We start from the raw sequence: 284,495 nt of genomic DNA on the forward strand, positions 1-284,495 counted from the left end.
CCCCGTCTATTAGGAGCAGGTCCCACCTAATGAGCTGACTGGACACAGAGCTTGCTTTTTGGAACCAAAACACAAGTTTTTCCTATTTTCAAAATGTTAGTTGTAATGAAGAAGTGTTTATCTATCGTAGGAAAACATAAAACATAAAACTTAGCACTGTAGCTACTCATGAGTGTGCGGCCAGTGGCATCCAGCACGTTCCTAGCGCTGTGCAGACACCCCCACCGTCCACCTCCAGAACATTCTCATCTTCCCAGTGGGAGCTCTGGTCCGCCTAGTCACCAGCTCCCCACCCCTCCCCCAGACCTGGTGGCCTCCATTTTGCTTCCTATTTCTATGGATTTGGTGACTCCCATGAGCTCATATGACTGGAATCACACGGTATTAGTCCTTTTGTGTCTGGCTTATTTCAACCAACATAATGTCTTGGTGCATTCATGTTGAGCATGTGTTAGAATCTCCTTCCTTTTTTTTCTTCTTAAAGTTTATTTATTTATTTTGAGGGGGGGGCAGGGGCAGAGAGAGGGAGAGAGAGAATTCCAGCAGGCTCCGAGCTGTCAGCGCAGAGCCCAATGTGGGGCTCAAACTCACAAACTGTGAGCTGAGCTGTAACCAAGAGTTGGATGCTTAACCGACGGAGACACCCAGGTGTCCCTGTTTTTTTTTTTTTCTTTTTAATGTTTATTTATCTTCAGAGAGAGACAGAGAGACAAAGAATCCCAAGCAGGCTCTGTGCCGTCAGCACAGAGCCCAACATGAGGCTCAAACCCATGAACTGTGAGGTCATGACCTGAGCCAAAATTAAGAGTCGGACCCTTAACTGACTGGGCCACCCAGGTGCCCCAGGTTCCTTCCTTTTTAAGGCTGAATAATATTCTGTTGTATGTAATATTTGTTTATCCATCATCGGTTGATGGACACTTTCATTCAGCCGTTATGAATAAATGTTGCTATGAACACGTGTGTACCAGTGTCTGTTTGAGTTCCTGCTCTAAGTTCTCTGGGATACAAGTTCAGTCACAGACTTGCTGGGTCAGGCCGTCATTCTGTGTTTCATTCTTCAGGGCACCTCCATGCTGCCTCGCATGGACAGCTGCACTGTTTTCCCTTCCTGTGCTGAGAATTCTAACTTTTTCTTCGTCGGAAGGTTTTTAACTATAAATGCAATTTTTAATAGATATAAGCCTATTTGGATGATCTCTTCTCGAATGGGCTTTGTTAGTTTCAGTCTTTCAAGTACTTTGTCTGTAATATAAGTTCTTTCTGGCACGTACCTCCTCCATTGCTGGCTCTGGCTGTGAACAAGGTCTCACAGCATGTACATAGATAAAACTTTAAAAGGGATGAACTCTGTGCTTGCAGTGGTCACAGGGGGTCACCTTGGGCTCAATGACATTCTTCCACTCGTGTGAGTGCCTGGGCCGCACCCACGACACAGACAGGGGACACGACCTGCCATGGGGCAGAGGCTGGCACTTTGTTTGTAGGAAGCCAGTCCATGCAGAGGTTTGGGGACCGTGGCCTGGCATCCCCAGGGACAGGTCAAGTATGAAGAAACCAGACTCACACAGGTAGGGATGTGGAGCAGCCCCTGATGGGAGACCCAGGTTCTAAATAAATGCTGCTGGGGCATCTGGGTGGCTCAGTCGGCTAAGTATCCGACTTCGGCTCAGCTCATGATCTCGGGGTTCACGAGTTCGAGCCCCGCGTCAGGCTCTGTGCTGATGGCTCAGAGCCTGGAGCCTGCTTCACATTGTGTCTCCCTCTCTCTCTGCCTCTCCCCCACTCATGCTCTGTCTCTCTCTCTCTCTCAAGAATAAATAAATGTTAAAAAAAAATTTCAAATAGGCACTGCTATTTCTTGTGACACCTGCTGGCAGTAGTTTCCAGGCTGTTCTGGCTTTCTTCTGCACACCTTGCTGGTGAGGACAAGACCTCCTGCCCGAGATGGTGGGCACATCAGTAGCTCATAGTCCCGGGTGTTTGCTGCACACACACTGAATGTTCTGGACGCTGAGAGCTTCATGACCACACTGAAAAAACAGGTCCACGTTTCTATTTATATATGTGTTTTGTCTGCAGAGAAGTGTCCTCAAATGATTAATAAGTCCGTCTAATATAAAAGTAGCACTACGTTTAAATAAATTCTGTGGAGATACTATATGAAAAATACAATTTGAAGGGGAAAAAGTAAAATGTAAAATGACAGGCTTTTTAAAAAAACGTTTATTCATTTTTGAGAGACAGAGTGTGAGCAGGGGAGGGGCAGAGAGGGGGAGACACAGAACCTGAAGCGGGCTCCAGGCTCCGAGCCGTCAGCACAGAGCCGATGCGGGGCTCAAGCCCACGAACCGTGAAATCGTGACCTGAGCCGAAGCCAGACGCTTAACCGACTGAGCCCCCCAGGTGCCCCTAAAATGACAGGCTTTTAAAGAAGAGCTTGTCAGTGCATTTTTGAAGGGATAACAGTGGGGTGAAATTGTTACGGGGTATGGATCCCACCGGAGACCGTTAAGGGGTGATGCGGGTTTGTTTCTAGGTCAGTGTTTTTAGTACCCTGAAAATTACATCCTTTGCAACCATTTTAACTTACAAATAAAACTTGTAGATGTCAAATTAAAAATATGCAAGGCTAGAATAGCTTTTCATGACTAAAAATACTTGAAAGTCACTGCCGTAACCGCAAGTGTGTAACCGGCAGGGTGGTTCATTTTGGGGGTGAAGCAGGGCAGGCATCAAATACTTTAGACACTTGGCTGAATGCTTCTATCGTAATAGTTTTGTATTGGTAATATTAATAGTTTGCTTTGGTCATGGTGACTGTTGGCCGGAAGACAGAATGTTAAATATTATTAAGATGTACGATACACGGTCCCGTGAATAATAATTTTAATGCACCAATAAGAATGAATTTAAAGTCTTCTTCTGGGTTTTGGAAAGCTGGGTTGCTGATAAAGACCTTATGTAAAAATGGGTGTGAAATGCCTTAACTCGGCTAAGTCCTCATTGCGGAAAGGGTCCACAGAGCTTGAGTTTCTTCTACCAAAAAACCCTAGAGCTGAGGAGCAGGTCACGCCTTTACACATCTGATCGGTCCGTTCAGAGCTGCGGTAATAATGACGCGCACAATAAACTAGGAAGCCGGAGGGACTGAAACTCAGTTCTGCTGCATTGCGACCCACGAGTTCCACGCCTGCCTCCCTCTGAGACCTCATCTCCACTCGCCACCTGCCCTCCCAAAGCGCCAGCCCCGAGGTGGCAGGTGACGGGAACTTGGCTCTCTTCACTGTCCCAGCCACAGGTGCGCGTGTGGTCTGGCCTGTGGTCGACCCACAAAACCCGTGTCGACATTGAACTGATGGGGAGGAGACACAGGAGGAGGGAGGCCCTTCGCAGACCCCGGCGGAGCGGGGAGCTTTCACCACCGGAAGGTAGTGACTTTCCTGTAGAAATGCTGTCTGCTGTCTGGACCCAGACTTTGCGGGACAGCAGGCTGTGGGGAGGCCGAGGAGGGCTGAAGTGAAACAAGCCTGCCGTCGGTCTGGACTCAGGCACCAGCCCATCAACGACGGCAGAGAAAGGCAGCAGGTGAGGGGACTGGGTGTCCGAGTCTCCCAGCCAGCACCCGTGCCCACCAGGGGTTCCGCAAGGGAAGCCCGGCCTCGACCTCGGGGTGGCCCACCTGCTCTGACAGCCCGGAGCCCCTACCACCAAGCCTGCTGAGGGCTGAGTCTGTTCACCTGGCTTCGCTCCCCTCCCCATCTCCGGGGCCCAGGCTGCTTCCCGCCCCTGGGCCCCGTGTTCTGGCTTCACGCTGACTGCCCCACGTGCCAGAACGTTCTTGTCACAGAAAGGTGCCTCCAGTTTATTAATAAGCCGGCCTCGGCAGGCTGAACACAGAAAGCATCTTTATTCCCTCTGTCCACAGGCCGCTTTGAACACCCCTGTCCACACTCTCTTTGCGGGCGTCCCAGAAGAGTGGTGGAGGAGATCTAGGGCAGAAGGGGAGGCTTTTCTGGTCGTTTTCAGGTTTTAACAGAGAAGCGCGTTTTGGGGCATAAAAAGGTCCTAGTGCATTCTCGCTTGAAACCTTCATTTCTCGGTCGGTTTTACACTCCTCTGGTGCCCAGCCCAGTCCCAACCGTGACCTAGGACGTGACGAGGCTGGTGGGCATCCTGCTGGCTCCCACCTGGACCCTCTCCTGGCCCTGAGGTCATGTGCTGGCCCAGCTCCTCCAGCATGGAGAGTGGGGAGGTGACCGGCGGGGACGGCAGGGTCAGGGTCACGGCCTGTGCTTGTGTGAATCAGCCCCTGTGCTTGTGAATCAGCCCCACAGGGCCTCCCGGCTGTGGCTCGCTGGTGTGCACAGAGCCTCCTGCAGCCATGACGGGCCATGAGCATCAGGGGACCTCCACCCACCCTGCTTTAGGTGTCACACCCCCTCTCCAGGAGCCTGCTCCTGAGGCGCCCTTGCGGGGGTGTCTGGATTCAGGGTCCTTGTCCAGCTGTGGGGAACTGTGAACGCTCCCTGTCCTCCACACTCAGGGTGCCAGCCATCCCCGAGGCCGCTGCAGGCTGCCAGGAACCTGTCTCTGTGCCCCACCAGCCCGGGGAGCCACATGATGCTCTGAGGGGGTCCCCCGAGCTCCCCTCTTACTTGGGTGGGGTGAAGCACACGCCCCCTGCTCTGTGGTGGGACCCCTTCCAAACGAGCCCCCCCTCTACCCCCAGCAGATTCCCTACCTTCTCTCGTTTGGCCTGGAGCTGGGTGATGGGGACGAGCTGGCAGAACCTTAGCTTGGGGGCATCCCAGAACCCTCTTTTACAGTGTGGGCTCCCTCACCTCTCTCTTCATTAGCATAACTGGAGGTAGGCAGAGTGTCTGTAGCCGCCCTGTGGGGGTACATGGGGTTCCGCTTTTGTGACTGTTCCCTGAGGGCAGGGCCGCGTGCCCCCAGCCGGTGGCATCAACACAATTGCTTGGAGGTGTTGGGATTTGACTTGGTTCACACAAATGCTGTGTCAGACTCCATCCTCCACCTGTGTCTTCTATCAGCACCCCAACCCCGGGTGTTTAGGGGCACCGACAGCCCGAGACGCAAGCACACCCAAAACATTCCCACTTACGTCCACTTCCAGAAAGGGGTGTTGCAAAGGTAGTTTTCCTTAACTCGGGGCCAGGGGACGGCCTCCTCTGCCTCTCTGCATGGCCCCCAGAGGCCAGACTGCCCACCGGGACCCCAAAGAAAAGCCTGAGTGTCGTGCCCTCCCAGGTAAGAAGAGTAGGGGCTGGCTGATACCTGCTTCTCCCCCAGACCCTCCTTGGGGATAACAGCCAATCGCTGCTCCGTCAGTCCTCCCGTCACGATGGAAACACCCGGCCCGGTGGTGCCACTAACCTGTGGCAGGACTAACGCATCGGGCACAGGACGGGCAGATGCTGTGCGTGCAGGGCATTTTAGACTTTATACCACATTCTTGAGAACGGTTTGAGTCGGTCACTCTCTGCTTCCTCGGTGTTGCTGATGGGCCAGTACTTATTATCCTTTGTGGCATCTCCTGGCTGTGCACCTGCTGTCCTCGATGAGGGCCCTCTCCTTCGACCAGTGCCGAGGCCTCTTTCTGCCTTCCCCGACTTTGGGCTCTGCCCTTGGCCTGTTTAGTCCAGTTTTAACAAGAATCCTGTGAGGTCAGTTTAGGGAGAGTCCCTACCTTGATGTTGGATGGAATCCCTCCTCCCTGGCCACCATGCCCTGTTGGCTGCTCCAGCCCCTGTGCCCCCGATGTGTCCTCTCAGGGACTGTGCACCCACTGGCCACACCTGCTCCTTGGTAGGGATCTCCATCCATCCTTGCCGCGTTTGGAGTTGGGCCTGACCTCTGTCCCGCTCTGCAGCCCATCTGGTAACCTCCCCCAAACACTACCTTCCTTCTGTCTTTAACAAGTGCGCGGATAGCTTCTCTGTTTAACCCCCTTTCTGCTCTATTGTTTCTGCCTTTTGTTTAATGACTTTTGCAGCCGGCTGATTATCCCGCCCCCCATTCTCACCCCCTAATGTGAACTGGATTTTCCTCCGCTCTGGGCACCTGTGCCTTCTCTCACCCGGCTCCACCCGACAACAACCAGCCGTGCGGCTCTACGGGGTCCTGTGTCAGCCGCACTGGTTGTTTGAACAGATGGGCCATTGTTGAATCTGAGGTATTGGGGGGCCACCAAGGCAAAGGGGTGCTGAGGTTTTGGGTCTGTCCTGTACAAAGGTCTGCTGCCAGGCCTGGGAAAAGCAAGGGAGAGGCTGGGCTCTCAGGATGGAAAGTGGGGGACGGCCTCGATGAATGGGGCCCAGACTGCCACAGGGAGGGGACACCAGGCTGCTGGCAGCTCAGGGGCTCCAAGGACGCTGCTCCGAACCTGGGGCTCGGCCCTCTGGAGGGGTCTGCCCAGGGTGTGCTGGAGCCTGCTGGCGGCCACAAAGGGCTTGCTTCAGCGGTATGGGGACAGGCTGAGGACGGAGTGAGCAGCCAGGTGGAGGGGTGACGGGGACGGCGAGCCTCCCCTCCTGCCTCCGGGCCCCCCGTGTGTGCAGGCAGCCAGGTGCAGCAGGTGAGAGCTGAGATGTGTGGGGCTTGGGTCCCAGCGCACCAAGCAGGGGGGGATCACGGTGGCAGAATTTGTGCAGCTCAGGCCTGCAGGTCAGGGTGGTCAGCGTCCCTCTGTGGGAAACACCTGCATTATCATCTCACCTTGGAAAGCTATAGCTTAGGGAACAGACAGAGTCCCTCTCCATTCGGCCCTGCCCTCACGGCCCCTTCTGCCCTTCTGCTGGTGTCCCGGGATGGTTGTATGCAAATTCTGGCTCTATTTTACCTCTACTAGCTTCACACTCTTCACGTGTGCCAGCTCACGGAGTTCACGATGTTGCTGCTCTAACTTACCAAGCTCTTTCCCAAAGATATGAAAATGTCCCCGTTTCCCATAATAATAAATAACGTTGCTATGGAAACACCCATGCATATTATTTTTCTTCATTTGATGTACTACTCTTTTTTTAATGTTTATTTATTTTTCAGGGAGGGGGCGGAGGGGCAGAGAGAGAGGGAGAAAAAGAATCCCAAGCAGGTTCTGAGATGTCAGCACAGAGCCTGACGAGGGGCTCGAACTCACAAACTGCGAGATCGTGACCTGAGCTGAAGTCAGCTGCTTAACCACCTGAGCCACCCGGGAGCCCCTGATGTACTTCTTTATCCGCACACTTTGCTTCTAGATCACCTTCAGCCCTACATTGCACACGCTTTGTCTCCCACATGCACGTTTCACAGGCCATCCCCGCCCAGCCTGCTCTCTGCCTTCCTAGGCTTTCCGCCTTCCTTGTTAACCCTTATGACCGACTGCTTTCTACTGGGATCGTTATTCCAGCCCTCGTTTCTTTAACTTTTCTTGGAACCCACATTTTACTTGGTCACCTTCATCTCTGCTCGGTTTCCCCTCCGCTAGTAACTGTTCTGTGGGGAGAGAGGCTTTTCACGCCTGACAAATGGGCTCACAGTCCAGGCAGAATAATAATGAAATGTAGTCCTTGGACAAGATCACAAGGCCTTGTTCCCAAGGGACATCTCCATTTCCAGTAATTTGTGGCTTCCAAAGATTAGGTTCCATAATTCATTTGATGTGCTGGTTTCCGGAGTAAATCAAAAGAACAGAAAACGAGGCCGTTAAAAATGTTTCCCTTTGGAAGTGGACTTTATATCCAAATGGATAAAGCTGTTTATAAAACAAAAAATATCATGGACGATTGATTCTACTGCCCCCATATGAGATATGGCAGGGTATAATTACATCAACAAATATTTGTTTGTTGATATCTGCCTCTGTTGTTTTTAAAAAGGTACTTCCCCAACAGAATTTTTTTTTTAAGTTTTGAAGGGAATATAGGTAAAAAAAAATACAGTGGGTATTTTTTTTTTCAACGTTTATTTATTTTTGGGACAGAGAGAGACAGAGCATGAACGGGGGAGGGGCAGAGAGAGAGGGAGACACAGAATCGGAAACAGGCTCCAGGCTCTGAGCCATCAGCCCAGAGCCCGACGTGGGGCTTGAACTCACGGACCGCGAGATCGTGACCTGGCTGAAGTTGGACGCTTAACCGACTGTGCCACCCAGGCGCCCCATGGGTATTTTTAAAGAAGAAGAAAAGTGCCTCCCACTTTTAAAGCCAACGTTTATTTCAGGCTTTACTGCAGATCAACAGAGTTCTATTGCTATCTGTTATTTTATATAACGTGCAGGCAAGGGCACTGAGAATAACACTCGGCGGTATCCCCCAAGGTAAACACACATGCAGGAGAACACACATTTGTAAGAAATTTTGTTCCTGGAAGCCTTGTCTCATGCCTTGTTATGACTTACACAAACCAAACTCACTGAAAGAGTTTACTCTTCCAATGCCTATTGCTTTTTAGAAGCAGCTTTATGTGACCCTAGAACATGTTAGGTTTGTGTATCTCCTGCTCACGCTTGCTCCTGAGCTGGCAGGGTCTAACTCCAACGCCTGCCTATGGATACACTCTGGGGAGTCTAGGAGCCTCTAGAAATCAGTGCCTCTGAGGAGGATTTTCTTAACTTCCAGCAGATTCTCAAAGGGTTTCTTAGCCCAACACTGGAAAGAACAGTGTGAAAAGCCTGCCTCAGAACTTCCTATTCATGCCCTTGCCGGAAATAAAAAAAGGCGTGGGAGTCTTTCCCAGGCAGCCCTGCTGTGGTTGTGGAAGCAGCCAGGTGGGGCCAGATGGGGCCAGGTGGGATCAGGTAAGGCCAGATGGGGCCAGGTGGGGTCAGGTAAGGCCAGATGGGGCCAGGTGGGGCCAGGTAAGGCCAGATGGGGCCAGATGGGGTCAGGTAAGGCCAGATGGGGCCAGGTGGGGCCAGGGGGGGTCAGGTGAGGCCAGATGGGGCCAGGTGAGGCCAGGTAAGGCCAGATGGGGCCAGGTGGGGCCAGGTAAGGCCAGATGGGGCCAGGTGAGGCCAGGTAAGGCCAGATGGGGCCAGGTGGGGCCATGTAAGGCCAGATGGGGCCAGATGGGGTCAGGTAAGGCCAGATGGGGCCAGGGGCCAGGTAAGGCCAGATGGGGCCAGGTGGGGCCAGGTAAGGCCAGATGGGGCCAGGTGGGGTCAGGTAAGGCCAGATGGGGCCAGATGGGGCCAGGTAAGGCCAGATGGGGCCAGGTAAGGCCAGATGGGGCCAGGTGGGGCCATGTAAGGCCAGATGGGGCCAGATGGGGTCAGGTAAGGCCAGATGGGGCCAGGTGGGGCCAGGTGGGGTCAGGTAAGGCCAGATGGGGCCAGGTGGGGCCAGGTAAGGCCAGGTGGGGCCAGGTGGGGCCATGTAAGGCCAGATGGGGCCAGATGGGGTCAGGTAAGGCCAGATGGGGCCAGGTGGGGCCAGGTAAGGCCAGATGGGGCCAGGTGGGGTCAGGTAAGGCCAGATGGGGCCAGATGGGGCCAGGTAAGGCCAGATGGGGCCAGGTGGGGCCATGTAAGGCCAGATGGGGCCAGATGGGGTCAGGTAAGGCCAGATGGGGCCAGGTGGGGCCATGTAAGGCCAGATGGGGCCAGATGGGGTCAGGTAAGGCCAGATGGGGCCAGATGGGGCCAGGTGGGGCCAGGTAAGGCCAGATGGGGCCAGGTGGGGCCAGTCACTATAACCTAGCTGCACGTAAGTCTGCTTTGCTCCCAGCTCAGAGGTGTGTTTCCATAGGCCAGCGGCAGAGTTTTACTTGGTGCAGGAGTGACTGGGTGAGGAGCTGGTGGGACAGGGACTGCAGGAGAAAACAGGGCTGTGGGAGCTGGGGCTATGGTGAGCAGGGGAGGCGGGGGAACTGGGAATTTGTGAGCAGAGTGGGGGCAGAGGAGAGGACAGAGTGGGCAGCAGAAAGCCATTGGAGGATAGGGCAGGAGTTGTGCTGCAATAAACTGACCGAACGGGAATCAGGCAGAGCACGCGTGTTCTGGAAAGCAACGACTGCAGAATGAAGGTCTGAATGGCTGTGACGTGAGCAGGAAGACTGCCAGGTCCGGGTTTTCACGGGTGCCCATGCACCTCCCTGTCAGGGCGTAAAACAGTGGGACAGCCGTTTTAACCTCCACCAAACCCCTCACTGTGAAGGGGAGCAGTTTTCCTCTCAAAATACACTTTCTTCCCTAAAATTATAAACACACTTAGGATTTAGGTGCAACACAAGAGAAGGCTTTCTGCAGCTAAAAGAAAACTGTACTTGCTGATCTGGACTAGAATACACCCTGGAAGCCCTACCTCAAAGCACAGAGTAAAAACATAGAGATATCACGAGGGGAATAAAGCAACATAAAGAAGAATTCACAGGAAAATAACACAGGTTCCAGGATGTTAAGAAAAGAAGAGACGGAGAAGTATTAAATCCAAGACGTCGAAGACTTCCCTCAACTGAAGAGAGACAGGAGCCAGGAGTTTGGAGAGGTTCATCAAGTCCCAGGCAAGGATGATGACAAAGCTGAGCACATGCACACACACGCATATGTGTGCATACACCGTCACACACATGCATGCACAAGCACATAGGCACACAGTCACACATGCATACATGTGTGTTACACACACGTGCATGCACACACAGTCACAGGTGCACATGCACATGCACGCACATAAGGGTCATATGCACACGTGTGCACACAGTCACACATGTGCACACATGGACAAGTCACACGTGTGCATGCATACACACTCACAGATGTGCACATGTGTGCACACACATACAGATCACACACACACGTGCACACATGCATACAGGCAGACTTGCACACATTCGTGCACACACACGAGCACACATAAGCCACACACTGACACATGTGCATGCAATGCACACACAAGGGCACATGCTCACACACATGTGCACAATGCACATATGAGCACATGCATGTGTACACACACAGTCACACAGTCACATATACGTGGACACACAAACACATCATGATCATACCCTGATGAAAGTACTGATCTCTAACAATAAGGAAAAAATTCTACAAGTTTCTCGACCAAAAGAACAAGTTATCTGCACATCCACATGGCAAATAGACACATGAAAAAATGCTAACATCACTCATCATCAGGGAAAGCACATCAAAACCACAATGAGATACCACCTCACACCTGTCAGAGTGGCTCACATTAACAACTCAGGCAACAACAGATGCCGGCGAGGGTGCGGAGAAACAGGAACCCTCTTGCACTGTTGGTGGGAATGCTAACTGGTGCAGCCACTCTGGGAAACTGTGTGGAGGTTCCTAAAAAAATTAAAAATAGATCTACCCTATGACCCAGCAATTGTGCCAGTAGGTATTTATCCAAATGATACAAAAATGCTGATTTGAAGGGACACATGCAGCCCCATGTTTATGGCAGCACTATCAACAATAGCCAAAGTATGGAAAGAGCCCAAATGTCCATCGATGGATGAATGGATAAAGAAGATGTGGTCTATATATACAACGGAGTATTAGTCGGCAATCAAAAAGAATGAAATCTTGCCATTTGCAACTACATGGATGGAACTAGAGGGTATTAAGCTAAGTGAAATTAGTCAAAGAAAGACAAATATATGACTTCACTTATGAGGAATTTAAGATATAAAACAGATGAACATAAGGGAAGGGAAGCAAAAAGGGTTAAAAAACAGGGAGGGGGACAAAACATAAGAGACTCTTAAATAAGGAGAGCAAACAGGGTTATAGGAGGGGTTGTGGGAAGGGGAATGGGCTAAATAGGGGAGGGGCGCTAAGGAATCTACTCCTGAAATCATTGTTGCGCTATATGCTAACTAACCTGGATGTAAATTAAACAATAAATAAATTAAAAAAAAAACAAGTTATCTGCAAAGAATAAAAGCACCACGTTATCCTGGGACTCCCCATCTGTATACCTGCAGCTGGGGGACAATGGGGGACACTCCCACCTGGTGGGAAGGGGGGTTGCAGCCTGCTAATTCTCTGCCCCGCCAGCACACTGTTCACTGGTGGGGGTGATGACAGTGTTTTTACAAGCATGGGAGAAAGAAAATAGTTTACCTCCCCCCCCACCACTACGCGCTGCATCACAGGTAAATATCTTCTTTCCCGGGGAAATGGTGGGGAGCAAGGTGTATAGACAACCACACACACATGTACACGCAGTAGAAGTGCCACATAAAAACTCCCGGGGAAGAAGGTACATTCTGCAAATAAGATACTAATAATGGTTGAAAACTAAAATACCTAACTAATTGCAAAGTGTAGGAGTTTGGGGTAAGAAAGGGGTGGGAGCGAGGCCCACTGATGAGGATCTGGAGATGTGGGCCTGTGGGCCGGTGAGGAGAGGCCAGCACCTTCCGGAAGCTTCACTCAGCCCCAGCCAGCAGCAGGTGGTGGTACACGCTGGTGGGGAGTTGTCATGGCATATCTCACCTTTCAGCGTAGGATTTGTGTCCGGCTATAAGCTAAGGAAGGAAAGACGACCATTTATTAAATGGAAGACTACGATTCAGTTTTTAAATGTTAAAAAGGGACCAAAAATGGAACGCAGAGTGATTTGAACATTTTTTTTCAAGACAAATCAATTTGAAAACCAGAAAAGGAAAATAGAAAACATCAATGTAAAACAAATGAAAATTTATTTAAAGTACAAGGAGTACTTTTTAAGTGAAAGGGTTTCTTTTTTTTTTTTTTCAACGTTTATTTATTTTTGGGACAGAGATAGACAGAGCATGAACGGGCGAGGGGCAGAGAGAGAGGGAGACACAGAATCGGAAACAGGCTCCAGGCTCTGAGCCATCAGCCCAGAGCCCGACGCGGGGCTCGAACTCACAGACCGCGAGATCGTGACCTGGCTGAAGTCGGACGCTTAACCGACTGCGCCACCCAGGCGCCCCGAAAGGGTTTCTTAAACAGAAAACAGGAATGGAAAATACTCGTTTCCATCCAGACAAGCTGAAATTCAGGATAAAAGAAGTAATCCGGAGAAATCAGGAGAAAGATGAACATTACGAATTAACTTACGGCATAATTTGTGAAAAAGATAAAAGTCTTCACTAACCTGTGCATTCATTCAACATCACATATAACATGTGGACGTGATTCAAATTCTAGGGAAGCTTCATTTACCATTTATGTCTCTGAGAAGCAGATGCATCTAAGTGACACAGAGGTGGGACAGGATTCAGAAGCTTCGGGGGGGGGGGGAGGCTGTGACTGCAGAGCAGTGACACCGGGAAGGAGCCGTGTGTGGCCCAACTGTGCTGGTGACACAGTGCACACGTGTGGTGAACTGTACAGATGTATGTTTCTGGTGAACCTGAACAGCATCTGCGGGTCAGTGAACAACACCACACCCGTGTCAGTGCCCTTGCTTTGAGATGCGCTCTGCTTATGTGGGCCATCGTCACTGAAGGAGGCTGCACAAAGTCTACATGGGAGCTCTCTGTACTATTTTTGAAACCCATTGTGGTTCTAAAATTATTTTGGAATAAAGCGTTCTTTTTTTAAAAGAAAGCACAAAACCTGCACATAATAAATATAAGTATATAACCTCTTGAGCAGGATACGTGCATTCTTTGGTACGTATGATCGTGGAACATTCAATGTCTTAGCAAATTTCAAAACGCTGAGATTTCTGGGCTCAGTTGCCTAATCACATTCAATGGCCAACAAAGTCTCAGTTTCTTGGTAATTAGGAAACATATTCCTTGATAAATATTTGATGGAAGAGGAAATCAAAAGGGAGATTGCAAATCTCCTTGGAGGCGATGAAAAAGAAGCACTTCCTAATAAAACTCCCGGGACACAGTGAAAACTGTGTTCAGGAAGAAGAAAGTAATTGATCGCTCTTCTGGGGAAGCCAGTGTGGGCCTCATGGAGGCTCACCTACTGGGAAGCTAAGGGCGTCAGCCAGAGGTCGTGGGAGCTGGCAGAAGACACAAGCCGGCGTGGACACCAGGGACCGTGTGACTCACGGCCGAGCAGGCAGCATAAGCTTGTTTCCCACCAGTGCTCCTTGTTCCCAAATCCAAGGCCACACAGGGGTGGACCCTGGGTGGGGGCTCGGGGGTGCTGCACTCACGGTGGGTCTGTGTCACACATGAGGAGCCCCGAGATTAGCAAACCCCAATCTTTAAAGGGACTGCAAACCAACCGACCCCAACTTTGTCCCACAGGAGACATTATTTTTAATCTGTAGGTCAGGGAGCAAATTTGTCCTCTGCCCAGGAGGGGATGATAGCCCTACCTTTGACGACTGTTGGCTCCAAACACTCTGTCATCTTACCTCTGCTCAGATATTCAGAAACGTGAGAGACTATTTCCAAACCCACGAATTCATAATGGCACTTAGAAAACTGCCCGGTCTCCTTTGGAGGATGCAGGAGCACCGACTCGTGCTGCCAGATGCCGGTAAACATGGAAGATGCGTGTACGTCTCTCTCCCCGTCCTGGGGGAGCTCTATGTCCGGGCACCCATGTGTCGATAAGAACTCTCTGCAGAACTCCAGCTGACAGGCACCGTAGGGACTGTCAGGCTCCAGCAATTCCAAGTGGGACATCAAGGCTGATGGCTGCTGAAACCCACAGATGACGATGGGCCAGGACGGCACCACCAGAGCCACTGACGGGTCTGAGCCCACGAAGAGAGAGACACGGAGACTTCACACCTGTTCTCACGCCATGTGGTGGGCCGCTGGTGCCCCTTCCTCTGTGGGATATTTCTGAGGCAGGGAGGGTCCTGGTGGTTTCTCAGAAGTCCTTGTTGTGGGTTGAGTTGTGTCCCCCAGAAAGATATGCTCAAGTCCTCACTCCCAGGACCCGTGGATGCGAACTTATTTGGAAATGGGGTCTTTGCGGATGTAATCAAGTTAAGATGAGGTCATTCTGGAGTAGGATGGGCCCTGATCCAGGGTCTGGTGTCCTTATGAACAGGGAAATTTGGGTACTGGCAGAAAGGAAGACAAGGCCGTGTGAAGGCAGACACAGACATTGAAGCAATGCACCTGTGAGCCGAGGAAGGCGTGTCAAGGGTTGCCAGCCACCCCCGGGGGTCTGGGAGAAAGGCCTGGAACAAATTCTCCTGCCGCCTCAGAAGGAACTGACCCTCTCTCCTCCCCTCTCCCGTCCCCCTTGATCTCAGACTTCTGGCCTCCAGACTGAGAGAGAAATGTCTGTGGCATACAAGTCCCCCAGGTGGTGGTGCTGTGTTAGGTCAGCACAGGAAGCTACTACAGGGCCCCAGAGGGACCCAACCTCAGCTCCTACTGTGGCCCCCATCCACTAGTGTACCCTTTATCATAGACTTCCTCCCTCCCTGCCTCATCTTCCCCACTTTCTCCTTTGTGTTTCTTGTCATCAACCCCCAAATACACCTCCTGCACTGAGGCCCGGTCTCAGAGTCTGCATTTGGGTTTAAAAAGTAGGTTTAAAAAGTGACCTTGGGAAGCAGACAACACACAGGTAGGGAATCTACACTAAAGTCTCTCACCAGCCGGACTGCCCAGCCACAGATGCTGTGTCAGGCAGGGTTCTGCAGACAAACACAACCAACAGGACATGTGTAAAGAGATTTATAGTGAGAATTGGCTCATACGATTACGGAGGCTGGGAAGTCTGATCTGCAGGGTGGGTCTGCAGGCTGGACACCCAGGTGGAATCCACGTTCCAGTTCAAAGGCATCTGCTGAAGAAATCTCCCTTAACTCAGGGGAGAAGGTTGGTTTTTGTGGTCTACTGAGGCCTTCGACTGATTGGGAGAGGCCCACCCACACTGGGGGAGAGCAATCTGCTTTACTCAGTCCACCGAGTAAAGTATTAATCTCAAGGATTAATACTGAGACTCAAGTATTAATCTCAGCCAAAAGCACCTAGAATCATGTTTGACCAAGTATTTGGGTGCTCTGTGGCCCAGTTGAGTTGGCACATAACTGTCACAGATGTTTTCGCGGGTGCCACATGATGGGCTGCTAACTCCTCCCTCCTCTTCTGGCCCTCACCACGATCATGCTCCCACCTGTGCTGAATGGAACGCAGAGCAGGTGCAAAGGAAGTGTTAGTTTATGAAACAACTCTCATGCCTGAAGGTTGTGGAGCGATGGCAAGTGTAAAGGCTGTGGGGTCAGCTGACTCTCGCTCACTGCCTGAGAAGCTCACCAGCTGAAGCCTCCACGGCAGGTGTGTGGAATCATCCACCCCCTGTAGTGAGGGGGTTCAGCTCTCGGTGTAGATACGGCCAGTTTGCAAAGCAGTGGAGCTCACCACGTGGGCAGGCCTCCTTGGCTGAGTCCAGGGCTGGGCTGGGGGGAAAGAGCCCCTGAAACCTGGAAGGGGGGCACTGGGTAGAGATTTTAAGAAACTTGGACTCCTGGTTCCCTGGCTCTCCAAGCCAAGAGAAATGGTCCTTCTCCTTTGCTAGGGATGTGCAGCCTTCCATTGCCTGGGGATGTGCAAATGCCCTGTGGTGTGGGGTGTGGGCCGTCTCCGCTCAAGGCCTCTAGACCAACAGCTGGGCGAGCCTCAGCAGGCCTGGAGGGCATACCACAGCGGCTGCAGGAGGAAGGCCCATTCATCAGAGGAGCCTCGGGCATATGCTGAAGCCACCACTCATCTGACGGTGGGTCGCTGGACAGGGTGGGAGAGGCAAATGAGGCTGAGAGTCTGGCCTACGATGGTGCTCCTATCTCAGGACTAACATCCTGGTGCTCAGAGGCAGGCCTTAGTCCCCACAGGGATGGCTCCTTCGGCTGGGCCTCAGTGAGGGGGCAGCCTGGGCAGGGTAGAGGGTCTGAGGGAGGGCGGGCGGCTGTGAAAGGGCCCATGCTGGAGCACCAGAGGGCGCTCTTCTCTACAGCAGCTGGAGCGCCCTAGTGAGGGGTGCCCAGAAGACATTCTGGGGACGGGGTGAAAGGCAGTGGCCCCGGAAGGAGCGCTGAGTGACAGGGAGCTGGCACTGTAGCCATCCACCCTGCTGGGCGCAGTGGCTCAGGGCCGGGCACGAGCTGGTCTGCAGGGCCCAGGTGAGCTGCTTGACACAAATGGCCCAGACCTCCAAGTCACCTGCCTCCGCTGGCCGGGTTCCCAATGCCACTCAGCTTGCACCTGCGACGTTGCTAATTTGGTGTGAACCACAAAAGGACACATGGGCAGCTGCCACGGTACAGCCCAGTCCCAGGGCGGGCTGCGGGACAGGGGAGAAGCTCTGTGGTCAGCGAAGCTTTGAGCCTGTCCCCTGTCTTCTGCTTCAGGTGCTTGGTTGGTGGTGGGCAGCAGGGCCCCTGGTCTGGGGGCCTGGGAAGGGCGGGTGGGATGGGTGGAGGGGAGGCGGAGGGGTGCTGTGTGTCTCGAGTCCTACGTCGGTCTCCGGAGGGCGGCCACTGGCACCTGTAGCTTCTGCAGCACCCCCCTCCCCCACCCCAGCACCTGTACAAGAGGCCGTGGCCAGCACAGCTGTGGTGACAGAGACAGAACTGTGCAGGGGACCTGCGGCACGGGCTCCCTCTCACCAGCGCTGCCCTAGCTGCCCACGGTCGAGGAGGATTCTAACCCGCTAGTTGTTAGCACCCACTGCTTGGTGGCCAAGTTGATGACATCGGGGCCCTGTAGTCCTGGAGGGAGAGGCAGTTCACTTCACCGGCTGGGCCTAGCAGGAAGCCTGCTTGCTGGTGACTTCCGGCCAGGTAGCGGTCTGTGCTTCAAGATGCGGCATGTACGTGGGACCAGTGGCTCCTACAAGGTGCGTCCCCAGTGTCTGAGAAGCAGGTCCTGTACCGAGAGGCGCAAGCAGCATTGGCACTGCTTCCTGGCACTGCCAGTGGTCCACGCAGGGCCTGTGTGCTTCCTGCCCCGACAGCTGGAGGCTCTGCTGAGCTGGGGGCCGCTCCCCGGGGGAGACCCGCAATCATGGGAGCCGGGGGTGGAGGGACAAGTCTTAGCCCGATGGCGCCCCTGTCAGAGGACTCTGAGACCTGCCCCACGTGGTTTCTCAGAGGCCCCCAGGGGAGCTGCCCCCCCTTTCACACCTCTGATTCTCAATTTTTGTCCCCCCTACCCCATTTGACTCTCCCTTTCTTCATTTGTTCTTTCTGGGACTGCGTCCCAAACACATTGCTTGTTCCCAATTGTTGGCTCGGGACCTGTTTCTGGGGGATCCCAAACTGGGCTAAGTTTCTGGTTGACGTCACGTTTCATAAAACACTGTATTGGTAAGATGTCTTCCAATCCTGAGCAATTTTCGGCCATGTATGTTTACAAACTATTTTTTCCTGCCTTGCGCCCTCAGTGTTTAGCATTTGAGCATATTTATACCAAATAAATAGGACGCTGCTTGATAAAATGAATGCCTTCAAGAACATACTTAAGAGTAGCTCCAATGAGCTGCTCCTTAGTACATTTTTCACTGTAGATGTTGGTCTAGTTCAATAAAAGCACCCCCACAGGGAGTGATCGCTGTAACTGCTAGGTCGACAGTCATCTGCCTGTCCGGCTTCAGGTTGGGGTGGAGCTTACCAGGTTTGTAGGACCATCCTCCAAGCAGCAACAAGCTAAACAGCTGAATCAGCACAGTTCAGCAGAGCTCGGGGGAATCACTGATGGCAGCTGTCTGGGGGCCCGCCCCAGCAGCGACAGGGATGTGGCACTGAGGCCTTAACAGGGAGTCAAGCGGGACGTGAAGCTGCGACCCTGTCGTGGGAAATGAGGCCGCCGGAGGCCACGCGCCTGCATGGAGAGCTGTTCCACATTTTTCTGAGGTGAGTCAAAGGGCATCCGCAGACAGGACTCAAATCCTCTGTTGACAACGGCCTGGCTCCGACCCAACAGAACGGTGAGTTCTTCCCCATGGCTCATGCCTTCTGTAATAGGAACTTGGAAAACTGGAAAGTTTAACCATATGCCCACCTTGGATACTAAAGTCGCTTGGTTAAACACCTAAAAACACCTAGCTGTGAACAGTGTTACTTTCTAGAATGAATCCCTTCCAAATAAAGTTTTTTGAAATTAATGTGTATCCAAGGTAAAAGAATGCCACTAGTAGCCACAAAGCATTGAGATGTTCAGGGACTTCTTTTTTTTTTATTAAAAAAATTTTTTTTATGTTTATTAATTTTTGAAAGACAGAGACAGAGCACAAGCAGGGTTGGGGTGGGAACACAGAATCTGAAGCAGGCTCTGGGCTCTGAGCTGTCAGCACAGAGCCCATCGCGGGGCTCGAACTCACAAACCGCAAGATCATGACCTGAGCCGAAATCAGATGCTCAACCAACTGAGCCATCCAGGCACCCCCTTTTTTAAAATTTTTAAATGTTTCTTTCTTTATTTTGAGAGAGACAGAGAGAGCATGAGCAGGGGAGGGGAGAGGCAGAGAGAGAGAAAGAGAGAGAGAGAGAGAGAGGAAGAATCCCAAGCAGGCTCTGAGCTAGCACTGCAGGGCCCAACACAGGGCTCAAACCTACAAACTGTGAGATCATGATTTAAGCTGAAACCAAGTGTTGGACACTTAACTGGCTGAGCCACCCAGGCGCCCCTGAAATGGTCAGAGACTTCTAAGATTAGTTATGGTAGGTGGCCTGTGGGCCTCCCTTCTGACAGTAATTGACTGTCCAGTGATTGGTCACCTCAGGCCGCTCACTAGAGCTGCCTTTCTTTAGGGTCATTTGATTGAGTCAAGTTCTTACTCTTGTTTACCAGATTGTAAGCACCAGACCTAATCTGAATATAATAATGGAATCTGAAATTGTAATGGCTGTATTCTGATTTCTTCAATTCAGCAGTAATGAGCATAAACAGAAATCTCAGTGAAAAACTACCCTTAGGTCAATACCCTTCTGTTGATCAAGGGTCTTTGGGCACAAACCTTAATGGAAGTCTTAACTGCTCTGTTCCCTAGAAAGCGTAGAGAAGTAGTCTGGAAAGCTGGTTATGTGTGGGTCCTGGAGACCCACAGTCCAGGCTTCAGTCGCTTCTCCACCACCTGGGTGTGTGACCGTGGGAACAAGGGGACAGACTTGGTAAGACTGTGATAGTGATGGTGTGATGCAACACAGGGAGGGAGTTCTGGCAGAGACGGGTGAGCTCCAGAAGTGGTAGCTATGACCAAGTATGTGGCCCTCATGTCTAGACTCCATGCTGTCCTTTCCATGACTGTGTATTTGCATTTGAGAAGAAAATGTAACTGCTTAACTCAAAGCTGGAAATAGCTGCAATTCAGGATTGACACAGAAGTATGCCGGATGAAGGCAGAGGAAAAGGGAGTTAAGCTTCTATTTTTTAAAAAAATTTTAAATGCTTATTTATTTTTGACAGAGAGAGAGAGAGAGAGAGAGAGAGAGAGAGAGAGAGAGAGACAGAGCAAGAGTAGGGAAGGGGCAGAGAGAGGCAGACACAGAATCTGAAGCAGGTTCCAGGCTCTGAGCTGTCAGCACAGAGCCCCATGCCGGGCTCCAACTCCTGAACTGTGAGATCATGACCTGTGCGGAAGTCAGAGGCTTAACTGACTGAGCCACCCAGGCACCCCTTAAGCCTCTATTTTTTTTTTAAGTTTTATATGGCTTCTAGCTTTTGTCATTAACTGGACTATACGTGCCTGGCATACCGTCAGCTCTCTGTAGGTGACTACTAAGCTGTTGTAAACTGCCACAGGCCACCATGCAAGCCAGCAGGGAAAGCACTTGGGGGCTGTGGAGGGAGTAAAGGGACACATGTGTTCAAGGGACTCTCCTTTACACAGTGCTCTTGTAAGAAGGGGCTCTCTTCCTTGGTTAGATGCATGTGTCAATGTCATTCCATGTTCGGAGAAGCTTGTTCATTGCGGGACACTTGGAAGTCCGAGTTCTTCAAGTCCGGCCTGCACGTTGCCAGGGCCATTGCCAACCGACCATGTTCTGCCCAAGTGCGATGGGGGCTGAGAGGTCGGTTTGGTTGGGGCCGTTCTCCGTCCTTCCTTCCCCGTCGTCGTCACCGACACAGACCCAGTTCAGGTTCTGCTGCTTTCCTGATACCCATGGTTTCTGAAACGTCACCATCAGTTAAAGTGGAGTCGCTCCAAGGTTTCTGGTCCTGCAGAGCGGGCCGGCCTGGCGGGTGGTGAGGTCACGCGCTGGAGCTGGCCTCCCGGCAGGGGGCACACCTGACACCCGCGCGCCACGCTGGGGGTGGGGGTGCGGACGTCCACGTCCCCAAGGATCTCAGCAGCGCCGGGGAAATCAATTCCTCCCCGAATTAGGCCCATCTGCTCACAGATTTAATGATGATTTGTGTTCTGTAATTGCTGGCTTGCAAAGTGGCGGGGAGAAGCAAACGTCTCGTTTTCAGCACCCCCCACCCCCCACCCCCGCCCGAAATAAAACTGGCAAAAATCAAAAGAGCATTCTGGGAAGCACTTAATAGTTGCAACGCTGGTGAATTCAGAAAATCAATGACGGGCTCCGCGCCCTCTGAGGAGGGGCCGGCGCGAGGGCAGCGCCGCGCGCTCCGGCGTCCGCGGGGCGTGCGCGGGGGCCCGCGGGGCGCAAACGGTTAAGGCGGCCGGCGCCTCCGGAGGTCACGGCGGCGCAGGTGGGCGCGCACGGCCGGGCCGGGGCGGGGGCGCGCGGCGGGGCGCACGGCGGGCCCGAGCGCAGGGTGCGTGTGCGGCCGGCCGGCGCGGGGCTGCTCCAGCGCCGCGTCTTTTCTTCTCCTCGCGGTGATGTCATCGGCGGCGGCGGCTGGGAGCCGGGAGGCGGCGGCGGGGGCGGCGCCGGGCGGCCGCCGCAGGTTCATGTGCATCTAATGAAAAGGCACTTGACAGTCGGCCAGGACGCACGCGAGGGAGCGCGAGCCGGCCGGACCGCGGCGCCGCCCGAGCCAATCGCGGGGCCGGCCTCTCCATGGGCGAGCCGGAGGGGGCGGGGGGCGCAGCCGGCCGGGCCGCGGCCGCTCCGAGGTGAACGGCGCCCAGACGGGCTCGCGGCGCGGGGAGGCCGGGCGCGCCGCCGCTATGAATTCCGCCGAGCAGACCGTTACGTGGCTCATCACCTTGGGGGTGCTGGAGTCGCCCAAGAAAACCATCTCGGACCCGGAGGGCTTCCTGCAGGCGTCTCTGAAGGATGGGGTGGTCCTCTGCAGGCTGCTGGAGCGCCTGCTCCCCGGGACCATCGAGAAAGTAAGTGCCGCCCCGGCCCGCGCCCCCACGGCGCACAGGCCCGGGCGGCGGGCGCCCCGCCTCGTTCCCGCCGCGGCCCGGGATGCGCGGAGACGTGCGGGCGCGGGGTCGCAGGCGCCGGCACCTGGCGGCCGCGCGGGGCGCGGAGGAGCCCACGCGCCTCCTTTGTGCGCGGACCCGGGAACGCGGCCCGCGCGGGGGGCGCGCAGGCGGCGCGAGGCCCGGGCGGCGGGAGCTGGGGGCGCCATTGTGTGCGCTGCGGCGGGGCCCGGGGTGGGAGTGTGGGGGTGGCCCGGCAGTGTCCGAGGGGACCGGCCCCGGGGAGGCCGCAGGGAAGGGGAGCGGCGGCTCCGCTCCGCCCCAAGGTGGAGTCGCCCCTGTCGGTGACCCGAGCGGAGAGCCGCGCTCCAGCGCCGCGCACAGCCTCCTCGAGGCTTTGTTTGAACAGTTTTTGTTGGTGGTATCGTAGGAGAGTTTCACCTCTGCTTAGTCGACCAATTGTTGGGCGTTTTTCAAAGGCATTGATCGATAGCCGAGGGCCGGGCTGTAAGATGACCGACTGCCCTCCCCGCCAGAGAATTCCTCGTGTCTCCAAGCCCCGAGGATGGCCGACCCCACGAAGCCAAGGCACTCTCCGAGGCTGGCTTAAAATTCTCGATTTCATTTTCGGGTCCGTGCCTGATTCTGAGCACAATCGCCGGGCCCACAGACCCTGCCTGCTTCTGTGTTGGTGGCCGGTGGTTTCCCCGGGGCGGGGGTGTGAACCCTGACCCGCATCTCTGCCAGTGATTAAAGTTTGCTTTCCTCCCACACAGGCTGACAAAGCCAGGGCTGGGGGTAGAAGTGCTTTTAAAAACGATGTGACCCTGTGTTTCAAAAACACTGCAATTTTATCCTTTTTTCTCTTTCTTTCTTTCTCTTTTCTTTTTTTTTTTTTTTTTGCCAGCGTAGAATCTTAAGCTCAAACAGTTAAAAGGTGTTAAGTGTAGAAGCTGAAGCACACCGTAGTTAGGAAAAAACTGTTTAATTTTTTAAATGGGGTTGTTTTAGCCCTAACGTACAGTGACGATTTGCTAATCAAATGTTAATTAGGTCAACTTGAAAAAGTAAAACGTTTAATCTTACAAGTTTGTGCATGTTTTGGTGCTGCATTTTAAAGGTCAGAAAAGGTTTTGTTTTATATGAATTTGCATGCCTGCTAGTTTTAGGTATTTTTTCTTACTTAGAACATATGTATGAAAACAGAATCTGGATGAGGCTGAAGGGCTGTCTGCCTGGCCAGGAAATAAAAACGTTGCTTGTAAACCAACCTGATGTCACAATAAAATTATGATTTAAGACAGGCTTAAGGAGCAGAATCTAACTTTCAAGGCCCTCGGAACAGTTTGTTGTCATCTGGATACGAGGACCTATGGTAATAAAAGTCAGATGTTGGAAAGCAGTGCAAATGCACGCTAAGTTCACCAACACAGGCTTCTATAAAACGTTGTTCCGTGACTAAGAGTGAAGTTTTAGGAAACTCCCTGCGCTGTCTGGATAAAATCATGTCACTGTCGAAGCGTGCTATTTGGCATATTAGCTGCATTCATGTGATTGGCAGACTTGAATAATCATTTTCTTTTACATTCTCCAAAGGTTTTCTTTCCAAACTGTAGCACTCCTTCCATCCCTAAAACAAAGAGAGGAAATGTTTAGCTTGTGGGAGCTGGACTGAAGCCCGACATGTTCTGCAACCAGGGTCCCCCAGAAATGTACTCTGCTGCCACTGTCCTTCCCTACCACCGACCCCCCTGTGGCCCCAACTGGTTGGTTTTCCGCTGACACTGCCAGAATGCAAGTGGCACAAATTAGAGACAGCACTACCGGTTCTGTGTGGTTCAAAGGTAGGTTTTTGGAGTAAAATATTAGCCAGTCTCTGCCTCTAAAAACCACAGGTTTCCGCGTCTCCCGAGCTTTCCTGTCTCTTTAGCAGAGGCATTGATTTGGGCTCCCACACCGCATAGCGCGAGCCACAAGACAGACGTGTGCGACAGCTCTCACTTGGCCCTGCGGACGTCGGTCTGGGGACGGCTTTCTTTTACACGGGAGCGTTTGGAAACTTCGCCGAACGTTCACGTGGAACCCAAAGAGATTTAACTTTACCCTAGTTGGCCACCTGAACACGCTGGCAGCTGGGTAGGGTGCTGGAAGCAGCATGCCACGTGTGCAGATCCACGACTCAAAACGGACCGTTAGGCTGGGGAAAGCGCAGAGGTGGCTCGGGTTTCCCACATGCCTTTGGTCAAGAAGACATGTGCCGGTGTGTTCCTTGTATTCTGTTATTTGTTCTAGTTGGAGCCAGTGAAAGGGCGGAGGACCACGGGGACTCTCAGACTGTAGATGTTTTCGCCCGGGTTCCCCTGGATGCAGGCTGCCCTTCGCAAGGCGGGGGTGGGGGCGGGGATCATACACCTCCGTGAGCAGCTCAGAAAAGAGACACTTTTCATTATCGCCACCGGCAGGTCGTCTGCTGTTGGGGAGACAGAGTGGGGATTATGCGGTTTCCTGGACTTTCGTGTGTGAGGCACTTCCGCTTTGATTTTCTCCAGCAATGGCCCTGGTGTTTTGCTGGCCTGCTCACCCTTCCTGGGATGGGAGCGGGCAGAGGCCCCGAATCCAGGGGCCCCTGCCACCCTGAGCTCGTGAACTCACACTTGAAGCCCCTCTGGACTGTTTAGTCACCGGGGTGAAATGAAGATTCAGACGTTCTAGAAGGAGGAGCACCTGTAATGAGCACACAGAAGTGGCAGGGGTCATGAAATGCTGCTTCAGTTTTCCTTGTTGGTGCGGCCCACGGGGCTGCTGGATCCAGCGTGAGAATCTCCTGGAGCCTGGTTCTGTCTTCCCCAAGCCAGGAGAACAGAACACACTGGAATCGGTAAAGTGCTTCCCTGGGGACGCTCCCATCGATCCACACTTGTGGATCACAGTTGAGAAAGTCCTGCTACCCTTCTGGCCTTGCTGGATGTCCTGGGCGTGTATGTGAGTTGAGATGGGGTTAAGCTGTTGGGCTGGGTTCCTGTGTCCTGGGGCGGTGACAGAGCCCCACCCCTGGCTGGCTGCACTGAAGACGTTCTCTCCCAGGCCTGGAGGTGCAGGCCTGGGATAGGGGTATGGGCCGGGGATTGGGGTGCAGGCCCGGGACTGGGGTACGGGCTGGGCCGTGCTCACTCTGAAGGTGCTGGGGAAGGGGGTCCCGCACATGCCCAGAGTCCCCATGAAGTTCCCCCAGTCTCTGCTGTGCCCAGACCTCCCCTTTTATGAGGACACCGTCCCTGGATTAGGGCCACCCGACCCCTGTATGATCTCAACTTAACCAATTACATCTGCAGCAATCCTGTTTCCGAATAAGGTCACGTCCTGTGGTTCTGGGGGTCAGGGCTTGGACATATACATCTTGGGGGACACAATCCAACACATAACGGGTTACATAATGAATTTGAATCCAGTCAACTTATTGAGTACATACCTGCTTGGAGGATGCCAGGTGCTACGGGAGATAAAAAGAGTAACTGTTCTTAGAGGTTTTAGTGCAGGAGAAAACTGTCAAAACAGGAGCAGCGTGAGGAAATAAAGTCAGCTATGGAGGAAAAGGAACAGGAATTAAGGGCTTCCAGGCAACCAGCATCTGAGCAGGCCAGCCTCTGATGATTTTCCTGACACGCGGATTACAACATGGTTTGTGTTTCCTCAGACTATCCTCGGGCAGCCCTTAGGTGGTCCTTGGCAGGCTTGCGGGCAATCAGCGAGTTCAGATATAACATAGGAGGAAAAAGTTGCTTTTTCCTGGTTGATTTGTGGCTTGCGTTTCTGGTCGGTCCTAGGATTTCTGGGGCCGGTGGTGGGACAGAAGTGAGGTGTCAGTGGCCCCTGGACAGCGGCTCTGAGGGCCCGCCGTGAGCAGCTCGCGCTGAGGATGAGGTCAGCGATGGCAGTGTGGTGTGATGGCGAGGGTCTCGCTCACACCGGGCCAAGACTCGGAGGCCCATGCCCCGCAGCTGTCGGTACATACTTGGCGGTCTCGTGGGAAAGCATTCTGAGAGAAGTCGCAGGGCACATTACATCCCGACTGTGTGTTTCGGGAGACTTCTTTAAACTTTGCAAACTGAGCAAATTCCTTGTAATGAAACGAAGCTTTCAGAGGAGTTAAAATGTAATGACAAACATCTGCTTTTGAAGCATATGATTTTGAAGTCCTGCCTCAGCCCTGCACGAGGGGGATTCGTGTTGGGGGTTTCAGGCCCCGAGGAGGGGGAAGCCCACTGCATTTGCTGGCTGATTCGCAGTCAGGCAGCCTCCCGGCAGTTTAGATGGGGGGACGCCCAGAGTGGCTCGCTTTAGCGAGTGTGCTGGCGCCGTGCGTGGTGTGCTTGCTCCGGCAGGTGTGACGTGGGGGTGTGTGTGGGGGGGCAAGAGGGCCTTCCCCACGGGCAGCTGCCCCTTGTCCTCCAGCAGAGTCTGGCGGTGGTGCTGTCCCAAGACCTCATTCTATTAATAGAAGCAATGCCCGCGGTGGCTTCCTTTCCCGATTCCCTTAAGCACTGCCCGCCTGTGTCCGTGTCTTTTACAGAAATAGCGCGTGCCCCAGGTTGCAGGCAGCGTGCCGAGCACCGTCGCCCCCATTCTCCCAGGTGAGAACACTGAGGCCCAGCAGTGCCTCATGCCGTGCCCACGTCGCCCAATTAGAGCCCCGGGGGCAGAAGAGCCCAGGTGTGCCTGCCGTCCGCGCTGGGCCTGCTCACGTGCGCTAGATCAGGAGGACGTAGGCAGTCCCTGCCTTCAGGAGTTACAGACCAGCTCAGGACACCAGACTGACAATGTGAGTGACCACAGTGACAGGACAGACTCCAGGGTTACATCGTGGGCACAGACTGCCGTTCACCAGGGGTCCTAAGAGGGAAGGAGAGGCCGTCAGGATGTGAGCCACGCGCCTGCCTGGTTATCTGGGGGCTCAGAAATAGCTGGAAGCAGGACAGGTAGCTCTAGAGAGTGTTGTGCTCGGGCTGTGACCCTGGTCGGGACGCTCCTCTGCCCCTTTTCGCTCCTGTCTCCTGGAGGACACCCCCGAGGAGTCTGGCGAACTGTTGCTCTGGCATCGGATCGTCCTCCGGGGGACTCGAGGGCCTTCCTGACTCTGCGCTTACTGAGGTCCATCTGTGCTAAGATGTAGAACAGTGTGCTGTCCGTGTACGTACATACATACACGTGCACATGTCTAATACTTCTCGAGAGGCCCGGCTCTGGTCTTGGACTGGAGCCGCCCATGTGTTTGTCATTGTCGGTAGAAGGTGGCAGAAGCCCACCATCCTCTGGGCACCCAACTCTGTCATGGGCGGTGCCACCAGCTGGGGCAACCGGTTGTCCCCAAGACCCACTGGTCCCTCCCATAGCCACCCTAAGAAGGGGCAGTCCCCATATATGCTCCAGAGTCACCCAGTTGCTGTGTGACGTGTGGCAACTTCTCCAACTTCTCTGAGTCTCAGTTTCTCCCTAAAAAATGAGATTAATGACCCCCCCCCCCCCGGAGGGAATGGCCTCTTGGGGCAGAAGGGTTGCTAAGAGGGTAAATGGGTAGCCCTGAGGGGTTTCTTGTGTTGTCGGGCACAGAGTAGGGTCCTCGGGACACAGAAGTTGTTATTATTTTACGGACTGACCCTGGAAACTTTCTCTGCTGGGAAAACTCCAAGCCAGGATTTGAACCTCAAGGCCAACGCCAATCCAGGAATACTTCCTTATTCTCACAACCAGCCAGAGTCTTGCAACTCCAGGGGGCTGGTGGCCCCTCCCTTCCCACCCTGACAGACCACCACTGTCTGGGTCGGCGGGACCACTGAGTTTGGCTTCCAGGACCCTCTGCTCAGCGCCAGGCCCCGAGCAGCTGCAGAGCACACACAGCTGCTGGAGGGCTGAGCTGGCGGGCTCGGGTTTCACATTTGTAGAGTTTCGTGCATGGGAAGGGCGTCAGCAGAGGGAGGGTGTTGGGGCTGGCCCTGGGCCCTGGGTGTGACATCTGACCTTTTCCTCCATCAGTTCTACCCAGTTAGGTTAGGAGAATGCATTTCCTGATGTTTTCACATTTCTAACTTTAGCTCTGAATTTTAAAAGTTCTATGAACCAGACTGGTCGTTCTCGGCCCTATTTTTGTAGACAGTGCTGTGTCTGCTGTAGCCTAAGGGCCAAGGAGCAAGGTGTGGATGTTTAAATGGGATGTGTGGAAGTACGTTTCAAACACATATGTCACAATTATTTAAACCACTGTAGTTTTGGGTTCCTACTATGTGTGTGCTACTGTCCACATCATACAGAAACACATGCACACACATGCACCTGTTCCATATCACCTTTTTAGGCAGGTCATAAGGGAAACCATGGGGTCTTAAGTGTAGTGCATTTGTGAATTCTCAGTGTGAAGGAATTCTCAAGAGGTTATCCAATCCAAACTCATCATTTTACAGATGGGTTAACTGAAGACAGCTGCATACGGTTGTGTAAGTTGTGCACTGCACAGTCTAGGGAAGGTCACTCATAGTGTACATGAATGGTGTCTTAAGACTGTGCCGGGCAGGGGCTCTGGGGCAATGATGCATAGAAGTCAGCCTCCACAGAGGTCAGCGTCCTCAGAGGTCAGCCTCCTAGGGTACAAGACAAATTAGAGACGGGTTGTGGTAGATTACAGAAGTGGCCCTAGCTCTTCACTCCCCGTAGACCTGCCTTCAAAGAGGGAGCCTGTTTTCTCACTTCTTGAATCTGAGGCTGGTCTCGACTCGTGTTGGCCAATGGAATGTGGCAGAAGTGACAGGTGTTAGTACTGGCTGAGGCTTCAAGAGGTTTTGCGTGTTTCTGCACTCTCTCAGACCTGCGTCTACTCTGAGGACAGGCCCAGGCCCTGGATGCTGAGGGATGCTTGACTCTCCCTGCTGAGGCCTCCTGGACTCCCCTCCTGCCTGCTCACACCGGAGAGAGCCGCGTGCAGATCAGCAGTGCTGCCGCCCAACACAGATGACCACTGCTTCGCGAGCAAGCCCAGTTGTGACCCGAAGGACCGGCCAGCTGACCCGTAGCCCACGGACCAAAGTAGATGCTTCCTTCTGCCCGCCACTGAGGTTCCGTGGCTGTTTGTTAATGCAGCCTCACTGTGGCAGTAGACGGCAGGTACAAGGCTAGGGAATGCAGCTATTATTTTGTACGTAATTTTACCTTTTATTACACTTGGAGCAGCTTTTTACAAAGGGTCCATAATACCCCCCCCCCTTTTTTAATGTTTATTTTTGAGAGAGAGAGACAGTGTGAGCAGGGGAGGGTCAGAGAGAGAGGGAGACACAGAATCAGAAGCAGGCTCCAGGCTCTGAGCTGTCAGCACAGAGCCCAACACGGGGCTTGAACTCATGGACTGTGAGATCATGACCTGAGCTGAAGTCGGATGCCTAACCGACTGAGCCACCCAGGCGCCCCAATAGTACCCCTTGTTAAAAATTTTATTTTCGAGAGAGTGAGCATGAGTGGGGGAGAGGGGCAGTGGGAGAGAGAGAATCTCAAGCAGGCTCCATGCTGGGTGTGGAGCCAGATGTGGGGCTCCATACCATGACCCTGGGATCATGACCTGAGCTGAAATCAAGAGTCGGATGCTCAAACCATTGAGCCACCCAGGTGCCCCAATAATATTCTTTTTTTTTTTAAATTATTTTTAACATTTATTTATTTTTTTTTTTTAAATTTTTTTTTTTCAACATTTTTATTTATTTTTGGGACAGAGAGAGACAGAGCGTGAATGGGGGAGGGGCACAGAGAGAGGGAGACACAGAATCGGAAACAGGCTCCAGGCTCTGAGCCATCAGCCCAGAGCCTGACGCGGGGCTCGAACTCCCGGACCGCGAGATCGTGACCTGGCTGAAGTCGGACGCTTAACCGACTGCGCCACCCAGGCGCCCCTACATTTATTTATTTTTGAGACAGAGAGCATGGACAGGGGAGGGTCAGAGAAAGAGGGAGACACAGAATCGGAAACAGGCTCCAGGCTCTGAGCTGTCAGCACAGAGCCCGACGTGGGGCTCGAACCCACGGACCACGAGATCATGACCTGAGCCGAAGTCGGACGCTTAACCGACTGAGCCACCGAGGCGCCCCCCAATAATATTCTTAATATAGTCTTCAAAGAAGGACCAAAAAAAGTGTAGCAACTTAAACCTCTCCAGTTTATATTACATTGCTTTAGCTTAAGATGGGAATCCACAGTTCCAAGTTTGCTTTGGCTTTGTGTAGTTTCTTACAATGCAGTCTTGTTGTGGCAGGATGATTTTTGTTAGCAACACCTTATTTAAAACAGTCTAGTTCTGGATTATTTGTAAATACTCTGGCCTGTGATGGCCTTTCTCCCTCAGTTCTGAGTGACTCACTACTAAGTTCCTGTGCCAAGAAGATGTGTGCCCAACCTATTTCCTGTCCGTAAAGTGCTTTGTTTACAAGAGATGTTTTAGTGCCCATCTGCAGTTAGCAAATTCATTCAGAAGTCTTTTGTCAGGAACGCTGGTTTTCTGAAAAAGCCTGTTGCTTTCTGAACGCATGCCAAAAGATGATGACTTTGTTCTTCACGTTAAGGAGGAATGTTATAGTGCTTTTGACAGAGAATTAGGTTCGGAGAAGTATTCCTGGTCCTCATCGCCTCTGCTGGTGCTCCAGGAGGAGTAAGAGACTCTCAGGACATAGAGAGTTTTATTCCAGGCCTTTATTTCTTGAGTCGCCTCATTGTGATCTCTGTGGTGCTGCAGAAATTGCCTTGTTCAGGGAATCATAAACACTGGTGCTGGTAAGGAGATTTCTTCTCGTGGAAGCATGACATTTTCTGGTCAGAGTCTTCCTGTTTGTTAATGCATTTTTGTTTCTGTTGAAAACAAGCGCTATAAATAGGATGTGGTCAAATTCTGGACAGATTTGCGATGGTGTGTAAACTTCCAGAAAGTACCGCAGAAGCCATGCTTTTAAGTGACAAGAGACCGGAGTTGAGTGTCTTCCACACGTTATCGACTGATGACAGATGGAGAAGAGTCAGGGTTCACGTATCATGCCTCTGACAGAGCAGTTACTCAGACGGAGCCAGAAGAGCTGCCACATTGACGATCTAAAATAGCTGCCATGTTGGCGATCCAAGGTTGATTCTTCAAATGACAATAGTAACTACTTCAGTGGGTGTGAGTCTTGATTATCTGTTTATGAATTCTTAAAATAATAATACGGGAGTGAGCTACTCACCCTACCCGTAATCCTTCTGTTGTCTGTAATGAAATGTCTTCCTAGGAAGCTAGAAAAATAAGAGCACTGGATGTTACATGTAAGTGGTGAATCACTAAATTCTCCTGAAATCATTATTACACTAGATATTAACTAACTTGGACTGAAATAAAAGAAATTTAAAAAAGAAAGATAACGGCAAATGCAACTCTAAGTAGTAGGTGAAAGAAAATAAAGAACTTAATGGGAATCAGTGACAGGAAACAAATTTACTAGAGAAAATCAACAAAACCAAAATCTGGTTCTTTGGGAAAATCAATGAAATTGGTAAGCCTCTTAAACTGGCCAGGAAAATGGCCAATATGAGGAATCACTATGGGTTCCACAGACACTAAAATGACCATAATGGGATAGTATGAACGTTTTTATGCTAGTATATTCTACACTGTAGATGAAATGCATAATTTTCATGGGGACCTTCCCAGCCCTACAGGTATAGAATTCAAACCAGTTAAAAAGCTTCTCATAGAGGGGGCACATGGGGTGCTCAGTCGTTTAAGCATCCGACTTCAGCTCAGGTCATGATCTCGTGGTTCATGAGTTCGAGCCCCATGTCAGCTGGGCTGACAGCTCAAAGCCTGGAGCCTGCTTCAGATTCTGTGTCTCCCTCTCTTTCTGCCCGTCCCCCGCTCGTGCTCTGTCTCTCTCTGTCTCAAAAGTAAGCAAACATTAAAAAAAAAAAAAAGCTTCTCATAAAGAAAATTCCAGGCCACATGGCCTCATGGGCGAACTTTACCAAAGAATTCAGGACTTCTGTCCAGAATACATAAAGAACTCTCAACACTCAATAATAAGGACACAAAGAGTCCAACTTGAAAAATGGACAAACGGCTTGAGCAGACGCTTCACGGAAGAAGGTGTGTGAGTGACAGGCACAAGAGAGACGCTGGATGCACTTGGCAGGAGGGACATGCAAACAGAAGCCACCGTGAGGTGCCGCTGTGCACGTGTTAGAATGGTCAGAATTTAAGCCTGGTCATACCACGTATGGATGAGGATGTGGAGGGGCCAGAGCCCCCATCCACTGCTGGTGGGAACCAAAAACCATGTGACTGAGCAGCTTGTCAGTTTCTTGAACTAGTGAACATCCACGAAGTGGCTGAGCCATCCCGTTTCTAAGTGTTGACTCGGAAATGGAAGTATGCCCTTAGCGTGTCTCGTGCACATGTGTTCATAGCAACTTTATTTATTTATTTATTTATTTATTTATTTATTTATTTATTTATTTTTCGTTCTTTGCAACTTTATATTTGATAGCCACAAACTGGACACAACCCAGATGTCTTTCAACTGGTGAATGGATAGAGTGTGGTATATCCACGGAATACTAAGCAATAAAAGTGACTACTCTGTGACAGGAATGAAAATTATGCTGAGGAAAGAAGCCAAAGTACACATGGTACTTTGCGAACATAAAATTCTAGAAAATGCGGTGCGGTCTACAGTGACAGAAGGCACATCAGTGCTGGCTTAGGGATGCTTCATGGGGCACAAGGAGACTTTTGGGGATGAGGGGGCGTTCGTCTTAATTCTGTTGATTGTTTCACAAGGTTACATGTGTCAAAACTTGTCAAATTGTACACTTCAAATATGCGCATAGCACGTCTGTTACGTCCCAGTAAGTCTTACGCGGCAGTGTTCACTCTGCGGGTGATTAAGATTTTGTTGTGCGTACTGGAGCTTTAGTTCATTTTACCAGCAGTCCCTTACTTTTGAACCTAATTGTGAACCCAGAAAACATGTATGGAATTTCAATGTATAAAGGTGTAAATAGCGAACTTACATTTTATGTGGGTGGGGGGAAGGGACTCGCTGCTAGACCTCATTTATTCGCGTGTTTGTTTTCTCATCAGATCCTTCCTGGGTATCTATTACACGGATTATGCTGGGCTCTGGAGATTTAATGATTAGCCAAAATACACTCGCATACTGTCCCGTGGGGAGAGCATTAAAGACGTCGTATGAATTTGTTTTACAGATTGAGATATGTGCTCTGGGGGTGAGGAACGGGTTTTAGCAGAGGGACCTGGTTTCCACTTGGCAGGTGGGTCAGGTCACGTCTTGGGGAAGGCTCTTCTCTGGAAGCACTACTTGAGTTGAGTGTTGATGGACCAGTGCACTGTTAATTAGAGAGGGGAACAGGGAAAGTTTGTGATGTTTTCAAGGGAAGTCTTGGTTGGGTGCGGATTTGGAAAACAATATTCCAGGCACAGTGTGGAAACAGACTGGATGTGGCCTGGGGAGGTGGCTATTAAGCTCTCAGCCTCGCCCGGCTGAGAGCTGCTAGGAGCTGGGTCTGGGACGGGGTTGGGGAGACCGCTCCCGGGGTGCTGGCCACACACAGGGTAGATGTGGTGTCCCGGTGCGAGAGGGGGCCCGGGGGCTGCCTGAGGCTCGGTATCAGGTCCGGAAGGGATGCTGTGGTGAGTGTGAGGAGTCAGGGCTCAGACAGGATGCTGGGCTGTAAGATAAATTTGGGAGTCACCCAAGAGAGATGGGAGCTGAGGTGTAGGAGTGGTGAGCTTCCTGGCGGCCACAGCAGCAGCAGCGGGGCTCAGGAGGCTGGCAGCAGGCGGTTAGGTCAGGCCAGGAGAGAGCCTGGTGACTGGCAGGGGAAGGGCACGGCCAGTACGCTGCAGGGGCGAGAGATGTGCCTCGGAGGACCAGAGGGCTCTGGTGGTGTGCTGGGAGGGTGGGAGCACGGTCACTCCCCGTCCCCAGGTGGCAGGCATGCGGCGACCGTCCCAGGTGAGCCAGCAGAGCACGCACCCGGTGGCCGGCCCCTGAGCAGGTGGCCAGGGCGAGGGCAGCTCTGATGGAGGGGAGCAGGCGATGTTGGGGGCAGAGCTGAGCGGGAGAGGCTGGATTCAGCAAGAGGGCGGCTGGGCTGGGGCCCGCTGCGTGCTGGGCGTGTGGATTCCCCGAGATTGTTCGGGGGGGCTGAGCAGGGCCTGTGGTGCTCATCAACTCTCTTCAGAGTTTGGTGGGAGGAAGTTGACTTTGAGCCGGTTTTGCCTTTAGAAGACTGTGTTCTTGTCCGTGGCTTAGGGAAGTACAGCTGTCATGGGTTTCCCCCTTCGTTTCCAACGTGTTTTCCCAGGTGTTTGTAAGAATCCAGTGAGTGAGTGGAGGCTGCCCGGTTGTCGCTCTGGGTGCTCCCGAGATTTGCATCTTACCATAATGTATTAATGTCTGGTCTTTGACCCGCCCCCTCCATCCATTTTATGACGAGCTGCTGGAAACCACCTGCTGTCGGCCATGTCCGTTTTGCAGCTGACCTGTGAAAGTCCAGATCTGATGTAGTTAAGGCCTTTTAGGGGTGTCTGTATGTAATTTTTAGAAAGTTCGTGTCCAAGCTGAGGACTTTCTGTATTCCGTTACAAAGTTATGAATATACACGTGTCTCCTGGGACTGCTGTTCCTCCTTTGGAAAATGCTCACAATTAGCTACATGTCATGATACATACGTGGAGGAGATGAAAGTAAATCAGTGCTGTTCAGTGGGAATCTCACGTAACCATTTGGTTGCCAAATGTGTAGCATTTGGGTATTAATTTTCCGATTCACAGCAATAAAACATGCGCTTTTCAGGTCTGTCTCCACGTGTGGGAGAAGCAAGCCCACCAATTATTTTTTTCTCCTTAATCCCTTTTCTTCGAGAGGATGTTGGGAGATGCAGGGGTGGGGGTGTGGAGGGAAGGAGTGTGGCACGCACACACGTGCTCCCTCACTGAGGAGCTTCTGGGCTGACGGCTCCTGGGTTGGTCTGGTTTTCTTCTCTCACGGCTGGAGGTGGCACAAGTGTCCGACACTGGTTCTCGTCCATCACGCACAAAATGTTAGCAAAAACAAAACAGACAACAAAACCCCCAAAACCCCCAAAATGTTAGTGAGCAAAACAAAACAAAAAAACAAAATAAAAAAACCGGAAATGTTAGTGAGCAAAAAAACAAAACAAAAAAACCAAAATGTTAGCAAAAAAACAAAACAAAACAAAAAACCCAAAATGTTAGTGAGCAAAACAAAACAAAAAACAAAAAAACCCAAAATGTTAGCAAAACAAAACAAAAATAAATAAAACAAAAACCCCCAAAATGTTAGTGAGCAAAAAACAAAACAAAAACAAAAACAAAAACAAAACAAAAAACCCAAAATGTTAGTGAGCAAAACAAAACAAAACACAAAAAACCAAAAATGTTAGCAAAACAAAAAACAAAAAAACCCAAAATGTTAGTGAGCATCTCAGGTTGTCTCCAAGTGATGCAGGGCTTCCTGTCGTATGTGTCTTTGGTTGAGGTGGCGATGTGGGCCTTGCAGGGAAGTGTCATCAGAATCACCTGATGGCTTGTGAAAATAGATTGCCAGGCTGCACTTCAGAGTTTCTGATTTTGTAGGTCTCCGTTGGAGGTGAGAATTTGCATTTCTGACAGATTCTCAGGTCATGCCAATGCTGCTGGTCCAGGGACCACATTTGAGAACCACAGCCCCCTGGGCTCATCTGCCCAGCAACACCATAGCCTGGACCAGCCAGATTGTATGCAAGGCCCTTTAAGAAGACAGGAGACCAAGATGTGATCACCTGGGGACTTTCCCACAGGTGGGCACTGGCTGCTTGCCTCCCTTGGCTTACAGACCCCCCCCCCCCCCTCCGCATGCTTGGAAAGTTTCCTAACTGGTGCCTTTTAGTTCAATACAGAACAGACCCCATGCTGCTTTCCAATGGGCTTTTGAAACGTGGAGGTAGAGGGAGGTTGGAAAGAAATCCTGCCTTGTGTTGGAAGGGGCAGTTGGAATATATCTCAAAAATGGAATCCCTCACCTGTTTCTGTGCGTCCAGGAAATCCCTGCATAAAATGGAAGAGAAACAGAATCTCTTTGAAGAGACCAAGCTCAGGAGGTCCATGGAATCGCTACTTAAATTGAGGTGCTTGGGGAGACATCCTCAGAATAGTGACATGAGCCCCACATAGAGGGGCTGTGTCTAAGCAGGACTCCAAGTCACGAAAAGCTAATGAAAGGCACGGATGCCTCAGGCAGGCTTCTCTGTGACACAGGCTTTTAAGGGGAAGTAAGTCCCGAGTTGGGTTGCGGGGTCAGGGAGTCGCCTCTGGGAGGGGGTGGTGCTGGGTCCAAATGGCAGCACAGCCGCTGTTCCTTAGTGAGGGAGCTCCACCGAGCTGTGACTCGTCCTAACGCTGCTTCTGGGGGTGTGGATCTGTGGTCCTTAAACTGGGGACCACGTGTTCTCTGAAGGTCTGGACACGCTGGCTTTCCACCAACACTGAGGACGCACACCTTGATTGCATTCCAACTTAAGCTTTTCCATTCAGTAGCCAGTTAATCATTTTGTTACTGAATATGGAGAGAACAGTGACAGTGCTTGCCACCCCCTCCCCACCCCAAGGCTGGCGGCAGGAAGCTGCTTTTCTAGACGTCATTGCTCAGGTGACCTTCAGCGGCCATCTCTCCTTCCAGCGAAGGCTGTGGGGGTGGCTGGCAACCATTTTCAAGCAGCCACCACGAAAAGGGTTCAGAAGGCAATGACACTTTCTCTTGAAACAAACGAGAAAATAGGAAATCTCAGCAAAGAGACAGGACTCATGGAAAAGAAATGGGAATTGCAGAAATGAAAACTACAATAACAAAACTCCCTGGACAGGCTCAAAAGCCGAGGGGAGACGGAAGACAGAAGCAGTGAATGCGAGGCCACACCAGCGGAGTCTTCTAGGCCCGGGGAGCCTGCCTGACGGAGCTGGGAGGAAGCCGCGGGCCTGTCACAGAGCAGGCTGCAGACGCACTCAGAGTCACAGCTGCGGGTGGGCGGCTGCCCACATCCATTCCCTCCCTCCCCTCCTCCTGTGTGAGCCTCTGTCCCCGCTGCCTGTTCCCTTCAGCTCTGAAATGTCTGGGTCACACCACCTCACCGTTGGCCTCTTTTGGCCCCTTTGTGACAGTTAGGAAACTAGAGTAAGGCAACCCTACTAAACGTGCACGTCTGTGGATGACCACGGAAAGTGCTGGACAGCGGGAGCCTGAAGAGGCCCGAGGGAGCAGGCCAGCTGGTTAGGGGAGCCCAGGGCGGAGCCAGTGATTTTGCTTCGTGATAGAGACGAGGGCTGAAACCAGAGTGCTGGCTCTCGGCAGCTCCCGCACAGGAGAAAGCGGAGCCCCGGTCACTGAGTATGGGCAGCCCTGGAGAGAGGCGTGACAGAAGGGGTTAAGGTGAAGGCTTACAGATACACCCAAGGCTGTTTTGCATTTCTCTGTCTAGGGGGATTATGCTTCCAAGTGTTTTCTAGAATGGCTCCTGTCTCAAAAGTTCGATTCCCATATTTGACCAGTTATGTTTACTTGTTGGTTCTAGGTGCTCCGTGAGCATTACTCAACATCCCTTTTACGGAACAAATAATACATTGGGTGCTTGTGTCTGCCGGGTGCTGACACAGCTCTTCTCTAGACCAAATACTCTGCACACTGAACGTCTCTTCCATGGTGCAGGAAGATATTCCATGAACTTACTTAGTACTAAGTACACTTAGTACAGCAGATAGTATATTAGACAGTGATGAGAAGGGATGGGGAGTGCCAGCAGTTAGGGCAATACTGCAGTTTTATATCTGGTACTTAGGGCAGGCGTTACTGAGAGGTGACATTTCAGTAAAGGCTCCATGAATATAAGCAAAGGAGTGATGTGAATATCTGGGAGATGGAATTTCAGGTGATGGGTATAGCTTGTGCAAAGGTCCCGAGGTCCCTGAATAGCCTGTGCAAACTTGCCTGGCAAGTTTGGGGAACAGCAGAGGCCACAGTGAGCTGGGGGAGAGTAGTTGGCTGATGGGTTCAAGGACGGAACAAGGGAGCCTTGTGCAGGGCCTGCTTAACCATCATAAGGATTTTGACTTGAAAACAGATTAATAGGCTTTATTTTCTAGAGCAGTTAAGGTTTCCAGAAAACTGGGCAGAAAGTACAGAGAACCCCATACACCCCCACCCTCCCCTTTTAACATTTTGCATTAGTGTGGTATACTTGTCACAATCGATGAACCAGCACTGATACAATAGTAACTAAAGTCAACAGTGTACATTAGGGTTCGCTTCGTTGTGCACTCCGTGGGTTTGGACAAAGGTATGATGACATGTCTCCCCCATTACAATGTCATGCAGATTGCTTTCACTGCCCTAAAAATTCTCCATCTTTTAGGGGTTGCCAACCCCAGGCAACCACGGATCTTACAGTCTCTATAGTTTTGCCTTTTCCAGAATGCCATATAGTTGGGATCATACAGGATTGGCTTCTTTCACTTAGAAATACGCATTTAAGTTTCTCCTCCGTGTCTTTTTGTGGCTTAATCACTTCTCTTCATCACTGAATGATTTCCCACTGCCTAGATGGACCACAGTCTATTTATGCATTCACGACTGAAGGTCATCTTGATTACTTCCAGGTTTTTGCAAAGAGATTCTTGTAGACGTTTGTGTTCAGGTGTTTTCATGGACGTGTTTTTAGCTCTTGGGTGAAGCACATTCAAGAAGCAAGATTGAGGGGCACCTGGGTGGCTCGGTCAGTTAAGCATCCGACTTCGGCTCAGGTCATGATCTCAGGGTCGTGAGTTCGAGCCCTGTGTCGGGCTCTGTGCTGACAGCTCAGAGCCTGGATCCTGCTCTGGATTCTGTGTCTCCCTCTCTCTCTGCCCCTTCCCTGCTCATGCCCCATCTCTCTCTTTTTGTCTTGCAAAAATAAATAAAATGTTAAAAAAAACCCAACAAGATTGCTAGGGGTGCCTGGGTGGCTCAGTCGGTTGAGTGTCTGATTTCGGCTCAGGTCATGATCTCAGTTTGTGGGTTTGAGCCCCATTTGGGCTCACTGCTGTCAGTGCACAGCCCACTTTGGATCCTCTGTCTCCCTCTCTGTGTCCTTCCCCTGCTCACGTGAGCTGTCTCTGTCTCAAAAGTAAATAAACATTATATATATATATACATATATATACACACATATATGTGTGTATATATGTGTATGTGTGTGTATATATATAAAATGTATATGTATATATATGCATATATATGTATATACGTATATGTATATATACGTATATATACATATACATATGTATGTATATATACGTGTATATATATGTATATGTGTATGTATATATACACACACATATACATATATATAATAAGTTTGGTAAGAAACCACCAAACGTCTTCCAAAGCGGCTGTGCCCTGTTGCATTCCCACCAGCAGTGAATAAGAATTTCTGTTGCTCCGCATCCTGATCAGCAAGTGGTGTTGTCAGTGTTGGGTACTGGCCGTTCTAATAGGTGTTTAGTGGTATCTCCTTTTTTTAATTTGCATTTCCCTGATGACATATGATGTGGAACATCTTTTCACATGCTTACTTGCCATCTGTGTCTCTTTGGTGAGGTGTCTGTTCAGGTCTTTTGCTCATTTTTAAATTAGGTTGTCTGTTTACTTACTGTTGAGTTTTAGGAGCATTTTGTATATTTTGGGGACAAGTCCTTGATTGTATATATATTCTTTGCAAATACTTTCTTCTAGTCTTTTTTTCTTGTCTTTCATTATCCTAAAGGACTTTGGCTTTTACTCTGAGTGAAACTGGGAGCTTTTGAGGGTTTTGAACAGAGGAGTCATGCGACAGGCACTTTATAAATATGCAGGGAGATATTCTAGTTATAGTAATATGGAAGAAATAGAATTTCTGAGTATACATTGGCGGCCTTAGGCGGTGACTAATGAAGGTCACTTTTTCTAAGTGAGGTTTTGAAAATATATTTCCCAACAACAGACATGACACATCTTATTAGCAGCTGTGGCCCATACTCCGATTAAGGGTTTCAGGAGATAAGTAACAACCTGTCTATCACCTTTTTATTATTTGTAGTTAACAGGAAACTCTCAACTGGCTATGGAGTTCTGTGAGCATTCCAGGCTGTGATTGCCTCCTTCCCCCATCCGATGCCTTTCCCTCTAGGAAGGGTCTCAGCTGCTATTTATAGAGATGCGTGCTCACCAGTGAAGGTCCTCAGCTGTTTTCTATCCCTTTAGTCAGGTTTCTTCCTCTGATGAAGGCTCCCTTTTGCTTTGCAGTCTCTCTCTCCAAAATCATCCGGCTCTCTCTCTCTGCATGCCTTAAACCTCCCACATGCTATCAAATGGATTAAAATAGAATGTGTTCTCAGGTGGTCACTGTCCAGTCTTCTGACTCTGAGGCTTTGACTTGCCTTCAATGCAGCTTCTCCAGCAGTTTAAAAATGAAAGTTTCCGCAGCTGGAGGGATGGGCAAAGGGCAGTGCACGGCTCTGTAGCTCCCACTATGGCCCTTCAATTTCCCTGTGTGTGGGAAGGGACATTCACAAGACTACTTTGGAAGCAAGAATGAGTAGCTAAGGTAAACAAATGGGGAGCGGCAGGGCAAATAAAAAAACCCCTCTGAGACATCAGAGGACACAGATTTAAATAGTGGAATGCCATTGGTGGCTGTAGGGACAGGAGAGGACATTTCAGCCTGAGGGTCTTGGTCAAAGGTAGGCCCTTGTGTTGTCTGTGCGGCCAGGAGCAGACCTGTGAGACCAAGCTGCCACTAGTGCCCCATTCAGGGAGCAGAGTGCATGGGCTCTCAGGGAAACAGAATTCTGCTGTCTCAGCAGGTTTTCAGCCCTGTTTGCTGCACTGATGCTGCAAAGAGGCACAGCAAGTATCCTCTTGGGATTTATTTAGCCTCTTTCTGGCAGGGACCACAAACCTTCTCCACAGGCTTTTCCACTGATGGACAACAGGAGGAGGTATCCTGAACAATTCTGAAACATGTTCAGTAGGAGCGGAAATAGATGTCAAAGGTCGGAAACAACATAGGGAGGAAGCTTAAAAAAAAAAGCAAGCAGTGGCTCAGGTGTGCAAAATGCTGTGCCATAATTCACAGGTGGTTTCCATCAGGTCGCAAGCGTGAGAACAAGGGAAGGATGATTCTTCCATATGAACTGAGGAAAACCTTAGATAAGAACAATTGTTGGACCGTAAGGCCCAGTTTGAGTTGTCTTAGGGATTTGTCCTTTTCTGTTTTCCTGTATCAAGAGCCTTCAAAGGCATAAAAAAATGGCATCCGCTTACAGCATGTAATGAGACATGAAATTAACAATGGCCCGTCCCATGCACCTCTGCTTCTCTGGTGTCCAAATCACAGCCAGGCAGAGCACATGCTGTTTTCTGTATTGCTCTCCCCTGACGATTAATACACACCCACCTGTTTTGATCTAACATTATTGAGGGAAGAAAGTACCTCAGTGGAGAAATTTATTCTAGGCTGTCTGATGAATGTTTTTTGTTCATACTTTTTAAAATCCATTTTTGGCATGAATTTTGGATGGTTGCCACCATCTCTGTGTCCTAAAAATGTGCTTCTGGAGTTGGTGGGAAGTAAGCCTTAGGGGACACATGAGTTAATTTAAGCCTTGCAGTCTTGCTGGTCCTCCCCTTGACATTCCACACGTCTTGGGTATATGAATTTGGTTCGGGAACTGGAGATTTTGGACATTCAAATTTGTTTTTGCCTTTTCTAATTTGGCTGGTTCCATACTAAGGGAGCACATTTTCCTTTTCCCCAGATGATTGTAGCATCCATACAAGACTTGAGCTTTGGAATATGTTAAAGAAGGAGAGCAAAAGAAAAATACTTTATTAAAGGCTTAATTTTTTTTTCCAGTAAACTACTTCTAATACAGACTATACATTTTTGGGAGATAATTTACTTATCTGGTATTTGGCAACTAAGTCCATAATTTCTGCTGAATGCTTCATTTGTCTTCCAGTGGGTTTGGAGGAGAGATGCCCGGTAGACTGCCAAGTGAGCTCTATCGACCTATATTTTCAGTCCACTGACTGTCATTCACAGTAGAATGAGCACGGAGTGCTGAGGAGGAGCACAATCCCTGATCAGCAGACAACTGCAGTTTAATTATAATAAAACGGTGGCTATCAGGTAATTAGAAGTTGGAGGAATCATGAAGTGCTAATTAAGATGACCTTAGGACTTTAATCATAGCATTGCATCTTGGCACAGGGTGTATGGGGCGGAGGGTTCTACAAGGACCCCAACCCGCTGGCGGGTGGGCTCTCCAAGGACTGTTTCGTAACGGGGACGATGTCTTGGCCTGAGGAGAACACTAGATTGGAGCATTCTCCTTTCGCCTTCTTTTTTAAAAAAATGTATATTCATAATACTTACATGTTGTATAAAATTCACAGGGCGCAAAAACGTACAAAGTGAAAAGCAAGTCCCTTTTCTTTCCCTCTCCTCCAGGCCCCCATTCCTTTTGCAGGAGGTAACTCCTGTTAAAAGTACCTGGCATGTACTTCCAGAGAGGTACCACGCATTTCTAAACACCCATGCACGTTTTCTTCTTGTCCTTCTCTTTTTTTTTTTTAACACTGAAGGTAGCATGTTATGCATACCATTCCCCACGTTCCTTTCCCCCACTGATTATCACTAGGAGATTGTAGTGTATCGGTAATTAAAGCTGCCATCTTTTTAAAGGCTCTGTGGTGGGTGGTGCTCTGTGGAAGTACCATACCATAATGGACTGAATCCTTTCTCCAAATTGGTTCCCATCTTCTGCTGTCAGCGTGGGTGCTGTTCTATTTTTAACTCTACTGCCAGGCAGTTCACTGGGTTAGGGTCCCAGCAGCAAAGGGACGGTGCAGTAGTAGAGGTGGTTGAAGAGTTTAATGAAGAAGCTGTTGACAGAGTGTGGGCAGGGGTAAGGACAACCAGTAAGAGACGTGGAAGCACCCCAGGAAGCCACGACTTCCCCTAAGCCTGAAGGGAAAAGTGGGGGAAATGTGTTACTGGAGCTGGTGAGAGCTCCCAGTGGGAGCCGTGGTCTGCAGCCAGTGGTGTGTTGGTAAAGACTTAACAATGGGCTTCCTGTGGTGTGGAGCCCTCATTTGTAGTATCTGCCAATTTCTGCGGTGTAAATACCTGTACTGTGGCCGATTCCAGCGACAGATATGATGTTACTGAACACAGAGCTGGCAGGGCTGGGGGTGGGGGGTGCACATAGGCCCTTTTGAGAGCAGCTCCAGCATGTCACTGTGGCTGTCAGGCAGCTGCCACCTGGCTCCCGTAGTGCTTCTGGTTGGCCAAATCCCCACAAGTGAGGGCAGGGGAGCCGGGTTCCTGCAGTCGTCAGAGGTCTGCCTCCTCGAGCAGGCTGGTGAAGTACGCGGGCTGCATAAACTCGGGCAGGTCATTTCTTCTCAGCCTCTGCTTCCTCGTCTCTGAAGAATGGAACAGCCTCATGTTCTCTGACTTTCTACGCTGAGGTCCTCTCACAGATCAGTGAGTTTAGTGACCTAAGTGGGCAGTATGCTATTTAATAGGGAGCTCATGTCTAATGGGAGAGATCTGCACAAGCAAATCTGGCTACAGGGTGGGGGCTGCAGACAGAGCCACAGGTGTTCAGAGGAAGTGATTCTTGGTAGCTGTGGTCATGAGGCTGTTGATGCTCTGTGGCTGGGAATTTGTTTTCCCAGTGGGGGGAATAAACAAAATTTCTTGATTAATGGTTTAATCTACATCTGCCACTAGTTCTCTGCGTATGGTCCTGCTACCATCAGCATCTCCTAGGAATGTCAGAAAGCCACGTCCTTGGGTTTCACTCCAGATCTACGGATTGAACTCTGGCAGGATGTAGTAATGTCACTCTAGATGATTCTGATGCATGTGTTTGTTTGAGAAACACTGAATTATACCATACAAGTGTTCCAGACTTGGGTGAAAATCAGGCAGATGGGGAATTTCAGACACCCACCCTGCCCTCAACTTCTGGAATATACTTGAAACCTACTCAGTCAGAATCTCTGGGAAGTATAATCCTGGGCAGTTAAGCATTTCCCAGATAGCATACGCTGTGACAGTTTTCTATACTCTTGATCCTAATTGTTGTGGTGCGTGGAACCTGCTTAAATTAGATGTGTTGCTACAAGTGCCTATTCTTTCCTAGGAAGTTTTGTGAACTCAGACTCTCGAAACACTTTCAGTTGGAGAGAAGGCAGCTAGCTGCCTCAGTTGGCACTTTGCTTGGACCAAGGGTGGAGCTGGTTGTTCCCAGCGTGGAGTGGGTGGTAGAGAAGAGTTGAGAGGGAAACTGGACAGCTGTGGAGGTCCCTGACGTGTGACTGTGATATTGCTGTGATTTAGTTTATTGCCAGTTCTCAGAGCATCTGACACATCCTTTATCAAATATGGAGTACAAAAGCCGTATTTCAAAAGGAAGATCACAATGGTTTTGGGACTCTGTGCCTTTGACTGATTAGAGTTCTTGATTGGAAAGCCTGGAGCTAATTACTGTGGGGAACTTGGGACAGGATTTCTGGGGAGTGAATTGGGCTATTGTTGGTCATCGGAAGGCGGTCACTGGTGATTGCCCTGAGGAGTGTTCGCTTTTGGGTTGTGAGGCATTGGCAATTTTATGTAAGGCTCCTGTGAATGTTCTTATACGTGGCTTTTTGTGGATGTGTTTTCATCTCTCTCAGGTAAGTACCTAGGAGAGGAATTGCTGGGCTTAGGTATGCTTAACTTTTTGAGAAGCTGCCAATTTTCCAAGTGTATGATTTTACACTCCCATCAGTCACGTATTGGGCTCCAGCTGCTTTGCATCCTCACCAACACTTGATACTGTTGACCTTTTCCACAGTATCCATTTTGGTGGGTGTGTAGTGTTGTCTGAGGTTTTAATTTGCATTTACCTGATGACGCTCACTGTTGTTCACGTAGCTTCTTTATTGAAATATGCACGGGACCTTAAATGTCTTTTACATCATCATCTCATATGTAGCCCTTCCACTGCAGGCTGTGCCCCATGACCTCAGCTGCCCCTGAGGGCTCATCATCCTCGAAAACACCACGGGCTTCTCAAAAGTCACACCTTTGAAAATGCAGTTCCATCTGTCTCTTCACCCTTATAGCTCTAACTCAGATGTCCTTTTTGTTGGTTAGGCCTCTGGCCTCCCCTGTGTCCCCCATAGAACTCCCGTTTCTTTTCTCTGTGCTTCTATGGCCCCTTGCCGTGTTGTGTGCGATTCCTCCCTCCCTGAGGGCAGGGCCTTGTCTCTCTCTCCTTTGCAGTCACAGTGCTTGTCACGTGCTCTGGCATGGAGTCCAGGTCCGTGTTGTTGAACTTGGTATCCATTTGATCCTGCCATCAGTTCTGTGAGAAAGGCTGAGCCTCAAATTGGGACGATGAGGGCATAGACCCAGAGGGGTCAAGTGTCGTGTCCAAGGTCAGTATGTATGTTACAGGGTCAGGCAGTACTTATTACTGTTTTCCAAACGTGTGTTGTCTGTACAGTATTCTTTGAATGAGCCAGCTCCATGCACCCACATGCATGCAAGTGGAGACTTTTAAAGGAGTTCAGTTCCTCGGCTTGCACATGCACTCACTTGTAACTGACTTGCTTGAGAAGGTGCCTGAGGTCTGGGAATGCAATGAGTGGGTTCAGCTGTCCCAACACCCGCTTCTCCCAGTTCACATAAGAAAGGCAGACCGTACACTCATTTGTTGTCTCCTTGAGGCACACTGCTGCAAGGTGGAAAACCTCCCAGCTGTGTAACCAGTAGGTATCCATGGTGTTGAGACGTGAATGACACTAACGTCTGGAATTGTGCAGCTCAGGGGTTTCTACTTGCTAGCTTTCATAGAGATTGCAGGAGACCCGAATCATGCTGTTAACTGAGGATTTCAAAATTTTATTTAGGATAGATTATGTCTAGACTTTGGCTATGTCATTCAGAAGGCATCAAAAAATCCAGTTACATAACAAAACCCTTTCCATTTCTTATTTACTTATTTTTAGGAACAAGGTTTCTCAGTGTTTGCATACAACCCCCGCCCAAGACAGGACCAGAACTAATGCTGGACTGTACCTCCTTCTAGCAATAAGTGATAGTTGTCCATGGGTAAATGAGCTAATTAAAACAACAACAACACCACCACCACAATGCTATACATTTCATTAGGACATACATTTCCAAATAAAGTTTTACTTTTACATTTGATAAATTTTCAATTTACAATTTACATTTGATACATTTATCAAATTTTACATTTGATAAACTTGAAGGTATTGTTCCCATTGTTTGCGTGCTCATAATAGTTGTGTTTAATTTAGAAGAACAATTGTAACAATTAGATCTTTACTAACCTTAAAGGTAGAGTTGATTCTCGTTACTTGTGGTAGTTGTGTCCTACAAAGTCACTGTGAACACTGAATTAGCAACTACTGAACCACTCTTCCTAGGGCAAATACCCGGTTAATTTCCTTCCAGATAGACATTGCAAGGTTTTGTCAACCAGTCAACACATAATCTTCTTTTAGGTGTATTTCCACTTGGAGACGGCTTATTTAATACATGTTCCTTACAAATAATTAGTTGCATGCAGGGTTTCTTCATAGTACAACACAATTTCAGTTACAGCACCATGAACTGTTTACCTCTTCAGTTCAGTTGCACACGGTGCACACTCAGCAAACACATACTGTATGCTGCATAGTACGGTAATGTAAGAAAGCCAGCCCTGAACACAGCATTATGCGAAGCTTGAACACTTGAAATTTTGTGAAAACATTAAAACCTTACTTGTGGTGGAGCTGTGGGCTTTGTGATGGGGCAGTGGGCAGTGTGGTTAAATCTCTAGACCTTGGCTTGCCTCACAAAAACCAAGACAGAGTAGGTGACATACTCGGCAGAAGAGGAAGAAGTCAGTGAGGGTGACACGTGAGATCGGACAGCTCTACCTCAGGAGTTCGGCTTTCACAATGTGTTGATGGTGTCGGCAACTCTCCCTCCCAAACTGGCTTGAAAAATTCCTTCAGCCTTGTCTGCTTGGCTTTTCGCCTCAAATCTTTAAGTGTTTCTGCATAAGGGACGAATGCAGTGGAGGTGAGGCGCTTAAATGTGAGGCTCCGTTCGAGCACGGGGTCACACTCTTCCATGTCATGGAAAATTTTTTCCAGAGCAGAATTCCATTCTGCTATTTTGGCTGCTGTGAGAGGGACAATTCTTGGAGTCTTAGGCTGACCTTCATCACTGCCGTCATCATCGCTGACGCCAGTGCCATGCTTTGCTATCTCATCCAGGTCTTTGTTGGTGGGTTCTACTGCCATTTCTGCCAAAATGTCCTCCACATCTCCCTCCCTCATGTCTCTGAAGCCTTCTCCACTTATTTGCTGTGCAATATGCATTATGTTTTCCACACTGTTCTTTATATTTTCTCTAACACCTTCAAAGCCTTCAAAAGTTTTCACGCAGTCTGGCCAAACATTTGCCCAACAGTTATTAATAGTGGCCTGCCTGATGCTGTCCCACGCTGTGCTGATATAATCTATAACGTTGCGTATCGTGACGGAATTCCAGTAGTCCATCATGGTGGTTTCCTCGTTGGCATCAAGAGCCTCAAAAGCCTTGCTATAAAGCTCCCTGGTGTAGTGGGCCTTGAAAGCTTTTATTATCCCCTGACTGAGGGGTTGGATGAGAGAAGCAGTGTTTGGGGGCATGAAGAGAACTTCTATGTCAGGGTGGGCATTTTCAAGTTCTTCATGGCAATGAACTGGGGCACTATCCAAAATTAGTAAAATCCTGAAGGCAAGGTTTTTGCTATGGAGGTAGCGTTCAGCTTCTGGGATGAAGCAGTTGTGGAACCAATCCCAGAATATTTCAGACGCCATCCATGCCTTTTTGTTCCACCTCCAATGGACTGGCATACGGTTCAGATTTTTCCCTCGAAGTGCTCGAGGGTTTTGTGCTCTGTGTACCATGAGGGGTTTGCACTTAAAGTCACCCTTGGCATTGGCACATAATAGCAAGGTTGCACGGTCTTTGAATGATTTAAAGCCAGGAGCCTTGGAGGCCATTTGCATTATATAGGTTCGTCTGCCAACATTCTTGTAAAACAAGCCTGTCTCATCAGCGTTGAAAACCTGCTCTTCCATATAACCCTTTTCATGTATAATGCTTAGCAGATACTTTTTAAATTCTTCTGCAGCTTCCTCATCTGCAGGACCTGCCTTCCGTCCAAGTTTAACGTTTTTCATGTGGTATCGCCTTTTGAAACGTGCAAGCCAGCCTGCACTAGCTGAGAAGGGTTTAACCTTTTCCTGACCCTGGGTAACATGACTGTAAATTTCCTTGGCTTTCAGCCTCACAACAACACTGTCTACCATGCTCTTTTTATTGGTTGTCATCTCCTGAATCCACAAATTTAGCTGCTTTTCCATCTTTTCCATAGCTGCATCACGCACTATAGATGTTACTTTAGCACTTTCTGGAGCAGCCTCACGTACAGATCGGCGAATATCGTCTTCCTTTTTCTGGATGTACCGTATTGTTGATTCATTAACGTTGAACTCACGGCCAACAGCACTGTAACTCAGGCCTGAACGAAGCTTATCTAACACACGTATTTTCTCTGTAAGGCACATCACAGCCTTCTTGCGCTTAGGAACATTAGACAGTGCTTTAGCGCTACGCTTGGGGGCCATTTAAAATAGCAAAGTCACCAAGAAGAACCACAAAAATGTGAAAAACGTGATGCCAGTAGACAGTGAAAAGGACATCTGCTTACCTTAGGAGCTGAAGCAAGAGGGCAGAGCACAGTCTTGTTCCAGTTTAGCTGGGAATGTGTGTCATGTCTGTGAATGACTGGGAAAGTGCCACCAGTATTGATTTTGGGGTTACAAACAAATTTTATCGAGTAGGTGAATTTGCACAGAATCTGTGAATGAATGAGGACGTGGACTGTATTTGTATGGGTCTCTTGCCAAAACAAAAAAACCCAACCAAACAAAAACAGTGATCAGTAAAAATGGTTTAGTATAAAAATGTCTTACTTTAGCATACTGTTTTGTTGCAGGAAGTGGAATGGAAAGACGCTGAAGGAGAACAGAATGTAAAATGTCTGACTTTTAAACAAGGAATTTGTTCATAATTTTTTAAGATGGAGAATGGCTATTTCTACTGTTTTTTGAGCTACTGGACATAATTTTAAAGCATATTTAACAGTTTCAAAATGTCCTCAAGACATCAGAAATTAAAGCTTTGCAACTACTTAAAATTATTAAGCATGCGTATTTGATGCATACTTTTTCAAAATTCTTTTATGGAGAGGAGCAAATGGACCAGGAAGCAGCTTTGGTTTATCTGTTCACAGAAAAAAAAAAAAAAATCCATTCAATTTGGAGGAAATATGTTGGCAATTTCTTCTAAGGATTTTTAAATTGTAGGAAAAAAAGGGTCTGATTTTTGCCCTCTTTGTACTTCTTAACACTCTTGTTTTTCGTTTTGATTCATAACTTTAAAAGACCCAAGCTTGAAATGAAACCAAAGTATTCCTGTAAGGCCTGATGGAATGCTGTGATATCCCCATACAAGGACAAAAGTGCCCTGAATGTCCTCAGATGCTAGAGTTCTGGATGATGCTGTAGTGTAGCTCTCAAAACTTAGTCTTCTTATGTGTCAGAACGACAAAGGGCCCTTCTCATGTCTCCGGCTTCTCTCTTGATTGCTCTCAGTTTTCTTGACCTTTCTGGTCTGGGAGGCTGTCAGTAACTCCTCACACGTGTGGCAGGTGGCCCTCAAAGTTCTCTCTTGGCAGCCTGCACCGGGCCCTCCTCGACGCTCTCCGCCCGTGGTGGAGGCCGCAGACAACTGCTTCCTAGCTGACTTGCTCACTGATGTGTAACTGGCTATTCTGGTTAATCATTAATGAAGCACGTGGTGTGTATTCGGGAAGGAAAACATTGCACTTCAATCCCAACATGCATAATTTATGTTGCCAATTATTCTAAATCCTCGTAATAGAATACCGGTTCCACTCTCCCAAGCCGGTGGCTGGGAAGAACTGAAGATAGGGTTCCCTCCAGCCCCTTCAGGGTTGCTCACCGCTGAGGCCCTGCTCTCCGGGACCCTCTGGGCAGGGCGGGCTGTGTCCGCTGGGGCCAGGCGAGGATGAGGGCCAAGTGCTGGGAGGAGTCTGCGCGTGGGCTGGGTCAGGTGGGCCGTGTCGGAGGATGAGAACCACGCGCTGGGTGGAGGAGGCCGCGCGTGGGACCAGGCGCGCAGGTGCGCCGCGTGTCGGAGGACAAGGACCTGGTGCTCGGCGCGGGGGAGGATGGAGGAGGAGGAGGTGGAGCCCGAGACTGAGGCCGCGGGTGGGGGCAGGTGCGCCGCGTCCGAGGACAAGGACAAAGTGCTGTGGGGAGGAGGAGGAGGAGGAGGAGGCGGCCGTGGGTGGGGCCAGGTGCAGGGGAGAGGCGGCCGCGCGTGGGGCCAGGTGCACCGCGTCTGCCGGCGCGAGGGCGAGGCCGGAAAAGGCGGTGCGCTGGCCGGCCGGGGCGCGGTCTGAAGACGTCACTTCCGGTGGCGGCCCACTTCCTGGAGAGGGCTGGGGCCTGAGATTGGTGCAGCCCAGAGGAAGGAAAGACGGTGAGCAGCGGCGGCGGCCCAGCGGGCGGGCGTCAGGGGCGGCCGGGGTCCCTCCGGGCCGCCGGGGCCGCCCGTCCGCGTCCTCTCGCCCGGGGCCGCTTGCCGGCGCCGCCCTGGGTCGCGTCCGCGGCCTCCGCGCCGCCGCTCAGCGCCTGTGCTCTGTGTTGCAGGTTTACCCGGAGCCCCGGAGCGAGAGCGAGTGCCTGAGCAATATCCGCGAGTTCCTGCGAGGCTGCGGGGCCTCCCTGCGGCTGGAGGTGAGCGGGCGCGGGGCGCCAGGAGGGAGGCGGGCCGGGCTGGCGGCGCCCGGAGGCCCGGGGGAAGGGAGCGAGCGCGGTCGCGGGGCGGGGAGGGGCCGCTGCGTGCAGCCCCGAACTGGGCTGTCGTCGCTCTGAAGAAGAGCCTCAGGAGCTGGTGGGTAGGTGTCACGCGTTTGCGAGAACCGTTCCTAAGGGGTGCGGTCGATTCCTTGTTCCCTGCCTTAGCCTGTGCTTTTAGGGGTTCCCCGGGGGACCCGCATTCAGGGCTGGGTCAGCCCCTCAGAATTTCTAGCAGGTAAGCGGGCAAAACCGGGCACAAATGAAAGGACCCCAAGCCCTCCCAGCCTCACTCCTTTCTCTGCTTTTTTTTCCTACCGCCAGAAGGTAGGCGGTGTTTAGGTTGGAGGTAAACCTACGTCTTGGGGAGTGTACCCGGCGGGGTGTGTCTGCTGTGTAAGGTTTTGTCACTGTTCTAAATACGGTCTTTCAGCGGCAGTTCTCTGGAAACCTCCTTTACAGCTCATTTTACCATATGATTTTTCCTAACCTTGGGGTAGTGCTTTTGATCCGGAAACCTAGACATTGTTTCGTTTGGGAACTCCAGCTCGAAGTGGTTGTGGTCACGTCTGTGCTTCCATCGTTTCCTCCTGCTGCTTTACCACCTGTTTCCTTATCAGAGCTGAGCTGAGTTTGAGCAGGCTGGTGGAGAAGAGTATATGAAGGCATCTCCAGTGGAACCTGTTGTGTAAGAGGATTCCATAAGGTTTTCCCCTCCTGGGACAGTCTTAGTCTGGGTTTCTTGGGAGAAATCTAGAAGTCCAGTCGGTGAGGGCAAGTTTCATGGCAACTCATTTGTTGAAGTTACACTGGCATCAAGAAACCAAAATCCTGTTCTTCTGCGTGATTGTGAACATTAAGGTATCTCTTTTGTAGTATTTGAGGTCTGTGAGGAAGTCCCTTACAGGTACCTGAAAGGCTTAGTAGAGATCCCGGAGACCCTAGGGCTGTTTAGGAGGGGGCAACATTTCAGAAAGGCTTTGTCATCTTGTCCTGGACTCCCCTATTGGGCTGTGAGAATATGTGTTCCTGGTAGCAACGTTTGCTTTTCCTTGACCTTTGTTGTGAGACTATTTTCATCAAACTGAGTTTTGGTTGTGATAGTAAATTTGAAATTCAGTTTGCACATTAAATTTACAACCTCACAACTTCAGTGTTCAGTGTAGGACTCTGTAAGAAAGTATTAAAGTGGAGTCTTAAAAACCCTTTACCCTTCGCTCTCCAGAGGCTGCTGTTGAAATTTCATATCCTGTCTATCTTTATAACAAAGAGTTTAATGATGCTGTAGGAGAGGTCACTAACTTATCCCAAGCATCTAGAACAGTTTTTGGCATTACAGGAGGCCTTCAATAAATCTGCAGTTGATAGCAAATAATTGATTTTTTTTGTTTATAAGGAAACTTGTGGCTAGTTTTTAAAGAGTTTTAAATTTTAAATTCGGTAAATAAATTTGAGAGGCATGTTTTGTTAGCATACTTTCAGTCTCCGTAGTAAGTCACACTTCAAACTCCTAATTGCCTAGGATAATGAAAATAACAAAACACATCAGAACTCTCACATTGTTGAGTCACTCTGGTTTTTGTTTTGTTGTAGGAAGTTACCCTGAAAAATGAGTTCTGTATGGTGTGAATCCTACTTGGGCTTCCAGACTTGTTCTGATCTGTGGTGTGAAGGTACTGGCCTATTCCCTGAAAGGTGGCCTTGCATGTGGAGCACATGCAGCAGTTTCCCAGGGTTGTTTTTTTTTTTTTAATTTTTAATTTTTTTTTTAACCTTTTTATTTCTGAGACAGAGACAGAGCATGAACAGGGGAGGGTCAGAGAGAGGGAGACACAGAATCTGAAACAGGCTCCAGGCTCTGAGCTGTCAGCACAGAGTCCGACGTGGGGCTTAAACTCATGGACTGCGAGATCATGACCTGAGCCAAAGTCGGACGCTCAACCGACTGAGCCACCCAGGCACCCCTCCCAGGGTTTTTAAAGAGAGATACATAGAAAGGGAATGGGAAGGGAAGGACCTTGCACTTCTGAAATGTGTTCTTGGCTTGATGTGTTTCATTTTTACGACCTTCTGAATGATGAGAGAAACTGTTGGAAATTACAAACACAGACCCTGAAACTAATCGCTTGAACTCCAGGTTACCTTCTGTTCTGGTATCTGTCAAGGTGCCTTTTTCCAAGAGTTGAGACCGAAGTGTGTTTGTAACAGATTATTCTGGGAATGTTTTACTAGCGTCTTAAGCTATGCCAGGATTTCTTCCAGGAGCAGAGGAACGAAGCGCTGTGGTTACTGTATCCGTCGTTTTGGTCCTCATCTTAATTAGCTGCAGAAAATGAGGTATTTCCCCCAGTGGGTGGTTCTGATCATGAAAAGAGTTTTAAATTTAAAGGAAGTTTGTAAATTTTGTATTTATTAAAGTTTGAGAGACCATTTATGTTTTAAGTTGGAAAACATTTTTTAAATTTGGCGGGGGGGGGGGGAGGGATAAAACCTGTAGGAAAACCACATGTATGGCTTTGAACTTTTCCTATTTCTCAGTTTTTCTTTGCTGCCTATCATGCATCTTATTTGAATCTTTCATATCCTGGAATAGTGTGTAGTTTGCTAAGAATTCAAGTTTTTTTTTCCATGTTTCTAATAGTGTAGTAAAGTAAGATCTGATGAGAGCTGACCTCATTTAGAACTATGGGTTATTACAGTTGACAATTCTCTTAAACTTCCCGACTGAGGAGCTGGTACTGTGGTCCAGTTACCTTGGAGAACGTGTGGAGAAACCCTGGTTTGCCTGGTATATGTGGCAGGGACAGAATTGTCCTAAGTACATGCCACCTGGGTGAGGGAGAGAATCTTGCTCATGCTAAGTGCTGCCTTGTATAGTTTTCCCCATTCTCCATTTGGTCTCTGGTTTCAGTTCTCAATCACGTCTTTATTGGTAACATTTTCTAAAGGGCTTTGACGTGTTACTTATTTCGCTCCTCGGTCTTGAGTTCTCACAGCCCTGGTCTGGCAGTGAGCAGGCAGAGCGCAACCTGTCCGTGCTCTGCATTGGCCACCAACTGCTGTTGGGGCCGTGCATGTGTGTTCCCTGATCGTCCGATGGGGCGCTGCTAGGGCAAAGGTGTAGGGGCTTTTAAATGCCGTGAACACCTGCCAGGTTGTCTCCGGAGACGTTTTTCTCCCTTTGCCTTTCCAGCAGCAACAGGCAGGCACTACTTGTTCCTGTTGGGTGTTTTCTTGATCTCTGGGGGATGGAAGTCCCTTGGGCCAAGTGTTTTGGCTTTTCTCTTTTGTGTCCTCCTCGGTGTGCCTATTTCTGGGTAGATGGTGAAGCAGATGTGGGGCGCTGCAGATTCCCCGCACTGCGCTTGCATGAGAAGGACAGGGCGACGAAGAAGGCTGCTGGAAGAGGCAACCGAAGTCGCGAACCTCCGAGCGTTTCCTCCTAGCTTGTCACTCGTCTCTGCCACTTTGCTTTGTGCCAGTGGGAGGGGCTGCCCTGCGCAGGCAGGTGCTCTGGCTGCAGGCACGTCACAGTCCTGTTGCTGACGGTGCCCATCGCCCTCTGTGTGAGGGGGGAGGCTTTCCTTTGCTCTGATGTCCAGAGAATGAGGAGGCCTTTGGGTGGCCTCTCTAGCATTGGAATCGGCCGGACTGATGGAGTTAGTAGGTTAGCGGGGAGGTTTTGGAAAACATCGCCCTGCGTGTTTCCAAAAACACTCTTGGCTGTATTTTTGAAGGATAGGTTCTTCTGTTATACTACCATGTATAGTATTTGATGCTCTTTGAGATTTTTAATCAAGATTATGATTGAAATTTTGTCCAAAAGAATATTTAAAAATACTACTAAAGTTAAAATTGGCTTACTTGGAAAGTTAAAACTTGTTGACAAAGTCTTCAGAATTAGAGCAAAGTCCAAAGTGTATTTCTAGTCCTTTCCCTAGGGAGGGATGCCCCCCAAGGGTTACCTTTGTCTTAGATCTGGGCAGCTGGGTGGTTGAGCCTCACTACAACTGTGTACGAAGGTGTAGTTGAGGTCACACAGCAGGGTGTTTTCCTTCGTCCTCGTCACGGTTGGCAAGGTAGTGAGCTGGAAATGGCTGGTGTCATGACCTAGTACTTGACTGGTTTTATTGAAGAAACTCTTGAAGTTCATTCATCGTGCCTTTGTCAGAACTTGCCTTTGAGGAAGTTGAGTTAAATTTGGGAGATGATTATCTTGTGAACATCTGGTGGGTACTAAAAGCAAAGAAAAATTCTCCTCAGATGTTATAGCTATCTTTACCTTTTCCTGGCAAAAAGTGTCAAAATTGACCCTCTGTCTTCAGTATTTGTGTCTTGCCAAGGTGTCTTGTAGGGTGAACAATTAGTCCCTGTGCACCCAGGTTGATTTTCCAGTGTAGAAAACCGGTTAGGCCTTCCCCCAACTTGAGATCTGTGGGGTGGCTGTCGCATAGATGGTGCGGTCCTGCACATGCGGTGTGAACCTCCTTTGTAGTTCAAAACTGCAGTAACTACATGAAGTAAAAAACGTGAAGCTCGGTTTAATAAGCTTTTCAACCTAGAGTATTCCTAATGTCTCAACATCTGCTTGTTGAGGTAATGTTTTTTGCACATCAGGTCTTTATAGCTTGGTTTGTATTTGGCACAAGCTCCTCCCGTTCTGGTTCGGTCACATTTCAGGGTCTCAGCAGCCCATGTGGGGGCTGGTCTGTGTTGGACGGTGTCAGTCTACATTAAGAGGCTGTCATCTTTGAAATGAAGGGGACTGACATTTGTTGAATACAAGTAACGTGCCCGTGCATTTTGTATGTACTGTGTACTTGTGACTATCCCGCAGAGGGGGCGATAGACCTGGGGTGGCGGGCGGGTCTTGGGGCCCGGCCCAACAGGTGAACGGGCAGGATTTGTACTCCACGCTGGTGGTTCCACAGAGCTCCTGTGAGCATGCTGAGGCCTGGAGTGCAAGTTAAGCTGTGGGATGATGTGGATGTGACACTGTCCAACTGACTCATGGCAGGGGCCACAGGTTAGTCCTCCGAGTTGAGCTGGTGGCGGGGCTGGGCACCCTGAGGTCTCCTAGGGCTCTGGACTTGGCTTAATGCTCTGCTGGCACCGGCTGAAATTCTGAGGAACTTTGAATCGGGAGGGCTGCATTCTGTTAGTGCTGGACCGTAGGGTTGGACGGCTGGTCCGCCCTGGCGGTGGCTCTGGGAGGCCTGCAGCAGACAGGAGCAAGCAGCTCCAGACCCTGTGGTAAAACGTGTACTAACCCGCTAGATCTTTCTTTTGTGTGTGTGTTTATTTTTAAGAGGGGGACAGAGCACAAGCAGGGGAGGGGTAGAGAGAGAGAGAGAGAGATACAGAAATCTGAAGCAGGCTCCAGGTTCCCAGCTGTCGGCACAGAGCCCAATGTGGGGCTTGAACTCAAGAACTGTAAGATCATGATCTGAGCCGAATTCAAGTCCGACATTTAACCGACTGAGCCCCCCGGGCGCCCCCAAACCCCCTCGATCTTTAACCAGCTGTGACAGGTCGCACCCTTCGTGACCCCGCAGCATGGCCAGGAGCCTGAGGCCCTGGGAGATGGGCATCTGCCTACAGTCCAGAGCTTGTGTCAGAGGACTCTGTAGTGTCCTGGCTCGCCACGAGACTCCTGCGTGGGGACCGTCCTTGTGCAGCCCCTGCAGAGAGGCAGGGACAGTGAGCTGGGCTGAGTGTAGGGAGGGGAGGAGTGAGGGTGGTTCATGTCGTAAATTTCTGTCACCAGTCCTGTTAGTCTCAGGCGAGATAAAGTCTCGGGTACAGGCCCGGGCAGCCTGGCCTAGCCGGGTGAGCCGCGTCTCTGGTCCTGGTGATGGGAGGCGGAACAGTGAGACCCAGTTTTGGACCTTGGCCCGTGTCCACCTCGCTGTGAGAGACCTGCCATGGGGTGCTGCTTCTGCTACGCAGTCGGAGCAGCACCCTCTCGGGTGCGCTGAGAGCTGTCCTAGCTTCCCAGGTGCCTTCATCCCCCTGCCTGACCTTGGTAATGGCAGGACTTACTGTGGACCCAGGTTTTGTGTTTTGAAGGCTCCTGTGGATGGGTGGTGCAGGAGAACATGGGGTGAGGAGCGAGGACGGGTCTCTGCTCCCAGGAAGAGGACTAGGCCACAGGCGGGCACCGGGCTGCACACTCAGGAGGTTACTGCACAGCTTGGATCGCAGTTTTCACTGCCGTGTTCTCTCTCTTCAACAAGCCACCAGCTTGGGGACCTGGCCCCTGCTGGGCCTCTGTGGACAACTGTTGAAACTAGTTTGAGTGTGGCTGGTTGACCAGGCTCACGTGAGACTTGTAGGACCATGTCTTAACTGGCTGCTCAGCAGGTACTGGCGCCACTTACCATGGGTGTGCGCATCCTGTGGCTTTTTGCTACTGTGAGAGCGCAATTCTGCTTCCCTCCCTCCCTGCTGCCCCTGGCCATCTGCTCGCCTCCCTAGGCTGGGTGGTGGCACTTGGCTTCGTTGGCCGTAGTCTGTTGAGCCAACTCCCTGCAGCCTGGGTGGAGGCAGAAGGCAGAGGATCTTCAGTAGCACAGCTGGGTCTTTGCGCTTGTGACACGTGGGAGTGGGAGGGGACCCGAGGAGGTCCCTGTGGCCTCGTTTCCCATCTTTGAGCAGACGGAGACCCACAGATGTGTGTGGGACACGCGTATGTCCCTGGGAGACTGCCACAAGGGAGTGGACCGAGCATCCCTCAGGTGTGCCGGGTGGTGGGCAGGTCCAGGGTGGCCTTCGAGCCTCTGCAGCCTGCTTCTGACGTCTCCCCAGCCCTCTAGTCCTGACGTCTCCCTAGCTCACTCTCCCCGGACGCTATGGTGCTCTTCTCTCGCTCCCGCTCTGGCCACTGATACCCCCTGCCTAGATTACTGCGGCGGCCCTGTGGCGATCCACCTCCTCTCTTGTCCTTCTCCAGGCTGGTTTCCCTCAAATGCAAATCTGACTTCCGTTTGCCTGACTCTGATTCTGCTTTGGGTCTTAGGCTGAAATCCAGACTCCTTGGACCTGAGGGGAGAGCAGAGCAGGAGACCAAGGTGCTGTTGGGCCAGATGACATAGGGGGTCTTGTAGATCACCCGAGGACGTTGGGCTGCCCTCCGTGAGTTGGGGCTGCCGGGGCAGACCCGTGAGGTAATGTGACCAGAGTCTGGGGAATCATCTTGGCTGCTCTTTGGGGTGTAGACCACAGGGAGTCTAGGGCAAAGGCAAGAAAAACAGAAGAGGAGGTGGCAAAAATCCAGGGAAGAGCTGATGACCCTTGACCCGCAGTTAGAATAGTTTCCGTGGCAGGAGTTGCATACTTTGGTTTCATGCAAAGCGTAGGGATGATTTTCTCGCAGACCGCAGAGGGGTGTGAAAACAGAGTCCGAGGGGACGAGGCTCTGGCCTGAGCAGAAACCATGGCTGTTGGACGGGGAGTCTGCTGCAGTCCAGTGTGGTGCTCTGTGCCCAACATCCTGCAGTAGACCTGTCCGCTTCGCTTTGCCGGTGATCAGTGTGGGTCTGATTGGACACGGGCCGTGATGTGAACTTGGAGCTTGTGCGTGCACGAGCTCCTTGCACTGCAGGAAGTGCCGCCTTAGACCAACTTCAGGAGGTCTCCTCATGATGCTGGATCAGGTGACCCCACTCCGTGGCTGCGGACAGGGCTGTATTCAGTGCGTGCTTTGTGTGTGTGTGCGTGCGTGTGTGTGTATGTGTGTATGTGTATGTGTGTACACTGCTCTTCTTGTTGGAGTGTGAACGTGGAGGGCAGCATCCATGCAGTGGGTCGTCTTGTACTTCTGTCCCCCGTGCTGGCATGTAGTAGGCTCTCGCTGAAACTGTTGAATGCCCAAGACTAAGGAGGAAGGGTAGGAGAAGTCCTAAAATTGAATTCATCAGTGTTCAGCTTTAAGCACTTAAAGTGATGGCTGGCCCCATCTTCTCTAGCTCCTGTCACACTGGTCTGGTGGGCCACTCGGACATGCTTCCTTGGAATGATGGCTGGTGCTTCTGCAGGAAGCCTGGTCTCAGCCATGGCAAGCTGCTGGAGAGGTGTCTGTGTGCAGGACTGTGATCACGTGTAGCACCGATGAATTTAGGATGGCTCAGTTGTGCTTTGAGGGTGGACTTCCTCTCCTCTTAGGTCAGACCTCAACACGGGGACTGATGAATTGGGCTTGTATGAAGGTAGACTGCCAGAAAACTTGTGGGAATGTTCAAGAACAATAGAGGATGTCCGGGCCTTTGGGACTCGTTTTCCTTCTCTGTGAGATCTAGGTTTCAAGAGCATCCCTAGGTCTTGGGACCTGCTGTGTGGTCCTCTGAGAGGCAGAGGATGGGATACTGTAATATTTCTACATCAGTTTATCGTGTTGATAATATTTGCTTGTTGCTCTCAAAAGGCACTTGTTTTTAAAACGCTGGTGGTTTCAGGACGCCTGGGTGGCTCAGTTGGGTGTCCGACTTCAGCTCAGATCATGATCTCCTGGTTCGTGGGTTTGAGCACCGTATTGGGCTCACTGCTGTCAGGGTGGAGCCTGCTTCGGATCCTCTGTCTTCCTCTCTCCGCCCCTCCTCTGCAGTCTCACTGTCTTTCTAACAAACATGAAAAAAAAATCTTTAAAATTCTAGCTGTTTTGTCCTTTCATAGCTGTCCGGTTTTGTCAGAGCTTCTTCTCGGAGCTTTTTCATGCTTTGAAGAAACTTTTAAGGTGCTTCTGTAAGAAGGGTAGCCTGGAGATTTTCCAGACATGTGGCCAGGCCAGTTCAGACATGGTGCTTTTGAAATGAGGCCCCGCTTGGTTGAGTAGGACCTGCAGGATCATGGCACAGCATTAGATGGCCTGTTCCCTTTCACTTGGTGACTTCACTTGGGTCTGAAGACTGGTTCCAATCTGTAGAGTACCATTCGTTACCTGCATCCTTGGGAAATGTATCGCAGACACTGTGTTGTGTGCCACGACGTTCTGTTGCTGGCCCAGTTCTAGGCTGCAAGAACCCACTGCTGACCGTCCTAAGCTGAGGGGAGAATTGGTCCTAGAAGTTACTTCTGGTAGCCTTCTGGTTACGTTTTCCAGAACAGGAAATGCTGCTTATATAAGTTTTTAAAAAATAGGTTATGTTTTTTTCATGGTCAGTGAAACTAATTTGTTAATTATAGTCTTCTGTGTTACACTAAATCCATCAAATGAAGTGAGACATTCCTGTTTCTGCCAAAGGGAGAGATCATTTGAGCCCATAGGTCTCTTACAGAAGTTTTGGTTTCAGTGAGTACATAGCTGTTCAGTAAAATTGATCTCTGGTTCTTGCACTTTGTGAGACAGTGTAGCATGTTGGTTTTCTCTTGCTGGGAAACCAGTTACCACAGATGGAGTGGCTGAAGACGACGCTGTTTACCACCTCTGTTCAGCATTGAGGCTACTGGTCTGGGGAGCTTGGCAGGGCTCTGTGCTCAGGGTCTCACGGACCGGGTGGTGGATGATGGGGCTCTTAGCGGGGACCTCGAGGGGGAACGTCGGTTTCCAAACTCCTGAGGTGGTTGGCAGAATTCACTTGTTAGTGGTTGGGACCGAAGGCCCGGTTTCCTGGTGCCATTGGCTGGGTGTCGCTCTTTGGTCCTGGGGCTGCTCCGGTCCTAGCCGTGGGCCTTTGTCTTCAAAGTGGCATCAGTTCACCTGTGTCTGGTCTTGCTGCACACACACCTCTGACTTCTCCCTGCTCCGATGGCAGGAAGCTGCTGGCAAAGGGCTAGATCGCACCCACCCAGCCAGTTTCCCTTTGACTTTGCTCAGGGTCAACCCTGAGGGACTTCTGCAAAACCCCGTCTGCTGTGGCTTGTAACAGCACGCCTGCAATGCCGTCGTGTCACGTTCTGAGCCCTGAGCGGATTGAGAACAGGACTGTGGTATCTGGCGAGCAGGGTGTAATCCTGGTGCTGCACCAATAGTGGTGGCCCCAGCCTCCTTTCCCACCTTTAACCGAGCTGGACGAAACAAACTGGGGGAGAAGGGACCAGCAGCCCCCGACCCCAGTTGTGCTCAGGGTTAATTGAAGTGGTGTGCTGGGGGTGACTGAGCGTCCTCTCTCAGTGCTGGGGGCTCTTTGTGCTGATGTGCACACGATAGGGACGGGCACTGGCACCCGGGGGGGGGGCATGAGGACCGAAGGCAGCAGGAAGATGGTCGTGCCTCTGGGATGGAAGAGCAGGTCTTGGCGTGGCAGGACGGTGGGGGCTTAGTCCTGTAACGTTGTAGCCTCCAGCACTCCTGGTAAGGTCCCCGGTTTTCTGACTGAGCCGACGCGCTTGTGCTCTGCATGGTTGGCTCCTTCTGCAGTCAGGTATGTCCATGTCGCTTGTGCCACAGCCCGGACCCAGGTGGGCCCGCTCCTCCCCGGGAGGCCCAGCCAGGCGTGCAGTGGTAACTGGTTGTCGTGCGAGGGCGCCCATTCCAGTCTAGAGGAAGGAGTGTGGAGGAAGCCAGGGGCATGTTGTCAGCTTGCGTCTGGCTGCCCTCTGTCCGTGGCAGGCTCGTACACAGCCTGATTTGCTCTCTGTTCCTTGATCCTCATGTGCTGCTGCCCGGGGGGTGGCCCGGGGGCCTCTGGCCTGTCCTCTGTCCTGACCGTGGCACTGCCCTGCTGAAACCACCCCTGTACACGCCCCCCCTTACTCAGATGGTCACGTCCAGGAGCTTTACTGTATGGGTGGGACTTCTTGTGACTTGACCCTTGTCCACTTCTGTCCTTGCCCCTGCTCTTGGACTTCCTGTCCCAGGCATGTCAAGTTCCTGGAGATGTCCAGAGTACTACGCTCATCAAAGTAGTAGTGTGAGTACTATGCTCACAAAGTGTGTGTGCTGTGCTAGGCGCTGTGTGAGTGGCTTCACGTGTTACGTTGAAACCTTGTGATGACTCCCTTGAGCTGAGACCCTGAGCTGGAGAGGTTGAGGAACATGGCCACAGTCACTCGGCTATGAGTGTTGGGGCCAGGTTCAAGCAGGGTGTCCCCGGAGGGGGTCCTTCCTGTGCCCCATCCTGTCTGTGCTCGGAGCCCCCCGTGGCCTCTGCCCCCCATCTGCACGTCTCCTCCACCAACCCGGTCCCTGCCGTTTCCCTCTGTGGCACCTTCAACGCCGTGTCCTTGCTCGGACTGTGGACTCCTCGGCCTGCTTCTAAGCTTGAGTTTTTGGTGTCTGTCACTTACTAGGCACGGAGTAGATGTTGGTTGACTTGGTAAAAACACCCGAGGTGCCCTCGCTAGCCTGCTGGTGAAGGGGCTCGGCATGTCTGTAGAGCCCTGTCTGGTGTCTCCACTCGCCCTTCTCCCCGCCCCTGTTCACGCCTTCACTGTTCCTTCCGGTCTGGTCACTCCTTCAATTTTTGTTTTCTTCCCTTCAGGGCTTGGCTTCCCTGAAGGACTTGTGGCTGAGGTGTAACTGAACAGGGAGCCCCCTTTTCTCCGTCAGCAGTGGCTGCCGGTCCTGATGGTGAGGGTTGGCCCGAGGGGCCAGGTGGCCAGCTGTGCGTGCACAGGAGCCTCTGGTGGAGCACAGTAGGGGCTACCTGGGGACCCGGTGGCTCTGCTCTTCAGGGGAGGCTCTTAGGCATATCGACCACACAGACTTCTAGAATCAGAAAGGACCTGGAGCTGGGGTGCCAGGTGGGGCCGGGAGAACACGATGTGTGTGGCTCAGTCGGTTGAGTGTTTCCGACTCTTGATTTTGGCTCAGGTCATGATCCCGCAGTGATGAGATCCAGCCCTGCGTTGGGCTCCGAGCGGAGTGTGGAGCCTGCTAGGGATTCTCTCTCTCCCTCTGTCCCTTCCCGTCTGTCTCTCTCACTTAAGGAAAAAAGAAAAAAGGGCTTGAAACTGGTTAGGAACTTGTATTGGGCGAGCATGTGTAGCTGTGCTCTGAGGAGCTGTGCAGGTGTCCTGTGGAGAGCAGCAGACCAGCGCTAGAGCCCTGTGTGGGGTCCAGACTGGTCTCTGCCCCCTATATGGAGATAGGAATTGTCCTCAGCCACTCACTGGGGAGACCCTAGGAGGGTGCAGGGAAGGGTGGGCAGGTGCGTATTGAAGAAACCCACGTAACTCTTGACCTTTTGTTCCCTAATCTAAAAAGGGCCCAGATTCCTGTTGCAGGCTGGTCCTTGTCCTTGGGTGACTTTGGAGACGGGTCAGGTAGAGGCACTGATGGAGCGGAGGCGGGTTGGGTTGGACATGCGTTCTGGATGCGTGTGGCGTGTAGGCAGGGCTGTGGCGGCTGAGGAGGGGGGCAGGCCTGCCCCGTGCTGGGACCCCCAGCCTGTGGTGCGCTTGCATCTGTCCCTTTAGGTGCCGGGGGGGGGGGCGGCTTGTGTGGGCCAGCCCGGCCGACCGCACGCCTGGCCGGGGGTCGCTGGCAAGGCTTTCCCCCAGCGTCCGGTGCACCCTCATGGCCTCGCGCAGTGGGGAAAGGATTTCTGGGTAGGAACCCTGTATTCTCCTGAACAGCACTAGGCTGCAAGTGTGTTCTTTCTGCTTTGCGGTTGAATAGGATGGTCAGTGTTGGCCAGTTGAAGGGGAGGTGCTTTATCGAAGGACTATCTTTTATTCTCCAGTAAGGCCTCTTGGTTAAAAATGTCAGGACTGATGAGTGGGAGCGGCATGAATCTAGAGCTTGAGCATGTACGGTCTGCAGAATCCTGAGTGCTCTCTTTGCCCAGAAAAGATGCTGGTCACTTAGCGTGGTGCCTTCCCACCTCTGTCCTTTTTCCCACCTTGTTTGAGGCTTCTCAGGATGTCTTAGTCCTCACTTCTCTACTTGGGCTTTAAAAACCAGCAGAATCCCTGCTGGCCGCCTGGGAAGGGGAGACCTTTTCCTGGCAGGTAGTTGCCCGAAGCAGTTTGCGTCCCTGAGGAGTTCCTGTAGGTCCTGGGAACCGGCGAGAGGGCCAGTTCCCAGTGAGTGATGACCAAGCAAAACAAAGTCCGAGGCCTCTCAGACCACATTTGGATGTGAAATCTGCCCTTCGTATGTTTTTGTAAAAAATAGTTTTCTAACCAGAATATGTATTTCCAATCTATTTTATATTAGTCTGCATTGGGTGTTTTCTCGGGTAGTTGAGGGAAACTCACTGGTCTGTACTTGAAGTGCTAGGACAGGACATGCTGTGGCTCTTCCCACCTTCCTCCAGGCTGAGGGGGGTGTGTCCCCTTCCATCCCTTCAGGGAGGACTTGTAGGTTAGAACGGATGGGGTCCCCTTGGGTTGCAGAGTTGTGGAGCTTTTAAAACATTCCAGAGTCCCCCTGGAGAGCCTGACTTAATTAGTTGGTTTTTAAAGCTGACCCAGTTGGGTCCCTCAAATTAGGGTTTGGTGAGGTGGGGAGAATTGTGGCAGTTTCCCTCAAACTTACAGAAAGGCCAAGGATCCTGCCCAGCTTAGGACAGGCACAGTGGGAAGTGTACTTTCCTCAGGCCTCCTTCTGGCAGAAGCAGCCAGTCGGCTGAGCTGGGGCGGGGGTTTTTGAGGCAGTGACTGAGATCCTGAAGTGACACGGGGCTGATCTGGTCTGTGGATGGTGAGGGAATGCTTTCATTTTCTGCTTAAAAGATGCTGAGGGTAGTGTTGAGGAGCTCAAACAAACCTCCTGACCTGCCCCTTGCCCTTTTCTTGGAAAAACCTGAGCTAACACATTAGAAGGTAGTGTGACGTCCTGTGCCGTCACTTAGGTCACCATACAGACACTTTGCCGCCTGGCTCTGAGTGTTCACGTATTCTCTAGCCACTTAAACCACGTGGTAGGCCTCCACATGCCTGCCTCTGAACACCCCGTATGTACGTCTTTAAGATGAGAATATTCTTCCTTAGTTTCCCCACACCGTTCTTCTACCTTTCACGTTTATTAGGACTCTTATGTTTTTGGGGAGTCCAGCGTTGTTAACCCCGTAGAGTCTGGTTCAGGTTGGACATTTTAGGTAAGGATTCTACACACTGATGATCTGTATTTCCATGGGTGCTATCAGAAGTGCTTCATGTTGACACTTCATACCACTGGCACTGAGTTCCATCCCTTGGCTAAGGTGACATCCGCCAGGTCTCTGCATTGTAAAGGTGGTCTTTGTCTTTGTGCTTAGTACATAATCTGTGGGGTGGTGCCCCACAGCCTTTCATCTGATGCACTTAGCATCCTGTGATGACCCTTCCTGAATTGATTGGTGTCGTGGTGGTAGCTGCGTGGTACTGGGGCCTTCTGGTGCACACTGCCTTTGAGATCTTGGTTCTGGGCAAGGACGTTTGGCGGTGGTGTTTGGCTTGCAAGTTAGAAAGTTGTGTGTGTTTTGGCCGGTGGAAGAGCTTACCTGTGCTTTCAAGAATCTGTGTGAAGGTCATACGGTGTCCTTTGTGAACCTGGCCATTCACTTCTGAGCTCTGTTTACCTTTTGTGCCAGCTTTCCATTGTCCATCCAGCAATTATTAGTCCCCGACTCTTGCTGACGCCGGGAGCTGCATTTTACCCACGTGGGCCTCAGGAGCATATAAGAAAAAGTTAAGAGGAGGGAAGGAGTACACATACAACATTTGTATATGAGGAGAAATGGTAGAAATGCAGAGAGGTGGAAATAAGTTCCTAGAGTTGCGTACCAGCGGCTTTGTAGCAATACTGACTACTTGCCATGTGGCCCCTCAGTGCCGAGTCAGCCACAAGGCGGTGCTGTGAGGGGGGCATGGGGAGCCCCGGTCCAGGGAAGGGAGACCAAGATGGGGAGTGGGTCCACGAGATGCCCGGTGTCTAATGTTTACCAAGGGGCAGTGCTGGTATTTGACTCCAGGTTTAGGGAGAGTCCACACCTTGTAAGTTTAGAATAACCGGTCTGCTGCAGCAAGGGCACCGGGTCAGTGCAGTTAGTCGGACGCCCCATGAAAGGGAAGAGGAGAGGTGCATTTTGAGGTGCGGTGCGATGCGGTGTCTTGTTGGTAAATGTATTCACGTAGAGACCAGCAGCCTGTACCATGCAGCTGAGGGGATTTACATGTGACTTAGCAAGTTTACCTGCAGAATCTTTGTGTTCTGTGTGTCCCCCATCATGATGGGTGTGACGTGTAACTCCCTGAAGCCTTTCAGCATAGTGAAGGATTTATAACCTAGGAAGGACTTTGAACCAGTGATCATTAGCAACTTTATTTAAAGCTTGAGTAAATGCCGTCCTAGCTGCATTTGCTAATTCTTTCAGTGTGAGGTTATTAAATTGCATGTTTATTATGTGGGTTTTGTGTTTGTATACTGGTTGTAATGTAAAACAAAGTGTGTGTGTCTGTTCTGGATCATCATCGGGAGTCTCACGGCCATCAGTCAGATGTCCTATTTTGAGGACCAGGGCAAGGCTGCTTAGGGGCTGGGAAGCAGGTGTGGAGGTTTCACAACTGCCCTGGCTCTGACCTGTCTTCGCCCTGACGAGACCTGGAAACTTCCCATCTTCTGAGATGAAACTTATTGTCTTCAGGGTGTCTTTGAGCATCTCGTTGGGCTCATAATGGGGTAGCAGGGAACGTCCCGTGATGGGGCAGCATTCCCGGGGAGCCTGCCGTAACACCGCTGGGGTAGAAGGGGATCCTTTGACCATTTATTGGATAGGACAGGTTCAAAGATCTTGAAGAGCAAGTTTGTATTTCATTGCAAGTGGAGAATGGGAAAGTGTTTCTCCAGGTGGTGGTCAGTCTGCACACAGTTGATGAGGACCTTCTGGAACCCTGCTTTGCCCTGGGGAAAAGTATCCATGCACAACATGTGTCTCTGGAGCCTCAGCCATGTGTGGCAAGTAGGGTGGAAGCATGCAGGTGGGATCCAGGGCTGAGGCTGGAGTCCTGCTGGAGTGGAGCACATGGGGTTGGGGTGCGGAGAGAGACGCTTCACGTGGCCAGACTTGAGAAGGTGAGTGGGCGGATACCTGGGTGGGTAAAGCCAGCAGCTCCCTGGTTGGCCTTGGTTGAGCTGAACCAACAAAACATCGTGGATTTGATGAGCTGTCCCGAATAGGAATTGAAAGAGAATCTGAATTGTGGCATTTGGGGTCTTCCTTCCTTGGGATATGTCATACCCTTGAACTTGAGGGGAACGTTTCAAGTGTGGAAGATTATAATAGGCACAGACAGGTACCCAAGCATTTTAGCATTTTTGGAAAGCTGCTGCTTTTGGTGGTGGTTGCTTTTGTTTGTTTGTTTGTTTTTTGAGCAGTTGGGCCCAGCCCTCAGGACTCTCAGCATAGCCCTGCCAAGGTTAGACCTCAGACCAGGAGGCTGTAGACTGCTCTAGGGAGGCATTGTGCCAGCAATCACGTTGTAGTCCTGTTATGTCATTGTGTGCCTGCTAACAGGCTCTGTTAAATGTACGTACCTTGAAATAACACTGACCTGAACGTCTGTCTGGGCATGTGGACGGCATCTATTCAAGTCTCCTGTCAGGTACCAAGTACTGTCTTCTCTGCTCACTCAAAACTGGAACTGCTTGTCTACTGAGAGTTCTGTCTGTACAGGGTTGAGCAGTTTAAAGAGTACTTTCTCAGTTTGTCGTGATAGCTAATTGTCACGAAGACCTTTGGATTTTCACCTTTAAAAGTCCTGATCCGCTTCTGTGGTCCCACCGTGGCTCCCTTCCTTTGGATCCCCGAGAATGGGATGGATTTAGTGCGCTTGTCCTGCCTCCCAGCTCCTTGAAACATCTCTGTATCTTGGTTTTCACTAATTGCATTGTCTAGTAATTCTTAGTTTTTCAGTACTTTTACACATTTAAATGTTGTACCAGAAACCTGTATTTCTTTTTTTTTTTTCTTTTAAACAGTTTATTCATTTTGAGAGGGAGAGACAGAATGCGAGTGTGGGAGGGGTAGAGAGAGGGAGACACAGAATCCGAAGCAGGCTCCAGGCTCTGAGCTGTCAGCACAGAGCCCAACGCGGGGCTCGATCCCATGGACCGTGAGATCATGTCCCGAGCTGAAGTTGGACACTTAACCAACTGAGCCACCCAGGTGCCCCAAGAAACCTGTATTTCTTGATCTTTCCTCTTGGAGCTCACCCCTGTGTGGAAGAGGAGGAACCCACAGTGTGACTCTATGGGGCTTGGGGGGCAGACTGGATGAGGGGCACTTTGTTATGGCCTTGAGTGGTGGGATTGGCCATGTTCCCCCTCAGTATTCGGTGGCAGGGCTAGTGTCTAGAAATTTCCTTTTTGCTGTGCTGCCCCTTTCTTGGTGCTCCAGCCAGAGAGGGCAAGCTTTTTCTGGGGCTGTTTTTGTTTTTGGTTTTTTTTTTTTTTTTTTTTTTTTTTTTTTTTTTTGGTGCATCTGGGCTGCATCTGAAACAAAACAAAACAAAACCCCCCACAGAACCCAGACAACCCTCTGCTGTGCTTCTTGGGCCCTGAGGCCTGTAGCCAGGCTGCTGCTCCCAGTCTGAGTTCTGTTCGCCTCTGTTCTGTATGTAACGTCCAGGGCTTTTAAAAAGCTGGACTTTGCGGTTCCTGTAATATGAATAAAGGCCCCATAGCTGACATGAATGTACAGCTGTGTAGGTGAGACGAGAGGGGGCCCTGTAAGGGGGGAGGCTGGGAACAGGTGTGGGAAATCTGGGGGGAAGGGTCTGGATGCTCTCCCTGAGCAGGGTAGAGGGATGAGCCTTCTCTGTACCCCAGTTCCCGTGTCTCACTCCAGCTAGAGGGCGGCCCCGGCTTGAAGTTTATGGTGGGGCTCTTAGGGTATTTCATTTTAGGTAGAATCATCTCCTTTTTTGTCTTCTGTGTCTGTTAGTGGGTCCAGTAGTACCTGGACTTGGTGACTTGTTAGGGATCTGGTGTAGGCAGCCAGCTTTCCTTACGGGCAGAGGTCTGAGTGCTTGGCCTCCTCCTGGAGAAGTGCTGCTTCCTGTCCTCCTGCTAGAGCAGTCACCAAGGTGCTCCTGGGTCCCCTTAGAAGTATGGCCCATCCTTTCCTGTGCTGTGGAATCCCCTGAGGCCTTGCTTAGATTGCTCATGGCCCCTGCCCCCTGCCCCATTTAGCGCTGCAGTAAATTCCTTCTTTATTACTTAAAGCCTCTTTTGTCATTTTCAGTGGAACTTTGGGAGAGATGAGAGGTAGTTCGCATTTGCACTTTCCCAGCTTTTTTTTTTTTTAATATATATTTTTTAACGTCTGTTTATCTTTGAGAGAGAGACACACACAGAGTGTGAGCAGCGGAGGGGCAGAGAGAGAGGGAGACACGGAATCCGAAGCAGGCTCCAGGCTCTGAGCTGTCAGCATAGAGCCTGATGCGGGGCTCAAACTCATGAGCTGTGAGATCATGACCTGAGCTGAAGTCGGATGCTTAACCAGCTGAGCCACCCAGGCACCTTTGCACTTTACCATCTTTGAGATGTTTCTCAAAGTTTGACTTTTGTAACTATTCACGCTAAGTTTTAAAGTTAATGCAGTGTTACTTGTTACCTTCCTGGCTCTAAACGTTAGCACCTAACTTATTTGAGTCCTTCTGCCCCGACCCCTGTTTGACACCGGAGGGCTGCTCTTTTCAGACTCACCCCATTGGCATTGCGGACAGCCTGGGGGCCTGCTGCAGGCTGGTGGGGCGCTGTGTTTGTGCATGGGTGTCTGAGCCCACTGCCCCGCTTGCTGTGGACCCCCGTGTACGCCTGTAGGGAGAATGCAATGGTTCACCGGCTTCCTGTCTTGTTCTCCCAGACCATCACACCGTCGTCCTGGGGGCTGGGTCTTCTTTGTAAAATAAGGTTGGCGTGAAGTCTTGAGCACAGCGCCCAGAGGCCTCCGTGGATGCTGGAGCCTCCCTCCCTGCCTGGTGGGGCTTCGGCCTCTCTGCTGCTTTCTGTTTGTGGAGGCTGAAAGCCGGCTGGTGCTTTCTTTGCTCCGGTGGTCTTCCCCACTTCTCAGGGTTTTATCACCCCCCCCCCCCGCCACCCCTTCCTGTAGACCACCTAAAACATGGGGCTGGGGTTTCTTTTGATCTGGGTGGTCCCTGCCCTTGTTCGTATGTGGGTGTTGATACGGTCAAATGCACAGCGTTGAATATGCTTTAATTCTCATTTTAAAGTGGAAAGTTGTTTGGGGGCACACTGGGTGACTGGTGGGTATTGATAGAAGCCATCACCAAGCTAGTTTTATCCCTGGAGTGGAGGAGTAGGCAGGACTAAGAACAAACCTCCAGAAGCCAAGGGGGCGAAATCACTGCAGAGTCCTGTTCCTCCCGTGTCGCCATCAGTATGGACCATTTGCAGTAAACTGAAATAGCAGGACTTCAAGACTCCTTTCTACTCCTCTTGCCACAAAATCCAATTTCTCTTGACAATGTGATAGGACAAAATTATATTTTTAACTTGGCGAACTACACTCCAGAACCGTGCCAAGAGTAAGTTTCTTGCGTCAGAAATAGCTTCCTCATAAACTCCCTGGAGGAGCTGACCTGGCTTCTTGCATTTGGAACATTAAAGCTACAAGAGTTGAACATGCTTGGCTGGCCTCCCCTTGTGGGGGTCTCTCCTTTAGCCCTGAGATGGTAGAAAGAATGTCTGTACGTTCCCTGTGATTTTCTTGTCGCATGTACCCAGGGTGTCCTCAGCCAGGGGCATAACTTAGGCACGCGTTCTCTTCAGTGGCTGTGGTTGGTGGTCTGCAGTCAGTGGGTGGTGGTCGAGCCCTGGGAAACGTGCAGAGGGCAGCCGAGGCAGCCCACAGATCTCCACTACCCTGTTTCTCAGATTCTGTGTAGCCCCAGTGCTGCAGGGGGTCCCCACCCTGCTCACTGGGGTCGTGCACAAGATGCTGGGAGGATGTGTGTGTCACCTTGGCTCCCGGGGCCGCTCTGCCTCTCTGGCTGTGGGGTTGTGACCGGTGGCTCAGGGCCAGCCATTCGCTGCTGGGATGGCAGGCTCGTTGCTGTTGCCTGGGGCTGCGTAACCTCAGTAGGAGGAATGTTCCTGAAACTGCAGCCCATGCCGGAGACAGTAGACAAAAAGATGGCCCAGAACTTAGGACTTTTGCACTGTGGCTCTTACTTTTTCGACTTGTTACCTGAACAGTGCTGTTTCATTTAAGCTGGTTAGAATTTTATTTCTAGTCGAAAGATTTGACTGAGGGGGTCTTTGTTATATGAAGAGTGACACCATCAACTTGGTGCTGTGGTTTGCTTTTTTATTGTGTGGAAGACGTTCTGATTTCCAGTATTATCAGTGACATTTGGAAGTCAGGGTGAAGCAAGGCCCCCATTGTGAGCTGGGGGGGGGTGGTGGGGAGAGCCTTTCAGGCCTTACTACGTTAGGCATCCTTTAGTTACATTTTTGGGAACCCTGTCCCACTTCGTTGTGAGGTGTGTCCGCACTCCACAGAATGCAGAGTGACATTCTGTGACAGCTGAGCCATCCAGGGAAGAGGTGTGGGCACCTGATTTGAGGGGAGAGGTGTACATGCGGTTGGGACTCCCGTGGCGGTGGACATGGTGCTGGTTTTCAAGCACCGTGCTCACACTTCTGGGCACTCGTTTCTCAAGTTGGGGCCTGGGCCCTTCCCTCTAGTGGGCCGCACGGGGGCCTCCTTAGGGACAGTATGGCACGCAGGTCTGCAGTCCTGAGTCGCAGGCACTGTGCTGGCCTTCCTGTCGAGTGCCCACGTCGCTGCTGTGAGGACTGGAGCACATGGCTGTGGTGGGCAGCCTGGTTGAGACCCAGCCCTGGGGATGCTTTCAGGCCGCCTCCGAGAGACCAGAGCTGTGTCCCCCGGTGGAGCCGCTGGGAACTGCTGACCCCCCAGGACCTGCGAGGTAGGTTGTCCAGGGCACTGAGGCTGAGGGACCTGTTACTTAGACGCCGAGCGGCGGTCTAGGCGGTGGAGGTTGAAGGTGGTGAAGCCCTCTGTCGCTCTGCTGGCCCTGCCTGCCTTCTGGTTCCTAGGGCACCTGGTGTAGAGTGGCGGACCAGTCGAGGGTGCGTGAGAAAGATCGAGTGCTTGCAGGGCCAGCCTGTGGACACATGGTGTCTTTTCTTCTTGGAGGCTACGTGAAGCCGTCACTCCTGAGCAGTTACGTGACGACTGCGTCCAGAGTTTGGGAAGGAAGGGAAAACCTCGTTTGCTCTGCAATAAGAAGTGCTTTGTGGGGAACAGTTTTTCCTGTTTGAATAGCTGAGGGTTGTTTTATCCAGCGAAGAGGTTTTAACTTTGATCCTTTAGTGTTAACTTGGCCTGAGTCTAAATGACCTGTTTCACTTAATGTCTTCTTTGTTTTTGTTTTTTTTTTTTTTTTTTTTTTAGATGTACTCTGTCCCCTTCAAGAATCCCTTCTGTTGTGGAAAATGTGGCATGTGGGTGTATTGCCAGTTCTTGCCAGATGTTGTCATTCAGCCCCCACATCTCCGAGACTCTGAAGCCCAGAGGTTTATCCTCCTGGCTGCGTGTTAGCTACAGATAGGGTGTTGCTGTGCTCTCAGGGTCATCTTGATGCTGCATTTCTGGCCTGGGCCTGCCTGTCTCCTTCAGATGGGCGGATACCCCCAAAGGCTCCTACAGCTTCTGCTCGGGGCTGGCACGCATCATCCTGCTCGGAGCTGGTGTGCGTGGGTGCGTGGACCGAGCCCACGGGGAGGCGTGGCAGGGGGTGGGGAGCGGATGCTGGCGCTAACTGACCAGCTGCGGTGAATTGGAGTTAGACCAAAGAGTCGGAAAATGGTGTGATGAATGGGACGGTTCTAGATCGGGTCCGCATCTGCTCTTAGAACTTGTGCCTTGGAAACCCGTTTACTTCAGAGCAGTCTTCTGTTGCTTAAGGCTTTCCTGAGAACCACGGCGGCTTCTCCTCATGCAGCCCTCCTCTGTCAGGTTGAGGTTCGTGCATTTGGGGAGCTCTCGCGGGGAGGGGGGGGCGTGGCGGGGGTGTCACCCTCCTGTTACTGCCCTGCTGGGTGGATGCTGGTGATGTCTGCTTCACTTGTGTGGCACAGCCCCGTCTTCCTGTATAGGTGAGCCTTCCTGATTTCCGGTGTGTGTTCAGGAGCTAAACTTGGTAGTGCATGTGACCGTGTAAGTCAAAATAGAAGATGTTTAGAGGACTAGAGGAAGTTCGGGCTGGGAGGGTGAACCTGGCCAGATCGCCCTGTCTTTGGTGGTATGTGTTAGCCCTTCTGGTGACATCACGGGCAGGATTTCTGGGGTTAGTGGTCGGGGGGTGGGGTGGGTGCTCTGAGGGGTTGGTTTGTCTGGGCCTCTGCACGGCGGGCGGCCTCTCAGGCCTGACTGTGACCTCCTGACACAGATGGTGCGCCCTCCTCCCTCTGCTGTTGGTTTAGAGCTAAGGGACTCCACATCTGTGAACATGCGTGCTTGTCCCTCCTTTTGAAAAAACCCCTCCTGACCTCTTGGAGCAGGTGCTGGTGGAATGGGGCTTTGCCCTGCCCCCACCTCTCCTGAGCCATGTGATTCTCTTGCCCACTGGTGGGCTGGGGTCCTGCTGACTTCTCCTTTCCCGTGTCCTGTCATCCACCTGGAACCTGGTGCAGGGTGTGGCTCTGGTGCAGGGGGGCACCCTAACCTTCCTCTGTGGCCTCGTAACTCCTTCCCCTGCTTTCCTCCTTCAGCCTTCACGAGGTGTCCTGGGAAGGCCTGCTCTCTTGACCCTGGTTCTCCTTTCCTCCCAGTTGATGGTCCTCCTCTAAGTGGTGTCCTGTGTCGGGGGGGGGGGGGCTTGCAGGTTGGCCAGTGGCGTTTCTCTCCCTCCTCAGGCGGGGAAGCCGGCGCCCGGACCATGCAGTGACCTTCCACAGGGGCCCTTGGCGGGCCTGTGCTCCTGTGCCGGCCCTCCGTGCCCTTCCTCCTGGTTTGGACTGGACGCTCCTAGGTGTGGGGGGCCACAGGGCCCGGTTGGTCTGAGGTGGCCCAGGTGTACATGTGCTGTCCCAAACTGACTTCCCCTCGAGCTCCTGTTTGTGCAGAGCGACTGGCATGGTGGTTGTGTGTGTCCTGCGGACACTGCCGCTCCCAGCCTTGTGCCGCGCTCTCTGTCCACTCCCCGCCTTGTGCCTCGCTCTCTGTCCACTCCCCACCTCATGTCTCGCTTGTGCTGCTTTGTTCGGAGCTCTTCCGCTCAGCCTTCCCTTTCTTTCAAGGTTCTCTGCAGGTTGTACCTTGTTTAGGGACACCTGGGACTGGCCGGAGTTGTAAAGAAACAGCCTGGAGACTTCCTTGGTAGCTTTTGGTGTCCCCTGGCATAGCCGTGTGCTCTTTTGTTGAGTTTAACCCCGTGTGGGCGCCCCCCAGTGGAGATGGGGGGGCGGGTCCCACCAGAGGACCTGAGAGCCCGGTTCTGCCCTGCTGGTGCTGCTAGCCCCCGTGGCTGGCCCGTCTGTGATGTCCTGTGCTGCCTGCCTTGGGGTGGGGATGCTATTTATGCTGATACTTTGAGGAGGATTCCAGCAGTGCCCTGCTTTGGCCGAATCAAGGAGAATGATGTATTCGGGGGTAGAATCTTTTTGGTATTTGGCATTCTTCCCTGTTAAAGGAGGAGATGATTATCTTAATTATCTTTATCTAATGAAATAGTTTCATTTACTGCTTTTTTTGGTGGAGAAAACTGCAGCCTTCTTCCTTGATGTGTTGGTGTTTGGTAGATGTGTGGTCCCGTGTGAGCTCATAATGGGGGCTGCAGCCAGAAGGGAGCCCCAGGTTTCTTGGGGCATCTGGCAGGTGCCCAGTTGGGGACCCGAGGTGTAGAGGAGAGCCGTGTGTAGCGATGCTGCTGCCTCGGTGGATCCAAGTCCAGGCTGGGGAGGGTGGGCCCTCTTCAGGCTGCATAGTGTGTCAGCAGGTTCTTAGAAGTCCCTTCTGGGCTGGGGAGGCGGGACTCCCGGACCCAGAGCCTCGATTTAATATCCTTTCCTTCCTGTTGCAAGGTCTGTTTCCCCAGGCAGGACCTTTCGCTGGGGTGCTGTGGTGGCCTTATTGGGCGGCACTCCCCTGCTGCCGAGGGCATCTGTCTGCTCTGCGTGAGCCCTGCTTACAGCAGCTGCCCTTGAGGCTCACGCTGCCTGCACCCCTCCCCGTCTTGGCCTCCTGTGCTGCTTGGAGTTTGCGATTGTTTCCCACTGTGTTAAGAATGGGCTCAGGTGAAGCTGACCGTGGTTTCCCCTCCTGAGAGTTGACTGTGTGACAAGGCAGCGGATAGTTCAGTGTTGGGCAGACCGCGCAGGGAATGGCCGTTCTGCGGAAGTGTTCCCACATAGTGCTAGCCATCCGGGGCCAGCGAGGGCGGGGAGCCGGGCAGCAGGTACACCAGAGCCTTGAGCAGACCCGTGTGCAGGCTGCGGGGCTGCCCTTCCTCTTGCGTGCTGGTGTATTTCCCTCGTGAGCCTTGGGGTGCCGCGGTGTCCACGCTGTCAGGGTGGACAGGTGAGTGGGAGGGAGGGCTGGGCTGTCAGAAGCAGCAGCTTCAGGGGTGGGAGTTTTGGGTGGGAACCTGAGCACTTTGATGGAGTAGGGTCCTTCGGGATGCAGAGAGGTGCAGTGTCGTGCTCCAGGGCGCGTGGTGTGGATGCCTTTACTTGCTTCTCTGGTCCCGTGAGGCCTCTGCTTCTGGGCACCCCCCAGGTATTGAGGAAGCTTTTTTTCTTGGTAACTGTGTTTTAGGAAACCGTTTTCTATGGTAGAATGTGGTTATTAATGGGTCAGTATTATAGGAAACCTGAAGCTTGGTCAGCAAGACTTCAGTTCTTAAAATCTGTTCCTTCTCCAACATGTGAGACATTTGCATGTTGCTTTCTGTCCTTGTCAGTATGTTTTTCCTTCCCATTTTTAAAAAAATTTTTTTTTAACGTTTATTTATTTTTGAAACAGACACAGCATGAACGGGGGAGGGGCAGAGAGAGAGGGAGACACAGAATTGGAAGCAGGCTCCAGGCTCTGAGCTATCAGCCCAGAGCCCGACGCGGGGCTCGAACTCACGGACCGCGAGATCGTGACCTGAGCTGAAGTCGGATGCTTAACCGACTGAGCCACCCAGGCGCCCCTCTTTCCCATTTTAAGGATGAGAAAGCAGAAGCCTGGGAGGGCTTCCGTACATTGTGAGGCTATAACAAGCGAGGGCAGCCTCCACGCAGGAAAGGGCCGGCTGCTCAGGGCTCAGGCTCCTTAGTGCTGTGTTGTCACTTGAAACACGCTGCTCACCTCTGTCCTGCTCTGTCTGGGGGTCGTGTTTGCTCCCTGTCGCTATAGTATTGTTGCTTTTGATTAGTAAAATACTAAATACCAACAAATTTAGTATTTTGAGGGGGGGGGGAACAGGATCATTTTACTTCAAGAATATTGGATTCTGCTGTATACATTTAATTCACGTAAATGCGAAAGTGAGGGTGAGTGTTTGGGGATATGCTTTTCCAATATCTCTGGGCCACAGAGTGGTCCCTCCTCACTGTGAGTTTGGTCTTGGTCTGGAGTGGAGCCAGCCTGGGGAGAGGATTCACACCTTCCTTGTCCCTCCAGGGCTTTTTTCCCCCTGCTGCCTGGAATCACATGGGGTCAGGGTTCCTCAGAGATGCTAATTTAACTGGCCTGGGGTTTGGCCAGAGTGTCTTGGTTTTCTGAATCCCTGGAGATGCAGCCTCTCCTGAGAACTTCTGCTCCGCCGCCACCGGAGGCAAAGCGGACCCCAGTGTTGGCTTCCTTCCTCCCGCTGGCTCCCGACCCCAGCCAGGGTGGGCGGTGCTGCTCTTTGGGCGACATGGGTAGGCCCAGAGGTGGGGCCAGTGTCGTTAAGTGCGGAGTGCCCCGGACGGCGGAGTGTGCCGGTGTCCTGGTCGTTCTCCCGCGTGTGGGCTGACTTGTGCCGAGACGCTAAAACAGAAGTTCTAATGAGACTTTTCCCCTAGTGCAGACTCTTTACTCAAGAGTTTTCTGGTTCTCTTTTTCTTTTGGTTGAATAGTTTCCTAATTCGGGAAATAGTCTTTTTTTAGAGCTGGGCTTTAGTCAGAACATTTCATGGATTCAGAATGTGTGTTTCTCAGCGGCAAGCGTTTGTCTCCTCTCGTTGTGTAGTTTCCTGTGAAGAAATGTAGCACAGATGTGAATCCACTTAAGTTGTGGGGTCACATGGAAGCCCGTCGGTGGGAAGGTTCGGCCAACCAGACGCTTCCTGGTATCCAAGTAAGAAAGATATATAGTTCTGGAATAACAGGAAGCTGCAGCTTTCAGCATCCTGTTTTTCTGGGTTTTGTGACTTGCTGCCTCACCACAATGAAGGTTAGTAGACCTTTTTATGTTAATTCTTCTCATAGGGTACTGCGTATTTAATTTTCCTATCTCTAAAACTGGAACTTCAGAGCTGAAAGACGGGCAGATTAGCTGCTCCTGCGTTTTACAAAGGAACGTTGATGTTCGACACAAGGAAGCAGAGGCCTGTCAAAGTTAATGCTCTTCATGGTGCTCCTAAAAAATGCAACTAACATGTTAAACAAAACGTAGGTAGATGCGTCCGCCTAGATAATGCTCATTTGACTCGTTTCTGAAATCTCACAAATGAATTAGATTCTGTGTTGTATAAGCTGATTCTAAAGACGCTCTGTTGGAAGGGGTGCTTTTTACAGGAAGGGTCTGGCGTGAAATTGATTCATTTTGTACATCAGCTGTGTGAGAAATGGCACCAGTGACTGTCCGGAATGCTTAGATGTGGTCACACGTAGGCGTTAGGCTCTGTTCAGTTTCTTCCAGCTTTTAGAAAAAGCAAGCTGTGTGTCCAGCTCCTCCCTTGACTCCATGATTTGATGGCCTCCTTTCTTGAAGTTCTTCAGTTTTTCTTTTGTTTGTTGGTGTTTTTTAAAATTTTTTTTAACGTTTATTTATTTTTGAGAGAGAGAGAATGCGCATGAGCACATGAGTGAGCGGGGGAGGGGCAGAGAGAGGGAGACACAGAATCTGAAGCAGGCTCCAGGCTCTGAGCCGTCAGCACAGAGCCCGACGCGGGGCTCGAACCCACGAGCTGTGAGATCATGACCTGAGCCGAAGTCGGACGCTTAACCAACTGAGCCACCCAGGGGCCCCTGTTTGCTCATGTTTAAATAAACCTACCTCATGGTTTTTACTCATTTCAGAAATTAAAGGCAGAAGGCCATTAACTGAAGAATTTTGAGGAAGGCAGCAATTAGATTTGGAAAGGCTCCCCTTAGCTGCTCTGTGTGTGAATGTCCCGCATGGTGACATTTAGCACCGCAGGGTGGATGGATGGGTCGACTGGTGCATTTATCCATTCAGCAGACGTTGGACCTTTTGTACTGTGTGCTGGCCGTTTTGCTAGATGTTGGGAGTTGTAAGCTCTGGTTTCGTGGGTTTTCCAGTGTAGGGTGGCTATACACGTGGGATGTGAGGTTGTCCTTGAGGTGAGTGTGCTGGGAGAGCTTGGTTAGGGCGCCTGACCTAGTCTGGTGCGGAAGTGTGGCCAGGAGTCCTGTGAGGACTCAGGGGGTGGGGGCTGGGAGGCAGGAAGAAGAGGGGTTCCTGGCAGGATGTGAAGTGGAGGAGGGGAGGGAGGAGGGGAGAGGTGGCCGGGCCCTCCTTCTCCTGACCCTCCTTCCTGGAATGGCTGGTGATGTCTGTTCATTTTTGCCCTGGTGCGAGAAACTTAAGGCTGTTAACACAGTTTATGTTTGGGTCTCTAAATACACCTTTGTTATCGACATCCTGAAAGAAATATTTTCATAATTTTTCTGGCACCGTTGTAGGTGATTTTACTGTTACAATCTTTTGTGGTGGTTACCTGACGATCAAAAGCCTTGTGTGTCCTCCAGGCAGTATTTGGGAGTGAGATCTGTGTGTGTGCCTGTGCGCACACTTGCAGACCAGCTGTAAGGTATCTAGGCAAGCTGACGTGTTCTCTCAGCTTGTGTGTGTGTGTGTGTGTGTGTGTGTGTGTGTGTGTGTACGTGCACCTGCGTGCTGGGATGGACTCTCCTGTGTGCCGGGTCTGTAGGTGGCCGAGGTTGGAGGAGGTGTAGACTAGCCTGTCCTGGTCAGGCCTCAGTGCAGTGCCTGGAGAGCAGAGGTGTCCCCGGAGCTACTGGTCTGTCCCTCTTCCGGAATCCACTTCTGTCTTCCCTTCCTCCTGCTGTCAGCATGTGTTTCTCTTGCTGTGCTTGGCTGTGGAGTGGACTTGGGGCTGGGACAGGATCTAGAAGCAAGCCCAGTAGCTCATGGGGCTCCACCCCGTGTTGCCGAGGGGGTTGGGCCAGGTGGGGAGTTGGCAGTGAGGACGCTGGTCTCCTGCCCCACATCGGAGTGTGCCTGCACCAGGAGCTCTGACTGGCCCCTGCCCTCTGCTGGAAGCTGAGGCCACCGGTCTGCTCCTGCAGGCTGGGCTGCCTCTTAAGGACTTGCTCAGCGAATCCTGCTGTGGTCCTCCCGTTGCTGTGAGAACTTCGTTTGTCCTGTACCCGACAGAGGAGACCCTACTAACTTGTTTAATTTTTCCTTTCAGACATTTGATGCAAATGATTTGTATCAGGGGCAGAATTTTAACAAGGTCCTCAGTTCCTTAGTGACTCTAAACAAAGTAACAGCAGGTAAGAACTTTTTATTGAACTTGAGGGGGTGGGAAGACCAAAGGGCAAAAACATGTGCGTTTCGGTTGGCAAGGCAGACATGAGCATTATAGAATTAAAAAAAACCCAAACCTATCCTGTTACATTTTTGGCTTTAATTTTTGCTGTGATATTTTCTTCTTAGATCAGAGTCTTGCTCTTCGGGCCTCTGGTGGATAGCAGGTGTTTTCCTTTCTGTGGGCAGAAAGCTTGCTGCCTGCCACCTTAGCAGAGGAGAAAGGTGTTTTGTGTGGGTGGACTCCCAGGCTGTCTTGGAGCTAGAAGCCCTTTCTCTGGGTTTTTATTTCTTTTGATGAAAGCTTACATTTAGGGAGCAGGTGTAGTGCCAGTTTGAGAGGTGTGACCATGACAAGGAGGCAGCCAGCGAGGTAGCCCTAAAGTAACCCCCTGCCACAGCCAGGCTTTCTGCGGGCTGTGACGGTGCCCAGGGTACGGGTTCTGCTGTGTTGGGAGCCCGGGCCCTCCTTCAGTGAAGGGGTGAGTGGAGCTGAGGACACCCTGTGCTGCTCTTCTGGGCTCCCAGGTACGGGGAGGACAGGAGAGCTTCTGTGCACATTTCTTGGAGGGAGGCACCGCCTGTCCCTGAGCACCGAGAAGCTCTGTCTTTGGAGAGCTGTGTGGATCTAAAAGGACTTAGTGGCGCTTCTGTCTTAAAGTCATTTTTATTTTTCCATTTCCCTCTACACAGTTTTAGTTTCAGGTTTACGGGGGAATGTTGACCTTGGGGTCTTTTGATGAGAACCTCAAGTGGTTTTCTGAGGGGCTCTTGTCCCTGTTTTCCTGGCCCTTCAGAGGGGGTGTGGGGAGGAGCAGAAGCAAAGCATCGCAAGCTGTAGTCCCAGCTCTTCGGTGCTCTCTGCTCAGGGCTCAGGTAGCCCCCTCCTAGAACTTGCTTGCTGGGATGGCTGTCTGCACGGAGGTGGGGGGTGGGGGAGGGGGTGCGGGAGGCACTACCCAGAGCACCTGCCGCTGCCCCCCAGCCCCAGGCAGGGCTTTTGATGTGGCTGCGTTGTGCGGTTTGAAGTTGAAAACCTCCTAGGGCTGTTGAGATGGATTATCTGGGGAATTCACTCCATTGATAAGATAGGACCTTCTGTGATCAAGTGTGGGATTGTCGGTGAGGTTCTGACTCCAGGAGGAGGGAGAACGACCAGGATGGAGAAGGTGGGGGGGGGGTACAAAGATAAATGTAGTTAGTATTATCCTTCCACATGATGTTCTGCAAACAGAACTTCGTGGCATTTTGTGAAGGTTATTAGGCAGTGAAGCTGCCTTCTCTAGTCCCACAATGTAAAAACGCTAGCTTGACGGCGAACAAGCCGATTAGAAAGATTATGTACGGTGGGGGTAATACAATGATGGAAACCTGTAGATCAGATCCCTGGAATTTAACGGAAGAAGAAACTTGTGCAGAGGGTACGGTTGTGTTTCTTCGCCATGTGGGGCCTGTGTGCCAGCTGCTTCTAATAACCATCTGTGCCTCAGAGTTTCATGGGAGCGTCTGAGGGCTGATGGAGGGCTCCATGGCAGGCGGGACAAGAATGGCAGATGTGACAAGTACATGTCGTTTTTTTTTACTGTGACCCTGCTGCTCCCAGGGCATCCTTCTCTGGTGGCTGGTAGGGGACAAGAGGGCCACTTTGGCTTTGCTTCTGCATGCTGGGTCTCGCTGCAGTTGAGGGACAGGTGCCAAGTTGGGGAGGACGAGAGGGGAGGCGATGGGGCCGGCTGTGATCCGTGCCCTTGGGCGTGTGCTCCTTGTAACAGAACGTGGCCTGGGTCCCATTGCTCCCGGGCACGTTACTGTCGCTTCCCCCTCCTCGTGCAGCAGTGGTGCTCCTGTGCCCTGACAGCATTGGACATGGAGTAAGATGTCCTTTCTGGAAACCTGCTTGGAAGTTAGGGAATCAGTGGGGCTCTTCAGCATTGACATGGTCTCTCAGCTGGAAGGAATTTTTGCTCTTATATTAGGCTACTTGATTTTAAATTTTGTTCCTGAGGCCTGTGTGCTGGAAGTGACCCTGTCTTTTTAACTCCCTTTTAGATTCACTTTTAAATGAATGAGAAAAGTCTGTTACTATTTTCACTTCTGCCACTTGAAGACCCTTGTCTCCAGATGTATTGATAAATACTTGCCTTTTAACTGGACAGAAGAAAGACAGCTGACAGGAAGTGTAAGGGATGTCGTGGGACTCCTTCATTGCACTAAATGTTCCCTTGAAAGGTGGAGTCAGGCGACAGCGGGGCGGGGGTGAGGAGGACAAGTGTGCAGCTGCTGGGGGTGGAATCTCCATGAAATGCCCTTGAGGAGCTGGTTTTGTGCTTGAGATTCCCAAGGCCTGCCTGTGCCCACCCGTAGTAGAAAACACTGACAATTATGCACAGCCTGAAGCAGGACCTGAGAATTGTAGGGGCCTTTGGAGGTGCCCTGGTAGGGATTCAGGACTGGGCTGTCAAGGCTGTTTGTAGGACTGGGTTTCCAGACACCAGTGTCCATGGAGCCAGGCGGAAACCCAGGGAAGCGGCCGCTGTCCGTGCGCGCAGCCCTGCTCGGCTCTCGGAAAACTGGAGCCTGGAGCCGCAGCCCGTGTACCTCAACAGCAGCTGGAAATCAGGGCCTTCCTGTGATAACTTCAGACCTGCAGTTGACAGCGGAAAATTTTGTAAGACCCTGTGTAAGCCAACCCCAACAGATCCTTCAGAAAAATAGGAACTGGAGATCACGTTTAAGGATATTTTTATAGATGGCTCCCTACGTATGTAGTGCCTTTGAGAGAATGCCAGCTGTGTGGATCTTGGTCTGGCGATTTCCTTAGAAAACCTCTTCATGGCCTTGTTTTTTGGTCAACTGACTTCTAAGAAGCGGGTTGCTAACATTTACTTGTTGGTTGGCCTAAGTCTCTGCTCCTGAAGAGACTCGGGGAGAGTGCTAGGCCCCTTAGTACCTGTTTCCATCGATCCTTCCTGTGACTTGGAAGGAAGGCGTGGCTGTCTGCATTTTGAGGACGTCCTGCTCAGACAGATTTCTAGCTAAAAGCTGTCAGGGGATTTTTCTCTTGGTTTAAAGTCGGAGTTTTTGTTGCAAGAGGATTCCTGCTGCTTATGGCCCTTTTTGAGGCTTAATCCTGGAGGAGTGGGTGGGCGGGGGTGATGTGTTGGGGCTGAGTCCTGGCTGGTGCTCTGACTTACTTTGAGAGGCTTGTTTTTTCCATGGGAAGGGAAAGTATTAAAACCAGTTACAAAACCTTTAAGAAATGTGAAGATTGTACTGGAGAGGGACGGATGAGTAGTTCTCTCGAGTTACTTCCTGGAGCGCGCGCACCTTGTCTGGGTAGCAGACGGACTGCTCTGCATAAATGGCCCGCTTTGTTGCTTTGGCCGTGCGTCCCCCGGGGGCTGCCCCAGTTTAGAGTCTGGTGTGCTATGAGAGTGCGTGGTGTCCAGCGTCTCAGCTCGCTCTTCTCTGTGCACGACCTTTTCAGACATCGGCCTGGGAAGTGACTCCGTGTGTGCCCGGCCCTCATCTCATCGGATAAAGTCTTTTGACTCCCTGGGAGCCCAGCCTTCGCACAGTCGGACTTCAAAATTGTTCCAGGGCCAGTATCGAAGTTTGGTAAGTTGGAGAGAGCTGGTTTTTGGAATATGTTGGGGGAGAGGAGCCTGTGCAGGTGTATCCAGAAAGGTGCTCGTGCCTCTGAACAGGGCGCTGCACAGCCAGCGGGTGCTTTGGCTCTGTTCCCGCTGTTCCTTCATTGGGGTGTGGTGTGTGCTCATCACCGGGTTCTCCAGATGTTTACACGTGACCGCTTTTGAGAGACTTGTGTATTTTGGGGGTTATATTTTAAGACTCCTAAATCTGTTAATCTAGAGAGATGTGTGTGCTTTAAAGTGTTTCCCTGGTCCCTTGTAAGATGGTATTTTTTTCTGCTTTGTGCACACGTACGGAAGTATGGGAATAAATATAAAAGTGCTTAGATGTGTGATGAAATGGCTAACAGGTAAAGAATCGAAAGGTGGTCTTTCTCCTTCTGGAAGTGTGGCTTAGCGTGCCTTCCTGGGTCAGGGTGTGACTTGTGAAGGAGGGGCTCCCTGGTCATGGGTGCTGGTGAAGTGGGTAAGGAAGGGGATGCATGACTGTGCTGGGAAGTGAAGAAAAATCCACGTGGAAGTTGTTAGGATCCGGGCCATGAGCAGAGCACGTGGGGTGCAGCCGTGAAGCTGACCATGCGAGGCTGGAGAGAGATGTGGTATGGTGTGGAATGGGGGCTGTGTGCAGGGAGGCCGCCCCAGGTGTCGTTCTGGAAACGCTCCGAGCCCTCTTGTGAGCTAGCGGGTGATGGCACTTATTTAGATTAGCTAGTTGTGGGACTTTGCTTTCACGTCCTGTTTTAATAAATTGTTTTCGAGACAAGTGGTCTTGCAGCATGAGCCGAAGGAGAGCCTGACTCATGGGTGTTTGGGGATCACCGCTGTCCTACCTGCTTCGACACAGAGAGGAGTATTGTTAAGCTAACGGTTAGCTTAAATAAATCGGTTAGAGTTGCATTTTGTGGAGGGAATTTGAGTTTCATTCAAGGAGGGTTAAAAAGGAAGCTGCAAAAGGGAAATGAGAGTTTTACATGTTCCTGAACTTTTTGAACACAAGCTAACTCCTTGCTGTTTACCTGCTTTTCCTTAGAGAAGCCTCGTTACTGTTTCTGATCTTATGTACGATGCACTTGGTGCCACTGCTGTGTTTGCCCTGTTCTAGGCGCTGTTCCCGGGCTCTTGCAGATGACATTCCCGCCCCCCGCTCCTGTCCCCGGCCCCCTGTCCCCCGCAGTGACCCCATGAAGCAAGGGCTTAATACTAGGTGAATTTTGCAGAGCTCTGTTGGGAGTGTTTTTAATCCACATTGAGGAAAAAATACCAAACCACTTGGATGATATTTATATTTCTTAAAAATTTGTGAGAGAAAGTGAGAGCATATACATGCAGGGGAGGGGCAGAGAGAGAGGGAGAGAGAGAATCCCAAACGGGCTCCACGCTGTCAGCACAGAGGCCGACATGGGGCTCTATCCCACGAATTGTGAGATTGTGACCTGAGCTGAAATCCGTATGCAGTCAGACGCTTAACCCACTGCGTCCCTCAGGTGCCCCTGGAAAAGTTTTAAAATTAGCTTTTTTTTTTTTTTAATTTTTTTTTTTCAACGTTTATTTATTTTTGGGACAGAGAGAGACAGAGCATGAACAGGGGAGGGGCAGAGAGAGAGGGAGACACAGAATCGGAAACAGGCTCCAGGCTCCGAGCCATCAGCCCAGAGCCTGACGCGGGGCTCGAACTCACGGACCGCGAGATCGTGACCTGGCTGAAGTCGGACGCTTAACTGACTGCGCCACCCAGGCACCCCTAAAATTAGCTTTTATAAAACTCATAGGGGAAAATGTAAGAAATCTGCAAACTCTGGGTAGAGAAATATGTTGCCTCACCCGTTTACCAGGGCCAACTTGTAACTACTGGTTTTTGAGAAGTGAAGGCTAGATTGCAGATGGAGAATTTTAAGTAAAATGTGGGTAAGTGTAATGTTGAAGGGTGCACGTTACTAAGATCACAGTAAGCATAGGATTAATGTATAATGAGCTTGGGAAATTTTAAGTAATGGCAGAAATAAAAAGCCCTCTGCACCCGCTATGTTCGGAAGACCCTGCTGGCTGCTGCCCTGTTGCTGTGCGACAATGACTTCCTGTGCCCTTCAGTTTTTCTGCAGGTGTTACTGATAGTACTTTGAGGGAAATTTCTTGGATTAAAAATTACAATGAGGCAAGAATGGCAAGATTTTTTTTTAAAGTTTATTTTTGAGAGAGAGCACAAGCCAGGGAAGGGGCAGAGAGAGAGAGGGAGACACAGGATCCGAAGCAGGCTCCAGGCTCTGAGCTGTCAGCACAGAGCCCGACGCGGGGCTCGAACTCACAGACCGCGAGGTCGTGACCTGAGCCAAAGTTTGATGCTTAACCGACTGAGCCACCCACGTGCCCCAAGAATGGCACAAATGTTTATTTAAAGCTGTGTGATAGGCAGCAGAAAGAGAAATTGTTAATTTCATTTACAGTTGTACCAAAACGAATAAAAAAGGAATCAATTTAATGAAGGAAGTGAAAGACCTGTACTCCACTATAAAACAGTGCAAGAAACTGAAGATGACACAAACAAATGGAAACATGCTCATGGATTGGAGGAGTCCATACTGGTAAAATGTCCATACTACCCAAAGCAGTCTGCAGATTTGATGCAATCCCTGTGAAAATAAGAGAGTGCTTATCACAGAACCAGAACAAATAATACTAAAATTTGTATGGGACCACACACACTTCAAATAACCAAGATAATCTTGAGAAAGAACAAACCTGGAGGTATCATAATCCCAGTTTTCAAGGTGCGCTACAAAGCCACAACAATCAAAAGTGTATGGTAAGGGCACAAGAATAGACCTGTAGATAGTGGAACAAAATGGAGAACCCAGAAAGAAACCCACAACTACATGTCTGGCTCCGACAGAGGGGGCAAGGAAATACAATGGGGAAGGACCGTCTTTCCAGCAAATGGTGGCGGGAAAACTGGACAGCAACATGCAAAAGTGTGAAACTGGACCACTTGGTTTCTTTCAGCATACACAAAAATAAACAAAAAAAATGAATTAAAGACCTAAACGTGAGACCTGAAACCATAAACTCGTAGAAGAAAACAAAGGTAGTGATGTCTTTCACATCAGCTATAGAAACATTTTTCTAGGTATGTCTCCTAAGGCAAGTAGGACAAAAATTACTATTAGGGCTACACCAAAATAAAAAGCTTTGTCACAGCCAAGGAAGCCATTAACAAATGCGGAAGACAGCCTGCTGAGTGAGGGAAGATACTTGTAAACGACCTCTCCGAGAAGGGGTTATTATCCAAAATCTAGTAAGAACTTACACAAATCAACACCAAAAAACCCAATTAAAAAATGGGCAGAGGACTCGAATAGACCTTTTTCCAAAGACCTGCAGATGGCCAAGAGACCCATGAAAAGGTGCTCCTCACCGACCGTCACAGAAATGCAAAGCAGAACCAGAGAGAATACCTCACCTCTGTCAGAATAGCTGGGGTCAAGAAGACAAATGACAAGTGTTGGTGAGGACGTGGAGGAAAACGAGACCTCGGCACAGTTGTGGGAATGGAAACTGGTGCGGCCACTGTGGAAAACCGTATCAAGGTTCTTCAAATGGAACGTAGAAATACTATATGATCCAGCAATTCTGTTGGGTATCTGCCCAAAGAAAACCAACACTAATTTAAAAAGATAAATGCTACAATAAATTCAGAGGTGCGTTATTTACAACAGCCAAGATACAGAAGCAACTCGTGTCCACAGACAGATTAATAAAGATGTGTGTGTGTGTGTGAGAGAAACGTGTGTGTATACACACATATACACACGCAGTCTACTCGGCCATCAAGAATAAAATCCTGCCATTGGCAGTAATGTGGATGGTGGAATGTGGAATACGACGTTATTCCGCTTGTATGTGGAATCTGAGAAAAGAAAATGAATAAACGAAAAGTGAAAACAGACTCATAGAGAATAAACTGATGGTGGCCAGAGGGGTGGTGGGGTAGGGGCAATATAATATGGGGAGAGGGAGAAAAGTAGGTGATAGGTGAACCTCCACCTACCCATTGTCTTCTACTTCTTGTCTTCTACTTCGTGTTTGAAATTCTCCATAATAAAAAATTAAGCTAAAACAGTAGGTGGTTGCTTGGATGTAAATTTTGTGGTCTTTGTTAAAGCAAACCATAGCCTGAAATCGTGTGAGGTGCTGCGTTCCCAGGGCGAGGACGGGTGTTCTCAGGGTGCTCTCTGAAAGCCCCTGGTCACACGTGTTCACTCGCACCTCTGTTAAGCACGCGTTGCCTGACTACCACCTCAGTGCTCGCTGTCAGCACGATCGCTTCTGTGTCACTGAACCCCTCGACTCCAGGATGGGTTTCTTGCTTGTGATGGAGGCCAGTTTGAGCAGTTCTGGTGTTCTGTCTGCACTGACATGGAAGTTCTAACTTCCTTTCTTCCCTGTTACTTCCTCATTGTTCATTTCTGGGGGTGATCCCCTTACCCCCGCCCACACCCTCTGCTAAACTGAGCTCTTCCTGTGCCCCTGTGCTCATGCTGTGCCCTCCCCTGGACCGAGTGACTGCGGCTCCTTGGAGGGGAGGGGGGCTCAGGCTGTTGACTTGGGGCTTGTTTTTCCTCTGGTCTGGGGCTGACTTCACCCTTGACTGGTGAATAAACTGTACTGACTGCTTTTGGGACTTCTCCTGTCCCTCTGTGGCCAGAGTCTTCATCCATTGACTCCTGAGAAGTATGACCTTGGGTTCCCAAGTTTCCCTCCCTGTTTGCGGGGAGTGGTGAGGTCAGGTGCTTGCTGCCACCACCCTTCATTTGTGGGAGTCCTGCCTTGAGCCCCTCAAGCACTGCCTGTGCCTGTGGTCCCCACTGCCACCTGGGACTGGGCCAGCCCTGGTCCCTGCGCTCCCAGGACTGTTTCTCAGACCTGCACCTCCGTGTGTCCACGCATTCCACGCTGTTCACGTCTCCACCACCTCTGCCGCTTCACTGTACTGCATTTCAGCAATTCTGAGACCTTTTTTTTGAAACCTTCTCACAGGTTCAAAAGTAGCATGTGTCCTAAAGTTGATGGTATGTCATAATTGACAGCATTTGGAGTATATAAAAGGTATTGTCTAATTTCTGGCATGTTCTAGTTGATGAAATACATTATGAGCAAGCAAGTGTAGAGAAGTTACAGTATTTACCTAAGCTTGCAAGACAGGGAAATACTAGCTATTGGAAGAGAAGTTGGGTGTTTCCTTGACCAGCTTTTCTTCTGTGAATGAGATTACCCCTTCCAGGGAACGGGGAGGACGGGGCTTGTGTGAAGGTAGCATTCCAGCACATCGTGGTTTTGGGTTGTTAGGGTGACTTCAGAACGTGGGATAAAACACTTGATGCATTTCTGGGTGTGCATGATATTGACAGGTGGGCCTTTGTAGGCCTCGGAGGGCAGCTCTGAGGGGCAAGTGTGGTGGGTACAGGTTACTGCTCCCAGACGAGGTACAGTAAGTGGGCCCCACAGTGTCCTCCCATCACTGACTTAGTGACCTGAAACCTACATTTAGAAAACAGCTAGATGAATTTCTACAAGTCAGACATTCCTGTGTAAGATCGAGAAGCAGAACCTGACCGGTGTCACCTTTGTTGTGTCTGCTTTTCCCAAAAGGCATCTGCTGTCCTGATTTCTGACTGTAAAGATGAACTTCGCCTGTTTTGTGTTGGACATCAACGGAATTGCACAGCGTGCACTCGTTCCGTGACTGGCTGCTCTTGGCTCAGCCCGTTGTGTTGTGGACTATCGTGGGGTGTCAGGTTGAACCCAGGTAGCTGATGAGTTTCAGTTGCAGGAGAGCCTTTAAATAGGGGAAGGAGAGAAATCCCAAAGAGGAGAGCAGTTAAATACCTGCTCTCCAGTTTGCCAACATCAGCGGCAGTGACTTGAATGCTACTGTTGAGTGTTGGGATCTGAGGCTGGACGATGGTGTGGAGCCGTTGCGGCATCCTGTCTGGGGCACCCTCTTGCACCCCATCTCTGGCATCTTGTGGTCGTAACACTCCTTAGAACAACATCTTAAGCTTACATCTTTGGTGTAGTAGGTGCTGAATCCTTGGACACTTGTGGCATCAGAAGTTTAGGTAGATCTAAACTTCTAGAGATCTAGGCTGGCCGCCTGTCCTCTGTGTCTTTCTTCCTACCTGTCCTGGGACACCCCTGTCCTTGTGGAGTGGCTATTTCTGTGCAGAAGACACGGCAGTGGTGTTCGCCTGACCTGTGCCTGAGTGCAGAGAATTGGTGACGTGGGGGGAGAGTGTAGTCGCCCTAATTTGTAACGTTCAGGTTGGTGTTGTGCCTGGAGAGGGCCTGTGCACTGGTGGCTGAGCTCACACGGCTGGGCTGGCTGGAGGGTCGCTCCTGGGGGGTACTTTGACCTCCTTGGGGCCTGCTCTGCTCTGCCCCTGCTCTTGGTTACGTGTTAACGGATCCCTGGGATTGGCTCTGTGCGGGTTGTACACAAAGCCAGCTTGCCCAGGGTGGGTCACAGGAAGGAGAGGGGGTGAAGATCGTGGTGGACAGCTGATGCAGGGTGACCATGGTTTGCAGAGATGAGCCGATGCCGTGTGGCAGCCTGATCCGGTTTCCTTAACCAAGGCTGTGACCTGTGCCATCGCTGGGGAGTGGGGGGGGGGGGCGGGGGGCAGGGAGCCTCCGCGGGGCTGGTGACCTTTAAGCTGTCCTTCGCCATTCAAGTGCGCCAAGCAAGCAGCATGTCGGCCAGAGCTTTCATTCAGTTTGCCCAGTGCTGAAGGGAGCTTTTTTTCATGTTAATACTTAGGATATTCTAAGCATTAAACATTCAGTATGTATGAAGTGTTAAATTGGTTAGATAAGACACTTAACGCATGTACTTAAATTAACTTTTTGTAAGTTAATGTAAAATACACATTTAAATAAAGAACAAACATTCTAAGAACTGTCTGCTCCTCTTGAAGCTCTGTCACCACTGCACTTTGTCTGTCTTCTGGTTTGGTGATGTGCACAGCTGGTTAGACTCGGGTCCTTCCAGACTTGGTGCAGGAGGTCCCGCTTGCTCATTGGGCCCCCGGGGGTTTGCCTGTATTGTCTCCGTGAACACCTCTGTGAAGCTGGATTTAAGCCTGCATTGTGGTCAGTGTGGATTTCCTGTCATGGAGCGGGGTCGGGGTCTCGCTCTGCATCCTGGCCCGTACCTTCCTCCTGGCCAAGTGCCCCCATGGCTTCTGTTGGGTCCCGTCAGTGTCCCCTCACCATGTCCCAGACCCACAGGATGGCCAGGGTATGTGTGATCACTGTGCTTCCTTTCCTGAAAGCGTGGTGTTTTCTGGAGTAAATAATCATTGCCTGTTGGAGTTTTCTGTGCGCCCTTTGCAGACTGCAGCCCTCATCTTTTGCCGGTTTCTAAGAATCTCTTGTACATTCAGACCCATTAGGATTTCTCACTTCTTCCCAGGGAACTGCCTTGACGTCTTGTGGCCACTTGAGTCTCCTGATTGTAGCCAGGCTCCTGCCAGATGCTGCCTGAGCCGTCCTCCTGTGTCATCCCACCCTCCCTTTGACCCAAGCCCATCTCCCCCTCTTCTGCTTTTTCTTGACCGACCCCCCTGTTGAGGAGGAGTGCATCTTGTAGGAGCTTCTCAGAGAGAGGGCACATGGGCCGGGGAGTGCTGGAGAGCTCGCGTAACTACAGCCGTATTTTTATTCCAATGTGAAAATTCTCTTCATTTTCCAAAGTGTCTTTACCATGTGACTTGAGCCGGGTTTCTCTAGGCTCCTTCCCTGTGGGGTCCATGCGGCTTCCTGGCTCTGTGGCTTTGTCTTCAGGTTGGGGACGTTTTCAGCCGCATTCCTCATACTGCCTTTCAGCACTGCTTTCTCCTCCACGACACCGGTGACTCCAGTCTCAGGCCCGTCATTTTCCACATGTTCCTGGGGCTCTTTTTTCACTGTCATTTTGAGTAAATTTTGTAAGTTCTTTTTCCCTTTTGAGCCTAGTTCTTTGAGATGCTGGCGGGTAGATGGGGCCACATGCTGCCACCTGGTAAGGGTGGAGCAGGGACTCCCAGCCCGATCTTTGCTGACGTCACCAGTGCAAGCGGGTGCTCGGTGGGGCATGGGACATGTCTCTTCCCCATCCCCGTGGACGCCCAGGCGCAGACTGAGGGCACACCCCCTGTCGGTGGGTGGGCCCGTCCTCTGCCCCTCTTCTTTCACCGGGAGATCAGGCTTTTCTTGGGGATGTGTTTAGTTTGCTTCTGTTGGTGGTTCCCGGTTACAAGCCTCTCCAGCACCTAGTCTGGGATAGATGGAAATAGAAAGAAACTCTAGCCGGGCTGCCTCCTCTTCCCACCTTTCAGAGTGGGCACACAAGCTTAATCTCTGAGGAAAAATGCAAACTGAAAGGAGGTACCATTTCTTCCCAGCAGTTTGGCAAAAATAAAAATGCTTGGCGATACTCAGTGCTGGTGAGCGTGTAAAGAAATAGCCCTGAATTACTGTTGGTGGGAATGTAGTTTAGTGTGAGGAGAAACTTTCTGGAGGGCAGTTAGAAATAGGTACTAAAATTTAAAATATGTCTCATGTTTTCTGACCTCTGAGTTTAAGGTATACGTTTATTTACAGGTGTGTTCAAAGATGTGCATGTAGTTTTAATGCAGCCTTGTCTTGCAGTAGAAAAATACTAGAAATAACCTTAAATCTAGTAACAGAGAATTACTGGCACAGCCATACAGCTAAGTTACACAGTTGAGACTAAAATAATTCTAGAAATCACCTCAGTGTGTTAACTTTTTGTACATTGTATTGAAGGATATACTGTATAATTTGATGTAAGTATACATGAAAGTATGTCATGTTTATGTAAGTGTAACTGTGGCCAGAAAAAGACCTTTAAAACCACTAAGAGGGTTTCCTCTGGGACTGGAACGAGGTGGTGGTGGTCAGGGCACTGCAGGGAGGTCGGAAACCTGCTTGTCTACCTTAAAAAGTGCTCTGCTGTTGGAATGGGGCAGCTGCACTCTGATTATACTAGTAAAACATCTTACTTTGTAATGAGGCAGACCACATGAAATTTTTCTCTCCCTCTTCCCTTTTTAGGACATGACCGATAATAGCAACAGCCAACTGGTGGTGAGAGCGAAGTTTAACTTCCAGCAGACCAATGAAGACGAGCTCTCCTTTACGAAAGGCGACATCATCCACGTCACGCGGGTCGAGGAGGGCGGCTGGTGGGAGGGCACGCACAATGGCAGGACCGGCTGGTTTCCCAGCAACTACGTGCGGGAGGTCAAGCCCAGTGGTAAGTGGCGTGCGGGCAGAGGGATGCCGCTTGTCCTCCAGGACAGGTGATTGCACTCACGCGAGGGCTTCTCCCTCCCTGGCTAAGCTTGTGTAGATGGCCCTGGGCTGAGGGTTCTCCTTCTTCTCTAGTTGTTCTTCAAGGAGAGTGATTTTTACTTTACCCCTGCCTTGGGGTGCCGGCATGAAGGATCCGTAGTTAAAAGTAGCATTTCAGTTGGTTATGGTAACAGTTTAAAATTAGGACTTGGGAGTTTGCTCTATCATACAGGCTGTTAATAAAAAAGAAATTATTTTAGTGTTTGTTTTTGAGAGAGAGCAAGTGAGCTGGGGAGAGCAGAGACAGAGGGAGACACAGAATCGGAAGCAGGCTCCAGGCTCCAAGCTGTCAGCACAGAGCCCGATGTGGGGCTTGACTTCACAAACCGTGAGATCATGACCTGGGCCGAAGTCGGATGCTTAACCAAGTGAGCCACCCAGGTGCCTCAGGCTGTTAATTTCTATCACTCTGGGTGCTTTTGCTGATGATGTATTATTTGTCTTTTTCTGTATTTGTGATAGTTATTTTATGTTATTTTTTATTTTGAGGGAGTGAAAGAGCTGGAGAGGGGCAAAGAAGGAGAGAGAAAGAATCTCAAGCAAAGCCTGATGGCAGGGCTCAAACTCATGAACCATGAGATCATGACCTGAGCCAAAATCAAGAGTCGGATGCTTAACCGACTGAACCACCCAGGCTCCCCATGTACCACACTCTTACGATAAAGTTAAGGCATTGCTAAGAAAATGAGAGAGCCGGGGCACCTGGGTGGCTCAGTCGGTTAAGCATCCGACTTCAGCTCAGTTCATGATCTCACAGTCTGAGTTTGAGCCCCGCGTCAGGCTCTGTGCTGACAGCTCGGAGCCTGGAGCCTGCTTCGGATCCTGTGTCTCCTCTCTCTCTTTGCCCCTCCCCTGCTCATGCTCTGTCTCTCTCTGTCTCAAAAAAAAAAAAAAAAAAAAAAAAAGAAAAAAAGAAAGTGAGAGAGCCAGCACATTTACAGTACTGCAGTGTATTGATGAATATCCATGTAAAAGTGGACTCGTGCAGCTCAAACTCTGTTGTTGGAGGGTCAGCCATATATAAAAATCCTTGTGTTTTGTGGAGCTTGGCATTGAGCGTCGCTCTCCCAGCCCTTCTGTCACCAGATGTGTGAGTTTTCTGTACCGAGCAATCCGGTGATCTCACGTAGAGCTTCTGAAACCCTTGTAACTTCCTAAGGGATCAGAGTGCTGGGAGCATCTTCTTTTCTGTTCCAGTACTTGCTCTCTGGTCACGGTTCCTGATACAGCGCTCCCAGGACCTTTGTCGTTTCCTGTGGCCCAGACCAGGCGCAGACCCCTGGCCGTATCTGTTTTCTGTTTCAAAACCACAGTTTGCTCATCCATTCATCTGTTGCTGGACATTTTGGTTGTTTTTCACCTTCTGCTGTTGGGAATAAGGTTTCTGTGGTCCTGGGTGAGATCTGAGTCCTGTCCATCCTCTTGGGCCTATACCTCGGGGTGGAATTGCTGGCTCACAGGGCGATGGTGGTCAGCGTGCAGGGCACTGCCGTGCCGCCTGCGTGGCAGCTGCCCTGTCGTGCTTTCCACCAGCAGTATGCCAGGGTTCCGGTGTGTCCACGTCCTTGGCACCACTTTTTTTTTCCCCCATGATAACTGTTGGGTGTGAAATGGTACCTCACTGTTTGTATTTTTCTCATACGGTAAAGTTGACAGTAAGTGCCTGGGCTGCTTGTGTTCTGGCTGCTTGTGTTCTGGTTACTGTCTGAAGTGCTTCTACAGTGGCCTCATTCAGTCCTCACACAGCCCCAGGAGACATCGGGATATTCGGGGCGCAGGTATGAATCCTCCTTCTAATGCCAGCTGTCCTCACCGCACCGGTGTCCGGCTGATGGGGACGGAAGTGTGGCCTCAACCTTGGACTCAGCTGCTGGGAAATGGAGCTTAGCGTATGGCTCATCGGACTTGCCAGTAGTCACTGGTTGGCCCCGGCACTGGCCTGTGAGCATGAGGCTGGGACAGGTCGAGTCCGGGCTAAGAGCCTGGCCAGTCCTATGGTCCCCTGGTGTCCTGGGCTGAGAGTGCTGCCCTGGCCCTCTCCGGGAGGACGAGGGGCGAGGGGGCCCCAAGCACTGGTGCCGGGGACCTGCCATTTGGCGTGGAGCCTGATTGGGCCCACGTCTGCTGACTCCAGGTCCCGGGTTCTGCTACGAATGACACATTCAAATGGGAAGTTCGGTCTGACTTTGAGTTGTAGTAGTAAGAGTGCACGTTTCTCCTCAGGGAGTTTTCAAAGTTTTACCCTTTGAAAATTACACTGAAAGGATACTTTGTGGGTGTCAGGGTCCTCTTCAGGTGACTTTGGGGAGTCGCTTCTAAAAGGATCTGAGCAGGCTCAGGACTGCTCTTGGCGGTAGGTGGTTCCATGGTGTGCTGCCCCCCTTGGAGAGTCTGGCAGTGTGGCATGAATGTCTTGCTGTGGGGCCCTACTTTCGGAGTGGAGTGTGCAGCCAGAGAGGTGCTGGGTGTAGACAGATGCAGCTCTAAGAAGAACCGGCCATTCCAGGCGGTGGAGTTTGCTTAACAACAACAGCAGCAGTATGTGTAAGGGGCACCCGGCCGGCTCTGTCAGCAGAGTGTGCGACTCTTGATCTTGGGGTTGTGAGTTTGAGTCCCATGTTGGGTGTATAGATTGTTAGAAATCCTTAAAAAAAAAAACAAACTTCCATGTCTGTCGGTGTGAACTTGTGTCAGGGCAACTGCATCACTGTCTGCCAAGTTTTGTGTCTTACCCCATGTTTCTGTCTGCACGGGCATGAGAGAGACCCCTTTAAACATGCTTGTAACTGCATTGGGTCCTATGGGATCCGTAGTTTTTGTACTGAATGGAGACCAAGAAACTGGGAATTTTCACATCTTTCAGTTTATCTGTAAAGTGAGAATGATAATAGACTTGCTCAGATTGGTGGTCTGTCATGCCACTTTACTCTTTAGCTGACAGTGGGGCCAAGGGGATAACCTTTTGGAAATAACTTCCCATCCTGTGTTCACAGATTATCTGTGCATATTCTAAGGAAACCCGTTCCTATCTGATTTTTGATGTGGGCATTTGAGACAGAAAGATGTGAGATCATATTTTTACAGTATCATCTTACAGCAGTGAAGAATGGAAGTCCAGGGTCACAGTAACATGTTAGTATTGTAACTTCTCAGTAATTTCTGTGATTCTGATGTTGGAATAGGATTCCCTTCTAGAAGGGTGTATTTAAGATAAGCGTTGTCATTTACAGTGTAATTCTTCATTTTCCGTAAACAGAGTGTGCCCGATCCTAACTGGTGATCATGTCAGGATCATTTACTTGTGAAACAAACACTGACTTCCTCTAAATTGTGAGTTTCTCTTCGTTAAAGTTTTTGATTTACGAATGTATTTGTTGAATAAACAAAACCACCATCCCTGAGTTGACCCCTTTTGGGCTGCTTTTTTCCAGGTAAGTTCTCAAGAATGTCCACTTGATCTCACACTTCTTGCAGGTGTCGGTAGCCAGGATCATTTGCCCTCTGGCAGCTACAGATGGCAGTGTGGCTGTCAGGCTTCGCTGTTGTGTGTGTGTGCCTTGACCTATGTGTGCTTTCTTGTTTCGGATAGTCTTCTTTGCAGGCCGGTGTCCTCCAAGAATACGCTTAAGGGATTTCCACTGCTTGCCGCATGTGCCCTGTCCTCCCTGAATCTCTGCTACCTCACAGCAGACACCCTCATTGCTCCGCATTTAGTTGCCATGCACATTGTTCTGATGTGCAAAACCATGGATTTCTGGGGCACCTGGGTGGTCAGTCGGTTAGCATCTGACTCTTCAGCTCAGGTCGTGATCCTAAGGGTCATAGGTTCAAGCCCCATGTCGGGCTGTGCACTGACCATGTGGAGCTTGCTTGAGATTATGCCTCCCTTTCTCTGTGCCCCTCCCCTGCTCGAGCATGTGCTCTCAAAATCAAACTTAAAACCCACAGATTTCTGTGTTGTATACACACGTGCATGTTTCAGGCCTACTCTCTGGAGAATTTCTTCAATTGAAGGGAGACCTCAGGAAAGAGGCGATGAGGCCAGTGGTTGGGGGTGGGGTGGAGAGGGCCGCTGGTCGCTGCTACTGTTAAGTCATCATGGACGCTCTGTGGGTGGTAGGCCTCGCACCAGACTGTGCATTTAGAACCCATGTGCCGCTGGGGTGGAGGGGGCCATGTTTACATCTGGCATCAAAAAGCGACCTGGGTTTTAGGTGCGATGATTGATCGGCTATGGAAGAAGTTTTACGAATATAACCCGTGTAGGGAAAGGGACAGAGGTAGCAACTGATTTCCATATTGCTGGAAAAGTATGTGCGCATGCACGTGTGATGGGAGGTTTCTGAAAGCACCCAGGATAAGGCTGCATTAGAGGGTAGGCCTATCTGTACGGTTTCTTCCAGATGCACACTTGATAATAGGCGGAAAGAGCCTCAAATCTAAGATTGCACCTCAGGCCTGTAGGGGCGGCGGAGGGGGGGGCCCAGAGAGACGGGTGGAGGGCTCTGGGGTGAGATGCTTTGGGATTCTTCTGGGACGTGGGGGTGAGTGTTCCTCCAGATGAACACTGCGTGCTCTTCCCGAACAGCTGTGCTGGTGGGCGTTCTAGGGGATGTTCCACTCTCTGGGGACTGTGCTTCAACATCCTGTTTGAAGGACCTGTCCCCTAGGTCAGCTGACTGACAGCAGTCAGGGGTCAGGGGTGATATCCCCCAGTATCAGGGATGAGACCCTGGTAGGTGGTGGGAGTCTGTGAGGACACAGCTGGGATGACAAGAGCACCCCCAGCCTCCATATCTGCCCTGCAGCTGGGTGACCGCCCCTGCCCGTCTGCGGGGCTGCTCTGCATGGACGTGGGTCTCACAGACACCCTCCCCCGGGGCTCCTGGTTTTCCTGGTCCCCTCGCTTCCTCCTCAGCTTGGGCTTTACGTTTTGTTCTGTTGCTTCCCTTCTTGGGTAATGCCTCACCGTGGATCTGGTGTGCATGCCACGGTTATCCCTTGGTGCCCCGCTTTGTAACACGAGGACCTGCCTTGACCTTTCTCCGTCCTTCCATCCTTCCTCCAGTCACCTGTGTTTTCCGTGTACATCATCAGGATTGTTATGATTGCCCTTGGTTCCGAAACCACAGGCAGCATCCATTCAGCAAATACTTGAGTGAACTCTGTTGTGGGGACCGGGGGGTGGGGGGGGGGGGGGGATGGTAGTGAAAAACCAAGGTGTCTTTTCAGAAATCACGAAGTTTACCTGAGGTTCCCGAAATAGAAAATGTGGTAGACAGTTGAGAAGGTGAAGGTCCGCTAGGCTCCCCGCTGGCACTAAATAAAAGCCTGAGAGGCGTGACTGCGCACACACTGTGTGGGTCTCACTTGGTTCCTGCGTCAGATACGCCAGCCTCACAAAGTCATGTTGTGACAGGTTTGAGTCCAGGGAGATGTAAATACAGACTGGGTGCTAGGCGATAACGAGGGATTCCTGTCTTTGTCAGGTGTGTTCATGGCCTGATGTTTGCATTGTCATCAGTCCCAGTCTGACGGGCACTAAAGTGTCAGGGGCTAAGATGCCCATGTTTGGGATCCACCGTGTAAGGCTTCCGGAAGAGGAAAGGAGGGATCTGAGTGTTCACTGTCCAAGCTCGGTATGAGCAGAGACAGTGACCCTCTCTGCTTTCGTGTTGGCAAGTTTCTGTAATCAAGTTGCAGAGCAGGGCCAGTATGGTCCCCATGCAGGGGCTCCTGAGCGTGTGTCGCTAGCACAACATCCCCACGACCACGGAAAGGGTCGAGGGCACTGTGGCTGCTAGGAAGCTGGTGACATGACCGGCGTGGGGCTCATGAGCAAGGTGACAGCTGTTGCCCAGAGGACAGTAGGAGGAAGTTGGAACTGGTGGTTCTCGGGGCTGGCAGCAGGCTCTGTTGGGTCACTGACACCCCTCGAAGCCAGGGGCAGTAGGGGATGTGGAGCCTTTGAACCAGTTATTCATGTTTCGTCTTCCCCAAGCTTGCCTTCTCCCAAAGTAGGCAGCAGGGAAGAGCCTGTGATAGTCAAGTCAGGCCAGGGGTGAGGGCTGTTGGCACAGGCACATTCACGGACCTGCTTTTCGCGGGCCTTTACCCCGGGTCAGCCGAGGTCCAGGAGCAGTGGCGTGCGTCGGGAGGTCAGCAGCCTGACACCGTGCCACGTAGCTCCCTTCCTCGGTGGACATTTGATCCCCTCAAGACCTCACGAGTGGGAGAGTACAGGACAAGGTACGTTGAGAGAGCACGTTCACGTACCTTCTATTGGAGTATATTGTTGGGTTCTGGTTAATCTCTTTCTGTGCCTAACTTGCAGATTAAACTTTATCACAGGTGTGCATGTAGGGTTTGGTATGCTCGGTTTGGGGCATTTCCCGGGTTCTGGGAACAGACCTCACGGATAAGGGGGGTTTCTGCTGTGTGGGCTTCCTCAAGGGCCCCCACCTTCAGTGCTGCCTAGAGGCGCCATTCCCTCTGTGCGGGATGGTTCTGATTTTGTGGGGGATGTAGTGTGGTGCTCTAGCCCAGGGCTCAAGATGTCTTTTCTGGAAAGTGTCTTTTCCAGTAATGTTGCTCGTTCCTTTTGCTTTCTCCTGAAAATCCTATTAGCTGTCTTGTTTTGCCTTCTTTGGCTTTTAATCTGGTTTTTGTATTTTTTGTTTCGCTGGATTTCATTCATTTGGAGTCCACTCCTCAGATCTTTGAGTTCACCGTCTCCTCTTACTTGTGATGGTGACCAGAGTTTTCATTTCCAGAAATGGTTTCGTTCTTTTTCAGGTGTTTTTAATTTTTGTGGTGCATTGTTTATTCATTATGGCTCTTTTCTTTCCAGGTGGGGTTTTCTTTTCTTTTCTTTTTTAATATTTAAGTAGAGAGGGGGCGAGCAGGATAGAGAGAGGGAAAGAGAATTCCGAGCAGGCTCCGCACTGTCAGGTCTCAGCACAGACCCCAGTATAGGGCTCAAACTCATGAACCGTGGGATTATGACCTGAGCCAGAATCAAGAGTCAGACGCTTAACCGACTGAGCCACTCAGGTGCCCCTCTTTCCAGGCATTTTAAATATACTTACTCCATGGTCTCCTAAATTTTCCCCTTGTTTCAACATCTTGGGTGTTCCATTTCCTTTGTATGTTGTATCTGTTTATACTGGGTTCAGTTCTTCGTGAGCTGTAACTTTGTTATAGTTGTGTCTTTGGGGGTTTGGTTGGGGGTACCTCTGTGCCCTGGGCTGTGGAAACATTCCTACAGAGAGGAGGGACATTTGTTTCCTCGGGGGCTCCCAGAGATTTTCTTGCCCTGGGCAAACCCTGGGGCCCTTTGGGGGCTGGAGTGGGTTTGGACCATATGCCTCCGCAGGGGCGGGCTCAGGGTTTGGATTTCTCCTGGACTGTGTCTCCCAGCCCGCGTCCTTGTGAGACGCTGTTTGTCTGGGTTGGCGAGCAGGATAGGCTTCTCGTTGTCAGCCTGCCCAAAGGGTCCCCAAGAGCTCCTCCTGTTTGTCACTCAGGGCTGTGTCTGGTCTCTGCAGTGCCCTCCCCCTTTATTCATTTAGCGTATTCATGGTTAAATTCTCTTGTTTTTGGCATTCTTAGTTTATTGGAAGAAAGGGAAGATCTGTATCTTCCGGCACCTGGTAGGACAGCACTAAATTACGTTCTCATGGTTTCCCTGCAGTCCCAGTGAATTGTATCAATCTTTAGCTATCGGATGGGCCAAAAATGTTTTATTTTTCTTAAGATACTGGGAAGGCTGAGTGTTTTCTAAAGTTTCCTGGGCGCAGCTTTTGTTAAAATTGGCCATTACTTCCCTTCTGGTATATTACAATCTAAGTGTGTGGGTGGGGTGGTGGTGGTGTTATTTTGGGGGGCGGGGGCGGGTGGGGAGTAGGTGCTGGAGGGCTCCCTCGGGCTGCACAGAGGTTCCTGAGGCAAACCTGGCATCCTGGGCCCCTCCTGCCCGGCGTGTTGACCGAGTGTCCCCTCCCCGTGTGACTGAGGGCCAGGGCCCTGGGACGAGTGCGGAGCGGGCCCTGCTGTGGCTGTCGGCGGGGGAGCTGCGGAGCCCTGGCCTCACCGCGCCGCCTTAGCTGTGGGAGGGCAGCGGTCTCCCTCCCTCGGGGCCTCCTGCCACGGAGGTGCCTTGCGGTTGGTGGCACCACAGGCAGACACGGCTCCTCTGTGACCTCTCGGTGCCGGGGTTTCTTACCTTGGAGCCCTCTGTCGGGAAGGGCCCACGGGGTTTGGGGAGATGTTCCCGGCCCTCCTGTGGCAGTCATTCCCCTGTAGCCGTTGGCAGAGTTGTGGACTCCCTTTTCCACGGGAGAGGAGACCGCGTGTTTGGGCTCCGCCTGCATTGGGTGGCTCTCTTCTGCCTGCCCTGTTTTTACAGGGTGCCGTAGCCGGGCGCTACTTCTTGTGAAAGAGCCTTTCTCCTGGTTCTCCCAGTAAGTTAGTTGAATGTTATCTGTGCTGTTGGGAGGTGTGTCTTAAATGAGGAACTTGACAGATTATTTGCTTTTAAAATTTAAAGCTGGGGCACCTGGGGGCTCAGTCGGTGTGTGTCTGACTCTTGATTCTGGCTCAGGTCATGATTCCAGGGTTGTGGCTTCGAGTTCTGGGTCGGGCTCTGTGCTGAGCGTGGAGCCTTCTCTCTTTTCCTCTGCCCTCCCCAGCTCATGCACACATGTGTGCTTGCTCGTGCGCTTGCTGTCTCTCAAATAAAAAATAAAATATAAACCAGGGGCACCTGGGTGGCTCAGTTGGTTAAACGGCTGACTTCAGCTCAGGTCACGATCTCACAGATCATGGGTTTGAACCCTGTGTCATGCTCTGCGCTGACAGCATGGAGCCCGCTTGGGATTCGCTCTCTGCCCCTCCCCCAGATATTCTCTCTCTCAGAAACAAGAAACAACTTAAAATAAATCCAGTCCAAGGTAATAGCACACACGTTGGTGTTCGTGGTCCGGTGACTGTCTTTCAGGCTTCAGTGCTCACCTTTATTTTTATCTGTATTTGTCCCCTAAATGATGGGTTCCAAAGGTGAAAGGCATCGTTTTTCTTAAGGTAAAAGCATGTCAATTTTTTCTTCTATAGTTAAATTCCTACCTGTAGGTGCGAGACTGGGAAGGAATGTGTGTTAGCCAGAACACATTGATATTTCTTAGGGGCTCAGAAGTGGTTCATTTCTCATGGAGTTCTGTTTTCATCCTGTGAGCAGAGAGTTCTCTCAACTGGGAACAACACCTGTTTTGTGCTTTATTGTCAACCTTTTGGAAAAGCAAGTGAGGCATTGAAGGACGGTTTAGGCAGACCATTCATTCCATAGGAAGGGGAAGGCCTACAATTAGTGCATGTGATTTCAGGCATTTCTGGGTTTCTGTTGCTAGGCAGATAACAGCAATACTGAGCAGCCAGTTGGAAGTGGGGACCCGAGACTTTGGCAGTGTTTGGGATTAAGGGCACTGTTGGGGGAGCTAGCAGAGACTTGGGGCAGGTGGGTGGAAGGGTGCTGAGCACAGCACACCAGAGGGACAGAGCGTTGACTGACTCAGGTGAGGCAGGTGTGTGACCTGCTCCTCGAATGCCCCTGCCCTTCCTCCTACCCCCACCCCAACCACCCCAGTTTGCTCTCCAGCCCCGGTAGCCAGTGACTGACACGCCCGCCCACCCTGAGAGCCACACTGGCAGTCGGCATATGCTTCCTCGATCCCTTTTTTGCTGGCGAATCTCCTGAACAGGTGTTGAATGAACGCTGGGCAGCGTACAGATACTTGAACCCTCGAGTAATCACAATTGCTCGCACTACGGTTTCTGGGGTGGAGGTTCTTAAGGCTCCGTGGGTTTTTCTTGTTTTCTGCCTCTGCTCGGGATGGATTTCCTCCTCCTTGGCTTATCACGCTGAGCCAGATCCTACTTGTTTGGAGAGACCTGCGTTGTGAGTGCTCTGAATTGGACGTGTAGCCCAGACTCTGCGTCTTGGCGTTATAACATCGTTACGTATCTGCCTGCATCGGCTGGTACCTTGACTACACTTGTGATCTGTTAGCATAGCTCATGCTCGTGCTCTTTCTTCTGCTGACAGTCAGGGAGCATGGCCTGTCAGACGCTGAGCCCGAGCAGGGAGTACGGGGTGAGCCACATACGGGCTGGGGGGGACGCCGGCTCCCTGACCTCAGGGCATGAGCATGAGGGAGGCACGGGCCTCTGGCAACTTCCCTTGTTGGCTGGTGCTCTCATGGGAGGTCCCTGGACCAGTAGCTCTGGGCTGTAGGGGCTGGCGTGTGTGGTCTCCAGTACTGGTCAGTAAAATTGCGTTATGTTTTCATTTCAGAAAAGCCCGTGTCTCCTAAATCAGGAACGTTGAAGAGCCCTCCCAAAGGATTTGATACTACTGCCATTAACAAGAGCTATTACAACGTGGTGAGTACCTGCAAAACCCATTTTAAGAATAACTTATTTTTTTTTTGAATGTCTCTAAAACTCTGCAGTGTAGACTGTAGGTAAATGGTGTGGAGTATGAAGGAGGAGATAGAAATCATCCGTTGTGGGCTGCACAGTTACAACCACCGTTAACGTTCTGGTGTATTTTCTTCTAATCTTCCATGATCTTATGTTTTTGTTTACTACTTAAGTAGACTTATACCCTTCTGTTGTCACATAACATAGTATTCCCTCCTACTGTTTCAAGTCTTCAAAAGCGAGATTGTAAAAAAGCGCACGATGTGATTTATAGGCGCCACGTGGCGTTTTACTTGTGCTTTGGGTGGATTATAAGTATTTCAGATCAGTACTGTTTCTAGTTTACTTGTTTCTTGACATAAAGTCTCTTCCGGGATTGATGGATTCGTGCATCGGGTAGTGTGCAATTAGAGGAGAGCATCTATACGTCGCACTCAGTGAAGACAAGTGCTTCAGAATGGAACATGACGTTATGAAACTTAACGTGAGCAATATGTGAGCTTAAAAAATACCCGTGATGCTAGGTCTAGTGTCTAGTCTACTCTTTCCTGGTCCCTAAACCATTGCATGGGCTGCAGAAATAGGAAATGGTATTATTTGGATCACCTTCGAAATGGCTGGCATATATTGGTGTGATAAACCAGCGTAGTACACTTTGTGAGTGTGGCTCTGTCTTCCATTCCGTGGAAAGTGTGCATTTTGGGTTTCTTCCCTGCTCCTGGTCTTGCACAGGACGCTTCCTGAGAAGCAGTGTCCACTTGAGTCCGTGACACCTGTGTGTCCTTGAAGTGAAACCACTATGGATCGGTGCTGCTTTGAGCATCTGAGTGTTTCACTTCCTGTGCTCCTGTAGGAAAAGGAGAGGACGCGTGATGGACGGAAGTCTGTTCCGCTGCGCTGACCTGTTGCCACAGCCTCTGCTGTGAGTTTGCGTGTTCGGCATGCCGACCATTCACTTCCCACTGGCCCCCGACCTTCCAGAGCAGGGTGACATCGGGAGGGCTCCTTGCTCTGACGCGCGGTGATTGGACCCCTGCTCTGTGCCAGGCCCTGGTGAAGGCAGCAGGATGTGGCAGCCAGCACCTGTCCCCCTACCCCCCCACTCCCCCATCTCCTTGCTGCCTCTGCCTCCTTTCACTTCCACTCTTCTTGTCCTGTGGACTCGGCTTGCTGCCTCAGACTGGATTTCTACGTGTTGGTCGACACCAGGCCCTCTTCCCGAGCAGTCCTTGAGTCCCAGCCTCTGCTTCTCTGACTTTGTCTGGGTGCGGACTTCAGCCAAGCTGTGCGGGGCTCCCCAGCACGGCCCGTACCCCGAGGGGCCGCCTGCCTCTCCTGGTTCTGCTCTGCTGTCCACACCCTCTTTGGGTCTCTGTCAGATGTTCGTCGTGGATGTTCGTCCCCATGACGTGGCTCTTCCGCTGCTTTGCTCGTTAGTATACGACGTGTTGCGTGTGCGGCTCTGTGTCCAAAGCACAGTGAGAGTGGTCTGGGGTGCTTGAGGGCCTCACAGGAGGCGAGCTTGGGGAGCGGCCTCTTCCTCATGTTCCTCTGTGAGATCCGGGGTTCCGCCCAGGGGAGGGTGTCCTGGGCGGAGTACCAGTCCGGATCCACAGTGCTGCTCTGGAGAGGGGGCGGCTGCTCCTCTCTGAGGTTCTGTCCACTTAACCCTAACTGTTAGAGGAAGCAAGGCAGGGCCCCACCCCTGGAGCCCACGTCATCTCTCTGGTCTTTGCAGTAGTCTTGCCTCCATTAGGGATTTTGCGGATGTAGGCAACCATGCTTTTCCAGAAGTCCTGGTAAGTTGTTGTCCTTTGCATTTTATGTTCTGTAACCCTCTTCAGCTTGAAGCATCATCGGTGCTTTTTTGGATTTCTTTCTTTGAACTATTCTTGTATGGGGGGGCAGGGAAGCGCCTTTATATCACAGGTGCTGTTTTGAGTCAGCCACTGTTTCATTGAGAAGGATGGGAAAACACCTTGACCTCAGAATCACATCCAAATTGTTGTTTTCATAAAGCTGTGTTGGTAAATAGCACATGTTAAAATTGTACTTGTTATGGACATAACTCAGAATCCATGGAAACCCTCTTTGGGTGTAGCACCCCTTTTACAGGGGAGAACATAGCTCTAGCTGTTAAAGGGCTTGCCCAGGGTCTGCCACTCTTTGGTGACTAAGCCAGGAATGAATTCCTCTTTTTTGAATTCTGTATTTATAAACGATTTAGAAAAGTAAACTGTAGAGCAGAATACAACATGTAAAGTAAAGCAGAAGAGCTTTTTCACACTGCCTGGCGTGGCTTTGTTTTCACAGCAAACTGTGGAAGTTTAGGTATTTTTAACCCTGCTGATGGGAGAAGGTTCTCCAAGAGGAAGACTGTTGGTGAGAGACTGAGTCTCCGCTTGGGCTCAGCGGAAAGCAGTGGGGAGAGTTGTGGGTGGAGGTACGAGACTGGAGGCGGGCAGGACAGGATGGATGGGCGTCCTGTGACTCCTGAGTGACGGTCGAGATCGCCCACCTACGCTGGCACGTAGCTAGTGCTTCTGGGTGGCTTAGGACTGTCCTGGGACTTGTGCTGTGCGTGCGAAGTGTCATGGTGTCCATGGGTCTCGGAGCTGCTGTGAGTTTTTCTTCACTTGTTTCTGTTCTTCAGACTGAAGGGTCTCTATTGTCCTTTCTGTTGGCCGATTGTTGTACATCTGCATCTAGTGTTGGGCCCCTCGAGTGGATTTTTCACTTTTATCACACCTTTCAGTTCACAATCACCATTTGGTTATTTTTACGGTCAAATAGTGTATTTGTGTCACTGTTTATGTATGTTAATTCTTTAGGCATACCTGTTTTGGTTCTTTGGACGTTTTTAAAAAGACTCGACTTATTTTAGAGCAGCTCGAGGTTGACATTGGAGAGGGTGGAGCTTTGCCAAGGCCCCATGATCAGCACCTCTCAGGCTTGCTGGCTCTCCTCTTCATGCAGGATAGTCCCCTGCTGTCTGGACCGACCAGTTTGTCCATCACCCACTGGAGGACCTCTCACTTGCTTCCGGGTGTTGGTGATTGTGAACGAAGCAGCTGTGACCTCGCGTGCATAGGTTTTCTCGTGGACGTGTTTTCAGCTCGTTTGGGTGAATGCGAAGGACTGTGATTGTTGGGTGTTGTGGGGAGCGTGTTCTCAGTTCTGTAAGAAACCGCACACGGTCCTCCAGGGAGGACCCCTGTGGGGCATCTTCTGCCATGCCTGCTGGTGTCTGGTCGGGTTTCGCTGATGGACGAGGTGTGTGGTGCCGCCTCAGTGTCTCAGTCGGCAGTTCGCCGATGACCTGTGTCCATGTGCTTACTGCCACCTGTAAGGTGTCTGTTCAGTTCTGCTATCCACTTTTAAATTTGGGCTCTCTTAGGGAGCTGTAAGTTTAACTTTGACTATAGTTTGAGAGCGATGTGCACGGGTGTGGTGTTTTGGCATTTATGCTGCCTGGTGTCCTCCGAGCCTCTGGGGATCTGTGGTTTTGGTGTCTGACATTAATTAGGGGAAATTCTCCGTCTTCATGGCTTGAACTCTCTCTTGTGTTTCTTCTCCCTCTGGTACTTCCACCGTGTGTATTTACACCTTGTGCAGTCCCCACCATCCTTGGATGTTGTGTTGTGTTTTCTCTGTCTTTTCAGCCCTGAGGGATGCTGTTAAGGCCTGTGGCGCTGGGATTCTCTCTGCAGCCGTGTGCGATCTGCTATTGACACCATTACGGGCATTCTTCATTTCTGTTAGTGTTTCTCCCGGTTTTCAGTTCTTGGGATTTCCACCTCCTTGCCGGTCTTTTCTTGCATGCCGTCTGCTTTCTGCGTTAGAACTCTTAGCATCTTAATCTTCGTTGTTCTTAGTTCCTGGTGGGATAATTCCAGCGTCCCCACCATGTCTTCTTCCGATGCTTGCTTTTCTCTTCAGACTGTGTGTTTTGCTTTTGCTGAGTCTTGTAAGTTTTTGTCGATAATTGAACATCGTGTATCATGTAAAAAAGGAAGTGCTCACTGAGGGGGTGAGGTGTGCGGGGAGAGGAGGGGGGCGCTCCATCAGGGAGCCTGTGCCTCTGGACCATGAACTCCACTGGTGTGTTTTAAATTCTCCCCCCCACCCCTCCCCTCTCTCCTGCCTGGAGATCAGGTGGCCCAAGGGGGCTGGGCTGCTGGTCTTTGCCAGGGCGTTTCAGCAGGCTAGTCTGAGTTAACTAGTTTTCCTGAGGGCAGGCCTCATAAGTACCAGGATGCTGAGCTGTTATTTCCGAATGGCTCTTCCAGTGGTTCTTCTTTTCTCTGCTGAAAACCCAAGGGTGTTTTTCTCTGAGGCTTTGGGAATTTGGTCACACTCCTAGATGATAATTTCCCAGTACTGAGGAAGCCTCTCTACGACTGGGTCTCCCCCAGAGTTTTGAACTCACACTTGTCTGCACTGAGCCTCTAGCAGTCCGTCAGTGATGGTTCACGTTTTCCCGCCCCGTTGCTGGCTCGCAGTGTGGTTTCTTCTGGGGCGCCCGGGCTCCGGCAAGTGGGGCTCCCAGGGTGTGTTGGCCTCTCCAGACTTGGGGTGGGGGTTTGCCTTGCGTCCTGTCCTCTCTACCATAGGGGTCCAGCAGGAGTTGATTTTTCAGTCTGTTCAGCTTTTGACTTCGTTGGATGGAGTATGATTTCCACACAGAAACAGGCAAAACCAGAAGTCCCTGTTTGAACATATTTAGAGCAGCTTTTTTTTTTTATTTTTATTTTTTTAAATGTTTATTTTTGAGACAGAGACAGAGCATGAATGGGGGAGGGTCAGAGAGAGAGGGAGACACAGAATCTGAAGCAGGCTCCAGGCTCCCAGCTGTCGGCACAGAGCCCGACACGGGGCTCGAACTCACAGACTGTGAGATCATGACCTGAGCTGAAATCGGACGCTTACTCAACCTAGCCACCCAGGTGCCCCTAGAGCAGCTATTTTGAAGACTTTATCTGCTAAGCCAGCACCAGGGCCTCTCAGGCCGTTTTCATTCAGTGCCTTGTGTTTGTGCACGGGTCATGTGTTCTTGGTTCTTTGAACATCTTGTAATTTTTCACTGAAAAATTATTAGGGAAAGTGAGCGCACATGTGCACGGCTAGGGGAGGGGCAGAGAGAGAGTGCGAATCCCAAGCGATTCCACGCTGTCAGCGCAGAGCACAGTTCGGGGCTTGACCCCCCAATCCTGGGATTGTGATGTGAGCCGGGATTAAGAGTCAGGTGCTTAACTGATTGAGCCACCCAGGTGCCCCTCAAAATTGGACATTTTAGAGGAGCTTAGTAATTCTGGATTCTGATCTCCCCTACTCCCAGGATTGCTTGTTCCTTTTGTTGACTAACTGCAGTTTATCTCTCCCACGGTCACTGATGGGTTCGCTTCATTAAAGCCTGGCTGCCCGGTATTCATACTCAGAGCTCCAGACTTGAGTGTGTAGCCAAAGATTGCTCAAAGCAAGATTGTGCATAACCAGGCTTTCGTTCTGTGCCTGTGGATCTGTGTGTGGTCAGTTAATGCGTTGGAGTGGGAGGAGGCTTTTTAGAACATAAAGCAATGAATGAAAACAAAGGGAAAGCTCAAAATTGATAGGCTCCATAAAAGTTTAATAAAAGTAGAAACCAAATTACAAGTTGAGTGGAACGTTTGTAACAATTTCAACAAGATAAGATGATCTTTAATGACTGAGGAGCTCATTAAGGCAAATACATGAAGATTCTGGGTGAGTAGGAAAGGATGTGAGCAGTAGAAAATGGGGGAGGGTGGGAGCTGTGCTGTAGTCTGTTGGGGCTGTTGTACTAGCACCGCAGACTGGGTGGACTCCTCAGTAAAGGCTCCTCACGGTTCTGGAGGCTCGAAGTCAGCTCAGAGTGCCAGCGTGCTCAGGTCTTGGGGGACTCCCTCTTCCTGGTTTACAGAGGGCTGCCTGCTGTCCTGTCTGCATGTGGCAGAGACCGTGAGTCTGGCCGCCTCGTCCCAAGGGCCCTGCCTGCAGCACCCCTCACTGGGGATTTCGAGATGCCCAAAACCCCGGCATTTGGGGAGGACACAAATGTTATGTCTAGCCCTCTGACAGTGTGGGTAAGCTTACCATAAAATTGTGGTCGTGAGGAGCAGAGAGGTAAGGAGAATCCTCAGTTCTAAGGACAGCGGGATGTACATCCATACAGGGCTTCTTGAGAGTGGCCTGGTGGTTGCGTATAAAAATATGAAAACGGGGCGCCTGGGTGGCGCAGTCGGTTAAGTGTCCGACTTCAGCCAGGTCACGATCTCGCGGTCTGTGAGTTCGAGCCCCGCGTCAGGCTCTGGGCTGATGGCTCAGCGCCTGGAGCCTGCTTCCTATTCTGTGTCTCCCTCTCTCTCTGCCCCTCCCCCGTTCATGCTCTGTCTCTCTCTGTCTCAAAAATAAATAAAACGTTGAAAAAAAAATAAAATAAAATAAAATAAAAATATGAAAACAGTCAAACCCTTTAATCTGGCACTTCTACTTGGAATCCTCCCCAGAGAAATTACCTAAAGCGTGTTCAATGGTGTCGGTGCAAAGATGTTTTAATAGGATTATTATAATAATAAAAGTAAGCAACCTAAATGTGTAGCAGTACAAGAACGATTAAGTAACCAGTGGCACATATGTTTATAATTATTGAAAATGCACACAAAGCTTTAAAAATACCTAAAATACATGTTTGAGTGCAATAAGCAGAATCCGAAATTACATAGGTAATGCGATTTAATAATGTAAAAATGTTGGCATAGAAGATAGAAGGAACTGTGCTATGGGGTGGCTCAGTCTCGGGACTGTGAGTTTGAGCCCCACATGGAGTGTAGAAATTTCTTAAATAAAATTAAAAAACAAAACAAAAAACACCCAGGGTGCCGGAGAGAACAGCTTCTCCGGAGTGGCAGACTTGATCACTTGATGACATGAGTAGGAGTGGCTTTGGGGGGTTGCTCTGGCACCGGAGACCAGGCTGTGCAGGATGTCAGGCTTGAGAGCAGCAGTGACAGAAGATCCACGCACCTGAACTACGGAGTTGCTCAGTCTTTGTGACAAAGCCAGCCACAGCCGTTCCCTTTATTTTGAGATGGGAAAACGGAAACCTGCTTTTAGGGTCCTAGATCAGTGAATGATCAGGAGATCCCTGGCTTCGGCTGCTGGAGCGGGGGTGGGGTGGGGGGAGTGCCCTGTCTGTGGGTAGGCCGGAGGGAGCTCCCCAGCTGCTTGCACAGGCACTAAATTGTCAGATGGCTTGGTGATCCTGGCCTTGGCCTTTTGTAGTGTTGGCTTTAAGGAGCCTGGTGAAGTGCTTGCCTTGAGGTTTTCAGGGTTATTAGCAAGGACGAGCATGTGGAAACATGTGGGGCATCAGGCGTCACTGTTCTTTTTGCAAATGGGCATCCCGTTTGGGGGTTACCTGGGAGAGCTGCAGTCGAGGGTGACAGGAATCTGTCGTTTGTGGCCTGCTTGAGCTTGCTGGATTTTAACAGTGGAAGAACACGAGTGCACCTGCAGGATGGTAAGACCTCTGTCCAGTAGAGAGAGCTTAGAGAAGGCATTTCTGTTGTGTAAGCTGATGCCCCCAGACAGAGTGAGAGATCTGGAGTTTCCTTCTTTTAGGGGATGAGGGGGTTCCTCAGTCATCATCAGAGAAGGAGGTTTCTTAAATATGTCCATCTGGGAAGACCAGTGCTTACCACCTGACACGTTTAGTGGTATTGGCTTAGTTTTTAGGTTCTATTGAACACTTTTATCTAGAGTATTTGTGTCAGAACTCTTTATCTATGGGGACAGGGAGCGGGGAACTTCTGCTTGTGCCGAGTGTAATGAAAAGGCAGAGCAGCTTTTGCCTTTGAAATGTTGAGGTTATGATAGGTAGCAATGATGAGAGAAACAGAGACAGAATGCGAGTGGGTTAGGGGCAGAGAGAGAGGGAGACACAGAAGCAGAAGCAGGCTCCAGGCTCTGAGCTGTCCGCACAGAGCCTGACGCGGGGCTCAAACTCACGAGCTGTGAGATCATGACCTGAGCTGAAAGTCGGATGCTCAACCGACTGAGCTACCCAGGCGCCCCAGCAATGACTAGTTTTAATAAACAAAAGGGATAGGCATGCATTTTTTGTAGAATGTTACAGCAGCTTCCATGGACCTTTGCTGTGCTCTGGAGAAATAGTGCGTGTCTTTCCTCTTGGCTCCTTGAGTTGCTTGGAGCCTCTGCATCTTGGACCAAGGGGAGACCGAGACAGCTGGCCCAGCCTCTGTACACAGAGACCTGCACTGGCCCCAAGCCCTACTTGTGCTGTTTTTCCTTTTCCCTTTGCTTCCCAAGATTAACTAACACCTTAACCAAGATTGCTTTTTAGTCCGTACCTCCTGGCTAACGGAGTCGTGTAAGAAGGAGCACCATGAAGGATTCTGGGTTTGGGTTTGAAGACTGTGTTAGGAGGTTTGTGTCAGGTAGCTGATACTCTTGAGTGTCCCTACTCTGTAAAAAATAACCCTGTTCCCCCAATACTGCCTTTTTTAAACAGACACATAGACTTGTGCAGAGCCAGGATTTGTGCCCAGGTCTGCTGGGTGCCGGGGGCTGGCCCCTGGTGTATCACTGTGCGGTCGTGGACATCTGTCTGCTGAGGCCGGCTTCTTGCAGCAATCTGTATCCCAGTGGAACCAAGGCTTCTGCTGGAGCTTTTGCAGTGAGCCTTTAGCATTTGGAAGAAATCTATCCCAAGGCCTCGTGAATCCCCGAATTTAGAAATGTTGTAACGTTTTTTCAAAAGACACAATAACTTAAAACCTTTGCATGGCCCTTCCAGACTCTTCTGGGAACCTGTGGAGACGAGAGAGCTCTGTTCAATCAGTACCTGCCGGTGGGGGGTTGGGGTTGGGGGTGGATTGTGGAGGGGGGGGGGGTTTGGAACTGCTTCCTGCAGCAGCGAGGGCAGGCTGTTCCTTCCTGTTATTCCCCAGAGGCTCAAGTCTGGTCTTCGAATCTGTGTTCTGAGAATGTAAGTATAGTTTAAGTAGACTGGGTTGAAAGGAAACGTGCAAGGATGATTTTTCCCTTGTGTAGGGAGGGGCGGGTGGCTTATTTCCTGTTGTCTGAATCTGTTACTGTTTCAAGGGCGTGCTTAGGACCAAACCAAAGTTGTTTCTAAAAGTTGGGTTTTAGTTAATGATGATCTTTCTCTCTTGATCAAATCTCTAAGAAAACTTGTTTCTTCTTATATCTAAATAAGTTATTTTTAAAAGATTCAATGACCTAAAATATGAAACCTACCAAAATCTGCGGTGAAATTTGCAACTCCCGTGTAAAATCTGCGATACTGAGCGCTCCTTTAATGGTGGTAATGAAGTGAGTTTCTGTGCGTCTGCGGGGTAATGAAGTCAGTCCTTTTGTTTTGTGTTGCTGTAACGGCTGACAGCTCTGGGATTGTCTGTGTGGTTTGCCTGATGTCCTCCTCCTGTGTGGCCCCATTGTTTGGCGGGGGCTCTCCACGCCTCACGCCTGAGGGAGAGCTCGCTGAGGCGGAGGCCGGCCTCCCTCCCCAGCTGTGGAGCAGAGGCTGCTCTGCTGTGAGACGTGTGGGACCGGCCTTCGTGGCATGGAGCGCTGGAGCCTGGCGGGGGAGTCACATGGGGTCCTGCAGCAGCCAGAGCGCGCGCAAGTCCCGGAGGGGGAGACAGGTGCTCTGGAGCTGGGGAGGGGGCAGGGAGGGGGTGGCTCCTGGCGTCAGCGGGACTCGGTCAGGTCAGCCCTGTCTGGTCTGGGGCGAGTGTTTGGTGGGACAGCTGAGTGTGACGGGGAGTGTTGGGACGGGAGGATTACAGAACTTGTCCTTAGCTCACACTGGAAGAGCATGTTTCTAACTGGTGGTTGACATTAACTAACTTGACTGCCTTGATGTCACTTTTTGGCAGAGGTTTCTTTGGCATTGTTTCTGGTACATTCTTACGGGAGGCTTCTATATCCGCATACTGTGCTTGGTGCTGTGATGGGGGAAATGCCGTCTTACTATCGTCACATGCTGGGGAGGTGTTCTTGCACTTGTCTCCCTCCTCCTATAAAAGGTGTGCAGGTTTTCACATGTGCTCTGCTGCTGCTTTGTAGTGTTTGTATTCCTGACATGAGATCCTCATTTAATTTTTGTTGGAACACTGAAGACTTTTCATCTTTACTGTGACAGAGTTTTTGTTTTTAGTTCAAGGAATAGTCTACTTGGTTGACTTCATGTCACTTTAGAAGGACAAGATCTGGTTGAAAGTCTGATTTTCTGCTACAGTGGCTGGTGTCACAGTATGTTCTCTGCCCACTGTTCCTTTGACATTCGTGCCCAATGACCATTTCTTCGAAGGAAGACATTGTAATCCTGGGATCGACACCCAGATTTCCCCACAAAGGCATGAGCTCCTGGAGCGCCGCCCCCTCCCTGTGGCCCGCTCTCCCACTCCTGCATGAATAGACCCATTCAGGGGCGAAACCAGAGCCCGAGTCTCAGTGAAAGCAGCCGATTGTCTTCATCGCACACAGCATAGCGTGGAAGTTACTCACTCGGGTTTGCGTTTCCTCGTGAGGGACCATGCTCTTTGGTCAGCGCACAGAAAACGTACCGAACAGGTGTAAAATCCGTGGTGTGTGTTAGTGGTGTGGAACTCTAAACTGGGCTTACTGATCACTTCTAACTGTTTAAGCACGTATTTTAATTACCAAATTGGGGGGAAGCCGGACCACGTTTGTCTTTATTCTGCACGGCTTTTCTGCAGGACCTAGGCAACTTGCTTTGGAAGACAAAATCACGCGTTTGTAGGACTCTAGTGGATGCTCAGAAGATACGTGTGATGTGATTTTCTGAAGAAAGAAGGTGCTGGTCTGTGGCCAGAGGGGGATGGAAAGTGGCTGAGGAAGGGGTTACGTTCCTCGCTTCTGTCAAGTCCCACTGCCCTCGGCCTGGCAGCCGGAGAGGTGGTGAGGGGGCCGTGCAGCCACAGATCAAGATGCACACGCCAGCCCCGCTCTTGGCTGGCTGTCTGATTTGGGGGGATACTTACCCTCTCCACTTGAATCTTCGTCTCTTCAAGAGGAAGACTTTGAGGATTAGAGATGCTAGCGTAGAGCACCTTGCTGGGCTCCGGGGGTGTGCTCGGCCTCGGTGAGGAGTCTCCTGCCTGCTCTCATCCAGGCACCTTCCCACCCTGCCTGGGGAGGGCCTTTGCTCTTGGCAGTTACTGATGCCAAGAGGCATATTTTTTATTTTTCATAGATAACATTTGTATTGTTAGAGGGCAAGTTGGGGAGAAGGGCAGAAGCGGGGGGAAGGAGGAGAGAGTCCCGAGCAGGCCCTATGTTCAGCACAGACCTCCTGATACAGGGCTCGATCCCACAACCCTGACATCATGACCTGAGCTTAGATCAGGAGCTGGACCCTCAACTGATGGAGCCACGCAAGCGACCTGAGGCGTATTGTTCAGCCCAGCTGTTTTGCATTTTTAAAAAACCTGTTTTTAGGAATTATAAAGTTGTTTTCATTGAATTTGCTGTACTAACTTTAGGGTATCAGGAAACATTTTAAGGTTGATTCATCATTGTTCTGTCTTTAAAGTAGTGGCTTCTTAAGGATTTTCTACTGGTGGACCTTTGATATTTAATAAATGTGTATAAGATCTGAGACTGTTCTCTAATGAAATTGATTTAGATTTGCTAGGTGCAATCTGAAGAGCAAACTAGATGTTTTTAGTTGAAATAGATTTTACATATGTTAAAATACATGGATCTTAACTGTACAGTTCGTGGAGCTTGGACAAGGTCTATAACAACTACTCAAATTACAATATAGAACATGTCCATCACCCTGGAAACTTTGGCCCCTTTCCCCATTGTCACTTTTCCCCCCTTCTGATTTCTGCCCTCCTAGATTAGTTTTGCCTGTTCTTGGACTTACTATAAGTGGGATGTGCAGGGTATCCTTTTTGTGAGTGGCTGGCTGCTTATGCACGACGCAGTGTCAGAGATTGATCCTTGTGTCCTTGCTGTTGTGGTTACCAGTGGTTTCTTCTTTGCATCTGAACAGATGGGGCAGTACTGCAGTACTTTCTGATGATGGAGTTGGTTCCAGCCTCACTCTTTTTTTTTTTTTTTTTTTTTTTTAAAATTTTTTGACGGTTATTCATTTTTGAGAGACTGAGAGAGAGCATGAACGGGGAAGGGGCAGAGAAGGAGACACAGAATCTGAGGCACACTCCAGGCTCTGAGCTGTCAGCAGAGCTGACATGGCGGGGCTTGAACCTACCATGATCGGGTCAGATCATGACCTGAGCCAAAGTCCAATGCTCAACTGACTGAGCCACCCAGGTGCCCCCCCCTCATTCTTCATTTTGTTTAAAGTTTATTTATTTTGAGGTGGGAGGAGGGAAAGAGAGAGGCGAAGAGAGTCCCAAGCAGGCTCCATACTCAGCATGGAGTCTGAAGCTCTTCAATCCAGTGAACCGTGAGATCATGACCTGAGTCGAAATCAGGAGTCACATGCTCAACTGACTGGGCCACCCTGGCGCTCCCAGCCCCGTTCTAGGTGTGCCTGTGTTATGTGTGTGGCAATGAGATGAAGTCTGTTACGTAGCTATAGTAAGAATTCGGTACGTGGGTTTTGGTAGTTAAGTCACAGGAAGTGATGATATTAAGCACACTAGTATTAATGCAGAAGCGACCTGTAAAGTGAATGATGCTGATGCACTTGTCAAAGCTCATGAGTTTTAGTGGCGAATAATGCTGTTCACCATTTGTTGTAGGTGCTACAGAATATTTTGGAAACTGAAAATGAGTATTCTAAAGAACTTCAGACTGTGCTTTCTACCTACCTGCGGCCTTTGCAGACCAGCGAGAAGTAAGTTGGACGATAAACTGTGTTAATTGCAGCATTGTCATTGCCTAGGCTGTTTGCTCAGGTTTCCACAGAATGGAGGGTGGAACGGAACCCACTGTACCAGTTTGCTCTGGAAGTAAGGATTTTAGCGGGTTAGAGACTCAAACAGGGCCCTGGGGTGAGACAGGAGAGTGACACGGTACATAATAGTCTCACTGTTCTTTTTCTTGGCTCTAGGTTAAGTTCAGCAAACATTTCATATTTAATGGGAAATCTAGAAGAGATATGTTCTTTCCAGCAAATGCTTGTACAGTCTTTAGAAGAATGCACCAAGTAAGTACGACGCTAAAAATCTGTGAAATTCAGATTAGTACAACGGGTAGGTATAGAATGTGCTTTGATCTGATTCTAGAACTCCTATTTCCAAAGATGGAAACGGTTATTTTGAATCTTTTGGGTTATCAACCCTTCTAGTAGAAGCTGTGTTTCTGACGTCTGGTTTTTCTAGTTGGGGTCTTTGAAGGCGAGGTCTCCTGATGAGAAAGGAGAGCATCTTGCCGGGAGCAGCGAAGTTTACGGTGTTGGGTGGATGGGGGAGGCAGGGGTGAGGAGCCTGAGGAGGAAGAGGCTCTGTGCGCGGGTTGCTCCTGGCCTCCCGGAAGCCAAGGATAGTGAAATGCGGTGTCTGGAACGTGCTGCCCGCACGTACCCGGCTTGGTTTTCTTTCCAAGGTGTTTTTGGGGTGGGGAGGCATGTTCTGAATTGATTGGCCACCAGATTGGCTTTCTTTTTTTTTTTTTTTTTTTGTGTGTGTGTGTGTGTGTGTGTGTGTGACTCTTTTGTTCTTGGTTAACGTGAGACGTTTAAGGGTTAGGGTCAGTTTACTGATCTCAGTAGCATAGTTCACTTAGTTGACTAAGTGCCTGCTGGGTATTGGAGGACTTGAAGTCTTGACATATGTGAGAACTTTGTAGGTTGTAGGTCACCATGTGACATTTGAGGTTTATTTACCTGTGGACTTGATGCAAGAGGGGGGCACTTGTTATTGCAATTTCTGTTTCTTTAGCCGACAGAAGGATGAGGTAACTTTTTCTCTTGGGATCTGGTTGGTCTCTGGTTTGTCCTTCCTGTAGTTTCTTGTCTTAGTCTGGGAAGTGGCGAGGGGTGCTCTGCCCCCTGGGCCCCAGGCGCACAGCTGGCTGTGCTCGGAATAGGTTCTAGGCCCCTCCAGGCCCTTCATCCCGGAAGGTGTGCAGGGGAAGCGCAGAGTGAGTGCTGGCCTTCAGACAAATTCACGTTGCTTCCTCCTGGGGCGGTTTGGTTCATGTGAGTGGCCTGACTTAGGTGGCCATGAAGAGAGGAGTTTGGCAATCACTGCTTTCCTTTTGGTAAATGAAGGTGATTGGCCCTCAGTTTGGGGTCTTTGCAGGAGGCCAGCCCCAGGGTGTGCAAGTGGAAGTCGGCGTTTGCCCCTGCTTCCCCCACCGGCTGTCGAGAAGTTGGACTGAAGGAGTTCATATTTTTACAGTACGTTTGTGGCGCCTCTTCTGGGCCTCCCCTCAGGCTTGTGAAAGCACGTGGATCTCTCCCCGTCTGCACCGCAGATGTACGGCTCTGAATGCTGAAATTCAGGGAGGGAACATGAGCTGAGAGTCCAGCACCCAGTCAGGCCTGTGTTGGCTCTTTACTCAGTAGGACTTAGGTGTTGTTTCGGTTGAGTTCCTCAAGGGCACGGTGCGTTGGCATGAGATGTTGGATTTGCCATGGTGGAACAGGAGAGCAGAGGGTCGGAGATGAGCTTTCCTGATCAACCTTTCCCCTTATCTTTGATCGTGAGTGTTCTGAAAGTCCTCAGATCAGAGCAGAGCTCAGGTTCACAGTCCGAGGTGTCGTCGTCCCCTCCGCCCGCGTCCCATCAGCTCATGTTCAGCCAGATCCTGTGGTTTTCTCTTGGGGTTTAGCTGCCCTACGCAAGCCAGCCTCGGCCGCCATTGGCCCCGAGGTACAGAGAACCGGAGACACACCCTGTGTCCTTTCCTTCTCCAAATGCCAGCCGTCTCCAGAATCTTCCTCCCTGGTGCTCTACCACCTGCAGAGGTTGGTTTTATATTTTGTTCAAGGTTTGTGTATCTGCAGGAGGGAGAAGTCCGTTTGATATAGGAATGGTGAGGCTGTAGCCGGAGGTGGAATGTTGTAGATGATTGCGCCCAGCTGAGGGCTTGGCCTCCATCTTGGAGTTGGCCGTGCCTGTCTGGTTAGGACGGCCCCACGTGCGCGTTTCTGCTTCCACTGGTGGTGCTGATCATCGCTTTCTGTTCTTCCTGTTACTGTGAGCTCACGGCCTTTCCAGGCTCAGCAACTGCCCTGGCCTAGACCTGGGAGGAGATGGGTCTGTGGCTGTGCTCTTCTCCAGCTTTTACCTGAAGGGAAGGCGGGCTGTAGTGTGTGTGTGCGCACGCGCAGGCACGCGTCTTGATGCTGCTTAAGTAGAAACCTTGCCAACAAGCAGTCATGTTTTATAATTCTCCTTTTGTACAAAACTTAAAGGTTCATGATCTGCATTTCTCTCACCATCCAAAGTCGGACTTGTGGCGTTTTGGCTGTGCTGTGCGCAGGTGGGTTGTGGCGGCTGGATGCTGGAGAAAAGGAAGGGCGTTAGTTTGGTGCTTCCTAGCAGAGCCGCTTTCGAGGTAGATACCTCTCCCTGCTGGACTACCTTTCCCAAGGTTTTCCTTAGGTTCTGGGATTTGTAGATTTGGTTTTCACGGAGGTGGTCTACAAGGAGGTCTCAGATTTTGTGTTCATTGGCAATTTTCTTTCTATGAAACTTAGGATTATTTCCTTTGTGTTGTGTATCTCTAGGTTGCCAGAAGCTCAGCAGAGAGTTGGAGGATGCTTTTTAAATCTGATGCCACAGATGAAAACCTTGTACCTTGCGTATTGTGCCAACCACCCGTCTGCAGTGAACGTTCTCACGGAGCACAGGTGCGCTTGCCAGACACCCTTACCTGGAGGGCAGGGACTTCTTGGCAAGGGGTTCCCTCCACGTTGGCTTGTGTGGGCCACACGTTACATGAAATACAGTGCTGGTATTCACTTGTTTGTTCAACGATTATTGTGTTTTAATTACCTCTTAAGCTGAGTGCCTGAGAAGCGTTGGTACGGGGTCTCTGAGGTTCTGAGTAGAAAACGGTGTTTCCAAAGTCTCCCTTCAGCCTGGAGCCCTTGGGAAAGTGGATTTGAGGAGCTGGTAGGGTTCTGGAATGGAGCTGTAGGCTAAATCCAGGATGCCAGAATCCCATTTCTTCTAGTTCCTAAGAGTGGATTGGCTGTGAGAGAAAATGCTGGATTGAAAATTAGGGCCAGTATACATAATTACACTATGCCAAGGTTTTACTGTGTGTGTGTGTGTGTGTGTGTGTGTGTGTGTGTGTGTGTGTTTGTGTGTGTGCGCGCGCGCGTGTGTGTATGTGTATACATATATATTTATGTATCTGTATACATAAATTGTTTTTATGTAGTAGAACCTCGGTTTATGAGCATAATTTGTTTGGAAAACATGCTTGTAGCCCAGAGCACTCATACATCAAAGCGAGTTTCAGGAACCATTGACTTGGTTGTGATCATGTGACATTTGGCGTCCGATAGGACTCGTATTGCAAGACATTGCTCGTTTATCAAGTTAAAATTTATTAGAAATGTTTGCTTGTCTTGCAGAATACTCGCACAGCAAGTTACTTGCGATTCAAGGTTTCAGTGTGTGTGTGTGTGTGTGTGTGTGTGTGTGTGTGTGTGTGTGTGTATAAATATAAAATGCCTGGCAGAGAAAATATTTTGGTAGTGCTGAGTGTGCTCTTCAAACTCTACATTATTCTATGCCCAAAAATTGCAAGGCCATATCTCTAGGGCTTTGGTACCTAATGACGTAGCTGTGTAAATTTAGATTTAAATTCATTTAAGCATTAATTAAAAAATAATTAAAAATTCAGTTCGACTAGCCACATTTCATGCACTCAGTAGTCATACGGGCCTGGCCTGAGAGCAGTGCATAGAATACATTTATCATAGGAACTTTCATTGCTTAACGGTAGTCTGAACACACGTGTGAGCAACTATGTGTGGTTTGGAATGAATTGTAGCCTATATGAAAATTACCTGTCATGAGCACAGAACTGAGTGTCTCCCTGCATTCTGCTTTGCACATGTTAGATATTCTTCTGTTGTGTTAGAGGAGCTTATTAGCTCATCTGTACAATACTCCTATACTTTGGGTGTGTTATGTAAAGAGAACTGTAAAAAAATAAAATTAGGGCTGGGTCTTACAGGTACAACCTTAAATTGGAGACCATTGGCTTCAGCTTTTCAACCTGGAACAAAATTAAAACAAGTGAAACAGACTGTACAGATTCCTGCTGGTTTGGCGAGAAAAACCCATGTCTTTTCCCAAGAACCGGAAGGTGCTGGAAGAGTGGCTCAGTCACTGGTCGGGGCCGCTCTGAGCGCAGAGATTCTGTTTCTGCTTCTCAGGCATGAGCTTTTAGTTAAGTGTGTTAGGAAAATTTTCACAGTGACTTTTGAAAACAGTTTAAAATTTTTTTTTAACCATAAAGGAACAAAAATTTTAGTAGCATGAAGGGTAAGTTAAAGTTATATATATTACAAATTTTTTTCTAATGTTTATTTTTGAGAGCGAGAGAGTGAGTGGGGGAGGGGTGGAGAGGGAGAAGGAGACACAGAATCTGAAGCAGGCTCCAGGCTGCCAGCTGTCAGCACAGAGCCTGACGCAGGGCTCAAACTCACAACTGGTAAGATCGTGACCTGAGCTGAAATCGGTTGTTCAACCGACTGAGCCACCCACGTGTCCCTAGTTAAGTGTGTGTGTGTGTGTGTGTGTGTGTGTGTGTGTGTGTGTGTACATACATACATATGTAATTTTAATTTTAGTTAAAAGTTTTTTTAATGTTTATTATTGAGGGACAGAGCATCAGCATGGGCGGGGCAGAGAGAGGGAGACACAGAATCTGAAGCAGGCCCCAAGCTGTGAGCTGTCAGCATAGAGCCCAACGAGGGGCTCAAACTCACAAACCACAAGATCATGACCTGAGCCGAAGTCGGGTGCTTAATGGACTGAGCCACCCAGGTGCCCCAAGTATATATTTTTTAAGTTGACTTAGTTTTGAGAGAGATACAGTGCAAGTGGGGAAGGGGCAGGGAGAGAGGATCCCAAGCTGACTGTGTACTGTCAGAGTCACAGCCCGAGGTGGGACTCAAACCCACAACCGTGAGATGATGACCTGAGCCAAAATCAAGAGTCAGATGCTTAACTGACTGAGCTACGCAGGCGCCCCAGTTATAGTTAAATAGTTAATGAAGTATTTCAACTTAAAACTTAAGGACTGTTGGTAAGCAGACATGGCTGGGCTCTTTGTAAACTGAGCTGAGGCTCAGGTGTACCATCCTGTGAGTGTGGCTGGTTCGGTGGCAGTGGAGGGAGGGCCTCTGGCTTGTTTTGGCCTGGTTTGAGCCCTGCCTCAAACTCAGCTGGTGAGCTATGGGTAAGTCCCCTGCTTTCCCTGGGTTTTAGATCCCTTCTGTGACTGCCGATTGGTAGGGTTATTGTAAGCAGTAAGCAAAACGAATAGACCGGATCCGGGTGAGCGAGGTGAGTGCTCCAGCATGAATGCTAATTGTGGTCCCATCTGCACCCCTGTGGAGGACCCTGTGTGTTGACTTCCTGGGCGTGCTCAGATACCGCAGGGTCTCCGTGTGCACTAAAACGAAGGAGTACACCTCTGCTGGGGGCCAAAGAAAGGGAGGTCAGGATGTACAGGGTTCACAGAAGGGAACCCCGAAGGACTGTGGCACGCTCTCCTGTTAAGTCTGCCTCCTCGCCTTTGTGCCGGGGGGTGGCTGTGTGGGTGTATACCTTCCTAAAACCATGAAGCCTGTGTGCCCGTGAGTGTTCTGCCACCTCCTCCTGGGAATTAGGATGTCCACAGAAGTTAAATGCAAGGATTACCTTTGTGTTTGTGAGAATCACAATTAGGGATTAGGAATTAGTGATGTGGTAGTGGAGGAGATCTATAGAAAGCAAACAGGATGTTAGGGTAAAATTGTCATTCTCCCTCCTTTTTGGGGGGTGTGGTTCAGGCTGGGAGTATAGAGAGTGTGGGTAGGGTGGACAGTGTTGGGGCTGATGGTAAATATTTTCCCCTGTAGAAGTGAGTCCGGAAGACCACATTTAAAGTGATTCAGACTGTTAGTTTCCAAAAACGTTCAGACTTTGAAGGGAGACGCCTGCGCGTAGGTGCTGTTTATCCCTCTCGTGTGCTATTACGGCAGTGACCCTTTGCGTCCCCACTGGAATGTCGGTGCCGCCTGTCCCCACGATGACGGGGCAAGCTCTGTGCCACCTCCCCACGGTGTGTCGCGGGGTGGGGGGAACAAGGCCTGCTCTGGGAGGGCCAGCCTCGGGCCTGTGGGCGCCTGGCGGGGCAGGATGCGCTGCCTGTGTGCCCTCCTGAGGTCTCTGGGCAGTGAGGGGCCCCGCTCTGCCCGCCAGTCAGACCCTGCTTCCCAAGCGTAAGTTGGTAACTTGAGACGGGATTGTGGTTGGCCCTTTTCACCACGTTTCATCTGGCGTCTTAACCTGTAACCTCTGTCCTGCTTCCTATGCACGTTGACGTCTTAAAAGCTGCCACGCTTACAGGCTAATCTGTTTTGTGCTTCAGTATATTTTTGAAGGATTGATTCAGTGTACTGATCTGAAGTTGTACAGACTTTGTTTGCAATCGTAGGATTGTTTGTTGTGCTTAAAATCTGAGTGTGAATCTTGGGAATGCCTGCACAGAACTGCCCATGCTTTGGAGTAAGAACTTATAGGTACCCTTCACGTTATCGTGATAGCAGATGTATGTTCCTGGCTGCCTATTTTGAATGAGTTAGGTTTCATAATTCAGTCTGTAAAATGAGTTTTGTTTTTTCCCGGCACTGTAATTGTTAACTTTTTGCTTGGCTACATGGTAGTTCTCTGCGTGCGTGTTCCTTTTGTTGGAGTCCACAGTGTCCTTTCAGTAACTGCAGGGGAGATGTGCTGTGTAAGGTTACCAGCATCAGTAGAAATTAAGCTGAAAGAGCCATTGTTTTGCCGAAGCGGCTGGAACCAGCTGTTTTGTTTTATTGTGCTAGATTTAAAATAGAACATGATCTGTAAAGACTGAACTGCACATGTTGTGGCCTTCTAAGATCATGGATGTTGGAAGAAGTTACTTTGGTTTGCATAAATTTCTCTTAAATTCTTAGTTTCTGGAGGGGTGAGGAATAGAACTTAGTTCTGGTACTTTTTCTCTGCCATAAATACAGTTAGGCAATTTCATATCCCGTAGTATCAAACATGACTATTCTGAATAGACTTTTTTGTGGTTTTTCTTGTGGTTGGAAAGGCCCTGCATGGATTATAGTTAAAGGAGTTGAGGGGCACCTGGGTGGCTCAGTTGGTTGAGTGTCCAATTCCTCATCTTGGCTCAGGTTATGATCTCCTGGTTGGTGGGTTTGAGCCCTGTGTCAGGCTCTGAGCATGGAGCCTGCTTGGGGTTTCTCTCTCTTTCTCTCCCTCCCACTCCCTCCCTCTCACTCACTCCCTCTCACTCCCTCCCTCTCTCTCTCCCCCTCCTTCCCTCTCTTTATCCCCCCTCTTCCCCCCTTCCCCCCTCCCCCGTCCCTCCCTCTCCCCTTCCCCCCATTCCCCCCTTCCCCCTTCCCCCCACTCTCCCCTCTTCCCCTCACCCTCTTCCCCCCGTCCCTCACCCTCTTCCCCCCGTCCCTCACCCTCTTCCCCCCGTCCCTCACCCTCTTCCCCCCCGTCCCTCACCCTCTTCCCCCCCGTCCCTCACCCTCTTCCCCCCCGTCCCTCACCCTCTTCCCCCCCCGTCCCTCACCCTCTTCCCCCCCCCGTCCCTCACCCTCTTCCCCCCCCGTCCCTCACCCTCTTCCCCCCCCCCGTCCCTCACCCTCTTCTCCCCCCCGTCCCTCACCCTCTTCCCCCCCGTCCCTCACCCTCTTCCCCCCCCGTCCCTCACCCTCTTCCCCCCCCGTCCCTCACCCTCTTCTCCCCCCCCCCGTCCCTCACCCTCTTCACCCCCCCCCCCCGTCCCTCACCCTTCCCCGCCCCCGTCCCTCACCCTTCCCCCACCCTATGCAGTCTCTAGGTCTCTTAAAAAAAGTAAAGGAGTCGAAATATACTCTTGGTACTATAAAGTTTTGATTTTATGGGACTGTGCTTGATCAGTTGTCCAACACTTAGAGAAATGCTGGTAACACATGCATTTCTCCCCTGTGAAGCTGTCATTTCACCCTCCTGTGTAGGGACGGGTAGGGTAATTGAGGAGACGGCCATTGCTGAGGAATGAGAAGTGAGGAGAGTGGCACAGCCTCCATGTGTGTGAGACACAAAGCAGTTACAGCCAGAGGGGCCAGACCCTGGGCTCCCAGGCCCTACTTGGGGTCAGCCCCCACCTGTTGGCAAGGACGATGGAGACCTCCACACCTACTGGGTGCCTTCCCGTGTGGGTGTGTGTGCTAATGACGCCGTGTGGCAGGCCAAGGTGCTGTTGCTGGGGATTCGGATGCCCAGCCGTAGTCCCCTTTCCTCTGTCCTTCCCAGGCCTTTCTGCAGTTGTCCCTCCATTTAAGCTGAGCACAGGGGAGTGGCTGGGAGGATCCTCCTAGGGGCACTCCTCGGCTACCTGCCCCTCCTATAGGAGAGAAGTCCGTGTGGAAGAAGGGAGGAGGCACAGGTGCTCCCGGGTGCTGCTTATGGCTAACAGAGCCCCATGGTCCCTGGGCCACCACCGTGCCAGGTTTCCGTCCTCGAAGTCCCAGGATTTTCCTGACAGAACCATCCTCTGAAGACCTGGGGTTCTGAACACATATATGTTGACTCATGTCTTGTGCGCACGCACACACACCGACACACCACCAGAGAAGGCTCAACAACTTCTTTGGTTTTAAGTTGTATCACCATGAAGGGCTGAGCTACAGGGATGAAAATCATTTTCTTATCCTTGTAAGAGTGTTGTTTTTATAATTAGGATTAGGTGAAACCTCCCTTTTTTATAATTTGCTTTGACTTTGATAATACCTTCAAAATATGTATATATGTTTCTTTAAAAGGTTGATTTAAAAACCTGTAAATGCGTGTATGTGTGTATGGATGTATGTGTATGGGTGTATGTGTGGATATGGATGTATGGGTGTGTGTGTGTGTATGGATGTATGTGTATGTGGATGTGTGGATGTGTGTATACGTATGTATGTGTATATATGGTTGTGTGTGTGTATGTGTATATGCATGTATGTATGGCTGTGTATGTATATATGTGTGTAAGGATGTATGGGTGTATGCACATGTATGTGTGTGTATGGATATGTATGTATGTGTGTGTATATGTATGTGTGGGTATATGTGTATGGGTGTGTGTATATATGTGTGTGTATGGACGTATACGTATGTGTGGATGTATATGTGTGTGTGTGGATGTATATGGGTGTACGGATGGATGTATATGGATGTGTGTGTGTATGTACGTATATGTATGTATGCATGTATATGGTGTGTGGAAGTATATGTGTGTTTGTGTGTATGGATGTATATTTGTGTGTATATGCATGTGTGTATGGATGTATATGTATGTGTGTATGCATGTATGTGTGTGTATGTCTGTGTGTGTGGATGTATGTGTGTATGCATGTGTATGTGTGTGTGTGTATGGATGTATATGGGTGTGTGTGTGTGTATCGGTGGTTGAATAGGTGGGTAGGCAGGCAGCTGGCAGGTACTGCTAACCACACCATTGCTGTGTTCACACAGCCCAGTCGTGCACTCTCATTGCAGTGCAGCATCCCGTGCTTAACCAGGCCTCCTAATTTTTGTTAACCCAATTTTAGGGAGCAGTAGCTTTCTAAAGAAGTCTTGCATGTGTAGGAAACATAAGACTAGCTTCATAGTGATTGATTGGTTTTCAACGTGAAGTTTGAAACCATTTATTTCTGAGTTGGTTCAGTTAAGTGAACCGCTTTCCCTGGTAGGTGTGGTCGCAGAGTTGATGTGAGGTCACTTGTGGTTGGGTAAGAGGCAGGCTGTGCCAACACCGATTCTTGTCTTGACGTTTCCAACGTGAGCTCTGTTTAGTTGAACTGTAGGAAACTACTCTTGCTTGTTACTTTTGAACTAGCAGTTTCAGGTGCTTTAGCCTAAGTACTGTACATGTTTTCACCAGGAGCACTGAGTGTGGCTGGTGTTCCCAAGAAGCTTGGGTGGTGGGCAGGTGTAGCTGAGTTGGGGAGGAAGGGACGGAGGAGGTGAGGCAGTGGCTGGGTCCCTGAGGTCAGATCAGGCAGCCTGCACTGAGGACTGATGTGCTCTGATATTCTTAGGGATTCTCACATTTTTTGGCTTCATGTATAATGTCCTTTGCAGTGCGACGTGGGGGCTCAGCAGTCACCCTGCTCCTCACAGGGGTGACCTGAGCTGCTGCCTGCTCCTCTCCCAGCCTGTCTGCCCCTCACTCCCCCCCGTCTCGAGTGGCGCACAGGGGCAACAGTGAGGAACACAGGTGGGGCTTCTAGCCTGGACCCCGAACGTCGCGTGCACTAGGGACACAGGTGCCAGACCTTCAGTCCCCGGCATGAGTCCTGATGCGGGTGACCAAGCGTGATGCTCACAGCTGCACGCTGGACCTTCATGGGTCATTCCAGATGCCGTGGCTGTTGAACTGGAGCATTTGGGGCCAACCTGGAGTGCGTGAGCATGGAGGCCTCACGAGGGCCTTGCTGGTCACCAGGTTAGATGAGCAGTGTGGTGAAAGTGGCAGGAGTGGGGAGATAGGCAGGCACGGCTTTCAGCTTTTGGATTTCCAGATACGCGTTCAGTCTCCTTATCTACAAGTGTGGTCGTGCTCTACCATGAGGCTAAGCGAGGTGGTGATGTGACCGTGCTTTTGACATTTTAAAGCCTAAGTGGAAGAGTCCGTTACTTGATGGTGCTGCCTCGTGCCTGCTGCTTGCACAGAATGCTTCGGGGCTGTTGGGCGGCCTCCTGTGCAGCCAGGGCATCTGCGCCCCGGTTCACTTCACTGTGGCTGTAAGGCATCTTTTACTTTGTGTCACCAGCTCGAGGGACCCAGAGGATGGCCATCTTCTAGCTCAGCTGTGGACTAGGCTTGCTCAGGTGGCCTCCGTGAATGGAAGGTGTGGGTTTGCTTAGCGGACCGCCCGTGCCGGGTTATGCCCAGCTGGGTTTGCCCGTAACCAGAGTGATGGCATGAGCCTTCTGGGGGTGTTCGCGTTTGGTGTCTCAACGTAGCCGGCGCCAGTGTGGCTCTAAGCACAAAGAGCTCTAAGCACCCGTTAGCTGCCCAACCCGGTGCTGCCGGCAGGGCGGGCCTTTCCCCTGTCTGTGTGCGGGCTCTAACCACTACGCTGTCCACTCTCTCTGCTCAGTGAGCAGCTGGGAGAGTTCATGGAGACCAGAGGCGCCAGCAGCCCGGGGATCCTGGTGCTGACCACCGGCCTCAGCAGACCATTCATGCGCCTGGACAAGTACCCCACGTTGCTCAAGGAGCTGGAGAGACACATGGAGGTACTGCTTGTCGCGTGCTGCCGCTCAGGGGCCCTCCGCCCCCGTCAGGGAAGCTCGCCGTCTGTGTCAGAGGCGGGAACCGACAGAAGTGTTTTTGCAAAGGTTTTTAACTTGAAGGATTTTCAAAACGATTTTGTTAAATGGTGTTTTCTCCTTCCCCTCCCTCTACAAAATTACATGTCCTCCTTGATCTCTGTCACTCACGGCTGCTGTTACAAAAGTCTCCAAAAACTACGAAACGTTAAGCTCAGATTTAAGTAGCATTGAGGTGCCCCGTTAGGAACACTTGGTTACAAATGGTAAGCATAGTGTTTATACAGTAATAAGAGTGAAAGAATCAATCCGTTCATGATGGGTATTTATCTTAGTTTTGAAAAGCAGACCGCAGGCCTGGCAGAAACTTGGGTTTAAGTTGCTGTGTATGGGTGCAGGTTGGCGAACTTCCTCTATGTAGGGTGGGCCTGCTGGCTCCCTTCCTTGCCAACCCCCTCTGCTGTTGTGGTTTAGAGCCTCAGCAAGGCCAGTGCTGGGAGGAGGTGCTGAGTCCTGCCATGGGTTTTTGTCTTTTTTTTTTTTTTTTTTTTAACGTTTATTTATTTAGAGACCGAGGCAGCATGACAGAGAGCGAGAGGGAGAAGAGAATCTCAAGTAGGCCCCACACCGTCAGCACAGATCCCAACATGGGCTCAATCCCACGAACCATGAGATCATGACTTGAGCTGAAATCAAGAGTCAGAGGCTTAACTGACTGGGCCACCCAGCTGCCCCTGGGCTTTTGTCTTCTAGACCATGGTTTCCCCAAAGTCTACTGGGCCCACAAGAGTACGAATAACACTTCAGTGCTGAGAAGAATAAGACCTATTGTGGGTTGAAAGGGTTGGGAAAGTTTCAAGCTAGTCTCTAGAGTGCCTTTTGAAGAAAACAATTTGCCTCATGAAAGCTAATAGTGTTTTCTTTTATTCAAAGGATTATCATCCAGATAGACAAGATATTCAGAAATCCATGACTGCCTTCAAAAACCTCTCAGTAAGTGACTGGGCATATTATGATTTTTTTCCCTCAGCATTATTATGACAGATGAATGTAGAAAAATTTATTCCCTAAAAAAGTTAGGCGATGAAAGAAAATGAGAGCGAGAATTTGGGTGTATTCAAATACAAAATAATCACGGTAGTTTATTTACCGTGGTGGTAAATTTGCATGCTTTACTGGGCTGTCGACACCAGAAAATGATCATTTAACCTTTAAAAAGTCACGACACGATAGTTCCTTATGAAGGTCTTGCTCTGTGGGCTGTGTCTTCGGTGAGGACCAGGTGGTCCTGCTCCTTCACCCTGCTGCCATGCCGCCGGTGTTTCTGGAACATGCCTGACTTACCTCACGTGCAGCATGCACTCCTGGCCCCTGCTCAGTCCTTGTGCCAGCAGAGACCAGTAAAGCCATTTTTTCTTCTAGAAGTAGCAAGATCTGCTGTATTGTTCTAAAGCCGTGTCTCTCGTTCCAGAGCTCTTACTTCTATGCCTGTGAATTGAACGCTTTCTCATTCAGCAGATGATGTGTCTCAAAGTCGCGTGGCCGGTAGTTGAGGTTCTGGGGGCTCCCGTACCTCCTGACCGTGGTGGTGTGTGTCCCAGGCGCAGTGTCAGGAGGTGCGGAAAAGGAAGGAGCTGGAGTTGCAGATCCTGACAGAAGCCATCCGGAGCTGGGAGGGAGATGACATCACGACCCTGGGCAGCGTCGTTTACATGTCCCAGGTCATGGTCCAGTGCGCCGGGAGTGAGGTATGCAGGGCAGGAGCACCACGGCCACGTGCTGTGCTGTGCAGAGTGGCTGGGAACACGAGTGGAGGGTCTCGAGCCTGTGCTCTGAGCCCCACAAGTGTGTGGGGCGTCTTCGGGAACAGAGTGTGAGAAGTCCCCCTAGACAGGCTCAGAGTACAGGACCGGTTTCCAGCGCACTTGGCATGTGGCTGGAGTCTGAGGAGTCTGCCTGAGGACCCTGCATCCTGACCCCTGGGCTTCTGTGGGCAGCGTGGAAATGGCAGCTTGGGAAAGGGCCGTCTGCGTTCCTCGTTTTGGTCTCCTTTATGTTCCTGGAAACTTGCGTCCTTTATTGTGGTCTCTCTGGGGCATCCTCCCCCCCCCCCCCCATTTGAAGCAAATGGTTTTTAATATAGATGCTTTTAAATCTTTCATGTAAACTAGGTAAGGTTTACAGCATGGACAAAAACAATATTGAATTGATTGGGCTTTAAGGGAAGTGCCAGGAATCATTCAGTTGATTTTAACATTTTATCCTACCCTCCCCTCGAGCTTGAAAGGCCCACCTGTTCTTCCCCACAGCACCCAAACTCGACAAGTTCTGTTCTCTCTCAACCATAAAAAGAAAATTTTAGATGAAAAAGAGTTAATGGCAAAGCTGAACTCCTTAACCCAGTTGTTTTTAAAAGATGCTACGTGGGCTGCCAGTGAGTCTGAGACTTTATCATAATTCTGTTTGCATTTAATTTAGCTGATAAAATTTGTTGGAAGGACGTTCAGTATGTTTCATAACGCTTAATGTAAATACTTGTTCTCACATCTGTGTGTTTTGAAACAAATTACTTGGATTTGTTTGTTCTTTTACATTAGGAAAAGAATGAGAGATACCTTCTGCTCTTCCCAAATAGTTTGCTGATGTTATCTGCCAGTCCTAGGATGAGTGGTTTTATCTATCAGGTAAAGTACATTTTCGGTTTACACGTTACTATTTGCTGTGGATCTCAGAATCCGTTCCAGGCTTATTTTGGATTTTGGGTGTGGTGCTGTGTGTACAGATAGTGTCACCTAGTCGAGTATGTCACACTTAGCCTGTTTCCGCATGACTGCAGATGTCCCCGCATTGGTCCTGAGCAAACATGGGGGGCGGGGGGGCCCCAGTGACCTCTGTAGGGCTGCCTCCTAAGGGCACCGACTGCTTGAGGTGACCTGCCCGAGTCCTGTCTTAGTTGCCCCTTCTTTCCTGGCCACCGTGGTGCCCGGTGGGTGCAGTGGCGGGCGGGCGCAGAGCCAGGGACCCTGGCTGAGGCCAGGTGATGTACCTAGTGGTGAGTGATCACGGAACCTTTCTCTAGTCGGTCGTTTTGCTGACACTGAGAAGATGTGCGAGCTGATGTGAGAAGAAAATGCAAAAGGAGAGGTCTGGTGTCTCTGCAGAAACGTAACCTGTGGTGTCAAGTAGCTTCTTTTTCTCTTAATAGCTGCTTCTGTCCTCACTGCCTATTTTCTGTGACTTAGAGCAGCGTGCTCTCTCCCATGGCTTGTTTCCGGGACTGGCCAGTCCTCAGTCCTGCATCAGCATGAGTCCCCACGTGGCACGTTGTTCTGTGTCGTCCCGGACACGTGCACGGGTGGATCCTGAGTTCCAGGTGTCTGTGGCGTGTGTGTGCCTCCACAGAGAGCTTGGTCCCCAAAGAGAAGGAGGAGTCACACACTTTCTCCAGAAGGAGCACTTTAAAATTGATAAAGCTGATGTGTCTAGTAAACCCAGAAAACCCATGCCTCCAAGTTCGCGAGTGTGCTGTTGGGCGGGTACCTACCCTGGTTCCCCTGAATCGGCAGCCCCACCCCCCATTGTCAGGTGGCCCCACTAAACACAAAGCTGAGTCCTTTCTGCCAGCGCACTCTGGCTTTGTGGTTTGTACCCCGAGAGGCTGGGACCAGCTCTGCTGTGACCTGAGGGAACAGAGGTGGCCGTTCGGGACAGGCTCGAGGCCCGTGCCACATTCGCCCTCGGTGTTGGTGTCAACGTGCCAGTGAGAGCCTCATGCCACCAATGGGACCCTGCTTTCCTCTTCTGTGCATGGTGGCCTGGGAAGGGCGTCTGAGTGCTGTGACCATGGTCTGTGCAGCCCGACTCGAATGCCTTCTATCCGCCGGCCCCGCCCGTGCTGGTCCCCATCTTTGTGCCTTCCATGTGGTGCTCAGCACAACTCCCCACCTCCCCTCTGGCGGACAGCCAAGTGTGGCCCCCGGACAGTTGTTCTCATCCCAGCTTCCCGTGTTGCCTTCAAACGTGAACTTCCTCTGAGCCTCTTCATGAGGCGAATCAGCGCCTCCTTTAGTTTTTGATCCTGATAGGTCACGTTCTTGGGACCTGGTGTTCACATTCAGAGAAATGTGTCAGATGGAATTTGCTTTCGTTCTGGACCTTACTGCGGACTCCATTTTCCTTTTATTACAGTGTTATGGTTTCTTATTTGATGGAAAAGTCTGTACGATGCATGCTTATGGCAACAGTCAGCTGTTTTGCTTTCCAGGGTGCTGCTTCTGCCATTCCTAAAATTATTAATACTTGTTTTGATAATGGTACGTTCTTTACTAGAAAAGCACTAATTGTTTTTTTTTGTGGGGGGGGGGTCTTTTTTAGGGAAAGCTACCAACGACAGGAATGACAATCACAAAGCTTGAGGACAGTGAAAATCATAGAAATGCATTTGAAATATCAGGTGATAGGCACAGACTCTCTGGCCACTGTCTGTCACGGTGATGAGTGGCAGCTCACGGTGTGTGTGCACGTTGTGGCTGGACCGTCCGGAGGGCTGTGTTGGAGCGCTGCTGCCCTCTCCGTGGGTGTGTGTGCGCACGCGTGTGCTTTCTGCCCATCTTCCCGCCTCAGTGTGTCTCTCCTCCCTTCCAGGGAGCATGATTGAGCGGATCCTGGTGTCCTGCAACAACCAGCAGGATCTGCACGAGTGGGTGGACCATCTCCAGAAGCAGACAAAGGTCACCTCTGTCGGCAACCCCACCATCAAGCCCCATTCTGTGCCATCTCACACTGTAAGGACCCCTGTACCTCTCCACGCTGTGGGGTCGGCCTCTGGGGGTGGGGGGGGCAGCAAGTGAGCAGGTGTTTTGAAGCATAATCCGTGTGTGGCTCAACAATATAAATTCATACCTGTGTTTCTCTGGGGATCCTGGCGAGTCCCTGTCACACAGCTTGTCGCCTCACACCGATGGTGCCTAGATTGTGCCTCCTTGTACGTGGTTTGATGGCAGTTGGCTTGGAAGCTGTTTCTGCTCAGAGGGGGCCTAGGAGACTAACTTTCAGGGGGTTTTCACCTAAAACCTCAAGAGCCACCATTCATATGTATTTTTGTTTTTTCCTGAGAATCTTAACTGTATTCTGTTGTATCAAAAAACAGAAGTATTTATGGTGATCCAAAGGGCTGGGTTGGGGCACCTGGGTGGCTCAGTCGGTTAAGTGTCCGACTTCGGCTCAGGTCACGATCTCATGGTCCGTGACTTTGAGCCCCACGTTGGGCTCTGTGCTGACAGCTCAGAGCCTGGAGCCTGCTTCGGATTCTGTGTTTCCCTCTCTGTCTCTCTGCTCCTCCCCCGTTCATGCTCTGTTTCTCTCTGTCTCAAACATAAATAAACATTAAAAAACAAACAAAGGGCTGGGGGCACCTGGGTGGCTCAGTCAGTTGGGCATCCACTCTTGATTTCAGCTCAGGTCATGATCCTGGGATCGTGGGATCAGACCCTCCACACTGAGCGTGGAGCCTTCTGGAGATTCTCCCCTTCTGCCCCCTCCCCCTCTTGCTCTCGCTCTAAAATAAAAACATAACTAAAGGTCCAGATTCATGTTGAAGGCTTTAAAATGTGGCTTTTGCCTCACTGTTTTAAGAAATCCACTTATCCTCGTAGAGGAGCTAACCAGCTCTTTGACTTTTTAAAAACTTAAACGTTTTGAAGTACCTCAGCACACAGTATCCATGTTTAAAACTTGTCGTTACTGGTGTTTTATGCTTAAGATACTGGTGTGGAATCATTTTCATGTTCTCCTCTTAAACAAAAGTACACACCCCTTTCCACAAATGACCTGTGAGTGCACGGCATTTCAGGTGGTGCTTTTTTCTCACGTACGCTTTTTAGGTTGTTGTGATCTTTATTTGCACTTGCCACCATGTGGCTCACTTCTGCATCCACATCCCTACCGTTGCAGTGTTTGCTCAGGAAGAGTGACTGTAGCATAACATTTTTTTAAATGCTTATTTACTTATTTTGAGAGAACAGGTGCACAAGCAGGGGAGGACAGAGAGAGAAGGAGAGAGAGAATCCCAAGCGGGCTCTGAGCTGTCAGCATGGAGCCCGATGCAGGACCCAAACTCACAAAACTGTGAGATCGTGAGCTGAGCCGAAACCAAGAATCAGGTGCTTAACCGACTGAGGCACCCAGGCGCCCCTGTAGCATAGCTTTCTGATGAGTTTTATTGTACTAGATTTCTGTCAACAGCTTACAGGTGGAAACTGCTGGTTGGCTTTAGCTAAGGTCGCATTTTGAGTGGCTCTGCCATTTGTAATTTCTCCATACTTGGAAAAAAAAAGGCTGACAGTGCTTAGCTTCCCTGGAACTAAAATGATTCCAGAGCTACTCTGTGTGCAGGTGTGTGTGTGCCTGAGAAGTGGCAGTGCTGCTTCATGTTGTCAGCAACACCCTGAGAGCAAACAGTACGAGTCCACATCAGGGAAGACTTTGTGCTCCAGCTGAACCCCGCCAGTGTGCGTCACGCACAGGCTTTGCAAGTGTTAGGCGTTCTTCTGAGGGAGTTTCCTCTTGGCGGTGTTGGGTGTCCTCCCCCATGCTCAGCAGGGTCCTCCTTGAAGAAGAATCTCATTGTAGCAAAGACCATGACCTCTTCTGACTTCCTTAAGGAGAAACCAATCCAAATATTACTGTGGTGCTGTTGCTAGAAGGGCTGTTGTACCTTGTTTTCTCCGCTTGTGAGTTGTGTGGTGGCCATGTGGCCTGTGACAACACGGGACGCGCCCACGCACGCATGAACCAGGGTGGGCACGTGGTTCCTGCAGGAAGTGTGTTGCGCTGGTCCCAGAGCGCCATGGCATCAGCCAGTGCCAGGCTTCTCATTCGGTGTGTTTCAAGGAGGGATTTCTTCTGAGTGATGACCTCACTCTGTGATTTCCAGCTCACAGAACACTTTGTCCTTTATTAAGCATGGCTTTATTGTTTGGGGTGATTTGAGGTCATGGGCTGGTTTTGAGTATTATTGAACATTTTTGCGTTTAATTATCAGTATGATGGAATATTTACAGGTTTTCCAGGAAAATAAACCGTATTATTCTTCTGAAAAATTAGATTTCATGTAATTTTATTTTGATTAGAGCTGATTTTTCTGAGAAAACAGCTTGTAACTTGTTTTACACTAGGGATTGGCAAAATTTTTCTGTAAAGAGACAGTAAAATATTTTCAGCTTTATAGGCAATATGGTTTTTGTTGCAGTTGTACTTTTGGTTTTACAGCCATCAACAGAAATGGGCCTGGCTGTGTCCGGGGAAACTTTTTTTTTTTTTTTTTGTTAATGAAAACAGACGTTTGGCCCTAGTTTTTTGCCTACCCATAATCAGCAGGCAGTAAGTGTGTGACTGGGGAGAATTACTCTCTCCTTCACCACATTTCCCAGGATAAGAAATGCCTGTTCTTGTACAAAATTGTGATCTATGCTACATGGAACACCTTTATGCGGTGTTCGTCCATGACAAATAAAGGTGGTGGTGGGGTGCCAGGGTCTGGGCCCCCATATCCTGCCACCTGCCTGCTCCCCCATGCTGACCTGATGCAGAATAGATAGCTGTCCTAGAAGTTGACTGCTTGGGGTTGGAGAGTAAAGAAATGATGACGGCTTGGGGGTTTTTCAGTGGGAGTGTTTGAGAAGTGGGCAGAACCTCATGGGTCTGGTTGAGAGGCCCCTGATGGCAGCTGTCGTGTTCTGCTCCCTCTGTCTCCCCCCCCCCCCCCACCCCCAGCTCCCCTCTCATCCGATCGCGCCATCCGGCAAGCACGCAGACAGCAAGCCGGCACCCCTGACGCCTGCCTACCACACGCTTCCCCACCCCTCCCATCACGGCACTCCGCACACCACCATCAACTGGGGGCCTCTGGAGCCTCCGAAGACCCCCAAGCCGTGGAGCCTCAGCTGCCTGCGACCTGCCCCGCCCCTGCGGCCTTCCGCTGCTCTCTGCTACAAGGAGGTGAGGTCTTGAGCGCAGATGAACAAGAATTTGACATTGACATCTCCGCGTGTTAGGCCAGCTATTCTGTGTTTCATTCTGGTGCATTCAGAAATCCGGAGAATCCCACGTTTCTGTCTGATTCTGTGACATGAGAAAAGTACTGATCACTGGGGAACTGCAGCCTTACCTTGCTGTGCCCTTCACGAACGGCCCTGGCTTCCTGCCTCCTGGACCCACGGGGCCAGAGGGCTCCCTAGGGCTGGCCTCCCGCTCAGCCTGCAGTTACTGTGCACGTCTTGTCATGCTGAGTCTTGCTTACCTCTGTGCTGCTCTGCTAGGCCGTAGGACCCTTTTCCAGGCCTGAGTGAGAGCCACCCGGGGACCCTGCATTTGTCACCAAAAGCTGTTGCAGACAGAGTGCATGCACAAATAAAAGTGGCAGAGTGTGGTTTGTCCTCTGCTCCCGTGTTGGCGGGCTGTGCCCTGTGCTTTAACACCAGGCTGCTTCCACTGAACCTGCTTTCAGGAAAGGAAGCATCTTGAGAAAAAGAAATACTTGAATTTGAGGAATCTGATGATTGCGGTGCTGGGTGTGGTTGTGAGTATAAGCATGGGGAGCCTGAGTGTGGGAGTGAGGTGGCATGTCCCGGTACACCTCTCCACGTCCAGTTGAGGTCCCTTTCGCCCAGGGACCTAGACCCTCCGTCCTTGCTAGTAGCCCTAAGTGTTTTACGACCCACAGAAATAGTATGTAAATTATAACCTGTCCTTTGCAGGTTTTTGTTAATTTTGTTGTTGAGGACCTGCGTCTTGCCAGTGGTCGTAGGCCCAGGTGCGAGGTGTCCTTGCCGTGGGCGGTTACATGACTGATGTTGGTGTCTGTTGCTCATTTAGTCTTTGTGGATTGCTCGGGCAGTGCTGGTGGCGACCTCATTGCTAGGGAGGAACCAGTGGACTGAGTGTGTCCAGCCAGGGGGCAGAAAGGGTGAGGGAAGAGGAGGGGGCAGTGAGCCTGGGCTTCACAATTTGCTGTGTTGCTGCACTAGCTTTGCCGGACCTGACGTTAGGATCTGCAATTGTCACCTCGTGTCACTGAGTGCTTCCAGACGCTCGGCGGAAGTCCTCTCGCAGAGCGTGCACATGGGGCTGCTGTGTCCATGGTCGGGACGCAACCCGCGCGTGTGTGTGCTCCTGGGGCCCCCTCTCTGTTCACTGTGAAGTACGGAAGCCATAGGACACATGCAGGGAGGGTGGTATGTCTTTGGGAGCGCGTTTTCCTGCTTTTTTAAGAGGCTGTACGGTTTAGCAGAAGAGATTTTGAAGTGCTCCCTTTGAAAACCAAGCTGTGTTCCTTCTGTGTTTCCAGTCTGGTTCTTCCCATAGTCCGTGTTGCATCGGTGTCATGTTGTAAGAGTCATGAACGGTTTCTGTAACTTAACACACATTCGGCAGTGAAGCCCCGCCTGTCCCCTTGGACTCTGGCCTGCTGTCTCTGTCCTGCTGCAGGCCGTTGTGTTGTGACCGAGCCGTGCGCTGGCGTGTGGACCCGTCAGGGGCACAGCCCGCATTCTGTTGCCTGCCTGCATCTGCGCTCAAGGCCGATGGACTGAACTTGTTCCCTTTCCTTCTGTACTGAGGCTTCAAGTATTGTCCTGAGGGACTTGATCTTACCTTTCTTCTAAAACTAGCCTTGGTTTTCCTGGTTTCTTTCTGCTTGGCTGCAACAGGTGGGTCTGCTCTGGAATCTGTACGCGTGGATCTCTGCACGCGTCAGCCGGCCGTCTCCTCTCCAGACGCTGCCCGCAAGCCCGTGACACCTCCTTGGTGTGTTGTCACCGTGCTGTGACTGGTCCGAGTAACAGGAGGGTTTTCCTCAGAGCCCGCACCCTCTCGATTTTCCATTAACTCCTGGCAGCTGGCCAGGACACCACAGTGGGAGTACAGTAGGAAGCTCTTTGGCAGGAGCGGCTAAAGTGACATAGTATTTCACGCTGATGCTCCAGGAAAAACTAGTGTCTTTGGAATTTGTCAGAATGATTTTTTTTTCCTTTTTCTTTCCCTAGGATCTTAGTAAGAGTCCCAAGACCATGAAAAAGTTGCTACCTAAGCGCAAGCCTGAGCGGAAGCCTTCAGATGAAGAGTTCGCCCTGAGGAAAAGTGAGTACGTGCGGCATGTGTCGGTGAGGATGCAGGTCTGTCTTGGGCACAGCGTTCGTTGGGTAGAGAGATGGCTGATGGCTTTTCAAAGACTTGAGACAGACGCGGGGGTCTGAGCCTTACTGTCACGTCTAGAGGAAATTGAGGAGCGATAGCGGAGCCCTGCACCAGCAGGAGATCTAGCTGGCGCCCGCGGTGCAGCGCACGCGTGATTCTCCACTCGATGGGGCTGCTCGCGGTCTCTTGGCCTCCATGCCGATCCCTTGTTCTGGGGAAGCTGGGCTGGGGTGCAGGGTCGACCTGGGACCACCTGGTCTTCCTACTCCCTTTGCCCTGTGGTTTGCACCTGTTGGAGGCACGCGGCTACGGCTCTTGATCCTCCCCTGCACTTGCACAAGCCTCAGGGCCCCGGTGGACGCTCGTGAGGCCCAGAGCCGGATGCGGGGCTCAAACTCGCAAACTGAGATCGTGCCCTGAGCTGATGTCAGTTAGCCGACTGAGCCCCCAGGTGCCTGGGTTCAGATGTTTTTGAAGAGGGAGCCTGCAGCTGTGCTTTCTCCCCTGGGGGAGGGACTGTGGGGGATACTCTCCTCTGGAGACCTTTTAGGTTGTCACAACTGGGTGTGGAACTGCTGCCGTTACAGGGGTGACGGCCAGGGATGCTGCAGGCCGGCCGTGTGGCACAGTGGTGCTGAGGCCCCGGCCAGGGGTGAGATCATGGTATCTCCCCATGAGAGGGGGTGCAGAGATGAAGATGGGGTCCGGGTGTTGGGAGGGCGGAGCCCGCACCAGGAGCTTGGAGGGACTGGAGGTAAAAGGAGAGCTGGGCCTCCACAGCAGCGGAGGAGGCGAGGCGTCTGCCGTCTGCCTGCTCGGTGAGCAGCTGCTTTTGTGTCATGTTCCGTGTGCCGAAGTTACCGGGCTCCTTGTTACATTCCAAATCCTGAGAGTTTTTCTTGTCCGTGGGAGGGCCCATGCCACCCCGAAAATGTGTGCTGTCCTGCTCATTTATCTCCTGTGACATTTGTGAGGAAGGGAGGCTTGGTGACAGCCGTTCACGCTACGTCCTGGGGGAGCCTGCGCCCGTTCTGGCATCCGTGCTTTCTCTGGGTGCCGGGTGACATCTAGCAGGAGTGATCTGATCCGCTGTGCGGACAGGTAACCATGCTCGGAGGCCAGTCTGCTCTGGGTGGAGAGGGGTGACCTGCCCATGAGGTTAAGCTGGTCCCCAGGGGTTGAAACCTTCTCTTCTCCTGAGGGAGGAGCTCGTCATGAAAGGATCGGTTCCAGTCGGTGACATTTAAGTTCGTTTCTCAGCGCTGAAACTCTCGGTGTGAGGTTTGTTTTTGTTCTTCTTAGTGTGGTTGATAGGCAAGGCCGTCTTAGTTTCAGGTGTACAACGTGGTGATTTGACAAGTCTGTACGTTCTGCTGTGCTGTCCACAAGTGCAGCTGCCGTCAGTCACCGTAAACGCTGCCATTGCGCCGTGGGCTGTGCGTTTCGTCCCCACGACTTAGTCACTCTGTAACCAGAAGCCTGGACCTCCCACTCCCCTTCACCCACTTTGCCCACCCCCCGGCCCATCGGCTCTCTGCATTTACACGTCTGACTTTGCTTTCTGTGTACTTGTTTGCTTTTATCTTGGATTCCGAGTGCCATCTTCTGGTATTTTGTCTTCCTCAGTCTTCTTTCACTTAGCACAATACCCTCCAGGTCCATTCACCTTGTCACAAATGTCACGCTCTCATCCTTTTTATGGACGCATACATAATATTCCTGTGTGTGTGTGTGTGTGTGTATATGTACGTACCACATCTTCCTTATCCATTCTATTGGTGGACACTTGGGTTGGTTTCATATCTTGGCTATTGTAAATAATGCTGCAGTAAACATATGGATGCATTAGATATTTTCAAATTAGTGGTTTTGTTTTCTTGGGGTAAATCCCCAGTAGTGGAATTAGTGGTTCATATGGTATCTTGAGAAAGAAAAACAAAGCTGGAGGTATCATAATTCCAGATTTCAAGGTATATTACAAAGCTGTAGTGATCAAAACAGTATGGTACTGGCACAAAAACAGACACCTAAATCAGTGGAACAGAATAGATTCCCACAATAAACCCACACGTCTATGGTCAGCCGCTCTATGACAGAGGAGGCAGTATGCAATTGGGAAAATGACTGTCTCTCCAACAAGTGGTGTTGGGAAAACTGCTCAGCTACACGCAGAAGTATGAAACTGGGCCACTTACACCCGACACAAAAATGAACTCAGAATGGGTTAAAGAACCTAAACGTGAGACCTGAAACTGTAAAACTTCTAGAAGGTATTGAACTTCTATTTTTTGGTAGAGTACATTTGGCTTGCTTTGCATGTGTGTTACTGTCATAAAATGGTGAGGCTTTCTACAGCTTATAAATACTTAAGTCTTCCATTCTTCTGCATTTTTGCCAGAGTAGGTGAGCCTTTTTTTTTTTTTTTTTTCAACGTTTATTTATTTTTGGGACAGAGAGAGACAGAGCATGAACGGGGGAGGGGCAGAGAGAGAGGGAGACACAGAATCGGAAACAGGCTCCAGGCTCCGAGCCATCAGCTCAGAGCCTGACGCGGGGCTCGAACTCACGGACCGCGAGATCGTGACCTGGCTGAAGTCGGACGCTTAACCGACTGCGCCACCCAGGCGCCCCGTAGGTGAGCCTTTTAAAGTGTATGTGCACATGTAATATCTTAGCATATACAAAAAAATATTGGAAACTTAGTAGTTCAGGAAAGAGAAATAGTTCAACTATAGGGTCATGTGAAGTAGGAAGTATCCAGGACTGATAGCAGTAGATGCTGTTAGTCCAGAAGGATCTATCCTCCTCCATGCCTTTGGTCTGAGTATAGGTGAAGCCGGTGTCTGGAGTAATCCTTAGGGGAAGGAAGAGGTCTGGAGTGACTCCTTCAAGGTCTAGGTGTTGTGCCTTATAAGTGTTATAGATGAAATCTTGATCACAAACTCGGAGATTGGAGGAAATGCGCTTTCCAAAGCTTTCCAGGGTTGTACTTATCTACGTACCCGTCAGCTGTGGGTGGTGGGAAGCTTTCCTTCCAGATCTTTCCTTCCCGCTGTCCCTGTCAGCACTGGGGACGGTCTGACTTTTTTTGTCAGGCTTATGTGAAAACCTGATGCTTTGTTTTAACGTTTTACTTCTTAGAATAAAGTTCTTTTCTCATGGTGTTCTTGTGTGAGTTGCTTGTTCCTTGGCCTGTTTTCAACTCCGGGGTGGGAGGGATATGGTTTTTCTTAGGGATTAGTAAGGCAGCTTTTATAGATTTAGGATATTAACCTTTTGCTAGATATGTTGCAGGTAAAAAAATACTTGAAAGAAAACAAACCTTTTGAATATAAACTTCATAAATTTTGGAAAACCATTATCTGACAAGAAAATGTGTTTTTAGACTGTATCACATACTTGTCGTTAGCTCAGTTGTGACATGCTGTGTCTTGACAGGCACAGCTGCTTTGGAAGAAGACGCGCAGATCCTGAAAGTCATCGAAGCTTATTGCACAAGCGCCAAAACGCGGCAAACGCTCAATTCGAGTAAGTTTCATGGTAGCCGGCTGCCGGGGCAGGACTGGCCGGGGTTGGTCGCCATCGGCTCGCTGGCGTGTGGGGGCGGCCCTCGGAGTGACACTCTGCTGGTTCACCCTGTAGAGCCTGCGGGGATCCCTGTCCCTGGGTCTCTGCACAGGGTCAGAGCTGTCAGGGGGAGACCAGGTTTCTGCAGAACACCCTGCCAGGGAAACTTTAAGTATTAGGTGCTGCCAGAATATATAGAGCTTTCTGCTGCTTCAACAGATGGGCTTAGAAGACCAAAGATTGGTTCAGTTACTTTAAGCTGTTTCAACTGTTCTATTGGTGTGATAGTGGGACTTAAGATTCTTAGAATTGTCAAAAATATAAACCAAGAGTGAGGCTTTTTTAGCCCCCCCCCCCGCCCTGTTTTTTTAAATGCTGCATTAAAAAATTTTTTGGAAGTAGACCTCAACTAATTTATTGGTAGGTTTTAGCACCAACCACTGCATTTTCCTGTATCTTTATGCACAGGGTCGTAGTAAGGAAATCTTCATCTGCTCAGACAGGAAATGGGTGGGCTCTGTCGTCTCTTCCTTGCCGGCATTTGGTGGTGGAGTGCGGCAGGGGGTACAGATGGGACGGTGCGTGTGGTCTGACTTGCCCTCTCTCCGGAGCAGGGCCACGGCACCGCAGGGTGTCTGTCCTGCGCTGTCATTTCTAGGTGGGCTTCTGGGTTTCATTTTTGTTTTGTCGGAGACTGGATTCGTGTCTTCTGGCATAGAAACTGGTTTCTGTTGGATCTTGTGTTTTGGATTCCGTTTCCACACTCACTTGGGACACATTGCTACCTCGGCTTCATTCCCACCACCTCGCTGTGGCGGCTCAAATCTTGTCCTGGCTGCTATTAGACTAATTGTGAAAAAAGGACAGGTGGGAAAAGGAATTTTTACCTCCTTTAGCTTTTTTTTTTTAAGATGGTGACAGCTAAGAAGGTAGGGCTGGTAGGATTAAACCCCAGGGGGTGTCTGCAGATCACCTAGAAATTTCCCTGTGGCCCGATGGCCACATGGAGACTCTTGTCCATATTTGCCCTGGTGAGAACACCTCTTCATAGTGACTGGTCAGCAGGATGGGGGCGAAATGCAAAGGCCTGAAGATGGGGTGGAAGTCAAGTCAAGTGATCGTTTGTAAATCTAGTTTGTTGTCTTTTGATACATTGGTTTTCTGTATTTGATAAGAGACTGTTTTAAGTAAATAGGATATATAAGATGTGGACATAGTGTTTTGGGTTTTGAATTTGAGATTTTAAAAAACTCTTTCAACTTGAATTCCTTGAAATAAAATTTTAACCTGGTAGTCTCAGGTGAACAGACCGGGTAACAGGAGGGTGTGTGTGTGTGTGTGTGTGTGTGTGTGTGTGTGTTCGTTCGTTTGTGAGAGCCTCGTTTGTCCATCCAGGAGACTGTGCCCCACGATGTGCCTGTGGTCCCTGCTTTGGCTGCCTTGAAGGGATGGCCCATAGGTCATGCAGATTATTTGTCCTCTGTATTACATGTTTCCATTTCTCCTGTGCAAGGAAAGCGTTGCACGATACGTTGGTTTTTGTTTTCAGCTGATACTATGGGCTAATCACTCTGGGGCCTCGTGTGCACACTCCTATATGGCCGTAACCCTAATACTCTTGTGACCAGGTAAGGTAGGGGGAAATTGATCCTTTATGCTGGAAAGGCAGTGCGGGGTTACAATGGAGGCGGTTCTTCTGGTGTTAACTGCTTAGCCAAAACAGGCAAATTCAGCTCCTTCCGGTGTCCATTTGGATGCCAACAAGACATTATAAACCAGACATCTTTGGAATCAATTTCTGTCTCGAGGAAGTAGTGACCCTCGTAGACTCCAGGGATTTAGTTGAAGGAATGCAGAGTAGCCGCCCCTGCTTGTTAAGGTTTGGGAATGGACTCAGCAGGAATAGGACGGAGGCCATGGTTGCCGTGGTGTGCCATCGTCTGTCACGTGGTGTCCCTGCAGCCTGCATGCCCCTGCACAGCTCCCTGGCCAGGGCCCTCGCTCCCAGGTGTGGCTCCTCTCTGGCTGATTGCTGTTCTCCCATCTGGTGCCCTTTGTCTTCTGTTGCCCTCCTGTTAACACAGTGGCTCTCGGTTCATCGTGTCTCTTGTCCCGCCAGTAAAGGGTCTGCATTGGGGTTGAGAACGTTTGAGCAGGCGTCCCCCTTCCCCTGTCCCCTGGCTGAGCTCTGCGGGGCGCTGCAATCGTGGGTGGTGCAGCGACAAGGAAGGGCCCCCAGGGACGTGGACCCTATTTAACCCCTACTCCACTCTGAAACTTTTACGGTGGTGGTGGTTTGATAAGGTAAGTGTAGACCCCATCCTAAAGATGAACTGAAGAAGTCGAAAATCCTTGGAAACTCTTTTGCTTCAACATATCCACCTAAAGAATAGGAAACAATTCCTAATTTAACACCTAAATGGTTTCTTTTACAAATGTCATAAATGAGACTATTTGCTAATGGAATAGTTTACTTGTGAAATGTCTGTAGAATGATCTGTGGACATGAGCTTATGTGAGGGCTCGTAGCAAGATCTGTAAAAAGAGACAGTTTGCAAACAATACTGTGAGATTTATTTAAGTCTACTTTTATTCTAAGGGTTGTGCTATTAAAACCCACCGTAAATAAGGAGAAATGAACATTGTTGCCATTTTTTAACAATATTTTCTCTTTTCCTTCTCTTCCCATCACCTTTTGCTTTTGTTTTCATGTTTTTGGTTGTGGCTCTTCCTGTCCGTCCCCTCCCACCTCTGCCTGTCACTCCGTCCCTCCCGTCGTAGCATGGCAAGGCACTGACCTGATGCATAATCACGTCTTGGCTGACGACGACCAATCAAGTCTAGACTCCTTGGGTCGTCGCAGTAGCCTTTCCCGTTTGGAGCCCTCAGACCTCTCGGAAGACTCTGACTATGACAGTATATGGACAGCCCATAGTTACAGAATGGGTTCTACATCTCGTAAGAGCTGTTGCTCATATATCTCTCACCAGAACTAATGCACTTCTGAGCTTTTCTTAACAAATGCTTGTTGTATCGCAGCCTGCTTTTCTTAGATGTTTTCTTGCTGTTCCTTGTCTTTTATGTGATATTTTAACAACTTTTGAGAGCGTTTCTGATACTTCCCATTGTATTTTGCGGAGGCCCAATTGCCAATTTGACCCTCCGTTCGAGTCGCTGCTGTTGAAGGAGATGGTGTGCTCACGCGGCCCGTGCCCGGGGCTTTTCTCCGTGGGTAGTGGCGGTTTTGCAGCTCCAAGGGGTCTGGGTTTTTATTCTCAGTGTAGCACCTGTCTCATTTCTTTTTGGATACAGCTGTATGAACACTTTTATATTTTATACTGAAACCATACAGGTTTGTGATCAACAAACAACACAGAGGCGGCTCTGGCCTTGTATGGGGATCCACATCTTCTATGTATGATGGACCCACTGACCAAGTAGTTGAGGAGACAGGAGAAGGAAGCGCTCAGTAAGAGGGCTGAGTGCAGTTCGGACACCGCTCTCTGAAGAGTCCTCGGGGCACTTGGCGGCCACGGGGAGCCGTGTGTCGGTGTGGCCGGCAAGGGCTCTGTGCTCGTCCGTGCACCACAGATGGCTGTCCCACGTCCCCGTTTGCCTGTGGGGTGGGGGTTGTCCAAGGGCCAGGTACTGTCAGAGCTCAGACCCTCCCCCGTGTCACGATGCCACGCTCCCCTTGTTTGGAGTCCCTCCCTGCTGAAGATTAAATGCAAACTCTGACGCGCGCAGCCTCTGAAGGTGTACGTGAGACTCCGTTCAGAGAGGCGTTGGCTGTACCCCGAAAGGTGAGTGCTTGGCTTCGGTCCCAGCCTGGCTGCGCCCCAACCTCCACATTACGTTGCCTGCGATGGACGCGTGGTTTTCAGCGAGTAGCTGCAGTGAAACTCCGTTTACGGCATCCCATCCTGTGTGATCCTCCTCCTTTGCGTGTCTTGGGGCCACCTGAGTCAGTCAAAGACCTAAGCTGCCACGTAACTCACTTAGAAGAAAATCTCCGATTTGGAGGGGACTCCCCCCGCTTCCCTGGGATTTGTTGTGAGGAGGTTTCACTGGCCTCCCTCAGATGAATCTCGGCTTCAGAAAACTGAATGTGATGTGTCGCGTTCAGTGGTGGCACCGGAACCACGTTTGGTCATTGCCAGAGTGGAGAAGCACCCTCCCCCACGCATGCTGTGCTTGGTGTGGACAGGGAGCCTCGTGGTCGCGTGTGAAGTGCTCAGTCAGACCGACTTCAGGAAGCCAGATGCCGTGAGGAGCCGGGAATGGCTGGTTTTCCTCTCCTCAGGGTGGCCGGGCCGTCTCCCCTGTCCCCTACCTCACCACACCACGTATGCAGTGCCCGCCCTTGCTTGCACTGTGCCGCTGCTGGCGGGGCGCCGGGTCCTGTCGCTCACGCGCGCAGAGGGGCTGGTGGCCCCCTGCAGCGGCGCGGTGCTTAGAGAGTCAGCCGGCTCGGGGACCGCGTGCGGTGAGGTCGTGAGGAAGACGGAGAATTCCAAGCATGTCTGTTCCCAGATAGCTGTTGGGCTGCTCATGCCATCTGGAGATTTCCTAGTTTTGTATCAATTAATATAAAGAAGTTGAGCAATCTTAAAATTAGAGCCCAGTATTAGCCCACGGGAGAGATGGGGTTTCTGCGTGGTCAGCCAGATAGCAGATGGAATTTTGGAAGAAACGGAACTACGAAGTTCATGAGTGAACTTAGAAGCAGTGGTTTTATTTTGTGTACGTACAGCAGTCCCCTCTTCTGATCATCACGTTAGAGTGTCCTTTTTTGCTTTGAGGCTGTGTCATTGTGCGTTGGCTGAGACGCCTTTGCCAGGCCTTAGTGACCGCGGGCTGCCCGTGTTGTGGGCTGCGCACAGCACAGCGGTGAGACGCCGTTAGTCGTTGCACTTGGACTTTTCTGCATTGCCAGGTATCATCGGGGTCATCTTCCTGAGCCATTTCCTTTCCTGTACGCCAGGGTTTCACCCTTCCTCATCCGTCCTCTGGTACTAGTAAAGCCACGTGGGCAGGGATTCTGCTGACGTTGAGGTCACTGCAGAACAACACCCTGGCTCTTTGTTGTTCGGGCTTGTTGTGAGTGTCTGGCACCATTAGCTCTCGTGACCTGGTTGGAAGTGTCCGTGCCACAGGCTGGAGGTGGCCCCTGGGTGGCAGTGGCGACGTGGCCCCCGGGGGCCGGGACTCTCCCTCCCCCTGCGGAGCTTCAGTCGTGCGGAGAGGGAGTCTCGTTTGTGTGGCTCTGTCCTGGCTGCGTGCGCAGTCGGTGCTCTAGCGTGAGGGTGAAGACCCTGAACCCACAGGTAGGTGAGTGCTGCCTCGGGCCTTGTGTGGGGGCCTCCGTGGTGTTGCCATTGAACTTACGCTTGCCACAGTATATAAGCTATATTAATTATGTGTTTTGCGTGAGGTTGCCAAAACACAGTAATGTGTAAATAGTGGTATGAGACCTTGAAAAAAAAAATCTATATATTGTGCTTTTTCTCTGTGAATGGGAAAGCCATTTCTGGTGGACGACTGCCATTTGAAGACTCAGTTGGATGTAAACCTGATGTTGCATTGTATTGTACAGTATGCATATTATTGTTTGTGGTTGCATATGGCAATGAAGTGTTTGTTTTATATATATGAAAAAAAGACGTCTGTTATGTACAGTTGAAATAAATTTTGCATTTGCTAGCCTGTGGCTTTTAATATTTGTTACCTGGGGGAGGGCGGGGGAGTAGCCTAGCTTGTGACTCAGTGTGACAGGGCTGTTTTCCTGTAAGTTGTCTTCCAGAGGAAGGCCAGGTAATGGGACTCTTTGCTTCTGCTTTGAGAGAGAAATGTGCACTTTCTTAGATTAAATACGTTCCAGACAAAACAAGGTCACTCCTTAACACATTTTTATTTCAACTTTTTCCAACAAGTTTTCTATCACTGGAGGTTTTGTCTTCAGAAAGAAGCACTCTTGGTTTTTTGTGCACAAAAGGGGGGGAAAAAAACCCCACCTAAACTTCATTAGTGTTTTTTGCTTTTGCTTGGTTTCTTACTCCTTTTTTCCTTAGGACTAAGATCAATTTTAACTTTGGTTTTGTAAAGCGTATGCCCAGCTGGCTAAGCAGAGAGAGGAGGTGTCGTGAGAGGCTAGAGCAAGGCACAGATGGTGAACACCTGTAAATTGTTCCCTAAAAAGATGCCTCACCTCTTCCCAAGAAAAAAAAATTAGAATCCTTTGGTAGCCAGTAAATCACAAAGTGACTTTTTGGAAAGATTTTATTAAATAGGTTTTGAAAACCTGTAATATTTTCCTTCATTCTGAAAGATCAGTTCCAGTGGAGTATAATTAGATACAGATTTTTAGAAAGATTATGAATTTAAGAAGTTACGGGAGTTTGGCCACAAACGTACCAGACATCTGGCCAGATGGGCACGTGGTCTCTTTTCTGGCGAACCTAACGCTGTTTTTAGGCTTGTGATGAAGGCCGGCCCAGCCACGCGTGCACACACGCACACACCCCACCGTGCGTCCTGGAGTTGACCCAGCCTTGTGTCCCAGCAGGTGGCTCTCCAACAACCAAGAGGTACCCTGGGCTTTGAGCCCCCCACCCCCACCCCACCCGCTATGTGCCCCAGGCAGATCCTCTGTCAGCGCGAGTGCTTCTCAAAGGATGATCTGTAAATGTTGCAGGGGGCAGGGTTCAAGTTGTCTCCAGCTTCTCAGTCATGCCTCTCAGTGAGCAAGCTCCCGCCCATCTCCAGCTGCGTGGCGCAGGGCGACCCCTGCTGGGGGCAGTGTGCAGCTGCCGTGGCATGTCTGTGGGCGGCGGCGGCCGGAGCCCAGGCAGCTGCGGACGTGTTTTTGGGAGTCCTCCGGTTGGGGAAACGCTGGGTTGGTGCCAAGTGTAAATTGTCATCTCATTGTCTTCATGCCTTTACTGAACAGCAAAGCCAACCGGCACTCGCGTGCGTGTGATTATAGAGGCAGACAGGGCCAGAGGCTAGGCCAGCACTACTCGTAAAGAGTGACACGGAGAACTGCAGTGGTTCCGCACTCCGATGACGTTAGGAAGTGCTGAATTAAAGTAAGTGGGTATTTTTACTACAGACCTTCTGAAAACCTTCACCGTGCTGCCTGTGCCCTGTGGACCTTTGAAGAAGGGGCTGTAGCAGTCAGCAGTTTCCAACATGACATGTGGCAAAACCCCTGCATTAGCCAGTGGAGGAGGGGCGGCAAAGTATTCCCCAAACTGAGAAGGCACTTTGAGGCCGGAAGAGGAAGCAGGCAACTCCACAGTTTCCACAGAGTGCTCTTTGGGGGGGGGGGGGGGGAGGTCCCTTACTGACGGGGTGCTGCACGGCTACTCCGAGGAATCCAGGCCTCTGTCCACAGGTCGTATAGAGCAGAGGTCCTGGTGCCACCACCTGTGTGCCTGACAGGGGTGGGTGCGGGCGGGGAGAAGCTTGTCCACTTTGGTCAGGGTACTCATCACCCCCGGGGACCTGGCCTGGCACAGTAGCCTAGGGGGAGGTCATGCATGGACACGGATGAGATAGTACTGTCCGTGCCCGTACCGTTAACCTCTTGGAAACACAGAGTTTGGGAAATAGGGATCTTGAATGTGCGGAGCCATCGTGAGCACATTTGCCTGGGTCTCAGCCCCTGAGAGGGTTTTAAACAAAGTGACAGAACGGTCTTTGTGAGTTGTTGTTTTTCCAGACTAAGTAATTCAGGGAAAACATGTTGTGATACATGTAAAAATACTTCAGTAATCTTTGAGATATTAAATCTACTTTGTAAAATTTGGCTATTGCTATAGAACAGACTTAGTTATAAATCTGGCTGGGGAATATTTATTGTTTAACTTTCTGAAAGACTGAATTTTCTGTCCTTTGAGAAAAATGCTACATTGAAACCAGGCACATTGTTCGCATCCCTGGATTTCTTTGTAGGCCAGTAAATAACCTTATTATGTCTTTATGCCTCCCGGCTCACTGTCAGGTCCATACATGGCATTTTTCACACTAGCCTCTTTCAGGAATCAAGCAGTTAGTACGTTCTGCTGATAACACATTCTCCAATGTAAGTTTTTATAATAAATTCTGGTGTGCTCTCAGCATATTTCCAAAAATAACCATCACATACATGTGAGTCTCATACCAGTTCTCACGGGCTTGGTCCTCTGACGTAGTGTTGTTCTGTAACGGAAGTTACATTTGTCCTGGCACTCGTGCGGACAGGACAGTGCCCGCTGTCTGGCCCATGTCCTTACGACACAGACGCCTCTGGTTTTCCCTGCCGTTTGAACCTGGAGTGCCGCGTATGCCTCACGGAGCAGTGCCCAGGAAGCTGGGAGATCCAAATGCCTGGGGAGAAGCACACAAGAGTCGGGCTTCCCAGAGTGCTGCCACATGTGTCATTAGCTTGTCCACGTGCGGAAACGTGCTTCCAGCCGGTGTGACGGCACCCAGCCGCTACCTGTTTTGATTGGACCGTGGCACAGGGCAGGTGGCAGTGGGGACACTTGGCAGGCGACTGAGTTTTCCGATGACGTCTCTTCACGGCGAAATTCACTGAAACCATCGGTTTTCCACGTGTGTGGTACGCACACTCGGCTTTTTGTGAACCCTTTCCTGTTTTTGTGGGGAAAAACGGCACGTGAACTAGCCATCCCGATGCTCACGTGGGTCCTGCTGCAGCTGTGTCCGAAATGCGGGATGGCACACGGCGGCCTTCAGAATCTGTCCCTTGGCTGGTGCCGCTCAGCTCCTGTGCGGCCTATGAATGGCCTAGAAGAAGATAAACCTGTATTTTCCCATGAGGCCCAGAACGGCCTAGAAGATATGCCCGCAGCCCCTCAGAGCCATGGCGCCAGGAGCAGGCAAGACCCCAGGAGGTGGATTGTCGTCAGCATGGCGCTGTCTGTGACAGGGCGACCCTTTCAGGGACCGTGTCTTGAAGGATGTCACCCTCTCTGAAGAGTAACTCCCTTTGCGGGTGGGGGACTGCGACGGGGTGGCGGGTGGCCCATCAGTGAGGGGTACGACATAGCCATGGGGGTGCAGGCTCGGGGTTTGCAGGGAGGCATTGCGGACAGTCGTGAAATAGTACAGACGCCTGCTGTGGCTTGTGCCCAAATTTTCCGCACTCTGGCAAGAATACTGAAGTGCTTGACCCCCCCCGCAAAGGGCCGCCCTCTATTGGTATGAAAACAGTATGCATGTTGAAGCTCGTGCTGTGTAACCCAGATGGTACCTGCCTGCCTGGAGTTCAGTCTTCTCATGCTTGAGATGACCGAGGAGGAAGAGTTCTGCATCCTAGTTTAGTTCAGTTCCTGCTGTCATGGTTTCACCGTGTGCTTGGATTCGACGCCCTTCTCAGTCTGGGCGATGGGGACCAACGTACAGATGGTGGCAGGGAGAGTCTAGGCCACCGCCCCATGGCTGGGAAACTCCCGCCCTCCTTCCTGTGGCGTGCTGCAGCGGAAACGATACGGGAACCCCCTGGACGGTGGGATCCTCTCGTGAACACTCGTGCTGTCAAGCTCTCATGGTAACAATTCCTGCTCCGAGGAGCGTAAGCTGACACTGAAATGCTGGTGGACTATTCCTTAAACCCCGTCCTGCACACATGGGTATTCTCCTGAACGTTCCGTGACGGAAGGGCACACAGCCAGCCGTCCCACGGTTTGATGAACTTTCAGGAAGGCGGGCTAAAGGTGAACCAGGAAGAAGCAAGTTGTGCCAGCATCTCCGTAATTAGCACATAGCACATATCAAGTGTATTGTTTTCATATTTTTTTTTAAGTTTAGTTTTTATTTCTGAGACAGCGACCATGTGAGCAGGGGAGGGGCAGAGAGAGAGGGAGAGAGAGAATTCCAAGCAGGCTCCGTGCCATCAGCACAGAGCCTGACTTGGGGCTCAAACCCACAAACCATGAGATCATGACCTGAGCCGAAACCAAGAGTCGGACGCTCAACCGACTGAGCCACCCAAGCGCCCCAAGTGTATTCTTTTTATTGAAGAGGTTTTGCAGGTGTTTGTGTTCTGTGTTCTTTCCTCAAATATTTGTACCAGTATTTTTCAAAAATATATATAAATGTTACAGTACTTGTTATAGATAAGAAAATACCATCTCAAGGTTTTTTTTTGTTTTGTTTTGTTTTTTTTTTTTTTTTTTTTTTTTGCGTCCTTAAAGATCTGAGTCTCCTTTCCTACCTGTTCAAAAGCTGGGTTTCCCAATTTCTGAAGTACCCATTTTGTAGCATGCATGTATTGAGACAGGGTCCAGGCAAGCTGCACTGCTGGGCACTGGTTAAATGGTGCCAGCTTCCCTCCAGCATCGTCTGTGGTTTACCACCTTTTGTTTGGAAAAATGTTTATGTGCCAGGGAATGGAGAATAAGTTTTCATGCAAGAAGTAATAAATCTCACATTTTATAAACCATGTGCCCTAATCTTTATTTTTAACTGTCACTGTAGAGTTAAATGTTTCACCAGTTATTTGCATTTATAAACACCCTGTGTGCATGTATCATCTGACCCATCTTTCTAAAATGCCCAGAATGAGATGGCTCACAATCGGGTTGATTTGGATATTCCCCCCCCCCCCCCCAAATTCATTTTGATACTTATTCCGAAATGTCCAGGGCACTATGGTCAGAACCTTTAACTTACTACCTGTGGAAGATTGGGAGATTTAAAAGATCCATAATCCTGATTCAGGAACCGAAGCTTAATAAATCGCCAGAAGGCTACTGCTTCCTTTCCTCTGCGATGCTTTCAGCACGAGAAGGACTGGGTTTGCTAGACAGAAGTGGAGAAAATTGGCAAAAGTTGCCATTCCCTATTTTATGTAGAGGATTTTTAATGTACGGTCTCTGGAATTTCATGTTAATAGTGCTGTAGAGTCAGGTGTCAAGTTCTGCCATGTGCTCACCTGTGGGCTTTGCTTCTGTTTTTTGTGTTTTTGATGATCTAGGCTCACGCAAAGAATCTGCTCCACAAGTTTTGCTTCCAGAGGAAGAGAAAATCATAGTTGAAGAAACTAAGAGTAATGGTCAGACAGTGATAGAAGAAAAGTAAGCCACGTTCCAGCACTTTAAAGTGGGCCACGCGGGCATGGGGAGGGGGCGGATGGCAAGGAGCCCTGGAGTCCAAGACCGTTGAGGGCTGGCCCTCCTGGTGTCCTTGACAGAGTGGCATTAACTCTAAGCAGGCTGTTGTAAGGTGGACGGAGTTGGGTATTTGCCGAGGAGGGTCCTGTCATGCCTCCCGGTAAAGTGCTTCTGTGTCCTTGCTCCCACCCTCGTTTGGGTGTTCATCTTGTTCTCTGCTTCAGGAGTCTTGTGGATACTGTCTACGCGTTAAAGGACGAAGTCCAAGAGTTAAGACAGGTGAGTCATAGCCAACCTGTTGACCTTGTTTTTAAAGGAGGAGAAGGGGAAAACACCACCTGCAAATTAAGGCTGTTTGTCTGAACGTGAAGTAATAAAGAAGGGAGAGGTCCTTTCTCTTAGAATTCCAGCAGATCAGTTTGGTCTTCTGTGCCTGGCACAGACCAGGAAAACTGAATTTTTTTCAAGTATTTTTTTTTTTTTAATGTTTGTTTATTTTGGGAAAGAGCAGGGGAGAGGCAGAGAGAGGAGGGGAGAGAGCCACACTGTCCGTGCAGAGCCAGACATGGGGCTCAAACTCACAAACCATGGGGTTACCACCTGAGCCAAAGTTGGACGCTTAACGGACTGAGCCGTCCAGGTGCCCAAGGAGATGAATTCTTAAAGTGACCTGTTTAAAGGTTTTACTGTATAATTTCCATCATAAGTCATCTCAAGTTCTATTGGAATAATTGTTTAAAATACCTAAAATTCCTACTGTGATTATTCTTTGCCACTTGCTGGTGTGACACATAGTCCTTGTTCTTAAGAAGTCAGGTGAACTTGGCTAAGTGACCCAAGTATATTTTGTGTATTTGTGGAGAAGGTTCACTGCACGATGGCTCTGGTCTCCAGGGAGCGCGTTGAGCCCTGCACGTGGGGTGGGGGCTGGGGTGCCCAGGTGCTTCTTCCCCGAGTTGGAAGGGAGGCCCTGCAGCGGTCCACCTGCGTGTGTGCCTAGGAGTGATGGGGTCAGGGCGAAGGAACGCAGGGGCCGCCGCTGCTGCCGTTTTTCTAGTAAAAGGTTGTGAGATCATTACAGATGTGGGAAGACACACGCTCCTCTTGTTACTTTCAGCCGTTGTCTCGTGGTCTGTCAGGTGGAGGTTGTCTGGATGGATAGTTAGGACCGTTCTTCCGACCCATCACAGGGGTGTCTGTGCAGGCGTTCGGGCGGTGCTGTTGAGCCTGGTGGATTCCAGCCCAGGATTGCCCTCTTGTGTGCCCGAGACCGCCAGTCTCCTGTGGTCTGCTTCAATTACAGGATAACAAAAAGATGAAGAAATCTCTGGAGGAAGAGCAGAGAGCCCGCAAGGACCTGGAAAAGCTGGTGAGGAAAGTTCTGAAGAACATGAACGACCCTGCCTGGGATGAGACCAACCTCTGAGGAGCATCCTTGCCTCTTCCCAGCGAGGAGACCAGGCCTGGGTGAACACGCGGGACCGCGGGGGCAGGGCTGGACAAAAGTCATCTTGCTTTCTGTGCACGGGAAAGCTGGAGTTGCTCACACAAATAGAAACGGTTGCACTGTTCCCGAAGAATCCACACGTGAGGTGTAGACCCTGAGGGCGGAACTGCAGTAATTTTACTCTGTTAACATCTCAATTACCTCATTTTGCAATAAGTGCAGTGACTACAAATCCTGGTGTTTCAGGCTTTTATTGAGTATATATAATTACACGTGTTTCTTGTAAATACTCCATTTTGAATGCACATCCACGGTGGTTCCATCTGGGCTGATCACCTGCGCTAGAATTCCCTTCCCACTAACCTTTCTGGTCCTGTGAACAAGATGTGCTCATGGAAAGCAGGGGCGTTAAAGGTGCCTGGTACTTTGCTGGATGCCTGGTTTGCTCTCTATAGTCCCCACGTGCTCTAAAAAGACCTTCTGCTTTGGTAGGCCTAAGTAATTAACCTTATTTGTGTCTGCAAAGATACCTTAATACCCTCGGAAGTCTTCTGTTAAAGCCGTTTTGTGTCACTGACACGTGGTGGGCCTGAGTGAGGTGCCCGGGCTGAGTGAGAGACACGCCAGCTTCAACCACAGATCCCAGGAGGTCCCCACACACTTCCATGTCCAGCTGCTGGTGTCCGCGCCTTTCTGCCTCTGGAGAACGGCAGCCCGTTGGCGTGCATTTGCTGCTCTGGGGAGAGCAGACTTTCTTATATAGGCTGGTTTAATAACATGAAAAAGTGCACTGTTGTGTCCTGCCCACGAGAGAAAGCTTCACAAGAACCTGTAAATAAACTATTATTTATTACGTATCTCTGAGGCCGATGAAGGCGCACCAGGGATGCTGTGGGCTGACATGGCAGGTGGCGGTTGGGAGTTGTCAGGCCACTTTGAGCTCTGTTCACCAGCAGCATGCAACGAGCCTTCAGTGCTCACTGGGAAAAAGAAATGTTTCCCCCTTTCAGTGAGAATAAAGCAATATAAATCCCGCCAAAGCGATGAAAGTTTAAATGTGGGTCCATTTCCCCCTGTACCTCCACAGCAGAGGAGACGGGCAGCCTGCCCAGCCCCAGCTCTGCTGGCCTCTCTGGGCAGGGACGAGGGAGCCTCAGAGCCCCTGGGCAGGAACCGCGGCCGTGGAGGCAGGATGCTCACATTATGGCAATGGCTCTCTGCTCCCCTCTTCTCAAGAGGTCAGCTTTAATCGACAGAATCTTTTTCACAGAACCAGTGTTAGGTCTTTCAAAACAGCAGTATCTCTGTGCATTACAGACTTCTCAGAAATACCCTTGTGGCCTCAGGAGTGACTTGGGCCTCGCGATCTGTGGGTCAAGCCACCCTGTAAAGGCTTCGGGATCTTCTGATGCCTTTGAACTGGGTGGCTTTGGGACCTGGCTTTCTGCTCCTCCAGGCTCCTGCTGAGCACTGTGCCCCCCCCCCCCCATCTGCTGCTGGAGGGCAGTGGCTTGAGCTTGGCCCTCCTGGCTGTGTGCCCAGCAGGTGTGTCTGTGGCTCAGCATTGACCTGCCCATGTGTGGCCTTTCCAGTAGAATTGCCAACTTCTTGCACTTAGCATTTTGTTCACCAGAGCTAGGACTAGCAGGGAGAGCCTGTTTTTTGGTAAGCCCTATTTCACAGGAGTCTTTGGTGACGCAGAAGACCTTTCTTGCAGTGGGAGACACGTTGGAGTGTGTCCAAGTGTGCAGCCTTGAACTCAGGGACGGCCTCTGTCCCCTGCTCTCTCCACCTGTTTCTGATGGGCGATGTTGCTGGCAGCATCCCAGGAGGGGTCTCTCGCCTGCCTTAGCCTCACCGAAGCCTTGAGTGACACCTGTTTCTTCCCCATCCCTGCCCTAAGGGGAGAGGCCCATTCTCTCCTCTTCTCGCAGATCCAGGATTTCACTAAGCTTTTTAGGGAGCAGAGAAAATGCATCCGAGAGCAGTTCTTTCTACAGACCTTCCTTATTGTAAATAGGTTGTTTACGTTTCTCTGACCTTCCAAGGGGCTGGGGGTTGAAAGGCACCCTATTTACCCCAAGGGCGAGGACACGACACACTTCAGTTCTGCACGATGTTGAGATGTGGGTCAGACACCGTCCTTTGTGCTCGTGGTGTCTGCCTCCACGCGCACCAGGCGCTGGGACGTTGGGCGCCTCCGGCTGTGTGTGCACTTCCCGCTGCCTTCCTGCCCCATTTCTCTAGGACACACAGTATCCCTGGTGACTGTTGTGGGGCCATGTCCTGTAAATGCCACAGAGTGTCCTGGCATTGACTATTCCTTCTACATCGTTGTAATTATTAAACTGACTTTCCTTAAGTTACAATATCACTTTATCTTCCATGATGTGTTTTGTGTTTTGTTTTTTGGTGCATGTTACCTTTATGTTTTCTTCTGACTTAAATTTTTTTTAAGTTTATTTCGAGACAGAGCCCTCGTGAGCAGGGGAGGGGCAGAGAGAGAGAGAGAGAGAGAGAGAGAGAGAATCCCAAGCAGGCTCCACACTTCCAGCACAGAGCTGGACACGGGGCTTGAACTCACAAACTGTGAGATCATGTCCTGAGCCAAAATCAGGAGTCAGGTGCTTAATCGACTGGAGCCACCCAAGCACACCTCTTCTGACTTAAAATAAAATAAATTCTGGTGTAAATTTTTGATGTGGGAAAAATCATGTTTGCCTTAAAACCGGTGGCTTGGGAATATTTGAAGAAAAGTCCTGTTAGGAAAAGGAAGGTTGTAGGGAAGGAAGGGGAAGGAAAAGCACCATGAGGCACGGCCCTTCTGTCTGTAGAAGGACTTTTCATCCTGGAAGGGGCTCAGTGATCCCCCCTCGTGGGTGGAATGGGGGAAAGTGTGTCTCGGGGTTCCTGGGGGTCCTTACACTGGTGGCCTGTGGACAAAGGCAACAGAAGCAAGTTGCTCGTGTGCTTATGAGCCTTGCCCTGCCCAGACCCTTCGCCCTGGTGGCCACTCTGTCCAGGCGAGTGGCTGGAGCCTGTGTTCCGGGAAGACAGCCACGCCGGGAGCAGGTCGAACACCCCCTGATGCTGCTGCCTCCCTCTCCGAGCTCCCACCCTTGATCCGAGGAGGTGAGCCGTGCACATCTCCATCACCACAGTCTGTGAAAACTTTGTCAGGTGACTTGGTAAACCCTACTTTGTCCTCTTTCTCCCAGATTCTAGGGAGACCAGTGATGGCACGTGTCCTGCAGAAAGACCGGTTTTTCTTGGTGCTGGTGTAACTTGCATCGCCTGTTAGCTCCCAATTTCTTTGGCGCTCTGATACTCCCCCGGCCCCTCAGAGGGCAGGCCACCACTGCAGCCCTGAACCTGGCACACTGCAGCCAAGAGCGGTGGCCGGGAACCTGGCCATCTGCACTGGACACGGGGCGTGAGGACTAGGTGAAGTAGCCACCGCCCAGGGGGGTCCGTGCGCCGGGCGAGGCCCACGGCCACGGCCACCCGGGGTGCCCGGCCACCAACGTGGTGTCCAGAGTTTGGAGGATTTCCAGTTTTTCAGGCTGAGATGGGACCTTGAGAAAGTCCCTTGTGTTGATTTGCATTGTAAATGAGCTGCGCTGGTATCTCTAATTCAAGTTTTCTTACCGGGGCACTTGTATATACTTGCTGGTCTTTATGAAGTCCCTGCGTGGGGAGAGATGCAGGGGGCATGAGGTAAGAAGCGCGCAGCCCCTCTCCCGATACTCTCTCGCCTGCTTCCACGAAGGTAACCAGTGTGATGGGTTCTTTTGGGCAGAGGCAAACCTGTGGTGTTTGTGCGATTTTGTTCCCCGCAATGAGAGCACGTTGTGTTCGCTAACTGGCCTTTTTCTTAAATCCATGTGGGAAAATAGTGGCTCCCGGTACCCCATCATAAAAACTTGCAGGTGTAGTAAAGACCTAGGTAGGAAAAAGAAAACTCGAAACTTTCAGAGTACAGAACTTTTATGCCTTTTGCTGGGACTGCCTTTTGTGGGTAATGAACCCCCAGTATCTATCCATTTTGGGGAGTGTGGGCTGCCCGTGTGGGGCAGCCGCATAAATATCCCACTGGTGGAAAGCATCAGGTTATTTCAGGGCTGGGGGGGGGGGGGCAGTTGGTATTGCAGAGGCTCTGGTGAGTATCCTGTATGCAACCAGGTAGGTATTGCTGTACGATTTATTTCTAGAAATGTGTGTTTTAATTTGATGGAATTTGCCAGAGTCCCAGAAAACATTTTAGAAGTAACGTTCTTGACGATACTGCACTTCTAGTTTTTCGAGAAAAGGAGTCTCGGTCTGAATGCTGTCTGCAGCCTTTCCCTCGTTACTGGTGTGCACACACCCATGCCGTGGACTCCCCGTGGACTCCTCAGGCAGTTGTGGCAGTGCACACCCGCTGGCCACTGGCTCATAAAGCAAGTGGAGCTGGCCTCAGTGTCCCCCCAGGACCTCCTCTCTGGCTCTGCTTTTCCCCCTGCAATTCCGCAAAGCAAAGGTGCCCGGCCCCGACTGGGTCGGGCAGGCTGCCTCTCTCTCCAGCTCCTGGGTGCTGGTGCCAGGCGTCCGGCCCGGCTCCGGGCAGAGGGGACAATTGCTGAGGCAGTGCTCCGGGCACTGGTTGGTGCTCTGAGGGCCCCAAGTCTTGGAGTGCAGTGCCTGGGGAGGGGGGGGGGTCGGGTAGCCAGCAGGCTGGTGGCCTCGTGCGTGGTTCTGTGGGTGTCTGCTTCGTGTCCAGTAGCAGGGGAGAACTGGTCTCAGCTCGGTGCCGTCAGTCACGAGACACACATTGATTGCTGTGCCTGAGGCTTTCTCGTATGGAGCCAGTCAAGCTTACGGAAGAGGAGAGTCAACAGTCAGGGCCCCCTGAGACTACTTGCCATTCCCTGTACCGTGGTCCCCTGGCCTTGCCGTCATCGTGTCTGGAGAGCAGTCGGGAGGAGAGGCCAGGGGACCCTCCCTTCTGGGCCTTCAGTCCCCAGGGAAGCCCTGCTTCCCTCGTAAACACAGCAAATTGCATCGTTTGTGTTTTACACATGCTTTTACAGAGCTGCTTTAGTTGTGCAGTTTCCTTTTTGGCCACCCGCCTGTTTCTCTTTCCCCTGGGCGGATAGACCTCTCAGGAGACCCTGATGGGCTCTGCCCCCACTCCCTGTCCTTGCCCACAAGTGATGCACAATGTGGCAGGGCTGCTGCTCCTTCAGTGGTCCTGGCTCCCCCTGCCCTCGAGGAGGCTTCCCAGAGTGCCCGTGCCCACCCAGTTGAGCTGACTTGGATCCTGTCCTAACCCCCCCCCCCTTCCCACAGTGCTGCACACCTCCCCCGCCCAGTCTTTACGCCCCCCCGGGTTGGTGGCATCTGCCTGAGGCTCTGGCCCCTTCAGAGGTGGGGCTGGCGTGATGCTGCTGTCGTAGGTTAACCAAATCCCGTTAGAGCGTTTGTAAAAGGCTAGTAGTTGAAGTTCTTGTGGAAGTCATAATGGGCCCCCACGGCACTTAGTTCCTATGTCAGAAAACCCAGGACAACACCCACATTGTCCCACGGGAAGACCTCACAGTTGACAACAGCAAGTGTCTTTCTCTTAGCTAGAATAAAATCCGTTAAGGGCGGTCGCTACTTATCCCGGGGAAACAGGACTCGGGGTAACGGGCAACGCAGGCCACGCTGGCTGCTCCCTTTGCCCAGCCTGTGCCTTCCACGGCCGCACATGTCGTAGCCGACACTCGGCTAAGCAAATGAGCTCCATCCACACTGTTCAGCTGCCAGGGGACCAAGTGCTGAGGCGCACCGCTCCCTGGATGAAGCTTGAAACCCTGTGAGTGAAAGACACACACCCACAACCGTGTGCTCTGTGCTTCTGTCGGTAGGAAACCTTCAGAAGCAGACCTTGCAGACAGGAGGTGGAGCCCGGGGGGAGAGGGAGCCTTCCTGAGCTGATGGAACCATTCTCATGTGGGTGGTGATGGTTGCAAACTGAATACGCCCACTGCAAGTGGGTGAAGCGTGCGGTACGTGAATTACACGTGGGGGGTGATGGGCTAGCGTGTGGGGCCGCCAGAAGCCCTGCCTGACCCTCAGGACCCCAGATGTGGGCACTACTGTTCACTGGGCATCAGCTACGCGTCGGTCACTGGGTCCTGACCCTCGTGTTACAGATGAGGAAACTTACAAGGAGGGGGACCAAAGCCTGCGCCCACCTGGTGTGACCCCACGGGCTCACCACAGACCCCCTGCTCTCCAGGCTGCTCTCGCTGGGGGCTGGTCTCCTTGCTGAGGCCTTCTCCCTGCCGGCCTCGTGCTCCTAGGTCCATCCCATGCTGTGTGGCGGCCTGGTGGTCATGGTTTGCCTTCTCCCAGGTCTCCCTGCGGCTGGGGCCTTGACACTCCCTAGCCACTGCTCTTGGGGTCACAATGGGACAGGTCCCAGCACGATGCTTCCCTGACCCCCTCCCTTCTGGTGGCAGTTTACTGCCCCGGGCTCAGCCAGCACGGCTCCCTAACCTCACAGGGCTGGCTGTGGCCTCCATGACCCTCCTGCCATGTCCTAGGGCTTCCTTCCCACCTGCCATCTGCTAGCACCCAGCCCTCCCCAGTGGGTCCCTGCTCCTCACTCCAGATGTGGGACAGGGACAGGACGGTCACCTGGGCCTCATCGCTGGTCTCACTTCTCTGGGCTGGGCATAGGCCTCCCCTTCTCTCCCACTCTTCCCGAACTCCCACCTCCCGGACCTCATGGAGGTCCTGTGGCCCAGCAGGTTCCTTCTCCAAGGCACTCAGATGGCTTTCCACCCCACCATGGGACCTCAGCCCCAGCTAGATCCGTCCATTTGGGTCTTTAGGTCCCTAAGTGCACAGCCTCCTGGTTTCTCAGATTGGCCAGGGGTGCCTCACCCCGTGGACTTTGCACTTGCTGCTTCTTCAAGCTTTTGCACACTCTCCCTCACTTCTCCCAAAACTCTTCAGACACCACATAAGCCTCAGGCCACCCGCTTACCCTGTGTAAGCAGAAAATCAGTCCTGACTGCGCTCTGCTGTCTTTTTCTCTGTAACACGTCTGATCTGACGTGGTCTGTCTCCTTCCATGGGCTACACATCCCTGAGGTGGGGGGGTTATCTCAGCAAATGTGGACACCCCAAGAAGGAGGACCCAGGAGTGCCAGCAGGATGCAAACCCGTGGTTCAGAAGCCAGGCCTGGGTGTCACGCAGAAGGGGGTCTTGGTGGTGTTCAGAGCCCCACCCCTTGCACTTGGGGTCCTTGCACTCCTCGACCATGTGAGAGTCCCTCCACCTTACAGCTGCCAGCATCGCCACCCTGCTCCCTCTGTGATGTCATGGGGTCTGTGTGACATCACAGCGGGCAGGGCGGGCCCACCACTGGAGCTAGGTCCCACTGGTGGGAGCGGTGGAGGGAGGAGGTGCAAGTTTGTTGGATCCAAAGTTGTCCACTTGAAGTGGAACTGTGGGACCGTGCGGCTGAGCAGGCTCAGTGGGGGACGTGGTTGCCAGGTGAGACCGGGGTCCGCTCTGCCCAGCCCCACCCCTGTCACTAGACCGACCACGGCCGCCAGCCCCCCGGCGAGGTCCCACCTGGGCTGACCTGTTGTCTCCCCCAGGTTCTTCGACCCCCGCGTCTCCGTCAGCTGCTACGATGAGATATGCGCCAGAATTAAAGAAATCCCTTCTCACCTCCTGAAGAAATTTGCAGGTAACAGGGCAAGACCGCCGTGGGGGCTGGTCCACCCAAGGTGATGGCGGTTAGTCACCGGCTTGAGCCAGGGAAGGGGGCAAAGGAACGTGTGCTTTCAAAAATAACGCAGGAAAAGGCTGTGCAGCCTCCTCTCTCAAAATCTCCCTGCAGAAGGAAGCTCCTGGACCTGAGGCATTCACAAGAAATGCACTTAACTCCCGGGGCTCTAGGGTCAAAACCCGGTTCACTGTGAGGTGTCAGACTTACCTTCTGTCTCAAAGTGATTATGGCGAGAGTGACTTTTTCGTGAGGGGAACACGTTTCTCCGCGGTAAAGCCCTCCTCCCCCTTCCCTGGTGCCTGGGGTCTGCAGTCGGACCCTGGTACTGGGTGCTGAAGGAGTCTGCTAAGATGTGGCCTTTCTGCAAGGCTTGCGGTCACTGGGAGCCCCAAGGTAGGTGTCCTGGAAGCCTGAGACCTGGGGGACCACGTGAGGAAGGGCCATTCCTGCTGTGCACGCTCGTGCTGACTTCTCAGGTAACCCTTCTCCGTGCATTGCTTTGGTGACAAACAGAAGATAGGAAAGTGGAAGGAAAAGAAATTTGGTTTTCTTCTTCTTTTTTTAATTTGGCTTGGGAGTCAGGCCTGACGAGGGAGGGTCCCGGGCCGGCCAAGCTTCCGTGAGACACAATTTCTCCTGTCACCTGACAGGAATCCACTGAGGACCAAGCCCTCAGGATGCCCTTGGGGGCCAGTCTCGGGGGGGGCTGCATCACACAGGGCAGCTGGAAACGAAGGTCAGTGGGTCTCACTCGAGCCCCAGGGTCCAGGCCCAGGCTCCAAACCAGGCCAAGGGGGCTCACGGGAGGGCTGTGGTTTTCTGATCAACATGGCTCCGTGCAGAGGAGGCAGGTGGCCTGCACCTGGGGCACCGAGTGGGCGGCAGAGATGGCTGGCCTGGAGTGCCCCCCGAGTCTCCTGGTGGGAGTGCCTGTGTGGAGGACAGTCCGCTCTCAGGGCCTGGGGCATGGGTGGCCCATCTTGCCTCTATTCAGGGCGGTGAGACCGGGGACCCTGGTGCCTACCCTGTTCTGAGGCCGGCCAGGTGCCCCTTCTCTGGGCGTGGCTGGAGCGGGTTGGCCATTCGGGGGCGGGAGGTCATCGTCCCTGTCCTCACTAGTCTGAAAGAGGGGGCCTGCTCTCCTGGGTCACAGTGATCCACCTGCGTTTGACCATAAACCGCCCTTCCACCAGTTTTGGGGGTGAACGCAAGTGTCTCTGTCGTCCTCTGTGGACATCGACGTGGCTGTTAAGTGTTACTCTGAGGTGTGGGAGGTGAACAGGCGGGGGAGTGGGCAGGTAGGAGATGGGGCCGTGTGGGTGGGCAGGTATGGGGGTTGGGCTGGCGGAGAGGGAAGGCAGGTGGGCAGGTGGCACCTTGTGTTACCACGGGCAAGGACGCGTCTGCACGAGGGCATGTGTGAGAGGACATGTAAGCATGGCAGAGGAAAGACCCGTGAGGACACTTGGAGAACCAAGCCAGACCCGCCTCCCTGGCTGTGACCCAAGGCACCTGGTCCTCATGAGGCACAGGGCACTTCCCCCAGGGATGTTGGCCCCCTGCCCTTGTGTTTTATTTTGCCCCAGTCTCTGTTTCTCCAAAACTGGAGGTGCCCAGCAGCCTGGCCGTCGCAAGGGCTGCCGTCTCCCTCTTCCTCGTTGCCTTTCTCACCTGGGCCCTGGTGTTCCCTGGATGTCATGGGCAGCACAGGGTGCAGCCCCAGCAGCCAGGCCCTGCCCAAGGAGATGCCAACCATCTGGCTTCCGCCCCATCCCTAGGTCAGGTGTCAGGTACCATTCCCAGCGAGCAGCGTGTGGTGGGGCAGCTGAAGGCACCGCTTCTGGTGCCCAATGGTCACGTGATTGTGGGTTGTCCTTTGAATGCTTTTAGCTGGCCAGTCCGGGGCTACAGGATGTCCTCAGTAAAGCCTCACTAACCCGCCCCCTGCCCCGTCTCTTGGGAGTTGTGGGCTGGGCAGAGGGGTCACGCCAGGGATGGAGATGTGGATGAGCTCTTTGTGTTGGGCACCTTTGCAGAAACACATCAGGACCTTGTGGGAGGTGCAGGCAGAGAAAACAGTCCTGGGGAGGAGGGGGTGGGCACAGAGGTCTCAGGTGTAATGGGGCACTGAGCTTCCGCACGGGTGTGCTGGGGGGCCAGCTGCTGTGGCAAACGATCCCATTCGAGTGGTCAGGATGGGAACTCACATACCTGTGTTTTCTCACCTGGGAAGTAACATTGAAGAGACAGTCATGAACAAAGTTACGCCTGAATGGATTGTTCCCCCCCACCCCCCCCGTGCTGTTTACCGAGATAAACTTCCACTGTCATGGAGCCATGTGGAGAATGTCCCCTAGGCTCCGTGAAGGGCACCCACCGAATGGGTCCTGTGGAGACAGTGGAAATGGGAGATCTGGGCTCTGCCTGGCAGCTGGTGCAGTCTTGGGTCTCCTGGAACTCTCTGGAGCCAGTGTTTGCCGCCACCCCTGACTGTCCTGTGGGAGCCACCAGCAGTCACCAACCGTGTGGCCACACTGAGTGCCTGGCAGCCCTCGCAAGCCCAGGCCCCATCTGAGGTGGAAGCTGGGCAGGTGACTGAGGGCTGGGTGACTGCAGGCGCTGGGGAGCCCGCCCCACCCGCCCAGCAAGCCTGCCTGTAGTTGGGGGACAGTGAGGCAGGAGGGTGACAGCCGACTCCTCATCTCCGATGCTGCCGTGGCCTCGTGTTGCCGGTCCTGGCCACATGTCTGGGCCTTGTGGCTGCTGTTCCCGCAGTGACATTCCAAACAGCACCGCCCTCAGAAAAGAGCATGAGGGACAGTGGGTTTCCCTGGAGCCCCTGCACCTGAAAGGCTTACCAGCCCCAAGGCAGCCGGAGACCCCTCCTCCCTTTCCCTCGGGACCGGAAGCCCCAGCAGGGTCTGGGGCAGATGTTGCTGACTGCCGGTTAGGGGACTCACTCGTCCTCCTAGCTGGACACGCGTTAGCCGTTGGTGCCAGAGCTGTGCTGAGCACTGTCCCCACCATCTGCTCATGCACGTTCAGTGTGTTCACTTCTGAGTTTTTCTTTTTTTTTTGGTCAAAACTGTCATTTCACTTGGTCCTTTTGATTCAACTTTAAAATGCCGAACTACCCCTTAGCCTGTGTTGATAATTTTAACTCACGTGTGCTTAAATGTGCATTAATTACGCATTATAACCTGAACCCCCCACATCCGCTGGCTGTATCAGATCTTTGTTTTCTGTTTGCTTTGCAGAGTGCCGATGTGCGCGAGCACTCTGCTGAGATGCTCTATCTCCTTAATCAGCAGGGGACTCTGCATTATTCTGTGCAGTTAGCTTGACATTGTTTTGTTCAGAAATCTAACTCATTCTAGATCCTCGCGTCAAAGTGAGATTCGTCGGATGCATAATTAAAGCATAACAAAACCCCACAGTGCAAGCCCACGGTGCCCCCTCCCAGGCACAAGTATTTAGAACTCCGCTGCGGCTGTGTTCTTGGTGCTAACGGCTGTGTGCGTCTGTGCTTTGCAGTGTGTGACATTCCTCTCTACAACATATGTGACTACAACATCACCAGAGACCGGTGCAAGGAACTCGGGTGCTGCTTCTACAAAGGCGTGTGCTATGAAAAAGCGGTTCCCATAAGTACCCGGAAGCCCATCTCCCTCCCGGGCGCCTCCTGCTGGACGGGCCTCTGTTGTTCCCTGGTCCCATCACTCTGCTTGGCACCTTGGTGGGAAGAGCAGTTTTAGGTCTGTGAACGAGGGGAAAAGCCACCAGAGGAAATTCACTCCCAGATGGAATCCACCTGATACTAGGGAGGGTACTTCTGGGACTCTGGGCACGCTGGGGGTGCAGAAGCAGCTGGTTCCGGGTGTGCTGGTCACCAGCTGTGCACAAGATCAGACCCGCTGAGCGTGGGCGCTGGAGCCCTGCAGCCGGGGCACGAGGGCCAAGGACGAGCCCCGATGGGGCTTCTCCTCAGGCTTGTCACCATCAGAACAAAACCAGACTCCCACTGAGGTGCGTATCCTGACCCCTGGGGCCTGGGATGTGCCTGGGGAGACCAGGCCGGCAGGGGGTCCAGGGATGAGGGGGCAGTGGGGGCAGGAGAGAGGCCGCCACCCTCAGAGTAGGGGCCCGCTTCCTGGAGGTGGTGAGGGAGGCACACGGTGGAAAGAAACGGGGGAGTCACGGGTGGGAGAGGCAGGTGTGGAGTGGGGTGTTAGCGGTGGCCTCTGTGGGAAGGGCTCTCTAGTGATGCAGTCTGGGTGTTTACTCACACCTCACACCTTTGGTCTTCTGTGCCTCGAGAATTTTCTTCTCTTTGTTCTACTATTGGTTTTGAGAGGGGTGCGAGAACAAGCACGAGCAGGGGAGGGACAGAGAGAGAGGGAGGAGAGAAAGGATCCCAAGCAGGCTCCATGCTGTCAGTGCAGGGCCCGGCGTGGGCCTCAAACTCACGAGCCGTGAGATCATGACCTGAGCTGAAATCAGGACTTGGACACTCAACCGACTGAGCCCCTAGAATTTTCTAAATAGTTGCAAACCCGTCAAGAAATTCCACTTGACGACTGATGTGTCTTCTTGCCCTGTTTGTGGCCTTTCAGCAATGAGGATGCTTGGCTCTAGGAGTGTCTGGGAACGGACAAGCAAGTCTCTGCAATGAGGCGGCCTGCTCAGGCCCTGTCGGAGAGGGGGGAGGGGCCGGCAGGCAGGAGGAGCTGGCAACCGGCCGTGGTCACCCAGCAGCTCCGGTGCTGTGGGACAGCGTGTCCCAGGCCAACTCTGCTCTGTCCCCCATCCCAATGGATAAAGGCACACTCGTGCCACACAACTGGGAAGGTTTCTTCTTGTTTCCTCCTCTGAGCCCCAGGTAGGCTGAGCCCTTAGAGGACAGACATGGGGACTTTCCTCATTCCCGGACACGGGAAGGCCTAGCAAGTCAGGAACAATTGTGACTGGTAACTGTTACCAAAGAGTGACCCACTGGGGCCACCTGGATCCCGCCTAGCCAGCGCCTTCAAGAAGAAAGTGACCTTTTGGACAAAAGGATTCAAGGGGCGCCTGGGTAGCTCAGTCGGTTAAGCGGCCGACTTCGGCTCAGGTCATGATCTTGCGGTCCGTGAGTTCGAGCCCCACGTTGGGCTCCGTGCTGACAGCTCAGAGCTGGAGGTCTGTTTCAGATTCTATGTCTCCCTCTCTCTCTGCCCCTCCCCCGTTCATGCTCTGTCTCTCTCTGTCTCAAAATAAATAAATGTTAAAAAAAAAAAAAAAAAAAAGGATTCAAGAAGCAAAAGCCATTGGGGGATCCTGGCTTGCCAAGGGGAAGCCTGTATCTTGCTTTATGGTGAAGATTTGGCACTTGGGGCAAAGAAGAGGAAGTTTGGCTTCTCAGAAAGAGGCGCAGTCAGAGTCATGAGAAACACCATCAAGAGCTGGGAAGATTTCCTGATGACAATGTATCTTCCAGATCTTGACTTGGGAAGACTTGGGTCCAGACCCTCAGCTACTGATCTCTGCCTCTGGGAGACCCAGGCATCTCTAGGATCCCACACCTTCCCCTGAACCTGTAGATAGAAACAACTGGAAGTTATCTTTTTTTTGTTGTTATCTTTGCTGAGACCAAATTCCCTATAAATTACCCTTTTAAAGTACACAGTTCGTTGGCTTTTGGTATATTCACAGAGTTGAATCCCCACTATCCCGTCCAGAACATTTTATTATCCCCAGAGAAACCCTGTACTCATCAGCTGGACAATCCCCATTCCCCGTCCCCCCCACCCCACCTCCAACCCCCGGCAACCACCGATTGACCTCTATGGGTTTTCCTCTTCTAGACATTTCCTATTAATGAATCCTACAGTGTGTGCCTTGTGTATCTGGCTTCTTTCACACAATGTTTTCAAAACACATCCGTGTTGTAGTCAGCATTTTATGCTTTTGTATGGTTGAATAACATTCCGGTATATGGACATGTCACATTTCGTTTACCCCTGTATCACTTAATGGACATTTGGGTGGCTTACACTTTTTAGCTATTACGGATAATGCCACTATGAAACATTTGTGTGTAGTTTTACATGAACCTGTTCCACTTCCCTTGTGTGTTACCTAGAACCAGAATTGCTGGATCATACGTTAACTATATTTAAAATTGTTAAGGAACTGCCAACTACTTTCCCAAGTGCTGCACTGTTTGATAGTCTCAAGAGCAGTACGCGAGGATTCCAGTTTCTCCCCATCCTCGCCGGCACTAGTTGTCTTTCTTTTTGATTATAGCATCATGGTAGATGTGGAGTTGTAGGTCACTGGGGTTTTCATTGGTGTTTCCCTGATGAGTACCATGGTGAGTGTGTTTGCATATGCATTATTATGGCCATTTGTATATCTTCTCTGAAGAAAAGTCCATTCAGACTCCTTGCCTGATTTTTAACTGGGTTGATTGTCTGTTTATTGTGGGGTTGTAAGACTTCTTTGTATATTCTGGATAGTAGACCCTTAACAATACGTGATTTGCACCTACTTCCTCCCAATCTGTTTGGTCTTTTTACCTTCTTGATAGTGCCTCTTTGAAGCACAAACTTTCTTAGTTTTGACGATGCCTAGTTTGTTTGTTTGTTCTTTGGCTGTTTCTGCTTTTGGTGTCCTAGCTAAGAAACTAGTGTCTAATCCAAGACACAAAGATTTACATCTCTGGTATTTTCTAAGAAGTTTATAGTTTTAGCTTATGCATCCATGTTTCTGGTCCATTTTGAGTTTTAATTTTTTTTATGTGTTGTGAGGCAGGGATCCAACTTCATTCTTTTGCATACAGATATCCAGGTGTCCCAGCATCATTTGTTGAAAAGACCATTCTTTCCCCCGTTGAATTGCTTTGGCATCCTTGTTGAAAATCAATTGCCCGTAAATGTGAGGGTTTATTTCTGGACTATTGTTTTATTCCACTAAGCCGGTATCACACCATTTTGATTAATGTAGCTTTATAATAAATGTTGAAATTGAAAAGCATGAGTCTTCCAACTTTGTTCTTTTTAAAGGTTGTTTTGGTTACTGTGGATTCTTTGTATTTCCATATTTAGGATCAGCTTGTCAATTTCTGAAAAAAATGCCATCTGACATTTTGATAGGGATATTTGTGTTGAATCTATAGATAACTTGGGGGTGGGTATTACCATTTTAATAATGTTAATTTTGATCCATGAACAAGGATGTCTTTCCACTTACTTAGATCTTTTCTTTCAACAGTATTTTATAGTTTCTAGTTGTGTTTCTTTTGTTAAATTTATTCCTAAGCATCTTATTCTCTCTGATGTTGTTGTAAATGGATATATCTCCTTAGTTTGGTTTTCAGATTGTATATAGAACCCTAGGAATATACACAGGAAAATCGAAAGTTTGCTAGAATACAGAAATATAATTGACTTTTGTATATTGATCTTGTATCCTGCAACCTTTTGTGTTCATTTATGACTTCCCATTTTTAGTTGGTTACTTAGGATCTTCTAGATATAAGAGTATGTCATCTGCAAATAGAGATCATTTCACTTCTTTCTTTCAATACAGTTGGTTTCATTTCACTTTCTTGCTTAATTGCCCTGGCTAGAAACTCACTGATTCCATTCATCAGTGAGAATGGACATCCTTCTCTGGTTCCTGATCTTGAAAGAGTTTTCAGCGTCTCATCACATGTGCTGGTAGCCGTGGGTTTTACTAGAGGCCATTTATCAGGTCAAGTAAGTTCCCTTCTCTTCTTACTCTCTGGAGGGTTTTTATTACGAAAGGTGGTGGATATTATAAAATTCTTTTTCTGCATCTAGTGGTGCTCTTGATGACAACTGTGGATTTGAGTTACTGTCTAGTATCCTATGCTTTCATCTGGAAGGACTCCCTTTAGCATTTTTTGTAAGACAGGTCTGCTAGTGATGAAGTCTCTGTTTTTGTGTATCTGGGGATGTATTAATCTGTCCTTCATTTTTGAAGGATAGAGTTGCAGTGTATAAAATTCCTAACTGGCAGTCCTTCTGTGTCAACACTTAGAGTATTTCATCTTTTAGCCTTCTGACCTCCATGGTTTCTGACAAGGAATCTGCTTTTAGTCTTGAAGCTTCTTTATATAAAGCATGTTTCTTCTGCTGTTTCCAAGATTCTCTTTTGACTATTTGCCATGTGTCTTTGAATTTATCCTCATCATCAAATGTGGGAAATTTTGCCATTTCTTCAGACATTCTCCTGTCTGTCCACTCCCTCTGGGCCTCTCATTGTTCGTATTTGGTCCACCCCACAGGTCTCTGAGGCTCTGTGAGCTTTTCTTGATCCTATTTTCTGTTACTTGGACTGGGTAATCTCAACTCATTTATCTTCAAGTCTGCAGATTCTTTCTTTAGCCCACCCCAATCTGTTGAGCTCTCTAGTGATGTTTCATTTCTGGTATCATATTCTCAACTCCAGAATTCTATTTTGTTCTTTTCTAAAAAAAATAATTTCTGTGTCTGTATTGGTACTTTCTACTTGGTGAGATACGTTCTCATACTTTAGCTCTTCAGATATGGTTTTCCTTCAGCTTTGACATATTTAAATTTTTTATGTTTATTTTTGAGAGAGAGAGAGAGACAGACAGACCATGAGTGGGGTAAGGGCAGAGAGAGAGGGAGACACAGAATCTGAAGCAGGCTCCAGGCTCCGAGCTGTCAGCACAGAGCCTGATGTGGGGCTCGAACTCACGAACTGTGAGATCATGACCTGAGCTGAAGTCAGACCCTCAACCGACTGAGCCACCCAGGCGCCCCTCTTTTGACCGTATTTAAAGGGGCTAATTTAAAGTCTTTGTTTGGTGATTCCAACATCTGGTCTTCCTCAAGGACAGTTTCTACTGATGGTGTGTGTGTGTGGCCATACTTCTTTGCATATCTAATGTTTTTTGTTGAAAACTAGACATTTAGAAATATGTGGCACCTCTGAAAACTGTGTTCTCCTGCCTCCCCAAAGTTGTCATTGGCGTTGTTTAATGACTTTTCTGAATGAATTCAGTAAAGTCTGTATTCTTTGTGGTCTGCAGCCATTGAAGACTCTGCTTGTTAGTCTGCTGGTCAGCTAATGACAGAAATCTGCCGAGATGCTTGGAAACAATGTCTCACAGTCTTCGCTTAGGTGCTCTATGTGTGTGTTGGGGACATACCTTCAGCCGTCAGCCAATTTTCAACTGTGCCTTAATCTTTACTCCATGCTTACACAGAGCCTTGAGTTCAGCCAGAAGTGAGAGCCTAGGACCTTCTCCGGTATTTCCTCTGTACGTACACAGCCTTGAGTATGCCCATTGCCTTCTAGATTCCAGGGAATATGTTGCACCTTTTCAAATCCCCTTCAGACAGATAATTCCCCAAGTTTTCCTTTTAAGCTTTCTGGTCCACCGATTGTCTACCCCCAAGTGCTGTCGGCCACTTTAGCTGCCATGATTTTCCACAGTTGCCTCTGTTTTCAACAAATGCCTGAGAGAAAGCTGTTCACGCTAAATTAGCTCCAAGTCAGGTCAAACAAAGACAACCTTGCAAGTGGGATCTTCTAGTGAAGTGGCAGGTGGACAAAGTAATGACGGTGCTCTGGGCCTGGGACTTTGAAGGATCTTCAGCCCTGCTCTGCTCCCTCCAGGGATGCCAGGCTGCTAGTAGTCGCCATGACTGTGGGCTATTGGTTCAAGACTCGCATGGAATTAGAGGTGAGCAGGAGTGGGAATAGGGCAAGTTAAAATGTCCACAGGTCAGTGTTCTTAGTGACCGCCATCTGTTCATCTGCAAGCTTTTGATTGGTTAAGTTTCCGAGTTCCGAAAAAGTAGATTCTGACAAATGGTGCCAATGTTCTCACTGGTTTTTATGGAGGAAGGATCTGGTGGGGCGAGGGGGGTTCTTTTCTGCCATGTTTTTTTTTTTTTTAATTCCTGATGTCACACTGGAAATTCTGGACTTCGGTGAACCTCCGGTCCAGTCATACACAAGCGGGTGGTGAGAGCTGCAGGGAGTCACGGCGCTTTGTCTCTAAAGGGGTTTGCCCTCCCGCCTTTTCATCATAAACCCACAACCTTCGGGCAGAACCCTGCCTGGGCCCCAGTCTTCCAGCGTGGGATGGCCTGCTGTCCGGTGTCTTGCTCTGAGCAGAGTCCACGGCCTGGTGGCGGTCTGGCCGTCATCTGGTGCTTTTTGGATTTGTCATCTTTCTGTCTTTCTGTGGCCTCAGTGGCCTGCCGCACACATCTCACTACTTGGGGGCCACAGACGAGTAGGGTCCGGCTCACTTCCTTTTCCATTGTGGAGTTCTCTTTCCTGGAAGGCTCTGATGTCTTCCTGAGGTTTTTCAGAGATGTTTACCATTTGGGGCTTCTAAAAGCAGGAGACCTTCCCATCCAAAGGGCATTTGAATGTGGTTTTTCAGTCTTCTACGTATGAAGGTGCAGAAGCTGTTCGGTTCCCTGATGAGGTCACGCATGCGGTCATGGTCTTTGGTGGTCACCCTGGTTCACTCCCGCCCCAGGGAGACGGCCCCAACAGCAGAAGGTGGTGAAATGGATCCTTCAAGGGAGATCGCAGCTGGCAAGGGCACACAGATTCAAGCTGCTGCCACTTCTGTTTCCATCTGTCCCTCCCCTGAGCATCTTGTCAGGAGCATTTTATGCAGGAGTTGGCCATTTTGTGCTTGTTAGTATGCAATTGAGACGTTGCTTATGTTAACATTATACTTATGCCCATTACTCATATGAAGAATGAGCCTTATTCTTTTTTTATTTCCCATTTTTTAAATTTTTGTTTTTTTTTTATATGAAATTTATTGTCAAATTGTTTTCCATACAACACCCAGTGCTCATCCCAACAGGTGCCCTCCTCAGTGCCCATCCCCCCCCCGACCCCCATCAACCCTCAGTTTATTCTCAGTTTTTAAGAGTCTCTTATGGTTTGGCTCTCTCCCCCTCTAACTTTTTTTTATACTACGTGGCAATGAGAAAGAATGAAATCTGGCCTTTTGTAGCAACGTGGATGGAACTGGAGAGCGTGATGCTAAGTGAAATAAGTCATACAGAGAAAGACAGATACCCTGTGTTTTCTCTCTTATGTGGATCCTGAGAAACTTAACAGAAGGCCACGGGAGAGGGGAAGGAAGAATGAGCCTTGTTCTTGACAGCACCTGATTTACCAGTGTCTGTAAGGAACCCAGAAAAGAACACAAAGTCTCAAGAATTTTTTGTCCTGGAAGAGGCGTCACTGTTCTACAAGTGGGGATATCGTTTCTGCATGGGGGCAAGTGTTCATCCTGTCTCCATCCTTGCACTGTTCACACAGGAGTTGCGTGGGCGAGGCTTTTTCTTAACTTCTAACTTGTTTCAGGCTCGAGAGGCTGGGCCGTCTGTGGGAAGAGTCTGGGCAGTGAGCCCTGCATCTGGGTTCTCACTGAGCCCTCAAGATATTTTTCATTTCCTTGACATCTTTCTCATTCAAGACGGCAAGCGAGCCTTTGTGCTGTGTAAGTTGTAGTATTCGGTGACAGGGTATTGGGAGTTCTTTGTGCGCATAATTCTATGTTAGGAAAACCTTTCACCAGCTTCTTAAATTGGCTGGTTTGAAGTGCACATTGTGTTGTGGCATAATCTGTATTATTAAGAATATGAACTTGGGAAATTAGCATCAGATCTTTGAGAACAAATTGGGAATCCAAAGAGAAGGACTTATTGTCATTCTTTAGTCTTTAGGGCACGTTATTTAACACGTCACTTTTTTCCAAGTGTTTGACTTCTGTTTCTTCACGGGAATCATGCAGATGATTTCAAAACTTTAAACTGCATCTGGGGGCGAACTTACCAAGAGATTTCTGAAAGAAAATTATACTTTCTTCAGTTGCTGCCATTTCTCTGTGACCAATCACAATATCTTGTTTATGATACACCATACATATCGTTTATAACAGATTGTGTGCTGGCCAGCTCCTGTGCAGAGAGAGTCACGGAGATGCAGTCTCTGCCTCCAGGAACTTGACACCAAGGACCAAAAATACTTGCACCTGTAAAGATGCAGAAGCTATACTGAGACTTGAATACTCACACATGGTCCATGTGCGTGTGTCTCTTCAACGGCTTCACTCACATAAATTCTAAATTTACACCATGAAGTAAGGGATCCACTGAGGAGCATATATTCCCCGGAATTCAAGAATTTGAGGGCTCCTTTCTTGTCCCTTAAAAGCTCCTGGTTTGCTCGTTCACTTGGGTCCTTGCATTCAGTTCATTCAGCATCACTCAAAGTATACTTTCTCTGAGCCAAGCCCTTTGCCTACACCCTTGTATTAGTTATTGTTGCAGAACAAATTGCTCAAAATTTAGCTAAATAAGGTCACATTCATAGGTACCAGAGGTTTGGACCAACAGATCATTTGGGGGGGCGGGGGACACAATTCCTAAATTGTGTCTAAACGATCTAAAGTGATGGCTTAGAAGCTTAGTTGGATGGTGTGGGGCTTGGCCACTCATCCATCCGAGGGCCCGACTGGAACTGAAAGGTCTTCTCCAAAGTGGCTCCCTTTGCGGGCACGTGGTTCTGACGGTTAACAGGAACCCCTTTCCCATGCCATGAGGTCTGCTTCCCTGTCCTTATGACATGACTGTCTCTTTCCAGAGCGAGTGACCTGAGAAAGCTGGGTAGAAGCCACAGTGACACTCTGACCTAGCCTTAGAAGTTACATCCTGGTTCAGAGCTAATGCTATCTCTGCCCCATGGAGGTGTCTGTACTGACCTGCGTGTGAATACCAGGAGGCAAGCCCTCCCGCAGGCCATCTTAGAGGCTGGTTGTTCTAGCCCTGGGGATGGAGAGGTGAACTCAGGTGAACACATTGCCCTGGGAAAGGTATCCCTGAGAGAAGCCCCGGCTGATTAGAACAGAGCCTCCAACAAGTAGCTCGCCAGTTGGTTCACTGCTGTGGTGTGCTGGTGACCGCACAGGCCAGCCCCCCACCCCCTCCGTCCTCTTCCTGATGCACGCTTGACCACGGAGCACCCTTCCTATGCCTGACCATCCCCTACTGAGCTCATATCAATATGAGAAAATTAAGCATTTGGCTTCAGCCCCCTTCAGTTTTTGACTTCAGCCCCACGGAAAGGATCCCGGAGGCCCCGTCCGTTCTCAGAGACCCTCTGGCTCAGTCCAGAGAATATAATTCCCACTGGAGTCACCTTCCCATGCCTGGGAAGCAGCTTTCTCTGCAGCTACTGCTTAACCTTCTGTCAATGGGTTGAACCGTGTTCCCCTAAGTGATCTGCCGAAGTTCAAACCTCCGGTACCTGTGAATGTGACCTTACGTAGAAACAGGGTCTTTGCAGATGTGATCAGTGAAGATGAGGTCACGCTGGAGTAGAGGCATTGATTCCAGTACGACTGGTGTCCTTCCAAGAAGAGCCTGAGTTAGACGCAGCGCACACAGGGGAGCACCACATGAAGACAGGGTCACGTGGGGAAGATGCCCCAAGATGACGAGGCAGAGAGCGGGGGATGCATCTACAAGGACAAGGACACCCGGGGGCGCCGGGCCCACCAGGAGATGGAAGAAGCAGGCAGGACCTCCCAGAGTCTTCGAGGGATACCTCCATTTTGGACTTCCACCTCTATAACCCAGACACTGTACTTCGCTATTGCGTTAAGCCACTGGTTAGTGGTGCTTTTTTCTAGCTGCCTCAGGACACGAAGGCCACTCCCAAGGACACAGCGTCCAGCAGTATTCCTGCCAGTTAAGGATGGGTGAAAACGGTTTATGGGAGGAGGTAAGAGACTTGAAGCACATCTTGTCACTCAGGGTGGGGTTTCCAAGGAGGCTGGGCTCTGTCCCTTAAGAGTGAAAGCGAGAGAAGTGGCAGTGGTGACAACGGTGTGTGTGCTGCCTGCTGGCAGCTCAGCTCTGCCCTCCAGTCCCCTGGACCCTTCCCTCTGCCTGTCGGAGACCATGTTGGGTGGAGGGCTCCCGCCGGGGCACGCTCATGGGCACCAGGCCTCCCGGATACAGTGCCTCGCTCTGCCTGAGACCGCTCTGTGACACGGAGACCCACAAGTCCATCCCAGCTGGGTGGGAGAGGGTCCTGCGGTGGAGGGTCCCCAAGAGAAGGCTGGGCCTCACCTGCGCCTGCTTCCACGGGGGTGAAAAGGGGCCCAGAGCTTTCCTGCACTGGGGACCATGGCCACAGGGGCCGCCTGCCCCCTCCGAGAGTCACCTTGAGGCCTTGGCTCTTCCGGTGGGCTCGTCTAGGGAAGACATGGGCAGTGTGGGGACAGTGGAGCCCCTTGTTAGTACGGCAGCCTTGGGATAACTCGCCTGAAGATGGAGAAACCGGTTCCTGGGAGTTGGAGGAGGGAGGCCCAGATCATGGGTGGCAAAGGGGCTTTTCTGGAGGAGACCAGGGAGCTGCCCGCACCACTGTCTTATGGGCAGCTCTCAGCTGTCCTCTTCATGGCCCGCGTGGAGCCCGTGGCAGTGTCCCCAGGGAAGGATTGGAGGAGAGGCCGCCTGGGCAGGGGCAGGGGTACTGCCCACCTCGGAGGCTGGACTGACTTGTAACAAACTGTTTTCCAGTCTATGTGCAGGTGTTTTCTGCCTTGATCGTGATCATTGCTGGGGCCTTTGTCATCACTATCATTTACAGGTCAGTTGTCTCTTCCTGTCTGAACTCACCCACAAAAGGTGCAGGACGCAGGGCGCTAGGGAGCAGGTGGGGGATCCTCTCAGGGCCTGAGCTCCTGACAGCAGCCCCCACCCCCGGTCCATGCCAACGTTTAAGGAGCACCCACACTGTCAGCCCCCTGCCGGCCCCCATTTGCCCATGAGAACCCTGTCCGGTGTCTGCTGTTATGGTGTAGATGAGAATCTGCCCTCTCCTTTCGGTGGGGAGGACACGAGGCCGTGGCCACTGGCAGCTGCCCACAGGCAGGCCTGGATTCCTCGCTGCCACTCGGGGCCAAGGTACCCCCACCGCAAGCCCCCTTGTGACGTGGAGAAAAGCCAGTGAGACTAGTCAAGTCACTTTGTCCCGCAGCAAGGAAAACCAGTCCCCTCCTGTGGGAACTCCTCTGGTGCCCGGTGACATCCTGAGTGGCCTTTCTGCAGAGTCATACTGCCCCGTCCCTGTTCTCACCCTCCGGAGTCTGAATGCCACACACGATTGTGTGTTTCAGCCTGTATAGGAAACTAACCTGGGAGCTATTAAGGCAAAGCGTGATCCTGAACCCTGAACCCTGTTTGAGGGGGACGTCCTGGTGGAGGACTGAGTGGCCCATTCAGTTTTCCATCTTTAATTTCCCTGATTGTAACAAAGAGTCTCTCCCCGTTAGAGTTGTTCAGGAGAGTAGGAGAGAAAAGGAACTCCGCACGGAACTGCTTCCGTCACCCATGTCCAGCGATCAAGTGGAATTGACGCTCTCCGGCGAGCAGGTGGGGTCCAAGCCTGGGAGTGCGGAGCCGTTGAACAGGAGCAAGGACAGCAAGGAGGAGGAAGAGGATGGTGAGGTGGAGGGCTGTCCCCACACAGGTCATGTCCTGGCGGTGGTGTGGGGACCCGGCCGCTACCGTGACGGCCTGATGGTCTGCTGCTGCTGGTCCCAGGGGGGTGCTCTGCAGGAAGCACAGGCATTGGTATATGTATTAAGTCTCTCCCGGGGCTCTGGCCATCGTTGCTTTTCACAGGCGAGCACCTGGCCGGGTTAGAGAAGGAAGCGTCCCCAATGGTCAGTTCTGCCTTAGGTGGCATCTGCAGGGACACGCCCTCTCTGGGTCTCTCCTTAACCCGTCAGTCATGGAGACTTGGTTTTACTGGAGCAGTTGGGAAGCAGAAGGGCGGGGAGAAGAGGTCTCCTGAAACGTCTTTTAGGATCCAGATCCTTGCCCCTGACCGAGCCGTGTCTGAGCTGTGGTCTTTCCCACAGGGCAGGGCGTCACCTTCTCAGGGCACTTTCTGCAGAGCGAAGCCACCAGAAGCCACGCTCTCCTTGGGTAACAGAGCAGGCAGCACAGACCCACTGACCAAACTGGCCTTTGAGTAAATCGTTGTTTACATGGCATATAATTGGCGTGTTCACAGACCTCATGACGTGGCTGAGTATTCCATTCAAAAGATCCACTTTCTTTATCTTAAATCCAGCAACACTGACAATAATGGATGGAAGAAGAAACCGAGGACTGAGGTGCACGGCAGAGGCAGAGTGAAGGTTGGCAGAAACACCCAAGTGAAATGGTCCAGCTGGCGAACCGCTGTGAAGTGTGTGATAGAAACAGCATCAATGACGAGACAATAAAGGTATTTTAGATGCTTCTTGTTCCGTGTCGTTGTAGTCAGTGCTGTCATTCTACCTTCGGACAGAGACAACCTGGGAAGTGCGCAGACGTTCGCTGGAAGCTTCCAGCGCTCAGTGGTGCCGCTTGTTAGCGCTGCCGGAGTCCAGGCAGCTCACAGCACCTCGCCGGGCTAGGCCACCGCGCCCTTTCTCAGAAGACAGGGTAGGTGGGCTTGTCGCTCTGACTCACGGGACCTCAGGACCTGCCCAGGAGGGGCGTGGCACCCATTTCTGGGAGGCCCCCGGCGGTCTGCTACAGCTTCCTCACAGCCCCTCTTCTGTGACAGAACACGACTAGTGGGTGCTAACCATGGGGGTTACAGCCCACCGAGCCCCTAGTCTTGGAGAATCTCTGCCCTCTACCTTGGAAACTTGTGTTCTCCAGAGCAGGTGTGGCTCATTCATCCGGACATTATGGGCTTAATGTGTGTGTGAGCATCTGTGTGTGCATGCACCTGCATTCATATGTGTGTACATATGTGCATACATGTATATGTGTGCATGTGTGTATGCATACGGGTGCATGTATGTCTGCACACGTGTGTCTACATGTATGCGTGTGCACACGTATGTATGCATGCTCGTGTGTGTGCATGTGTATCTGTATTTGTGCATGATCTTATGTGTGTGCACATATATATGTATACGTATATGTGTGCATATGTATATATGTATACTTGTGTATATGCATATGTATGAGTACATATGTACATACACATGCATATGTGTATGTGTACACGTGTGTGCACGTAGACATGTACACATGTGTATTCTCACATGTACCCATGTTTGCATGTATATGTGTATGCACGTGTGTGCACACGTATGTATGCTTGTGTGCACATGTGTGCATGTGTGTACACATGTATGTGTACACACACTTGTGTGTATGCATGTGTGTGGATGTATACGCGCACATATGTGTGCACACACATGATGTATGTATGCCTGTACACACTGCACATGCAGGCATGCACATGTATGTCTGTGTGCACGCGTGTGCATATACATGCGTGTGTATGTATATGTGTGTATACGTGTGATATGTATAATATATAATATATATATTATAATATATGATATATACTATATATATGTGTGTGTGTGTATGTGTGTGATATATATAATATATATATCAAGTTGAGCATACATTCTGCTTAAAGGGGTGAGCACTCAGCACCGAATGTCAGGGCAACAGGTCAAGCCCAGTGGGCGGGTGGGCAGGGCCTGGCGTTGTTGGCTCTGGGGGTCCCCATGGCGATTCCCACCCGGTTCCTGCTCTAAGGGCTTCCTTGTCAGAGCTACCTTGGGTCGAAGTTCATCTACTCCAATGAGCCTCAGGTTTATTTAGGGGACTGGAAGGAGTTGTGCCCCCAAAGAAGAGCTTGTTATGGCTCCCCGCAGGCTGGGAGCAAATCCGCCCGCTGTACTTGGAAAGGGCAGGGGACACGTGTGCCGTTTCGCATGGTCTTGAGAAAGTAACATGGCTGAGATGAGGTGCAGTAGCACGTTCTCTGTAACCCCAGATCCCCAAATGTCCTCTCAACACACAGTCGGTGTGGAAACACGAGTTTGTATAACACACTTCCCATGCCCTTTTACAACTCTCTGAGTTTTACATTTTGAGAGCTTCTCAGTCCAGACTGGCCCCGTTTGCAAGTGGCTGCATGTGGCCGGGGGCTGTGTGTGGACGGTGTGGTTCTGGAGGCGGGAAGGGGGATAGGTGCATCCGAGTCCAGCCCACCCCACCTTGCTCACTGTCCAGGGCAGCAGCGTGTCCAGCAGGTGGCTGTGAGCCTCCCTGGATGGCGCTGGCTTGGCCTAGCCCCCTCCCCTTCGTGGAGTGGACAGTTTAACCCTCATCGGGGTTGGGAAGGAGCATCAGCCAGTTGAAGCTGAGTACATCTACACATATGCACATATGTACACACATATGAATGCAGGTGCATGCACACAATGAGTACACTCCATTTATGGGACTAAATGGCTGCTTATGTTTTTACTTCCTTAGTTCTATTACAGAAAACACAAAACATTCAGAAAAGTAGAAATAAACTGTTCGTGTCCCCATGACCACAAATGACCATAGTTAGTACTTGATCATAGATGCTATTTTCTTCACATTTCTTCTCTAACACAATATTTTGAGTCCAGCCTGTGCTTGGGACAGTAATGGACGCTGGTCTTTTCTCCTGTGATGTTTATGTGTCGACCTGACTGGGCCACAAGGTGCCCAGATGTTTACTCGACCATAATTCTCGATGCATCTGTGAAGAGGTTTCTGGATGAGATTGACACTTGAATCAAGTAGACGGAGGAAATCAGATGGCTCTCCTAGTGTGGGTGAGTCTCATCCAGTCAATTGAAGGCCTGAACAGAATAAGAAGGCTGATTGTCCTCTGAGTAAGAGGGACCTCCTGCCTGATTGCCTTTGAACAGAAACATTGTTTTTCCTGCCTTTGATCTGAACTGAAAGATGGGCTTTCCTGGGTCTTGAGCTTGCCTGACTTCGGGTTGGAGCTCAGAGCATTGGCTCTCCTTGTGTCCAGGTTGCTGACTACACACCTGGGGACCTGTCAGCCTCCATAATTGCATAAGCCACTTCTTTAGAATCAGCCTCCTGTTTCTCTGGAGAACGCTGACCAATACCCCTCAGTGTAATGAAGAAGGTGGCCTCAGCCCAAGGAGAGGTCTGGTCTCTGTCCCTGTTGCCTGGGAGTTTCCCAAGGGCTAGAAATGTCTCTGGGACTCAGGGTGGGCCCCTAGACAGTTGCTAACAAGGTGACTCAGGACGGAGTCAGCTGCACCAGGCACACGGGCCATGGGCTGTCAGCCCAACCCCTTGGAGAGAAGAGGGCAGCAGGTTGAGTTCAACCACACGGACAGCAGTGTAATCAGTCGTGTCTTGTGTCTATATAATGAAGCCCCAGGAAACGCTGGGCACCGGGCTGGGCTGAGTGCCCCTGGTTGCTGACCGACATGGATGTGCCTGGAGGGTGGTGCGTCCCGAGGGCACAGAAGCGGCACCTGTGGGACCCTCTACCTCGTCCTGTGCGTCTCTTCCTTTGGCTGTTCTGATCTGTATCCTCTTGATACAATGAAACTTGAATCCTAAGTATACTCCTTCCTCGAGTCCTGTGGGTGGCTCTGGCAAATTGTGGTATGCAAGGGTGGTTGTGCAGACCCCCAGTTTTGCAGCCAGCTGGAGTGTGGGTGGTGCGGGGGCCCCAGACCTGAGGCCGGTTCTGGAGCGAGAGCAGTCGTGTGGAAACTGGTACCTCGGATTGTGCGGTGTGGCTAAACTGCCTGGTACCCTCTTCCTCACTGCCGTGATTTTGCCCCTGGCCCCACTGCTGGCTGCCCGCACCAAGGGAAGCTAGAACCACGTTCTCTTTACCCTCATCATCCTGGGAGGGGATGGGCCTGGGAAGGGTCATGTCAGGCTTGTCAGTGCCCAGAAGGACAAAGAGACCTCACCAGGTCCTGCAGAAGGTCGGGGAGGCCCACCTGGTCTGGGGAAGTGGAGGCCAGGTCATCCGGGCCTGAAGGAGGCCTGCAGTCCTGGCCATGAGTGTCCCATTTGAACCGCTCGCAGTGTTTTCTGTCCACGCTGCGTTCCGGGATCATCTCGTTCTTTGCCGCTGAAGCTTGTTGCACGTCTACGACGGGCATGCCATGAGCCTGCCCTCACAGAGACACAAACCCTCCTCCATCGGCCCGTGCAGTACCTGACAGATTATGGAATAATTCTCATTGTTCTCACTTGTCTGAGAATAAAAACATTTTATTCTGAAAGTAAGGTGGCATACACTATCATCTGATCTTTTGATGAAGCAAAGAAAAGCTGATTGATTTTTAGATAATGAACTTGCCGTTAAGTCTCGATTTGGATCCTGTGTATTTAACTGCCTAGTACCATTCGGCACGTCCCCACTCCGTGTTGTGTTGGTATGTCACCCACAGGACACGACACTTCCCGGGTCCAGTCCACATAGAGGCTGCTGCTGATTGTTCACAAGAAAAAGAAAGTCTGAGCATAGTCTTTGGCTCACAACTCTCCCTTCCCTCCCAGGATGATCCACAGTCTGTCTCTTCGTGCTTGTTTCTAGGTTGCAAGTAAATAGATTTTAAAAACGAACCTCAATCTCTTGCTTTCCCAGACTGATTTTAGAAATTAAATGCAGGTGCGTAGAATAAATTCCCCCCAGAGTGGCTTTCCGGAGTGCGGCTAGCAGTAGAATGAGCACGTTTACGTCTTCAGGTCTGTGAACATCTCTGCAACTGGGAGGAGGGCTCCAGAGCAATTGGCCAGGTGTGGGGCCGGGGGCTGGGGGCGTGGGGGGCAGCTCCTGGGGACACTGGGTGTGGTGTGGCCTGGGACCTTGGTGGCCCATGGGTGGGGTGTGCCGGATAATGACGAGGGGACGGAGGTGGGGCCGGCCTTTCCTCTGGCCCCACCCATCCCAGTGTGTCAGCCTGCCTGAGAGCTGCACGAAATCGGTCCTTCGGGATGAGGGGAACCAGCTTCCCCCAAGCAGTGGCAGGTGCCGCTGTGATCCGTGAAACGGTGCACACCCAGGTACACGGAGGTACATGGCAGCAAAACTGCTACAGTCTTCAGACAAAGCTCTGTCCTCAGCTGGGAGAGAGAGGATGGGCAAGAGGCAGAAAGCCAGCCCCCGAGATGCCTGCGTCCTGATCCCCAGAACCTGCGCATGTGTGAGTCGCTTTGCAGATGTGACACACTCGGGGTCCTGGAGGCCGGCCCGGCTGGTGACCCGGGTCCTAAGAAGTGGGCCCTCGCCGCAGCGGTAGGAGGGAGGTGAGCCTGGGAAGGCGGAGGAGGCATTATGGAGTGGCCATGAGCCCAGGAGCGAGCGCTCCTGGAAGCTGGATAAAGGCAAGGAATGGAGTCTCCCCGACACCTTCACTGTGCCCCCCACCGACCGGCAGAACTAACACATCCGTGCTGTATCATGCCGCTGAGTGCGTGGTGCTTTGTCACGGCGGCAGCAGAAAGCGGAGACGGGGCTGCTGTGAGCCTTCGTCTAGGACCGCGGGGTAGCAAGAGTGCTGCTGGTTACAGACACTCCAGCACCCTAGGGATGTTGTTAGGACCGCACAGCCTGTGCCCACAGCAGACCACCTGTATCAGGGCGTGCAGGCTGCTGCCAGCCGGGCCTCAGAGTCAGGAGCAGGTAGATAGAGGCAGGCAGGGGGCTCTGGGCACCCACGAGGTGAGTGGTCATGGTTCATGGTGAGCACAGCACAGTTGCAGGCTTCCTCTTGTCCTTCAGCCTTGGGGGTGCAGGTGTAGACAAGATGGAGAACTGGAGTAAGCAGGCTTGTAGTTTAGCCAATGGAGCATGCTGAGAGGGGAGGGGAGAAGGGTTAAGGGTGTCTAGAGGGAAGTTCTAGTAGGAGGACCTTGGAAAGTAAGCTGGGTGAAGAGACACAGAGGACACAGGGGTGGGGATGGGAGAAGTGAGGGGTCAGCTCAAAGGGGAGAGGTGGGGGGCCAAGTGTGCAAAGCAGAGGTGACTGGTTTTGGCAAGGTCAACAACAAGACTGCGGTGCTGGCTTCCTGGGTGGGTTTAGGCTAGAAATAGGCTTCCCTTAGTGCAGGGTCTTGCTGGCAGCACTATGAAATCTGCCCCCAGGACTTCACCACTTAAGGATCATGCAGCTTTGTGTCTGGTCATGTGGTTCCAACTGACAAGACTTGTCTTCCTGAGTAGCTTGGAGGGTGGGATCCCACCCACGGCCACGAATCTATCTCGTGGGTGCAGTGATGTGCTGACTTCCATTTCTGGGTAAATTGGCTCTTGGTACCAAAAAGGGAGAAAAACCCTCCACCTTTTGGGCATGCATTGTCTCACCCAAACACTTTGCAAAGCCCTGTCTGCAGCCAACACAAGGACAATGGTTGCTCCCGCTGCTTCTGTCCTATGGAAGAGATGGTAGGAAATTAGTATAATTTCTTCCTCAAGTGTTTGGTCAGATTCACCAGTAAACCCGTCTGGGTCTGGGGTCTGGTGCTTTCTGTCTTGGAACATTATTGTCTGTTTCTTCTTATGTGAGTTTTGGCAAATTGTATCTTTCAAGGAGTTGGTCTGTTTCATACAAATTATCAAATTCGTAGGTGTAAAGTTGTTCAGTTTTCCTCTTTTATCCTTCTAATGCCTGTGGGATCTGTAGTGATGTCCCAGTTTTCATTTCTGATGTTAGTAATTTGCCTTTTTTAAACCTATTTTTTGAAACCCTCTCAAACTAACAGAAAAGTTGCAAGTTATGGTACAAAAGTTTTTTTTCTCTACTGAACCATTTCAGAATAAATTGCTGACATCATGCCCTTCTCCCATATGTTCTAATGCATGTTTCCAGTAAACAAAGATATCTCTTACATAATCACAATCCAATCCAACTCTCAATATTAGGAAATTAATATTGACTTTACCATCTAATCCTTGGACCCCATTCAAATTTTGCCAATTCTCCCACTAATGCCCTTCGTATTCAAAGGGTCTGGTTCAGCTCATCTTACATTTAGCTGTCAGGTCCCTTTCATCTTCTTCAGTCTGGAACATTCCTCAGGCTTCCCTGGGCTATCACAGAAAAGTCACTGTAGAAGATTACAGGGCAGTTGCTTAGTAGAAATTTCCTTACATGGGGTTCATCTGATAATGTGTTTTTTTTTTGTTGTTTTTTTGGTGGGGGGAAAGCACAAGTAGGGGAGGGGCAGAGAGAGGGGGACAGAGGATGTGAAGCAGGCTCCGTGCTGACAGGTTGACAGCAGTGAGCCTGATGTGGGGCTCGAACTCATGAACTGTGAGATCATGACCTGAGCCCAAGTCGGACGCTCAACCTGCTGAGCCACCCAGGTGCCCCATGATGCTTCATTGTGAATACATGCATCTTAGCATGGACATCAGAGAGGCAGTGCTGTGTCTAATCCTCGCATGTATCAGGTGTCATGGCCCCCATTGCTAGTGGGGCCATCTTTATCACTGTTACGATGCTGTTACCATGACATCTCTCAGTCTTATCTGCTGTATGTCACTCTTTTCTGCTTGATTACAATCTCATGTGCGGGTACTTTGAAATTAGGTAAGTGTCCTGATTAAACTTCCTGTTTACATATTCACTCATTCACTCATATCCGTATGGACTCATGGTCCAGTGGTTTAATGGGCTGCTGTCTGTTAACTACCATTATTTATTGTGATGTTTGAATCCTTTCAAGTTTGGCCAGAGGAAGCCCCTGCAAGGGGCTCCCCTGTCTCTGGCATGTCACTGTCATTCTTCAAGAACTTTTCTGCTTTCTGACACAACGCAATTTTCCAGGTCATCTGGTGCCTTCTTTGCCCCAGCCTTGGGGTCAGCCATTCCTCCCAGGAGTACTGGCTCTGTTTGGTGAGGCCTCCCTTGTTCTGAAACCCAAGTGCCAGTTTTGGGCTGGGAGAGGGGGCAGGGGCCTCGGAGGAGGCTGCTAGAGTATCCCCTGCACGCCAGCCACCGCCCCCAGCCACGGAGACCCACCGGGCTCCATGAGCTGACCAGCCCTCCCAGGGCCCTGGCGTCCCCCGCAGGATCGGTGCCCTGCCCGTCACCTCCGCTCTGCTTGTGCAGCACTGCACAGTCCTCCTTCCCCTTCTTTCCTGGTTGAGTTTTTAAAAACCTGTTTCTCTATTCTGCTTCAAATGAATCCCCAAATGTTGCTTTACTGAGCCGTTGTTGTGGCCACGGCCATGGGTTACAGACATACATCATTTCTCCCCGAGCCTTTCAAAGGGCCCATCACTATGGCAACCACAGTTCAGAAAATTGCTTTGTCTCCTTAAATACCCTTCAGAAAAAGGTCATTCGGTGCTAATGTTTTCCAACTAAAACCAGCAATGTAAGCAGAGCTCAGAACATCGTCACCGCGTGTTCTTCCGCGTGTGCGTGTTTTTAGTTGTGTGATTTCAGGAAACTCTCAAATGAGGACTAAATCTGGAGAGTGGAAGGAGTTCTAATGCTGCAGTGTGTGCTCCTGCCTGTAATTGGAAGGCAGATGTTTATTTTGGTCCCCGTGGTTGCAGGGCAAGCTTTCCTGGCTCCCAATGGTGACGTTTTCCCGTCTCTCTGTTCCGGGTGTGGGTTGGGACTGCGAGGGGCACCTGCCGATCTCCACATAGCAGCCCGCTGGGCCCAGGCACACAGACTCACCAGCTTGGGGGTCATAGCAGAGCCTGGGGTGGACCAGACAATGGGACACATTTTTGTTGTTGTCTTCCACTCGACCTCAAGATTTTTAATAATCTCTCATTAGCTGGGAGGCTTTATTTCTTGGAATAAAAACCACTTGGGCTGTGTTCTGGTCCCCGGCAATTTCACTCCTTGTGGCTTGCAGGGGAAGAAGTGGACACACAGGGGTGCCTAGGTCTCAACGCTCACTTCTCTCCAGATGACCTGAGAAGTCGGTGTCTGCACCTGTGCCTCCTCTTCCTCAAGAATTACCCCCCATTGGGGCACCCGGGGGAGCTCAGTCAGTTGGGTGGCCGACTCTTGATCTCGGCTCAGGTCACGATCTCATGGTGTGTGGGGTCGAGGCCTGTATTGGGCTCTGCACTGACAGCACGGAGCCTGGTTGGGAGTCTCTATCTCTATCCCTCCCCTACTCACGCGTGCTCTCTCTCAAATAAATAAATCAATCTTAAAAGAAAATTACCCTTCATCAAATTCACACATAAGCACATTCTAACATGCAAATAATGCTTTGTAGTTTACAATCAAAAACACGTGTGCACACACTATTGAATCGTTTAAAAGTACCTCACTATCTCCTAGGAACAAGGGTATTACTCAGCCTCACAGAGCTATTGTTACCCCCAAGAAATCATGGAGGCCCATATTCCCATTTACCCAATTGTCTCCCAAATGTCTTGGACGTATTTTTTTCAATCTAGGAACTATTAAAGACCACACATTGCAGTAGTTTATAATGTCTCCCTAATTTCCTTTAATTCACAACAGTATTCATGGCCTTTTTTTTTTTTAAGTTTGTTTATTTATTTGGAGAGAGAGAGAGAGGGAGAGAGAAAATCCAAGCAGGCTTCGAGCTATCAGTGCAGAGCCTGACGTGGGGCTTGAACTCATGAGCTGTGAGATTACGACCTGAGCCAAAACCAAGAGTCACTCGGTCCCCCCACAGCCCCTTTTTTCTCTTTTAGTACCTCAGCACCTTGGAGTCCAGGTGAGTTGTGTCACGTGACTTCCACGGTACAGATTGTCTGGCTTTTTCCTCGTGGGTCGATTCAGGTCAGACCTTTCAGTGTGGCCACTGCAGAGGTGACAGGTGCGGTGTTCTTCCTGCTTCGCTGGAGCAGGAGAACATACGATTCATTGAACCACGTGGTTGAGAGGACTACCGGCCCCGTCACGCATGAATAACTTTGTCCTTTCGGAAGTGGGCGAGAAGCCTGGGGGATGATAAATTGAAGCGGCGAGAGTGTCTGTTCCCCAAGGACCTTTATCCAGTGACTTCTGCTTCTGTCAAGTGTGGGTGCAGGACGGTGACACTCCAGCTCTGTCACACCTGCCATTTATTAACCGGCTTGCTTTTGTGAAGAAGAATTTCTCTCTCTAGCCTTTGGAAAATAATTCACTGTAGATTCAACTGTTCTTTTGGATCCAACGTATTATAATCGATTACCATCATAATTCTTTTTGAAGATCAAATTGTTCCAAGTCTGGCCCGCAGGAGCCTCTCGATCAGGTTCTTGTATCTTTCTGACACACCTCATTTGTCTCTAAGTACTTGTCTGCCTTCTGACAAGAGATGGTCCAAGCTCACTCGGTTCTTTCTCTGCCTAAGGCCCGGAATGACCTGACTTTCTTAAGAAGCCATGATTTCTTTTCATGAGGAGTGACATTTATAAACCATGACCCGGGGAGTGGGTATGCCTGTCACTACGGGGGCGTCACTGCCTGTGGCCTTTGGAGTGGACAGAACCAGGAGTCCCATATTCACACTCATGCTCCAGCTCAGGTCCAACAGCACAGGGTTGTCCATATCTGTGTTCCCCTTCTCTTGCGGTGAGACCTGGCTTTCCCAAAGAGTAATATATTTCGACTCCTTGCTCCGTGCTATAGCACTCCCAAATTCACTTCAGAATCATTACACCAACAGCACTGGCGAAAGCAAACTTAAGAAAAACTCAAGATTTCTTTGCAGTGATTTTTGTCCTTAGAATGCATTGCACAAGGTGTGAATAGTCTGATAACTTGTAGTCAGTAGTTCAGTTCTTAACCTTTTTTTTTTTTTTTTTTAATTTTAGAGAGAAAGCACAGAGCGGGGGAGAGGGGCAGAGGGAAACAGAGAATCTTAAGCTCCACACTCAGCACAGAGCCCGACATGGAGCTCGATCTTATGACCCTGAGATCTTGACCTGAGCTGAAATCAAGACTCAGACACTCAGCCGACTGAGCCACCCAGGTGCCCCAGTGAACCTTCTCTGGTATACGAAATTGGCACACTATATACACTCTTTTGTGTTTTCCTTATTGAACTTAATACATGTCCTGGAACTCACCCTACATTAGTTTACAATATTTTCCTGTTTGTAGCTGCATAACATCATGTGGCTATGCTACAGATTATATAGCTAGTTGCTTGTAGATGGGCACTTAGGTAATTATATATTACAATTAGAAATACCAGCAATGTGGATAACCTTGTGTGTGTTTGTGAAGATGTAGTTCTTGGGGCGGGTTCCTGCAGGTGGGATTTCTGGGTGAGGGGTAAGTGCACGGTGTTCTTAGGTATGACTATAGGCGTGACTGCAGGCACCAGCAATGCCCACAGTGCCTGCTTTGCCAACAGGGTGTGTGGTCACACTTTTGAGGTTTTGTCCACACAATACGGGGATATGGTATCCCAGTGCATCTGGGATTTAATTCTGCATTCTTGGATTTATGAGTGAAATTGGGCATCTTTTCATATGTTAAGGGCCTTATATATGTTGTTTTTTTGTGTGAACTGCTTATGTGTTTTGTCCATCTTTCCATTGGAATTTTGTCCTTTTCCTCTATTTTTGAGATCACTTTATTGGTTACGGGGACTAGCCCTTTATCTGGGAGCAATGTGGCAGAGACTTCTCCCAATTTGTCTATCAATTTGACTTGATTTATGGTGTCTCACAGAAACTTAAAAAGTTTTTATACTCAATCCATCTGTGCTTTTATTGCATATTAACTATAAGTTAGAGTTTAAAAATCTTTCCTCACACCCTTCATATCCATATTGTAAAAGAATTCACCCGTTTGTTTTGCTAGATGTTTGTCCGTTCAATCCCTGATCCGTTCATTTGGTCTTTATTCTGGCATGTGATGTGAACTAGGGACCCATTTCTGCCTTCTTTCAGATGGGCCACCCAGTGATCACGATGTCCTTTGTCACTACAAAGTCTGTCTTTTCCCAGCAAGCTGCGACATCCCTTTCTCATGTGCCATCTTCCCATATACCTTTGAGTCCATGCCTGGACTTTTCCACTGGTCAGTCTATCCATTTACCAATACCGTAGTTGTAATTACTGAGGGTTTTTAGTATGTTTTTAAAAAATTTTTTCTTAATGTTTATTATTTTTGAGAGACAGAGTGTGAGTGGGGGAGGGGCAGAGAGAGAGAGGGAGACACAGACTCCGAAGCAGGCTCCAGGCTCTGAGCTGTCGGCACAGAGTCTGACGTGGGGCTCGAACCCATGAACCTTGAGATCATGACCTGAGCCGAAGTCAGATGCTTAACCAACTGAACCACCCAGGTGCCCCTTTTTAGTATGTTTTTAATATCTGGTAGGACACTCCTCCCTCCTCGCTCTTCTTTAGAGTTTTCTAGTTGTTACTGTCTGCTTAATTTTTCATTTAAACTTTAGAATCAACTTGTGTAAATCCAAAATAAAAACTTACTGGGAGTTTTATTTCAGTGTTGTTAAATTTACGTACTATCTCCAGGAGGATTGCTATTTTTATAATATTGCATTATCCCATCTGAGAACAAGGGATGTTTTTGCATTTGCTAAAGTTGTTTTTGTGTTTTTATTTATTTGAGAGAGAGAGAGTGAGTGAGCACGCACAAGCATGAGTGGAGGAGGGGCAGAAAGTGAGAGGGAGACACAGAATCCAAAGCAGGCTCCAGGACCTGAGCTGTCAGCACAGAGTCCAACGCGGGGATCGAACCCATGAATGATGAGATCATGACCTGAGCCAAAGTTGACACTTAACCAACTGAACCACCCAGGCACCCCATTTTCGTGTTTTTAAAGCTGGTTTAAACTTATTTTCATATTTGTGTCTTTTTTGACAAGTTAATTCCTAAGTACTTTATCCTTTCTGTTGCTTTTGTAATGGTGAGTTTCTTCTCCATTATATTGTTCATTGTTTGGGTGTGTACATACACACGCTGTTGATTTTATAGATTCATTTTACATTCTTCTATTTTTTTTATTGTTTTTGTAATTTTGGTATTGAGTCTCTTCGGTTTTCCGGGAATATTATTACATCATCTGCAAGTGAAGTTTTATTTCTTTCCAAATTTCTAATCCTATAATTCATTTTCCTTATCTAACTATATTCATTTTATTTCCAATTGATTGTTAAATAGTGCAGAGAGTGGGTATTCTTGCCTTGTTTCTGACCTTAATGGGAAATGCATCTATCGTTTCCTATGAAGACAGATGATGAATTCAAGGCTGAGTCTATGTACACATACATGCCTGTATCTATCTGCATACATGTACATGAATGTACACACATGTGTGCATGTGTACAGGTATGGATATACATATATGTGAGTGTGTGTAGAGAAGCATACATTGGTTTTTCTCATCAGGATTTTTTTCATATTATGGAAAAAATCGTGTAATCTTTTCCTTACAACTTTTCTTAGTATGGCAGATTATATTAATGGATTTTCTGACATTGATCCAACCTTACAGTCCTGGAAAGAGGAAGTCCTACTTGGACATGATGTACTGTTTTTTAATGTGTTGTGGATTGTTCATGCTCATATTTTATTTAGGATTTTTTGCATTGATATTATAAGAAATGTGGATCTGTAGCTTTCTTTTTGGCACTATCTTTATTGCTTTCGATGTCAATGTTATACTCTGTGCTCTAGAGCAGTTTAATGATGCTGAGATTGTCTTGTATTTGCTGAGGACGTCCCCTGTGAAAACCTAGGCCTTGTCCTTTTGCCTGAGACGGTTCTTTGATAACTTCATGTGTTTTGTCTGTAGAAGTAGGTCTGTTCAAGCTTTCCATATTTATTTGGGTCATGTTTAGCAAATTGTATTCTCCTAGGAAATCCTCATTTTGTGCGGGTTTTTAAGTGAATTTGCATAGAATTCTACAAAATCTTACTATATTTTTATGTTCATTGTTTCATGGTTGTTTCTTTCATCACTTCTTTTTTTTTCTTTTTATTTATTTTTTATTTTAGAGAGAGAGAGAGAGCGTAAGCAGGGAGGGAACAGTGGGGGAGGGAGAATCCCCAGCAGTCTCCACACTCAGCACAGGGCCTGATGTGGGTCTTGATCCCGCAACTCTGGGATCATGACCTGAGTTGAAATCAAGGGTTAGATACTCATCCAACTGACCCACCCCAGCACCCCTTTATTTTCTTGATTAGGCAAATTATAGAGCTGTCTGTTCATTTCTTTTAAAAGAAACAGCATTTTGGGGCGCCTGGGTGGCGCAGTTAAGCGTCCGACTTCAGCCAGGTCACGATCTCGTAGTCCGTGAGTTCGAGCCCCGCGTCAGGCTCTGGGCTGATGGCTCAGAGCCTGGAGCCTGTTCCCGATTCTGTGTCTCCCTCTCTCTGCCCCTCCCCGTTCATGCTCTGTCTCTCTCTGTCTCAAAAATAAATAAAAACGTTGAAAAAAAAAATTTAAAAGAAACAGCATTTTGATTTAGTCTTTCTCTTTATTATTTTATCATAGCCCATTAGTAGTTCCACGTAGTGATATGTAATAAATATATATATACTTGGTTTCTATTCTGTATCACATGTGCTCTTACACTTACTATGTTATTTTTCTGCTTTCTCTTTGTTTATTGTATTGTTATTTTTCCAGCTTTTTGAGTCAGGAACTTAATTCCTTTTTTAAATTAACTTATTATATTTGGTATAATTATTTAAAGTTATAAAATTTCTGCTGATCACTATTTTGATTGTATTCTATGGATTCTGATACATAGTGATTTTATCACACTAATTGTTGGTAATTCTGCACTTTTATTTGTACTTTTTTTCAGTCAATTATTGTTTATTACAATTTTTTTTTAATTTTCAAGAGAAAAGAACTTTTGGTGTTTCAATTCTGTATTCATTGCTAATTTTTTGTATTTCTATTGGGGATTTATGTTTGTATTTATTATTAAATTTTATTTGTGATTGATAAGTGGTAAATCTCTGTGAATGTTCCATGGGCATTTGAGGAGGACCATGTTCTTGATTTTCAGAGCCAAAGTTAATAATTTATCATAATATCTACTTTCTGGATTATTCCATTTCCTTTCTTTGTGTGTGTGTGTGTGTGTGTGTGTGTGTGTGTGTGTGTGTGTGTGTGTGTGTCTTTTTGACCTTTCTCAAACTGAGAGTAGATGTGCTTTCCCATAAAGTGGATGTTATCTCCTGGACTTTTAGTGGGGTTTCTTCTCCTTGCCTCTTGTGAAGTTCCCACATCAAGAAAGTGGATTCTGTGCTGTTATAGGTATTCATGAGATATGTCTTCATTGTGAACTGTTGCTTTAGGTATCAAAAGTGTTGTTGTTGTCTTTTTAAATGCCTTTCCTGTGCTTGTACTTTGCTGACTTTCATATTCCTGCTTCCCTATTGGTTGTGTTGGCTGGCACCTGTTCGCCTGTTCAGCATAAAGCACTTTGTCCTGGATGTGTCTCTTCTATACAGCAGCAGCTGGGTTTCACTTTGTGAACCAATATGAAAATCTTGAGTTTTATTTAAAAAAATTTTTTTAACGTTTTATTTATTATTGAGAGACAGAGAGACACAGGGCATGAGCAGGGGAGGGGTAGAGAGAGGGGGAGAATCTGAAGCAGGCTCCAGGCTCTGAGCTGTCAGCACGGAGCCTGACACGGGGCTTGAACTCACCAACCGTGAGATCACGACCTGAGCCGAAATTAAGAGTCGGACGTTTAACCCACGGAGCCCCCCAGATGCCCTGATATTAGCTTCTCATTGTCACGTGATTTTCCTTTTGGACTTCTAAATTTTTTTTTTTTCAACGTTTATTTATTTTTGGGACAGAGAGAGACAGAGCATGAACGGGGGAGGGGCAGAGAGAGAGGGAGACACAGAATCGGAAACAGGCTCCAGGCTCTGAGCCATCAGCCCAGAGCCTGGCGCGGGGCTCGAACTCACGGACTACGAGATCGTGACCTGGCTGAAGTCGGACGCTTAACCGACTGCGCCACCCAGGCGCCCCTCCTTTTGGACTTCTGATCACCTTAATATCAGATCTTTGTCCGTCTTCTGTACGAGTGGTTTTCCCTTTGATCCTTTAAAAACCTTTCTTTCTTATTTCCATTTTTTCTGGCTGTTTTATTCCTATCCCCAGTGTCCCTTGTATATATCTAGTTGAGTATATTATCCCTTGGGGGCACCAAACAGTTTAATTTTTACTTCTTTTTCTTCAGTTTCTTCCCTGAATTCAGCAAATTCTCATTCACCTATTTTGATATTAAATCTTTCTGTTTGTTTTCAGCTTTTGGATTTTTGATGTGAAGTTTTTAACATTTTAAAGAAAAAAATGTTTTATAGTATTTACTTCTGGTTGGGGTATTACAGTTCTCCGTGGTGGGTGTTGTTGTTGTTGTTGTTGTTGTTGTGTTGTTTTTCATTTTTGGGTTTTTTTGTTTGTTTGTTTCTTTGTTTTGTTTTTTTTTTTGCAGGGAGCACTTTCACCAGCTGAGGTGCCTGTCACTTTGTGTTCCTTTAGAAATATCTTACTAGAGTGGTACTAATGGAGGGCACTGTGTAGGCAACAGCATGGGGTTTGGTTCAGTTCAGGGTGTGACTCTTTCTCTGTTTCTGGAAGATTCTTAATTGATACCACTAAGCTCCCCCTACCATTGTCTCCCAAGATTGTTACATCCCCACACACTGTCATGACACTTCCTTTTAAGGACCTTGTATTTTAGAATAATTTTAGGGGCACCTGGACAGCTCAGTCAGTTAAATGTCTGACTCCTGGTTTTGGCTCAGGTCATGATCTCACAGTTCGTGAGTTCGAGCCCCGTGTTGGACTCTTCGCTGACCGTGTGGAACCTGCTTAGCATTCTCTCTCTGCCCCTTTCCTGCTTGCTTTTTCTCTGTCTCAAAATAAATAAACTTAAAAACACGTTATAAAATCATTGTAGACTTCTGGAAGAGTTGTGAAGGTTGTGCAGTGTCCCCGTGCGCACCTTTCCTCACCCCCTCGTGAACACCTTACGCCACCGTGTGCGTTTATCAAAACTAAGGCCCTAACTTTGGGACAACGTGTCTACCCTGCCATCACTTTGTTAGGATTGCCCCAGTTTCTCTGCCAGTATCCCCTCCCTATCCCAGGATCCAATCCAGGATAGCACATGCTAACCCCCAGCTCTCGGTCTCTGCAGTTTAGGACAGTTTTTTCATCTTCCCTTGTTTTTACGACTGTGGCACTTTTGGAGGGTGCTGGTCAGGTATCTTGTAGAGCATCCCTCTGGTTTGGGTTTGTTTGCTGATTCTCACGACTAGACTGAGGTGGTTGATTTTGGAGAACGATACTACAGAGGTGATGTGCCTTCTCGTCGGATCGTATCAGGGTGCGTGGTGTCAATATGGCTGTCAAGGCTGACCACGATCAGGGTCAAGGTGGTGTCTGCTGACCTCTCCGCTGTGAAGTTACCGCTTTCCTCTCCCATGCTCTGTTCTTCAGAAGTGAGAGAGTATGTCTTGCCCACTCTCAAGCAGAGGGGAGTCTGGTGCCACCTTCTGGGGAGGGCATTGAAGAATTTGGGCACACATGAAAATCATTACAGTCATTGGTACATTTTAGGGGAGAGCCGTGGAGGCCAATCAAGCATTTTGTTTCTCCTTCAAGTTTTGCCACGTACGTCTGGCATTTATCTACGAATCTCTCTGCAGGCATTATTCTTCTGGTATTCTAATGGTGATTTTCTATTGCTCTTGGTTTCTATAAGTATTAAGTGGAATTTTTGCTGTCTTCCGTATTTATTCAGTTATTTCTTTCCATCAGTATGGGCTCATGAATATTTATCTTACTTTGAGTGTTGTGATCCCACACTGCCATTATTTGTTATGTTGCTCATACTGCCCCACATTTGACTTGTATGGGTGCCTCTGGTTGATTGCCGTGCCCTCCTGACATGCATGCATCCTGTTTGTTCATATTTTGAGCAGTTTCTCACTTTGTTTCCACGAGACAGTCGAGGTACGTCTTATAGTTTCCCTGCCTGGCCTGGAGGCTTCTCGGGGAGTCCCGGCTCTGTTTGCTGGGGATGATTCAGAAGGCAGGGGCTGGGGCTGGATTTGCTCCTGCTGTGGGGTGTCCAGCACCCCCAGGAGCTATTTTTTTGATCCACTAGGTTTCCCTTTGGGAAGGTGGGCCTGTTTCTGTCATGGTTTTGTCTGTTCTTGCTCAGCGCTCCCCTCCCCCGCCTGGCAGAGTGGAGCTGCTCCGGTCGTGCTCCTGGTGTGGCTCCTGGGTTTTGCACATTTGTTCTGTCTCCAGGTCATGGTGGAGGGATGTGGTGTGCCCTTGGCTTCACAGAGAAGTAATGGGGTCCCAGCCCTTGTGTGGCTACCGTGCTGGCCACTTCACGGGGGTCTGTTAATCTGGAAAGTCCCATCTTTCAGTTCTAGCAAGTTTTCTTGTATTATTTTTTGGATAATCTCACTTCCCTTTTTCCTCTTTAAATATATTTACTAAATACATGCTATTAGAAGACTCAAGAACTGAAAAAGAAATGAAAACTTGGCACAGCGTCTGTCAGTGAGCAAAAAAACGTGGTGCTATTTTCTCGTTTAGCTGCCATGAAAGTCGACTGTGGATCCTTTTTAGTGATTTTTCATCTTTTTCCTCATTCAAGCATCTCATGGCAAGAGGAATTCAGGGGAGATTTAAAAGACTGAAGGTCTTTTGTTGGTTTTTCCAAACTGCATAGTATGCCAGCCTGCTGACGGCTCTCGCAGGGGGCTCGAACACTGCAGGGTCCTGCCCAGGAAAACCCACGAGGGTGTCTTGCAAGCACCCACTCACTCCTTGGCCAGCTCTCTTACTGGAACATGGCTGTGAGTGTCGAATTTGGTGAAATGACCAGCCAAGCTGCAGTGATACAGGTGCAGGTGTGTGTGGCAGCTGGCCCTGCACACAGTAGGCATCAACTCCATGAACTGGTAGAAGAAATGAGGGGGGCACTTGCAAGTGAGGGGGCCCCGGGGCCTCCTGCCCCTTTCCAATAGCAAAGCCATCATTGCAGAGCAGGGGACAGTGGCCCATCAAGAAGCAGACCTCACACACCTGCACAGAGCCAGCAGCCATCTCTGAAGTGCAGGAGAGACAGAGTTGAGGCTTGGAGTCCAGCAGACCTGGGTCTGAATCCAGTCCTTTCCTGGAGGCCTACTGGGTCATGTGGCAAGTCACTTTGTGTCCCAGAGCAAGCTCACCTGAACGGCAGATGTAACTCAACCCTTCCCCCACACCTGGGTGGCCCAGTTCTCCAAGGAAACTGTTCTGTGCCCTCTGCTGCTATAGGGTAAGCTTCTCTCCAGGGTGTGTGCTTCCCCCCTGGAGGGAGTGAGAGCTGCCCTCTGCCCCCGGCCTCGACATGAGACACCCAGGGCCCAGAGGAGGAATGCAGATGCCTGGGGCCACCACATGGAGGTCGCAGGGTACAACTGGCCTCTCTGGGACAGCGACAATGTCTGAAATTCCATTGGAAATCTATTTTCAAAATTGCTGGATTAATCCTTGAAACTTCTTTCTCTGAATTTCCATCTCCGTCTTCGTTTCCCTTTCCGGATGACTTTCTCTATATCCCGCCGATCAAATCGGAAAAAAGGCTCCTATTTTGTGTTTTCTGAATGAAGGATAGGTCTTTTGTGGCATCCTCCTTGTGGATAAAACCAGCATCTATTATCCCATTGAACTAACTTCCTAAGCAAGTTCCCTCTGCTGCTTTATTCTTTCTGTTTCCTCTTTGTTAATTTCTTTTCTTTCCTATCTTTCCACCTCTGGATTTCTTGTTGGGGATTTTGTGCACTACCTGGAGATTCTTGGCCCTGGACATCTGTCAGGATGCTCTGTTTGCATAGAGGAGGCTTGTTGGCTGCGCCCGCGGGGGCACATCTTCCCTGTTGTGCGAATGTAACGCCGGGGAGAGCGGTGTTCAACCTGCTGATGTCAGCGAAAACTGCCTTCTGTGCTGCTGTTAAGCTGTTTCTTCGTGTTAGAGTTTGCTCCCCAACCCAACCTGTTCCTTTCTTGATGTCTACCTAAGAGGGCTAAATGTGAAAGATTGTCACTTCTTGTTACAAAGATGCTTCCTGCCTGGAGAATGTGGAACTCTCTCAATGAAAGCCACAGATTAACAGAATTAAGGTGTGTGTGACCGCTCGTGCACGTGTGACCAATGTGTGTTTGCGTGCGAGTGTGTTTGGGGGGGGGTGGGGGGGCACGAGAAGCAAGAGACAGAATGAGAGGGGAGGGCTCCACGTGGAGGAGACCCACTAAACAGGTTTACAAAATGCCAACAAGGCTGGAGCAGTTTTGCTAATTTGCCGCGATGGTGTGCAGGCACTGATAGCAAGGTGGGCCCGTGACATTCTGACACTGTCTCTCTAGGAAATGGTAACGGACACAGAGGACGCCCGTGTAATTGGAAAGCCAGCTGAGATCTGAGGCGGCTGAGGACGGGGAGGAAGCATTCTCTGCACAATGGCGTTGGTTGAAGGTTTGTATATAAGGTGGCCTTATTAAAGTGACAAGGCGATTTAATCCTTTGTGCACGATGATTCTACTTCATTGATTTACAATGGGAAGGATATAATTTTGCTAGTGTTGGCAAAAAGCTCAAATGTCAGCCTTTTCAAATTACCATACTTGCCTTGTTCAGGATGAATAATGAATAAGTCACCTTTTGTCTACAGGTAAATATTCTTGAATAAATACAAGAACATAAAAGACATAAATGATGGCCTGATTTATATTTAAAATAAAGATCACATTGTGATAAATGGTTGAAAACGCTGTGTGTGTAGCAATATGACTCTCCTGATATTACATTATCGATGAGGGAGCAGCCCAGGTGTAGGACGGCTGTCGGGACACACACCGCTCACTGCAGAGGCCGCGTCAGGCTGTGGTCCCTAAGGGCTTCGTGAGGGGCAGCCCGGGGCCCCAACAGACCCCCCCCATCATGTGCCCCCAAAGTCCATGAAGGGCCGGGAGCCCCGGGACCCTGGGACCCCGGGACCCTCGGCGCCAGGAGGCACGGAGGCTGATTCACCCGGGGCCGAGGGTGGCTCTCTGTCACTTTGGGACAAGTTTGTAAGAAATGCTAGACGAGAGCAGGAGAGCAGCCTCATCGGGAAACTTGGCAAATCTGCGGTTGAACAACTGGCATACCTGTACGGTCGAATTCCGTGCAGCTGCTGCGGGGCAGGATGTGAGAGCCTCTCCTGATGGACACACGTGCCTGCTTTACTCCCACGAAAAAAGTGCATTCTACTCCAGTATGAAAAGAAAATCTTATTTTTATTAAAAATGTGTATATATGTGTTGGACTCATTTTCTCTAGTTTCCTGAAGAAACAGAACCAACAGAATGCGTGTGTGTCTACAGTTAAATAGACAATATGTATATTATATACGTTTGTGTTTGACAGACAGATTAAGGAATTGCTCACAGGACTGTGGGCCTGGTGAGTTCTCAGATGCACAGGGACAGCCTGGAGATTCTGACGAGCTGGTGTTGTGGTTCAATGCCAAAGGCCGTCGGGCACCAATCCCCTCTTCTTGGGGAGACCTCAGTCTTAGCCTTCGCCTGATTGGATGAGCCCCCCCGCCCCCAATTACGGAGGGTAATCTCCTTCACTCAGTCACTGATTTAAATGTTAACCACACCTAACAAGTAATTTCATTGAGATTTCCAGACTGAACTTTTGACCAAACATCTGGGCCCCGTGGCCTAGCCAAATTGACACGTGAAATTATCACTATATATGTACGACTGAAAGAAATACATCAATGCTTATTTCTGTGTGATTTTTCTTTTCTGTATATTTACATTTCCTAATTGTTTTTTCAATGAACATGCTGTATTTTTCAATGGAGAACTAATACAACAAAATATGTTTTTAAAAACCTTGAGTTCCAAATCTCTGTGAAAACCACCCGACTCTTGGTACCTCCAGGATCGTGTTCAGCAGTGATACGTTTGGGCACTGGACATTTTCCCTTTGCTGTCGGGGAGCTCCTTCTGTCCGCAGCACGCTTGCTGGAGCATCATTGCGGAGATGCTGGAGTCTCCTGGAGTCTGGGGGAGGTCGATCTGCTTCCCCTGTCCCAGCTCTGCCACTGACATCATGTGTCCATCCCTAGACACACCACTCACTTTCTGGCGTCCACGTTCTCACGGTCAGTGGAGGTGTGAAGAGAGGGAGCGTTTGAGGGTCCTGATGATGGTGGGGTGAACTGAACTGGCATAGGCTGGGCTGAGCTCCGTGGTGCCAAGCCCCGCACGGCGTGTGGAGTTGTACTGAAAACCAGATCCGGTCTGCGTACCTCACGCCTTTTGAGCGTCCTGCTGGACATCCACGTAGGCGGGAAGATGGGTCCTGAGGCTGCCCCAGCCTCCGTGCGCACGCGGTGCGTTTCTGCACACCATCAGTGTCACTTATTTTCTCCCTGAGGTGCAGCTGCAAAGGAGACTGAGGAGACTGTGTCCTTGCTCGCGTCTGGGATTTCCCGGGACCCACTGCAGAACGCGAGCGGGCCTGGCCGCGTGGGCACACCGCCCTTCCATGCGGGCTCGCTGCGACCGCCTCGCGTCTTGTCTTCTGCGCACTGGGTCTGGGCGTACACGTTACCTTACTGTGCGTTGCTCGTATTTCTGATTTACGTTGTAGTTACCGTTCTCTGCATGTTGAAACTTAGAAGTAGAAAGACCCTGCGTCCATACCTTTTGCTTTGGAACAGTACAGGGGCCGCTGCCACCTCGGTCAGTTGGCGGAGAGCCACCCAGACGTTCCGTAAAACATTCCGATTCCACAGTTCTGTTTTAGAACGACCGGAAACACTACACGTGTGTCCTCAGTTTCTTAGGAGACCGTGTGTTTCCTACTTTCCTTTGTCCATATTTGCAGTGGAGAAAGAAGCTCTGGGGGCCCCCTGCTTCCTTCCACCTCTGCCCCCAAGTCCTGACCCAAGAGGGCCTCATCACTGGCTGGATTGTCGAGGCCCCCTTGTGGGGTCTGGATTACTTCCACTGCCCATCTCCACCGCACTCCTCACGCGGCCTCAGACACCCCTGTCCCGGGTACAGTGAAGATCAGTCCGCTCGATTAGGGACCACAGGTCCTGACCCGAGGTTGGGTCGGGTTCCGTTGCACACTTGTAGCTGCTCTTGGTTTTTCTTCGTCGCGCAGAGGCTGTGCACACGTCACGGCTTGTGACGATTGTTTAGTGCCCCACCACAGGCATCCCCCTGCCTGGCCTCCCTTCTGTCCCCACCCAGCCCGGCTCTGCCACACACAGTGGGTGCCGGTCACGTGAATGCAGTGGGCACGGGAACCAAAAGGCTGCTTCACGCTTCTCTCTCAGTCACAGCGCCTCCCCTAGGGGACTGAGGTCATTCCATCCCTCTCCTGTGTGAACAACCTCACGCGGAGGGACCGTCCCTTGCTGCTCCCCGCACGCCCTCCATCCATTACGTTGATGTTGCAGACAGACATGCAGAAGGTGTTCTCTTCTGTGCGAGGCCATCATTTACCCTGAGGTGCCCGTGAGGAGAGCATGTGTGTGTACCTGAGCGTGTGCACGTGTAGCAGTGTGAGCATGCATGTACGTGGGTCTTTTGAGTGCGGTGTGTGTGTATGTGTGTCCGAGCGTGCATGTGAGTGTGTATGTGTGTGCACCAGTGTGAGCGTGTTGGGGGGGCAGCGCATGTGTGCAGGCAGGAGTCACTGACGGGGTCAGGCCCGGCCCAGCAGGAGCACGAGGACTCCGGACGCAGGCACAGACGGGACGCTGCGGAGGGAGGTCTGTGGCCCAGTTGGAGGAGAGGTGAGTGGGTCATGGGGGGGTACGGTTGGGAGGTCTGCTGGGGGCCGGGCGCCCTCGAGGCCTTGGGTTCCTTCTCTGCTCTCTTTGGTGCTGGAGACGGTTTTCCCGGTGCGAGAGCTGGTTCCTCTCAGAAAGCCGAGCCAGCCACAGGAGGCCTCGGTGTCTGTGCACCTGTTCCGGGCACCTGTTCCCCCCCCGGGAGGACAGCAGGGGAGGCGTCCTGCGTGGAAGACAGTGCTCAGTCCTCGTTTCCACAGGAGGCGTGGGAGAGTCACCAGGAGCAGAGCAGGACACCCAATGTGCCAGGTTCCGCACATGTGAGCCACCAGTGGTCCCAGTGCTGGCCCCCCGGCTTCTGCCTCGTCCTGTCACTGGATGTCACATCTGGAGCAGGTGAGGCCAGTGCTCTGTGACGTGTTCCTGGCAGAGCTACAGACGTGCCAGGCTGGGAAAGCCCGAGAAGCAGCCTACTCCCTCTAGATGGGGTGGGGAGCCCGGCTCCCAGGAAGAGGGTAGACCAGACAGCCCAGCCCGCTTGGGGAACCCAGCTTCTCAGAGCTGGGGCAGAAGGGGGTGTGGCCGGCAGCTGCCTCGTAAGGACACAGTTCGAGTACAGAGAGGGGGGTGCACTCCCGCCCCCTGGAGCTCCCCATGGTGGCCGTGCCGTGGGGTCAGACTCTGGACCCGGTTGTCAGGAAGGGCAGCACGCTGGGTATAAGGGGACAGGCTGCCCAGGCCCCAGTGAGGAGCCCCTGTACCCCTGAGGGACAGTGACAGCCACATGAGACAGCCCAGTGGCCAGTGTGGAGCCAGGCAGCTCTGTGGGGACAGGGCTGCTGCTTTGTACAGAAATGGGAACGTGTCAGCCCCAGGTCGGGGAGAAGCCTCGTCCTGTCTGCTTCCTTCCTTGTCCTAGTATTTTATTCAGGACGAGTGTAAGTGGAGAAGGGAAAACCGGGTTAATACTCCTGGGAATGTGCGTGAGGGCTCCCTGCTGGCGGACAGCACTGCACAAGCTAACAGAAGCCCAAGGTCGCCAGGCTGTCCACTGGGGCGCCGCTGGGCAGGGCAGGTGCTGTGGCTCCAGACACCAGGGTGCGCCTCTCTGTGTTCTGTGCCTGCTCCTGGGAAGGTCCCTGGAAAGCAGTTTAGCCTTTTTTTGTACGATCATGCTGACCCACGGAAGCACTGATGAATCGGTTTTCATTCAAGTGTGATAGTGTGGTCGTTGCAGGACTGACAGCCGTGGAGCACCGTGGTGGTGGGCGCTTTGCAAATGGGAGTGAGCCTTCTCCACTTTCCCGGGGCCCAGGGGCATTGCCCAGGGTGCTCCACGTCGACGAAAAGCGAGGAAGGGGCTTGTTGGAGGCTTGCTCATCCTGCTTGTGGCCTGCTTAAAGCAGCTGCCTTCTGTGCAGGAAGAACGACAGGTGTTTGCAGACAGCGGAGCAGGTGTCCTGGAGAGACATTCTCCAGCACCTAGAATCTGCATGCATTAAAAAGTTTTTTTAATGTTTTATTTTGAGAGAGAGCAGGGGAGGGGCAGAGTCTGAAGCAGGCTCCAGGCTCTGAGCTGACATTACGGAGCCTGATGCGGGGCTCGAACCCAAGAACCGTGAGATCATGACCTGAGCCGAAGTCAGATGCTTAACCGACTGAGCCACCCAGGTGCCTGAATCTGCATGCATTTTGAGAGGGTGCCTGGGTGAAGGCAGAGGCTCTCAAATTGGAAATTGCCTTACTCTTGCTAAACCCAGATGCCAGCACCCACCCCCCAACGTGTTTCTATCTCTAGAGAACCGAGGCTGCTCACTTGACCTTTTCTGCCTCTCAGAAGACGAGTTTGCAATATGCTCAGCGCTGAGTCTGTAATGGGAAATGCCCAGGACTGTGGATTTCAGGGTGTGTGCTGTGCGAGATGCTGAAATGTGGCTGTGCTGTGTGTGTGTGTGTGTGTGTGTGTGTGTGTGTGTGTGTGAGACGCCGCAGGGTTGCTGACGGTGGGGTGGTACTTGGACCGCCTTCCTTGTGTCACTCCACCTGCCTCTCTGCCGAGAGCCGCTGGCCAGGCCAGGGCCAGGCTCCAGCCCAGGGGACAGGGGGCGCCCCAGCCCGGACCACAGAAGGTGCATGAGGCTAGGGTCGGGCTAGGGCTCCCCTGGGGACCAGGTAGTGCGAAAAGGCTGCCGTTCTCACTGTTGCTGCAGGTTACATCCATCCTGGGGAATATGAATGTGCCCGTCACACGTGAAAACAATCCTTTCTGCCTCTGTGGCTCTCTTCCTTCCCAAATGTCAAGCTGCTGTGCAGACACGTGTCACTCTGGCCCGGTCACTGAGAGGAGAGGTATTTGGCAGGAGTCATGCTGCTTTCACAGATGGAAAATTCGGGACGTGGAAGTTAGGATGCGTTCCGCTCGCCTCTGTGGCTGCATCAGAATTGGACACAGGACATCTAGCACCGGCTGGACTGAAGCTGTGCCATGTGACTTGGGTGCAAAGAAGCTGAACAGGGCGGTGATTCCTGATGAATGCAGCGGTGAGGTCACGGAGGACGTGTGGGCGGGGAGACCGAAGGCCCCGCGTGAGCTTCACCGACTTCCTTGTTGGCAGCTGAGACCGGACCAGCGTGGCCTCGATGCCAGACCCCTTTACTATTTCATTAACCCTCTGACCAGCCCCCGAGATAGTACAGCCTGTCACCCTCACCTCCCAGTGTGAACCAGAAGGAACAGAGAGGCTAAGAGACTTCCCCACGGCCACACAGTGCAGGATTCCTATTCCACTGTCTCCACGACCCACCCTCTCTGCCGCTCTGCCTGAGGCCAGACTGGTCGGAAAGACACCACTGGGTGTGTGTCTCTGAATCACCCCAGTTGGGGGTGGGGCTGGTGGCCGAGGCAAGTGGACGCAGTGTTCCGTGGGGGACATGTGCTCGAGAAACCGAGAAGGAGGTCTGAGCAGAGCCCCCGCCCAGATGGGAGTGGGTGCTGGACCCAGCCATTTCCCTGTCAGCTCTGGAGTCTAAGACAAGCCCTTAGAGAGCTGTGACTGTGTTTGACTATGTCTAATGATTTTGCAAGAAGGGGGTCAAGATGGGCACTGGTGTCCTGGGAGGAGAATGGTGGGGCAATGGGATTGAGAGCGAGTTTTCTGCTGGTTCCTCAACCGATCAAGACTGTGGGCCCATCCGATCAAGACCATGACTTCCTCTGAACTGGATCTGCAGTGTGTCCTTGGCAAGGCTGGAGAACGCCGGGAGCCACGTCTGCTGGGTGCTGGCCTGCGGCAGGGTCCCTCCCTCAAGTGCAGGCTCCCGGGCCCAGCGGCCGGTGCACACTCCCCCTTTCTGGGCAGAACGCTGTCTGTCCACACATAACCAGCCCAGATGGAACTCGTGACATCATCATGGAACCAAACTGTGCTTGGGGCACTTTGACCAAGTGAACCGTGGTTGTATTTACCGTGCTGGTCGCAGATGCCGCGTCTGAAGTCACCCGGGAAGCGGGCGGAGAGCTGACGGGAGCAGGTACGGCGTGCGTGGGTCCTGCCTGCGGGCTGCACCAGCCAGGGTGTTTTCTGGGCTTCGGGGACTTCTCTGGTATTCTCACTCCGCTTTGCGATTTGGAGGTGCCGTAGTCTTTCATGAGTACCACTCAGATGCAACTAAAACCCCTCATCTCTGGAGTGCGAACAGGATCCTGGCTGCCCTCGACTTTTCTCTCTGCAAAACGGTGAACCTCTCGTCATACCAGATGCATTCTAAAATATCTGATGTATTCAGTTTTAATGCAAAAGAGATTTAATGGAAGAACTTTTGTTTTATCTGAGGAAAAAAAAAAAGCTTTGTCTACCGTTGAGAGTTTCTGGTTTCATTAGTTTGGACAGAAAGCTGTAAAATCCCTTCCTTCTGCCATAATGGGCTTAATGCACTTGAAGAATAAACGTGGGGTCCCGAGCCTCCTTTGTGGCTCACTCAGCCTTTGCTGGCATGTCCCTTCTGATCTTTTGTATACCCAGTCCCTTTTTTCTATTTAAAAAACCTTCACCCAAATACCCATCAAATGCGACTGCATTAATATAAATACATCCTCCCTCAATTGTCTACAGAGCTGTGCTCAGCGGCTCTGCCAGGAAAATGCAAAGCCAACCTTTTAAAGCCTTCTTTGAAAACCCGGAGGAAAATTACTCCCAGACTCTGTTGATTTCATAAATAAGTAAAAGAAAAAAAAATAACTTAAATGCATAAAACAAAAATCGACCCCACTGGCCTGAGCTTTTATTCCCGGTTTACAGGCAAGAACATCCAGAAGAGACCCCCACCTCCTCTCTGCTGCCTCCATCACCGCACAGCCCGTCGAGCAGCTCTCCACACCGGGCCCTGCCCTGCCCTCCCTGCGGCCCCACGCAGCCTAGAGGCTGTGGGGGTCCTCCGTTTACAGCATTCGTGGCAGATTGAAAAGGGGTTTCTCCTCCCGCTGCAACACCCTTTTAACCAGAGCCGGTGTGCGGCTCTGTCTGTGGTGTGCACCTGGGCTGTGCCCGGGGTTTGCTGTGGCTGCCAGAACCAGGCGGGGCCATCCCTGTCCCTGCCCTGAGCCCCTGCTCAGGGAGTCATGGCCGTCCTCCCCTCCCAGGACACCACTGGCCCTGGGAACAGGCCCAGGCTCGCCTGCTGGAGCCTGAGACGCGGTGCCCTGCCTCGAGCAGCCAACCTGCACACCAGAGCTCGCTGGTGGCCTCGGACTGCAGGTGTCATGGGGCCCTGCCTCGCACGGGCTGCGGACCCACAGAAGCAGAGCCTAAAAGGCAGCTGTTGTCGGGCGGGCTTTGTTATTCAGCAGAACCTGAGGGTGACAGGCTGCCCTCTGTGTGCCTGGTTTACCGGGGACAGTGAGTGGGGTTTGCTGACATGCTCCCATGGAGGTGGGTAATGGGTCCCCACTGGTCTGCCATCATACCACCTAGGACCTCCTGGGGCAGCTGGAGGAGTAAGAACCAGAGAGCAGGCTCCCAGGCCCCACATTGGACCCAACGTCTCCCTGATTTGATTGGTCTGTGCCCTTGTTAAGTATTCTGAGCGTCGCCCCCGCCATTGTGGACCACTGGGCTGTGCCCTCAGCCTCTGGCGCCTCCCAAGCCCCATCACCCCGCTTCTCAAGCCCGGTGGAACATGAGCTCAGCACTTCGCAGAGGCCAGTGAGGGAAATGCCTGTTTCTGTTGGGGCTGAGGCAGCTGGGCCGGGTGGGGTCAACACAGGTCCTGTCCCCGGGCCAATCCTGGCTCATACCTGTAGCCTGGTGTGATTATAGTAGTCTCCTACTCGGGAGACAAGGACATGGTCACCATGCCCTAGAGAAGCCTCTCAAATCTAGTGGGGCCAGGAGGGTGCAGGACAGGGCTTCACGGGAGGTATCTTGGGTTGGGCGTGGGGTTTGGATGTCCCAGTCGGAGTCACGCTGCTGGCTTGCGTGTGGGAGTCCTCGGTTTCCTCGCCCGTGAAATGGGGATGATGGTTCAGTGACTCGTGACTGGGGTGCTGGGCTCAGCCGGTAGATGCTCGCTCCTGCTGAATGGCACAGAGGGAGGCCTGGGCTGGGACCTGGGCTCAGCACTGATGTCTCTGTGGACAGAGGAGACCGTGAGGTGCGTTGGCCGACCCGTTTGGTTCTCTCCCAGCTGTCCAGAACCGCACCTGTGGGTGGGCTCTGTGGCGTCCTCTCTACCGCTGCTTTGAGGCCAGACTCTGGGGAAGCCAGACATCTTCTGTCCTTACTCCTGGAGACGCTGTCCATGGCGCCCACCCCCTTCAGACAGTCCCCGACCGCAGCCTTCCTGTGAGCCAACTGCCCTTTGCTGTTTTCTTCCCTGTTTTCCCTCTAGAATATTCCTCTCTGACGGCATCTCTTTTGTCCACGTTGTGAAGGGGCTTCCCGACCTTGTACTCTAGCTGAGAGCTCTGCCTTCCCATCGAAAACCCTTCAGCACTATTGATTCGCTTGCCTTGATTTGGGCAAGAACACAGAACACAGAACAGCTCTGAGACTTCCTTCCTAACCACGTGTGAGGGCAGGTGGGTGCGTGCGTGTGCGTGCGTGACGAAAATGAACTTGGTGTCCACACGTCATTCTAGCGATTCTGCACCAGCTAACAGTTAACTCACGGCGTTTCTTGTGCCAAGTCTGGCTTATGCGGGTGGCTTTGACCTTGGGGGGTAATACTTTGATTTCTATAAGAGGAAAGATGTTTCATTTTGGAGCCCTGTCTTCTCTGCTGGCTGGACTCTTTGTACCACACGTCCATTAAAGGACCAGCATGCTATGTGCTCAGCTGACTTCGGCTGCTCTCCTTGGCCCTCAGCCGCCGGGAGCCCCTCGGTCTTTCTCTGGCCTTCAGGGAAGCTCTGGTTCTCTCGCTTTCTTATATCGGACCTTTATTTCCCTTTGCCCTTCTCCTTCCGAATGCCTGTGCCGCTCCTGGTGTACTGGCCCAGCAGGCACAGTGAACTCGCATTCAGGCAGAATCTGCACTCAGGTGTGACCCACAGGGCCAGGTGGACCCAAGGTGAGGTCACATTGCCACACCTGCCCCGCTCCCCCCTCCGGAGGCCCAGTGAAGCTCCACCGATGATCCGGGCACGCGCTGGAAGGCTCGAGACTGTGCAGGATACAAATCCTGGGAGGACTTTACTGGAAGGAGTGTGAGGTCTCCAGGCCCTTTCCTGAAATAACGCGTTCCACTTAGGGGTCTGGTCTGCACGGTTCAAACAGGTATAAATGTATAAATGTGACTTAGGTACCTCCACGTCCGGAGGGAGCGTGTGGCTTGGTGACAGTCCTGGTCCACGACTCTTGGGCTCCCACGCTTACCAGAAGAGGCCTTGTCAGGACAGTTTGCTTATCCCGAGCTAGACTGTGGTCCCATCTGCGTGGAGGCAGGTCTGGGCAGTGGGGAGCCGGGTCTCCCTCTCAGCTTCCTCAGGTGTGAGTGTGGGGAGCGCCTGCCCAGGCATCAGAGGTTAGTGCGGTGGGGGGAGGGGAGGGGAGGGGAAGGGAGGGAGCCACCTGGCTGTCACGTCTGGGGATTTCTAAGGCAGAGCCTGCACCCAGGCAGGTTTTGGGGTGACTCTCTTGGGAATCTCCCGGCTGCCATGTCTCAGTAGCCACGCAAGCCCTCCTTGCTCAGCCCCTTCTCTGAAATGGGGGAACGGTGGCCCCGACTCCGCAGAGTCGCTGTGGGAGCCAAGGGCTGAGACACGAACAGCTCCCACAGCACAGGGTGCCAAGATCCCCGGTGACGGTGCTCTGAGTGCGCCCGGGAGGGTGTTTCTGGACATCCTGACAGGATGGGAGCGTTGGGACTGCGTGAGCGAGGCAGCTATACGGGGTCTGCCTGGGGCCAATAGGACGGCAGCTCGCACCTTCCCTCTGCTGACGGTGGAGCCGGGACATGTGTCTCCCCTGACTCAGCCCTGCTTCCTCCCAGGCCTCAGACCTGCACCGCGGGCTCTCCCGGGGCTCCAGCCTGCAGAAGGCGGGTCGGAGGTGGACCTCAGCCTCCATAGTGGTGTGAGCTGAGACCTTGGGACAGGTCTCTGTCTCTGTCCTCTTGGTTCTGAAGAAACTCGATCGGTACTCGCTAGGGCTCACCTCTGCACGCGATGGGCACTACCACCGTGGCCTTAGCTCTCACTCACCTGCCCAGCCGGGGCACCTCACCCCTTTCCAGCCAATATGTGACAGGAATGACCACCAAGTGGGGGACGTGCCAGCCAGTGTTTGCATTTAGAGGGGATCTAGTCTCAGGCCCCATACTTACTATCATACAGGCCGGGCCTCATCGTGACGGGCCAGGTGTGACCTGGAAGAGGGACGTAGGCAGGTGGCCCTGGGTCAGCCATGCTGGGTCTGGAGGTGCTTATGAGGCAGGCCCCCACACAGGAGAGCACAGGCCGTGAGAAATAACCCCAACGCAAAGCGGCTCCTCCCCTGACTCGTCTGCTTGAGCTACCTCTGCTCCTCCCACCCTTAGCCTCAAGCTCCTGAAAGTTCCAGGCGAGGCCAGCCTTGCCAACATCCCAGAGAGGCTGCAAAGCAACCCTGCGACTGGTGGACGGTGCCGGGCATGCAGTCCTAGTGGGGTATAGTGGGTACGCGTTTGGTCTTTGCCCCAGGGCCTGGCATAGAAATCCTAACACGCTAGAATTTCCCCGGGAGGTCGTTTGTTATTCATTACGAGCCCTCGCCACACTTGAGTTTATGAGCTGATTCCTGTCCCCTGGAAGCAACTGGCCTGTGGAAGGGTTGGGACTTCAGCTTCCCCCTGAACTCCTGGGAGGGGATGGGGTTGGAGATTGAGGCCAGTCGGTCAAACTCCAGATGGAAACCCTGGACCTGAAGTTCTGAGAGCTGCCTGGCGGTGGATGCGTTGATGGTTCGGGAGGGCGGCCTGCCTGGCAACAGCACGCGTGCCCATTGTCCCCTGACCTTGCACTGAGGGTGCGTTTTCATCTGGCTATTTATTTGTATCCTTTATAACAACGCAGTAATCCTAAACAGTGTTTTCCCGAGTTACAGGAGCTGTTCTAGTGGGTCACCGAACCTGAACGGACCCCCAAATTTGTCCCTAGTGGAGCACAGTGCTGGAGGTCTAGGGACCCGGACCTTGGGACTAGCCTCGGAAAGGGCTAGCTGTCTTGTGGGACTGAGCCAACTGGGAAGTTAGTGTCAGAAATGGATCGAATGAGAAGACAGGGAGTCGGCAGCCGAAAGCATATGGGGGACAGCATATGGGGAAATGTCCACCTGCCCCCCCGGGCTCCTGAATAGCCTGTGCTTCTCGTCCCAAAGCCATGTGTGTTCATCATATGGGAACAGGTCTGCCCCGAACCCCTAGGCAGGTCCAGCACAGGTGTTAGCTCACAGCGGGGAGGCTGCTGGTGGTGTGAGTGGTGGGAGGGGGTCACTTAGTGCCATCCTCTAGGTGGTTTGGATGCATTTTCCAGGGGGTAGGAGCACAAGGGCAGGTCCGGGGCACGTTTGCGGTATGGGTCTCCCTTCAGGATGTACACAGGTGCTGGGTCCGATGGCCGTGCGTTGTCCCAAGTACCGTCTGAAGGCTCGGGAGACAGAGCTCCTGTCACCGGAACCGCATCACTGGGCCCGTTCAGGATGTGCTTGTCGAAATCCAGAAGAAGGATTTGAAATAGAAATCTTCTAAGGGAGGTTCTTTACACTTTGGCTTGAGTGTGGCTCATTTCTTCCTGCTGCATATGCGGTCCTGTCTGGACCCCAGCTTCCAGATGTGCACTTATTTCAGGAGCCTGTGAGTCAGCTGCAAGGGGCCAGCTTCTCTCTCTCGGGGGTAAGAGAGGAGAATGGAGAAGAAGCAGGTACTCAATCAAATCACAGAGTCAAAGCGTCAAGGCAGAGTTTTGAAAGATAGAGATAAAACTGGGCAATGAATAAAAAATTGGAAGTGATTTTATCCTGGTGTAATTTTGAGATGTGCCGCTCAGACAGCAGATGAGTAACAAGTTTAAGGACAGAGTCACGTGCCTCACAAATGTCTCGTGACTGTTGAGTGCCTCGTATCACGTCCTCCAAGGCAGCCCGGCTGCTCGGAGGACACGGTGAGATGTGTCATGGGGGCTCGATTTGCACGGAGGGCTGAAACATCAGGACAAAAGTGTAAGACATTCTGAGCCTCCTGATGACCTGATCGGACTTTTAGGAGCCCAGGTTATATGGTTCCTGATTTCAGACGATTGAGGAACTACTGATGGAATAAAAGATTTTCTTTGTTGATCAATGCTTCTGCTCCTTCGCTTCCGGATGCTGAAAGGCAGGTGACAGTTCTCAGCCGCCTGGGATCTGGGCCGGGACGGGGAGACTACCTCAGGGGACCGAAAGAAGTTCTGAATTGTCTGAAAATGTAAGTGAAACCTCCTGGTTTTATTTTATTTTTAATGTGTTTATTTTTGGGACAGAGGGAGACAGAGCATGAGTGGGGGAGGGGCAGCAGAGAGAGAGGGAGACACAGGATCTGAAGCAGGCTCCAGGCTCCAAGCTGTCAGCACAGAGCCCGACGTGGGGCTTGAACCCACGAACCGTGAGCTCATGACCTGAGCCGAAGGCTCAACCGACTGAGCCACCCAGGTGCCCCCAACCTCGTGGTTTTAAAGATCGCTTTGTTTTCTTTTTTTAACATAAACAAATTCGTAACATTTGCATTCATGCTCATGTTCCCTAATTTTGTTAATTGTGCCACATTCAGAGTTTTAGCTTTCTTAGATGGCTAGTCTGTCTGTACTGTCTGAAGACATTTCATGCTAATAGTTTTATTGAGCAGCTATTATGTGCCAGGCTCTGTAAATCCAGAGACAAGTGAGTGGGGCTCCCGGTCCTCCAGGAGCTCATATTTAACCAGGAGGCTCCGATCTACCTACAGGCAAGTCGCAAGTCCCGCGGGGCAGAACTTTCTGGCTCTGTGGGCACCACAACGGCTTGCAGGAAGGCTCCCTTTCCTTTTTGGCTTTCCCTGTGTACTTATTGTGAACGTAAAGTCATGATGAGAGGTGTGCTTCTCACCTATTTTGTGCATTGCTGCGTCTCCTTGGTGCGGAGAGAGGTGCTTCTTTGTGGAAGGCTGCTAATCCTGTGAGATGAGGACCCCACCCTTAGGACTTCTTTTGACCTCCGTTGCCCCTGGAAGTCTGTGTCTCCATGAAGAGTCATGCTGCTGGTTAGGGCTGCAATGTGTGCTTTACGGGAGGCCACAGTTCTGTCCACAAGGGCGTTCTGGGCACAACTGCGGGTGCCATAAGTCCGAAAAAGAGGTTGATTCTCATTGTTCCCAGCTCCCGTGTCTGTGAATTCTCCTGCTTACTAAAATTTATTTGTAACCCCAAGTTTTTCACAGTGCGTCAAAAAATTTGAGTTGAGCGCTGTGCCCATTCCTGGCTAAGGTAGAACAATACGGTACCCCTACTTCTTGTTTTTGTCCTTCTGCTTTTTTTTTTTTTTTAATTTTTATTTATGTTCGAGAGACAAAGTGCATGAGCTGGGGAGGGTCAGAGAGAGAAGGAGACACAGAATCCGAAGCAGGCTCCAGGCTCCGAGCTGTCAGCGCAGAGCCCGACGCAGGGCTGGAACTCACGAATCGTGAGATAATGACCTGAGCTGACGTCAGACGCTCAACCGACTGAACCACTCAGGCGCCCCGGTCCTTGTGCTTTAAAAACACATCCTTTTTATGGGCTTAGTGCCACGTTTTCAGCTTTTTGCGCTTTTTTGGTGTGGTTTTGCTGTTTTAAGTGGGCCCCACACATAGTGCTGAAGCACTGCCTGGTGCTCCTAAGTACAAAGTGGTGATGAGCCTCATGGAGAAAATGTGCGGGTCAGAGAAGCCTCGTTCAGCTCTAAGTTACGTGCTGTTGGCCATGAGTTCAATGTTAACAAGACAATATACATTAAAGCATCTTTAGACGGAAACACACATAAAACAAAATAACCGATCGATCGGTTGGTTGAAAATGTCATAACCAGAGGCTTGTAGGCACCTACCCCTGCGTTTCCCCTGAGAACAATGGCTCGGTGTTTGCTAATTCAGTGTTCACGGTGACTTTATAAAACATCACTGCCATAAGTATTTGAAGGATATTCAAATGTGGAATAGTCTGTATTTTATGAATTGAACAGGCAGTTTCCAGAATGCTGAGAAGCCCTCAGAAGAGACGTGCTTTAGTTGGCTTATTGTTATCTATCCAATGCCGAATGCTTAACTGTAAGCATGTGAATGCTTGGGGGGAGTTTGGCTTTTTAAATATCAGCTTTGACATTGTCAACATGTGGTGTTGGTGGTTACAAGACGGTGGGTCTGCTCCGGAGCAAAGAGGGGTCACATCATTGGAAATGACCTATTACGACCGGACATTCTTGTTTCCTACTAAACAGTGACACTCCGATTGCCTGACAGAAATGCCAGGAAACACCAGCATTTGACATTTGAATTTGACAGCCTTTACGAAGTGTAATGGCCAACCAAAGTAGCTTCACTGATCTTTGGTCTGTTTGTTTTCAAGTATAATACTGCTTCCTACTGAAACCTTGAAGATGACGCATTTTTCACTTATAAATCCCAGTGGTGCCATTTGGTAAGCTAGGAGAGGCATTGCCCCACTAATAAGGAGATTTTTAAGGGCATCCTCCCGAAGTCTTGGTTGGTCCCATCTTGCCCGAGGCATCTACGTGAGCAGGCCATTGGCAGGGGCACCTGGAAAGCCAAGTTATTACACCGTAGACCCTATTTGCATAATATCAAGTGCGGGTTTCTTTGGCAACCCTGCTAGCTTACCCATTCTTGCTCAAATATTAATGACAAGAGAAGTGCCATGCATGCGGGGAAAGCCATTTTAGCGACGGCCACCTGTATCATTTAAACATTTACCCCCAAGCTGGTTTTGTGAGCAATCCAGTCGTTGCAAACTTACGGCTCCCTTGGGCAAATGACAACGAACAAGCCACAGGCACGCAGCCTTAGGGCGGGTCCGGGACAGCCGGTGCAGGTGCAAGGCTAGCTGGGCCAGCATCCGGGACACCGGGCCATTGTTTGCAGCTGTGGATTTTCCCACTTCCAATGGAAGGATATTCCAGCGTGGGGGAAGATTCTCCTCTGTGGAGCCCGTGTCAAGCCTGGCCCGCGTGACAATGGCGAGCCAAGCCCGACCACGGGCACCGGATAGTCCTCAGATGTGGCCGCGAGAGGTGTGGGCTCCTGCGTGAACTTTGTCCCTGGGTGTGTGTTTTGGAGCTTGCCCGGGTGACATTCAGCCTCTACATTCATTTTTATGATAATTCCGAGTAAATTGTAGAGCAGTGAGCTCTTCAAGCCTGTCTTTCTTGTGAAAGCCGCGAATCAATCAGCTGTGGGCTTTTTTGGGGGCTTTTCAATGTATAGTGATCATTTAGATTTGACGTGCATTGTGAGACCCTAGCTTGCGCCCTCCCTCCGGTCTGTCATTAATTCCAGCCCTCGCTATTCTGAAGTACAGTGAAGGATGGCGGAGAAATCATTGCCCTCTTCAGCTCTGTTATTGCACAAAATAGCAGCGCAATAATTTTTTGTCAATGTTTTACTCTAAAAGCTTTCTACGTCAGTTTTGAAAAGGAAGCAATAAAGCCCATTCAATGGTATGAATAAAAATCCTTTGAGGGTTAGGGCAGGGCTTCTTTTCTTCAGCTGGTAATCAAATTGGAGCTAAAATGAAATTGAGTTTTCTTATGAAAATAGCCTTTGTTGCTGGGAAGGCTGGTAATTCATAAACAATAACCCGCTCTTTTGTGTGGGTAATAATATATTCGTTCTTTCAATAGGGTAAAAGCCAGACCTAGTGCATTATGGTACAGTAAAAATAGCTGAAGGGGCTGGCTGGAATGATCTTGAAGAAGAAACGTGGCGTTCGGTGACTTTGGCTTTCAGCATCCCTCTGAAATGGGACTTTGCCTGGATCTGTGCTCTGGTTTTCGTTGTTGATTTGTCGCTGCCCTACGATATTTGGTTAATTGCGGATGGTCTCAAGCTGTGCTCGTCACTGCCACGGCCGCCGCGGCTGCCGGAGCCCCAGCCGGCTGCCACAGGACGTTGTCATTCACAGGAGCAGGCTCTCGGCGCCCACGAGGACAGGAGCGTCCCGGAGCCCTGGACCCGACAGGCAGCTGCACGCGGGGCACAGGAGGTAGGCTGCTGGGTGTCCCCTGCAGGAGGAGGGGGCGTCCTTGGTCGATGGGGAGAGGGGTGAGGTGGTGGGGGCACAGCCTGCTGTGCTTTTTCTGCTAAGTGGTCGGGGGTCCGCAGGGGGAGAGCGTCTGGTTGCCTGAATTGTGGTGACTTCCAACCGGATCACAGGTGGAGCCCACAGGCGGCTCTGCCCTTGAGCCGGTGCAGGACCCTTTTGAGGGGGCATGTGTGTGGGGCCACCGGGCCGTCCTCTAGGACCTGGTGGCACCTGGGTGCAGGGTACTGTGTGACCCATAGGTGGAAAGACTGTCTGTCCTGCTGAGACGTGTGTGCGCTGACCTGAGCTTGGAAGCTGCCTGTGCAGGAGTGATGCCGTTGGGAGTCAGGTGGGGCTGGAACTGCCACTAACGATGTTTCGCCGACTGTTGCTACTTGGGCAACAGTGACTTTTGTTCTCTCTCTCAAGTTGGTAAAAAGTTATGTTTTGGCAATCGCAAAAATGTGTGGCAGCTCTACCTTCATGTTGGATTGTGAAAATAGCCGTGGTGTTCCTGGACCCAGATCGAGGGGCCAGGGCCACTGAGATAAAGGTCACTTTGCATTGCATCGGACACAGAGTTGAAAGAATGAAGCTCTAATCTGTCTAGATTATTGAGATTGCAAACATAGAAAGAAGGTTCTGATAGAATGCTCTAGCTGTTTGGGAATCAGTTTTGGTTGCCTTTGAAGTTCCATTTTCTTGGCTCTGAACATCATTCAATGGAAAAGAAAGGAAGGAAGCAAGGAAGGAAGGAAAGAGAAAGAAGCAAGAAGGGGGGGCGGTGGAGAAAGGAAAACCCTTTTGCCTGCTGAGAAATGTAGAGGATGGCGTGGGCAGTGTTAGCACCGGTCGGAAGAATGTCATTCCTGCTGGATTTTGATTGTTTGGCGGACTCGGTCCTTTCATCGTCACTGGTAGTCTCACTCAGGGGTACCTTTTTTGTAAAGGTCCCACGGAATAATGTGCTCTCCTGGCTTACGCTCAGGGCTTTGCAAAACCTGTCCTCGGTTCAGAATTGGAGAATGGACTTGAGATGAAGACCAGAGTGTGCAATTTTAAACCAGCGAACTTGGACAGTTTCAGAGACGCTGAATCCGTTGATGGCTCGCCCCCTTCCCCCCCCCCCCACCGTGGACCTGAGAAAGCAGGGGTGAGGGGGTAGCAGCAGTGTTTACCTGCACCCAGATGTGGCAGGGGTGTGTGCGGGGCCGATGCTGGCCAGCAGGTATTTCTGTGTGTTGTTTTGGAATTTTAACAATGAAATTGCGTGCTTCACAAAAGAACTTTTAAGGCACAGTGGAAGCTGACAGTTGTGGTATTATATGTCATTATCCAATTAGTTGACACCAGTGTATGTTTTTATGCTTTACTTAACACACCTCTGTGTGTTTTCAATGCCAACCAATGTTACTTCCACTGAAGTCTTTCAGAACCAGGATTCTAATTGTATATTTTACTCTGCTGCAGTTAGTCTGTGCTTTCAATATCGCGAGCACCTCAAATTCCGATTTTAAAATCTATTTCATATTCATTTTCAGGTGAAAAATAAAAGCCAGGATTCTGTTGGCTTTCATTATGTACTTTGTCAGAAAAGCCCCCCGACAAGTTCTTCCTTTTCCTGCTGACAGAGCTGCATTGCTGGAGGCTTTATTCTTATGCTAAGGTTAAATCAACGTGAAAGAAAAGATTGTTAATTGTCAGAGAATTAGCTTTTCAACTTCCTGTAAAGGAAATGGTAAACAAAGTTCTGGAGAGTTTTCACTGTGGAGGAAAGGATGGGGAAATAGACTTCGTTCGCTGTGGAAACCATGGGCAGGTATCACAGCACACTTCCAACCAGAAAATTGTAATTTTCTGTAGCTATTTGGTGGTCTCGATGAAAAGTTCTCCTTTTAATACTTCCTGTTTTAAGGTGCAGTGGCTTTGCCTCTTGGCACCTGCGATGCGTAGGGCAAAGAGAGGGAGGAGCACAGGGTTCTGTTGGGTGGGTGGCACTGGGCGATCCCGGGAGTGCCAGCCCAGGGGGGGACAGGTGATTGGAAAGAAGAAGGTGGGTGCTTGGGACTCTGGTCTTGTGCCTGGTTTTCCTCTCTAGTTACTGAGAAAAAGATAAAAGCAAGTTGCACTTACCGTCCCCTGCTTTAGACGGCCAACTGCCTTTTCTCCTGCACGCCACTCAGCAGTGGGGCCGTGTCACAGCCTAGGGGGTTACAGGCGAGGCATGCACGTGCACTGCTGGTCACAAGCAGCCCTCTGTCCGGCGCAGAGCATGGCAGGCATTTAGGAGCGGGGGGGCCTGCCACCCAAGCAGCCTTCAGGCTGGAACCCAAGACTGGGTGTTGTATGGGAGGCAAGTCTCCTGCCGCCCAGATCGTCTACGTCTACCGAGTGTCCCGAGGCAGACAGGAGGATGGAATGGCACCCTCCCCTCTCCACCAACCCCCCACAGGCAGACTCTGTGTGCTCTCCTCCCTACCCGCAATGGGCGGCCACCTCCTTGCAAGAGGAGTTGCTCTTTTCTTTCTGAAGACTTGGGGAGGGAGGATGGGCAGGCAAGGGTGGGACGCCAGGGGCTCGGGGCCTCTGGTGGGTGGTGGGGTGGACACCAGGACCAGGCGGGGTCTGGGGAGCAGGTGCAGGGTGATCCAGGTGAAGCACTCCTCCAGAACCTACCGCTGTGCATCATGGTGGCCACAGGATGGGCAGGCGTGAGCTCCAGCTGGGGGCCTCTTCCGCTGGTCCCGCAGGGAGCCCGCACTGTCTGGGTCCTGTGGAGTCAGGGAGACAGACCCACCTGGGAGCCCGGCAGGTGCACTGTGGCAGGTGCCCCAGGCGGTAAGGGCTGGCCAGGGCCCTGCTCCTGAGGCTTCCGGCAGATGGGTCATGACTGGCTTAGTGTCCTCTAATGGTTTAACTGTAACATGGACTATCAAGGTGAAGGAGGGGGAAATAAAGAAAAAGGGGTAAAAATCCACACAGGAAAACACTGAAATATTCCATTGTGATCTTCTGGCCTTACTCATATGGCAGACACAAGGTGAACCAGACCCTTTGGGTTAGAAGGCAAAGAGCAGGAATATATGCTAAGACGAATGTCAGTGAGGTCAAAGACTCTTCATTATTTCGTTTTCCAGAACCTCTATCCTCCCATTAAAGTCATTTCAATCTTTTCACCCTGATTACCAAGTGATCTGTGGTTACCTTGGCTTGGCTAGGTTTTCTTCAAGACAGGGAAGTACATTAAGAACGTAACAGGGATGTTTGAATGCATACTTTTTACTTTTTAGGGAATCAGAACATAGATTAAAACTACAGACTTTTTGATTATTAGAAAAAGTTTCGATATAAAAATTGGGTACAAAATAGGCAGTTTTTAAAATAAAAGCACATGTCAACAACTGCAAAGGATGTTATGCAGATAATCATCTGTCAAAAATTGGCTCACTGTGTTTCTGTGTTTATTTCTGTTTTAACCTGCACCACTTGACGGACTCGCCTGAAACTGGGGGTCAGGTTAAATGCTTTTCTACTGCTGTGTGCAAATCGAATCTCCAAAGTGCAGAGATCCAGTTCAAAGCCTGCCATGACTTTGACCACTTCCTTGGGCCCTGAGCCGCTGAAATTAAGAGTTTATTTACAGAATGTTGCTTCCTGCCCGCCAACCCGTAAGGTTTGCGAATCTCACCTTATTTTGTATTTCACCCCAGGCACACATTTCATAAATCTAATGGCTGAATCTTCCTTCAACTGTTTCTGAAAAATTACAGGTTACTGGAACACAAGCCGGAAAACACAAAATTATAAATTATACCTCAGTTTTACTTTTGTATCTGGGATGTTTTATCTTAAAAAGTGAAAAAAAAAATTATGCTAGCATTCTTAGGGAGGTAATGGAGGTATTTTGATATTCTCAAAATATCATTTCTTTGTGTGTGTGTCATGTCTTTCCTTTTTTGAAAGGTTAAAATGATGTTTTAGGATGTAATTGTGACATTGAAATTCCTGATCCCTAGGAGAAAGGAGTTCGTTGTAGGACTGCTATCATTCTAGAAATAGTGTGTATTTCCAACACGGAAAATATCTGTTTCCTACATCCTGGTTCTGAATATCCTTTAGAGTTGATGTCTTGTCTCAATATCAGACACAAACCAAGCAAAACATGTGGGCTCCCCCTCTTACCTTGACTCAAGCCTCCATGATAACCCAAGGGCCTAAATGTCGAATTCCACCTTCCGGGACTTGGCACAGGCTATGTCTGTGCCCATAGGCAGCTGCCTCCGAATCCCTCACTGGGAAGATGAGTTTGGGAAATGGTCTGTGCAGGTCCAGGAAGGGGGCTTTTGTCCATGTGCACAGAGAATGCAGAGGTCCTGGCACCTCTCGTGTGGTATGGGGACGCAATCAGTGAGCATGTCTCCTTGGTTGGTTGGTCTCCTGTGTTGGGGTGGGGTGTGGTGGGGGGCAGAGCGGGAACCGCTCTCTGCCCCTGGTCTATGGACAGAGTAATCTGTGGTCTCTGGTTGTGCAATTTTCCAGAAAATGGTTCAGATTATAGAACCCATGGGCGGCATCTCTCCTGGGCAATGAGGTCTTAATATTATAGTGTATTTACTCAACTCTTGGCAAGTACTGTTATCATTAAAGGCTATTTGTCTTTAAAATGGTATTTGTTTCATTTAGCAGACAATTGGACTTTGTTCAAGCTTAACTAGATGCTGGAATTTGAGCATGAACGCTGCCCCTAGAGAGCGACAACCCTTCAGTTGGCAGCGGGGCTAACGGACAGGTGCACCTGGAGGCCAGCTGCCTGGGTCCCTCCTGGCTCTACCACCTTCACCTCTGAGCTCGGCTTCCCACATGTGTGCAATTGGGAGGGTAATAAGATCTAACTTACAGGGCCGTGCTAGGGGGGAAATCAGAGGAGACCTGCAAAGTACTTGGCATCACAGCATGCAATAAGCTCTCAATAAATGTTGACCATTGTCATGGTTGTAGCTCATCGATTGTAGCATGACCTTACTTACATTTTAATGTCTTTGAAATTGGGATATCTCTACTGTAATAGCTTAGGTTTGGTGAAGTGTGGTAATCAGTCGGACAGAGACTTCCACGATGAACGACTTCCTTAATCTGAGAAGGGAAGGATATATGAATTAGTTATTGTTGAAAGCCTGTCTTCTGGAATCCATTTCCCTCAAATTCTCAGGTAAAGAGGAACCAGAGTTAATGCCGAGATTTACAATGGTCAGTCTTTAGAACTGAGACCTAGAACAAACAGCATCTTGAAGCATTAAGCCACACAATCGTCACCAGAACATTGGATGTTCAGAAAGACACAAATTGCTCTATTTTGAAAGGGACAAATCGTTTTGTCTTACATCCCAGGCACAAACAGACTTTACAGAAAAGAAGATAATTGACTTGAAATCTTCCACTCTTCTCTCAGAAGGAGGTCAGCTGTATTCTGATCTGGCTCAGAAGCATCTCCTTTCCCATTAGTGTTTTGTAAGAGGCCTTGTGTCCTGAGTCACTTCCAAACACACTGACAGCCCAGGCCACACCTGCGGGGCAGCCTTTCACGTGCACCTCATCTTGTGTGAGGGCTCCCCGAGTGCTAAATCCTTCAAAGCAGCACTCCCACGGCCCGCAGGCTCTTCCTCGGCGTGACCAGAAGTGCCGCGTTCACACCTTACACGGCCCATCTGGTTTCTGCTCCTGCCCCCTGGCACCGTCCGGGAACCTGGTTCCTTCCCTCCAAAGATCCAGGTTCTGTACTGATGAGGCTCCAAAAGATGGGTTTTGCAGAAAATGATGAATGGGTGCTCTGTGACCAGTACCTGAGAAAAGAGAACGGTGCCACCTTATTAATACTGGGGGAGATGACGTGGCCTGGGATGCTGGCCAGGCCACGTGGCTGCTCCTTGCTGGGGCCGTATCCGATGTGAAAGGCAGAGGCTGGGGACACCCAAGGCTCTCGGATGTTGGGAAGGTCGCCTGGAGGACGTGGGCAGACTGTTTACTTCTCCACCTCTTCCCTGCACCCCAGGTTGTCTGTGTGCTCTCCCGTTCTTTCTTATTTTCATATACGTAGAAAGCTTTCGGGGTCACTTGGACAGGAAACCCTCAGAGGGGCACTTACGTTAATACTGATTGAGAAGGAGCAGTGGTCTCAGCAGGAGAAGGATTTGCATGCTGTCCCGACATACGCACATTTATCTTATAAATAACTCAGGTATTGCTGTTCTAAATTAAAAACAAAATTTTTCTTAACATTTATTATTTTTGAGAAGAGAGAGAGAGAGCATGAGCGGGGGAGAAGCGAGAAAGAGGGAGACATAGAATCCGAAGCAGGCTCCAGGCACTGAGCTGGCAGCACAGAGCCCGACATGGGTCTTGAACTCACAGACCGCGAGATCATGACCTGGGCCTAAGTCGGGTGCTTAACCGACTGAGCCACCCAGGCGCCCCAGGTATTGCTGTTCTAATGGACGGTGCACATTTAGACGACAGGCTCCTGGCAGGAAACAGCATGTTCAAAAGGGACAGGTGAGAGATTTTAGGAAAATAATTTTCTAGACAGAGGTGGGCAGTGCCCAGGGGCCTGAGGAGTGATGGGAAGGCACCCCCAGGGCTGGTGGCACTGAGGACCTGTGGGCCACGGGGTGAGGGGAGCAGTTGTGGACTGCCAGAAACTGTGGTCTTAATAAATTCTGGAATGTTCTAATTTTCTGTGAATGTCTCTCATGGGCAAGAACCAACAGCAACAGGAGAACCAGGTGGTGGAGGGTATGGCCAGCGGCTTCTCCAGGGGCCCAGACAGAGGGGAGAGGACACCCAGCAAGGGGCTCATTAAAAACAACCCTCCAAAACAGGTAACAAAAGACGAAGTAAAGTGAATTCAAATAGAATAGATTTAGGGCTTAATACACTGTGTCTGTGGGGCACCTGGGTGGCTCAGTCGGTTGAGCCTCTGACTTTGGCTCAGGTCATGATCTCACGGTTTGTGGGTTTGAGCCCCGTGTTGGTCTTGTGCTGACAGCTCAGAGCCTGGAGCCTGCTTCGGATTCTGTCTCCCTCTCTCTGTTCCTTCCCTGCTCACGCTCTGTGTCTCTCTCTTTCAAAAATAAAGATTAAAAAAAAATTAAGAAAAGCAACAACTGTGTCTGATGTCAGCTGAACAAACACAGAAAGGGCCGGGCCCTGTTCCCTCTATGCACTGCAAGCCATTCTGGGGGATGGGGGGGAGGTACAAACGGATGGCGGGGGCTGGGGAAGTTCTGAGAACCCCCACCCCCACCTGGCAATTCTATCCAAGATCAAATGTAGACAGGGTCTGTCATCTGGAGCTGATGGCATTCTGAAAGTTCCTGTTAGATCTTCTCAGACACATAATTGACTCACCTCTACAGAAACGGGTATTTATTCAAATCAAATTACCAACGTAACAAGAAAACAATGCAGGTTGGGACCCAAGCAAAAAAAAAAAAGTAAAATCAACAGTTTCATTGTGATGGCCTTTTTTTTTAAGTTAGCGATTACCTTACTGTTTCTATATGCTTTGAAACTGCCATTAAAACTTTCGTTGCTCGGGGCGCCTGGGTGGCGCAGTCGGTTAAGCGTCCGACTTCAGCCAGGTCACGATCTCACGGTCTGGGAGTTCGAGCCCCACGTCAGGCTCTGGGCTGATGGCTCGGAGCCTGGAGCCTGTTTCCAATTCTGTGTCTCCCTCTCTCTCTGCCCCTCTCCCGTTCATGCTCTGTCTCTCTCTGTCCCAAAAATAAATAAACGTTGAAAAAATTAAAAAAAAAAAACAAACTTTCGTTGCTCATATAAAATCCACCTTGTAATCATTAAATTTCGAAAGTTTAGTTTTCTCTAAGCTGATTAGAATAAATGTAAAAATGCTAAAAAGAAAGTAAAAATCACCCAAAGGCAACTGTGTTTTTTTTTTCACTTCATAGGTAGATTTACAGCCATTTGAATCAACCTTATTATTTTTTTTATTTATTTTTTAATGTTTTTTTGAGACGAGCATAAGCAGGGGAGGGGCAGAGAGAGAGAGAGAGGAGACACAGAATCTGAAGCAGCTCCAGGCTCCGAGCTGTCAGCACAGAACCCGACGTGGGCCTCGGACCCACGAACTGTGAGATCATGACCTGAGCCAAAGTCAGATGCTTAACCCACTGAGTCACCGAGGCGCCCCAACCTTATTTTGCTTTTAAAATTACTTTTTAAAACATTTTTAGATGAAGTACAGTAACATAATATGTTAGTTTCAGGCGTGCAGCATGGCAATTTCATAATTATACATTATGAAATATTCACAAGCGTGGTTCCCATCTGTCACCGCACAGTTACTGTGACAGTATTGACTGTGTCCCATGCTTACTCTCTACCCCGCTGACTTACCTGTTTTATCCCTGCAAATCTGTACCCTAACTCCCTTCACCTGTGTCACCATCCGCCCTCACCCCCGGCCACCGTTCTCTTAGATGCCACATGTAATGCAGTCCTAAGGCGTTCCCGTTTCTGACTTACTTCACTCGGTGTCATGCTCCCCAGGTCTGCTTTTAATCCTTGCCGTCTTTGTACTCTTCTCGCCGCGTGTAAGCTGCCCATCTACGGGAAGGTTTTGGCCCAAAGTCTCTGCGTTCGCAGGAGGAAAACAAAAAGGTTCGGCAGGTAGCGGGTTTGGATGTCCTCCCGCCCGGATGTCTTGAGGCGCTGGTGTGCGATACACAGGGGACTGTCCTTGGCGGGCGGACTGTCCCCGGCGGGGGCTTCTGACGCAGGGACCCTTCCCTTCCCGGTGCGTCGGGAAACGCGTGCCTCTCGCCTTTTCTGCCGAGCTGAAATTCCACATTTAGAGCTTTACTCCTTTGGCACAACACTGCCACTCCGCGTCCAAGTTGCTAGAGCTTGTGTTGGCCTTGTGACGCTCACCTGCTCGCGGCAGGAGCAGCTCCGGGGTAAGGGGTGAATGAGGGGGGGACCTGCTGGCGGGGGGGGTGGGTGGGTGGTGGTGGAGGTCACACGAGAGGTCGTGACCCCGGCTGACCCAGGAGCTGCCTCGACCAGAAGCCACTCACGCGCCTTCCTCTACCACCTGGGGGCCCTGTTCGAGGACAGCCTCGCGGAGTCCCTCAGGTCCCCCACCACGGTGGGCCTTTGCAGGGCTTGAGGCGGAGGGCGTGACGGGTACGGAGATATAGGCGTGAGGAGGCGGGCATGGGAGGCTGTGCGTGAGGGCGTGAGGGCGTGAGGGGGCGGGGCTGCGGGGGCGAACTTGAGACCAGAGGAGGCAGGCGTCCCGAGGGCTGGCCTGGGGAGGCGGGCTGAGCAGGCTTGCCAGGCGGGAGCACGCTGCCGTGCGTGGGACCCGCGCGGTGTGCGGGAGGGGTGAGTAGGACAGGCCGTGAGGAGGGGCAGGAGAGAGAGGAGGGGGGCAGTGGGGAAGACGGAAGCAAGTCGGGGAGAGGGAGGAAGCCAGGGCGAAGGTGGGCAGGGTGCGCGGAGAAGGCGAACGGGGGGAGAGCGCGCGAGGGGAGGAGGGCGGCGTGGGGGGTGCTGCGCAAGTGGCGGGACTTTACGGAAGCGGGGCCGCTCGGCAGACTGGTGACCCAGAGTGAAGCTCCGGCCGGGCAGGGAAAGAGCGACGGGCTGCCGGGGGGGCACGGTCCATGAGCGTGGACTCTTGATCTCGGCTCAGGCCCCGATTTGGGGTTCGGGGGGAGTCGAGCCCCGGCATCGGGCTCTGCGCTGGGAGTGGAGCCTGCTTGGGATCCTCTCCCCGCCTCTCTGCGCCTCCTCCTCCCCTTCCCCCCCAACGCTTTGTGTCTCTCCCAAATAAATCAACATTAAAAAGGGCAGACGAGAGTGTCGGCATCGGCAGAGGTAAGGACGCGGGGTTCACATGCACGAGAGTGTGATTTTCTCTGGGATCGGACACTCACTTGGCCCCGGGCCTCGCGTCCCCGAGGGGCCTCCAAGCCCGTGGAGCCGGCCGAGCGTCCATGAGAAAGCGTCAGCGAGCCTCGCGCAGGCGCGGCGTGTCGGGGAGCGGGTGGTGGAGAAGCAGCGCGCAGCCTGCACGTGTCGGCAGAGACATCCGTCGCCGCGGGTGGAGGCCGAGAAGCCCCAGGATCTCTGGGCAGCCGGTTGAGGCACAGGCGCACCCGTGGCGTCAGTTCCATTGTGAGAGCACGGGCACCCAGGATGAGCCAGTATTCCGGTTCGCGTTTGAAGCCTGCAAAACACCAGCCTCCCAGCTCGTCAGGCAGCGGGGAGCTTCCCTCTCTCCCAGCCTTTTCGTGCTATGCAGGCCTTCATCTGATGAGGCGTGGCCCACCCACCCCAGGGAGCATGAGCTGCTTTACTCAGCCCACCAGCCCACATGTTAACCTCACTCAAACGCTCTGGCAGACGCAACCGGAGTAATGTCGGGCCACATATCTGCCTGCTTGGTGGCCCAGTCAAGTTGGCACATGAAGTTAATCATCACAGTGTCTTTAAACAGAAACACACATAAAGGATGGTCACCTATTGATATCCTGACCAAAATGTTGTGACCTGAGGTTCTCAGGAACCCAACCCTGTGCTGCCCCAGGGGTAGTGGTATAGCATTCACTAATTCAGTTTTCAGGGCAGCTTCATAGAACACAGCTACCATGGGGCGTCCGGGTGGCTCCGTCGGTTGAGCGTCTGACTTCAGCTCAGGTCATGATCTCACGGTTCGTGGGTTCAGGCCTCCCGTCCAGCTCTGTGCTGACAGCTTGGAGCCTCGCGCCTGCTTCGGATCCTACGTCTCCCTCTCTCTCTGCCCCTTCCCGGCTCACACTCTGTCTCTCTCTCTTTCTCAAAAATGAATAAACGTTAAACACACACCCACAGAGCTACTGCAAATGACAATCAGCACCAGCCCCTGACCTGTGGTAGACCCTTCAAAGATTCCTTCATGTTCCACTATTTTTCTGATCTTACAGAAATAAACGTGTAGAATCAAATTATATTCTGAGGGGAGAAGAGCTGGGAAAAGAAAAAAGGAAAGAAAAGTTGAAACAACCATTACTCTGCTTCCATATCTCCTAATTTTGGCAGTTACCCCCAGTCACTCTAGCTGGGCACCATTTCACACACGGTTTTGTGTAATTTTATGGATTTGGAGGAGTGCTATCTGATAGAACTTTCTGTGCTGATGAAGATGGTCTTATATGTGCCGACTGCTGTCTGGTGCTGGCTGTCAGGCACTTGCAACGTGGCTAGTGTGACCAAGGAGCTGAATTTTAATTTCAATTCAAGTTTAACTTGCCACACCTGGCTGGTGGCTGCCTTATTGGGAAGGTCTAGTCCTCGGCAAAGGTTCTCTGGTTACCTTGCATTGTGGGCCCCAGTCACTCATCCCAAACCTCCCGAGATGTGTGAGCTAACACAAATGGGGTTATGGACTCAGAACAAGTGGGAGCCAGGCGGGACTCCTCACGGATGGGAGAGTACGGTAGAGGTTCAGTCTGTGAGGAGTGTCCCCAATTGTTCAACAATTTTCTCTGACACCCAACGACTCTTTCCCATAGTTCCCAAGGAGGCTCAGGTGTCTGAATGTCCGTGGTACCCGCTGATGGGCATTTTCTTCTGGGCCCCCCTCTCAAGTCCTGCAGCCCCCGGGCTCCACGTCCTCCCTGCCCCAAGACCACTCAGAACCCACAGGCACCTCGCTCCTTACAATGGCGTTTGAAAATGAACTCTTGTACTCCAAATGGAGCCTCTGTTGTTAAGATTAGAGACTTTAAAAAAAATTTTTTTTTAATTTATTTTTGAGACAGAGAGGACAGAGCATGAGCAGGGGAGGGGCAGACAGAGGGGGAATCACAGAATCCGAAGCAGGCTCCAGGCTCTGAGCTGTTGGCACAGAGCCCGACGGGGCTCGAACTCACGGAGTGTGAGATCATGACCTGAGCTGAAGTCACACGCTCAACCGACTGAGCCCCCCAAGTGCCCCAAGATTGGAGACTTTTTGACCAAGGGAAGTAGAGACTCTGTCAGAGGTGGGCGTTGCAGGTAGACAGCCTTCTGGTTGCCGTGGGGCATGTCACCTGGCCGTGCCGTGGAAGGAGATGTGGCCGCGGTCGGTAAGGGAGAGCCGTGTGAGCGGTCTTGCTTGGCATACGAGAGAAGATGGCTGGTGTTTACTGAGTGTTTCGTGTGCACCTGGTGCTTTGCTAAATACTGTTTCCTTCGATCTGTACAAGTGACGGGGAAGAAGGGGCTGTGGTCCTTGTTTCGTGGGTGAGGAGATGGTGGCCGAGGGAGACCCCAAAGTTGGCTGTGGTTCCACCATCAGGTGTGACACCGGGTCCCATGGGGTCTTCCGATTAAAGTGAGTGTGATGTGCTCCAGCCAGTGGCTCCCCTTCGGGCTCCAAAGTCATACTTTCTTAAAGCTTGTATTCCCCCCACCGTCGTAGGAAGGAGACATTTTGGAAAAAAAGTTTTCTCAACTCCAGATTTTCTCTTCCGTCGTTAATCTAACAAGCTGTGGAAAAGTGTCCACGAGAAGACCCTGTGACACGTAACCTGTGGGTGCTGGAGGCGGGGCTCAAGAGAACCCGACCAAGGATGGCTGCATTGTTGGAGGGTGACCCAGCTCAAGATGGAGAAGGCCTTAGAACATCCCTCAGGTTTTCTAAGGATGGCAATGCCTGGAAGCTTCCAGCCCGGACCCTGCAGCCCTTGGCTGCCGCTCACCCCCAGCTTTCATTCCACCTGGTGTTCGTACAGAGTTCGCCATGCCGCCGTTCCTGCCATAAATCTCCCCTTGGTGAATTAAAGGTCTGTCTCAGCCTGCTCCGGGCCTCTGTGATATTCGTAGCAGAAAGTGGCAGAATTTACTGTCCTGCGGGGAATGGGGACCGGGCAGTGTGTTCACAGGACAGTAGCAAGATTTCTCCTCGTGTTGCCCGCAGAATAAGGGGGTAGGTAATTAACGGTGTCACATGATTACAGGGAGTTAATGTGGAAATCGGTGCTAGACTGAGAACTACCCCCCCCCCCCCGCTCCCCAAGGGTCCACTCCACCTGCTTTCAAGCCACCAGGCATTCCCGGCTGACCATGGCCTCACTGTGGAAATGGGACTGCTCCACGCCTCCTTGTGTTACCTGTGCCTGCAGGTGCCCAGTCAGGAAGGCAGTCACTGTGATGTGCAATTCTTTACACAGAAGGGCTTTGTGTTTTGTGAGTGCCTTTATAACATGCTGCGCTGGGGGTTGAGGGAGGTGTTGGAGAACGGAGTCTTTTGGGCAGGTCTCAGCGATTACAGGACGGTCTGCTCTACGCATCTGCCTGAGGACATGTGAACACAGAGGCACTAGTGACAGGTTTGTCCTTTCCTGTCCAAGCTATGGCCAAGATAACCTCAGAGAGAGGACTTTGAAAACCATCCTTGTGTTCAGACTCTGCAGCCACCTAAGTCCACTGGGTCAGCAGAGTCCCGCTTTGTGTCTGTGCACTTGTAATGAACCAACCTTTGCTGAGTTACTTAGACTTTCCTGTACAGAGGAAGTCCTTTGCTCTTTTCCTCGGGCATACGGTTACACGTTATATGACGGGTTGTTAGTCTAAGTTTTTCACAACCAGTAGGGCCTGGGAACCCACTGGCCAGGAAGGATGGCCACGGTGAGCATCTGTACAGCGGTTTCCTGGGTCATTGTCAGCTTTGCAGCCAGGGTTCGCTGAATCGAGTTGAGAGTGCAAGAGGGGCTTTCTTTTGCTTTGAGTCCCCGGTATCTTATGTTCTGCATTAAACCATTTTTTTTGGTATATACTATAGTTCAGTATTCTTCATTGAAAACTAACGATCCTCTCTCCAGAAGAAGGTACGCACACATCCAGAGCTTACAAATTGAGGCGTTCTTAGACTCACTGGGGTTCTTCCGTACCATGGAACACTTGAGCTGCGGTGCTGAGAAACGCAAGAGCACATTCTGTTCCCTCCCTTGCAGGCATTGGAATTCCTGTTAGTGGAATCAGAGAGAGCATTCAGCTGTCATGATTGGGAAGAACTATAGAAGGGTGAATTTTACTTTTAAATAATTTTGGCCAATTCGGATGTAGTTGCAGACTTAAAACCTGCACCAGTCCAGTAGCCTTGCATATGCTCTTTAGCTAGGTTCATCATTTACGTTTTGTACCACTCATCATTTTCTCCACACACACATGCACAATTGGAACCATTTGAGATTAAGTCAAGCCCCGCTACCCCAGTGTGCACTTACTATGAACGAGACATTCCTCCACACACACAGACTGTACTTTGCAACACTGGGAAACTTAACGTTTACCCGGTCGTACTATTAAATCAGTGGTTCGCCAGGTGAGGTCCCTGGGTCAGCGTGTCACCATCTCCTAGGAACATGTTGGAAATGCGTATTTGCACCCCCCCCAGACCTGCTGAATCAGAAACTCTTGGGGGAGGGAGCTGGTCAGCAAGCTTTGCCAGGCTTTCCTGGGATTCAGACATGGCGAGGGATTTAGTACCATAAGTCTAACGCACAGGCAACGTTCAGATGCCACCACTTGGCCCAGGAACATCGAATACAGCTATTTCTCTGACCCACGGTCAGTAAGTGCACATAGGTGGCTTGTTTCTTTCGTGTTCTTCAATCCAGAACAGTTCCGTAGCTTTTCCTGGGCTTTCTTGACCTTGATGTTTTCGAAGATAGCCCATGTTTGTCAGGTGCTTCTGCCATGGGGCATGGCTGTTGTTCCAGCACCTTGTCTCCCTCTGGGAGGCCTGAGGTTGGTTGCTCTAACCCTGGGCATGTTGGCTCTGAGCATTTGGTTAAGGTGGTGCCTCTCAGGATTCTTTACTGTGCAGTTACATTTTACTGTATTAGTAATTTGTTGACACATACATTTGGACATACTCTGTACCTCATTCAACTTTATCCACAATTTTAGCACCTTTTGGTGATTTTCTAACCCCTCATTTCTTCTAGGTCTATTACTTAGGTATTTTTTATTGACGTAATGTGATATAACACAACATGACAAACGTATGTCTTGCAGAGACAAACATGGGCATTCCACTGTAAGGAGAGCTTTCTCTCCCCTACCCCATTTATTATTTATTTACATCTGTACAGATTCTTTAATTCTTGTTTATTCAGTGGGTTATAACCCATCACCATCATTTTTATCTTGTTCAAAATGATATTCCAGAGTTGGCCAGTCACTGGGGTGGGGGGGGGGCATGAAACTTACATTATTGTTGTATGACCTTGTGGTCATGAGAGGCTGAGGTTCTGAAAGTTCTGATCACCTCCCCACAATCCTGGAACTTGACATCAGGAAAGGATATTTTGGTGACTAAAACTATAAGTGTGTTGCTGTGGCCACAAACGTCCCCCTAACCGCTATATCCGATGGAGACTTTCTATTTCCCTTGCTTGTGCGCCTCTAGAGCATTCAACCCCGTTGACAACACCCTCCTTGAAACTCCCCCTACCCCCTTGGCCTCTGTGGTACCACTTCTTACTGCTGCTTTCCCCGCTCTCCTTAGGGACGTCCCTTGAACAGCTGGCCCCTGTTTAAAGTCCTGGATAAGTGAGCCTCTCTGTTCCCATAGTGCCTACACCCCGGCTCCCTCACTAACTTCCATGACTTTGGTTGCTGCTGCGAGGTTCATATCTTCCAAAGAATTATAAGCACGATTTCCCAAACTCCAGGCTGGATGTCAGCGCGGCTTACCTACCTCCACTGCAGTGTCCATGAGCACCTAACCTGATTGTTCTTTTGCCCAACTTAATGTTCCTCTTTGACCTGCTCTCACAGAATGCTGCTGCCATTTGCCTGTTACCCAAGCCAGAGTCACCCCAGGTGCTTTTCTTTCCTTCAACTGTTGTCTAATATTGTAGGCATAGAATTATAGTCTAGTAACCAAAAGTCCCAGAATCTTTAATGCAGTGCTGAATAGAAGTTATAATTCTCAATTGAAGTTTGAAACAACAGAAAACCATTCCTCTGAGAGAACAAATCTTGGGATAGCCGTTGTGTCTTGTTAGGGAGGTAAAGAATAAGCCAGTGAATATTTACATGACCGTTACTTTAAAAATCCAAGTTAAAACTGTATGCGTTGTGTATTTTATCATGAAGCTGAGTTTATCACTGTGTTTAGGAAGAAGAGCAAGTATTTTCCTACAGTTGTTGAAAGTCCGGTTTTACTAGTTATAAAATGCTGAGGTGTAACCTGGAGAAAAATGTTCCGTTTAGAAGTCTATTTTTCTTAAAATCTTTGTTGTAGAAATAGAGTTATTTTAATTAAAGATTACCTTTGTCAGAGCTAGATTTTACTGATCTACATTAGGATAATTAACGCAATAGTTTTGGTTCCCCAAGCCTCTCTCTCTCTTTTGTGTATCATGATCTTGTCACCCTTATCCTTAAGCACCTCTTTGCAACAAACCTTGTGGCTTTTGCAGACTAGTTCTGTTAAAAACCAAAGTCAAGGTTAGCTGCACCCCATCGATTCCCTGTGTTGTCACTGTGTTTCAACAGCTGTCCCCGTCCTGTGGGAAGAGCTGCCCTCTAGCTGAGGCGGTTCCACTGGTCTCCTGGGTTGTGTCGCTGAGCCTGGTATGCAGCCCTCACCGACCCCAGCGTGACTGCAGCCAACGTAAACCTGCCTACTCTGTGCCTCTCTTGGGAACTATTTAGTGTCTTTCCACCTGGTGCGTGCTGGCTTGTTTGGGTTGACATCCATGACTCCCCACTGGTCCTGGCAGCCCCATCGCTTTTGCTCTTTCAAATGCCCCCATGATCTGTCACCTTCCAGTACTTACCGTCCCCCATGTAGCATACCCTGCCCGCTTACTGCTTCTTCCTTTTGGGCTGCCGTCCAGGGCTCCCCCGCCCCCTTCTGCCTGGCATTCCCATTGCCCAACAGCCACCTCTAGGCCAAGCTTTTCCTTTCTGTGAACCAGCCACTGCTCTTTGCCCTTTCTGCCCTCTCCCCAAACCTTTGATTACACTTTGATTCTGACCTCTGTTAGGTCTCGCATCTGTCCAGACAGAGCACATTCGTCATCACTCTCTGCCAGTGGCAACACCACACATTTTGACGTCACACTACAGTCAGGATGTGCAGGTGAGTTCTGCTTTGGGAATGTCAAAAAAGAAAAAGCGTGTAGCTGGTGTTCTCTTTATTGTGTTCCTGGGTGAAATTTTGTGCAAAAGAGCATCTGGCACAGATGGAAGTGCTTTTATTCGTTCACTCACTCCTCTGAACAGGTGCATCTTCCATGGTGCCTTGCATCATGATCCGGGAAGCTTCCAAAGCTGGTCAGAAATGAGTGGCCATAAACTTCCCGAACTTCCTCCTTGTATATGTGCCATCGCTCCACACAAACGCACTTGACACCAGTGTATATGTTGAAAGTTGTCGTGTGTACCCTTATTCTAACAAACTGTTCCTTATCAGAAAAAGCAGCATAGATGTCTGGAATGACAAAAATAAGGTTTAGGTAGCTCACTTAAAAATGATACAACTGGGGCGCCTGGGTGGCGCAGTCGGTTAAGCGTCCGACTTCAGCCAGGTCACGATCTCGCGGTCCGTGAGTTCGAGCCCCGCGTCAGGCTCTGGGCTGATGGCTCAGAGCCTGGAGCCTGTTTCCGATTCTGTGTCTCCCTCTCTCTCTGCCCCTCCCCCGTTCATGCTCTGTCTCTCTGTCCCCAAAATAAAAATAAACGTTGAAAAAAAAAAAAAATGATACAACTTCCTGAGTTTAACATTCAAGGACATCTTCAGTCTGACCTTGAGGTTTCTCTCCCTCTCTCCCTTTCTTGCTATTGCCGACCAGCTCCTTATGCACACACGTGCCCTGCGTGAGCCCCACCTCCTCTGTTCTTTCTCTCCTCTGGTTCACAGTGTTGTTGGAGGATGTTCATCCATCCGGGCACTGGTGACGGACACCGAGCCAGACACCTCTTGAGGCCCAGAACCTACGTCCTGCTAGGTACCTCTGCTTGGGAGTTTTCCCGGCACTCAGACCTGATGTAGGAGAGCTGTCCTCGTCCTCTGTCTCCCACCCTGGTCGTTTCCATCTGATGGTGTCTTTTCATCGCCTCTCCCGCCCCGTGGTGTCACGTTGCCCTTGATTCCACCAGCTTTGCCCTCCCCTCCCACAGCCCACATCTTTGTGTCTCTAAATCAGATGCCGCATCAGCCCCGCGCTAGCTCCTCATCACAGTCAACCTGTCAGCCACTGGTCTCCCGCAAGACCCTCCTCTTTCCAGTTTCTTCTTCGTGGCTCTGTTGGGCCCCAGTTGTGTGCAGGAAGAAGCCAGTGGACGAAGACCCTTCACTCAGACGCCACGCCACTCCTGGGCTTGCCTCCCTTGCCTCACCCAGGTGCTCTCTTCACTCCAGCTGTGCACTTTCACCCTGTGTCCCCCCCACCCTGCCCTTTCAAGGCTCTGCACTTTTCACGTGCCTTTTTGGGGGGCTGGAATACCCCTTTATTCTTTCTATTTTAGCAAACTCTTACTCGGGGAAGTGCATTGTGCACTGCAGTTTGTCAGAGGGTGAATTTTATTTAATTACAAAGTGAGTTTGGGTTAGTTTCGTAACTTTTCCAAGCCCGTTGCTGCCTCTGGAAGGAGACGGTGGTAACAGTACGCAGATGGGTTCTCATCATGTGCATTGACGCCTACGTTCCAGTCAGGAGTTGTGCCAGCCCTTGTTCTTGAGGGACTCAAGTTAGTGGGAGGGAGATGCAGATTAAAAAGAGATAAAACATCTGTAGTGTGAGAGGACCTGTGGCAGGGGTGTGAATAGATTCTAAGGAAGCCCATCTTTGGGGTTGGGATAGGTTGCATCGGTGGGATATTTGGTTTCATGGAGGAACTCAAAGCACAGTTACAGTAGCTGGCAGGTTTTGAACATTCCCAGGTTTTGAACATTCCCAGGTTTGACCTGTGCTGAGTGTTTGACAGGCATAATCTCATTTGATGCCCACAAAAATGCTCTGAGGTTGACACTGTTATTGCTCTAGACTTGGAGTAGGGTCGGGAGGGGTGGGTGTTCTCCAAGAAAGTCACAGCTTGGCTAAGACCTGAAAGCTGACTTGGAAGGGCCTAGAGTGGTCAAGACAGCACCTTGTGACAGGTTGTGCTGAGCACTGGACAGAAGTGAGAGACTTGGAGCACCTGCTTGAGAATGAGATGAACTCCTTGTGCAGCACTTGGAGAGCACGGGTGGAAGATAGCAAGAAATGCTATCAGGACAGTAAGCAAGAAGTGATAATGAAGGACCTTGTCTATCACTTTGAGAAGTTTTTACTTCATGAGCAGTGAGGAGCCACTGTAAGAAAAGATAAGACTTCTCTTTAGGTGGTGCACAGTGACTGTGGACTATCATATGGAAGGATTGGTGGATGGGTAGGGGGATGTGTAGATAGGGAGATGGATGTGGGGGGGGGATAGGTGAATGGACTGAGGGATAGGGAGATTGATGGAAAAGTGTAGGGGGGTGGATGTATGGGGGGTGGTTGGATGGGTGGACGGATTGTGGATAGATGGATGGGTGTGTGGATAGGTGGGTGGATGGATGGGGGGTGACAGATGGATGATAGATGGATGGGGGAATAGTGTAGAGAGACAGGTCCTAAAGGTGTGGTGATGAGACACTGGAAAGCAGGGGGCCGAGACTCTCCAGGAGCTGAAGCATCAGTCCCCTGGCTCAAGCCTCTTTTATTTTTGCACATTGGTGACAGCAAGCACGTGCAACATAGTATTTGGCATCTTGACAGGTCTTGCACCTGCAGTGTATTCCATACTGACTGGGTCATGAGTACATCTGGCCCCAGACAAAACGTTCTTATCCCCAGGCCTGGCACCCGTATGATGTCCTTCTGGAAAGAACGAGCAGTCCTGGTGGTCTTCTGTCCTGGGTATGAAGCTGCTTTCAGTTTCTCGCTGCTCTGTCCCTTTCTTTCAGGACATTCTTTTGGTGCCTCCGGCTTCTTGTTCTCCAACAGAATAGATGGATGAGGGATGGGTGGGTGGGTGGATAGGCTGGTGGGTGGATGGAGGGAGGGGTGGGTGTGTAGAAGGGCAAGTGGGTGGATGGGTGGATGGGTGGATGCATACTTGGATGGAGGGACAGTGAGGTGGGGTATGGTGCCTCCAGGATGGAGGAGAAGATTAGTGAGGAGTCTTCTGCGGAATCAGATAAGGTATGTTGGTGATCTGATGTGGGCAAACAGTTGGGATGGGGAAAAGGGATATTTGGGAATGTTTAGGAAACAAAATTGACAGGATGTGGTGATTGGCTGAGTGTGGGGGAGACCGAGTGATGGAGGCAGAGTCAGGAGCAGCTTCCTCAGCCAGGGAGGGCATGAGGAGTGAGAATATGAGACAATGTGTAACAAGCCCTGTGGACACCAGTGTGGAGGTGGGAGGTTGCAGGAGCAGCCAGAACTGAAGAGACACATGAAGTGTGAAACGCTGTCGGGAGCCGGGCTGGGTCTGCAGAGACGCTGCTGGCTGTAACGGCAAGGGGACTGTTGGTGACTCTAGCCATGACTTTTGTGAGACATCTAATGTTTCTGGCAGGGAGTTAACAGCTTGGAGTTCTCCCTTTTTCTTAAATGCTCAGGCATTGTGACCTCATTTTCCATGCTGGGGCTCCTCCCCTAACTCCTAGTACGCGATGTCTGCTGATCACCATGTGGACAAGGGTGTGAGCTTGGCGTCACTTCCTGTCCAGTGGCAGGTGATCTGTGGTGGTGTCCTTTGTGCCTTCTCTCTGTTTGCCTGGAAGTCTTTATTTGATCTTTTCCAGCGATCCCAGAGGAGATGTTATAAGCATACCATTGCTTTTTTTTTTTTTTAAACATAATCCTAGATTCTAAAAGTTCTTGTTTTAAAGATGACAGTATGGTACTGGCACAAAAGCAGACATGTAGATCATTGGAAGAGAATAGACAACCCAGAAATGGACCCACAAACGTATGGCCAACTAATCTTTGACAAAGCAGGAAAGAGTATCCAATGGAAAAAAGATAGTCTCTTTCAGTAAATGGTGCTGCGAAAACTGGACAGCGGCATGCAGAATAAAACTGGACCACTTTCTTACACCAGACACAAAAATAAATTCAAAATGGTGAAAGACCTAGATGTGAGACAGGAAATCATCAAAATCCTGCAGGAGGAAACAGGCAGCAACCTTTTTGACTTTGGCCATAACAACTTCTTACTAGACTCATCTCCAGAGGCAAGGGAAACAAAAACAAAAGCAAAAACGAACTGTTGGGACCTCATCAAAAGAAAAAGTTTCTGCACAGAAGAGGAAACAATCAACAAAACTACAAGGCAACTGACGGAATGGGAGAAGATTTGGAAATGACATATTGCATGAGGGGTTAGTATCCAAAATCTATAAAGAACGTCTCAAACTCAACACCCCAAAACCAAGTCCAGTTAAGAAATGGGCAGAAGACATGAACAGAACTTTTCCAAAGAAGACATCCAGATAGCTAACCGACACATGAAAAGAGGCTCAACATCACTCATCATCAGGGAAATACAAATTAAAACCACAATGAGATACCACCTCACACCTGTCAGAATGGTGAAAATTAACAACTCAGGCAACAATGGATGTTGGGGAGGATACAGAGAAAGGGGAACACTTTTGCGCTGTTGGTGGGAATGCAAACTGCTGCAGCCACTCTGGAAAACAGTATGGAGGTTCCTGAAAAAATTGATAAAAAAAACTACCCTACAACCCAGCAATTACACTAGTAGGTATTTATTCAAATGATTAAAAAATGCTGATTGAACATGCACCCCAATGTTTAGAGCAGTGCTATCCACAATAGCCAAATTATGGAAAAAGCCCAAATGTCCATTGACTGACTAATGGATAAAGAAGATATGGTGTATACACACACATACACACACACACACACACACACACACACAGGAATATTACTCGGTGATTAAAAAGAATGAAATCTTGCCATTTGCAACAACATGGATGGAGCTAGTGTGTTAGAGAAAGATAAATATCATAAGATTTCACTCGTGAAATTGAAGAAACAAAATGAGGGGAAGGGAAGGAAAAATAAGATAAAAACAGAGAGGGAGGCGAACCATGAGAGATTCTTGAATACAGAGAACAAACTGAGGGTTGCTGGAGGGGAGATGGAGGGGGGGATGGGCTAAATGGGTGATGGATACTAAGGAGGTCACTTGTTGGGATGAGCGCTGGGTGTTATATGTAAGTGATGAATCACTGGGTTCTACTCTGGAAACCAATACTACACAGTATATTAGCTAACTTGAATTTAAATAAATAAATTTAAAAAAGAAAAAAAATAAAGATGACAATTTGCCTTCCTCCCATTAATTTTCTTTTCAAAATCTGGGATTTGAGCAGGAAAAATGCCACTTCTCTAGGACTGCAAACACAAGGATCTGTATTACTAGAAGAAAGAGTGCACAGGTTATTCAGGGACCTGTTGACCTTGGGGTGGGACTATGGCGAGCATTTAAACAAGCATTCATGTTCTGTCTTCAGTCTTCTTCATTTTTCTTTACATTCTTGTGTCTTCAACTACAATTTGTACCTTAGTTCACCCTGAAACCTTTAGTACTGGACTTCCTTCTTTGCTATGCTTAGATCTGTATTCCTACTGCCTGCTGGCTGTTCAGCAGAACGTTCTGAAACCTGCAGTCTGAGCTGAGTGTGACTTAACTTCATTCTTTGATGCTCTGATTCCTCCGAAGCCTGCTCTTGCAACAGGAATAGAGGGGGACCACGGTGCCACCTGCTGGAGGTGGTTGCTTTCTAGGTAGGGGAGGCTCAAAGGTCAAGGGCTAGGCCATCCTGGCTCAGACACTGACCAGCTCCGAGACTGGGCAGACCTTGTCTCCCTCATGTTCCAAAGGTGAGAACTGCAGGCCGCCTCTGTAGGGCTGTTGAGCAGATGGTAAGGTGGGTACGTGAGGGGTCACTGAATGCTTGGTGCAGTCAGCCCAAAGTGAAGGCTACACGCTGTTGACATCTGTGTGGACGGTCTGTGCAGGCACTCGTGCAGTGTGTTTGGGACACCTGCAGATGTTAGTCAGTTGAACCAATGACTTCAGTGAACTCGACACCATGAGAGGTGGTTTGCAGAAAATGACAACGCTTACCTGCAGTCCCCGGTGCCTCTCACGTAATTACCTGTCCGCGGTCTTGTGATTCCAAGCCTGTTTGCCCCTGACACGTGGTGGGCTCTGTGGGCTGTTGCTGCAAGCGGAGTGGTGGAGGCTCTGTCCTGGGCTGAGCCCTAGCTCTGAGAGGGCCGCCGGACTGTTGGCCAAAGTCACGATAGCGTGCGCCCATCCCCCTCTCCTGTCCTCTGTCCCTAAGGTGGCAGGGCCCTAACGTGTGTGCGACGTGCACTACCCCCACCCATGGCATCCTGCTCTATGGGACGTGAACCAGCAGCCTCAAATTAACCCAATTACAAGTCATTAGAGGCAATTCTGGTTACCTCCTAACTTTGGATTAGCATCACGAGCCTGTATTAATTGTCAATTATGAACAAATTCCCCATTTATTCATATTTCTCTAAATTATACATCCCCTGTTGGTGACAAGTTGTTGGAAAAGTGTTCCCTCTACACATTTTGTTTTCCCCTTTCTTCCAGTATTCAGTCTCCTTCCTACCTAGGGAAGGGCCGTTGGTTGGATTTCTGATTCTTTCCATGTGCTTAGAGGTCATGCAGTTCTGTCTGAAGCGCTGGTTTAGCGAGAGGTTGCTGGGAGAGATGCTTAACTCGGGCTTAGGTTCTGTCAGGTAAGGGTGTTTTCTGGGTCTCCCTGCACGTGGCACAAGGCTCCACCGGGGTGAGAGCTGGATTTCCTGAGACGCTAGCTCTCCTACCTCCACCTGAGAGGTCCGCTGCCCCCCTTCATCAGGCACAGTGAGCATGTTGGCGGACAGCGGAGATGTGGGCATTGAGTCTGCTGGGCAGCGTGGCCTTGCTTTTCTTTCCCTCCAGCTGCTGTAGGAGGAACCAGTCGAGTACCCAAAGCTCAGTCTCCAAGACTTGACAGACCTGGTGGTGGCACCTTTTTTCGAGCAGGGGTCAGAGTGGAGCCAGGGTGGTTTCTCCCTCCCCTCCTTCAGGAGCCCCCGACGGGCAGTAGCATGGATTCCAGGCTGCTGGGCTTCTCTGCAGTCCGGCGGCTCTTCGAGTGTGGCAGGCAGACAGTTGATGGAAGGGGTTAAGGAAGCAGGAGGTGGGAAGAGGGACTGGTCTTCAAATCCCCAGTGCCTGAGGTTGATGTCTGCAGCCCGCCACTGTCCTGGGGCACACAGAATGAGCCTGGAGGAGACCACTGCCCTGGGGCACACAGGATAAGCATGGAGGAAAGTGGGCAGAGGAGCGTCGGGGACACGGAAACAGAGAGTCATCAGTTCTTGTTGCCGAGGAGCCCCGGATCGGAGGTGCTGGGAAATCTCACAGCTCGTAGAAGTCAAACACCCTTCCATTGTGTTCAAACACCAACATCTGGCAGCCACCCCTAGACCTGGACACCCTCCTTCTGCTTGTGTTCTTGAAGCTGGGGTGCCGCAGGGCATGGTCTGCCATAGTGCCCCCCTACCAGCGACTCAGAAGGCCCAGCCCCTTCGTGACCCACAGCTAGTGCGATCCGCTGCCTGGCTGATGATGCCACTTGGATGTTTGTGGACATCCTGATGCCTCTTGTCCAAAAAGAATGCCTGATTTCCTCCCCAGACCTGCCCCTGCAGTTAAACCTGACTGAGTCTCTGTCCTTCCGGTTACTCAGGCTCAGACCCACGCTCACCTGAGTCCTGGCTGGCTCGTCCTAAAGAAGTCTTTAGTCTGTCTGCCTCCACCTCCACCATTGCCGCCACCCTTCCCTCAGCCACTCTTCTGTCTTCTTCCTTGCCTCTTCCTCCTGGGGTCTTTATTAATCCCCAAACTGGAGGGATCCACCTGCCATGTCACTCAGGTCAGGGTCCTCCCTCCTGCTTCACTGAGAGCAGCTATGGAAACTCAGCCAGCCCAGGCAACTGTAACACCCAGAGACTGGGGAGGCCCACAACCCCTGATATTTACCTTTCACATTTTTCCTCTGAAGCCGGAGGTCAGAGGCTGGGTGTGGGCAGTTGGGTTCCCTCTGAGGCCATGCAGGGGAATCTGTCCGTCTCCCCAGATGGGGTTTTCTGGCCATCTCTGGCACTCCTTGGCTTGTAGACGCAGCACCTATCTCTGCCTCCACCTTCGCATGGGGTTCTCTTCTCTGTATCTGTGTCACACATTATGGTAATGGTATCGTCATCGAAATCAACACACTTACTTTGATTTGACAATACGACCTGGTACACAGTGCATATTCAGAAGTTGTCAGTTGTCCCATCATGCCTTCTGTGGATCTTTCTTTTCCTTCTCAGAATCCTCTCCATAGATCTGAAATAGTGCTTTAAACTTTTCTTGTCTGTCTTGATGTTTTTGAAGACTACCTCAGTTTGGGTTTGTCTGATGTTTCCTAATGATTAGACTCCAGTTCTGCATTTTGGGCAGCGGGACAACAGAGTGCCGGGTCCTTCTCGGTACGTCATTCTCAGGAGGCACAGAACGTCCGTTTGCTCCAGTGTTGGGGATGATGGCTTTGATGGACTGGTTAGGGTGGGATCTGCCAGGTTTCTCCCTGTGAACTTTTGCCCCCCATGGAGCACTAGACCGTGAGGTGACTTAGGTCTGCATTGGACACTGGTGGGAAGAGGTGATGTCAGCACTAATGCCGGGGAGCCCCTCTCTCCTGATGTCCCGTACCTGTGTCACCCTTCATTACTGAAAACTCAGGGCCCAGGGACAAGGGGACATGAAGCTGAAAATGAGGTGGGCAAAGGGCAAAGCCATTCTCGGAGCTCCATCTGCAAAGCACTGTTTTAGGGTTCATCGCCGGCACAAGTCAGCCTGAGTTTTGATCCGGCCTGTGACACGTACGGTAGAAAGCAGGATGTTGCCGGTCACATAGATATGTTAGGCTGTGTGTGAGTGCGCAGTGTGTGTGAGTGTGCAGGTACACGTGTGCATGAATCTGTATGTGTGCGTGTGTGTACGAGTGTATATATGTGTGAGTGTGTACGTGCACACACGTGCATCAGGTGTGTGCACACTTGTCTTTCCCAGATCCTTCATTGCGATGGTTTCACAAAGTCCAAGAGGTTAGTGATGTTGGAGGTGGAAGCAGGCTAGTCGGGGAAACTCGGTGGTTTGTTTCCCTCGCAGCCCTTTGCGTACCTGTCTCCACATCTGGGTCTTTGGTACCTTTTCCTCATCGCCCTGGTCCCTCCCCCAGCCGGCCTCGCTGGGCCTCATCCAGGGTACATGCTCCCTCTGACAGTCTCTTGACTTGCTGGTCCCTCGGGTCCCTGGTAAGTCTGCCCTGGGTTTGTGTTTGGAGGCCACGGGAATAAGTTAATAGTGCCTTTTGAATTTTAACTTTTTAATTGTGGTAAAATACACATAACAGAAAGTTTGCCATTTTCACCATTTTCAGGTTCGGTGGCATTAAGTACATTCCCAGTGTTGTGAAAGCATCACCACCATCCGTCTCCAGAAATTTTTTTCACCTTCTCCAACATTGCTAATCCCCTTTCCCCTCCCTGGCTCTTGAGTACGTTCAGTCTCTGTGAACTTCACTAAGACCCTCGCGTAAGCAGAATCACAGTATTTATTCTGTGTCTGGCTTCTCTCACTCAGCATAATGTCTTCCAGGCTCATCCGTGTTGTAACACAGGTCAGGATTTCCTTCCTCGTAAACGCTCAGTAGTACTGCACTGTATACACGTTGTGTCCATCCGTTCGTCAATCGACATCTTCCGTTTCCAGCTCTGGCTGCTGTGCACAGGGTGCTGTGAACACGGGCACACAGATATCCGTTCAGGCTCCTGCTTTCGGTTCATTTTGGTATATTCTCAGAATTGGAATGGCGGGATCATTGGGTAGATCATTTGGTAGTAGGTCATTGGGTGATCCCAATGTCTCCACATCCTTGTCAGCTATTTCTGTGTGCTTGATAGGAGAGTAGCCTTCCTAATGGGTGTGGAGTGAGGTCTCTTGTGGTTTTGATTTGTGTTTACCTAATGATTAGTGATACCTTTTCATGTGCACACCCCGTTTTTAAGAATATAAATTTGCATTTTTTTGGCGGGTGGGGGTATGTAGAACCTTTCTCATATATACAATCACTGTTTAAGATTTTTTAATGTTTATTTATTTCTGAGAGAAAGAAAGAGAGTGTGAGCAGGGGAGGGGCAGAGAGAGAGGAAGACCCAGAATCCGAAGCAGGCTCCAGGCTCCGAGCAGTCAGCACAGAGCCTGATGCAGGGCTTGAACTCACAAACCATGAGATCATGATCTGAGCCGAAGTCAGACCCTTAACTGACTGAGTCACACAGGCGCCCCAATACAGTCAGTTGTTTTAAAAGTAACTGTGGGGGGCCTGGGTGGCTCTACTGATTAGACATCTGACTTTTGCTCAGGTCGTGATCTCACGGTTCATGAGATTGAGGCCCGTGTGAGATTGAGCTGTCAGCGCAGAACCCGCTTTGGATCCTCTGTCTCTGCCCCCCTGCCCCTCTCCTGCCTGTGCTTTATGTGTCCCTCTGTCTCTCTCAAAATAAGCAGATAAACTTGCAAAAAGTGACTGCAAATGCACAGCTGTGTGTGGAGGTGGCCTGCTGGAGACTTCTCCCTTCCACCTGCTCATCCCTCCCCTTCCTTAAATCTGGAGAAAAAGAAGGTCCCCGAGTACCGCCCGCCAGACTCCTCTGCCCCACGCCTCATCTCTTTGCTTGAGGCCAGGTCACGAGCCCACGAAGGATGTGGCCCTGGGAACCGGCAGCCCTCTGCCAGCATTCCCATGGTCACGTGCCAGTAGATGAAGCCTGATCTGCAACCCAATCCCAGTGAGGCCGGCGAACCGACTCTTAAGGGAGCAAAGGGTAGAACATCTCTATCCTGCTAAAATGGGTATAAAAGTTAAAAATAAGAACCCAGATAAAACAATACAAAATGTGAAAGGAACTAAATAAAAATGAGTGAAAAATAGAATGTCAGCTGGGCGAGGACAAAAATAAAGTGACGGAGGAAACATTCTGAGTAAATAGTGCTGATCATCACCAGAAAGACGTTGAGTTAGAGATAACTGAAGCAGCAGTGTGCATTTTAATCTTTGAAAGCGTAGAGCAGGTGCTGGCAAAGTTTACTCTGGGAGAAGACGTCGCTACTTTGTTAGCCGAACTTTGTGGGTCCGTGCGCTCAGATTCACAGGGTCTGAAGTAGGTTGCTGGTATATTTAGCCTTTCTGCGTAGGCGACATCATTCCTGTAAGGCCCCCCATCCCGCAAACCAACTTTCTGCCAGTAATTTCTGATAGAGGGTGAAGGTGAGGGCGCTTGGCTGAAGCCCTGGCTTGTCATCTGGCTGACGTTCACGTGGGCATATGCCCAGCACAGGTGCCTTCCTTGAAGGGAGCAGACTCTGTATCCAGGGAAATGTGGGCTGAAATCCAGGTTCTCCATTCACTGTAAATGCAACAGTGTGTAAAACATTTAGCCCTGCTAAACTGTAGGATTGTAATCCACAACTGAAAGTAGTGCTTTATGGGACATTGCTAAGATTATATGCAATAAATACATCACGTGGCTCAGTCCTGGGAACTGAGTACATGGCACTCAATAAATGGTTGTTCCTACTCTTAGGATCACAGTACTGTGCAGCTGACTAGGAAATTGGAAAGAGGTGACATAAGAGAATATAAGAACACCCAGCAATTAAATATAGGATGCAAAGTAGCCTTAGGATATCTCATAATTTTGGTAGGTTTGAGTTTGGATGCTTCGTTAATTCCTTATTGTTAAGGTAGTTTTGTTGCTGTGGTTGATTCTCTTGGATTTCTAACCCTATAATCATATTAATATCATAAAATAATATTTTAGCATGGTTTTATTTTATTTCAGCACCAAGTATCACTGCACTGGATAAAAGAGTGGATTTCTGGGATGAATAATCTGGGGAGTTTGCTGAGGAGATAGCCCATTTTAAGGAACATTTGATTACAATGCTGCATAAAATATTCCAGACCATAGGATAAGGTAGAAAGCTCTCTGATTCCTGTTTTATCAGTTCTTTTATGCAGTGTAACTATTACTTTAAAAAATCTTTTATCTTGTCAACTTGTGTGTTATATCTGCGATTATTTTGGTCTTTCAGTTTTTCTAAGCTGCCTCCTATAAATCCACATTTTTCTGATTAGAAGAATAAAACATTATATCTTGGTTCCCTGCCTGTATCAGATGCCCCCTTCCCCACTTACCACATCATGTGTCCTTTGGTTATACAATCTGTGGTTTGAGGCTGAGATTATTGTTGCCGATTGATAACCCTATTAAATGTGGGCCAAGTGGTCCAGTTTCATAGAAGCTTGAGGTCAAAGGAAGACATCTCACCAATGAAAATTCATTAAAAAACAACCCAGATTCTTACTGATACTTTCACACACCATGTTGAGGCTGTAGTTAACTCACTTACAGGGAGAGACAGAGAGGAGAGGGGGAAAGGAGAGAGGTTTATTTTAAGGAATTGGCTCATGTGATTGTGGGTCTGGCAAGGCCCAGGTCTGTAAGACAGGCCAGCAGGCTGGAGACCCAGGCAGGATTGCTATGTTGCAGTCTTGAGAATTCCAGAAACCAAAGCTCATGTTGACTCCTGGACATTCCAAACTGTGGAGAATCAGAACCAGACTTTGAATTCATCATGGGATGGGGCCAGACCACCTAGTGTGCCTGAGGCATCTCGTGCTTCCATGGCCACCCTGAAGCTGGGGTTGAGTGTTTGCACTGAGTTGGTGGGAGGTAGACCCAGGAGCTGCCACCCTTAACGGTTTTATGCAGGAGCCTCTTTGTTAGAGAAGCTGAGACTGTCTTCGCACACCTCTGCTTGGTCTTTTATTCTGTTTTAATCTGGGAATAAGATCTGAAAGAGATGTGATGGCTCTCTACGGCCCAGAAGAACAAGTTTAATTTCTCTGTGTCTACTTAGCAGGCATGGGTAATACCCCAGTCATTTGTCTAGAGATGACAGAAGGCTGCTTTTGTGCATTCTGCCTCCATCCCAGACGTTAACTAACCCGTGTGCAAACAGAAAGAACTCTTCTATTGTTGAATCCGAAACAACAAAGGTTTCTGCCAGCAGCCACCCAGGGATAGATCCAGAAGTCGCTTGGATTCTGTATTTTCTGGCATAAAAACCAGCATCACACACTCAGGCTTTGTTCTCTCTGGGCTTCAGTTCCAGAATGTTTTGTGTCTCAGCAATAATTGTGCATTTGACAGCTGAGGAGCCGTTTGCCAATCTGTTCCTCCCTCTTTGATCTTTAAAACGTGCACTGGCTTCTCCAAGGGCCGGTACTTGACGTTGGTTGCCTTGTGCAGTGGCCGAGAACTGTAAGATTCTGACCGTGAAGGATTTGGGACTGGGTCTTCCCGGGTACGTGTTCTAGCACAGAATCTGAAAGGTCTCCTCTCTCACCTCCAGCCATGGGCCCTCCCCTCCCCCGGACGGTGCTGCCCGGGTTTTCCGGGGCAAATCTTCCTCCAGCTGCCACGAGCAAGGCAGGTGCTGGGTTTGGGAACAGAGGTCTGCAGGAGAACACCAGTGAGGCCCGCGGTTCAAGTCAGCGTGTCCAGCCTCATAGCTGCCCGCTCTCCTCTCCTCTCATTGTGGGCGCTGCTCTGGGTCCTGTGGTCTAATCAGGCCTTTGTATGGTAGCCATGGCCTCCTTCTCAGCATGAGGATTGTGCTCCCATTTTGTCTCCCTCCGGTCCATTGCTGAATCCTGGAGCTGTTTGAGCAGAGGCTGGGCGGCCAGTTGCCAGGTGAGCTGTGGGGAGGACAGAGTCTTCCTCTGATGGGAGGTTGGACAAGCTGGCTTCTTATACAATGCTGGTGCCGTGTGCTTATTTCATCAAGCTGAAGTCGGGAGAGAGAAATGCAACGTGAGCAGAGCACCTGGCCTGGGACCTAGACCGTGGCAGTGCCAGTATGGTAGGACTGTTCTTACCCTACTTCGTTCACGAGAGATAGCCCGGACATTCATCACGGACATGTAAGCCTCTGTCTTCCCTTCTATTGTTGTGGAGGCCTTTCTCTGATTTCCAGCTTCCGAATGATAAATTCCAAGAGGAAAGGGATTGTCCCTTATCTTGCATCCCCCATAGTGTGTGGGGCAATGTTGGTTCTCAAGTGTGTATTGAACAAATGCCTCTTGAACACATAACTGGCAAATGGTTTTTAAGGGACGACCTCATACCACGCACTGCATGGGGCCCTGGGAATCCGGAGGTGAATCAGAACATTTCTGCCCCCGAGGAGCACGTAGTCAAGCCTGCCTTGATTTCTCCACTGTGCCGTGCTGGGCCTCTTAGAAAGCTTCTTAGCAAAAGCATGGGCTGTGCCCAGGGACAAGGGCACGGGTGATGGTTTCAGACAGATTTGAATCCGGGCACTGCTGCCTGATGGCTGTATGAATCCACCATGGAGGTCAGATGGGGCCGAAGCCCCACCTGGCTTGAATAGCAGGTGTCGCACTGGCAGCAGGTGGCCGGCACTCCACCTGTGGGAAGTCCAGCCCAAGACCTCATTCTCACAGCATCAACCCACAGCCTGACTTCCTTTAGGAAGCCCGCAGTGACGAAAATAACGTCTTTAACTTTGGGTTTAAAAGGAAAAGAAAACCCCGGATACGGAGGTGTTTTGTGTTTTGTTTCTTCCATCCAGGCATGCCATGGCAACTAACGCGGATGGGCATTTTTTTCCGGGTGTAAATGACACGCTGGCATCGTGTGCAAGTCCTGTGTTGACCACTTGGGGCCTGCATGGTGAGGGTTCCCTGGGAACCGTTCTCCCTTTGGCGAACCGTGTTTGCAGTTCTGGAAAAACGATAGGTTAGGTCAAGCTGTCTGTGCAGCAGAGGCTGTGCGGTTTATGTTGAGATCAGATCCATGACCACAGCCCTGCTGGAAGCACTCCAGACCAAGGCCATCAGAAAAGCAAGATAGTCATGTTTTTCTGTTCCCCTCCGAGCTCCTTACACCACAGACTTGGAGCTGGGAAGGAGCTCCATGAGGTGCCTCATCCCATAAGGCAGCTCTCCCCTGATGCCCGCAAGGAAGGACTTGGGACACTGCTGGGGACAGGACACTCACTGTTCTGTGAGGAGGCCCGTCATGTTTCCAGAAGCTTCTTCCTTCTCCATCTCCACCTGTGGGCTTTTATGTTGGTCTCTGATCATCACAGACCAGTCTGATCTCATTTATATGGACACACATCTGAAACCACCACCAGGGTATCCTGAGCCCCATTCCATGTTCAACATGTGGGGCTCCTTCCACTCCTGTTTGTATAATTCATCCAGATTGTTTCAAGAGTAACCTCCCTGCCGACGTCTCTCTCTTGTTCACGTCCCTCCCAAACTGTGGGGCGTGGCTGGGAGCCCTTTTCCCAATGTGGCATAGACCCCAACATAATTATTTTTACATGCTTTACTCTCTGATGTTTGGCTAGTGGTCAGTGAGACTTGTTAGGTCTGTTTGATAAGAAGATAACGGTCATAGGTAAGGTGTTACTTATGCTGAACTTACGGACTAGATTTTTGAGCATGTTAGTATTTTACGTTTATTCCTGGTGAATTTCACCTTCTTTATTTTGGATCATCACCCTTGTGTTACAAAAAGGATTTTGAATCATGGATTTTCGTGACTCCTGATACAGAATTTCATCTGCATCGTAATGATAGGAAATCAAAACGCATTGAAGCAGGTCTCCTGTGTCATGGCCAAGTCACTCATGGATGTGGGAAGATCCAGGCCACAGTGTCCTTCCTGACTGATCCCAGCCAGTATATTCTGTGTGTCATCAAGTCTTTCAGACAGTTGTGGACACACCGAACACTGTCACTCAGCCCATTGTTCTCTCTGGCATGGGTTTCTGGGGTGAACTGTCTTCCTGTTCCCTCCTCCTCGTGCCCTAAAGGAGGCGACAGCCCTGGTGGGCCTCTGCTTCCCTCCTGTTGTCTCTTGCATTTTCATCTATAACTCCATGTATTTGGATCAGGGGAAAATTTAGTTCCTACTTAGCAAAGTTTTTTTTTTTTTTTTATAACTTTTTTTTGAGGCAAAAATAAACTACATATTTAAAGTGTTGGGACGCCTGGGTGGCGCAGTCGGTTAAGCGTCCGACTTCAGCCAGGTCACGATCTCGCGGTCCGTGAGTTCGAGCCCCGCGTCAGGCTCTGGGCTGATGGCTCGGAGCCTGGAGCCTGTTTCCGATTCTGTGTCTCCCTCTCTCTCTGCCCCTCCCCCGTTCATGCTCTGTCTCTCTCTGTCCCAAAAATAAATAAACGTTGAAAAAAAATAAAAAAAAAAAAATAAAGTGTATAATTGGGGTGCCTGGGTGACTCAGTTGGTTAAGCATCTGATTTCAGCTCAGGTCATGATCTTGTGGTTCGTGAGTTCGAGCCCTGTGTCGGGCTCTGTGCTGATGGCTCAGAGGCTGGAATCTGGTTCAGATTCTCTCTCTCTCTCTCTCTCTCTCTCTCACTCACTCTGCCTTTCCTATGTTCGCACTCTGGCTCTCTCTCTCTCTCTCAAAAATAAACATAAAAAAACAAAGTGTATAATTAGTAATTAACATATAATTAACATATGTGTAAAAATGGGAGACCATTACCCACAAAGAAAAGAATTAACATATTCATCACCCCCAAAAGTTTCCTGTTGCCCTTTGTAACCTCCTCCCACTGCCCAGCCCTGCAAATACTCAGTCACTATAGATTAGCTTATGTTTTCTAGAGGTTTATGTAAGAAGGAAAAATATAGTATATGTTCCTTGTGGCCTGGCTTCTTTCACTTAGATTCTAGTCAATAAAAACAGCTATTAGAACTAATCCATGGACGAATATGGAAAAATATATTGAATTTCCATATTCTAGAAAGTAACACACAGAATTTGAAAAAAAAAATATTTCCAAAAGCATTGAAATAATATGAACTATTTAGGGATAAATCTGACAAAAGATGTGCAAGCCTTGTTTACTGAAACTATAATTGCTGAGACAAAGATCTGAGTAATATGAAAATATGTTCAGAAGATTAAAATGCCAGTTCTCCCCAAATTGATCTGAAGATTCAATATACCAATCAAAACTTGAGCATACTTTTTTGGATGTAAATTGTATTAGGAATTGACAAGGAGAGCCTGGAAATTATATGGAAATGAGAGGGACCTAGAATATCTAAAACAACTTTGAGAAAGAGGTACAAAGTTGGAGGACTGAGACTATGTGATTTCAAGACTAATTCTAAAGCTGCATTGATGAAGACGGTGATTTTGGTGTCCAGGAGACGACCCGACAGCATCGCATGGAAATAGACCCACACATATGTGGATAAATGGTTTTCGACAGAGGTGCAAAGGCAATGGAGTAGAGGAAGGATAGATTTGAAGAACTGATGCTGGAAAAATTCGATGTCCATATGCAGAAAGAGAACTCTAATCCCAACCTCATTCCCCAAACATGAACTCAGAGTAGATTATATGTCCAAATGTAAAACCCTAAATTATAAAACTACGAAAAGCAAACATAAGATTAAAAGCCTCATGATCTTCAGTTAGGCCAAGATTTCTTAGGTATGTCATCAAAAGCACAGTTATAAAGGAAAGAATTGATAAGCTGGGCTTTATTGATATTAAGAACTTCTGTTTTTCGGGGCACCTGGGTCGCTCTGTCGGTTGAGCGTCTGACTCTGGCTCAGGTCGTGATCTCATGGTCTGTGAGTTCGAGCCCCGCATCGGGCTCTGTGCTGACAGCTCAGAGCCTGGAGCCTGTTTCGGATTCTGTGTCTCCCTCTCTCTCTGACCCTCCCCTGTTCATGCTCTGTCTCTCTCTGTCTCAAAAAAATAAATAAACGTTAAAAAATTAAAAAAAGAAAAAAAAGAACTTCTGTTTTTCAAAAGATGCCTTTTAGGAAATAAAAAGTTAAACCACAGCCTGGGAGGAAAACACATATCTGATAAAGAGCTCCCATCCAAAACGTGAAAAGAACTCTTTTTTAAAAATTTTTTTTAAATGTTTATTTATTTTTGAGAGACAGAGGCAGAGAATGAGCAGGGGAGGAACAGAGAGAGAGGGAGAGACAGAATCCGAAGCAGGCTCCAGGCTCTGAGATGTCAGCACAGAGCCTGACGCAGGGCTCGAACCCACGAACCGTGAGATCATGACCCGAGCCGAAGTCAGTTACCCAACCAACTGAGCCATGCAGGCACCCCTGAAAATATGGAAAGAACTCTTAAAGAAGATGTGAATGTGGAAAACGGCTGGTAGTTTCCCAAAAGGCTAAACATGCACGCACCATGTGGACTAGCCATTCCACTTACTGGTATTTATAGAAAAAATCGTATGTCAGAAAACTTAGGCATGAATGTTCAGAGCAGTTGTGCTAACCGGGACTGGAAACAACACAAATGTCCCTCAGCAAGTGGCTGGCTGAACAAATTGCTGTCTGTCTACGTGATGGAGCACTGATCGGCAGTGACCGGAGGAGATGCCAGTGCACACAACTGGCTGGATCACAAAATCATCACACTGAGTGGAAAAAGCCGGGTGAAAAGGACATCTTTTGTGATATCGTTCGTGGGAAATTCTGGAAAATGGAAGCCCCTCCACCATGACAGAGCCGAGCCGTGGTTGCCTTGGGCCAGGGTAGGTGGGGAAGGGTTATGAAGGGGCTTCTGATTGTGGTGATGGCTTTACGGGTGTATATTTATGTCAAAACGCCCCAAATTGCCACTTTAAATACGCACAGTTCATTGTATGTCAGTTATACTTCATAAGCATATCATTCGCCCTCCAAAACCCAACTCTGTGGAGTGAAATACCTTTAGGCAGAACCTAAGTGAGGCTGCGCATTTTGCACATTTAGCAGTGCCCGATTCAGTCATGTGCCCTCAGTGAATGTTCCCTCCGCTTTCCTGCCCTGCACGCCACGGAAATGCGAATTACTGTACCACCAGCTACAGCACCCACTGGAGGCTGCCTCTGTCTGGATTATAGAAGGCAGATCTTTGCAGAAAAACACTAATGGTTTGCAGACAGGGAGGTAATATTGACGTGGGGGTGTTTACCAGGGCCTACTCCACAGCAAAGGGGCAGGAATGGCCACCTGCCTGTTGACCGGCCTCTCTGCTTCTGCTGTCAGGGGAGCTTGCCCTCTGCCTTCCCAGTGGCCCTGGGCTCACCTGCATGTAGTGCTCTGGTCGCTGTCTCCTTGTTGGTTGTCCCTAGGCAGTGCAACTTTGAAGGACGCACCCATTTCCCCTCTGATTTCCACAGTACCTTCCATTGGCAGTGCCTGCTGAGTGAGCTGTGCTGAGGAGGCTCCGGGAGGAGAGGCATCAGTAGGCCTCTTAACCTCCTCTTCACGGGGTGACGTGGGATGTGAGACACAGCGTGCGTGGGCCTGTTATGTGGTACCTGTACTGGGAGACCTGCCAGTTGTGACTGTGCCCTGGGCAAGGTCCCCCATGCATTTCGGTCCCCAGCATTTGTCCACAGGTGCTCCTGCTGAGCGACATCTGCAGTTTGGCCTCACGGGGGCAGCCCTCCCCCCTCCCCCTTGGGGGGCCAGTTTCACCTGAGACGGTGACCAAAGCCAGGGCACAGGGCACCGCTTGTGGTGGGTTCCCCACCTCCCTGTTGGAGTCGCACAAATGTAATTACGTCACTAAAAACCTGGGTACATTTGCAAAAACCCCAGCAATCTCAGTATTTATACCTCTATCTGATAACCATGCCTTGCTCCCAATAAGGTGCATGCATTTGGAAGTTGTAGTATTGCATGATCTTTACAGATCAAAACGTTAGTGTCTTTCTGCAGATACCCGCCCTACCATAATCTGTGCAGGAGATAGTTCCAGTAGGTGATCTAGCTGGTTGTATGCTAACCTGAATTTTTATGCTCGTGTGTGCCATCGTTTCATCCCATCAGCGTAGGGCTGAGGTGTGGTTGTCGGATGGTGGGGCTGGGTATCTGAGAAGCTCATGAATGAAACGTCAGCAGTTTAAAGCTTGGTTGATGTCCCAAGATTGTCTACCCTCAATGGACCCGGTTTCATAGGGGCAGAAAGGACTCTCATTTGTCTTCCCAGAAAACACAGTGAATAACTTCCAGGAAGCTCGTGACTGCTAACTGTGCCCCTGGATGCACTTCCCTTACCAGCCAGATGCATGGTGCATGAGAGTCGATTCGGGGCTGATGTATGGGGTTACTTCTGTTGTGAGAGTTCGTGACCCTTCAGTGACTGTTGACAACACAGAGTTCCAGAAAAATACTTGTTAGATCTGCTCTCCTTATTTTCTTTGAAGAAACACCTACAAAGAAACTACAGAGACCCTGGCCTGGTATCCTTGGGGCTATTTATGTGCAGTAAACACAGCAGTTTAACAGAGTCCAGTCAAGAACCCTTCCAATATTAATGGAATCTCATGCTAATTACACTGTCATCTGTTGGGTTAATGGCTCCTAAATAGTGCTTTAGGTCGCCACTCTTTCTGACCATCTGATGCAGAAAACGTCCATGCAGTGAGTGCCGGTTAGGTGGGGTGCTGTTCTTTGTAGGGAATTTCTTGGATCTACATATGCACAGTAAGATCTTGGATTTTCTTCCATTTCATACTGTGGGTGGATCTCAAAGGGTCTGCGGTCCGCTGGTAATCGCTGGGGTTCCTCGATGCTCTGTGGTTCAGGAGAGGCTCTGTCCAGCGTGGGGAATGCATCCTGGGCCGCTGATGTAGAGGCATGTGGCAGTCCAAGCAGTGTCATTCACCAGCATGTGACCTGGGATGTGTTATCCATGCCTTCTTATTTTCTGTGCTGTATTTCAAAGGCTTGGGCATCCGAGGCTCCACTGAGTGGGGAGGGATGTCCCTTCTGGGGTTAGCGAACTCCTAGAGACAGCAAACAACTCCCCTCTGAGCATGCCTTTCAAATACAGACGGACAAATCCAAAGCCCACACCCCAGCCCCTCCTCTGTGGGGCTCTTATGCTCCTGTTTTCCTGCCCTAATCCCCCAGAACACCTGGGAGCCCCTTTCCCCCAGAGCTCACTAGGGTTATTCACACTGTCTGGTCCTCAGCCTGCTCATCCTGCCTCACACATTCCTTCTGCGGAAACCTCGGTAAAGGCTCTCCGTGTTTCCCCTCCCCTCTGCCTCCTGACCAGCCCTGTGCCTCCTGGGGTGGCCCTGCAGGCGTGAGCGCGATAAACTTCTTCCTTCGTGATCATCGCTGCCACGTCTGCATGTCTTACCACACCGGATGGAGACAAATCCCGGGTCCCCGAACGGCCTGGGGTAAGTATGCTGACTGTCCCCATGTCAGGTTCCTGGTGTGTGAGGTGGGGTGGCGCTGGTGAGGCCTTGCGAGTTCTGAGAGTGTTAGGTGAGCGGTGCACCAGGAACCCCCGCCTGAGTGTGTGTTCTCCTGGGGGAGCAGCACGGAGACACTGAGGGCTGCGTCTGGACATAGTGTGCTCCTGCCCCTTTGTCTACAAATCTGGGTACAAAGAGGGTTTTAAATATACCTAGCCCACCGCTGTAGCATTCTGCCAGGATGCTGGAGTCTTGCTTACCAGGATCAGGGCAGTGCAAAGAGTGAAATCCCCTAGGTCACACTTCACAGTGGCCTCTCCCACCACCCTCCCTGCAAACCCCGCCTGCCACTCGGAGGAGTGGACGGCCCGGCTCCCTGCTGTAGGCTGGGCACAGTGACAGTCACCGCGATGGATGCTACTTACGTAATAGTTTAAGTTACCCACTGTAAATACTACTCCCAGTACTGACAGATGCTGCGTGTATAGGTGATGTCATACTATCCACAGACCTGGCATGGGCAACTAGGATTTTCAAATGTTGTGATTTCTTTGGAAAAAAATGCTTACATTTATGTATGAGGTGATAGACAAAGAGTTAACAGGGAACAATGAAAAAAAATACCTGGTGTTCACTGTTTTTCCTCTGTGTATTCCTTGGTAAGATAACTCAGGAATGCTTTAGGGGAAAAGAGGAAACGGGGAGTGTGTGTGATGGGGAGGGAAAGAGGAAGACATGTTAATGATTGATAGAGGTTAACTTAAGAAATGCAGCTCTGTAGTACAGATGAAAATGAGCTGCCTACCACATTGGCCATGCCGATCGCTTTAAATTTAGCCCCCAGATCTTCCCGCCTCTTGGGGCCCTTCTGCTGAGTGAGCTGGGGTGGGACAGAGGGAGGGAGGCTTCTGCCACAGTAAGTTTGGTTTTCTTAGCTGTGCTTAGCTAGAAAATCATTTGAAATAATACGTTTCCCTTTGTCAGGCAGACAGAACAACTGTCTGCACCACAGTACTGAGGGAGACTCTGACACCCAGGTCTGACTTCCAGGTCTGGCATTCAGGGTCTGTGTGCAGGTGGCCGCGTAGGCAGCTGGCGAGGAGGGTCGGAGCACTCAGGACAAAATGCACCCCTGGATGTGTTTTCTCCTGAAAGCTGTTTGGAGGCGGCTGGCTGGCTGATGGGGAATCTGTGAGGGTCACTGCCACCTAGTGACGAGATGCTGGAACGCGTCACCGGTGGCTGACTATGAGTGTGCCCTTGTGTTCATTCTCAGACTTTTGTGTCTCCCCAGACAAGACTGAAGCGCAAAGCCCTCTGCCATATTCCATTTTGTGCCCTTTGCTTCACAGCACAAGTGAGGAGTTAGGACACTTGTCACCCTGTTAGGAATATGTGTTTCTGTGGGACACTGGCGAGTTTCCTCCACACATAACTTTTCTTGCCTTTTTAGACAGGAATATACGCACACCTTTGAACACAAATAAAGTTGGGAATACATCGGAAGATGCATGGGCATGTGAGTGTCAAGGTCACGGGGAAAGGTGACACTCTGGCAGACTCCTGGAGAGGCTGGTGCCGGCCTGTCCACCCTGCCTGTGGGCCTGGAGGGTGGCACTGAAGCGGGAAGAGAGATGCAGGCACAGCCCATGTCATCCCTGGGGGGCTTAGGGCGCCCGGGGAAGAAGGTCAGGGGAACAGAACAAACGTGTGTGGCACAGAGCCCGCCCGTCCCTGAGCACAGGGCATGAGTTCTCGGGGTGGGGGGGGCGGGTGTCTCTGGGCACGATTCCTCTCGCCCCTGTCACCTCCCTGGGCCCTGCAAGGCCCGCCAGCGGTGGGGAAGCGGGGGCGGAGGCGGGCAGGTGAGCGGGCAGTGCTTCTGGGCCGGGAGGCTCAGGCTGAGCAAGGTTGGTGGGAGGCCGGGACTGTGCGTGTGGCCGTGCGTGTGGCCGTGCGGCACAGGCTGGCTCTCTCCCGGCTGCTGTTGGGAAAGCACAGTGATACGTGAACACGCTCTGCCTCAGTTCAGCGGTCGACTGTGCCATCCTTGTTTTCTCTCCGTTCTGCATGTCTATCTCTCTGTTCAATCACCTGTCATCTTTCGTCTGTCCGTCTGTTACCTGTTAATTTGTCTATCTGCCTAACATCTGTCTGTTTACCCACCTGATAATAATTTCAGGCCTTCTGACCATTCATCTGTACCTGCTTTAGCATCTCCTAATGAGGTCATTCTCCACATAACCCCAGTCCCATGATCACTCTTAAGAAAATTACTGATAATTTCTAATATCGTCTAAGAACATGGGTTGCAGTTTTCAGTACCTTCACTTGAGACTGTTTTTCTATCTCCACGTGTATCTGCCCCAGAGACCCCCTCACACCCAGTAGGGGGCCACCATAAAAATCCCGAGGATCCCAAGCACTGGCAGGGGTGTGGAGAACTTGGAACCCTGTGCACTGTTAGTGGAAATACAAAGTGGTGCAGCCACTGTCCAAAACAATATGGTTTCCTCGAAAAAGTAAAACTACCACATAATCCAGCAATTCCACGTCTGGGTGTAGATCCCGAAGAATTGGAATCTATCTCCACGTGATCCCCGTGTTCCCATGTCATGGTGGCCCTCTTCACAATCGCCAAGATGTGAAAACAGCGCAGTGCCCATTGATGGGATTAAGAAAACGTGGTCATGCATGTAAGGGGACGCTACTCCTTTCAAAGAAAGGCGGTTCCAACGTAGGCTCCAGCAGGGACGGACCTTGAGGGTGTTCTGCTGGGTGAAACAAGCCAGTCACAGAAGGACAGATCCTGAATGATTCCACTTACATGAGGTTCCTGAGAGTAGTCTGTGGTCACAGAGATGGAAAGCAGAACGGTGGGTGCTGTGGGGCAGGGGCTGGGGGGTTGTTTGACTCGGCATAGAATGTGGTTTTGCAAGATGGAAAAGTTTTACGATGGGAATATAATTAGCACTGCGGCACTGGGTACTTAGAAATGGTTAAGATGGTAAATTTTATGTTACGTGTATTTTTTATTTTTAGTTTTTTCTCCCACAATTAAAAGAAAACCCACGTTGGGATCTGGAGGCCTACTTGTCTTGTACACTAAAGCTGCCTGTTATATATCTGTGGAAGTTCACATGCCTGGCCTCAGTTTTCTATTTATAACATGAGCATAAAAGGCTCTGTGCTGTGCACACAGGGCCACTGGCGTGGACTGAATAATAATGTGAGAGAATGTTCTCTCTGTTTGGAGCCACGTACAGATTTCAGGTGTGTGACTTGTGACTACATGTACTCTCTCTGACCTTCTGTGTGAGAAAGTGTGTGTACTTCTGGGCTTTTTAACAAGGTTACTCCTCTCTTACTAGGGATGGCAGTTTAACCTGCACGGTATCTTTTTCAGATGCTGGAGGCTAGCAAAACCTGATTTAAAAATTCCAGTTGAGCCTATGTGTACATCAGACTCCAGAGAAAGGGGATGCCAGTTCAAGTCCAAATCAAGGAGAGCTCAAGCACTCTGGAAAAAACTAAGCAGCAGTTTGAATGAATGGCTTTACCTGAACATCATGATGCATCACTCACCGGGCTAGGAAATCCCTGGGGTTACTAATGCAAGAAACACTTCTGGAAGCTGTCTGGGCCGAGCTCCCCTCCCGACTACGTTGCAGCCCAGAGCCTGGAAGGAGTTCGGGCCACCCAGGACTCCACAGGCCCGACTCTGAGAGGCAGTCCGTTTACTCGCTGTGATGGTGAAGGATGCAGGATAGACTATATGCAGTTTCTGCGTTTGTCTTTTGTTTTTTTAGAATGTGCTAACGAGGGCTAACCATCATAGAGTGCTGATTTTTTTTTTTCCTTTTCACAGCATCTCGATGTATCGGTGGATAGCCTGATGTACAGCGCTTTCTGCCTTTGGTTTCCCAAAGCTAGATGGACTGGATAGGTATTCTAGTTCAGCGTGGATGGGTATCGGCAATATAGTCTTCTGGAATGACTGTATTTTGCACATCTATCTTCCAAGCAGAAGAGCTTCATGGAGGCTTTGCAAATGGGGTCTCTTCTTAGCTGGCTGCTCTTTTGTTTTCCCTGAAGGTCACCAGCCTCTGACTGTCGTATTGGAGAGGCTTTTCTTCCTTGAAGCACTCAAGATTTCTGAAATACTCTCCCCTGGAGTTTATTTCTGTTTGCCTATCTTTGACTCCTCTCTCTGCTTCCATTATGTGTCCAGATGTGCCCCCAAATCATTTGTTTATTCGTTTCCTAACTTAAAGTACTGTATACTTTAAGTAATTTATAATGATTATTTATAATGAGAAATTTATGTATGTATTTATAACTATACTTACTGAAGTTTATAAATTATTCTACAGATGTTTCTAGAGTCAGAATAAGGCTGATCAGGTTATTCAGCTCATTTCACAATTGCCCATTTCAAAGGTGGCTGGACCTCCAGGAACTCAGTGTTGGCTTGTGAGATGCTGCGGTGTTTCCTCCAGCCTGATCGGGAACGGGTTCTCTTTAGACACAAGGTGGAGCAGGGCCTAGGAAAGTTCATGTTCAGCCATAGTGTTTAATAAAGCTCTCTTGCTTATGCCATCTTTGAAATCAGGGCCATGGGCATTTCAGGTGTTATAATCTCTATTTTTTGTTCTTATGGTTTTTGGCTTATTACAACTTAAAACTTGGTGGAGATTTTACCAGTAAAGCATTATAGAAGATTAGATTTTTAATTTATTTTTTTAACATTTATTTTTTGAGACAGAGACAGAGTCTGAGCAGGGGAGGGGCAGAGAGAGAGGGAGACAAGAATCCGAAGCAGGCTCAGGCTCTGAGCTGTCAGCACAGAGACCGACATGGGGCTTGAACCCATGAACTGTGAGATCATGACCTGAGCCAAAGTCTGACGCTTAACCGACTGAGCACCCAGGTGCCCCTAGGAGATTAGATTTTTAAATAGAATTGTTTGGGAGGAAGGAAACTGGAAAATAATTCCCCACAGAGTTCTCATGGCTTGGAATGTGGCTGTATCTTTTTCTGAGTGGTTAGGATAGTGGGAGGAATTTAAAATTAGCTGCTTGTGTAGAGGCAACAATATTAACTGCTCAGTGGACTTGGAAAAACTGTGGTTTGCTTTATGTTTAGTGAACTTTCTAATTAGTTTTGTCTCTGCCATCTCCAGACTTTTCCTATATTTAAGGCCTGGTAATGATGTATGTGTATTTTATGAATACATAGGCTTTATTAGAGAATTTTATCTGATCTCTTTTGTTCCTCTGCAATCATGTTTTAAAAACACTGAAGAGTGGGGGCGCCCTGGGTGGCTCAGTCGGTTAAACGTCTGACTACAGCTCAGGTCATGATCTCATGGTTCGTGAGTTTGAGCTCCGCATTGGGCTCCAGGCCGTGGAGCTGCTTCGGATTCTGTGTCTCCCTCTCTCTCTCTGCCCCTCCCCTGCTCTCTTCTCTCTCTCTCTGTCTCTGTCTCTTGCTCTGTCTCCTCTCTCTCTCTCCTCTCTCAGAAAATGAATAAAACACTAAAATTTTTTTTTAAAAACACAGAAGAGTGGCTTGTGATCAAACTAAGTTTTCCCATGATTTGAAGCCCGACACACTGTCCTCTCCCCGGAGCGGTGAAGCCTGATGCCTTCTTTTTTTTTTTTTTTTTTTAAATTTTTTTTTTTTCAACGTTTATTTATTTTTGGGACAGAGAGAGACACAGCATGAACGGGGGAGGGGCAGAGAGAGAGGGAGACACAGAATCGGAAACAGGCTCCAGGCTCTGAGCCATCAGCCCAGAGCCTGATGTGGGGCTCGAACTCACGGACCGCAAGATCGTGACCTGGCTGAAGTCGGACGCTTAACCGACTGCGCCACCCAGGCGCCCCGCTGATGCCTTCTTAAATCCTTCCAGAACTTCCCATTGAAGACATGAGCACAGAGACAGGTGTAGACGCAAGTACATGACACGTGTGCGCACACGCCTTTTCCCCTGCGTGCCAGGGGGCCACACTGCCCTGCATGGTTTGCGCTGGGCAGTGGGCAGGCGTGATCGGCTGGAAGGGCATCCATCCGCAGCCCTATCCCTCCTCCTTCCCTCATCCAGCAAGCACGGGCCGAGCATGGCTGGGCATGCTGTGGGCCGTGCGAGCTGCTGGTCTGCAGGCCCAGGAGCCGTCTGCTGCGGGGGAGGCGTGGATCATAGCATCTCGGACACGTGGGTCCGGGGAGTTTCTCCAGGGTGCTCAGCAGTCTGTGTAGGGAGGGAGATGTTGTCAGGTATGGGCCCGGGCCCCGGCCCGGGTTAGAATGTTTGACCACAGCTCAGTGGAGGCTTTAGGTCAGAAAGAAGGGTCACATCATGGAGGAGCCCCAGGGGGGAAGGGTGAAGGGTGGAGAAGGCGCAGCACTGTGTGCCGTGTGGTGCGTGGCTGGAGCCACACCGCAGCCACGTGAGGGGTCAGGATCTGGTCCCAGAGTAGCTGATGAGCACAGGTGTGTGCGTGTGTGTGTGTGGGGGGGCATGCGTATGTGTGGTGTGTGAATGTGTACACGCATGTGGACATGCGTGTGTGTGTCTGCACACATGCACGTGGACACAGAAGAAAGCTTTCCCGCACACCTCTTAACAAGGTATGGAGTGTTTAATCAGGCGGCCTGGTTGGGGGAGGGGAGGCGTGGGCTCTGGTGGTGCCCGGTGGGCACTGACCCTGACCTGAAAGGGGGATGAGGAGGGGAGGAGAGTGGCCGGAGAGCTGGGGTTCTGGCCCTCTGGCTCTTTTCTGCCTTGCTGATCCCCATCTGGTCCCTGGCTGAGCCGCCGGGTCCCCTCCTGGGCCCCAGCTGGTTTCTGGCCACAGGAGCAGCCTCTGGCGCCACCTTTTGGCTGGGTGTGCCAGGACCCCAGAGCTCAGCAATGCGGTTCTGAGAAGCCCTTCCAAACCCAGATGCACTGGATCACTTTCTGGGCTTGCTGCCTGCAGAAGAACTTCTGCATTTTCAAGTTCCATTTCAGATAAAACCAATTGTACTCAATTATGCTGTCCTGGGTCCTTTATCTTCTCCACGCTTAATGTGTTTTCTGTGTAGGAGCGGTGGTGTCTCTGCTCGATGGATGTATTCATGTGTAAAGCACTTAATCACTTAATTAAACAATAGGACTCTGGCCGTCAGTGTCTGCCCTGTGCAGGCTGCCAAGATGTGAGGCTAAAGGCTGAGCAACCTCAATCATCCAAGAAATGCATTAATGCTTCCTAATGGGCTCTCTGAACGCCTTCTATTGTCCTGTGTGTGTGTGTGTGTGTGTGTGTGTGTGTGTGCGCGCGTGTGCGTGCGTTTTCCACTTTGAGACGCTTTACATTTTTTCCCTCTTTTGGAAATTAAACAGTGCATTTGCATGCAATTGCCGATCATGTCTCTGAGGAGGAGCTTCTAGAGGGGAAAGGAGAAGAGTGAAGGCCTCTGTTCTCCCCCGATAATTTAGTCCGTTGTTCAGCCTCTTCCCCCTGGCTGAGACCCCAGGAAACAGGCAGCCAGCTTGCAAATCACCGTTTCTGGTGTTTATAGGGTGGGCGTCCCTTCTGTCTGCCCAGAATGCCTGGTGGGATGGTCCACCAGGGACTCCCAACTTTTTGCGCTGCTATCATGTTGTTAGAAACCTCATCCTCCACGAAGACCTCCCACACAGATGCCTGGGTTCACATCCCGTCCCTCCCACTTCTGACCCTCCTGCTTGAACATCCTAAGGAAACACAGCGTTTCCCCATCTCCGTAGAGACAGGAGACAGGGAGAGAACCCCCAGAGTTGTGGTCTGCAAAGGGCCCGACATCACATGGTTGCAATGCTACTATTTCCCAGATGAGGAATGAGCTCAGAGAGGTAAAGCAACTTTCCTGGAGTCCTACAGCTCATCAGAGGCAGAAGTGGGTTTGTTGAAGAGTCTGGGAAGGGAAGTAGGGCGCCTCCTGAGACAGGACTCAAGTGCCTGGTCAGGACTCAAGTGCCTGGCGGGGACTGGTGGCTACCTCTTGTCCTAGTTTTGCCAGTGAGCCTCAGCTTCTCACTCCATCAGGTGGGGAAGGTCATAGCAGAGACCTTGGCAGTGGCTTTGGGCTGGAAGTGCGTGGGGACAGCCACAGGAGGAAGCTGCGTTGGGCCTGTGGCACACGCCGCTGTGGTTCAGGGCCAGCGCCACCTGGGGAGAGGTGGGGGCCTGGGGTGTGGTCTCCGTCCTGAGCACTGCGGTCTATCAGCAGAAACACTGGGGGTGAGAGCTTTGCCCATCCACTTGGCTCCTGTGCTGTGTGTGCTACAGGGCCCATGCCTCTCTGGCTCCGGGCAGCGCTCCCAGGAGCCAGGTCAGGGAGTAGGATTCATTTTGTCTGCACGGTCACGGAAATAAGCTCAGAAAGAGCAGGTGATTTGCCTGACGTCAAAGATGGGTCCACCCCAGTGCACTGAGTTCAGAATCCACAGTGTTACCCTGACCTTGTGTTCACTTGCCCAGGACTTTGGTCACCTGGTTGACCCCAGCTGTGCGATCAGGTTTGACTCTCTGGCATTTTTTTCCCCAAGCCCCTTCTTAAATTTTAGGAGAAGTTTAACTTCAGTTCTTTGCGGAAAAAAAAACACACTCTTCATGCACGCATCCCTCACTTTACTCTCTTGAAAGTACATTTTCCCATCGAGGGCCATGTGTAAAATAGTAAATACACTGCTTTTGGGAATGTATGAATTTGAAGTATGTCATCTGAAATATTTAAAAAATAAGTTTTTAAAAAGTTTTTTAATGTTATTAATTTTTGAGAGAGAGACAGAACATGAGAGGGGGAGGGGCAGAGAGAGAGGGAGACACAGAATCGGAAGCAGGCTCCAGGCTCTGACCTGTCAGCACGGAGCCTGACGTGGGGCTCGAACCCACGAACCATGGGATCATAACCTGAGCCAAAGTTGGATGCTTAACCGGCTGAGCCACCCAGGTGCCCCCCCACCTCAAAATAAGTTTTTAATTGTTACGGTTTGAATGGAAAAATGAAGCCGCTACCAAAGGAAATCCACTGAATTTTATAGAAAGGCTTGGATCTGCAAATGAGATCTGTTTATCCCTGTGGGGTCTGTGAAAATCCCGGCTGGTGTAGGACGAAGCAGTGATATTCCTTGCTTGCTCCTAGACCCCCAGGGAACACCCACACCACCGTTCCCAGCAGAGACCTGTGAACAGTCAGGCCCTAACACCCAGGTCACCCATGTGAGCCCCGAGTTAGCCTCTTTGTCCTTCTGGGTGGCACTAGCGACTACCACCCCCGGGGAAGTGAGAATTGAGTCACTTCAATCATTTTCTGGGGTTCTGTGGTTCAGATGAGGCACCTCATGAAGAAGGTGACCAGAAGCCTGCCATCGCCTGCCCCACAGTTCCCACATTGTGCACACTTCACACTCCCTGGAGAAAGCCTGGCGCCGTGTGGGTTGATAACGAACCCCACAGCTTGCTGAGAAGGGGGCGTGAGGATCCCCTGTTCTGGCTGACTGTGGTGGGGAGGTTATGTGTCTGGTTGATGGCACTAGGTAAATCCCCCCCTTCCTCCTGTCCTGAACACCAACTGGGCATTCAGATGGGTGTGTGTGTGTGTGTGTGTGTGTGTGTGTGTGTACATGTACCAATGTGTGTATAAACGTCCTTGATCCTCACCCATGTTTGTACCTCTATATCTGTGCACAGACCCTGACTCTGTGTACGTACCACTGCATGTATCCTTGGATCAGGACCCTGTCCATATACGTACTTGCACGTCTATACTTGGACCAAGACCCTGCGTACCTACCACTGTGTCTATACATGGTTCAAGACCCTGTCTATGTACATACCTGTCCATGTGTATGTGGACCCTGTCCGTGTACATACCTGTACATCTAGATGTGGACCAGGACCCTGTCCATGTATGTACCACTCACTACATGTATATGTGGACCAGGTCCCCATTCGTATATTACCACAACAAGTCAATGTGGACCAGGATCCCATCTGTGTATCCCACAGGATCCTACATATTGCCATGTGTATACATGGATCAGGACCCCACTCGTGTACAGACCACTAGATGTGTATGTGGACCAAATCCTTGTCCACGTGTGCACCTGTACTGGAACGTGAACCAGGTTCTTGTCTGTATGTGTACAACTTCCGAGCGGTGCTGAGGACTTTGAGAGCAGGGAATATTTCTCGAGCACTTCCTGGTATTCCCAGTCATTCCCATTGTCCAGTGGTATCACAGCTCTGGTGCAGGGTTGGGCCTGTAGCTGGATGAGAGAGGTGCCCCGGAGTCCAGTGTCAAAAGAGTACTCTCAGGGTCCTGCAGGCACAGTGTGCGAGCCCAAGAGCGGCCCCTCCCTGAACTTGGCTCCCTGGTGACCAGCCTCTCACTGTTGTCTAGGTGAATCTATGATGAATCCCGCTCAGAACAAAGAGGATTGTGTACAGCTGAATTTTAGCTGTAATTGTTAAATTCCACTGCAGAGGCGGTCTGTAAAGTAAGCAGTCTGAGCCATTTGGTTTTCAAGAGCCAGAGTATTGAGAGAGAAAGATGTGGGGAAAATTCTGCTGACTCGGCTTTGCCCACTAAAGAGGAGAGGCTGGAGAGGCTGAAAGATGCCAGACACCATAGAGCTCTGGAATAAATGGGTGGCGCAGGGAGAGGTGACTGGAGGGGTCTGGCCAGAGCTTAGGTGAGGGGGTCCAGAAGGTGAGGGCTCATGTGATCAGAGCAGCGTGGGCTGCTGTGCTGGGGAGAAGGTGGTAGAATGCAGCCTCCTGGAGAGGTCGCTCTGGCTCAGCCCTGGGGATGCAGAGAAGGGATGGCAGAGGGAGGGACAGAGGACAGCCTGCCAACCTTGATTCTGGAACCAAGGGTAAGGGGTCGTGCATGTGCCATGTAGACCACAGGCCCAAAGGATTTAGAGTCAGGCTGAGAAGGACCTGTGAGACTTCCACTGACCTCAGGCACAGAAGGCGAGAGCTGTCAGCATGGGGCGTCTGTGGCTAGGGGACAGCAGAGGCCAGCGGAAGACCCAGGCCAGCACAGGACTGGCTTTGGACGGCATGGAAGGACGTGAAGATCTCAGAGCCCAGGTCACCTCCTGGAGGAGATAAGCTCCAGTGACCACAGAAGTCTGGGAAGGATCAGGTGGTCTTTAATTGGCAAAATGAAGATTTTTCTATCTACGGTAACGCAGGTCAGTGTGATCTGTCATTTTCAGTTGTGGAGAAATAGAGTCTGTGCACTTCCACACATCGGGGAAGCCACGCCTGTGATACTTGTTCTGCCTGCTGCCCTTTGCCAGGAGTTCGAGCACATGATTTTATCACCCATTCCATGCCTAACTCCTGTTGGAAATGGAAGGGGCTATCCACGGGGCAATTGGGTGTGTGGATTCCTACTGTTAAACTCACATGTGGTTTCCAGTGGGCCTCAGGTGCAGACCCTTGGTCTGAAGGAATACCGGGAAGTCCCCAGCCTTGGATTTGTTCTCCAGGGAACTTTGCCGGGCAGAGAGTGAGCTCCTGGTGGACGAGAGCAGTGGCTGGGGAAGGCCCAGGGCGAGGATCAGGATGCCTGGCAGCTGGGGACCGGCATGGGGAAGGCCCCAGGGGCTGCTTAGGGTGATGGAGGAGAGGAGACACATTCCCCAAGGGACTGTCTGGCCCGGGGACCCCTTTCACAGCCCCGAGAACACCAGTACCCATTGAGGCTTGGCATCCATCATGTGTCCATCTGTCCGTTATGCAGCTATGCACAGAATGCTTGCCCAGAATCCCTTCTGGTGCTGAGACTGTGGTACTGCCCCTGGCGTGGACAAGGCCCCACTGGCAGTCATGGCTGCACAAGCCAACCAGCCGGCTTGTGCTGTCCCAGGGTCTGCGGGACCCGATGAGGGTCTGTGTGCCTTGCCCAGGAGCTGGGGGCAGGCGGGGGCAACGGTGACTACGGGCTTTCAGGCCACTTTTTTTTTAAACGTTTGTTTATTTTGATAGCGATGTGAAAGCCTGAGCAGGGAAGGGGCAGAGAGAGCGAGAGAGAGAGAGAGAGCAAGAGAATCCCAAGCAGGCTTTGTAATGTCACTGCAGAGCCTGACATGGGGCTAGAACTCATGAACCGTGAGATCATGACCTGAGCTGTAATCAAGAGTTGGACACTTAACTGACTGAGCCACCCAGGTGCCCCAAAAGTAAACTGTTTTTTTTTTTTTTTTTTTTTTTTTTTTTTTGAGAGAGAGAGAGAGAGAGGTAGAGAGAATCACACGCAGGCTCAGCATGGAGCCCGACAGGGAGCTTAAACCTCAAAAATTGTGAGATCAGGACTTGAGCCGAAATCAAGAGTCAGACACTAAACTAACTGAGCCACCAAGGTGCCCCCAGGCCACTTTATAAGTTTGGGGAACCAAAGCACAGTTCTAAGTGTTGGCCCCACTGTGGTCAGGCAGGGAAGGGAGGTGATAAATGTGCATTTCCCTCTGCGAGTTCCAAGGAGAATGGGGCCCTGGTTGGAAGAGCGGGGCCGGGGAGGGCTGTCCCCATGGCACAGGAGCATGCCAGAACCTGTCACGTACAGAGCAGTTGTTTGCTGGTTTCGTTCTGATCGAAATCCCAGCTCGTCGCCACGGGTAATTTGGAGACGGTGTGCGTGCAGACGGAGGACAGTGGGCCCGAGACGACCATGTCTGCTGATGCCTGTGTGTGTAGTGGGTCTCACAGTGCTCGTGTCTGTGTGTGGACATGTCTGTGAACGGCTGTGTCTGTGCTCTCCACTGTATTGTCTTGCTTGTCAGTTAGAAAGTAGATCTTTCACCTGGGGGCTGAAAATCCAAACTTTGTCCGACAAAGAACTAGGCTGAATTTATTAGGGGAGATTCCGGTTGGTGAGTGGAGGTTAGCTACACCAGGTCCCGAGGCCTGATCATCTTTTTTTTTTTTTTTAATGTTTATTTTTGAGAGACAGAGAGACAGAGCATGAGTGGAGGAGGGGCACAGAGAGAGGGAGACACAGAATCCGAAGCAGCTACAGGCTCTGAACTGTCAGCACAGAGCCCGACGCGGGGCTCGAACTCACAAACCGCGAGATCACGGCCTGAGCCGAAGCCGGACGCTTAACCGACTGAGCCACCCAGGCGCCCCAAGCCTGATCATCTTTTTAAAGTGAGGGATTGAGAAGCAGCTGGCCCTTGAGCATTCCTTCCGGTTCCTCCGATATGTACATCTCACAGCCCCTTGCTGTGGAACGCGTGAGAATGGCATCTGTGGCGTTTCCCAGTGCCTGTCGCTCAGGCTTGCTCTGTGTGGTCACCTGTTCATTCCCCGTGACTTCGTGGTGAGGCAGTGAAGACGTGACCCTACGTGGGCACGCCAGCCACCCCAGAGCAGCCGGGAGACCTCACCAGAGGTGGATGGGGAAAGCAGGGAGAGTCTGGGGAGCCAGGCCCAGGCAGCGAGTCTCCCAGGGGCTCTCGTTGTTAGCGGTGGAGACGACCTCTCTCCTGGATTGTGCATATACTGTGTGTGTGTGTGTGTGTTCAGAACTGTACTCCAGACTCCTCAGTTCTGGTCTGGCCCCCAGGACGTGGTGTCTGGAGAACAGGGAGGAAGTTCGGCTTCATTTCACATCCTCAGCTGGCTGTCCGAAGACAGAGCCTTGAACTCAGTGTCCGGGTGAGAGCAGCAGGTGTGACAGCCATACATCTTCTTACCCCTGGCTTCCCGCTAGAGTCACAGTCATGACCTGTGATGCGGGCGGATCCCATCTGCTCTCCCATTTTTCTCCAATGTGAGTTTTCTCAGATTGCCACCAGATGTCAGTAACGTCCCTCTGAAAATAAATGTGCAGCCAACAGGCTGACTCGGGAGAAGGAAGTGGTGACGTCCATCGTCATCCACCTTGGATGAGGCACAGAGAAGGCCCGGCCTGTGTGTCTGCGCCCAGCCCTAGGGGGCCTGATGGGTGAGGGCCCGCCCCTTGGCTGGCCCACCTGCTTGTTCAGGAAGCCACAGTGTTGGGCAAGGGAGAGTTCTGTGAGGTGTGGCCCCACCCTGGTGACACCTGCCACCGGCATCTCGATCTGTTTCTGGAAGCCTGGAGCCCGTAGGTCTAGAGCTTGTGCTGGCGCATTGAGAGGCGGTGTGGGTCTGCCTGAGGGCCACGGCACTTGTTATTACAACTGAGGAAACCTCATGGAGGGACCCCATCACTGTGGCCCTGCGTCGGAGGGAGACGCGCCGGGAAGGGGGAGGGGATTGATGTTGGCGGAGGAGGCAGATGGGACCCACAGACACAGTGCGGTGTTCTGTCGCTGGGCCTTGGAGTAAGGCACTGACCAACGCTGGACGGTTCTTTACTGCTTACCAGGCACCTCCACACACCTAGCTCCCTCTGCTCCACCAGAAGCATGTTAGTGGTATTGATTCATCGCCATTTTGATACGACCATATTCAAGGCTTGTGTCCAAATTGGCTACAGGTCAGCTGGCCTGTGTCGGTCCTGGAGTGGGAGCAGCACGCTGGTCAGAGCCATGGTCTAGTGCTCCTAACTGGCCACCTGGGAGGTTTCCTCAATCACCCTTCCGCATCGCTGCCACGGCGGCAGTCATACCCCTGTCATATGGTTTGAGCACTAAGTGGGGTAATGTAATTATTCCAGAAAAGAGTGGCAGTGAGGGAGGAGGAGGATGGGCCGAGCTGCAGTGAGAGCCCGAGAAAGGAGGCAGCTGGCCAGAGGCCCAGAGCCTGCCCGGGCCACCAGCCCTGCAGACGGCCAGGCGTCTCCGTGGCCCCAGGTCTTGGTGAGCAGATGAGTCTCTCTGGGTGAAGACCCGTTGACAGAGGGGGCCGTATATTGTAGAGAACAGATTCATCGGGCCTGGGTAATCCCAGAGCAGAGGCTCTGGGGAGGGCACAGCAGGAGCCGGGGGTGTGTGTGCACGTTTTAGGGGCCTCTGCCCATGTCCTTACATGAGGTCCACTCCCAGGCCTGGATTCCCCTGGGGAGAATAACTCACGTTTCTTTCCTTTGGTGATGATGGCACATTCCTAGAGACCAGAATAGATCTTCTCTTGCAGTTTTCTGTGACGCTTCCGAGTCTTGCTGGTGGGTCTTTGGTTTCCCAGCCCCAGCTGTGCCCTGAGGTCACCATCCAGACATTCTGTCCGGAGGCAAAGCCCAGGCATTGGTGTTCGAAGGTGCTCCGGGGTGACTGGTGTGCAGCTGGCCCAGACCACATGTGGCGGAGGGGGGACTGTGGCCCTAGAAAGGACAGCAGAAAGCAGCTGGCAGTCAGTCTGTCAAGGCGGTCCTGGGTGCAGGAAAACATTAGCATTTGAGACCAAAGGTGAGCACATTCCGCTGGTGTGCTAGCTCTGGGTCCATCCGTGCCACCTCTTCGTCCTTGGAAAAGTAAAGAAGTACTCAATGACCAGTAGCTTCTAGAATTTTCTCTGACAGCTCCTACTTTCTAATGCAGGGATGATCCATTTGGGATCCCGCAGGGACTAGTGTGTCTCTTCAGCCTCAAATGTGGCTCCTGTAACAAGCCAAGTCTGTTTGCCACTTACTTTCCAGAAAGGGATGCCCATGTGCCAGCAATCAGTTGTTTTAAAGAGAGTTTTTTTCTAGATTCTGATTTAAAAAACAAAACCAAAAAACACTCCTTGTCATTTTCTGAAAAACTTCTTTCCCATTCTTTTTTTAAATATAAATTAAAAAAAATTCTTTTTTAACGTTTATTTATCATTGAGAGACAGAGAGCATGAGCATGGGAAGGAGAGGCAGAGAGGGGGAGACGCAGAATCCGAAGCAGGCTTCAGGCTCCGAGCTGTCAGCACAGAGCCCGACACAGGGCTCGAACTCACAAACCGCAAGATCATGACCTGAGCTGAAGTGGGACGCTCAACTGACTGAGCCCCCCAGGTGTCCCTGTTCCCCGTCTTAATTTAGTTTACGACAAACGCTATTTGTCTTCATTATTGAAAACTCAGATTTTATATAAGGAAAAGTGCAGAAATTAAAATTTGCTTCTCCAGCAGATCCTGGGCCATCTCTTAAGACTTTTTTCTTTGTTCATAGTATGCTTTTTTGTAATGGTATACTTACCAGTCTTTTAACATTGCAATGATAAAGATTTACAGTAAGAAAAATGAGGCAAGTGGGGCACCTGGGTGGCTCAGTCGGTTAAGCGTCCGACTTCGGCTCAGGTCACAATCTCACAGTTTGTGGGTTCTCAAGCCCCGTGTTGGGCTCTGTGCTGACAGCTTAGAGCCTGGAGCCTACTTCTGATTCCGTGTCTCCCTCTGTCTGCCCCTGCCCCACTCTCACTGTCTCCCTCTGTCTCAAAAATAAACAAACATTAAAAAAAAAAAATAAAAAAAAGAACAATGAAGCAAGTTCTACATGTAGTTTTTTCATTTTCCATAAGAAGTAAATGGGAGATTAAAAACACATGGAACCAAACAGTCTGGCAGCTTCTCAAATGATTAAACGTAGAGTTACCATATGACTCAGCAATTCCACTCCTAGGGATACCCCCAAAAGAGATGAAATACGTGTTCACACTAATACCTGCCTGTGAGTGTTCACAGCAGCATGACTCATGTTGTCAAAAGGCAAGAACAATCCCAGGGTCCACCAGTCTGATGAATGGATAGACATCTCCACACGGTGGAATATTACTCAGCCGTGAGAATGAATGAGGCCCTGACAAGGCTCCAATGTGGAATGAGCCCAGAGAACATTACGCTAAGTGGAAGAATCAAGTCACAAAAGACCACATATACAATTCTATTTATATAAAATTTCCAGAAGAGGGAGATGTATAGCGATAAAATGTAAATTGGTGATTGCTTAGGGCGTGGCGGGGGGGGGCAGATGGGGATAGAAGGTGGTAAGCTAAATAAAGTGTAGGAAGTTTTCCTTGTGATGACAAAATAGTCTAAAATAGGCCCTGGTGGTGTTTGCACATATCTGTGAACGTGTTAGAAACCTTCGAATTGTACAATTTGAGCGCATTACGCAGTAGGCGAATTATATCTTAATAAAGCTGCTACAAAAATATGGAACAACAGACTGGAGAGCCTGGGGGGTCTTTGACACCCTCTCGTTGAGAACCCCTGTTTCTGACCAGACAGCAGATCTGGCGGCCTGCACACTCCCCTTGACGGAACACAAGAAATGATGTGTGAGATATGATAACGTGCATAAATTCAAAAAAGAAAGTGGGAGAAATCCCAGAGGGCACAGACACAAGGAAGGAACTGGAGATCAGAATGGTCTGAACTAGTGGCAGCCCTGGATGTAGTGGGGTCGGGCGGGCTGTCACCACTGGTCTCGTTGAGTTCTGTATCTTAACGCATCCACGAGACAGGAGGCTGGCCTGTGTGACGTGGAATGTTGGATGTAATGTGACTTTTCCCATACATGTGAAGCCAGGACCCTTGCCAAGAGCTCCATTCTTGGTAAAACGGTATTCTAGAAAGCACCCCCTGCCCCGGCCCTGTACTAGATGGGAAGGAAACTGGGCCAGTGGGGGGAAGCGATGTGAGTGTACAACAGGTGCTTGTCCCAGGCTGGACACGGCCTCCAGTGTTGCTCCGTGTTCCTGGGGCTCGAGATGTGGGTCCCAAGCCCATAGCGGCACCTTCAAACATCTGTGCTGTGGCCCCTCAGGGACTCCTTGAGTGATGCACCGAGAAGCTGCAGAGAAACCTCCAAGGGGGGGCCCCAGGTTACTTCTCATCACGGCTTCCTGAAATGAGGCGGATATGCCCTCCACCCACCGGAGGGGGAGCTCCTCTGTTAGCAAGTGAAGGGCTCTCTGTAGGGTTTGGGAAAGGTGACCCATCACGTTTATGGAGTTTGAGCAAAACAGTGCAGTAATGTGAGAGGACACTGCTTAATCTCAAACGTGGAGAAAATGCTGGGGACACGTTTCATTCCATATCCACTGGCCACCTCCGCTCCTTGCTGTGGCACCTTTCTCCCGTCTCGAGTCTCAGTGCTGCTCCCCGGTCACTTCCTGCTATTTGACACCAGTGTCCCCAGCTCCCGCTCCCTGCCCCGCCTTTTACAGCATCGCTGTGGGGACTCCACCTTGAGGGTGCGGTCTTCTCTGCACGCTTTTGGGTCAGATGGCACCAACGGAGATCTCTGCAGAAGCAGGGCCGCTCTGGGGACAGGGCACTCGGGCTCTGATGTGCACCTGTTGATGGGGTCTGCACACGCCGCTGTCGGAGGTCAGGGCCAGGCGGGGCCCCTGTGGCACAGCTGAGCAAACACACACCAGGAACGTTGCTGGCACTGAACATCCCGGGAGGAAGTGGGGTAAATATGGCCACACAATCATGTAGGATTACTCTTCTGCCTGCCTGCTGGGACCTGGGAACACCGTCAGGTCACTTTCAGCTGGTGTGGGTAGACCTGTGGGCAGACGTGTACCTGGGTCAGCGTGGCCGTGGTGGGAATGGGAAGCCATGAATTCCGCTTTGTTGGTGGTGTTGGTGTGGCTGTTAGAGCCTCAAGTAGTGAGGATGAGGGAGACTTTCCAAGTGAGCCCCCCACCCCCACATACACCGGAGGCCCTTCCTGGTGTCGAGTAGGGGTGTGTGTGTCCACCTCCGCTTGCCACGTGCATATCGGCGTGGTTTCAGTGCCACGTGCAGGGCTGTTGTATGTTTTTGCTTTGTTTTTTTTTTTTTTTTTTTAGATGTGGGGGAACTTAGGTGCCATAAAAGATTATAAACCCAGGCTTCCTTTCTAAACATTTGGAATATCTTTCCAAAACGTCCTGCAGTGCACCTCCGTCATTTTGTTGGGGTCAAGCAAATGTTATCATAGGACACTCTAAATATCTTAATTGTCAGAGATCTTTAACATCGCTTGCATCGCCTGGGAGAGCTTGCCGGCAGCCCATTGGTCACAATGGGAGCCTAACTCATGGCAGTGGCCATGCGGGCGCCGTTCCCACAGGTGCCGGGAGGGACGGGAGCCACCCCACTGCTCAAGGAGACCTTGGACAAGTCTCCTAACACGCCCAGACCCGGTTTCCTGAGAGGAATGGACGGTGGTTTAGACCAGCTGTGGTTAAGAGGTCACACTTTTCCAGGTTTCAGGGAACGTGTGCACATCTTGCTGGGCCCCTGCCTGTGTGTTCTCACCATGAAACATGTCTCCGTGGTGGTCTTCCCACGCTTAACCTTCCAGACCACAGACCAGTTGTGTGGGGCGTTCTCTGGCCCTGTCACTACAAGTCCCTGTACTCCGCTAAGGATCTCCACCAGGAGGCTCCCGTTTGAGGAGTCAAGTAAGCAGCAGTCGTGGGCTTTGATGGTGCAGGCGTGGGGCAGGGATGAAGCCTTCTTGGTCCCAGCGATTGCTGGTCTTGGGTTCTAGAACACAAGACAGATTGGGGTCCAGTATGTCTGATTTGCCAAGGGGTCTCCCAAGAACCAGCCTCTCTCTCCCTCTGCCGGAGTGAACGTTGTTGCTGAGCCAAGGAGATTAACAGAGGTGCCAAAGAAGGTGCATGTGCAGGGCGTCAGGGGCTGATGATGGTGAGTTGTCACCGTCACCGTCCTTGCGCTCCCAGGGCGATCCCTGCGTGATCTCTGCTCCTTGGCCGCGTTGAAAGCCTCCATTTGTCCTGCTCGCCATGAGGAACTCAAGCAAATCTTATTTTTTCCTTTCGTTTTCTTGCCTTCCAGTTGTGCTTGGAGAAGAAAACCATGCAGTCAGCTGTTTCTCTTGTTCCTGGCCAGCATCCAGCCTGTGAGAGCTCCACCTGCCGTCCCTGGGGATGCCAGGTTCCCCTCTGGCTCTTTGTTTCGTTCACCCTCCTGCTGACAAAGACCTGAGGTGCTTTAGGGACACCATTTGCGTTTTCATGTTCTCTTTCAGCCGATTGTGGTGTAAGTGGTCGCGTGTCTTCCCTGGTCTCGGCAGCAGGTGGGATGGGTCTCGGTGGCCCCGGTGTCAGCCAGGCTGTGGGACGGGAGCCGAAGCTCCCATGGTCGGCCTTTCTCTCAACGGCGTTAAGAGCTCTGGCATGATGATTTAGGGGACACCCACCAGCTTTGCCATGATCCAACCTGCAGACTTATCCGCGCCCACGTGGTGCCGGTGCAGTGGTGGGGTGACCCGTGCCCATCTACCCTCTGGAGTCCAAGAAGGGGGAGGACGTGTGGGCCTCGCGGAGACGAGTGTGAGCATGCAGCTCCTTGCACACCGGGCTGCGGTGCTCAGCCCAGAGGGTGGCAGGTGTGTGCTCGGTGGCCAGGAGCGTGGCCTCCATGCTCGGCGTGCTGCAGAAGGGATTCAAAGCGTGACGCTGTGGACACGGCTGAGCGAGGTGGAAGAGAGCCAGCTTGCTGCTCAGGTGATGTTTCCCATCAAATGGTGTCCCCCAGAAGACGGTGACCTGACTTGGAAATAGGCTCTCTGTAGCTGATCGAGGCAGGATGAGGGCATCAGGATAGGCCTAGTCCAGTGAGACTGGCGTCCTTATAAAATGAGGAAATTTGGGCATAGGGACAGACATGACAGAGGAGAGAGTGGGAATGCCCGAGGCCACCAGTTGTTGGGGGAGAGGCAGCCCCAGGAAGAACCAGCCCCCCCTGATATTGGACTTCTGGCCTCCAGAACTGTGGGAGAATAAATTCTACTGGGTAAGCTGCCCCATCCGTGGGCCACTAGCCAGGGGACACTGATACCTTTTGTGTGAGTGCTACTGTAGCTGCTCTCAGGCCTCCAGACAGGTGCCTCGTCTGATACTCAGACAGGTGCGGCCCAAGGACATTCCTGGGCCCGTGCTGCACGGGGAAGATCAGACGTGATGGGAACTTGCTCTGCAGCTGCGCTCCGTGCAGTGTGACAGCAGAGGCCTCCGAGGACAACCTCCCATGTCTAGATGCAAAGTGCGGCACGTAGTAGGAGCTCAGCTGGGAAAGTGCCAACGATTCACACAGAAGTTGGCCACTTGAGGGCAACGTGTCACTGGCGAGAACATTGTTAGTGAGATGTTTTATGTTCTTTTCCCCAGAAGTCTTCAAAGTCTGGTGTGTTTTACCTCTTTCACTCGCACGTTCATGAGCCCTGGTGCTGGTGGCTACCAGACTCTGGAGTTCAGATCCTCACCTAACTGCTAAATGTCTTCGGTGATTCGATGAGCCTGAAGCCCCGTGGTGATGAGATAACCGTCCGCTCCCTTCTGTGTTACAGAAGGGGAGAGACAGCTGCCCTCTCCACCCCATGAGAGGTCAACGGGCGTGACTTTTGTATGGACCCTGTGACACACATCTAGTGGATGTTCTGTGGCAGGCACTGTGGTGGCCACAAGAAGTAAACCTGGTCCCTACTCCAAGATTTTAGGGTTTAGTTGAGAAGGTGATAAAAAGCTACGGGGCTTAAAGAAGGAAGGGATTACTTTTGCCCCCAAATCTGGAGGGGTGTGTGGGAAAGTACAAGACGACGAAGACTGAAGTGCAGTGTCTTGTGGGGCCCACCTGGAGGAGCTGGCCACCACCCGATGTCACGGTCCGCTTTTTGGCTTTTAAGAACAGAGCCCCGGGCCATGCTGCCGTATGGGTCCGGGGGAGCCAGCTGTTGGGGAGACACCCTGTTCTGTCTAAACTCAAGGCCAGGAAGAGCGGTGATCAAAGCCAGGCCTGTGGCTGCCTCCCACCTCCGTGCCCAGGAGTGACTGCCCGGAATGTGGAAGGCACTCAGACATCTGCCGGGTGGACCGCTCACGTACGATACCTGCTGTGTACAAACGGAAGCGCAGCCTTCTGCCTTGCCGGGACCGCCTCCCTGCGCTACAGCAGCTGAGGCGGAAGGCCTGGCTCTCTCAGCTGCTTGCTAGCTCGGGCCAGCTTCACGCGTGTGCAGATCCGGGACTTGCTCACTGTGGCTTCGGCTGATGGGCACTACCTCCCTTTCTCGTTCCCTAGAGATGCCGGGAATTCTCAGGCCCCAGGCACGCCTGTTGTTGTGTTGGGATTCTGCTCTGCCCTGACCTGGCCAGTGCCGCCCAACTGGCGCATGAGGCATCTTTGTTGCCCTGGAGGGTGTCCCCCCACCTTCCGGGCCACACTGCTGAGTGGGTGGCATCCTGGTGGAGCTGAAGGTCTGGTCACAGCTCCAGAGTGGAGCCACGAGTCGTCCGGCAGGACCAATGAGCTATCATTCTGTGGGGCCACCACCTGCCTTTGTACATGCTATAGCTTTTTACGTGGCCTAGTGACAAGTGACAGTGGGCTTACTGATTGAATTCTGAATTCCGTTTTCTAAATCCAAATTTTCAGGATCCCATGTTGAGAGGCACAGAGCATGTATATTGCCGTTCAGCACTTCCTGTTTTTGAAGCCAGTGGGGAAGCGTGGAGGAGTGTTCCCAGGGCTCTGCCTCCAGAACCCAAATCCAGCAGACACAGGGAGACACTCCTCCCTGGGGAGTGTCTGTCACCTGTGGGGGTGACCGTGGCCTAAAGGACACGCTGAGGTGATGCGATCTGTGCACACAGTCGCTTTCCTGTCTTAGTGTCTCTGAGGACCTGCTGTGCACTTGGGTGTACCTGCCATGTGACTGTGTTACCACTTACCTCCTTTTGTAAATCAGATCATAAATTCACTTTGAGAATTTATCATTTATAAAAGGAACCAGTAGTAATTCTTTTTGTGTAATGAATACTCTTCTCCTAATGATCTGATTTCAAAGTTTACATTTTTTAACAGGTTGGGTATTCGTTTCAGTGTCGACTCTTCCCCAAGACCCATGGACATTCTAACAAAAGGTGTTATTTTCAGAATCCAAACATAAATACATAATAACGCTATGACTTGAAGCAGCATGAACAATGGAGGTAGGAAGTGAAGCAGGCTTTCACAGAAACATGAACTCATTTTCATGGCTCCCAGTATTTCTCATTACAAGTTAAACTATTTAAAATGATGGCTTAATAGGCACCACCTGAGATGTGGGCGGGATAATGAGTGTGAGATGCTGAACTACTGCGTTTCCTGACTTCTTTGTGCGGAAATTAGTAAATGCACCGTCCTAGGAAAAATGGCTTTGCGAGTCTCATTTTCATTTTTCCTGTGCCCTCCGCCCAAGTGCTAGATGGGGGAGAGATGCATTCTTAGGAGTCATGTTTTGGAGTAGCTATGGTGGGCTTCAGGGTGAAGTCTGCACTGACCGAGGGTGTGGCCTAGGTGTGTGTGTGTGTATGTGTGTGTGTGTATGTGTGTATGTGTGTAGGTGTGTATACATATAAGTGTGTGTATATATATATATGTATATGTACATGTGTATACATATATATGTGTATGTGTATATATAGAAATATGGATGGATGACCCCGAGGGTGTGGCCTGGGGGGTGTGGATGACCCCGAGGGCATGGTCTGGGGGGTTGTGGATGACCCCCAAGGCATGGTGGCCTGCGGGTGTGGGCGATCCCAAGGTGAATTCAAGCCTGAGGGAAGATGTCTGGGCCTAGCATCCACCTGCGGGGACTGGATGGCACAGAGGAGGAGCTTGTAATCCACCATGAGGTGTAGATGTGGAGGAAGGCTGACTTGGGATGATCATGGGCGTGGGGACGGCCTGGGCACCGTGGGAAGCAGAATCGGCAAGAGAAGGGGCGCCTGCTCCCAGACCGCCCGCTGGGAAGGCCACTCCGAGGTTGGGGGTGCATCTTAGGGTGACTCGGGTTTACAGAACAGCAGAGCCCTGTTTGCATAGGGGAGTGTAGCCACAGGATTACAAAGTGCCCACTACTTTTATTTGATCGGCCACCGAGTTTTCTTAAAGAAAAATTGTCCTGGCTCTGACCTCCCTCATCCGTGTCCTAAGGGCCTTTTTCTGGAACCGCTGAAGTGGCTTTCTGGGTCTGCTTGCTTCTGTGTGGTCACTGGGGGCCTTCCCCACTCAGGCTGCAGTGGTGGTTCACACCCTGGAGACTCTGGGCAGTGTCAGCTTCCAGAAACTGCCCCTCTGCTCTCCCGTCATGTGAACGCCCAGCGTCGTGCTCTGGCTTCCTCACTGGCCGCAGGCCTGCCGTGCCCACTAGGGCCTTTTGGCCTGTCTTGGTCCATCAGAATCTCTACCCATCCTACCGGCGACCCGGCTGAAGGCCCAGCTTGGTTCAGACGGCTCCCTGTTTCTACGGTGGCGTCACCCGTGGCTGTGAGGCCAGAGCCCATGTCTGCAGCTTGTCTCTGCCAGTTATTTGTGGTGGATGCCTGGCCCGTGGAAGACTGGCTCTTCGTCAGGGAGAGAGGGCACTAACAGCTGTCAGGGGACTCTGGCAATCATTTAGTGGCTCAAACCTGTGGAGCACCGACCCGTGTGCCAGGCACCCGCCCAGATGCTGGGGATGCCACAATGAACAAATGGAATATAATCGTGACACAGTAATGAAACTTCTCTGAGACATGTTCGTTCCTATTTCATTATAGCTCCTCTTCCCGCACCCATGGGGCCTGACTGGGGGACAGCACCCCTAAGGCTGTCAGCCGGGGAGTGCAGGCTGTGCTCTGCATTCATGCAAGACGATTTTACGGGTAAAGGCAGCGTCTCAAGGAGCTATCCCACATCACTAGCCCTGCTCTGGATCGCACTGATTTCGTTAGAGGTGTGTCATGCGAGAGCGGGAGGACAGTGGGGTCATGATGTACATGGGCAGTCCCATGTTTTCCCGCATCAGGATTTCTTTAGCGACAGCAAAACCCAGGTGCCAGCTGACCTGTTTTTTTTTTAGTGCTTATTTTTGAGAGAGAAAGCGAGACAGAGTGTGTAGTAGAGGGGCAGAGAGAGAGGGAGACACAGAATCCAAAGCAGGCTCCAGACTCTGAGCTGTCAGCGCAGGGCCCGATGCAGAGCTCAAAACCATGAACCGCGAGATGCTGACCTGAGCCAAAGTCAGATGCTCAACCGACTGAACCACCCAGGTGCTCCAACTGACCTGTTTTTTTTTTTTTTTTTAACGTTTATTTATTTTTGAGACAGAGAGAGACAGAGCATGAACGGGGGAGGGGCAGAGAGAGAGGGAGACACAGAACGGGAAGCAGGCTCCAGGCTCTGAGCCATCAGCCCAGAGCCCGACGCGGGGCTTGAACTCATGGACTGCAAGATCGTGACCTGAGCTGAAGTCGGATGCTTAACCAACTGAGCCACCCAGGCACCCCATGACCTGGTTTTTAAACACAGTATGGTACTTAGTAAAAGGATTGTTATTGGAGTATAATATTGGGTGGCACCCGGGATATGGTGGCAGGCATAGCACTCTTACATGCATGGGATAAAAATCAAGTGTATTAAAGTAAGAAATTAGGGAAACAAATTCTCATTGCATGTTTGTCTACTTATATTCAGTAGTACTTGTTTTTAAGCCTTCTGTAAAACAAAAAATTTGAAAGAAATGTCAATATATATGTTATTCCCTTCCTTCTCTCCTCCCTTCCTTCCTTCCTTCCTTCCTTCCTTCCTTCCTTCCTTCCTTCCTTCCTTCCTTCCTTCCTTCCTTCCTTCTTGCTATAGGAGGAAATGCAACTTTTTTTTTAACTTCTTGGATTCTATGTGCCTGACTCTTCAAACTTTGCATTAATATACATTTTCTTTATATTTAATTTCTCTGACAGCCAAATTACATGCCCTTAATTGAATTAACACAAATTAGATCTGAAAGGAATTGAGGAATAAAAATTTGGGATGTTTCTTGAAAGCTTTCTTATTGCTTGAAGCTCTCTGAAAAAAATCTCTCTTCCTTAGGAACGACACCAATTAAAGACATATTAGAGTTAATACCGGTAACGTCTTTCCATAGCGGGGGTGATTCATAACTGCTTCTGATCCTATTATTTCAAAACTCAAATGCCAAGCATCTAAAAGCAAGGTGGGCTTCAGGGAGGAGCCTGTGCCCTCCCACGTGAGCCTCTGGTGATCTGGGAGTTGGCCAGACCTTCAGATCTACCAAGGAGCTTTACATGACAACACACATCAGGAGAGGGTGCGGGAACCATAAAATCAGGGATTCTCAGGGGTGGAAAGATCTTCCAGGATGCTGGGCTCAAATCCACCCCCCCCTCCCAGCCCCTGGCCTGCATTGTTCATCCTGTGTGCACATGGCTGGTTGAACATCTCTGCTGGGTGTTCCCTTGACCTGCTGAGAGCCCAGGCCACCTCTGACAGCTGGACCTGGGGGAAAACAATTCCTTGGATTGAAGCAGGTCTCTGCCTCCCTGTGGCCTGGCCTGTTGGTCCCCGCCCCACCCCAGAAAGGCCAGGTCCCATCCCTACATTTGTAGGCTTCAAGGTTTGAAGGCAGCCACTCACTCCTTTGTTGCCCTTGCCCCTGAGTTGGGGCTCCTGCCCTTTACCAGTCTGTGTCATTGTCTAATCAGGAGACACCATGAGTTTTGGAAGGTGCTGGTCCCCATGTGGAGTCATCAGACCAGCAGTGTTGGCACCCAGGAACTTATTAGAGCTTCAAACTGTCTAGCCCTCAGCAGACCTACTGAATCAGAAACCAGGGGCTGGGGTGGCTTCAGCAGTCTGTGTTTTAACAGGCTTTCTAGATGATTCTGATGCCTCCTGAAGCTTGAGCACCACTGGTCTTGTTTCCTAACTGGTCGGATGCAAACGCATCACATGTGGCTCCAAGTTCTGTCCTTCTCTGTATGTGGGGTGGGGACTCAGAGGCCCTGTCTCTGGCCTGCAGGGGTGCCTTCTTACTCTGGATGCTGAAGGGTTGTTCCCTTGCACTCAGTGTTGAGATGCCTGGCAGGCGGGGGCCCTCCTTAGGGCCCGTGGGCTTCTGTTGACAGTGCCTCCTAGGCCAGACACTCCTGAGTGTGTCTTCCTCCAGGCACGGGGGTGGTGACCGTCCTGTGCTCTGCCGGCTGGTTGCACCCTCTTTCGTTCTCCACCTCCTCCTGCCAGCAGTGACCCACAGGGGCTCCGCGTGGGCTTCCAGAATCAGGGAGCACCCCGGGTATCTCTTGCCATAGGGCCCACGTGGCAAGAGAGGAAGCCCATCTGTCCTCCGTTAAATGTTGAGGGAAGAGGCGGTACGGTCTCCCACCTTCTCACGGGCATTTCTGAGCTGTCGTGGCAGCTGAACGGCTCCTGTGGACGTGTGTGTGGCCGAGTCGGCCGGCAGCCAGGGATGGTTGTGTGAGACCCAGGTGGCAGTGGGGCCCGCCCTAGCGGAAGGACTAGTGCTAAGGCGGCACCAGTCCCTGGACAGCGTATCGAGGAAATCAGGAACAAAGTGCAGCAACAGGACGGCTCCCTGGGGAGAGCCTGTGCATGGTGTGCACAGGTCATCCACTGCTCATCTCAGAGGGGACGTCCCACCAGGCTTCCTGCTACAGAGGGCCACCTGCAGGCACGTCACTGTGACGCCTTCCTTTGTGAAGTTGGAATTCCCGTTTGGCTCCAATCAAAAGTCAGTTCTCCATTTTTTATGTTTTTGGAGGAGGCAAGGATTGAGTGGAGTCAGCGTCTTGCAGGGTCTAAGCCAGCGTGCTGCATTGCAAGGATGAAGGGGAGAAAGCTGGAAGGGGCGGGGTTCCGGGGTGGGGGTGGGGAGAAGACTGGGCTACATGCTGGTGCGCACTGTACCTGATGCCCCTGGTGCTGGGCCGGAGGAGGGGCAGAGATTGGCATCCTCATGCGGGTGTGATGGGCGGGGCCCTGCAGTTCCCCAAATGGAAGTTTGACAGGTAATTCCTACAAAACGACATATAAATAAGGGAGTCCAAGTCTCTGACAAAGGAGAAAATACAATTTCTCTTTTCTTCCTGTTGTTCTCTAGAGGGCACGTTGGGTAAGTGGTCTTTTTATGCATCAAAAGGTAGTGAAGCAAGCAGTTGGATTTTCACCCTCAGCCGACTTCTAGGCGGGCCATTGGCCTGCGGAATCTCCTTACCTGATGCACAGTAAGATGACAAAACTGGAACCATGGAACCACTGGCTGTCTTCATATGGTGGCCAATCTCTGTAACAGGTGCCTGTGAACATACCTGCCAGACTACCTGAGAGGTGCCGTTGGATTCTCATCTGCAAAAACATGTTGCCTGAAATGTGGGGATGGCTCCGCCCTCACAGCTTGCCGGGTGGTCTGGGTCTGATGTGGCCGTCCTGCCTGCTCCCCTCCCAGGGCGGTGCCACAAGGCCACGGAGCCTCCTCTCACCTTGCTGCTGGGGGGAGCAGACCGCCTCTTCAGGTGTATCTTCGGGGAAGCTTCTCCCACCGCCCTCTCGCTTCCCTCATGCCACACACCATTCATCTGTCCCTTGTCACCGCCCCCTGGGAGTTTGGTGGACGGTGCAGTCACGTTGGACTGTGCGACCTGACCTGTCTCCCAGAGCACCATCAGCGCCTCCGAGGATGAGGGCTAAACATGTGGCCTGCACGCAGAGCCTGGCACATGGCCAGTACCCACAGAAAGAGTGAGAACTGGGGCCGATGGGCATCATTTCCCTGCTGCCGGGAGAGCCAGACCTGGGGACGTCACATTGAGTTACTCCCCTGCTTTCACTGGGCAGCTGAAAGATGCCTTTTTCCAAAGTCTCTGCTGTATAAATACAGAGGGGGCTGGCCGTGCCCTCCACCCCGCATTCTCCGAGAGTGGGCTGTGGGAAAGGAGCAGCCCCCCCCCTACGGGAGAGCCTGGCTCCAGGCGCTGGAGCCTCGGCAGGACCGCCATGTGGGGTGATTTTTCATGGGTCCAAAGGACTGTCAGAATCCCTGGTCCTGAGAGAGTGTCTTTCTCACTGTCACGGGTGAGATAAACTCTCCCAAATGCGGCCACGGCCAAGCTGCCAATTCCACATTTGCATTTAGTAGTTTAGTTACAAATGAAACACGTTGCCAGAATGCTTTATTTTGGTTTGGGAAGGTAAATTGTAGTAATTATTTGGGACACAGAAATGCATACTTAAACTTGAAGACAAATCACGGTGCCAGAGCTCGAATCTGTCACTCAGGGATGACTTTGCTTGCGGGCACTGCACCGAAGGAAGCGTATTTGCAAACTGTACTGACTCTCTTAATGATGAACCTGCCCATGCACGCCTGGGGGGCTCGGTCGGTTGGGCGTCCGACTTCGGCTCAGGTTATGATCTCGCGGTTTGTGGGTTCAAGCCCACGTCGGACTCTGTGCTGTCAGCACAGAGCCCGCCTCGGATCCTATCCCCCTCTCTCTCTGCCCCTCCCCAGCTTGTGCACTTGCCCTCTCTCTCAAAAATAAATGAACGTTAAAAAAATTAAAATGAAAAAAAGTGAACATGCTGACATACAGCAGCTTATCGTTGACAGGACGTTTTTCAGGAGTGTCCAAGGGATGGTGGGGGGACTTTCACACGTAGTAATTAAATGTGAGAAAACCCCAGAAGGTCCTGCGGGTCTTTTCTAGGGATGTGACCGAGTGTTACCAAGTGTGCGCCAGATGAAATGCAGGCTGTGTGATGGCTCCACGTTCACCCTGACAGTCGATACTGGGACAAAGGGCCCCGAGCTGGGCTTTGTCTGGTTACTGTTCAATAAAAGTGCTTTGCTCAGAGAAGAAAGTGCAGCTCCCAGTTTTGAGGGCTTGATATATGTAGATACTAAAGTCCTCATCAAAACTCCGTGCACACTGTCTCTGTTGAAGAGGCGGGTGAGGTAATTGGGAAAGCCTTGGCCGGGGTCCGTTGTGCCGTGGTGCCATAAATCTCAAGGGGGTGACGGGCGTACAATGGTCACACTCTTTCACTATCAGGGTGGCCCGTGTCTGAACTATTTATTAACTGAAACGTGAATGGGCGAATGAAGGGCCAATTTATATGTTACACAGGGAGATGTATTACGACTGCCTTAAACATTGATTTCCTTCCTCGGTGTATTCTTGGTTGGGATATAGACGCAGAGGAGGGCAATAATGGGGGGTGTCCTTATCAGATGTTGGATATTTCCCCAGACTGTCTGCAACCATTAACCTTCATATTATCTGACTTTAGTGATTAGTACAAGGCACGTAAAACCGTATTGATGGCCGGTCTTGGATGAGAAGGACGAGCTGAGTTATGGGGGCTGGGTTCTGCTGACTCTGTGATACCACGATAGCATGAACGCTGCTGCCGTGGAATTGCTAATTTGTCATTTCTTTCATGGTGTCGTCCAAGATGCGGACTAATGAATGAAACAATGATCGTGTGGTGCGGCTTTCCTGGGAGTGTGCTCCGGGGAGAAAGTGTCAAGCTGCTCTGTTACCAGTGCCTCCTTCCAGAGCTGTGCCAGTGGCCACGCGGCCTGTAGCTCCAGAATACCAACTGTGCTTTCGTTCCTCTGGCTCTCTTTGCTGTCTCCGCCGGGCACACCAGTGGGCTTGCATTTTAATCAG

General features: G+C 50.6%; 2 protein-coding genes across 8 annotated transcripts; both read left to right on the forward strand.

The window, feature by feature from the left end:
* Positions 1 to 21,974: 21,974 nt before the first annotated feature.
* On the forward strand, positions 21,975 to 156,725 carry ARHGEF7 (Rho guanine nucleotide exchange factor 7). Of its 7 annotated transcripts, XM_030314233.1 has the most exons (22): positions 21,984 to 22,174; positions 51,167 to 51,253; positions 79,818 to 79,902; positions 83,424 to 83,554; positions 92,698 to 92,899; positions 103,346 to 103,434; positions 116,274 to 116,368; positions 116,585 to 116,680; positions 119,210 to 119,332; positions 127,847 to 127,985; positions 128,952 to 129,011; positions 129,620 to 129,766; positions 130,616 to 130,702; positions 132,393 to 132,471; positions 132,663 to 132,802; positions 135,792 to 136,016; positions 138,062 to 138,155; positions 141,651 to 141,740; positions 144,561 to 144,737; positions 152,764 to 152,863; positions 153,124 to 153,178; positions 154,203 to 156,725. In XM_030314233.1, exons 1-22 carry the CDS (start codon positions 22,010 to 22,012, stop codon positions 154,323 to 154,325), a joined length of 2,589 nt encoding a protein of 862 aa, XP_030170093.1. In that variant the 5' UTR covers positions 21,984 to 22,009; the 3' UTR covers positions 154,326 to 156,725. The 7 variants fall into 7 exon arrangements, with proteins under 7 accessions (XP_030170053.1, XP_030170093.1, XP_030170060.1 ...); XM_030314193.2 differs by lacking the exon at positions 144,561 to 144,737 and having other exon boundaries at positions 21,975 to 22,174; XM_032592482.1 differs by lacking the exons at positions 21,984 to 22,174; positions 144,561 to 144,737 and adding an exon at positions 50,915 to 50,996.
* Positions 156,726 to 156,981: 256 nt separating this feature from the next.
* Positions 156,982 to 199,838, forward strand: TEX29 (testis expressed 29). Its single transcript, XM_030314246.2, is given in 7 exon segments — positions 156,982 to 162,041; positions 162,044 to 162,073; positions 165,650 to 165,763; positions 176,716 to 176,785; positions 177,471 to 177,640; positions 178,277 to 178,432; positions 198,355 to 199,838. Coding segments are annotated over 6 exon segments (474 nt in total). The 5' UTR covers positions 156,982 to 162,016; the 3' UTR covers positions 178,342 to 178,432; positions 198,355 to 199,838.
* The last annotated feature ends 84,657 nt before the right edge of the window (positions 199,839 to 284,495 follow it).

Source organism: Lynx canadensis, chromosome A1 (assembly GCF_007474595.2).
Source record: "Lynx canadensis isolate LIC74 chromosome A1, mLynCan4.pri.v2, whole genome shotgun sequence".
Classification (NCBI taxonomy): domain Eukaryota; kingdom Metazoa; phylum Chordata; class Mammalia; order Carnivora; family Felidae; genus Lynx; species Lynx canadensis.

Coding starts and splice junctions, on each gene's coding strand:
- ARHGEF7 (XM_030314233.1), top strand. CDS start 22,010: ATGAATTCCGCCGAGCAGACCGTTACGTGGCTCATCACCTTGGGGGTG. Junction 119,333..127,846: donor AACGTTCTCACGGAGCACAG/GTGCGCTTGCCA, acceptor CTCTCTGCTCAG/TGAGCAGCTGGGAGAGTTCA. Junction 153,179..154,202: donor AAGTCCAAGAGTTAAGACAG/GTGAGTCATAGC, acceptor CTTCAATTACAG/GATAACAAAAAGATGAAGAA.